The sequence below is a fragment of the Rhinatrema bivittatum genome, chromosome 3 (genome assembly GCF_901001135.1).
Source record: "Rhinatrema bivittatum chromosome 3, aRhiBiv1.1, whole genome shotgun sequence".
Classification (NCBI taxonomy): Eukaryota; Metazoa; Chordata; class Amphibia; order Gymnophiona; family Rhinatrematidae; genus Rhinatrema; species Rhinatrema bivittatum.
The window spans coordinates 271,918,362-272,206,719 of record NC_042617.1 but is presented as its reverse complement, the minus strand read 5'-3'; the positions used below and the strand labels follow the sequence as shown (position 1 = coordinate 272,206,719).

At 47.0% G+C, this 288,358-nt stretch overlaps 3 protein-coding genes across 7 annotated transcripts in view; 2 read left to right on the top strand and 1 right to left on the bottom strand.

Moving 5' to 3' along the window:
* The window catches only part of RND1 (Rho family GTPase 1), a 7,428-nt gene extending 1,208 nt beyond the window's left edge, over positions 1-6,220 (top strand). The window contains exons 3-5 of the mRNA XM_029594634.1: positions 3,684-3,793; positions 4,906-5,040; positions 5,484-6,220. Coding sequence (XP_029450494.1) covers positions 3,684-3,793; positions 4,906-5,040; positions 5,484-5,729 — 491 coding nt within the window. The 3' untranslated portion in view covers positions 5,730-6,220. The remainder of the gene's footprint in view (positions 1-3,683; positions 3,794-4,905; positions 5,041-5,483) is intronic.
* A 13,563-nt stretch (positions 6,221-19,783) lies between these two features.
* On the top strand, positions 19,784-109,403 carry DDX23 (DEAD-box helicase 23). 3 transcript variants are annotated; one of them, XM_029594633.1, is made up of 19 exons: positions 19,784-19,871; positions 20,417-20,478; positions 20,596-20,795; positions 20,886-21,008; positions 39,855-39,954; positions 40,271-40,336; positions 40,744-40,882; positions 41,180-41,313; positions 41,488-41,600; positions 63,076-63,219; positions 71,588-71,813; positions 80,265-80,410; positions 81,078-81,255; positions 81,382-81,624; positions 87,404-87,555; positions 99,488-99,596; positions 101,291-101,465; positions 107,544-107,772; positions 108,971-109,403. In XM_029594633.1, exons 3-18 carry the CDS (start codon positions 20,596-20,598, stop codon positions 107,765-107,767), a joined length of 2,472 nt encoding a protein of 823 aa, XP_029450493.1. In that variant the 5' UTR covers positions 19,784-19,871; positions 20,417-20,478; the 3' UTR covers positions 107,768-107,772; positions 108,971-109,403. The 3 variants fall into 3 exon arrangements, with proteins under 3 accessions (XP_029450493.1, XP_029450492.1, XP_029450491.1); XM_029594632.1 differs by having other exon boundaries at positions 108,656-109,403; XM_029594631.1 differs by having other exon boundaries at positions 107,544-109,403.
* Positions 109,404-164,621: 55,218 nt separating this feature from the next.
* CACNB3 (calcium voltage-gated channel auxiliary subunit beta 3) lies at positions 164,622-287,278 on the bottom strand. Of its 3 annotated transcripts, none has more exons than XM_029594629.1 (13): positions 287,159-287,278; positions 200,239-200,361; positions 192,559-192,681; positions 191,341-191,456; positions 191,178-191,251; positions 183,103-183,122; positions 182,253-182,333; positions 178,603-178,661; positions 171,301-171,410; positions 170,952-171,103; positions 170,355-170,450; positions 169,998-170,156; positions 164,622-169,783 (listed from the first exon to the last, which is right to left on the bottom strand). In XM_029594629.1, the coding sequence occupies exons 1-13, from the start codon at positions 287,195-287,197 to the stop codon at positions 169,469-169,471; spliced, it is 1,467 nt and encodes a 488-aa protein (XP_029450489.1). In that variant the 5' UTR covers positions 287,198-287,278; the 3' UTR covers positions 164,622-169,468. The 3 variants fall into 3 exon arrangements, with proteins under 3 accessions (XP_029450489.1, XP_029450488.1, XP_029450490.1); XM_029594628.1 differs by lacking the exon at positions 287,159-287,278 and adding an exon at positions 268,151-268,838; XM_029594630.1 differs by lacking the exon at positions 287,159-287,278 and adding an exon at positions 206,896-207,071.
* Between the last annotated feature and the right edge of the window lie 1,080 nt (positions 287,279-288,358).

The following is a 288,358-nucleotide window of genomic DNA, read 5'->3' as shown; positions in this document are numbered from 1 at the left end:
GAGCTCAATAGTAGGGTCTACTGATGCATTAGACTTAAACTGTGTAGTATGGGGAGGGGGATGCAAACTGGTCATTGTCCCTTCTAAAACATATTGAGATAATCACTACTTTAAGGTGGGAAGCTGGTTGTAGGCATTGCAAACCAGTTATCTTACCTTCTAAAACATTCAAACTGATGCAATAAAGTGCATGTAAAAACTGGGCACCTGTGGGCTTTTTTTTTTTTTTACTGTGTGTACATTCAACACTCTTGGGCGCTCGATGCAATAGGTAAATGAGCTGCCATGCTAAAGATGTACTAGGAATAAACTGTGTGTCCATGACATTGGGCACTCAAGAGATGTGGCTGTATGTGGGTTAGGAAGATGGATGCTGAAGTCTGAGGAACCACAGAAAAACAGTCTATACTTTTTCTGTTCAGATTTTGGGGTGCCTTGAGGCTTAACCCAGCCCCAGGCTGGTGTTAATTTTTGAGGGTTAAAATGTGTGCGTCAGGTGGAAGCACTAGCTAATAGCCTCCTCAACATGGCATTAATGTGATGAGTGCTATTAGCTACGTGCTGTTATGATTGTGTGTCCAAGAGTGGGTTAAGCTGTGCACTAGCTTGAGCGCAAGATATTGCATCTGCCCAATAATAAAATTGGCCTGATAATTGCTACTCTAAAGTGGGAAGCTAGTTACAGGCATTATATGGTGAAAGCCTGTTGGACAGAGAAGAGCTGCTTCTGACATTGGGGCTTTCTGGGAGAGGGGAAGGAGGCATGTTAACTTCCCTAGTCAGAGAGGATTTGTGCCCCTTCTGTTCCTGAGGGTCTGGACTGGGGTGCTGATGCCTGTGTAATATGGCATCTCTCAAAACACAGTGGATCTGGTTTGGGGCACTATTGCAGTTCAGATGTTAACTCATCAGAAAGTAGACATCTCTGCAATTTTCTTAGATCATTCACAAATATTCAGAAGTTTAGAGCCAAGCTTAAAGTCATTTTTAATCTGGATGAATCTTGGATGACAGGAGTACCTGCGACAGCTTCTGAAAGGCAGAGACCACCTCTTTACACTCCCCTCCCCCCCCCCCCCCCCCCCCAAAAAAAAGTTGTCTGACCCCTGTAATCAATAAGTAAGAGTTTGACTTTTCCAGATGCTGTCAGCATAAGATGTCACCTCCATATCCTCTTGGGAGGAGGGGCTGTGGATGTTATGAATTGCTGGTGATGCTGTTTGGTGTCTGGTATAACTGGGAGAAACAGAAGGTGGTATTACATGTGCAAATTATTGAGGAGATTTTATCTGGAATATGCATTCTGTTCTGAAGGCTTCATCTCCAGAAAGACACTGGAGGCAGGGCAGAGGGAGGCTAGATGATTATAATCTGTATCTTAGCCTGAAGAACCTTAGAGAGGGTGAGGGGATAGACTATTCAGATACCTCAAAAGTGTATACAATACACCCAATGCAAACACTTTAAGGAAAGGAAGTTTTTAGAACAAGGATGCCATGTAAGGAGGTAGATGCGGGCGAACATAAGGAAATTGTTCTTGACAGAAAGTCAGAGGAAGTGGTGGAGGCAAAAATGGGAATGAGATTAAAGAAGGCTTGGAACAAGCAGAAAATACTTAATAGTGAGGAAGTGAGGGTATAGTCGGTGGGATAGTACTACTGTCTGAGTAGGCCTTGTTATCTTTGTCTTTCTGTGCTCTGAAAGATGTTTCCTGCAGACCTTGCTCTGTCTTGCACCACTGCACCAAGGCTTCTGATAATCTTTCATCTGTCCTTATTCCTAAGCAAATGAAGCATTATCGGAGACTTCCCTTGGAAATCAAGCTAGGACAAAGCTTCACAATATCCTAATAAGAATCTAAAGGTAGTTTAGTTCCAGCAGTCTTGACATGCATATATGGTCATCTCAGGGGTGTGGTGGGTTGGGTAGCAAGTAACCAGTTTGTGCCCCTGTTCAGTGCTAATCTTTGATTAGTCTGATACTAAGCTCCATGGAATCGAGGTGGTTCATTCAAGAGAAACTCTGGATGCAGGCGTTTGTGTTTTATTTTTCCTGATTGGTGGGTGCAGAGGGGCATGATGTGCTGCCTTTCAGAAGATGCGGCAGTTCCCATTAGCTGCTGCTCGAGTCCAGAAATAGCTGGCGCTGGCTTCCCTTGAGGTGAATGCTCCTACCAACCTCTGGCCCCTGCTACAGTGAGCAGTGCCTGGTGTTTGGGCAGGGGGCGCTCTCAGAGCTGAGCTGCAGCTTTCTAGGAATGAGATTCCTGGATGTATGTGTGGGATGGAGACTGTTGGCAGTCTGTGTACGTGGGGGTGGAATTGACGGATGACCGTGTACAGTGTACACCTTGCTCTGACATGGGGGTGCTGGGAGATTTCAGTGGCTGAGTGGTCCGGAGGTGGGAAATGCCTTTTATTTTAGGGTGTTCTATTCCCTTTTATGTCTGGAGCTATCTTTCTGCTGGGGGGGGGGGGGGGGGGTGCTTTTTGGTATCTCCCAGTTTCCCTCATCTCCCAGCCCTTTAGGGGGGAGGGGACCTCCTCTCCCTTCCTTTCAGTTTCAGCTTTCCACCCTCCGAGAGGTTCAGCACTTGGTATGTCCCTGATCTCCTGGTTACCATGGTGATGGGGGGGGGGGTAGTGTTTGCTATTCCAAGCACGAAGTGTCTGGGTTGCAAAGAAGGGGAGGGTGGGCTGAGCATCTGGGCCCCCCCCGAAGGTGGGGGGGGGGGGAATGGCAGCTCTTCCCCCCCCCACAAGTGCTGTGGATTTGGCAGCTTCTCTTAAATTCCTAGCCAGAAGCCATTTCTGAAACCAAAGGATAGAATGTCAGAACTAAAGCCAAGATGCTGAGTGCAGCTCTGCAGATCCCGGCTATATATTAATTTGACGCATAATCCGTAAATTCTCTCTTCCCCCCCCCCCCCCCCCCCCCACCTTATCCCTGTCGCATCCCATAATTGCTAGTGGAGTGTGTGTGTGTGCGCCAGGTGCTGTCCGTTGGTGGCATGAGGATGGGGCGAGGACTGGCTTTAAACTGGCCCCCCTCTCTCCTGAAACAAATCTTGATGCAGGTCTGGAATTTTTTTGCTTTCTAGACACAGAACGCAAGCTACAGGTGACAGATCAGTAGGCTGAATTTTCCATCTCGCCTGCTCCTATGTATGTGCCCTGAATTTACAAATGAATAGTTGGAGCACAGTTTTCTTTGGGGTTTTGAAGTTGAAAGTAGATCCAGTCAAAGTGGGTTTTTATTTTTTTGCTGCCTCTCTTCGTAGGCAAATGCAGCGATTACCTAATTATCTTAGACATGTAAGAGGTAAATCTGTGAATGATGCCTATCCTGGTCAATTGTATGGAAATCTGTGATGGATGCTCGGGTATCCTGGTCACCCTACTTGCTGGGGAAGGGGGTCCTCCTGGTATTGATCAGCTTTTTCTCCCCCCACTTGTGGGATGGTGCGTAGCACTTCCTTCCCTGAGGCTCTGTTTGCTCCCCTGCCACCAGGTGCCATGCATGCTCCCAGAGATGTTCCTTAAGGCACTACTGCCCTGATCCCTACCGCCTCTGCCCCTCTTGGTGCACACTCCTGAAGCATTGTGGTCTGCAGTTGAATTTGTATTTACGAGAGGGACTTTCAGCAGATGTGATATCTTCCCCCTACTGTCCTCTCTTTTCAGGATCGCCGTACTACGACAATGTTCGACCCCTCTGCTACAGTGACTCTGATGCTGTTCTGCTTTGTTTTGATATCAGCAGACCAGAGACTATGGATAGCGCGCTGAAGAAGGTGAGAGCAAGCCTTCCACCTGAAGGTTTGGAATGTAGTAGGGCTGGATTTTTCCATTAGGTGGAAAAGGCATGTGCTTAGGAGCATCTGATCAGGAGGGGTCTGAGTGGTAAAAAGGGGGCTGCCCTTGTGAAAGGGGTATTTGCTCCATGGTTGGGGAAAGAGAGAAAAAAAGCTACCGTGTTTTAGGGGAAATGAACTGGTTTTACAAGAGTTTAAAACGAGATGCACATAGACAAAGGGTTGAACTTAGCAGACATTTCAAACTTGTGAGCCGTGGCACCAATTGTCAGTGCTTCAGCCTTAGCTGCTGCCAGAGGATGTGGCTAGGGCAGTTGGTGTAACTGTGTTTAAAAAAAAATAAAAATGGATAAGTTCTTGGAGGAGAAGTCCATTAACTGCTATTAATCAAGTTGACTTAGGAAATAGCCACTGCTATTACTGACATTAGTAGCATGGGATCTGTTTGGGTACTTGTGATTTGGATTGGCCACTGTTGGAAAAAGGATGCTGAGTTTGATAAGACTCTCGTCTGATCCAGTATGGCAGCAACTTATGTTCTTACTGTCCACTTTCAGTCTGTCATAATTCAGCTTAAGAAAACAAACCTACAATCACAGCAGGGGCTTGGGCTGGTAAAAATCAGGAAATTTTTCTGTCCTTTTTAATGCCGGGGGATTTGAATATCAGTAGGGAAGGGCTGTTTCCAGAAGTGTGGCATTCCTGAGTGAATTAGAGGCCAAACCTTTGATTCAATATCTGGTGGCTTCAGCCTATCTGAAGCAGTTCCACAATTCAAGTCCACGTGGTTTCTGGTAACATCATTTGATCTTGGCCCTGTGCATCAGTGGTGAAATAGCTGGGGCCCTCAACAGGATTATACATGGTTTTTTTTTTTGTTTTTTTTTTTGTTTTTCTTCCTCTCTGATTTGTGAAATAGAAAGCAGAGCAGTAAATGCCAACGTGTGTGTGTAATAGGTGCAATCTGACCAGCGTGTCAGGCAGCAAAGGGGCAGAGTACAAAACTGTCCTGGGAAGCACTGGCAGCAGTGTGTGATGCTGCCTTGTGCGTTTATAACTGTTCCTGCTTTTTTTTTTTTTTGTCTCTTAAGTGGAAGACTGAAGTCCTAGACTATTGCCCAAGCACAAGGATGTTGCTGATTGGCTGCAAGACTGACCTGCGAACTGACCTCAGCACGCTAATGGAACTATCCAATCAGAAACAAGCTCCCATCTCCTATGAACAGGTGGGTATAGCGCTGCTGCTGCTCCCCCCCCCTCAAGCCAAATATTGACCAGAAATCCAGGGAATTCTTGTTATACACCCTGCCCCAGCCATGCATATGCATGCAGATTGGCCTACATTCTCTCCAGATCCTCAGGAAGGTGTTTTCTGAACAGAGTATCTTAAGAAATGTATTGCTCAGTATCTTCCTTCCCCCCCCCCCCTTCTGTTTTGTACCCCAGCATTTTATTTTACCTCCTGCCTTTTCCAGGGGGGGGGTGGGGAGGCAGAATTCTTATGGAGATGTTGGGACACTTATCAATTACTAATATGAGAGGGAGGTGGGCAATGTTGTATTGAGGAAGTGTCAGCTGGGTATGGGATTCCTGCACCCCCCCCCCCCCCCCCCGACAGCTTTTGCAGTAGCAGAGAATGACGTCTGAGCCACTGTCTCTTCCCTGTCAGGGCTGTGCTGCTGCACGACAGCTGGGAGCAGAGTCTTATTTGGAATGCTCAGCCTTCACCTCCGAGAAGAGCGTCCACAGCATCTTCCGCACAGCATCCACGGTGTGTCTGAACCGAGCCACCCCGCCTGCTCGGAAGAGCCCCGCCCGCAGCTTATCCAAGAGACTTCTGCAGCTGCCCAGCAAGTCTGAGCTCATCTCCTCCACCTTCAAAAAGGAGAAAGCACGAGGCTGCTCCGTGATGTGAGGCAGGACAGGGCCATGCCACAGACATTATTTCCGTTTTTAAGCTCCTTGCTCTGATGTGGAGGTTCGGCCGGGCTGAGCCTATGATAAACCCTGGGAAGAGGAAGAAAAAAAAAATCATGGAAAGATCCCTCTGAGATCTGACAGGCTGTGGCCTCAAAGCTTTGAAGAGGGCATCTCCACAGCTTGATATGCAGCAATATCTTTGCACAAAGACTTTCAATGCACAGGGGATGGGGGAGGGGCTGGATAAATGTGAATGAACTCATGAAAAGCAAAGTTAATTTGTGGTGGGTTTGTTTTGGGGTTTGTTTTTTCCCCACCCTCTGCCCACAAGATCATTCCCTAGTTTTTGACCACTGACATCCATGCAAATAAATTTTGCCTAAGAGGACTGATTCTCACCCACTTGTTCTACTTCCCACATGCTCTGGGTGCAGCAGAACAGAGGGGAGTGGATTCTTACTCCTGCCATGGGGTGGGGGTTGTCTGAAGGGGGGGGGGAGGAGGGGCGTATGCTTTTGGTTTGTAAATTGTCCTTTTGTGTTTTTGTTTTTTTTTTTTTTTTGTTTGTTTTTTCTCTAAGTAAACCTGAAGTGTTCTGTGTTTAATAACAAATCTTATTTATTAAAAATATACAGTAATAAATATGATTTCTTTGGTTTGAGTCTGGTTTTCTAAGAATTCAGTCAGAAGTGTTTGACATGAGTAGGTTCAATATCTTTCTTTCCCACATCTTGTAGCCAAGTGCCCTTTGACCTCCAAACCGAAAGCTGTGACTAAGGTGAGAAACTAACTCCAGGTGTGACTGCCTTTGGGGAGGGATTTTTTTTCTCTCGCATCATTGGTTGTGCAAGGTGAGTCACATTGAGGTACTGTGGCCCACTTACAGGAGGAATTGCTGGCTTGTGTGATTAACATGGTGGTTTTTTTGCTAGGTCACAGACCTTGAACCTTTTTTGAACTGGCTTCCTGGGGGGGGGGGGGAGGAGTAGAACAGGGCAGCCACTGCTGGCCCCAACCTTTACTCTTCTTAAATTGTCAGAGGTTCAATGGTATAAGTAGGTCTGTGCATAGTTGGCTTCACCTTCCATTGCCTCAGGAACAGGGAAGTACCTACACTACCTGAATGTAATTTTATTTTGAAACGAACTAGTCAAAAGAAGTGGAATATGAAAACAAAAGTGCTTCACCTGTCAGCAGTGCAGATAACCTTTAGGGGCAGAGGATCCCCCTGTCTAGAGATCGTGGGCTATTGCAAGTGCCAATACACGAAGGGATTGATGCAAGCTCCAGATTCTGCAGGGAGTGGGATCCTCTTGCCTGGGGGTTACTAGGAGTGGTGGCAGTCACACGTGCTCCCCCCTCCTTCACTCACCTGATCCTGCATTTTCCTCTTCCTTCTGGTGCTGGAATATGTACAGCTTTTTGTGGGAGGCTGAACTTGCTTGATGAGTTAATTGCAGCAAGTGGGTGTTGCCGTGCAGACTGATACATGTATAACCAGTGTTAACAACTGCCTGCAACCAGGAGCCATCTCTGCCAGAAGAGACCTGGCAAGCTGCTAATTCTATAGTTCTGCTGGGTGTGAGACTTGTCTAGATCTCCGGTCTCAATTACATGTTTTATTATACATTACTGTAGCTGCTGTTGGAGAGTGGGGATGACTTTCTGTATTGTGCTTTAAGGACATTACTTTAAAAGGAGATAGAGGCAAGCATCGACATATCCTCAAATGCCTTAAGACTTTTCCCTTTTGCTTGTTAAAGGAGTTCATTGAATCAGGTGCCTAGTATGTTAATCTGTTTTACATGCAAGCCTGCCTTTTGTACCTCCAGTGGTTCATGCCACCTCTTCTGTAGTCATTTGGATTGATCAGGTACAATCACCACCAATGACACAGCAGCTCTGACCCATTCTTAACCTAAAATCAAGCAGGATTATTACTTTAATAAAAATCTCAAAGGGCTGCTTTTTTTTTTTGGGGGGGGGGGGGGGGTGTCATGTTTCCATGATTTAAGAACTGTGCCTCTTGACGGTTCTAATCTTCTCATAAAAAAGACAATGCAAGGGACGTTTTGAAGGACTTAAGAATATTTCTGGATGAAGTAGTAGGATAGGTTGGGGAGAATGGATGTCTATCTAAAAAACATGCTATAAAAAGCTGTGGTATTTGTTTGGTTTTTTTTTAAGCAGAAGCCACTTTGGATCAACGGGGCTGGAGCAGAGTTGGAGAGTTGGCTTGGATGTGAAGTTGTCTCTTCCTCCCCCCCCCCCCCCCCCAGTGTGATAGTTTGGTTCACCAATAAAAAGGGCAATGGGGTAGGGTCCTACTTACTACAGCTGGGCTTGTTCTAGCCCTCACAAGCAGGCAGGTGGTGTGCCTTGTGGCACTTCCCCCCCCCCCCCCCCCACCAAAACCTACTTTGATGGCAGCTTTGCAATGGAGGACACAGTAAGGCAAGGTGGGGGGAGAACTAGCCCTAGTGGGTCTCTTGACTCGGTGTACATGGCAGATTTTCTTCCAGAGCTGCTGTAACAGGGATGGGAGCTGCCACTGGCCGCCTCGTGCTGAACACTGCTATAAAGATTGACTCTTTTGCTCTTTACCTGCCCAGACCTTACAGGATCATTGAGCATCCTTATAGGCCTAGTTTGAAGGATTGCCTTGCCCTGAGACTGCTGGCCAGGGACCTAGCAATAGAAAAATGTACAGATCCTGGACACACAGGCCTCTACACCTAGAGTGCCTCACCATTCAGCTGGGGGCCCAACTTTGTGCAACTGGAATGCCTCTGTCATGGACACCTGACTCTTTTTTTTTTTTTATCTGGGTCATAAGCAAAGGGGCCCTCCTGGCCAGGTATAGTCCCCAAATTGTATCACAGTGCAGTAAGGCACAGCTTTAGATAAAAAGGACCTAGTAGTAACAGGTACATTGATATTTTTAAGGAAGGAGCTAGTACTGCAGCTTTTAGTGACTGGGAATGGTCCAGAGCAGATGCAAAAATACCCTCTGGAAAAATAAGAGCATGAGAAACTGACATCCAAAAATGTTTCTCTTCAAACTGTTTAAATGTATTGACTTGTGAAACCAAAATAAGATAAAAGCTTTCTTTTTCCATTTGGGTCTTCAAAGTTAGCAGAGTCAATAGAACAATTACACCTTATCAATTGCGCAAACAAAAACAGTTGGAACTGGCATCTGTAGCAAGGTGAACACTTGAGATGGACTGAAAGATATGAGAATTGATCTAATAACATGAAGACCTCTTAGACTAGCCTCCAACATGCATGCCCCCTTTTCTCAAACAGAAAATACATACATCACTCTTTGGAAGGTCAAAAGGCTGCTTTATTCCAAAACCGTACTCAAATCAATTAACATGATCATTAGACTAATTTATAGTAATCCATCATCCACTCCTGGCCTTGGTAGGTTACCTACCTGTAGGCTAAATTGACCACAGACCCCCACCACAGCCAGCAAAGAGCCAGTCATCTGCGTGGCTGAACTCAGACCCCCCACAGCATATCAGTCACGACAGATTCCAAAGTGTGCTAATATAACATCTCCTGTTTGGGTACCCTGCCCCACTGTGACGTCCATGATATTCAAGCAACAAACCTGAAATAAGAGCTGTACAGAACAATAACAAGTGAGGCAACCAGAAAAGCCACCTCAAATAGGAGGGAGAGGTGCATAAGACTTGAAAGGTAACCGAAGGGAGGAGCTATTTTTGAACCGGCATCCTCATGTGCTGGGGGCCGACCCCAGGCTGGTTAGGGCCTGTTGCCTTGGAGCTGCATGAGGACGCTAGGGCAGCTGGGGAAGCCATTTAGACTCTTCACCTTCCCCCATTCAAGGAGGGTCTCGCAAGGCAAGTGAAGGGGGGTCGGAGTCTGTCTTCCAGCCAGCCCAGAGACCATATTATCTTAGGCAGCCTGGGGCCAGCCTGAGCTGCTGTTTCTAAAAGCTTTGAGCTTTGGTTATGTTTTTGGCAACTAAGAAGTACGCACTTGCAGGCTGATGTAATTTGAGCATTAAGAAACTGAACCCTGGTTTTCAGCACACATTTGTAATGCCCAGGTTAATTGTTTTTTTTTACTCCCAATGCAATAAGTTAATGATATGCATGCAGCAGGAGTTTAAAAAAAGCATGTTTAAAGTAAAATGTGTGTTTAGCACATTTTAACTTGGGAAGGGGGAGGCATTTCTGACAGGCCATAAGTGATGGTAGCTGCAGCCTCTTAGCTGCATAAATGTCAGTACTTATTGGTGAACACTTTAAAACTTTTTAAAAGCATCTTTCCCTTTTTATAGGGTTTTGAGTGTCAGGGCAGTAGCGCTAGAAACATAACTCCAGCTCTGATCCAGAGTTAAGTTTCCAGCGCTACAAAAGGCATGCTAGCCAGATGCAGTCTCTCGGCATCAGGGAGTACTGTTTAATGCTCTCATTTGCATGGGATTTCCATGTGAGGGCGCGAAGCAGTAGTCCTATTTAGGGATGCACATTTTCTGCATGCAAAACTTCTTGCTGCATTGGCAGTAAGTTTTGTGCACAGAAAATGCACGTTGACATGCAGGCAGAAAAGTGCTTTTGGCTGAGTACACCTTTCAGCACAGTTGGGGTGCACAGAAGACATCCAAGGGAACAATATATGATGGGAGGGGGTGAAGTACTGACCTGCACCATACAGGAGAGAGATATCAGTGGTATTCACATACGGGCCGATACAGTAAGGACGCGTTAGAAAGAGTGCGGCAGGGCCGGGCGCACCCTCGTTTGCCGCACGCACAGTTCGGATCACATACCGCTCGATACTCTATTTAAATTGCTTGCAAATGCAAGCCGCGTCCATGAAGCGCAATCCATTTTACTGTATAGGCGCTGTATAAAGTGCCTATACAGTATCCCGGGTGCGCTGGTACCTGTCATTTCAAATGACAGGTACCAGGAAGTGGATCCCAAATTTAACCAAAAGAAAACCTAAAATCCCTGAATCATGGCAGGCGAAAAGCGACTTGACATGTAAAGTATTGTGAATAAGTGTAAGCAAAGTAAACTTACTTTTTCTTTCTTTCAGCCCTCTCTGCCCCCCTGCCTCCCGGGGGCAGCCGGCGGCGAAAGCGACTTCCAGCGGCCCCCACCGGCGAACACTGACAAACGCACGCCCATAGTGCACGGGCGCCGTGACGTCACGCACGCCTGTTCATACGCTTTCGCTGACTTGGTGGCCCGTCAATTTGGGCGCTCAAGCCAGCGAAGCGTATGAACGTAGACAGGGACGTCATTTATAAATTGTTTTCAATGCAGATATAGCTGACACAAAATCTGTCACATAAAGAAAAACAGGAAATATATACAGATAGAAAAAAGAAGCATGGCCATGGACATGGATCAGCAACACTGTTATAGACAACCGTATCGGCGACTGTAGAGGAACCAGAGCGGACGCCCTTCTCTCGGTTTAACTATACCGTCCATCCATGCCGTAAAGAACGGCGTCCGTGTAAGTCCGTGTCTTCTGGCGCCCATCTTCCGGCGTCTGTAGAGGCGTTCTCGAATCCGCCTTTACGGACGCCTATGTTCAGGGGCGCCCATCTCTCTGGGCGTCCATCTTCCGGCGTCTGTAGAGGCGTTCTCGAATCCGCCTTTACGGACGCCTATGTTCAGGGGCGCCCATCTCTCTGGGCGTCCATCTTCCGGCGTCCGTTGAGGCATTCTCGTCTCCGCCTTTACGGACGCCTATGTCTACCGGCGCCTATCTTCAGGCGCCAATAGAGGCGCCAGAAGACACGGACGTCATTCTTTACAGCTAAACAAAAACAGATCACATACCTCCTCCGGTCTTGCAGCTGGGTTCTCGGGTCGGATGGGTTCTCCTTGCTGCGGCCCACCCCTGTTCAACTCTCCAATATGCCGAGCATTTCCTGCGTTTCTCAGTCGAGCATATCTCATTCTCCTTCTCAACCAAATGAAAATTAGCACCAGAGCAATAACATACAGGTTGTCCATGGCGCTGTCCGGAACGAAGCTGATCGAACACCACACTAACGCCAGGTAAAGGGTAGGCGGTAAATTAACAGGTTAAAGACGCGGCAAAATAGCAGGTTAGAAAGGAGATAATCGGAGCGCACGTTACAGTATCGGAGGAAATAGCTAATCCATTCATTAACATATCATATACATGCCGCGTGCAGAAAGGGATACGCGGTTTCAAGAAGCGCTAAGGATGCGTGAAACCGGATACTGAATCGCGGGATCGCCTTACTCGTCCCAATTGTGCGCCCACAGCGGGTTAGAAATGGGGAAACTGCGGCCGCACTTTACTGTATCGGCCTGATAGTCATGACGGCAGGAAAAAAAAGACCAAATGGTCCATTCAGTCTGCCCAACAAGTTTCTTATGGCAGAAACTGCCGTTCTGTGCAGGTTACTCCCATGTTTCTCTTAAGGATGGTAACTGCTGCTCCATGCTGGCCATCATGTCTGCAAGGGCTGCAAAACAGTGAGTTCAGGCTTTGGTGGGAGGCAGAGGAATGCTATGGTGCACAGGGAGATCTAGCAAACAGCCGGCAAACTACAGGAGCATGCCTAACTTGCACACATGAGGCAAATTCTCAAAGAGAAACTCCTCGCGTTGCTTCTCGTTTTGAACTTGCGCATGCACATGTATTAAGAGCATCCACATGCTTTGCACCTGCTATTTGTGTGGATAACAGAGGAGGTCCAAAATTGTGTGTGCCCGTGTATGAAAATCGAACACAGACGTGCTTGCTTTTCCTCACCATCCACGGTCTAAACGTACTAATGGAAATGCCTCTTTTTAATGTGGCGAAGATTCTGTATGCCAGGAAACCCGTGCATGGCTTTAAGCCATGTGGTGGGAGGGTAGTTTTTATTCAGCCTGTTTAACCCAGCTTTTGAAAATGATTTGGAGTATTATCCAGTTCTGGAGGCGACACCTCTGCAAGGTTCTAGATAGAGAAGAGCTAGCAAAATGGCGCAGAGTTTTGAGATGAGACTTCAAGATCTACATATGTAAAATACCTTAAATTTATTTATTTATTTATTTATTTATTAACTTTTATTTACCGACATTCATGCAGCACATCATGCCGGTTTACATAGAACTCAGGTGGGCGATACAATAAAACAATAAAACAATGTACAAAGAATAACATAAAAGTAAAACCATAACCATAAATCGGGGGAGGGGCACGATTCAGGTGTAAATAATGCAAAAAGTCGAGCAGTTTTCCTAGGGAGGAAGTCCTACAACTAGAGGCTATGTATGACGCAGAAACAGCGTCAGGACAGGTGAGTCATGAGCAGGCAGAGAAGATTAGTGTGAGGCAGAAGGTCAAGCAGATTCTTCAGTACACAACGGGAAGGTAAAATGAGTAGACTTTGCTATCTTTATCTGTCGCCATATTATCTGTTTCTTAAATTTGACTTCCAAAACAGGATAATATTTCCAGATTCTGAAAAAGTTCAACAGCACTCAGTATACAAATGGAAGGCATAAAGGAGCTGAGATAAAAAAAAATGCCTGTATATAGCAGGGAGGCTAAAGAATTACATGAAAAATGAAAAGAAACAAACTTTGTGAGTAAATAAATGATTGTATCCCTTGATTTTCAAAGTGGGTTGAAGCACTGGCCCTGTCAGTGCTTCCATTAAGAAAACTAGATGGTTGCCTAGAGCACAAACGGTTTTTTTTTGGGGGGGGGGGGGAAGGGGAGTGTGAACCAAAGCCTGCAAGTGCGAGGCCCAGAAGGGTGCTGTGCCAAAGCCAATAATGCCAAGGAAGGATGCCCTGTGCTGGAACTGCCGCCAAAAGGCACATAAGAAGTTGCCATACTGGGCCAGACCAAGGGTCCATCAAGCCCAGCCTCCTGTTTCTAACAGAGGCCAAACCAGGCCACGAGAACCTGGCAATTACCCAAACATCAAGAAGATCCCATGCTACTGATGCCATTAATAGCAGTGGCTATTTTCTAAGTCAACTTAATTAATAGCAGTTATCCAAACCCTTTTTAAACCCAGCTACACTAACTGCCTTTCCCACATCCCCTGGCAACAAATTACATAGCTAAATTGTGAGCTGAGTGAAAAAGAATTTTCTCCGATTAGTTTTAAATGTGCCACTTGCTCACTTCATGGAGTGCCCTCTAATCCTTCTATTATCCGAAAGAGTAAATAATCGATTCACATTTACTTGTTCTAGTCCTCATGATTGTATAGACTTCTATCAGATCCCCCCTGCCATCTCTTCTCCAAACTAAATAGTTCAAACCTCTTCAGCCTTTCCTCATAGGGGAGCTGTTCCATCTCCTTTATCATTTTGGTTGCCCTTCTCTGTTCCTTCTCCATCGCAACTATATCTTTTTTGAGATGCGGCGACCAGAAGTGTACACATAGTAACATAATAACATAGTAATGACGGCAGAAAAAGGCTAAAATGGTCCGTTTAGTCTGCCCAGCAAGCTTCCCAAGGTAGTAACTGTCGCTCCATGCAGGTTACCCCCATGTTTCTCTTAAGGGTAGTAACTGCCGCTCCGTACAGGTTTAGCTTTTTTTATCTATTCCCATCCTCTAGCCTTTTAGGGATCCAAAGTGTTTATCCCATGCCCCTTTGAAATCCTTCACAGTTTTAGTCTTCGCCACTTCCTCCAGAAGGGCATTCCAGGCATCCACCACCCTGTCAGTCAGCGTCTCAACCGGTGTGTCGTGACACACCAGTGTGTCGCCAAGCACCTGCAGGTGTGTCACGGCTCCCGGTGTCACACTGCCCCACTTGTGCTTCCCTTCTCCCCAGGGGTGGGCCCGAAGATCAGAGAGATGGTATGCACCGCCGCCGGAGGCCAGGCCAGCGGCGGCTGAAGAGTTGGAGAGACCCTGTTCGCCGTTGCCGGAGGCCAGGCCAAAGATGAGAGAGATGTTGTGCGCCACTGCCGGAGGCTAGGCTGGTGGGGCCGAAGAGAGGAGAAACCCTGCGCGCTGCCGTAGGCCAGGCCGGCGGCGGCTGCTGATAAGCGGAGGCCAGGGTTATTGGGCCAATGAAAAGAGGCTCCATGTGAGCTTGTGTGTGTATGAGTGTATGTGTGTGTATGAGCTTTGTGTGCCTGTGGTAGAATGGATGCATGAGTAGCAGCTTTGTGTGTGCCTGCGGTAGAATGGGTGCATGAGTGAGTGCTTGTGTGTGTGTGGTACAATGGGTGCGTGAGTGGCAGCTTTGTTTGTGTGTGGGTTAGAATGGGTGCCTGGGTGCAAGAGTGGGAGGTTTTGTATGTGTGGTAGAATGGATGAGTGACTGGCAGCTTTGTGTGTGTGTGTGGTAGAATGGGAGCAAGAGCATTTGTGTGTGATTGAGAGCTTGTATGTAAGTGGCAGAGCATCTGTGTGATTGAGAGAGAGACTGGTCAGCGAGGTGACTAGTGTGTGAGTGGGAGAGACAGAGACTCGTGAGTGGCAGCTTTGTGTGTGACTGGTGGTGTGTGTGTGAGGAAGAGAGACTGGTTAGGGAGGTTACTGGTCTGTGTGAGACAGAGACTATGTGTGACTGGTTGTGAGCCCTAAGGAAGAGGACCGTGAGGAGAGAGCTTCAGCAGCTACTGCTGCTTCTGGTGAGTGCTATTGGCCTGCAAGGGAAAGGTGTAGGAGAGTTTCTGGAGAGGGTAAGTAAAGGTGGCTTTTTAAGTTTATTTTTCTTGATTGACTGCCATTTTAATTATTGGGTATTATGTGATGTGTCTGCTGTTTTGAAATATTTTATTGATATTTGGACAATTTTTAATAATTTTTATGAGTTTCTAATTGTGGATGTTATTCTGTTCATCAGCTGTTTTGTAACATTTATTAGTATAGTTTTACAATTATTTCTGAGTGAGGATCTATAGCAGCTTGACTTGCTCTGTTTTCCTAATAGGAGGTATATTAGTGTTTAGGACCTGATTTAATATTTGTAGTGTTGCCTTTTCATAGATAAGGTTGTTACTGTTTGAGTGTGTTCCATAATACAGGTTTAACTTTGTGCGGATTAGTTTGTGTGCATTATTATGTTGTGCAATATTTCTCTTTCCATTTCTCCAGGTTTGTCTCCATATTTATAATTTGTGGTCTTTCTGTACTTGATGAAGGTCAGTTCTGGGTGTGTGACCGAGGTGAGGTATTTTACTAGCATGTAGGCATTTGTATCAATCTTATTTGTTGTGTTTTCTCAATAGGACATGCATTAGTGGTAAATTACTGTCCTTTCATAAGGAGGGGTATTGTGCCTGCCAGTAAAGGGAGTTTGTTTTGCTTTTACTGAGATGTCATCAGAACCAGAATATCTTTTTTTGTATGGTGAGTTGTACGGATAATGCCCTAGTTCTGCTCTGCACTCATTGTTGGGGGTCGAGGGGGTTCCTGAGGATGCAAATGTATATTTTACATTTTGCCCCGTGACGATCACATGTTCAGCGTGTCATGCATGTGAGAACCATCTGTCAGGTGTGCCCCGGCCGAAAAAAGGTTGAGAATCACTGCTCTCAGTGAAGAAATATTTCCTGACGTTGGTTCTAAGTCTTCCTCCCTGGAGTTTCAAATCGTGACCCCTGGTTCTACTAAATTGTTTTCCCCTCCCCCACTTTTTGTCTGCTACAGCACACACTGAGCCAGTGACAATGTATGTTGCCTAGTTCTTTTTCCGGGGTGGTAGCTCCTAATATAGAACCTAACATTGTGTAACTACAGCAAGGGATATTTTCTCTATATGCATCACCTTGCACTTGTCCACATTAAATTTCATCTGCCATTTGGATGCCTTATTTTCGTCTCGCAATTTATCCTCCTGCAATTTATCACAATCTGCATGTGATTTAGCTACTCTGAGTAATTGTGTGTCATCTGCAAATCTGATTACCTCATTTGTCATTAGGGGAGGGGTTTGCATGACCAAAGGTTTGCCTAGTGCACTGACAATAACCAGCAACGACCCACATATGTACCAATGTAGTAAAGTCACAGTTCAGATAGTTATTATGCTGCATTACAGTCCTTTGCTCACTGCCTTGAAACAAGGCTTTAATGACCCCAAACATAAGGTCGTTTGTTTACTTGTCTAATCTATAGTTTGAATTAGGATTTTGTTTAGAAGGACTGCTTATCTACACTATCTACGATTTGAACCTAATAGGTAACAGTAATTATATTCAAATTGTTGCTGCATAATGTTGTCTAGTGAGGCACATTTTTGTGAACAGCAAAATTCCTCCCCTTGCAAACTCTTCTTACATCTCTCCTGCCCTCAGGTGAATCTCTGAGCATTCCTGTCCCAGACTGCCAATCTTTCTTGCCCCAAATGCAGACTTCCAGTCTACCTTAGTGTCTTCCCTCCCCCCCTCCCCCCAATCTCTCCTGCCGCTATCATCATCCCCTAACCTTGGCAATAGTGATAGCAGCGCAGCAGGTTGAGCGAGTACAGAGTCCGAGTCTGCCCACTCTCACAGGCCCTGCCTCCCACTTGGGCTGCCCAGAGAGCATGGGTCAATTTTTTCTCCTCATTCACTCAACCTGCTGCTGTTACTTCTGCTGCCATCGACAGAACCAGGTCAGGGAGTGGCAGGGATGGCATCAGGAGAGATGGAGATTCATGAGGGAAGAAGGGGAGTGTTTCAAAATGTGTGGGAGTCCTGAGGGGAGCACAGGAAAGAGATCTATTACGGTGGATGGGGCAGTAATTTGAGGTTTGCTGCGTGAAGGAGTGGAGCCAAGAAGGAGAGTGATTCTAGGGTCGGGGAGGGGGAATGGAAGAGAAGGTGAATGATTCCACATTTGTGGATGAGATGTCAAGGAAAGGGAGAACGATTTTAGGGGCGGGCATGAATGGAAAGTGATTCTAGGTTGGGGCAGAGGAGGGGTGTGTATACCAGCATCAAATGGCTAAATTTGTCTGTGGAATGAACTGACTTCAATATATTTTTACATCTATATGTGAAAGCAGGGGTCTCAACCTATTTTGAAACACTTGGAGTGTTTTTTATGAACTTATGTTTTTTTTGAGCGGGGGGTTGAGCTGTACGGTCTCCGACCCTCTGCTTGAATGCCTCCAATACCAGGGGGGATGGTCCCACCAGGACCTAGCAACCCCCTGGGAGGCAATAGACTCTTCTTCTGGAGAAATCTTTCCTGTTCTTCCTGATCTTCCTTTTTTTTTTTTTTTACTTCAGACTGCAGGAGTTTGCACCTCCACCATCTTCTGGAGACAGAGAAATACTGTAGGTGGCACCTCAACTTAAGGGCAGTGTCAGTCAAAAACATCTCTGTCTCCATCTGCTGGAGGAGAAGCAAAACCAAGATGTCTGGAATGGTCCGGGTACGTACAGGGAAGGGGTGTTTTTTATGAACTTATGTTTTATTTTGTTTCTTTTCATTTCTTAAATAATTCTTTAGCCTCTCTGTGACACAGGCATTGTTCCTTCTCAGTCTCTTTGTGATTTCTCTTTCCCTTTATCAGAAACCTGTGCCTTACCAAAAAAATCATAAAAGGGCTGCAATGTGCTTTATTTTATTTTTTTTGGGGGGGGGGGGGGGTCTGGCAGCTTACTCCTGCTCTTTGGGTTTCCAATTCAATTGAAACCAGATTCTGTTGGGGCTATAAAGCCATGAGCCACTACTTGGGTATATATATATTTTTTCCATTTTTAACCATCTTCCCTCTCCTCCACCTAGCCCAGGCTTTGCAGTGGCAGTCCTCAGTTAGGGTGGACCATAGACCATGACATATGCACCAAGTTTGGCCAGTAAGTGTCACATACTTGATGAGGCATGGCATGGATCTGGCTTGTTATTTCAACCTGCCAGGATTAGAGCTCCAGGGCATCTCAGCACTGTAGTTAATCAGGAATCACTTTACTTGAATTTATATAACACTACTAGACATATATAGTGGAAGTGGTTAGAGCAGTGGGCTACAAACCAGGGGTCAAATCCCAGTACCACTCCTTGTGACCATGGACAAGTTACTTTACTCTCCATTGCCTCAGGTACAAATTTAGGGCCTGATTCACTAAAGCATTTCTCTCATTCTGTGTATATGGGAAAATAACTTGATAAATTAGGCCCTTAGACTGTGAGCCCTCTGGGGATAGAACATGCCTAAGCACCTGTGTGAAATCTGCTTTGAAGTCCTGAAAAGCAGAATATTAAAAAATAAAATACATATAAAAGATAGTCCCTGCTCTATGGTGCTTACAGTCTAGTCAAGACAAGCAAGAATCTATCAGAAATGTTTTAATCATAGAGACGTAGTTAAGATTAACCTGCCTAAAAAAAAAGACTGAGGAATTTGGAACCTGCTCCAGTCACATCCGCTGCTTTGCCTGCATTGAACCTGCCCTCTAGTGTCTGTCTTGACGAGTTGAGCAAACAGCACAAGCCCAGGCCCTGTGAATGCACAGCGCTAGGAGGCCTTACAGGCACTGGCGACAATGGAGGCTCGTTTGCAGATTCTGACACACTTATATTAGAGCAACCTACGAATTATCTGTTATAGATGAGCTCCAAGGCACAAATGAACCTTCGTAAGGATGGTTATGCCTAAGAAAAGCACATATGGACTCTGGACAGCTTCTGTACCGCCTCATCTTTAAACAAAAATCCCGAGACGTGATTACACTGCCGAGGGAAGAAAACGGAAGGGCCTTATTAATCCGTTCTTGCAAATACAGAAATCTATTTGTGGAGCGAGTACCCGACTCTCACGGTGCCGCAGCTCCATCCCACCGTCAGGAAACCCATGGGCGGAGAGGAGATATCACATACTCACGCCCTTCGAACTGCGTTACCCATATCCCCCCGCGTGATGTCACAGTGTGCTCCGGGGCCTGTCGGGAGTGGTAGTAGGTTGGTACGTCTCCTCTGGCCCGCGGATGGCGGGCGGACCACGTTTCCAGCATGCTCTGCGCCGGGCCTGCTGTTGTGTTTCCGGCGCTGGAGGAAATGGCGGCTTTCGGATTGTCGTGAAGATTTCGTTAGCCCAGCAAGAGTGGACAAGAGACGGGGAGAGGTGCGACTTGAGCGGCCGCTGATGGAAGAGCGGGTGTAAGTGGGTGAAGGGATGACCATGTGGGGCTATCGTGTCATGTGTAATGCATGAAAGTACTGAAGTGCTTCGAAGTTTTTATGGGATTGGTTAGTTGTAACTGGAGATGCCAATGTGTCATCCTGAGTAGGCGAATTATAAAAAGGGGCAAATATAGACCTCCATGTTCATCTTGTTGTACGTTGCCCCTTCCTGTTGCAGGATTTCATACCCTGCCGATGGCCTTACTCATTAAAGATTTGTTTTCATAGACACAGAATAAAGCCCTTTTTCTCAGTCTTCACTCCTTCGTCCATTCCTTCAGGAATCCCCTGTTCTTATCTGTTTTTGTTTTGTTTGTTTGTTTGTTTTTTTAATTCTGTTAGCTCGGGAAACTTCCATACAGTTATAACATTTAAATAAAAAAAAAGTGCAATTCTAGTTAATGCAAAGCCTAGTGAAACCTTTTATATAAAAAGTCCAGGTCCCCAGTTTGTGGAGAGAAGGAAATCTTTCTGGTTTGGCAGAGTATCATCGTTAGACAATCTGAAAGCTTTGATTTGAAAATATAAAAGAAAGCTAAGATTGTATAATTTTCATTGTTTTTCCTTTTTGTAGATTTTTGGCTGATTTTTCTCCAGAAAGTGAAGGAGTCAAATCACTAGTGATTCTTCAGCGGTAAGTGTCAGGATCTCTTGTGAGGCTGTTGCTTGAGTTAGAGAGGTGCCTAACTCAGATACTGGTCAGTTGTGAGATCTATTTAGCCTATTACTAAGTGTTTTCTCTTGTATTTAGATGGTGGGAGAGCACCCCGATAAGAGAGAAAGAGAGTCCTCCCCTTCCAGAGAGAAAGAGAGGAAACGTTCAAGATCTCGATCGCCAGAGAGAGATAGGGACAGGAAGAGCTCTCCTTCCAAAGAGAGAAAACGGCACCGCTCGCGAGACCGTCGGAGATCCAGGAGTCGGTCCCGCTCCAGATCTAAGTCTCTTGAGAGGTAGAGGGGCAGAATGGGGGTGATATTGTTTGGGGAATCATTAGAAGCTGACGTGATTAGTGACATTTCTTTTTGATTGGTGTTATCTAGAGACCGAAGGCACAAAGAGAGAGAGAAGGAAAGAGAGCGAGACAAAGAGAGAGAGAGAAATAAGAAGGACCGGGATCGAGAGAAAGATGTACACCGTCGGGAGAAGGACAGAAAAAGATCAAAGTAAGTCACTCATAACTGGTTTCTATGGTTTGAGCTTTTCCTGTACGTACCAGGATCAGTCCAGACCGTAGGTTGAGCCTCCTGTCCAGCAGATGGAGACAGACCAAAACTGAAAGGGTATCCTATATCAGGACAGAGCCTACTTGCATCCCTTCAGTATTTGTCTGTCTCCAGCAGATGCCGGCAGCTGAACCTGCGGTTCCCCTTCTTAGCTCCTTATCTTGCCCCTGAGGGGATTTTTCATATTATTTCTGACAGGATTAAGCAAGTATTACCTATTGTCTATATATTAAAAAAAAAGACTTACTTTGAAAGTTTTATATTTAACTTCTTCTGAGCCGCGGTCTCTCCGGCTCCTGGATGTCAAGCGTACTCTGCGTCTCTATCTGGAGGCTACGAATGATTTCCGGACTTCTGACCATCTCTTCGTACTTTGGTCCGGCCCTCGGAAGGGGTCTCCGGCCTCGAAGACGACCATTGCCAGGTGGCTGAAAGCCGGCATTGCTGCTTCCTACATTGGGGTGGGGAGGACTCCCCCCGCCCGGCATCGTAGCGCATTCTACACGTTCCCAGGTGGCTTCCTGGGCGGATGCTCGCTCGGTCTCCTCTCAAGAGATCTGTAGAGCTGCGACTTGGACATCGTTACATACGTTCTCGAGGCACTATCGCCTACACCTCGCCTCTTCTGTTCGTTGTAATGTAAACTGGAGTGAAGGCATTGTCAGCTGTACCTCGGTATATAAACAAATGCTAAATAAAAAAAAAAACAAAACTTTTCCCGTCGATAGCAGGGCTGAATTAGCCATGCTATCATGGGAACTGTCCATCAGGGCCCGGGAGGTGGAGCTTATGTAGCAGAGAGTTGATTTTAGTTCCCTCTGCGGCTGCGCGTCTGTTCCCGCGCAGGAAGTAGCAGATTCTCCTCAGTCTGTCTTTTTCCGCGCGCGGGAACGCACGCGGAGCTTGATTCTCTTCAGAAAAAAAATAAAAATAAAAAATGTCCAAAAAGCCATCAGGCTTCAAGCCCTGTCCCTGCGGTAGAGTCATGTCCGTCACTGACGGCCATGATCGTTGCTACCGCTGTTTGGGACAGCAGCATAACCAAGAAAATTTATGATTTCTTTGCTTCGGTGTTTACTGAAGAGGATGTTGGGGAGGTACCCGTAATGGAGAAGGTTTTCATGGGTAATGATTCAGATGGACTGAATCAAATCACGGTGAACCTAGAAGATGTGGTAAACCTGATTGACAAACTGAAGAGTAGTAAATCACCTGGACCGGATGGTATACACCCCAGAGTTCTGAAGGAACTAAAAAATGAAATTTCAGACCTATTAGTAAAAATTTGTAACTTATCATTAAAATCATCCATTGTACCTGAAGACTGGAGGATAGCAAATGTAACCCCAATATTTAAAAAGGGCTCCAGGGGCGATCCGGGAAACTACAGACCGGTTAGCCTGACTTCAGTGCCAGGAAAAATAGTGGAAAGTGTTCTAAACATCAAAATCACAGAACATATAGAAAGACATGGTTTAATGGAACAAAGTCAGCATGGCTTTACCCAGGGCAAGTCTTGCCTCACAAATCTGCTTCACTTTTTTGAAGGAGTTAATAAACATGTGGATAAAGGTGAACCGGTAGATATAGTATACTTGGATTTTCAGAAGGCGTTTGACAAAGTTCCTCATGAGAGGCTTCTAGGAAAAGTAAAAAGTCATGGGATAGGTGGCGATGTCCTTTCGTGGATTGCAAACTGGCTAAAAGACAGGAAACAGAGAGTAGGATTAAATGGGCAATTTTCTCAGTGGAAGGGAGTGGACAGTGGAGTGCCTCAGGGATCTGTATTGGGACCCTTACTGTTCAATATATTTATAAATGATCTGGAAAGAAATACGACGAGTGAGATAATCAAATTTGCAGATGACACAAAATTGTTCAGAGTAGTTAAATCACAAGCAGATTGTGATAAATTGCAGGAAGACCTTGTGAGACTGGAAAATTGGGCATCCAAATGGCAGATGAAATTTAATGTGGATAAGTGCAAGGTGATGCATATAGGGAAAAATAACCCATGCTATAATTACACGATGTTGGGTTCCATATTAGGTGCTACAACCCAAGAAAGAGATCTAGGTGTCATAGTGGATAACACATTGAAATCGTCGGTTCAGTGTGCTGCGGCAGTCAAAAAAGCAAACGGGGGGCGCTGTTGCGCGGTGAATGGCGGCGGTCGCATGATAGCAGAGCTCCAACCCCCTCAGCCAGTAAACCCGGCTGTATTGCTTGTTTTGCTCATAAACCCGGCAGCATTTTGCTTCTAAGAACGGCTTACTCTTTTGGAGTCATGACCGCGAAACGCAGGATTACCGACCTCAAGCAGTTTGCTTATGACAAGGCTACTCCGGACTTGGGCCCAGCCAGCCACGAGGAGACCGAGCTGGATTTAGCGCTAGAGGACCCTGTCGCGGATGCGACGGACGACGAGTCCCCAGCTGATTTACGGTCTGACCCAGAATTACTTACCAAGGCGGATGCTCGCAATTGGTTCATAGCCTTGCGATCCGATATGAAGCAGTTTCGCAATGAAATGCGGGCCTCCGTGGCAGAACTGAAGGAGGATATTGCATCTCTGGGAGTACGAGTAGACGAGATTGACGTGCGCGTGGAGGGACATGGCGAGGCCCTTAATCATCTAACCTCTCAACACTCAGCTACCGTGACCGAATTGGCTCTCCTCACAGAGAAATTGGAGGACTTAGAAAACCGCAGCCGTCGCTGCAATATAAGGATTCGAGGGGTCCCTGATACGACAGAGTTTGCGGATGCAATGGTGGTCGCCCAACAAATTTGCGCATATATCCTCAACTTAGCTCATACTGGGCCGGAGAACACGGCCATTTTGCCGGAGGGGATTCGTCTTGAGCGCGCACATCGAGCACTGGGCCCCCGCAATGACCAACGCCCTAGAGACATTGTCATCTGCTTTCATAGCTTTCTGCAAAAGACGCAGGTCTACGACATGGCGAGGCAAAGCAAGGAGGTGCGTTGGAATAATTATGAAATCGCCATCTTCCAGGACCTGGCACCTCTCACTCTGAAAAAAACGTTATGAGATGCGCGAAGTAACTTCCACCCTGCGCACTTGTTCCATTCGCTACAGGTGGTTATACCCTTTTGGCCTCCAGTTCCAGCACCAGGGGGTGACACATCGGGTGAAATCGATTGCAGAGGCCGTTGAGGCCTTTAAGCGGGCGCAATTACCAGCCAATTTTCAAGCTCCCAAGATGGCGGCGGTTCCTGCGAAACCTGACGGTGCACCAAGATGGCAGCGCGCTGCCAAAGGGGGAAAGCGTTTGCGTCGCCAATTGGCACCTCCATCATCCTCCGAGGCGGATCAAGGTTGACTTTTCGCTATATGCCCGGCTGGGCTCTTGGAGAAGCTTATGGACCTGGTTTGATGCACTTTCTGGGTTTTTGTTCCTTAATGGGACCCTGTTTTCAAGTAACTTTTCTTGCTCATGTTCGTTGTTTTTTTGAGTCGTATATACCTTACACGGTTATATACCATTGGCTCCCATAGCAGTTGTTATAGTAGGGTTTGCTGTTTTTTCTTCTATCTTCAATGCACTTACAAGGGGGGGGGGGGGGTTTTGTGCCTGCGCTCGTGAGGGCTGCGCTGATTCGCTTGTGCGAGTCCCTTAGGTTGGGGAACTTCCGCAGGGTTATGGCGGAATATGTTTGGATTTTTGGGGTAAGCAACATTTTCGATCTTTATTTTTCCATTGGGTTTAGGCTATATTATGGTGCAGAGATGCTAGTTCTGGCAATCAGGGGGACGTTAGGCTATATTGCCTTCACACTAACCTGTTGCTGATGGCCTTCCGTATTGTATCCCTTAATGTTAAGGGATTGAATACGCCGCGCAAACGGCAACTTCTTAAAAGAGAGCTACAATCTCAGCATGCAGCGGTTGCTTTTATTCAGGAGACCCATGTTAGAAAACACCATACTCGTCTCCTTGGGTTTCCTTCTTACCCCTTTGCTCACTGGGCAGCGAGTACTAAAGCAGCGCGATATACAGGCGTGGGGATACTTCTCGCTAATACATTTGTCCATGATCTTCTCTTTCGCCTGTTGGATCCTTTAGGCCGCTATGTTCTCCTGAAACTTAAGGTGGGCACTCATGTTGTTACTCTTTTGAATGTGTATTTCCCAAATACTCAGCAGCTACCTTTCCTGACTGAGCTTGATGGGCTACTTACTTCCCATGGGCAGGGTGAACTCATTGTTGGGGGGGACTTTAATGCCACCAAAGAGCCCAGCTTGGATAGCTCTTCTCGAGCCACCCCGGTTGTTGGCATGCGCAAGGCCTGGCTTCAATTTTTAGACAAATGGTGCTTAGTGGACATCTGGCGAAAGCGTTATCCACACTCTCGCTCCTACACCTTTTTTTCAGCCCCGCACCTTACATACTCCCGTATAGACTACTTGTTTGTGTCCGCACATGTGCAAAATGCAGTTTCCCGTGCCGATATAGAACCATTAACGTGGTCTGATCACGCTCCTATATGGATTGAGCTCAACCTCGGTGATCTGGATAAGGGATATCGGCCATGGAGGCTTAATGATAGCCTCTTGAAAGACAAAACATTCACAGCTCGTATCCATGCCCAACTGCAAGAGTACTTCCATCTTAATCAGAACAGTGAAGTGCAGCCCTCCACTGTCTGGGAATGCTCTAAAGTGTTTATCCGGGGTCAGTTTATTGCGAGGGCTGCGTTTTGCAATAGGGAGCGGGCCAGGGAACGATCCTCCCTGACTACTACCATAGCCTCGCTTACACAGCGGCATTTGGCCACTGGCTCCCATATTGTCTACCAGAAGCTGTTAAGGGCACGGGATAGCTTACGAGCTCTGGATGATGCAGCTATTAGCCATCAAATGTTGCTGTTGAAACAACAATTCTTTGAGGGCGGAAATAGGGCGGGGCGTTACTTGGCCCACAAATTGAGGGTGTCCCGATCTCAAAACATGGTATCTAAGGTTTACTCCCCTACGGGTGTGCTAGTGACGTCCTCTGAGGATATTCGCCAAGCATTTACCGATTTTTATGCCCAACTTTATACTGGAGCTTCTCAAGTACAGGAAGCTGATATTCAGGAGTACCTGTCGTCTATGACCTTTCCCACACTTACACCTGCCCAGCAGACTTTTCTGGATGCACCTATCACGACAATGGAGGTGTTAGCGGCTATCAAGGCGCTGAAGCCTGGGAAAGCACCAGGCTTGGATGGCTTCACTGGTGCTTATTATCGCCAATTTGCCCCTATATTGGTAGGCCCTCTTACTGATTTTTTTAATTCCTTACGTGAAACCGGCCAAATAGACTTGCATGCAAATACGGCGGGTATATCAGTTATAGCCAAACCGGGTCGCGACCCTGCTAGATGTGGGTCTTATAGGCCCATATCACTCATAAATAACGACTTAAAGGTCATGGCCCGTGTTCTTGCCGCTCGCCTTAATGGTATTTTGGCTTTAGTAGTCCATTCTGATCAGGTGGGCTTTGTTCCAGGGCGCTTGGCGGCTGACAATGTTCGCCGTATAGTTGATATCATTGACTATGTACAACATACTCATACCCCTACGGTCTTGCTTTCTCTTGACGCTGAGAAAGCGTTCGACCTCGTTCATTGGCCCTTTTTATTTAAGACACTGGAGCAGATGGCTTTTGGTCCTCAATTTATTAACTGGATTATGAAGCTTTACCATTTGCCTAAAGCTCGGGTTAAGACTAATGGGAGCTATGGGGTGCCTTTTTCCATTGGTCGTGGTACCAGGCAGGGATGCCCTTTGTCCCCTTTGCTTTTTGCCTTATTTCTGGAGCCCTTTTCCACCCGGGTGAGGGCTGCGGAGGAAATAGTGGGAGTCTGTGAAGGTGCTCATCATTTTAAAATTTCTATGTTTGCGGATGATATTATGTTCACCTTGACGGATCCCACTCTTTCTTTATCGGGGGTAATGCAAGAATTACAAGCCTTTACTGCGGTGTCTGGCCTCAAGGTAAACTATGAGAAGTCGGAACTCCTTAATGTAAACTTACCGCCAGACAGTGTGCAGACTTTGCGCTCCCTTTATCCATTTAAGTGGGCGCCTAAAGCTTTGAAGTATTTAGGAGTCCGCATTGGGGTTCACTCCAACCAGTTATATGGTTTGAATTATGATCCGCTTCTTCAAGCTATACGAGGTGATTTGGATACTTGGGCTCGGGATACACATTCATGGCTCGGTCGCATAGCAATCATTAAAATGAATGTCCTCCCACGTCTGTTATATTTTTTTACCACTATCCCCATTTATCTTCCCAACTCTATACTCCTCCAATGGCAGAAAATGATTTTTGGATTCATTTGGCGTAGGAGACCGCCTCGGGTTGCTAAATCGGTCTTGTACCTCCCGAAAGTGCGAGGTGGGCTTGGAGTTCCCAACTTGTGTTGGTATTTTTGTGCTGCCCAACTCCGGGCACTGGTGGTTGTACATCGGGTGTCCGCCCCTCCACAGTGGGTTCTCTTAGAGCAAGCTTTATTTGGGTCTATGCCCCTTTCCGCATTGCCCTGGCAACCCCGTTCTACCTGGGGCTCTATCTCCTATTTCCCTTGTGCGTTACAAGCCACTATGAAGACTTGGTCTCAATGGAAGCTGTGTTTAGTGGGGAAGGGTAATTTTACTCTTTTAACGCATCTGTTTACTAACTACATACTTCCCCCTGCTTCTCTGACCACTGCGTCTCAAGTATGGTTTGAGGCGGGCATCACTCGGAGCATATTCTGTGTCAAGGGGCGCTCCTGCCTATAGAGGCGATAAGTTCCCACTATTCATTGCCAAAGGTGGATTTTCTCCTTTATGCTAAACTCTTTCATTTTCTGAAGCGTGCGACTAGAGCTGGTACTGTCAGACTGTGTGGCTCTTTGTTTGAAAATTATTGCTTACATCCAGACTCTGTGAAGGGGGTTATTTCTAAAATATATGCACTATTAAACAGCAGGCAGCAAGGGCCATTCCGGCAACAGGTAGCCTGGTCTGCTGACTTCCCCCGCAGTCTTGAGACTGAAGAATGGGACATTATATTTACACAGGCCTATAAGTGCTCCATCTCCGCGGGGATGCAGGAGAATTGTCATAAGATGATCTATAGGTGGCATTATACTCCTGTTAGGCTACACCGTTTTGCCCCTAATCTCTCTGATAGATGCTGGAGGGGATGCGGGATGTTGGGAACATATTACCATGTCTGGTGGCAATGCCCCCGGGTTACACAATATTGGACCTCACTGGCTGCATGGCTCACAACTGTTCTGAAGACGCCCATTCACCTGGAGCCTTGGCATGCTCTTTTGACCTTACCTATTGCCGGATTAAATACGGATCAGCAGCGCCTAGTCCAGCAAGTTTGTATTGCCGCACGGTCTGAGTTGGCTCGCCTGTGGAACCAACGGAATGCCCCTAGCTTAGCCCAGGCGCAGGCACGTCTCCATACTTACTACCAACTGAGCAGGTTAACTGCGGTTCATCATGACCGCTTGAGTGTTTTTCACCGGGTCTGGGCCCCGTATATACAATGGTTGCCTTTACTCTAACTATCTTGCTTTTTGAGCTACCACTGCTGTTGTTTGCTGAGATGCATTGGCTAGAGTGCTTACTAAGGTAGTTTGCTCTCTATGATGTGGGGCGATTCTTCTGGTTTCGTTGATGTGCCCGCACACTTCCTCCTGCTATATGACAGTATGCTATTTCAGGCCCCTTCCATTGTGCAGAAGGGAACTTCTTGGATTGTTTGCTATTGCCGTTTACCCATGTATTATTTGTGTTGCTTTGGGGGGTGGGGGGGGGGGGGTGAGGAGGGTTTATTATGTACTTCATACTTGTGAAAATCTGACTGGACGCTTCGTTTTTCGTTTATGTGTACTTATGTATGGTATACGCTGGCTGTCTGTGTCAATAAAAATCTTCAAATATAAAAAAAAAAAAAAAAAAGCAAACAGAATGTTGGGAATTATTAGAAAAGGAATGATGAATAAAACGGAAAATGTCATAATGCCTCTGTATCGCTCCATGGTGAGACCGCACCTTGAATACTGTGTACAATTCTGGTCGCCGCATCTCAAAAAAGATATAATTGCGATGGAGAAGGTACAGAGAAGGGCTACCAAAATGATAAGGGGAATGGAACAACTCCCCTATGAGGAAAGACTAAAGAGGTTAGGACTTTTCAGCTTGGAGAAGAGACGACTGTGGGGGGATATGATAGAGGTGTTTAAAATCATGAGAGATCTAGAACGGGTAGATGTGAATCGGTTATTTACTCTTTCGGATAGTAGAAGGACTAGGGGACACTCCATGAAGTTAGCATGGGGCACATTTAAAACTAATCGGAGAAAGTTCTTTTTTACTCAACGCACAATTAAACTCTGGAATTTGTTGCCAGAGAATGTGGTTCGTGCAGTTAGTATAGCTGTGTTTAAAAAAGGATTGGATAAGTTCTTGGAGGAGAGGTCCATTACCTGCTATTAAGTTCACTTAGAGAATAGCCACTGCCATTAGCAATGGTTACATGGAATAGACTTAGTTTTTGGGTACTTGCCAGGTTCTTATGGCCTGGATTGGCCACTGTTGGAAACAGGATGCTGGGCTTGATGGACCCTTGGTCTGACCCAGTATGGCATTTTCTTATGTTCTTATGTTCTTAAAATTGCGAATTTTGTGCTCGGATGTCTCCCAGAGCACGAAGACGCAGGGCCTACCGCATGTGGGAGCTATCCCTCACGAACAGGCCGTCGACAACACATTCTTCCCCGGGACAGGAATCGAGGACTCCATTTCAAAAAAGAAGATCTTCCTCCTACACGTCGAGGGGTAGGTCCACTACCAAAGAGTCCCTCAAATGTCGCCACCATAGGTCTCCAGAACCTAACAGGCAATCTACGTCTTCCGAATCGGTGCAGTCTACCTCACCGTCGGATTCGGCTCAAGCTGCACGACCGGAATCGCGGGCGCCGAGAACGGAGCCAAAACATCACGGGGCCCCCAAAAAACGGGCGCCGGAAACGGCACAGGACAAAGGCACACAGAAAATGGCGCCTAAGAAAACTGCGCCGGGAGCGACACCGAAGCATCGCGCGCCGGCAGCAGCGCCGAAAGCAATGGGAGCGATACCGAAAGAACGTACGCCGGGAGCGGCGCCGAAACAATGTGCGCCGGAAGTGGCGCTGGAAACAGTATCTCACACAGAATTGGCGCCGCTGAGGACGTCGCTGGAAACCAGACCACAGTCCATAGAAAACGTACACATCACTCCACAAATAGAAAAAGAAAACACAATGAGAGAAGTACAAGTCATAAGGCACACAGAGAACATTCTTATGACTCCCATTCCTCTCATTCACGAAACACGCTCGACTCCATCTCCCGAAGTCATGAATCCAGTGACAAAGACAGTTCTTATCATACAAAACGACAAAAACTGTCAAAACGTCATAGACATCATAGTTCATCACACAGAAGTGTGCACAGTTCCACCAGTGCCTCTGTCCAATCCGCAGTCAGACCACGTAGTATTTCTTCGTCAAGATCATCCAGACCTGACTCACAACCTGCGGAACTCACCACGGCTGAGCCACATCGCCGCTTCTACCCACTCCCATGCCACCGCAGGGCACAGATACCACTAGAACTATGCCACCCAATACACAACAAGCCTTTTGGGATCTTTCCCATTCTCTGTCAGGCTTTTTCGACTCCTTAAAATCTTCTTTCAACTTGCCTCCAGAACAACCAAGGGACGACTCGTCTCCCGAAGAACCTCAAAAATCAAAGATGGATTTAAATCGTCCACATGTAATACCACCTTCACCGACTCCCTCACACTACTCCTTGTCGGAATCTGTTGCATCTCAGTCTTCTCGTTCATCCTCAACAGGATACCCTTCTGATCCCCCGGAACAACCGGCGGAACCATACTCACCACCAGAGGACTTATCTTACCCAAAGTTCGTAGAAAAAATGGGTACTATTTTAAAGGTTGAAGTCCAAAAGTTACCGGAGCCTAGAGCAGAAACCTTGGGACTCCTTAAAATATTTGACACACCGGGAGAACCAACATCGTTACCCCCTCATAACATGCTGCATGGGGTCCTACAGAAATCGTGGGAGACTCCATTTACTCTCCCAGCAGTGTCTAGGAAAACGGATCTAAAATTCAAGCTCCAAAAGCCATCCACATATTCAACACCACAGTTGCCTCATGAATCCATTGTAGTTGAATCAGCACTACAAAAATCAAAACGATCAAAGACTCATGCTACCAATCTTCCAGGCAAGGACAACAAATGTCTGGATGATTTCGCTAGACGAGTCTACCACAATGCGATGCTAAATGCACGGATTCAACATCACCAATTCTACATGGTGCAATACCTGTATGAATGTTTACAGGCAACAAAAGGCATGTTTACCGCATCGGGAGACACTACTCCCACACCCATTTTGGATATGGAAGAGGGCTCTCGCCATCTTTTACGAGCTGTCTACGAGAGTTTTGAAACCTCATCGAGAGCATCTGCTACGGTAATCGCCGCAAGACGACTGGCATGGTTGAAGGCAAGCGCAATCCGTGAAGATCTACATGAGAAGTTGGCTAACCTTCCCTGTCTGGGAGATAATCTCTTTGGAGATCGTTTCCAAGATTCGGTTAGTAAATTAAAAGACCAAGCGCTGGCGGTACAATCCTTGACGACACCTTCCTCCTCAAAAAGATTTTACACACCAAATCGTCGTCAATCGTACAGGCGTCCTTACCGGACCTACCAACCTTTCAGGCAACAGCCGTACTCCAATTTTCAACGGCATCAAACACAACCTCCATCCAACCAACAGCGGAGAGGTAAACCCAGAGGTCAAAGGACTCAACAACCTCAACAGCAACAACATACGGCAACAGCAGTAAAGACCACATCTTCTTTTTAAGAACCAGGCCACCACCACTGATCTCAGACAATCCGCCGGGCAGGATCACAGCCCGCTGGCCAGAATGGAAGAAAATAACAACAGATCAATGGGTATTGGACATTGTGAAAACAGGTTATCGCATACCTTTCACCCGCCCACCCTTCCTTCCACATTACTCACAACAGAAACCCAAGACCCTGCAACCTCAATTATCGCAGGAGATCACCCTTCTACTTCGACAAGGAGCAATACAACCTCTCCTTCGAAGGGACTACAATCACGGTTCCTACTCCCCCTATTTCCTCATTCCAAAGAAATCGGGGGGTCAACGACCAATTTTGGATCTCAGAGACCTCAACAAAAATTCAAGATGGTCTCGCTGAAATCCATTCTCCCGCTATTACAACCCAGGGACTGGATGTGCTCGATAGATCTGAAAGATGCTTATACCCACATTCCGATCCATCCGTCCTCTTGGCAATACCTCTGTTTTCAATATCACAATTGCCATTACCAATACAAGGTTCTTCCCTTTGGTCTTTCATCAGCCCCCAGAGTATTCACAAAATGCATGATAGTGGTGGTGGCCCATCTTCGTCAACAAGGTCTAACCATTTTTCCGTACCTGGACGACTGGTTACTGACAGCATCGGACCCCAATATACTGCACTCGCACCTCAATTTGGCAATCAATTGCCTCCAGTCTCTGGGACTCCTTATCAATTATCCAAAATCCAACTTGCAGCCGACACAAATACTGCAGTTCATAGGTGCTCGCCTGGACTCGATACGGTACAGAGCATATCTACCGACCGACAGGAAGAAGACACTTCGTACACTACTTCACTCACTGTTACACTCCGGGAATTCGACCGCTCGACAGATCTTGATAGTATTGGGTCACATGGCAGCAGCAAATTTCACAGTACCAAATGCCAAACTACACATGCGCCGTTTACAGTGGGACCTGAAACGCCAATGGCGACAACATACACAACCCCTACGAACTCGAGTCACCCTAACGGCACCCATGACCAAAGACATCAATTGGTGGCTCAAGGACTATGCGTTAGACAAGGGAGCCTTATTCAGCCCCCCTCCACACAACGCAGTCCTCACAACAGATGCATCTCCATCGGGATGGGGAGCTCATCTGGACAATTTAGAAACCCAGGGTTTATGGACAATGAGGGAAAAGACCTTACACATCAATCTCTTAGAACTCAAAGCAATCCGCTATGCCCTCCAAACCTTTCATTCACATCTCAAGGGACGGAGACTAATGATATACACGGACAATCAAGTAGCCATGTTCTATATCAACAAACAGGGCGGATCGGGATCATGGCCTCTATGCAACAAGACCCTGCAAATATTTCAACACGCCAACAAACATGCAATACACTTGCAAGCGACATACCTTCCAGGAATAGTAAATACCAGGGCTGACAAATTAAGTCGAATCTTTCAGCCTCACGAATGGTCCCTTCACAAGGAAGTGACCCAACAACTATTTGATCACTGGGGAACGCCACTGATAGATTTGTTTGCCACGGAACAAAACACACACCTACCGAAGTTCTGCTCGGTGAGACCAAGCAACTCCTGCATTGCTCAAGATGCCTTTCTTCTACAATGGACAACACATTTACTTTATGCGTTTCCTCCGATTCCCAGGACAATACAAAAGTGCATCAGGGACAAAAGCGACTTAATCCTCATTGCCCCAGCCTGGCCCAGGCAGACATGGTACACCTTTCTACTACGTCTCTCCATCGACGACCCAATTCCCTTACCAAACAGATCAGATCTGCTCACTCAGAACGACGGATCGTTAATACATCCTCTCCACTCCTCACTTCACCTGACTGCATGGAGATTGAAAGGACATTGCTGACCACTCAAGGGATTTCAAGAGCAGCCCAGGAAGTGCTCCTCGCTTCCAGAAAACCATCTACTATACGAAATTATTCATTTAAGTGGAGACGATATACCGACTGGTGCACTAATCAAGGAATTCAACCAATAGACAGTGCTCCAGCACAACCCCTAGATTACCTACATTCGTTATTTTTGACAGGATTGACAACATCATCCATTCGTGTTCATTTGAGTGCAATTGCGGCATACCACAGACCGGTGAATAATCACTCAGTCGCGGAACATCCCCTATTCTCCAGGTTCTTTAGGGGGCTAATCCATTTGCGACCACCAATTCAAAAGCCACCGGTCCCCTGGGACCTTAACGTAATCCTAGAACATCTCATGCTTGCTCCATTTGAACCCATGGACTCTGCACACCTCAAATATTTAACCTTGAAGGTGGTATTCCTAGTCGCCATCACCTCAGCAAGACGAGTAAGTGAACTACAAGCACTGGTTCATTATGCACCATACCTACAATTTTATCCAAATAAAGTACTCTTGCGCACTCACCCAACTTTCCTACCTAAGGTAGTCTCGTCATTCCATCTCAACCAATCTATTGAGTTGCCAGTCTTCTTTCCACATCCACACGCTACTGACAGGGAAAAATCACTTCATTCACTAGACTGTAAACGTGCTTTACAAATTTATCGCCAGAGAACTCTCACAGTTGACAGAACATCTCAATTATTTGTTTCGTTCGATCCAAAAGCACTAGGGAAACCGGTCGCAAAAAGGACTATTTCAAGTTGGATTACACAATGCATTCAGTTTTGTTACAACAAAGCGAATCTTCCGCTAACAACACGTCCATGCGCTCATCAGGTACGTGCCATGGCTACATCCCTGGCAAATCTACAACATGTCTCACCACTGGATATATGCAAAGCAGCCACGTGGTCTTCAATTCACACCTTCACATCCCATTATTGCATAGATCAGCAATCAGCTACAGATGTGACATTGGGACAAGCCATTCTACGTACTATGCACAGCACATCACCCGACTACCACATTGAATAATATGCACGCCTCTCCACATGCGTGCCCAACTGCTTGGGACTCCCATGACAGCATGGCTAATTCAGCCCTGCTATCGACAGGAAAAAGCAAGTTTGCTTACCGTAAACGGTGTTTCCGTAGATAGCCATGCTGACCCTCCCACCTCCCTGGTAGTCGGAAATAATTTCATAACTTAAGCTTAATTACAGACTGAGGAGAATCTGCTACTTCCTGCGCGGGAACAGACGCGCAGCCGCAGAGGGAACTAAAATCAACTCTCTGCTACATAAGCTCCGCCTCCCGGGCCCTGATGAACAGTTCCCATGACAGCATGGCTAATTCATCCTGCTATCTACGGAAACACCGTTTACGGTAAGCAAACTTGCTTTTCTAGGAGACAGTCCTGTCTCCTTGCTCTGCTGGGGGCCTAGGGGGGGGCTTTGCTCCTTGAAATACTTCTGCCTAGGCTCCCATTCCCGGTGACCTTCTGGGGTGATACTGGTGGTCCAGTCACTCCCCCTTGGCAAGCTGTCCACCTAGGGCTGAGGTTTTCTTAAAGTTCCTGTGCCCTTCTGGGTTTAAAAAACCCCCCAAAAAAACCAGAGGAACAATGTTTTTTGGTAACCGAGCCCTATTTATTTTTTTCTTTGAGAACCGTGGACAGCTCCAGCAGGTGCAGGTTCATTCTCTGCCTCTGCTGCTGAGGGCACAGCTCAGCTGTTTTTTTCTCTTCACACTGATTTTTTTTTCTAAGTTTGATGCCACGATCCTGCATTTGTAGTGCCTGTGGGGAATCTGTCATGAGGCTTTCCCGAGCAGGTCTTTGCTTCGGGTACCTGCTGGGTGGGGAGGGCCCTTCCTCGGCACCCCCGACTACGGCACTCCGGGGACGAGCTGCTCAACGTGTGGCCAGGCCATTCCTGACCCGAAAAATCGCGGGAACGGCGGCTAATTTGGATTCAGTCTCCGATGCTAAAATAGGGCTGCAGGAAGAAGGTGAGCTCGATTTGGTGATTTCTCCACCCGATTTGATCCCCCTGAGAAACCAAAGACTCGTTTTTCCACTGAGTTTGTGCTTCTGATGCACAAATCCTTTCTGGCTAGTCTGCAGGAGGAGGAGGATCCCCCCCCTAGCGCCCCCCCCCCCCCTGTTTAAGATCCCGTGGATTACTCCTCCGCAACCTCCAAAGGAACCGGAAGGGCAGGTCTCCGTTAGAGTAAGGGTGGTCCCGGGGGTCCAGCCGCCTCCGGATCCCCCTCAACCACTGTTGGTCTCTGATCCGGACCCGGATACTGATCCTCTGCTTCCAACCCCCCCCTTGAGGGGGACGATCTGCAGGTGCTCTGCATATTTCAAAGGGAGGAACTGGAACCGCTCATTCCCTTTATTTTGCAGAAACTGGGAATTGAGGTGCCCGCAGAGGATACGGTTACGGCCGCTATGCCTCCTAAAGCGGATCCAGTCCTGGCAGGACTTAGGGCTCCTCCACGTACTTTTCCATTTTATCCCATGCACAAGCTGATGCTCCTGCGTGAATGGGAGTCCCCTGAGGCAGGACTACGAGTGGATAGGGCTATGGATAAGCTCTATCCTCTCCCTGAGGAATGCTTGAATATGCTTAAAATGCCTAAAGTAGATTCTTCTGTCTCGGCGGTTACCAAGCACACCACCATTCCTGTTGTGGGGGCTACGGCCTTGAAGGATGTTCAGGACCGTAAATTGGAATTTCCCTGTATGTACCAGGATCAGTCCAGACTGCTGGGTTATGCCTCCCTTCCAGCCTTAAAGCGGCGACAACTTTTTTCATCGAGATTTATATTGCTGATGCATAAGGCTTATTTAGAGGCAGAGTCTGAGTGGGATACACAGCCTCCCATAGGTTGCCTGATCCAGTGGAACCGGTGGATCCGGGTTCCCAGGATCCCTTTTCCCTGGACGACAGGGGAGATAACGTCACTCCAGTGGAGGGTGATGACCCACAGGTCCTGCGGCTGTTCTATAGGGAAGAACTGGACCATTTAATTTTACATGTGCTGCAGTAACTGGAGCTCCCCCTATCTCAGGAATCCTCGGATATGTCTACGGGGGATGCAGCGTTAGCGGGACTTCGGGCTCCGCCACAGACGTTCCCTTTTCACCTGAAACTTTCACAGATTGTGTCACGGGAGTGGGAGACCCCGAAGGCTTCCTTGCGGGTCACCAGAGCCATGGAAAAGTTATACCCGCTCCCTGTTGAGGCGCTTGACCTTCTTAAGGTTCCCAAGGTGGATTCCGCAGTCACGGCCATTGCCAAGCACACTACTATTCCGGTGACTGGGGGCACAGCGCTGAAGGATCTTCAGGATTGGAATCTGGAAGTGTTGCTCAAGCGCAATTTTGAAGTATCCGCCTTGGGAGTACGTGCTGCTGTATGTAGTAGCCTTATGCAACGGGCCTTGCTTCGATGGGTTCAGCAAATGTTGATGGCTCAAGACCTTCCCCCTGGGGAGGCTGAGCAAGCGGCCCGCATGGAATCAGCTGTCGCCTATACGGCTGATGCCCTTTATGATCTCCTTCGGACTTCGGCACGTACTATGTCTTCGGCGGTATCTGCACGTCGCCTGCTGTGGCTCTGGAACTGGTCCTCAGATGCCTCCTCTAAATCCCAACTCGGCTTCTTCCCTTTTCGGGGAAATTTGTTGTTTGGGGATGAGCTGGAACAACTTATCAAGGCCTTGGGTGACAACAAGGTGTACAAGCCGCCAGAGGACAAGCCCAGGGCCGCCCGCTCTCCTGGTAACTACCGGGGCCGTTTCCGGGGACAGCGTCGCTTTCGATCAAATAGGGGGGCTTCGAGCTATACCCCTCGACAATTAGCTTCGAGGGCACAGTCTTGGCCGTCTTCCTTTCGAGGCAGGAGGCCTCAGCGAGCCGGAACCCATGCCTTTGCCAGCAACAGCAAGCCTGCACAATGAAGGGACGCCGACCCATTCCGAACATCGGGGGTCGGCTGTCCCACTTTTACGAGGAATGGGTCCGAATTACTTCCGATCAGTGGGTACTAGATATTATAAGTCACGGTTACTCTTTGGATTTTGCTTGTCCCCTCCGGGATCTTTTCCTAATGTCACCTTGCGGGCCACCGCACAAGCAACAGGTGGTCCTTCAGACTCTAGAGCGCTTGAAGGCTCTGGGAGCCATTACGCTGGTTCCTCCATCGGACTACTCCATCTATTTTGTGGTACCAAAGAAGGATGGGACCTTTCGCCCAATTTTGGACCTAAAGCAGGTCAACAAAGCCTTGCGAGTGCCTCGCTTTCGTATGGAAACGTTGTGGTCGGTCATTGTGGCGGTACCCAAGGGAGAGGTTTTGGCTTCTTTGGATGTGACGGAGGCATATCTTCACATACGGATCCAGGAACACCACCAGCGGTTTCTCAGGTTCATGGTTCTGGAACAACACTATCAGTTTTGTGCCCTACCCTTTGGCCTGGCGACCGCTCCTCGCGTATTCACCAAGGTGTTGGTGGTCATAGCGGTGAGCTTACGTCGGGAAGGAATTCTGGTGCATCCATATCTGGACGATTGGCTTATTCGGGCGAAATCAGAGCAACTCTGCCACATGGCGATCCGTTCGGTGGTGTGTCATCTACAGACTCTGGGCTGGGTTGTCAACTATGCCAAGAACCAGCTGATCCCCATTCAGGTAATAGAGTTCTTGGGGGCTTGATTTGATACGTTGGCGGACAGAGTCTCCTTACCCCTCGATCGCATGGACAGGTTGATGTCCCAGGTGCGGCGTCGGCTCTCTCTCCCCTCAGTGGTGTGGGATTATTTGCAGGTTCTTGGATATATGGCGTCTACCCTGGAGCTAGTCCCTTGGGCCTTCACACATTTAAGACCGTTGCAGAGGGTGCTGCTCTCGCATTGGGACCCCAAGTCGGAGGAGTACCAGATCCCCCTGCCTCTGGTCGAACCGGCCAGGTCCAGTCTGTCCTGGTGGCTCAATCCGGATCACCTCCTGAAGGGGGTCTACCTCGAGAGTCCCCAATGGATAGTGGTAACGACCGATGCCAGCCTCTCCGGTTGGGGAGCAGTGTTCCAGTCGAGGTCGGCTCAGGGCCTTTGGACTCCGTGTCAGGCACAGTGGTCCATCAACAGGTTGGAGACCAGAGCGGTCTGACTAGCTCTACAACACTTCTTACCACTGTTACATAACAAGGCGGTACGGATTCTCTTCGACAATGTGACCGCAGTGGCCTACATAAACAGGCAAGGAGGCACCAGAAGTCGCCCGTGTCCGATGAGGCCGACATGCTGATGAAATGGGCAGAGCGCCACCTCGACCGGATTGCGGCGTCTCACATTGCCGCTGGCGTCGACGACGTTCAGGCGGACTTCCTCAGCCGACAACCTCGGATAACAAACTTCGAGACTAAGCAAATACGGGTAAGCCGCGGCCTACCCCTAGTTCAAGACACCCACAGTTTGTCAGGTGTCGGCGTTAATTGGTTGAGTGCACTGGCGGTCTCCAGTTTGGAAATTAGTTGAACCAGTTCAAGTTTTATTCAAGTTTACTCAAGTTATTTAAGCAAAGATATAGCCACAATGGCTTTTCGAAGAGAATACTGAAGAGCTGAGGTTACTGCAAGGGTATATCTACAGTGACGTCAGCTTTGAAATCTGACTCCGTCTCCCATCTGCTAGCAGAAGAGTACATAACCCATTGGTCCTGAGTCCATCTGTCTACACTAAGGAAAACGAAATTATCAGGTAAGTAATTTCTCCAGTATTGCAGTTTGTTGCTTCCAGTGGTGACTTTTGATACAGTTGCCCTAAGAAAGTGAAGAAACTAGAAAAAAAATTGGGAAAGAAGTACTTGATCAGAGAGGCTGACTTTCTAATGCTGTTGCTCTTCCATTTGCCCACAGAAGCTCATCCCCCATCCGTAACAAAGATTTCAAGCCGAAAAAAGAAAAAGATTTGAAGAAAGAGGAACAGGAGGAGCAGCAGTTAGAGAAGAAGCCAAAGGTGAGTCTATTCCTGCAGCTGCTCAGAGAGGACCTGCTTTCATGCTGTAACAGAGAAGTCAAGGAACTTAATACAAGCCAGAAGTCATTTATTTTAAAACATTTGTTACCTGCCGTTCCTTCGTTCAGGGCAGGGTACAAAGAACACACCCGTTATTTAAAATACATAAAATGGATGCGTTTGCTCTGAAATTGATAATCTGTTTTGGACTGTGATGGCAGTTTGTCTCATGTTTTAACTCCTTTTTGAAGCAGAAATTGTATGAAGAAAAAAATGCAGGATATCCTAATCCTGGAATAAATGTCTCTATTTTCAGATAAAGCCTCTGTCTTTGGAGGAGCTGTTGGCCAAGAAGAAAGCAGAAGAAGCAGCTGAATCCAAGGTTGGTTACCTGTGGAGAGAGGCCTGCCTTGTCCCTGAGACTCTCATCTTTCTGCCAGGCAACAAGAATGGACCCATAAAATGCCTTTAGAAAGGGGCAGAAAAGCATATCTGTAGAGTTGAAGCATATGTGTATCTAGGGGAGCAGAGGATGGGAGATATATATGTGTGTAGGAGGGTTGCATGTTTGGAGGAAGACAGGATGTGGAAGATAGTCTCACCAGAGTTCTGTGTATGTTTGTGGGTGAGGAGATATCTATGTGTGTCTGTGGTGCTGGGAGATCTGATGCTGCTGGAGTTCCTGCTTGCTAGAGACCTCCGTGTGCGTGTGGATTGGAGGATTAGTGCTGCTGATCTCTTGCTCCCTGGATATTTCAGGCTTTAATGTTACCTGTTTGTACCTTCCAGCCAAAGTTCCTCTCCAAAGCGGAACGCGAAGCAGTGGCTCTGAAGCGGCGGCAGCAGGAGGTGGAGGAGCGCCAGAAACTATTAGAGGATGAAAGGAAAAAAAGGAAATTCTTCCAGGATTTGGGGAGACGAATGTTGGGTGAGTGGCTTCTTTGGGAGAAGCACAGATATCCAAGGCTGAGTATCGGATATGGCACTTCCAGCCTTTTCCTTCCACCCCACTAGAGAATTTTTACGCTCATCTCCCATAGTTGTTTTTGTCTCAAGCCTCTTATAAAGGACTCAATCACATTTTTCTCTCACAATATTCTCCCTCCCCCTCTTCAAGGTTTGTGACTTGCCCCTCTTATCACATCTTCTTTCTCTCCTTCATGATCTGTATTCTGCACTCCCCCTTTTACCCACATCATGACTTTTATGGCTTTTTGCTTTGTAGAAGACCCTCAGGAGAGGGAGCGACGAGAACGCCGGGAAAGGCTAGAGCGTGAGACCAATGGTAATGAGGAGGATGAAGGGCGACAGAAAGTTCGAGAGGAAAAAGATAAAGGCAAAGAACTGCAGGCAATCAAGGTAACAATAACAAGAAGTGGCATGTGTCCCACCTGTGGCATCCACATACCTTGAAGCCAGAGGTGTATGCCCTGCCCACCTCAAGTGAGGTAGGGTGGATGATGCCTTCTGTACCAGCCATGCCTGTGGAGTTATAGTGCAGGACTCCGAACACTATTCTCACTTTTCTTGCAGGAGCGCTATTTGGGAGGTATCAAGAAGCGCAGGCGCACACGTCACTTGAATGACAGGAAGTTTGTTTTTGAGTGGGATGCATCAGAAGACACCTCCATTGATTATAACCCTTTGTGAGTAACCCCAGTTCCATTTTTTTCTGCCACATTGCAAAGACGTCTGAAATCCTAAAACCCTATCAGTCAAGTCTGGAGAAGTGAAAGCATGGGTAGGAGATTAGGACATCTCTCATTACTGTTCCTTACAGCTCTATGGAGAGTGACTTTTTTAAAACATTGTCTTTGTTTTAATGAAAAAAAACCCCAGTAACAGAATCAAATATAAAACCTGTGTACCAGAATAACATAAGAAATGCTATGCTGGGTCAGACTAAGGTCCATTGAGCCTAGCATCCTGTGTCCAGGTCACACATATCTGGCATATAACAAATAATAGATCTATTTCTTGTTACCCCCATTGATGGCTTTCCCTAATAAACCTGGCTAATAATGATTCATGGACCTCTCCTCCAGGAACTTGTCCATACCTCTTTTAAATTCTGCTATGCTAGTTGCCTTGGCCACATCCTCTGGCAATAAATTCCTCAGCTTGATTGTGAATGAAAAAATACTTTCCAAATCATGAGGATAGAGAGGACAAAGAAGAAATGAAGACATGATAGCCAAAGCAACAGGGCCTGATGAGATTCATCCCAGGATACTGAGGGAGCGCAGAGATGAGCTGGCGGGTCTGCTGCACGACTTGTACAATAGATCCCTGGAAACGGGAGTGGTGCCGAGTGATTAGAGAAGAGCGGTGGTGGTCTCGCTTCACAAGAGTGGGAGCAGAGATGAGGCTGGAAACTACAGGCTAGTTAGCCTCACCTCAGTGGAGGAAAAATTAATGGAGACTCTGCTGAAGGAAAGAATAGTGAACTATCTACATTCAGGATGATTGCTGGACCCGAGGCAGCATGGATTTACCAGGGGAAGGTCCTGTCAGACTAATCTGATTTTTTTTTGATTGGGTGACAAAAGAATTAGATTGAGGAAGAGCGCTCGATGTCATCTACTTGGACTTCAGCAAAGCTTTTGATACGGTCCCGCATAGGAGGCTTGTGAATAAAATGAGAAGCTTGGGAGTGAGCGCCAAGGTGGTGGTGTGGATTACAAACTGGTTGACGGACAGAAGACAGTGTGTGATAGTAAATGGAACCTACTCTGAAGAGAGAATGGTGTTAAGTGGAGTGCCACAAGGATAGATGTTGGGACCGGTTCTGTTCAATATATTTGTGAGCGACATTATGGAAGGGATAGAAGGTAAAGTTTGTCTTTTTGCGGATGATACTAAGATCTGCAACAGAGTGGACACGCCAAAAGAAGTAGAGAGAATGAGAAGTGATTTAGGGAAGCTTGAAGAGTGATCAAAGATATGGCAGCTGGGATTCAATGCCAAGAAGTGCATACTCATGCATTTGGGATGTGGTAATCCAAAAAAGAGTTGTATGTGATGGGGGGTGAAGGGCTGTTGTGCATAGAGCAAGAGAGGGATCTTGGGGTGATGGTGTCTAGCAATCTGAAGACGGCAAAGCAATGTGACAAGGCAATGGCTAAAGCCAGAAGAATGTTGGGCTGCTTAGAGAGAGGACTAACCAGAAAGAAAAAGGAAGTGATAGCCCCTTGTACAGGTCCTTGGTGAGGCCTCACCTGAGTATTGTGTTCCATTCTGGAGACCATATCTCAACAGGGACAAAGGCAGGATGGAGGCGGTCCAGAGAAGGGCGAGAAAAATGGTGGGTAGTCTCCATCAAATGACTTATGAGGAGAGATTGAAGGACCTAAATATGTATACCCTAGAGTTGAGGAGGTGCAGGGGGGATATGATACAGACCTTCAGATACCTGAAATGTTTTAATGATGAACAATTGACAAATCTTCTCCGTTTGAAAGAAATCAGTAAAACTAGGGGTCACGAATTGAAACTCCAGGAAGGACGCCTCAAACCAACGTCAGGAAGTATTTCTTCACGGAGAGGGTTGTGGATGCCTGGAATGCCCTTCCAGCGGAGGTGGTGAAGACAAAAACGGTGAAGGATTTCAAAGGGGCATGGGATAAACACTGTGGATCCCTAAGGGTCTAGGTGATGGAAATGAGGAAAAGAGTGCATGGGGGTAACTTGCTGGGGCGGCGGTTACTATCCTTAACCAGTAAGCTTTCATACTGTTAATGCAACTCCATTATTGCTCTCTGCTTTAATGGCAGGGGGAAGAGAGGAAAAGGGGAATTAGTTTCAGACAGCAGCCAACAAAGACTTGAATTTTACAGTCTGGGAAAACAAGCATGGAGATGATGCAACTCCAACATTGCTCTCTGATTTAATAGCAAGAGGTAATGGGGAATTGGACTCAGCAACGGTTTGGGAAAGTAAGTATGGGGTGACTTGTATGGTGTGGCAGATACTACCATTATGGGGGAGACCTGTATGAACAGCTTTCCTAATGCTACTTTAAGCTTGCTGGGCAGACTGAATGGACCGTTTGGTCCTTTTCTGCCTTCATTTCATTTCTATAGGAGGGATAGGTCACAAATCTTGAGGTGAGGGAGAATATTGCATATGAGAGAGATGTGATCACACCCCTAAAATAAAAATCCCTTTCAAAGAAAGATATTCCCTCCCATCTTCAAAGTCCCACCTTCTTAACTTTTGTGCTACATTATATTTCTAGATTCTACTTGCAGACATTTGCATCTAACTCTTCTTGCAGACAATTGCATCTAACTCTAATGTGATAAAAAGTAATCCTGTAGGTGGCGGGGATGTTTGATTTGCTTTCAGATTTTTGTATGAAGAGTATTTTTATGATGATGAGATAGGGTTTGCTACATGAACATGAGACACTCTGTCCAGACCTCTAAGGATCTTTGAGAAACTTGTCTCTGCTCCTAGAAATGCCAGGAATTATGCGTGGGAAGCAGAAAATAGTCCTTTCCTAGTGTGTAGCCAGATGGACTCAGGACCAATGGGTTATATGCTCCCCTCTAGCAGATGGAGACTGAGTCAGGTTTCAAAGCTGACATTACGTTCAATTTACCCCTGCAGTGACCTCAGCCCCTCAGTATCTCTCCATCTCATAGCAGATGATAACATAAGAAATTGTCATGCTGGGTCAGACCAAGGGTCCATCAAGCCCGGTCAGACCAAGAGTCCATCAAGCCCAGCATCCTGTTTCCAGCAGAGGCCAAACCAGGCCACAAGAACCTGGCAAGTACCCAAACACTAAGAAGATCCCATGCTACTGATGCCAGTAATAGCAGAGGCCATTCCCTAAGTCAAACTTGATTAATAGCAGTTAATGGACTTCTCCTCCAAGAACTTATCCAAACCTTTTTTTAAACCCAGCTACACTAACTGCACTAACCACATCCTCTGGCAACAAATTCCAGAGCTTTATTGTGCGTTGAGTGAAAAATAGAATTTTCTCTGATTAGTCTTCAATATGCTACTTGCTACTTCATGGAATGCCCCCTATTCCTTCTATTATCCAAAAGTGTAAATAACTGATTCACATCTACTTGTTCAAGACTTCTCATTATTTTAAAACCTCTATTATATAATCCCCTCAGCCGTCTCTTCTCCAAGCTGAACAGCTTTCCCTGTGGGATTGCAGTACTCCTTAGAAGAGGAAATTTTACCTTTAAATTGGAGAAAGATTGAGCCCCTCTCTCCTGCGTTGATACCTAAAGTTCCTCCCCCAGTCAAGAATTCCTGAGGCGATTTCCGAGATCCCTCAGAGGTGTGCCTTGGTCCAGTAGCCAGTTCTCGTCGTGGACTTTGCTGCTGAAGCAGCTAAAAGGCAGCGTGTGCAGGAAGCCCTCTCCCCCGCAGCCAGAGACTGTCTCTGTACTCAGCCGGTAAGCACTGAGCCCAGGTAAGTAAAGAGAGAAGAGGATTGCTCCTGATCCAGAGACGTGGAAGGGCTTCAGTAAGTCTTTCCTCCGGTCTCCTTGCTCGGTGTTCCGTACCGAACCCGTTTCGGTTAAGGGAAAGAGGACTTTCGAGTGGGTTGAGCGGCCCCGTGATGGGCTAGGCACCACTTCAGGCTTGGTGGGCACACCGTGTGGTAGGCCCGCAGTGGCGCCATCTTGTGCGCGGATTTGTGCGCTTTCATTGCCCTCCATAGAATATCGGTGCGTGGGGTGTGTGCGTAAGGTTGCGCATGCACATGCTTCAGCTTACACACATTAGTACAGGATCTGTGTGCACTCCGTTTCAAGAGCTAGCTGGCTGAGCGCACAGTTCCCTGTATGTACCTGGATCAGTCCAGACTGCTGGGTTTTGCCTCCCTTCCAATAGATGGAGACAGAGAAAAACTTGAAGAGCACCCCCTCTTAAACCGGTGTGCCACCTGCGTCTCTTCAGTATTTCTCTGTCTCCGGTAGTTGGAGGTGGTGCAAAATCTGCGGTCTTGAACTTAAAAAAAAAAAAATATGTGGGATAAGAGATTTTTATTTTTCTCCTTGGCAGATCAGGCAGGACAACAAGTTTAATCCTCCCAGAGGATTGGCAGGTCCTGGTGGGACCATCCCCCCTGGTAGCAGGTTCCTGGAGCTGTTGGATACTTGCCTGCTCCTTCATTCTGTGAGGCACTAGGGGTGAAAACCGGTGGTCCAGTCCCTCCCCCTCCCTGGTCCCGGACCTGGAGACATCTCCATACAACTTGCTCCGGTAAAGTTTTGCGAGTATATCTTTAAAAAAAAAAAAAAGTCTGGGGCTCTCCTTTTTTCTTCTGCTGCGGTGACCGCGCGCTCGGCGGCAGTGCTCTGTAGTGCCTGCGTTTTCATCTCCCGAGCTCTGTTGCTGCTTGCTTCTTCGGCGATTCTTTTTCGGCGGCCTGTGGGGAGGGGAGTCAGCTTCACTGTTCTCCCACGCAGGCCTCTGTTCCCGGTGCTTCCTCAACGGGGAGTGGACATCGGATGTTCACAGGGTAACAATGACAAGGTCCTGTGGAGTGGGCGAACGACCAGACAGGTGGAGACCGTGGCTGCCCCGTTCCGCTGAGCACGGGAACGGTGGCCATTTTTAGTTCCTTTGCTTCTGCATCGGATATAGCGGCTGGAGGAGGGGATCTCCCTCCTTCCCTTTCTCCCGCTGGTTTGAGCCCTGGGAGCCCTCAGGGCTTGTTTTTGGAGGGCTATGATGATGACCCCGGACCCTGGTGGGGGATGTTAGGGGTCAGCTGACCTTTACCGTGGATTTTGTGCTTTTAATGTACAAGGCGTATCTGGCGAGCCAATCTCAGCAAGGTGCAGCATCAGTGCGCAGACCGGCGGACGGTCGTCTGCCCCCGAAGGTCCCCAGGCGGCTGGAGCCACAAGGGGCAGTTAGACTGAGGAAGATCTGGGGTCCCGGTGAACTTCCTTGAGGGGACTAGGGCTCCGTCGAACCTCCAGGGCCTGATACTTCCGTGCTTCCCCCTCCCTTCACCAAAGTAGATCAGGGTGAGGAACTAGAGAAGCCCTTGTCGTTGGATGGCGATGATCCTAGGGTCATGTGCTTATTTCAGAGGGATGAGCTTGACCCCCTAATTCCACATTTGCTCGCCGAGCTGGGGATTTTGCTTCCTCAGGATATCCCAGGCCATGACATGGTGGACCCTGTTCTGGGCGGGTTGCGTGGTCCAGCTACTACGTTCCTCTTTCATCCTATGCTCCAACAGCTGATGCTCCGTGAGTGGGATACTCCGTAAACCAGCCTGCGCGTGGGACGAGCTGTGGACAAGCTGTATCCGCTGCCTGAGGACTCCTTGGAACTCCTGAAGGTTCTTAAGGTGAACACTTTGGTGTCATCTGTCACCAAAAGGACAACTATTCTGGTGGCAGGAGCGGCGGTTCTTAAGGATCTTCAGGATAGAAAGTTCGAGATCCATCTCAAAAGAATATTCGAGGTCTCAGCAGTCTTATGCAGTGAGCGAGTTTGAGGTGGGGTTCAACAACTCCTCAGTGCGAAAGATCTCTCTCCTCAGGAATTGGAGCAGGTGGAGCGTTTGGAGGCAGCGGTGGCATTTGGCACGGATGCCTTATATGACCTCCTCCGTACCTCGTCCAGGACTATGGTGTCCGCAGTTTCGGCCAGAAGGCTCTTGTGGCTGTGCATTCTGGTTGGCCTATGTTTTGTCCAAGTTTCAGCTGGGGGCGCTCCCCTTCAAGGGCAAGTTTCTGTTTGGGGAAGTCAAGTCCTTAGGGGAGAATAAGGTGCATAAGCTCCCTGAGGACAAGCCTAGAGGGCCAAAATGTTTTCTCCCTCCCTGCTCTCGCTTTCAAGGTCACAGGCGTTCCCGTCAGAGTAGGGTGCCCCCCCCCCCCTCGGGACAGAGACAGTCATCGGGTAGATCTCAATCTTGGTCTCACTCCTTTCAGGGACGTAGACCGGACCGTGATGGATTCAATCAGGGGTCTTCGAGACCCAAGTTCTCTCAATGAGATAACGCCGGCCCATTCCTCTGTTCTATATATATAAGGGGACAGCTGTCCCTGTTTTACGAAGAGTGGGTCAAAATAACTTTAGACCAGTGGGTTCTAAACATAATAGAACACAGCTACGCGTTAGAATTTGCTCGGCCTCTGTGAGACCTGTTTCTGGTCTCTCCCTGCTGGTCACCGATAAAGAAGCAGATCGTGAATCAGACCCTGCGCCAGCTGGAAGATCTTGGGGCCATCGTTCCCGTTCCTCCAGACGAGTGCAGGACCAGGAGATACTCCATTTATTTTGTGGTGCCCAAAAAGGAAGGTTCTTTCCGTCCGATCCTGGATCTCAAGAAGGTGAACAAAGCTCTCAAAGTGCCGCATTTTTGGATGGAAACCCTGCGCTCAGTTATTGGCGCAGTGCGCAGCTGCAATTTCTTGGCTTCCCTGGATCTCACGGAAGCATATCTGCACATCAGGATCCGCAAGGAGCATCAAAGATTTCTCCGCTTCATGGTCCTTGGGAGGCATTTTCAGTTCTGTGCCCTACCATTCGGTTTGGCGACAGTTCCCCGCACCTTCACCAAGGTGTGATGGTGGTGGTGGTGGCAGCTCTCCGGTGGGAAAGAGTGCTGGTTCATCCATACCTGGACGACTGACTCATTCAAGCGAAGTGAGAGGATCTTTACAGGCTGGCAATACACAAAGTCTTACACTGCCTGCACTCCCTCAGATGGGTCATCAATCGGTCCAAGAGCCATCTGCTTCCTTCCCAGGTCCTGGACTACTTGAGAGTGCGATTCGATACCCGAGTCGGCAAAGTCTTCCTCAGAGAGGACCGGATAACCAAGCTGATGTCACAAGTTCAACATCTCCTGTCAGAGCCAGTTCCCAGAGTCTGAGATTACTTGCAGGTTCTTGGCTCCATGGCGTCCACTCTAGAGTTGGTCCCGTGGGTGTTTGCTCATATGAGGCCTTTGCAGAGAGCACTGCTTTCCCGCTGGGATTCGATGTCTGAGGAATTCCAGGTTCCCTTGCCACTCACAAAGTCTGCCAGGTCCAGTCTTGGTTGGTGGCTTGTCCTCGACCACTTGAGGCGCGGTGTGGATCTTGAGGTGCCTTAGTGGGTAATAGTAAACACAGTCATCAGTCTCTCCGGTAGGAGAGCCATGTGCCAATCTCACCCAGGGCCAGTGGTTGCAGGAGGAGGCACAATGGTCCATCAATTGCCTGGAAACGAGAGTAGTGCACTTGGCATTGCAGAGGTTTCTCCCTTTCATCCGCGATCGAGCGGTACGAGTTTTGTCCGACAATGCGATGACAGTGGCCTACATCCATCGTCAAGGGGGAACCAAGAGTCGTCCTATAGCCTTAGAAGCAGGGAAGCAGATGTCCTGGACGGAATGACATCTAGCTCTGTTGGCGGCCTCTCAGATGGCGGGTGTCGACAATGTGCAGGCGGATTTTCTTAGCCATCAGCAACTGGACCCCGGAGAATGGGAGCTGTCCTGGGAAGTAATGATGTTCATCTCTTGCCAATGGGGCACTCCTTATTTGGACTTGATGGCAACTCAGAAAAATGTGAAGGCGCCGCGCTTTTTCAGCTGCAGAAAGGAGCTGGGGCAGAAGGGGTGGATGCCCTAGTACTTCCTTGGCCCGACGACGTTCTACTCTGTGTTTCCTCCATGGCCTCTGGTTGGAAAGGTTCTGAGGCTCATAGAAGCTCACCCAGGAACGGTTATCCTAGTAGCTCCGGAGTGGCCTCGGAGACCATGGATCACAGACCTTGTCAATCTGGCTTTTGACAGTCCACTGCGACTAAGTCATCTTCCAAACCTGCTGTGTCAGGGTCTGGTATTTTTCTACCAGGCGGATCACTTTTGTCTAGCGGCCTGGCTTATGAGAGGAGGCAGTTGAGAAAGAAAGGTTATCCTGAGGATATCATCTCCACTCTCCTACGAGTGCGGAAGACCTCTACTTCTCTAACGTCCGTTAGGATGTGGAAGGTCTTCGACTCTTGGTATAACGAGCAACGGGTCCTTCCTCTTCAGGCCTCTGTGGCACAGATTCTTGCCTTTCTACAGAAAGGCCACAGCAAGGGGTTATCCTTTAGTTCCATCTGAGTGCAAGTAGCAGCTTTGGGTTGTCTTCGAGGCAAGGTGAAGGGTGCGTCTCTGGCAGCGCACCCTGATGTGGTACGTTTTTCTTAGAGGGGCAAAGCACTTGAACCCTCCTTTGTGGAGTCTGAATTTGGTGCTTTGGGTGCTATGTAAACCTCCCTTTGAGCTCTTCAAGAAGGCCACCTTAAAGGATTTAACTCTCAAGGCAGTGTTTTTGGTGGCTAACTGTTCCACTAGCAGGATCTCTGAGATTCAAGCTCTCTCCTGTAGGGAACCTTTTATACGGATTTCTGATTCTGGGTTGTTGCTCGGAACTGCTCCGTCCTTTCTCCCGAAGATTCTTTCGGCGTTCCACTTAAATCAGTCCATGGAGCTTCTGGCCTTCCCAGTCTCTGATCGGGATTCTCCTCACGCCAGAGAATTGAAGCGTTTAGATGTTCGAAGGGTTCTTTTGTGTTACCTCGAGGTCACCAATGCCTTTCGGGTTTCCGATCATCTTTTGGTTCTGTGGAGTGGGCCTAAGAAAGGACATAAAGCGTCTAAGACTAACATTGCCCGTTGGTTGAAGGAGGCTATCGCTTCCGCATCTATTTGCCGTGGGTGACCGGTTCCGGATGGTCTAAAGGCTCATTCGATTTGATCACAAGCTGCTTCCTGGGCAGAGAGCCAGTTTGTTTCGCCGCAAGAAATCTGCATAGCGGCGACCTGGAAGTCTCTGCATACTTTTGCCAGGCACTATCGTTTGGAAGTCCAGGCACCCGGATGTCGACTGTTTTGGGAGCAGTGTCGTTTGAGCTGAACTCTCCAGTCCCACCTCAGTTAGGGAAGCTTTGGTACATACCATCAGTCTGGACTGATCCGGGTACGTACAGGGAAAGGAAAATTGGTTCTTACCTGCTAATTTCGTTCCTGTAGTACCACGGATCAGTCCAGACGCCCGTCCATTGAGGGGAGTGTTTTTCTTGGAGAGTCCGCTCATTGATTTCTATTCACGTCATTTTCTATTGAATCTACTAGTTGCTGCAGAAGAAGATTACAGATTTTTTCTCTTATGTACATAGTTTCTTTGGTTTCTTCTTATTCTGGCTTGATCTGCCCATTGGTTAAAATGGTTATTCTGCTTTGTTAATGTTAATACTGAAGAGACGCAGGTGGCACACCAGTTTAAGAGGGGATGCTCTTCAAGTTTTTCTCTGTCTCCATCTGCTGGAAGGGAGGCAAAACCCAGCAGTCAGGACTGATCCGTGGTACTACATGAATGAAAATTAGCAGATAAGAACCAATTTTCCTTTACCGTTCATAATGGCTCCGGCAGCAAAGAAGCATAAGCGACACTCTCTTTGTGCTGCCTGCCATATTAGGGCTATACAGTCTGACTGTGATTCTTAACTATGTCAGCACTGTGAGGAGGCCCAAGGAGAGTTGGTCTCCCAGAACGTTTCTAAGCCTGGCTCCTCCCATTCAGAGGATGGGTCAGCCTTAATTTTAACCAGTAGCACCCTGGTTCTGAGTAATCCTGGGGTGGGGTCTACCTCGAGAGAGGGAAATTTAGCTGCACCTAATCCAGTCCCCCCTGGGCTAGGAATGGACCCGGCAGCCTTTTCTTGGGTGGAATTTTTTTAAGGCCTTCAAGCCTTCGTACAGGTGCAGTCTGTCTCTCCTGCCCCTGTCCGGACCAAACTCCAGTCGGGAAGACATCGCTTTCCCAGCAGGCCTCAAGACATGCCTCGTCTCACCAAGGGTATCGCTGGCAGGGACCCAAACACCACGGATAACGAAGGGGATACAGATTCGTTGGAGGATGGGGAAGTCCCTCCAGGCTTGGAGCCATATCGGACCATGTTTCGGTTTTTCCATAGAGATGAATTGCCGGCCCTGGTTTGACGGAACCAAAGAAGAATCCCATCTTGGTGTCTCTACGGAAGATTTCTTGCTATTTTCCGATGCTGGAAGCCATCCAGGAGTTGATTGACCTGGAATGGGATGCCCCGGAAGCCAGTTTTAAAGGTGGTCTAGCATTGGAAGCTCTGTACCCACTGGATCCGGTGGCCAGAGAACGCCTGCATTTCCGCAAAGTGGACACCCTGGTCTGTGCCGTTTCGAAGTGAACAACTATCCCAGTGAAGTGAGGAGCGGCCTTAAAGGATGCACATGATAGGCGGTTGGAGTCCATCCTTAAACAAGCCTTTGACGCAACAGCAGTGTCACTACAGATTGCTTCCTGTTGTGCCCTGGTGGTATGCCTGCTTCTCGAGAGAGAGGCAGATAACTAAGGGTCGCATTCCAGAGAGGCTGGAGCCCACGGATCTAGTCTGTACCTCAACCAGAGGATTGGCCTCAGTGGTGGTGGCCAGAAGACAGCTATAGCTGCGAAATTTGTCAGCGGACGTAACCTCTAAGGCAAACTTCACAAAGATGCCCTTTAAGGGGATCCCTTCTATTTGATAGTGAATTGGAAAAGCTGGCCACTAAGTGGGGTGAATGGCTACCGGAAGATAAGTGAAAGAGGTCGCAGCGCCCCTCGCCTATGTGGGGTCGGGCCAGGGGCTCCCAGTGCTTTCGGCCCTACAGGAACTCAACGTTTCAGTGGTCCTCGGGAAGGTCACAGTCCTTTCGGAGTCGACAACCAAAGAGAGGGGCAGGTTCAGGTTTGGCCCAAACTTCCCAATGAAGTTTTGCTGACCCATCCTCAGTACTAGGAGATAGGGGGACGACTATCCCTCTTCTACCAGCGGTGGGTCGAGATCACGTCAGACAAATGGGTACTAGATATCATATGAGAAGGATATGCACTGGAGTTTCGCAGCACTCCTCGGGTCATATTCATGATATCTCCATGCCACTCCCAGCACAAGAAGTAGGCAGTGGAGTCTACCTTAATAAAGCTCCTTTAGTTGAAGCCTATAATTCCTGTACCCCCACCCAAGGAAAATACAGAGCGTTATTCCATTGACCTCAAGAGCATCAACTATCATCTACGAGTAATTCATTTCCGTATGGAAACTATACGCTCCGTTATAATGGCCATGCAACCGGGAGAGTTCTTAACCTCCCTGGACCTCTTGGAGGCCTACCTTCCAATCCAACAAGACCACCAGCATTTCCTAAGCTTTGCAGTGCTGGGCTGCCATTATCAGTTCCGGGCATTGCCCTTCGGCCTGGCCACTGCCCCAAGAACATTTTCCAAAATTATGGTGGACCTGGCGGCGGTAGTGAGGAAAGAAGGGATCCTGATGCACCCTTACGTGGATGACTGGTTGATCCGGGCAAAGTAGTTAGAAGAGAGTCTCTAGGTGACCAGCAGGGTGACATCCCTGCTTCAGGAGCTTGGTTAGGTCGTGAACATGGACAAAAGCAGTCTCAAGCCCTCCCAGTCTTTACAGTATCTGGGAGTCCGTTTCGACACCAAGCAGGACAAGGTCTTCCTCCTGCCCTCGAGGATAAGGAAGTTGATGTGCCAAGTGCATCGGTTGATGAGTACAATGCACCCCAGGGTATGAAGCTATCTTCAGGTCCTCGGTCTGATGGCATCAACCCTGGAGGTGGTACTGTGGGTGAGGGAACACATGCGCCCACTCCAACGCTCTGTGCTGTCACACTAACCCGCTGTCCCAAGACTATTCAGTTCGCCTCCACTGACCGATGGAAGTATGTTCTCGGCTCCAGAGGTGGCTACAGGAAGTTCACCTGAGCAAAGGATGTAAGCCTGCCCCACCGAACTGGCTAGTCCTCACGATGCACACGAGCTTCCGGGGGTGGGGAGCTCACTGTTAGGAACTGACAACCCAGGAGCGTTGGACCAAGGAAGAGGCACGCTGGAACTTAAACTGCCTAGAACCCCAGGCAGTCAGATTAGCATGTCTACAGTTCAGTCACATGTTCCAGGGTCAGGCGGACCGCATAGTGTCGGACAATGCAACAACGGTATCCTCATCAACCGCCAGGGAGGAACCAAGAGCCAGCAAATGTCTCTGGAGATAGTTCTCCTTATGGAATGGGCAGAGTTGAATCTTGGCCTCCCACATCACAGGAAAAGACAACTTCAGAGCAGACTTTCTCAGCAGGGAGAATCTGGATCCAGGGGAATGGGCATTGTCGGCCAGAGCCTTTCGGCTACTGGTAGATTGCTGGGGCCCTCCCGTGCATTGACCTGCTGGCCACATCTCACAATGCGAAGGTCTCCCAATTCTTCAGTCGCAGAAGACATCAATGTTCCCTGGGGGCCAACGACCTTGTTCAGACCTGGCCAGAGGAAGACTTAATATACGCCTTCCCTCCGTGGCCCCTGCGGGGCAAGGTCATTCGCAAGATTGAGCGCCACAGCGGATTAGTCCTTCTAGTGGTTCCGGATTGGTCGAGACGCCCGTGGTATGCAGACATGCGGAGGCTTCTGGTGGAGACTCCCCTGTGCCTTCCTTCGCACAGGGACCTGCCCCAACAAGGTTCAGACCTTCACGAGGATCTGACTCTGTTTTGTCATATGGTCTGGCCCTTGAGCGGGCTTGCTTGATGAGGCATGGATATTCAGCGGCAATAATTAGCACCTTGCTCCGCGTGCAAAAGATCTTGACGTCCTTAGCGTATGTGCAGATCTGGAGAATATTTGGGACCTGGTGCGAGGAATGCGGGGTTGCCCCTTGGATGGCCAAAATCCTGCTGGCTCTGGAATTTATACAGGACAGCCTGACTAAAGGGTGGTCCCTTTACTCCTTTAAGGTCCAGGTAGCGGCTATCTCCTGTTTCAGAGGCAAGGCAAACGGAATCCGCCTGTCGGCGCATCCGGACATGGCCCGTTTTCTAAAAGGGGTGAAACAACTTTGGCCACCCCTACGGTGGCTGGTCTCTTTGTGGAATCTTAATCTAGTATTGGACATTTTAGCAAGGCCTTTCTTTTTTTTTTTTATTGCATTTTCACAGATTAACAAGCATTACAGTTTACAGAAAAATACAAGAGAGAATTTACAAGAAAAACATACACTTGGCAATTATCTTTTTCAGTAACATATCTTTCTTGTAATATTAAAGAAAAAAGGAGGGAGTTCCAAAATGTAGAATAACAGGAGCAGAATTATACAGCAGTAATAATATATGAAACAGAAAGGCTGCCACTATGCCATTTACCTATAATTACCGTAATCAAACTTATACATTTTAGATAGTGCCAATCGAACTATAAGAATCTAAATATATACGTAGATGTTCCAGATCAAAATATGCTCGTTTAACATTTTGATGAATTATAATATATTGGCAAGGGAATCTTAAGATTAAATTTAGCACCCACCACCAAAACCTCTGCACGCATTTGAAGAAACTTTTTCCTGCGTTCCTAGGTGGAATGGGTAATATCTGGAAAAATCCAGACAGGATACCCAAGAAATAAAGATTGCCTATGGTGGAAGAAAGACCTCAGTATCAAATCTCTATCCTGAGAGAAAACACATGAAAGAAAAAGAGTCCCTCGTCTAGTTATCAAAATGTCAAATGAAGTTTCCAAAAGCTGTGTTAAATCAGGTTCTGCATCCAAAACTTGTTCCGACAGTATCTGATCTTATGGATTTTGTCATGTAGACTTTAGCAAATGTAGGCATAATTTCTTGAGGAATTTCTAATATCTCAGTAAGATATCTCTTAATCAAGTCCGTGGGAGACATTAGATTAGATTGAGGGAAATTCAAAACACACAGATTTAGGTAGCAAATAGAGTTTTCAATATTTTCCAGTTTTTGCAATGTGAAAAATTAGACTTGATTAACTGATCTTGAGTTTGCTGTAAAGAGGAAACTTTTAAGTTCCAAAGCAGAAATCTTCTTTTTTTGAGAATCAGTTTCCAGTTCGAAAACTTGAAATCTTCGAGCAAAAGCAGAAGTTAACTCTACTAAAGAAGAAATAGACCTTTCTAATACCATTAAGGCAGACCACAAAGATTCCATAGTAATAACTAATGGCTTCAGATAGGCTGGGGGTATTAAATTAAATTCCATACCTTGATCTTCTTGTCCAAACTTCAACTCTCCAGAATCTCCTTTTACCTTTTAAAGTTGAAATGTTTGCTGATGAGGGGACTGGCACGTCTCTCCCTGGTATAGAGCTCTTCAAAATCGCTGAGGCCTCAAAGCCAGAAGGAGGGGCCGGCATTAACACAGTCACTCTCCCGGCGTTAGAATTTTCATCCGGAACCACCAATCTAGGATCTGCAAGGCCTTTCTTTCGGCTGCTGTGTAGTCTATCCTTGCACCTGTCAACGCCGAAAATGTTATTCTTGGTGGCGATATGCTTGGCTGATCGCATCTCTGAATTACAGGCATTGTGTTGGGAACCTTTCCTCCGTTTGACTCCAGGAGCATTACAACTTCGTACCGTTCCATCCTTCTTGCCCAAGGTAGTCTCGGAGTTTCACTTGAATCAGTCCATTTCATTACTGTCCCTGGATAGGCACAAGGGCACGGAAGACCACTGCCTCCTCCACCATTTAAATGTTAGTAGGCTTTTGGTGCGGTATCTGGAACTCTCAGAACCGGTTCGCATGATGGACCTCTTGTTTGTTTTTCATGGTGGAAGGAGGCAAAGCGAACGGGAGCTTATGTAAAGGCAGAAAAGCCATTACCCTTTCAGGTTAAAGCTCATTCCACTAGGTATCCTGGGTGGAAGCTAAGCTATTGTCTCCCGGCGACATCTGCCGAGCGGCAACATGGTCTTCCTTGCACACCTTTTCAAGGTTCTATTGCCTGGACGTTCGGGCCCGAGAGGATGCAGCCTTTGCAAGGGTGGTGCTAACTGGACCGTGGGCAGCCTCCCGCCCCGATCAGGAATAGCTTTTGTATATCTCATTGGTCCTGAGTCCATCTGGCTACACGCTAGGAAATGGAGAAATTACTTACCTGATAATTTCGTTTTCCTTAGTTTAGACAGATGGATTCAGCATCCCGCCCACGGTTGCTCAAGAACGGTGCCAAGGAATCTCCTATGAGATGAATACCGATTCACCCAATCCCTAGATCAGGGCATCTATGATCTTGCTGGGATTCAGCGCTTATGTTTGGTTAAGTACAGTTATCTGTTTTTAATCTTTAATCAAGTTTTAATCAAGTTTGTCAATAGTTTGTCCACAACGGCTTTTGAAGAGAATACTGAGGGGCTGAGATCACTGTAGGGGTATATCTAAGGTGATGTCAGCTTTGATACCTGACTCCATCTCCATCTGCTAACAGGGAAGCATATGACCCATTGGTCCTGAGTCCATCTAGCTACACACTAGGAAAGGACTATTTTCTGCTTCCCGCGTAAGTAATTCCTGGCATTTCTAGGAGCAGAGACAAGTTTCTCAAAGATCCTTAGAGATCTGGACAGAGAGTCTCATGTTCAATCCAGTGGGAGCACTGAGAGGAGAGGATCACCTTGCTGGTGGCTGAAAGGAATCGGTAAGTTTTGCTTGGGAAATTTTCTTTTTTAAAAATATTGGGGCAAAGTTCACTATTGGGGAATATTATTTAGTATGTTTGTGTTTGTGCTTTTAATAGTCAGTAAGGCAGCGAATAAACAGAAGTTAGACTGTTTGTATTTCCCAACCCTCCCACCCCTCACCCACCCACCCCTAGCTCATCCTTTATAGGCAGGTGTCACTTTCACACACAAAAAACCCCCAGCTTTTTAACTTCACAAATTCCCCACACGTTATTGAGAGTTTGATCATTCCCCTGTAGGCCACTACCAGACATATAGTGAATTCACTAATACATTTAAAGAACGTTAATTAGACACATTCCTCTTCCCATAGCAACCTTAACTAGGAACTGAACAAATTTGAGATGAAGGCAGCAGTCCATCAGCAAGAGGGGGGCTTCCCAGTCTTTTGCATCGAGTGTCACATGTAAGATTTTTTACCCGCCGGTGCGATGCAAAGAACTCCTGTCTCGGAGAACGAGTCTGATCTCTTGAGGCTAGAGTGGCAAACCTGGAGGAGCTGAGGTAGACAGAGAGGTATGAGACCTTCAGGGACATAATAGCCAAGTCCCAACTTCAGACTGGCAGCCCTGGTGTTGCCTTGGAGGAAGAAGGTCTCATGATCGGAGAGTATCAACCTGGTACAGCAGGAAAGGATCTTGTAGCAAGGACCTGCTCTCCAGGTGGTACATTGTCCTTTCGCACCGAGGATGTGTCTCCAAGGCCAACTGCCCAGGAGGGAAGGGTTAGGTCGGCCATCATAGTTGGTGATTCAATTATTAGAAATGTAGACAGCCGGGTGTCTGATGGGCGTGGAGGTCGCCTGGTAACATGCCTAGCTGGTGAGAAGGTGGCGGATCTCACGTGTCACCTAGATAGGATTTTAGACAGTGCTGGGGAGGAGCCAGCTGTCCTGGTACATGTGGGCACCAACGACATAGGGAAATGTGGGAGGGAAGTTCTGGAAGCCAAATTTAGACTCTTAGGTAGAAAGCTTAAATCCAGGACCTCCAGGGTAGCATTCTCTGAAATGCTCCCTGTTCCACATGCAGGTCCCCAGAGGCAGGCAGAGCTCTGGAGTCTCAATGTGTGGATGAGACTATGGTGCAAGGAAGAGGGATTCAGTTTTGTAAGGAACTGGGGAACCTTTTGGGGAAGGGGGGAGTCTCTTCCGAAGGGATAGGTTCCACCTTAACCAGGGTGGAACCAGACTGCTGGCGCTAACCTTTAAAAAGGAGAGAGAGCAGCTTTTAAACTAGAACAAAGGGGAAAGCTGTGCATGGTTCGGAGGGAGGTATCTTCAAATGAAACTAATGATTCATTAGAATTAGGGCATCCCGACAGTGAGGTTGCAATAATAAGAAAAGTAGTGCAAGTGCCTGTAACTAAAAACTTACCTAAGCTAAAAAATTCTAAATTATCCCTATCAATTAAAAAGCAAAATGAAAATATAAACAAAAAACACCCTTTGAAATGTTTGTATGCTAATGCCAGAAGTCTAAGAAGTAAGATGGGAGAATTAGAATGTATAGCAGTGAATGATGACATAGACTTAATTGGCATCTCAGAGACATGGTGGAAGGAGGATAATCAATGGGACAGTGCTATACCAGGGTACATATTATATCGCAGTGACAGAGAGGAGCATCCGGGAGGCGGTGTAGTGCTTTGTCCGGAATGGCATAGAGTCCTGCATGAGACTAAACGCGCAATCGAATCTTTATGAGTAGAAATCCCTTGTGTGTTGGGGAAGACTATAGTGATAGGAGTATACTACCGTTCACCTGGTCAAGATGGTGAGACGGACAGTGACATGGTAAGAGAAATTAGGGAAGCTAACCAAATTGGTAGTGCAGTAATAATGGGAGACTTCAATTACCCCAATATTGACTGGATAAATGTATCATTGGGACATGCTAGAGAGATAAAGTTCCTGGATGGAATAAATGAGTTTTATGGAGCAATTGGTTCAGGAACTGACGAGAGAGGGAGCAATTTTAGATCTAATTCTCAGTAGAGCACAGGATTTGGTGAGAGAGGTAACGATGGTAGGGTCGCTTGGCAATAGTGATCATAATATGATCAAATTTAAATTAATGACTGGAAGGGGGACAGTAAGCAAATCCATGGCTCTCATGCTAAACTTTCAAAAGGGAAATTTTGATAAAATGAGAAAAAGTTAGGAAAAAACTGAAAAGAGCAGCTACAAAGGTAAAAAGTGTGCAAGAGGCATGGTCATTGTTAAAAAATACCATCCTAGAAGCACAGTCCAGATGTATTCCACACATTAGGAAAGGTGGAAAGAAGGCAAAACGATTACCGGCATGGTTAAAAGGTGAGGTGAAAGAAGCTATTTTAGCCAAAAGATCTTCATTCAAAAATTGGAAGAAGGATCCAGCAGAAGAAAATAGGATAATGCATAAGCATTGGCAAGTTAAATGTAAGACATTGATAAGACAGGCTAAGAGAGAATTTGAAAAGAAGTTGGCCATAGAGGCAAGAACTCACAGTAAAACCTTTTTTAAATATATCCGAAGCAGAAAGCCTGTGATGGAGTCAGTTGGACCATTTGATGATCGAGGGGTTAAAGGGGCACTTAGAGAAGATAAGGCCATAGCAGAAAGATTAAACGATTTCTTTGCTTCGGTAGAGAATGTTGGGGAGATACCCGTACCAGAGAAGGTTTTCATGGGTAATGATTCAGATGGACTGAACCAAATCACAGTGAACCTAGATGATGTGATAGGCCTGATTGACAACTGAAGAGTAGTAAATCACCTGGACTGGATGGTATACACCCCAGGGGTTCTGAAGGAACTCAAAAATTAAATTTCAGACCTATTAGTAAAAATTTGTAATTTATCATTAAAATCATCCATTATCCCTGAAGACTGGAGAGGTGGCTAAAGTAACCCCAATATTTAAAAAGGGCTCCAGGAGCAATCCAGCAAACTACACACCAGTTAGCCTGACTTCAGTACCAGGAAAAATAGTCAAAATTATTCTAAATATCAAAATCACAGAACATATAGAAAGACATGGTTTAATGGAACAAAGTCAGCATGGCTTTACCCATGTAGATAAAGGTGAACTGGTAGATGTAGTGTATTTGGATTTTCAGAAGGCATTTGACAAAGTTCCTCATGAGAGGCTTCTAGGAAAAGTAAAAAGTCATGGGATAGGTGGCGATGTCCTTTCGTGGATTACAAACTGGCTAAAAGACAGGAAACAGAGAGTAGGATAAAATGGACAATTTTATTTATTTATTTATTTGAATTCTTTTATATACCGACATTCGTTTAGTAACATCAAATCGGTTTACATTCAACAGAACTTGGCAGCTGCGCTAAACAGAGAACAAAACATAGCAATTAGCAGCAGTGCTTTACAATAATAACATTCAGGAAACTTTGTATAGCAAGTGGCTTTAACTAAAAAATTTACAAAATTAAATAAAGTTAATGATTATTAATATTTACAGAGAAAGTTCATGATGGCATCTAGGACTGTGAGGGGTCGTTTAGTTAAGAATGGAAGTACGTTATGGGAAAGCTTTTGTGAAAAGCCATGTTTTTAATTTTTGTTTGAATTTTTTCGGGCATGATTCTTGACGAAGATCAGGTGGCATGCTATTCCAGCATGTGGGCCCGGCTATGGTAATTGCACGTTTTCTGGTTGTTTCAAGTAGTGCTGCTTTGTGCGAGGGTGTGTGAAGTGTGGCGGCGTGTTGCGTTCTAGGGGTTCTGGCATGTTTGCGGAAATGCAGGGCATTTTTGAGCCAAGTCATGTTTTCAGTGTGTAGGGGTCTTATGTATTAAAGATAGTGTTTTGTACGTAATTCTTTGTGAAATGGGCAGCCAGTGCAGCTCTTTTAGAATGGGTGAAATATGTTCTGATCTTCGTGCGTTCGTGAGGATGCGTGCAGCTGCATTCTGAAGCATTTGCAGTGGAAGGATGGTGGTTTTGGGTAGGCCAAACAAGAGTGCATTGCAATAGTCAATTTTTGCAAAAATGAGGGCTTGCAGTACTGTACGAAAGTCACATTGATATAGTAGTGGTTTTAATTTCTTGAGGGTATGGAGTTTAAAGTAACCATCTTTTATAGTATTGTTGATGTGTTTCTTAAATTTTCTCAGTGGAAGGGTGTGGGCAGTGGAGTGCCTCAGGATCTGTATTGGGACCCGTACTTTTCAATATATTTATAAATGATCTGGAAAGAAATATGACGAGTGAGGTAATCAAATTTGCAGATGATACAAAATTATTCAGAGTAGTTAAATCACAAGCAGATTGTGATAAATTTCAGGAAGACCTTGTGAGACTGGAAAATTGGGCATCCAAATGGCAGATGAAATTTAATGTGGATAAGTGCAAGGTGATGCATATAGGGAAAAATAACCCATGCTATAGTTATGCAATGTTAGGTTCCATATTAGGAGCTACCACCCAAGAAAGAGATCTAGGCGTCATAGTGGATAACACATTGAAATCGTCGGTTCAGTGTGCTGTGGCAGTCAAAAAAAAGCAAACAGAATGTTGGGGATTATTAGAAAGGGAATAATGAATAAAACGGAAAATGTCATAATGCCTCTATATCGCTCCATAGTGAGACCGCACCTTGAATACTGTGTACAATTCTGGTCGCCGCATCTCAAAAAAAGATAAAGTTGCGATGGAGAAGGTAGAGACAAAGGCGACCAAAATGATAAGGGGAATGGAACAGCTCCCTTATGAGAAAAGACTAAAGAGGTTAGGACTTTTCAGCTTGGAGAAGAGACGGCTGAGGTGTTTAAAATCATGAGAGGTCTAGAACGGGTAAATGTGAATCGGTTATTTACTCTTTCGGATAATAGAAGGACTAGGGGGCACTCCATGAAGTTAGCATGTAGCACATTTAAAACTAATCGGAGAAAGTTCTTTTTCACTCAGCGCACAATTAAACTCTGGAATTTGTTGCCAGGGGATGTGGTTAGTGCAGTTAGTGTAGCTGTGTTTAAAAAAGAATTGGAGAAGTTCTTGGAGAAGTCCATTACCTGCTATTAATTAAGTTGACTTAGAAAATAGCCACTGTTATTACTACCAACAGTAACATGGGATAGGCTTAGTTTTTGGGTACTTAGCCGGTTCTTATGGGCCTGGATTGGCCACTGTTGGAGACAGGATGCTGGACTTGATGGACCCTTGGTCTGACCCAGTATGGCATATTCTTATGTTCATGTAGCAAACCCTATCTCATTATTAGAAAAATACTCTTCATACAAAAATCTGAAAGCAAATCAAACATCCCCACCAACTATGGGATCCTTTTTTATCACACCATTGGAGTTAGATGTGATTGTCTGCAAGTAGAATCTATAAATATAAACAGTGCTATTAATGAATGTATCATAAAGTCCATCTGTCTATCTGTTTATCAGGTAAATAATTTCTCCAATAGCTTCAGCATGCTGCTGCAGTCCAGGAGACTCAGTTCCAAGGACACCTCGCAGTGGCTGTGGGAGGAGAGCGGTCTCCTAGGAGTATTGGGGTTAGGCGGTTTCATATCCCCTTGTCTGGGTAGTGATGTGAGCTACCTTCTGTTGCAGGTACAAGGAGCGGCATCAGGTCCAACTTTTGGGGCGAGGATTTATTGCAGGGATCGATCTGAAGCAGCAGAAGCGGGAGCAGTCACGCTTCTATGGGGACCTGATGGAAAAGAGGCGCACTTTGGAAGAAAAGGAACAGGAAGAGTGAGTGTTGCATCCCTATCCTACCATACTGCTGTTCAACCAAGATAACTGTGTGACTGTTTATACAGTTGTGCACATGCACACAGATGTGTGTGTATATAGATATATATATTAACATTTTCACACACATGTCCATTTCTGCAGGCTCAGAGAGATTCACTGTTACCTATACATTCCCAGATCAGTCCAGACTCCTGGGTTTTCTATCCCCTGCCAGCAGATGGAGACAGATAAAGTTTTATTGAAACTGCTACATAACATAGTGTGCCACCTGCAGTCCCTCAGTATTTTCCTGTCTCCAGCAGATGGAAGATAATGCAAAACCTGCAGTCGGAGTAAAAAAAAAAGTAGAAGATGATTTCGAAAAGGAGCCTCCCGGGGAGTTATGAAGTCCTGTGGTGGGGCTGTCCTCCTTGATCGAGGCAGACAAGCAGGGAGTTGGTGACCCTTCTTTAGCTCGCTCCTGTTAGAGAGTGGCTGACATCTGGTAGTCCAGATCCCTTAGCTTTCACAAGGCAGCGCTGTGACCCACTGGCAATCCTGTCCACTCCATCAAGGACGCAGGGAAGTATCTTTTTCCCAGCAATAGCAGGCTGAATTAGCCATGCTGTCTGGGAGTGTTGCGACCGGATCAGTAGGTAGAATTTTCTCAAAGAGTACAGAGTTTTGAACTCTGTGCGGTGAGGTTCCCGCGCGATTGCCGATTTACCTCAGTCTCTTTGTTTCCGCGAGCAGGACTGCACGTGGGGTTTTTTTCTCAACTTGTCTCTTCACATTTTTTCGCAATTTTTCTCCCATTTGTTTTGGCAGGGATGGCTCCGAAGCCATCAGGTTTCAAATACTGCCAATGTGGGAAAATTATGTCCATAACAGATGGACATAATTATTGTTATATTTGTTTGGGCCCGGAGCATGACCCAGCCTCATGCCGAGACTGTAGTCTGATGTCACCCCAGGCCAGAAGACAGCGCGCCGAAAAAATGCGCGCCTACGAACTCCTCACTCTTCGCCGGGCCCAGCGAAGAAAGTTAAGAAGACTCCAGCAAGAAGATCGGTGTCGCTGGAAGGTGCTTCGGCCAGGTCGGTACCACCACCAGGGCCGCGGAAGGATCTCGAGGCCTTGACTCCTTCAATGAAGAAGTCCAGTCATGCACCGCTCGGGTCACAGGGCTCTGTACCCGTTCGTTCCCGCTCCTCGACGCTGAAGCATTCGGAGCATGGAAAAGCAAGGCGGCCGAAGCATACGGCGCATCGACGCAGAGACCGGCACACGGCGCATCGACACTGAAGCCGGTGCATGGTGCATCAAAGCACGGCGCATTGGAGCACGATGCATCGACGCAGGGTGCGTCTGACAAGTGCATCTGGAAGAGCTGTATCACTATCTGGGTCATCTCATCATGATGTTCGCAAACGAAAACATTCCAGACATCACAAACATGGTGTCGCAAAACACCATGATCCTCCTACAGCTCCACCATCTGCCTCTGCACAGGCTTCACTACAAGGCCAACACCATGCCAAACAAAAGGCAAAAACAAAACATCTCCAAACGTCTGAATCTCCATGAACTGATTCTGACGTAGAAGTGATCTCACACTCTAACCACGATTCTTCAGGTGCCGATAGTTCTCATTCTGGTTGGTCTTCTCTTAGTAGATCTCATTCACTCCATCTCCCAGAGCCACGCCGACCTTCTGAGGATTTGCCTCTGGGAGCGCTGCCTCCACCTCCAACTCCACTTCCAGCACTTTCACAACATAGTCTCGCATCAAAGGCGATGTCACAGATTTCTTTGGCTTTGAATGCTTTCTTCCAAGATCTGGAGGCCGTGCATCCTCAGATTCTAGGTCCATCTTCACCAACCTCTCCTCGAGGGATACCAATTTTTCCACCTCCAACTCAACCAGAAGAACCGATCCCAATTCCAGATCGACCGGATTCTCCGCACTCACAATCATCTACGTATTCACCATCCTCATCTACAGGATTTCCGTCAGATCCTCCCGAGGGCTTTCTGGAACCTTATTCCCCTCCAGAAGATTTATCCTACGTGAAATTCATTGAAAAAGTAGGATCTCTCTTAAATATTGAAACAGGAAAGGTTCCCGACCCTCGTGCTGAGGTTCTAGGGATTCTAAAGATTTTTGAAATGCCGCCAGAACCCACAGCTCTACCACCACATGCTGTACTAGATGCGGTTCTGCATAAGATGTGGGAGAAACCCTTTACCACCACAGCTGCGTCAAGGAAAACGGACTTAAAATACCGTATGCGAAATTCCACGATTTATGAGTCCACACAATTACCCCACAACTCCGTAGTAGTGGAATCTGCACTACTACGAGCCAAGAGATCAAAACTTCATGCAAATTCACCACCGAGCAAAGACCATAAATCAATGGACGATTTTGGCCGTAAAGTGTACCACTCGTCCATACTGGCCACAAAAATCCAACACCATCAATTTTACGTAATCCAATACCTATTTGAATGTCTCCAAAGATTACATCCCATATGTCTGGCTTCGGATAACTCCTTACCACAGCCATTTACAGACATGGAGGAAGGTCTTCGACATTTACTTTGTTCGGTTTATGAATCATTTGAATCATCGGCTAGATCCTCAGCTACGGCAATAGCAGCACGGCGCATGGCATGGTTAAGAGCTAGTTCAATACGTGACTATGTCCATGACAAGTTGGTTGATTATACCTTATCTTGGAGTCAATCTTTTTGGTAGCAAATTTGGGGAAACTGTTACCCTTTTGAAAGAACAGAATACTGCGGTTCAATCTTTGACATCACCAACAGACCCTCCTGCCTCTTCTAGAAGATTCTACCCTTCATTCAGAAGAAGACCTTATGCAAGGGCACCTTTCAAACCTTACGACACGTATAGAACGCAGTATTACCCCCATCAGCATTACCAACCACAAGCTCATCCCTCACATGGATGTCCATGCCAACCACGGGCTCAAAAGCAAACTCCAGCAGCACCTCCAAAACAAACTCCATCTTTTTGAGCTACCCCCTAGCCACCTCCACCGCACTATATAGGGGGCCACCTTCAACACTTTTATGCCAGTTGGGAAGCGATTACTTCAGATCGCTGGGTACTAAACATCATAAAAGAAGGTTACAGATTACATTTTCTGACTCTTCCAACCCTCCCTCAAGTTTCCCCTCTAAGGAATACATCACAACACTCCCTGGACCTGCAAGAACAGTTAGTCACTCTACAGCTGCAGAACTCAATTCAAACAATCCCAATCTCATCAAAAAATCGAGGTTTTTACTCCCCATATTTTCTCATTTCAAAAAAGTCTGGAGGTCTTTGACCAATCTTAGATTTGCAAAACCTCAACAAACAGATTTAGAAAGAAAAATTCAAAATGATCTCTCTCAAGAATATTCTTCCTCTTCTTCAGCCCAACGACTGGCTATGCTCCATAGACCTGAAGGATGCTTATTCCTATATACCCATGCACCCTTCCTCCTGGCATTACCTCTGCTTCCAAGTTCAGAACAATCACTATCAATTCAAGGTTCTACCCTTTGGCCTTACCTCAGCCCCGAGGGTATTCACAAAATGCTTAGCGGTGGTGGTGGCTCATCCCCGACAGCTCTCGATACAGAGTTTTCCCTATCTCGACGACTGGCTGTTGGTAGCCTCGGATCCGACTACCTTGAAGACTCACATGTTCCAAACAATCAATTGTCTTCAGACGTTGGGTTTCATAATCAATTACGAAAAATCCCATCTGCAACCAACACAGGTTCTACAGTTCATTGGGGTGCTCATCAATACAGCGCTACAGAGGGCTTACCTACCACAAGACAGGATTTAAACTCTGTCCTCTCTTGCTCAACGTCTATTCAATCAATCGCATGCATCGGTGCGTCAAATTCTTCAACTGCTGGGTCATATGGCAGCAGCCATCCACGTCGTCCCTTACACAAGACTCCACATGCGTCGCCTACAATGGGGACTCAAGAATCAATGGTCACAGTTCTGGCAACCACTGTCGACCAGAGTAAGTCTTACCAGACAAATGCGCACCAACATTCAATGGTGGATGAACACCAACCACCTGTCCTCGGGAGCACCATTTCAGTTGCCTCCTCACCAAATCACTCTCACCACGGATGCATCCCGAAAGGGCTGGGGAGCCCATTTAAACGAATTAAAAACTCAAGGTCGCTGGGCTCTTCAGGAGACCAACTATCAGATCAATCTCCTGGAGCTTCGAGCCATTTGGAAAGCATTTCAAACCTTCTCTACCCAACTTCAAAGAAAACATCTCATGGTATATACAGACAATCAGGTAGCCATGTTCTACGTAAACAAGAAAGGGGGGTCAGGTTCCTGGATTCTCTGTCGGGAGGTGCTTCGCGTACTGACTTGGTGATATCGAACCAAGTCTCGATACAAGCCACTTACCTTCCCGGACTAGACAATGTAACAGCAGACCACCTCAGCAGAATTTTCCATCCACACGAATGGACTTTGAATCGGGACGTGGCATCAAGCATATTCCAACAGTGGGGCTTTCCAACCATAGACCACTTTGCCACAGGGAGCAACCGGCAAACACAGACATTTTGCTCCATCTACCCAAGCAAACTTCGTTACGCTCCAGATGCTTTCCTCATTCCATGGACGGAGGGTCTACTCTACGCTTACCCTCCCATTCAAATAATATCAAAAACAATACAAAAATGCATCAGAGATGCAACAGACATTCTCATAGCCCCGTCCTGGCTAAGGCAACCATGGTATGCGTATCTCATGCGACTATCCATTTGCCCACCAATTCTACTGGAAAACCATCCCCAACTCCTAACTCAGGAGGGGGGATCCCTTCTTCATCCGATGCATTGATCCCTCTGACGGCATGGAGGTTGAACAGCATGTACTAAACCATCTAGGACATCCATCTCAACTTGAGGACGTTCTCATTGTATCCAGAAAACCAACCACCAGGTGTAACTATGTCGGGAAATGGCGTTGTTACTCAGAATGGTGCAGACCAAAAAGTCTAGACCCTTACTCTACAACGGTAACACATCTCCTGGAGTACCTCCACACTCTTTTCGCAGCTGGTCTAGCATATACGTCAGTTCGAGTGCATGTCAGTGCAATTGCAGCTTTCTATCATGCTCATAACGGACTACCCATTTCCAACCACCCTTTAATCTCCAGATTCATGCGTGGCATACTGCATCTTAGACCACCAGTCACGAAACCGCCTATACCATGGAATCTCAATATCGTCCTGGAACAATTAATGTTACCTCCTTTTGCACCTCTAGAATCCTGTCATATCAAATACCTTACTTGGAAAACAATATTCTTGGTGGTTGTAACATCAGCAAGGAGAGTAAGCAATCTTCAAGCCTTGGTTCACTACTCACCTTACTTAGAATTTTTTCATAATAAAGTCACACTTAGGCAATTTCAGGTCCCCCTTCCTCTAGAGGGGGAAGGCAGAAACAGTCTCTCTTGATAGCTACTTCAGGCCAATCTGGAAAGGGGAGTGCCTCTGGAAATTCCAGATTGGGTGGTGGTCACTACCGATGCCAGTCTCTCAGGCTGAGGAGCTGTATGTCAGAATCAGGTGACCCAGGGCCATTGGTCAAAGAGAGATGCTTCTTGGTCTCTCAATCGGTTAGAGATGAGAGTGGTACAATTAGCTTTACGTGCTTTTCTTCCAAGATTATGAGGTCGTTCAGTGAGAGTTCCGACAGACATTGCGACTACAGTGGCTTATATCAAATGCCAGGGTGGAACCAGGAGTCTAGCAGTGGCATAGGAGGCACAAGAATTGGTCCTCTGGGCAGAGCAGCATTTGGAGAGGACAGAGGTGTCGCCCATTGCTATAGGCGACACTAGGTCAGAGCCCCTGGGTAGAATGCCAGTGTGCATGGTCTGAACCCAGAACACACCTTGCCCACCAGAGGCCATAGAGGAAAGATATACAGCAGCACGTTGTGAGGCCATGGCAGGACTAGAGATCAATACCCTCTCAATGCTGTGCTCTCATCTTCGGCTGAAGAACCATGGCGCTTTCATGTTTCTTCTGGTCGCCATTAGGTCAATATGAGGTGATCCCCACCTCTTGCAAATTAGAGACATCGCTGCCTCAGACAGCTCCCACTCTCCTGGGTCCTATGACCTACAACTCAGGAAGGCCGCCTGCACATTGTCCACCCCAGCAATGGGCGACACTGCCGGGGTGGACAATGTTCCATGTAAAGGCTTTGCCTAAAAGTTCCAAGTTATTTGTAAACTGATACGATGTGCAAACGGATGTTGGTATATAAAAAAACCATAAATAAATCACATCCGGAAGCGTGTTCTCCCTCTCTTTCTAGCTGTTATTTTTCCTTATACGCTAAATGCTTTGGAAAAGCAACTATGTTCCTTCCCTCTGAGTTCTTATCAATTTCAGGCACAGCTGTGTGGCTTTCAGTCTCTCAGGCTTTTGTTTAATTGCTTGCTTTCTCATCATAGAGCTATTGGAATAACTAAAATAAACAGACTCTTGCCTATTCATAAGCATTTCACAGTGCAAAACAGTAAATATGAGTTCACTCAGAGGTTGGCCTATAGCCTTCAAACTAGTCTGTGTCTGGATGAGAACTCTGAATCCACATGGCCTAACCTTCTCACACATCCTCAGCCAAAGTAGCAAAAAACGACTCCAACCGTTGATAAGAAGGTTAGAGAAGCATCCAGGAGATGTGATTCTAGTGGATCCGGAGTGGCTGCGCCGTCTTTGGTTTGTGGACCTTGTCCTGAGGTTCAGCATTCTAGAGAATTTTCTCCATCAGGGCCCCATATTTTCAGAACAGGCGGATCACTTCTATCTCATGACCTGGCTTTTGAGAGGAGGCGATTAAGACGGTGGGGTTTTCCAGAAGCGGTTATTACTACCTTACTGCAGGCCAGGTAGACTTCCACATCTATATCTTATGTACGGGTCTAGAAGGTCTACGGGTCCTGCTGAATGGGTCGAGATGTGCAGGCATTGTAATCTACAGTGGTGCATATTTTGATTTTCCTGCAGGAGGTTTTGGTAAAAGATTTGGCTTTTAATTCTCTGAGAGTACAGGCAGCAGCTTCTGTTGCCTTCGTGGTAAAGTACAAGGTTATTCCCTGTCCACGCATCCATATGTTGTATGTTTTCTTTGTGGGGCGAAGAACTTGCAACCACCTGTGAGGAAACCTTGTCCATCTTGGAATCTGAGTTTGGTGCTTACTGCTCCTTTTGAACCTTTGAGGAGGGCAACTTTGAAGGTGGTTTTTCTGGTGGTCATTTGTTCAGCTAGGAGAATTTTGGAACTACAGGCATTATGCTGCCGGGATCCGTTTTTGCAGATTTCGAAGGCAGGGTATTGTTACACACAGTGCCCTCCTTTCTGCCTAAGGTAGTCGTGGCATTCCATGTTAATCAGACTGTGGAACTTACAGCTTTTCTGAATCCGGATTCCTCAGGGAACTGAGACTTTTGGACATCCGCTGGACATTGTTTGATATCTGAAGGTCACTAATGATTTTCGTTCTATGGAATGGTCCAAGAAAGAGTCATCAAGCTTCTATAGCTACGATTGTGCAGGTGATCAGTTCGGCTTATATTTCTAGGGGCCGGTTGGTGCCTGAAGGTTCATTCTACACGTTTGTAGGCAGCCTCTTTGGTTGAGGCCCAGCAGGTATCACCGCAGGAAGTATGCAGGGCAGTGACTTGGAAGTCGCTGCACACTTTCACCAGACACTATCAGTTGGATGTCTGGGCTCTGACTGTGGCTGGGTTTGGTGAGAGTGTTCTGCAAGTGGGACTCTCCAGGTCCCACCTGGTTTAATGGGCTTGGGTACATCCCAGGAATCTGGACTGATCAAGGTACGTACGGGGAAAGGAAAATTGGTTCTTACCTGATAATTTTCGTTCCTGTAGTACCATAGATCAAACCAGATACTCGCCTGTGGTATAAGAGGGAGAGTTGTCGGCTCGTGTTCATAATTTATGTAAGAGTTACTACAAAGTTGTTAGGTCACTGAGTGGTTTTTTTATTCTCCTCGGGTTCTTTCTTAGCATGTTTCAATGTCACCACCCTGTTGTTCGTGGGAATTAGGGTGGGCTGTTAAAATTGTTTAGTTTTGGCATCTTGGCTTGGATACAGGTTTATGCTACGTGACTACAGGTGGCACTCTGCGTTATAAAGCAGTTTCAATAAAACTTTGTCTCCATCTGCTGGCACAGGAACTAAACCCAGGAGTCTGGACTGATCTGTGGTACTAAAGGAACAAAAATTATCAGGTAAGAACCAATTTTGCTTCCTGTCTCTCAACCTTTTCCACTGATAGGGTGCGGCTGCGCAAATTACGAAAGAAGGAGGCCAAGCAGCGGTGGGATGACCGTCACTGGTCTCAGAAGAAGCTGGAGGAGATGACAGACAGAGATTGGAGGATCTTCCGTGAGGATTACAGCATCACTACCAAAGGAGGCAAAATCCCCAACCCCATCCGTTCCTGGAAAGACTCTTCTTTGCCCCCGCACATCCTGGAAGTTATTGACAAGTGTGGTTACAAGGTGCAGATACTAATGTATTGGGGAAGGGAAGGCGAGAGGGTATATTGTACTGGAGGGGTATATGTTCTTGTATGTTTGTCGGTATAATTGGGGATAAGGCTCCTGTACTCTGGGTTGGGGGATCTCTGTTTGGATTATTTGACTGATATTCCCTTGCTTCTTCAATGATCCTCTCTACCCTATTGCTGTATTGGCTCTTCAGCTTCCTAGAAGGGGCTACTTTTGGATTTAGATTCCAGTGAAAACTCTCAGATGGCGATTTATTTATTCAATTTATATTCTGCCTTTCAGCTATTTCAAAGTGGATTGCATTCAGGTATTGTAGGTATTTTTCTATCTGCAGAAGGCTCACTGTCTAAGTACCTGATTCAGTAAGAGTTTTTCCCATAGACACAAAATGGGAGAAGATCCTTAATGAATCTGACCCTAAGTTTGTACCATAGGCAATAGAGATTGAAGTGACTTGCCCAAGGTCACAGGGAGCAGCAGTGACATTTGAACCCTGGCTTCCCTGGTTTGTAGACTGCTGCTGGCCCTTTGGCTGGATGAGACCTTCAGACCACTTTTTGTGGCCCCTGGACTGTTGCAGACATTAGGGACGAGGAGCGTAGGGTAGCTGTAAGTTTTATTTATTATCTGGCTTTCAATATCTAAGCTGTTTAATGCTAGTTGGGATGAAGTATTGTTCCTTCATATTGAGTTGGAAGGGTTGGAAAGATTGGCAATTTGATTGAGGAAGCTATCGCTAGTTTATGTAGCCATGTAAACCAACTCTGATATGATCAGTATGGAGCTGCCAGAATCATGGTTCCTTTGTCTTTCAGGATTGTTTTTGCTATTAGTGGGATTGGTAGAAAAGCATAGGTTAGGCCCTTGTTCTATGAAATATGTAATGCACTTCTCGCCTCTGTGTCCTGAAATGGTCTTCAAGAGGTAGCTTGTGATTGAGTGGCGATGAAAATAGGTCTACAAACCATTTACCCAAGTCTTGAAAAGGTTTTCCAGTATGTTATTGTTTATGGACCATTCATGAGACTGTAGTTGGCAACTTAATTTGTCAGCAAGTAAGTTGTCTTTTCTTGGGAAGTAGATTGCTGTGATTTCTTTCTTTCTATGGCTCAATTCCATATGGCGAGAACTTCCTCTCTCTTTGTTTATGTAGCACTGCTGCTGAAACTTTGTTTATATGTGAACCGTCATGATGTTACTAAACGAATGGCGGTATATAAAGAACCTCAAATAAATAATAAAAATAAATGTAAAACATGGTTACTTGATACCTTGAACAATCGTTCAAATGCACATATAGCATTGAAAATTTGCTTTCAGTGCTAGTAGATTGATGACCTGGATTGACCACTGTTGGAAACGGGATACTGGACTTGATAGATCTGACCCATTCCCTGTACGTTCCCGGATCAGTCCAGACTGCTGGGTTTTGCCTCCCTTCCAACAGATGGAAAGAGAGAAAAACTCTGAAAGCACTCCCTCTTTGTCCGGTGTACAACCTGTATCCTCTCAGTATTTCTCTGCCTCCAGCAGATGGAGGTAGCATAACCTGTGGTTCTGACTGTCTTCTATCATTTAAAAAAACAAAAACCCCAGCAGGACAAGAAAGAAAATCTACACTTGCAGCGTCTGTCTTTTTGCTTTGATATTGCAGTGCAGGCAGGACTTTGAGCCTCCCAGGGGGTTGGCAGATTCCGGTGGGACCATCCCCCCTGGTAGCAGGCATAGCCAGAGCGGGGATTGGTGGCCTTATTTTCTCCCCTTTCTTGGGCGCCAGGGGTAATTACCAGTGGTCCAATCCCTCCCGCCCAACTCCCACCCCACCCTTCTTGGAACCAGAGAACATATAGCCCTTGCTGGTAAAGTTTTTTGTTTTACACAAAAAAAAAAAAAAAAGGAAATTGAGTTTTTGGTCTTCAGCAGCAGGGTTGTGTGAGGTAAAGCGGTGCAGTCTCACCTGGGTCTCTCCACATCGGCTCTCAGTACTTGGTGCCCCCCCCCCCCCCCCCCCCACTCCTCCGCCAACCATGCTGTGCAATCGGACTTACTCCACCTGTGGGGAGCCGTCCTCAAGGCTGTCCCGCACAGGTATTTGTATTCGGTGCCTCCCCAACGGGGATGGTTCTTCCGGAGCGTTGTGAGCTACATTGGGAAAGTCCCGCGGCACAGGAAAAAGGCCTGCCGCATCGGAGCGCAGGAATGGCAGCCATCTTGAAATCTTTCACAGCTGCGAAAGAGAGGGCAGCGGGGAGGGGATCTCCTGTCCAATTTGTCTCCGGTTGCCACAAGTCCTGAGGCTCCTTTGGACCCTTCATGATGACTCAGAAGATGAGCCCAATCCCCTGGTGGGGGAATATGAGAAGCCTGGCCGGTTTTTCAGCTGACTTTATGCTTCTAATGCACAAAGCATATCTAGCTAGTCTGTCTCTTCTGGACAAATCTCTTAGTTGCAGATCAGTAGAGGAGCCACCCAGGAAGGTTCCTATGTGAGCGGATCAGCAGGGGACCATACAAATTCAGAGGGTTAGGGGGCCCCCCCGCTTTGAGGCGAAGTCGGTGGACGTCCCCTGGCAGACCCAGACCTCATGGGCTCTTTGGCACAGGACTCATCTTCAGCTCCTCTGGTCTTTACGAGGATGGATCCGGATGACGAACCGGACAGATCCTCTCCTTTGAAAGGGGATGATCCCAAAGTCGTACGCTTATTTATGAGGGACGAATTGGAGCCTCTGATACCATGGATCCTGGTGAAGCTAGGTGTACCATTTCCGCAGGAGAACCTGTCCCAGGACACGGTGCTGGGTTGCGGGGCCCAGCCAAGACCTTTTTTCTTCGCCAACAGCTGATGAGTCGGGAGTGGGAAACTCCAGAGATGGGGCTTAGAGTGGGCCAGGCCTTGGACAAGCTCTACCCCTTGCCAGAGGAGGTTTTGGAGCTCTTGAAGGTGCCTAAAGTGGACGCTTTGGTGTCAGCAGTCATGAAGCATACCACCTCCTGGTCACAGGGGCAGTGGCCCTTAAGGACCTGCAGGATAGGAAGCTCGAAGTGCTTCTCAAGAGGATCTTTGAGGTGTCTGCCCTCAGAATTCGAGCTGCCGTTTGCAGCAGCTTCATGCTTCGAGCAAACCTAAGGTGGGTACAGCAGCTGCTGAGTGCCAGGGACCTACCACCTAAGGAAGTGGCCCAGGTGGAGCATTTGGAAGCGGCGGTGGCCTACAGAGCGGATGCCTTGTATGACCTTCTGCGTACCTCCTCTAGGAACATGGCCTCGGCGGTGTTGGCAAGGAGGCTCGTAACTGGGCAGCTGATGTTTCTTCGAAGGCCCAGCTTAGTGCGCTGCCTTTCAAGGGCATGCTTCTCTTCGGTGAAGACCTGGAACAGCTGATTAAGTCCCTGGGAGACAATAAACTACACAAGCTGCTGAAAGATAAGCCCAAGAGCTCCAGGAGTTTTCTCCCAACTCGCTCTCATTTCTGGGGGCAGCGGCACTTCCGCCAGAGTTGAGCTTCTGCAGCGAGCCAGAGGCCTGCTGCAGGAAGGTCCCACTCCTAGTCTCAGTCCTTTTTCAGTCGCAGACCAGGCTGAGAGGGGTCCTGTCAGGGGTCCCTCAGTTCCAAGTCCTCACAATGAGATGCAGCCGACCCATTCCCACATTCCAAGGATTGGCAGACGGCTGTCCCGTTTTTACGGGGAATGGGTCAAGATAACTTCAGACCAGTGGGTTCTAAGAGTCATAGAACACGGCTATGCTTTAGAATTTGCTCGACCTCTGCGAGACTTGTTTATGGTCTCCCCTGCAGTTCCCACTTAAAGATTCAAAGACCTGGGGGCCATTGTTCTGGTGCTGCAGGTGGAATGAGGTACAGGATGTTATTCCATTTATTTTCAAACTCAAATGTGAAGTGTCTGTGTGTTGTAATGCCTTTAAACTGGTTTAACATAAACTTTCCACCTCCGACCTTATGTGATTTTTTTAAATTATTAAGTGCGCTGTGAAATCTTTAAGGAGATTGATTGCTGTGATTGCGTTAGAGTGTCAGAGTTATAATGATAATACCGACTTATATTCAAGACTTTAAACAGTCTTGAATATAAGTCGGGGTCCGGCCAAGACTTTTCCTTTTCACAAGTTGGTCAAAAGGTTGGTGGTCAGAGTGTGTGACACTCCGGAGACTAGCCTTAAGGTGAGCAGGGCTAGCTGTATCCATTGCCCAAGGACACTCTGGAGCTCGAGGGTTCCGAAGGCGGATGCTTCCTTCTCGGCTGTCATTAAGAGGACAATCATTCCAGGGGCTGCGGCTGTGAAGGATATGCAAGACAGGAAGCTTGAGGTGCATCTTAAAAAGATATTTGAGGTGTTGGCTCTGGGCATCCGAGTGGCTGTGTGCAGAAGTTTCATGCTTTGGGCTTCACTGCAGTGGGTGCAGCAGTTATAGGAAAACAAGGCTATGTCACCCTCTGAGTCTTAGCAGGTGGAGCGTCTGGAGGTGCGGTTGCTTATAGTACGATGCCTTGTATGACCTCATCTGCACTTCTTCCAGAACGATGATGTCCGTAGTCTTGGCCAGGAGGCTTCTTTGGTTGCGGAATTGGTCGACAGATGTTTCCTTGAAAGCTCAGTATGGGGTCTTGCCATTTAAAGGCAAGCTTCTTTTTGGCGAAGATCTGGAACAGCTGATAAAGTTTTTGGGTGAGAATAAGGTACATAAGCTGCTGGAGGAGAAACCCAAGGGACTTTTTCCGTGTGCTCTGCCATGATTACATGGCCATCCAGTACGGATCGTATCAGACAATGCAACGATTGTGGCCTGCACCAACCGTCAAGGTGGAACCAAGAAACAGGTGGTGGCTCGATAAGCCCAGTAGTTGATTCTTTGGGCAGAGCAGAACTTGGAGTGACTAGCGGTGTCTCATATCAACAGGGTAGACAACATTCAGGTGGATTTTCTCAGTTGGTGAAAGTTGGACCCCAGGGAATGGGAGCTGTCAGAGGCAGCAATATGTCTCATTCACGGAAGATGGAGGTATCTCGACTAAGAGAATACCAAGGCATCACGGTTTTACAACCATTGAACACAGTATGGAAAGAATTGGATCTCTGGTGCTGCCATGGACTCGAGGGATTCTTCTTTGTCTTCTCTCCGTGGCCTCTGATGGACAAGGGATTACAGTGCATTGAGCAACATCCGGGAAGAGTGATCCTGGTAGCGCCAGAGTGGCCACGCCGTCCATGGTTTGCAGATCTAGTTCAGCTGGCAGAGTGTTGCATCAGGGGACCCATCTTTTTGGAACAGGCAGATCGCTTCTGTCTAGCGGGCTAGCTTTTGAGAGACGACATTTCCCTTGAAGGGGTATTCAGAGCTGGTGATTATTACTCTTTTTCAGGCTAGAAGATCCTCTACTTCTTTGGCATATATTCGAGTTTGGAGAGTGTTTGCAAGATGTCTTGTCAAAAGATTTAGCCGATAATTCTCTCTGAGTCCAGCTAGCAGCCTTGGGCTGTTTCAGAGGGAGGTTGCAAGATTGACTGCTAGCATCTCATCCAGATATACTACATTTATTTAGAGGAGCAAAGCATTTGCGTCCTCTGGTCCATGGAATTTGTCCATCTTGGAATCTCAATTTGGTTCTTTGAGTATTGTGTGGACTTCCTTTTGAACAATTAAGAAGGGCTTCTTTGAAGGACCTTACTCTGAAGACAATGTTCCTGGTGGTGATTTATTCGGCAAGACAAATTTTGGAGCTTCAAGCCTTATCGTGCAGAGATCCTTTTTTGTGGATTTCCGATGATGGAGTTTCATTGCATGTGATGCCTTCCTTTTTGCCCAAGGTTGTGTTGGCACTTCATGGTTCTCCATATACTGATCCTGATCGAGAGAGGCAGGATCCAGCCAAGGAACCAGAAAAGGTCCCAAGGTTGGAAGGTGACGATCCCAAGGTGGGGGATATACCGTGGTGAAAAATGAAGCACTGTCTTTATATTTTGATGAAGAAAAACACATAGTAAAGAACGCCAGATGAAGAGAATTCTAATTGTTTAAGTACTTTGATATATAGGTGCATATATGTATTTAGTAAATTTGTTTATATAACAGTGTGGTAACTAAGATCATATATTTAAGATAAGTGAAAATCAGGGAATAATTAAGTAATTGTATTGGAAGGTACAACCATTTATAGAGTTATAAGTGGTTTCATATAACCACAGGATGTTCAAATACATGTTTTCAGTTGCATTCTAAATATCTCTTTACATTTTTTAAAGTTATATCATGTATTCTGGTGAGTTACTTCGCTTGGTTCCTATTTGTGATTTTAATTGAGTGAATGTGTGAGTGAATGAGTGAGTTTTATGACACGCTTGTTTGGTAATTAAAATATTTTGATAATAAAAATTTGCTCTCTCTTTCGATATATGTATTGGCACTTCATGTTAGCCACATGGTGGAATTACTGGGCTTTCTGCACCTGACCTCTGATTATCCCCATGCAAGGGAACTTCACCTTTTGGACATGCGTCAGGTTCTGTTGTGGTATCTCAAATTGACACATGGCTTTCAGAGGTCGAACCATCTCTGTTTTATTCAGTAGACCAAAGAAGGATTTCAGAGCGGCTAACAGCAAAATTGCAAGGTGGTTGAAGGAGACAATTGTTTTGGCCTATATTTGTAAATCTTGGGAAATCCCTGAGAGATTGTGAACGCATTCTACTAGGGCGCAGGCTGCCTCCTGGGTGGAATGTCAATTGGTTTCTCTGCAGGAGATTTGTCGAGCAGCAACTTGGTCCTCTTTGGACTCTTTTACTAAACCTTACCATTTGGATGTCAGGGCCCCGGAGGAGGCCTCGTTTGGTGAAAGTGTACTGTGTGTGGGTCTTTCGGGTTCCCACCCAGTGTAGAGGGGCTTGGGTATATCCCACTAGTCTGTACCTATGTGGGGTATGAACAGGGAAGAAAAATTGATCTTATTTGCTAATTTTTGTTCCTGGAATACCACAGATCAGTCCAGATTCCTGCTTCTGGATGCTGCTGGTGATGCAGAATTTGAATGAGTGCTGCATAGTTTTCAACTATTTTGAGATTTTTTCTGTACCCTAAGTTGAGGGTTCAGTTTTGTTGGGGGTTCCAACTTATTCCTCAGCTCGCTCTAGGGGGAGAAATCTTTAGAGTTTGGGAAGTAGTCATTGTGGCTTGAGTACAGGTCAATACTGAGGGATTGCAGGTGGCACGCTCGGTTAAGTAGCAGTGCCTGAAAAGTTTTTATTCTCTGTCTCCATCTGCTGGTAGGGATGCAAAACCCACTTGTCTGAACTGATCTGTGGTATACCAGGAACAAAATTTAGCAGGTAAGAACCAATTTTCCTATACACACAATATCAGATAAACCAAATTCACCAATTGTGCAAATTACAAACACATCAACAATACTTAATCCATCTTTCCTAATATTTTATCCTTATTCCACCCCCAGCCCAAAGTTTGTCATTTCTCTAATAATATAGTGGATCTTATGTCTCACAGGGTTTTAGGCCTCCTGTTACAGTATTATCTGGCCTGTAGTTCAGATCTTCTAGAAAGAAGCTTCTTCATGAAATAAACTTTCCAAATTCTATTGTACCATTGTTGCATATTAGGATGATTACCTTTTCTTCCAGCCAGGTTTTCTATAAACAGTATGTGCTGGTTCATGTTTGGATCACTGACAGACCTCTGGCTGGAAAAATATTTAGAAAACTTAGCTGCCAGCCAAAAAAGTTTAGGAGCCAGCAAAATTATTTTTTTCTTATTTTGTTGTCACATTTTCCATTTTTTTTTCCTTTTGTTTTACTTATTTTTAGTCTTGTTTTTTTATTTTTTGTTTTGTTTCATTTTAGTTTTTACTTTTCTTTGCTCCCCTCTTCCCTTTAGGCACATTAGCACTCCCTCTTCATTCTTCCCTTCCTCCACCTATCCAGCCTCTCTCTTCCTACCCGTCAGGGTGACAGTGGGTAGTCCAGGACTGCTGCAGCTCTTAATGCCTCTGCTTGTAATGCCAGCAGCAATGATATTTCCTGAACTGGTGCCAGGTGCCTGGGGATTTTCCAGCCTTGATAAATTTAATGGCCAGAAATTGGTTGCAGCCCTCAAAAATTGTACAAAGAAATAGTTTGGTCACTGGACTGGTAAAAGCTGGCCATCTCTGATCTAATATGAGAGCCTGGACTCTTAACATGAGAATACTGTTTCTAATATTATATCATATAGTATGGCTGGCACCAAGCATTTCCTGGGTTTTTGTTTGACTGCTGGAGCACTGAGTGAAATAACAACCCGGTAGAGGAATGAGTGACTAACAGCTACCAGGGTCAGGGGAACTGAATGACATGAGACCGGTAAGTTGGGTATAAGGCGCAGGAAACATGTTAGGCTGGAAGTGCTAATATACTGCTTTTTGACTCCCATAGGAGCCAACACCTATCCAGCGACAGGCTATTCCTATTGGGTTACAGAATCGAGATATAATTGGTGTGGCAGAGACTGGCAGTGGTAAGACAGCAGCTTTCTTGATTCCACTGCTCGTGTGGATCACCACGTTACCCAAAATCGACAGGTGAGTGCATATCGTAATGGTGATGACAGTCTGGCTGTAGAAATTACTAAAGCAGTCATAGCAGGGCATGTATCGTGGAAGAAGAGCCACTGGAAACATTTTTCAAAAACTTAGGTGCCAGCAGATAAAAAAAAAAAAATCTTTATATTTTTGTGTTTTTTTTAAATATAATTTTTAAATGTATTTTTCTTTCTCTGGTTTGCTATTGTTTTCCTCTTCTTCCTTTCCCACCTAGTCTTTGTCTCAACCACCTCCTTTTCTTTCCTCTGCTCCCTTCTTTCTATGTCCAGCATCATGGTTGCTTCTCTGCTTGGCCTAAACATGGCTGCAGCAACAGCTTTTTCACCTGGACCAGGCCTGGTCCCAATGGTGGTTCCTTCATCTAGGCCTGCTGGCAAGTGCCAGACCCCAAATTTTAGCCAGGCTGGCACCTGGATTATTTCCAGTCCTGTATGGGAGTTTTGGCTGGATGATGTAGGCTGTGTACTGGGATGGACGTTATGATCTATGTTTGGGCAGGATCTTAACTGAGGAGTTGCAGCTGTGTGAGTAGTCTATTTTTTAATACTCTTGGCCATGTGCTGTGGGCTGTGTGGTTGATTTTGACTTGGGCAAGTCAGTGTGAGGAGGGTCTACAGTGCTAATAATGTCAGTGATGATACTTTAGGATTGAGGAATCGGACCAGGGCCCATATGCTATCATCCTGGCTCCAACCCGAGAGCTGGCACAGCAGATCGAAGAAGAGACAATAAAGTTTGGGAAGCCACTGGGGATCCGCACTGTGGCTGTTATTGGTGGCATTTCTCGAGAGGACCAAGGCTTCCGACTCCGGATGGGCTGTGAGGTAAAGACATCTATGTATATCTCAGAATCTCATCAGCAATTTTTTACATCTGAAGCAAGCAAATAGTTTCAGAAACAAACCCTTTTATTATTTATTTGATAACCAGTTTGGCTGTGTCTCTCATAGATAGTCATTGCAACACCAGGCCGATTGATTGATGTGCTGGAAAACCGGTACCTGGTGCTCAGCCGTTGTACTTATGTAGTCCTGGATGAAGCAGACAGAATGATTGACATGGGCTTTGAGCCAGATGTGCAGAAGATCTTGGAACACATGCCAGTGACAAATCAGAAACCTGATACAGATGAGGCAGAAGATCCTGAGAAAATGCTGGCCAACTTTGAGTCAGGGAAGCACAAGTACAGACAGGTGAGCCTGAGATTGAGGGTTCGCAGGGAGAGAGTCACAGGGATGTTTATGTTTGTGTTTATTGGTTTTTATATACGTTGCCTCAGTGGGGACCTTCACAACGGTTTACAAGAAAATGGAAGCAGGGAAATACAATAATTCACTTAAAAATACTTGCATATTGTAAATAATAAATAATTAAGAATTAGTATACACATAAAATATTAAAGTACTTAAAAAAACTAGTTATAACAAAGTGCAAGTAAAAGCATAAAAAGAAGGATATTAAGATAAAAATTTCAAATACCGTAAAACACAAAGATCGATACTTAGTCGTGTCTGCGAGATAGGTGAGTTGGAAGGGGGCACAAGAAGTCATGGAGCAGAAACAGGTGAGTGATAACAGAGTGAATTTTCATGAGACAGATACTGTATCCATGAATATGGTTCTTTTGTGTATCCTGGCCAGGAGACTTGTGATACTGCAAGGAAACTAATTTACCCTGTTGAGGAAGTGTGTTTGTATCCCTCCCTGGGTGGGCCTAGGTTTAGTGTATCTTAATGAGGCATACTTGTGCCCCTGTGCATGGAGGGCTGTTGGGATGCTGTGATTAGTATTGGGAGTTTCTGAACATACCCAGATCAGTCCAAACAAGTGGGTTTTATTCATCCCTACCAGCAAATGGAGGTAGAGAACAAAACTTTGGGCACTGCCATACATACGAGGGGGCCACCTCCAGTCCCTCAGTATTTCTCTACTTCCAGCAGATGGTAGAGGTGCTAAACCTGCAGTCCTGACTGATTTGGAGTTTGTTTGGAATTCTGCTCCCCGGGGTGCCAGGTTCCTGTTAAGGGCCATCCCTCGGGTGGAGCCGGGTGAACGGGGGTTGGATACCCCTGCCAGGTCTCAGCCCGTGTGTCCCAGGACTGCTGACAGCCAGGGCTCTGGCTCTCTCAGTTGGTTTTGAAGCCCCTCTGCCTGCCTCTGGGATCAGGGAAGTATCCCCTCATTTCTTTTATTCTCCTTTGGCTCTGTAGCTTTAAAAAAAAAAAAAAGTTAGAGAACATTTTTGCTTTGCAGAGTCTCAGCAACAGCGGCAGCTCGGGGAGACTGAACTGCTTTTCAGGTAGCCAACTCGGTGAGATCGTTGGGGGCGGCCTCCGAGACTGTTAGGCAGTGCTGGGGCATAAGGAGAAGTGCCGATCCTAGGAGGGTGGCCCCGGCTGGGGAAAGTGCCTCTGGATTGTTTTTAGGACCGGCAAAGGCCGTGCGTGCTGCGCCCCTCCCCCCTTGGTTTTTTCCTCGCGGTGAGCGCTTTCTTTTGTAAATGACTGACAGGCCGTTAGTGGAGGCCTGTTGGCCCTATGGCGTTTGGCCTGCCTGGAATCCCTTTCTCTCTGTACGGGCTTTGCAGGAGGGGGAGAGGGGGCTTCCTTAAAGCATCCAAAGTCGTGTCGAGCTTCGCGGGCCGCAGCAGAGTCGGGAGGGGTCGCATGGGGAGGTCGCCCTTACCCCTCAAGGGGACCAGGATGCGGGGGTTACTCCTTGGGGCTCTGAGGAGTCTCCTCCGCCTCCTACCCCCGCTGTGCAGCCTCGGGAGGAGGGCACTGCTGATTCGGGCCCCAGTAGTCCCTAAGGAACCTCGGGAACCCCAGGGGGGGGGGGTTTCAACCGAGTTCGTCCTGTTACTGCATGAGGCATTCCTGGCTAAGCAGGCGGGCAAGCAACCTGTTATTGACAGACTGTCAAGCTCTGCTAAACGCGCGAAGGGACCCTCGATTGCTTCCGTGGGATCGTGGGGTCCGTCCCAGGGGCTCCGGCCAGCGATTTTGGATTCCGATTCTGAGGATTCAGATGATTCTCAGGCAGATGACGATGCTTCTACAGCGGGAGATCCCAATGCGGACCCTGCGGGGGGGACCCCCATGATCCAGGGGACCCTAAGGTGGATCAGGGTGCCTCTGAGGGCCCAGATGCTGATGGCGATGACCCGTGGGTGATACGCCTCTAAGAGGGAGGAGCTTAGACTGCTTATCCCCCAGGTGTTGGAGGAGTTGGGAGGGTCAAGCTCTCTTTGGAGGATTCATATAACAAAGGGGTTAATCCGGTGCTTGATGGCCTTCGGAGATCTCCCAGCGCCTTTCCCATTCCTAAGAAGGTCCAGAAGTTGATCAACCAAGAGTGGGAGACTCCAGACTCTGGACTGAGAGTCGGCAGAGCCATGGCGAAGCTTTATCAGTTGTTGCAGGAACATTTGGATAACCTCAAGGTCCCGAAGGTGGATGTGGCAGTTTCGGTGGTCACCAAGAAGACTACCATCCCGGTCGCTGGGGCCTCTGCCTTGAAGGACATTCAGGATCAGAAGCTAGAGGTGCAGCTCAAGCAGTCATTTGAGGTTTTGGCTATGGGGCTGCGAGCGGCAGTATGTGCCAGTCTGATGCAGCGAGCCTGTTTGTGTTGGATCCAGAAACCGCAGGAACTGTCGGCCGCTGGAACTCTGTCCCCAGCCCAGGCGGCTCGCCTAGAGGCGGGAGTCACCTATGGAGCTGATGCCTGTGGTTCCGGTACCAGTCTCCGAGCAAGGTCGGGGCAGGTACTCCATTTATTTCGTGGTGCCAAAAAAGGGCACCTTTTGGCCCATCTTGGACCTTCAGAAGGTCAACCAGAGCTTGAAGGTGCCAAGCTTCCGGATGGAGACATTACGCACCGTGATTACGGCGGTTTGAAAAGGAGAGTTTTTGGCATCCCTGGATCTCACCGAAGCTTATCTTCATATCCCCATTTGGCAGGAACACCAGAAGTTCCTCCGGTTTTTGGTGCTGGGGCAGCATTTCCACTTTCGAGCCCTTCCCTTCGGTCTGGCCACCGCCCCTCAGACTTTCATAAAAGTGATGGTGGTCGTGGTGGCAGCCTTGCGGCAGGAGGGAGTTTTGGTGCATCTGTATCTGGATGACTGGCTGATCAAAGCGAAGTCACAGGAGGAGTGCCTGAGGTCCATGACCCATGTGAGGTCCCTCTTGGATCGTTGGGCTGGATCGTCAATTTGCAGAAAAGTCACCTGGTGCCTTCTCGATCCCTGGAATACTTGGGAGCCAATTTCGACACTCAGCAGGGCAGAGTGTTTCTCAAGACCTACAGGGTGAACAAGATCCAGGAGCAGATAACTCATTTGCTTCATCTGCCGCTGCCCAAAGTCTGGGATTACTTGCAAGTTCTGGGATCAATGGCGTCCACGTTGGAGCTGGTGTCTTGGGCATTTGCGCATATGCGGCCCCTGCAGAGAGCGTTATTGTCCCACTGGAGTCCCCTGTCGGAGCAGTATTATCTGACTCTGCCTCTCACACCAGTGGCCAGAGCCAGTCTGGCCTGGTGGATGACAAGGAGCAGTTTGGAGAAAGGGATGCCCCTCGAGGTCCCGAATTGGATTGTCGTCACTACGGACGCCAGTCTTTGGGGCTGGGGTGCGGTGTGTCTCGGCAAGTCGGCTCAGGGACTCTGGTCGACGTCGGAACAGGCTTGATCCATCAATCGGTTGGAAACGAGAGCAGTCCGCAGGGCACTTTTGGCATTCCTGCCCTTGGTTCGGGATCGCATGGTGCAAGTGTTCTCAGACAGTGTGACCACGATGGCCTATATCAATCGCCAGGGGGAGACCAAGAGTCCTGCAGTGGCTCAGGAAGCTCAGTTATTGTTCAAGTGGGCAGAACTCCATCTTGAGGGAATTGCCTCTTCCCATGTCGCAGGAGTGGACAACATCCAAGCGGATTATCTCAGCCGTCAGCAGTTGGATCCTGGAGAGTGGGAATTGTCCTCTGAAGTCTGGGACCTCCTCTGTGCCAGGTGGGGGATTCCTCGGTTCGATCTGATGGCGACCAGTCTCAACGCCAAGACGGAGAGGTTCTTCAGCCGCTGAAGGGAGATAAGGGCCGTAGGACTCAATGCCTTAGTGTGCCCGTCACCGACCAGTGTTCTACTGTATGTCTTCCCTCCGTGGCAGCTCATAGCGCGGGTGCTTAGAAGGATAGAAGCTCATCCGGGGCTGGTAGTTCTGGTGGCTCCAGAATGGCCGCAGCGTCCATGGTTTGCAGATCTGCTGCGTCTGGTGGTGGACGGGCCGCTTCGCCTGGTCCACTTGCGGGATCTGCTTCATCAAGGTCCCATATTTTCGGATCGGGCGGATCGATTGTGTCTCGCAGGCCTGGCTTTTGAGAGACGGCAATTGCGTTCAAAGGGATATTCTGAACCGGTGATTAATACCCTCCTTCAGGCGAGATGTCCTTCTACTTCCCTGGCCTATTCAAGAGTATGGAAGCTTTTTGGGACTTGGTGTGAACAACAGGGAGTGTATCCCCTTAGGGCTTCCGTACAGCATTTCTTGTCCTTTCTGAAGTTGGGCTTATCCAAGGGCCTGGCCCAGAGTTCGCTTCGGGTTCAAGTTTCGGCTATAGGTTGTCTCAGAGGGAAGGTTCAGGGGCAGGCTTTGGCTGCCCATCCGGATGTGGTCTGCTTTCTTCGGGGAGTTAAGCATCTATGTCCCCCTCTTCACAAAGTATGCCCGGGATGGAGTCTCAATCTGGTATTGCGAGCACTCTGTGAGGAACCCTTTGAGCCACTGGGTCAGGCGTCTTTAAAGATTCTAACCTTGAAAACTGTCTTCTTGGTAGCCATTTGTTCAGCTAGGAGGATTTCGGAATTGCAGGCGCTTTTGTGGCGTGATCCTTTTCTCTAGATTTCATCTGTCAAGGTGTCCTTATGGGTCGGTGCCTTCGTTCCTTCCTAAGGTGGTGTCTGTTTTTCATGTGAATGAGTCAGTAGAGCTGCCAGGTTTTCTGGATTGGGATCGGGATTCCTCTAGGGGAGGGATCTCCATCTTTTGGATGTGCGTTGTGTCTTGTTGCGTTACTTGAAGGTCACCAATTCTTTCCGAAGCTCTGATCATTTATTTGTCCTTTTTGGGGGACACAAAAAGGGTGAGAAGGCATCTAAAGCTTCTGTAGCTCGTTGGTTGAAAGAGACTATTTCCGCTGCCTATGTATCCAAGGCCGTACAGTTCCGATGGGGCTTAGAGCTCATTCAACTCGTGCTCACGCGGCGTCGTAGGCAGTGTGTTATCTGGTGTCTCCTGCAGAGATATATAGGGCTGCGGTTTGGTCTTCGCTTCACACTTTCACTCAGCATTCTCATTTGAATGTGCGTGCCCCAGAGTCAGCACCCTTTGGGGAGAGTGTCCTGCAAGCGGGTCTTTTGGGTTCTTGCCCAGTTTAAGGGGGCTTTGGTACATTCCACTTGTCTGGACTGATCAGTCCAGAGGCCCACCCTGGAGATCTGTGCGAAAGACTGCTTGTTCTGCTACTGGGTTCTCATTAGCAAAGCAGAGTTTGTTTCTCGATTTGTTCAAGGTTTTTCACATGTTATTTACTGTTGATGTTTTTTAGTGTGGCTAGACGGTCCAGGGATATCCATCCTGGGGGCTTAGTTCGCCCACTGCTTTTAATTATCTTGGCTTTGGTATCGATCAGTACTGAGGGACTGCAGGTGGCACTCTCGTATATGTGGCAGTGCCCAAAGTTTTGTTCTCTACCTCCATCTACTGGTAGGGATGAATAAAACCCACTTGTCTGGACTGATCTTGAGTATTACAAGAACGAAAATTAACAGGTAAGAACCAATGTTCCTGTTGTATGTAAGCATCTTTGCCTAAGGACATGATAACATGAGAAGCAGGAGACAGATTGTTAGGAAGGCTGTCCTCTCCATCCTCACAGGTGGCGATTATGTATTTATTTATTTTCTCTTCAGACAGTGATGTTTACTGCCACCATGCCACCGGCTGTGGAGCGTCTGGCACGGAGCTATCTGCGCCGTCCTGCTGTGGTGTACATTGGCTCTGCAGGCAAACCGCATGAGCGTGTGGAACAGAAGGTCTTCCTTATGTCAGAGGGCGAGAAAAGGTGGGTGCTACCTGAGATACCAGATCTAGCTGTAAATGTAAACATTGAGTTGAGTCTCTTCTGCACCTGTTTTCAGACTGGAAAGCGACTCTGGCAGTGTATGAGCGTCTATGATACAGCTTTATACTTACTTAAAAAATGTTCTAGACTGCTTTCCCCCCCCCCTAAACAGGTTGCTGAAAGTGGTGTACAAAACTTAAACACTTAACATAATAATAAATATATAAAACAATAACAAAATGCACCAAATACTGCCAATCCAACAAACTGTACTGCAAACAAAATAAATATATAGACATGCACAACAAAACAGAATCAGTACCCTAGGTTAGAAAACCAGCACCTACAAATCACAAGGCATCCCAAATCATCCTCAAGGAAACCGTGAAAGCAGAGTTTCCTGTTCATACCCCAGTTGAGACCAAACAAGTGGGTTTTGCATCCCTACCAGCAAATGGAGGCAGAAAATAAAAACTTTTCAGGCACTGCTACTTAACTGAGAGTGCCACCTGCAATCCCTCAGAATTTTTGTCTCCAGCAGATGGTTTATTTATTTATTTTTTATTTAAGTTCCTTTAATATACCGATGCTCAAGACTAGGTCTTATCGTACCGGTTTACAATGGAACTGGGGGGAAACCAATTAACAACTATATAGAAGATAAAGTTACATTAAACAGGGAGCATAAACATGGGCTTTGGAAAAAAGGAAAGATATCAAACTAAAACAACTGGAGAGTACTGAAAATAGTCAGCGAAAAACAATTGAGTAGCGAGACATATCAGGTTAACATAAAGTTGCTGAATTTGGCTGGAGATTTATCGTAGGCAGTTATTAGCATAGCCTTTTTGAGGAAGGAGGAACAGGGGAGGTAAACAGGGGGGTGGTGGCAGGGCAGGGTGGGGAGGGAGGAAATAAGGAATGGGTAGGAAGGTGAGAGAGGCAATATTGGTTGACAGGGGCTCGTTCAACGGTAGGCTTGGGTGAACAGCCAGGTTTTCAGTTTCTTTCTGAAGGATAGATGGCATTGTTCCTGGCGTATATCTGGGGGAAGAGAATTCCAATGGAGCGGGGGCCGGCTGTCGAAAGTGCTCATTTATGAATGGAGTTGTGGACGGAGGATTTGTTTGGGGGAGCCTGGAGCGAACCTTTGTATGCGGATCTGATCGGCCTTGTGGAAGCATGAAGTTCGAGAGGGATGGAGAGTTGGAGTGAGGATTGCTGGTAGACCGATTTGTGAATGATAGTAAGAGTATTCTATAGTGGATGGGTAGCCAGTGTAGGATTTTTAAGACAGGTGTGATGTGGTCCTTACGACGTGAGTTTGTAAGAATCCTGGCCGCTGCGTTTTGCAGCATCTGTAGAGGTTTAGTAGAAGAAGCAGGGAGACCGAGTAGTAGTGTGTTGCAGTAGTCAATTTTTGAAAATAGTATGGCTTGGAGAACTGAACGGAAATCATGGAAGTGTAGGAGTGGTTTTAGCTGTTTTAGGACCTGTAGCTTAAAGAAACATTCTTTAGTTGTGGTATTAATGAACTTTTTGAAGTTCAATCTGGAGTCCAAGGTGGCCCCAAGGTCTCTCACCTGGCTTGCTAGTGGTATGGTTGCGTTGTTGGCAATAGATAGAGAGATGGTTGTAAACCTGCAGTCTGAACTTAGAAGAAATTAAAAAAAAAAATAGAGTTAGGAAAAGAGAAGAAAAAAGAGGCGAAAATGGTGCTCCCAGAGGTGTTAGGTTCCTTTGTGGGCCATCCCTCTGGTTAAGCAGGGCAAGCGGGGGGGGGGGGGGGGGGGATAATCCCTGGCCAGGCTCGACCCTTGTTTTCTAGGGGGAGGGAAAGCCAGGGGTCCTGGTTCCCTTGCTCCCCCTGAGGCCTTCTCACCTGTCCGGCCATCTGCACCAGCCAAGAGCACCCAGAAGCAGGAAAGTATAAGTTTCCTAGCATGTAGCCAGATGGACTGAAGACCAATGGGTTATATGCTCCCCTGCTAGCAGATAGAGAGACGGAGTCAGGTTTCAAAGCTGACGTCCACCTAGATACATCCCTGCAGTGACCTCAGCTCTTCAGTATCTCTCTGTCTCCTAGCAGATGTGGATGTGCTTTCCCTATGGGGATCGCTGTACCCTTTAGAGGAAGAAATTCTATTTTTAAATTTGAGAGAGATTGAGCCTCGCTCTCCTGCAGTGATACCTATAGGTCCCTCCCCTAGTTGAGAATTCCTGAGGTGATTTCCAAGATCCTTGGTTTGGTAGCAGGTTCCTGGCATGGACTTTGCTGCTCCGGCAGCAAAGAAATATAAACGTCATTCTCTCTGCACTGCTTGTCATATTAGGGCTACACAGTCTGACCTGGATTTTTATGTCAGCACTGTGAGAAGGCCCAGGGAGAGTTGGCCTCCCCAGACTTTACTAAGCCTGGCTCCTCCCAATCAGAGGTTCCCTGTACGTACCCAGATCAGTCCAGACTGTGGGTTATGCTTCCCTTCCAGCAGATGGAGACAGAGAAAAACTTGAAGGGCACCCTCTCTTAACCTGGTGTGCCACCTGCATTCCCTCAGTATTTCTCTGTCTCCAGCAGATGGAGGTGGTGCAAAACCTGCAGTCTTGCCCTGATTCTTGGGTTAAGGTGTTTTCCGTTTAAAAAAAAAAGAGGCAGAAACTTTAACTCTGAATCAAGCAAACAGAAAAATAAAAGTAAGAGGCTCAACGAAAGGAGAAACTTTTCACGTCCTCCCAGGGGGTAGGCAGGTCCTGCGGGATCATCCCCCCTGGTTGCAGGTTTTGGAGCTGGGGTTGGTTACCCCGTGGGGCTCCTGGCAGGTAAGGCGCTGGGGGAAAGATTACCAGTGGTCCAGTCCCTCTTTCCCTCTGTGGCACTAACCTGACTGGAAAAAAAAAATGGCGAGCAGCCTGTTAGGGTTTCTTTCTTACTGGCTGCAGTCCTTAAGAGGTCGGGTGCAGTATCGCTGCATTTTTTGTTAACTTTAAAGGCTCCCTGCCGTTCCCTCCTGTCGCGATTCTCTGTTTCTCCTTCTCCCTCGATGCCGTGGCCATCTTGTGTTGCCTGCGGGGAGTCCTCAAGACTCTCCTGTTCAGGCCTTTGCTTCCTGGAGGGGAAGGCAGCTTGTTTTTAACAGCAGCAAGCTCAGCAAAGCCCTGAGGTCAGCAAAGAGATCAGCACCTCGAGAGCCTCAGGCTGATCCGTTCCCTCTCAGCGCAGGAACGGCAGCCATTTCAAATACTTTTGTTGAAGCTCAGGCAAGAGCTATGGGGGCAGGAGAACTTCCTCCAGCCTTATCCCTGATTCCTTCTAGTCCTGGGGATCCCTCTGATCCGGACCAGGATGATTTTGACAGGGACCCCGATTTCCCCGGGAGGGGAAGAGGCCAGTTCCAATGCCTTTTCATTGGATTTTGTCCTCCTTATGCATAAAGCTTTTCTAGCTTCGCAGTCTCAGCAGAGTGGTGCTTTGTCTTTGAGACATATACAGGGGGCCGCCCCACAAAGTAGCCAAGCGTCTAGATGTACCAGCTTCTCTGCGGGTCGCAAAATTGCAGGGGTCCCTGGTTTCGGGCGGTTCTGCCCTTCCGGAGGGTCCGGACAATGGGGCTGTGGACGCAGTGGCTTCTGCTTTGCTTCCTGCCGGCATGGGGTCTGAAGAGGATCTGGGAAAGCTGGCTCCTCTGGATGGCGATGAACCTAAGGTGGTCCCACTGTTTCAGAAGGAGGAGTTGGAGCCTCTTATTCCCTCTGTCCTATCAGAACTCGGAGTGGAACTTCTTCAACATACTCCACCACAGGATTCTGTGGATACGGTCCTGGCGGGGTTGCGGGCTGCGACCAAATCCTTTCCTATCCAACCCATGCTCCAGCAGCTGATGACCCGAGAGTGAGACGTTCCGGATGCCGGCTTAAGGGTTGGTCGGGCTATGGATAAACTTTATCCTTTGCTCAAGGAGTCCTTGGAGCTCCTGAAGTCCCCCAAAATAGACACTTCACTATCGTCGGTTACGAAGCGGACCACATTCCGGTCGTAGGAGTGGCGGCTCTCGAGGATCTTCAGGATAGGAAGCTTGAAGTCCTTCTCAAGCGCATCTTTGAGGTTTCGGCCCTAGGTATCCGAGCGGCAGTGTGCAATAGCTACATGCTCCGGGCGAGCCTCCGTTGTGTCCAACAATTATTAACATCCAGGGATCTCTCTCCGGGCGAGTTAGAACAAGCGGAACGCTTGGAAGCTGCGGTGGCATATGGCGCTGATGCACTGTATGACCTTCTCCGCACTTCCTCTCGCACCATGTCATCCGCCATATCGGCAAGGCATCTCCTCTGGCTACATAACTGGTCAGCGGGCTTTTCGTCGAAAGCTCAGTTAGGTGCTCTATCGTTTAAAGGTAGGTTTCTCTTCGGTGATGACTTAGAGCAGTTGATAAAGTCCCTAGGTGAAAACAGAGTCCACAAGTTGCTGGAGGACAGACTGAAGCCTTCCAGGGGCTTTCCGTCGACTTGCTCAAATTTTCAGGGTCAGCGCAGGTTTTGTCAGAGCAGACAGCAGCCGGCAGGTCAACAACAACCTATGGCCAGGTCTCAATCCTGGAACACTTCCTTTCGAGGCCGCAGAACCTCTCGTGAAGGAGGACCTGCCACGTCCCTCGCCTCCAAGACTCCTCAATGAGATAAGGCCAGCCCATCCCTCGGGTTGGGGGACGATTATCCCAGTTCCACAAAGCATGGGCCAGAATAACCTCCGATCAGTGGGTCCTAAGCATCATAGAATACGACTATGCTTTGGAATTTTCTCGGCCTCTCCAAGATTTTTTTATGATCTCTCCCTATGGAGGGCGGGCCAAGGGGCAGATCGTTCGACAGACCCTCGACCGCCTGCTGTCTCTCGGGGCAGTAAAGCCTGTCCCTCCAGACCACTGGAAGATGGGGCAATACTCCATCTACTTCGTAGTCCCAAAGAAGGAGGGATCCTTCCGACCTATTTTAGACCTCAAAAAGGTAAACAAGGCTCTCAAGATACCACATTTCTGGATGGAAACTCTTCGCTTGGTTATCGCAGCGGTCTGCAAAGGCGAGTTCTTAGCGTCCCTGGACCTAATGGAAGCATACTTGCACATACCCAAACACTTCTATAGTGGCCTGTTCCCTTGTGGAATCTTAATTTAGTATTGGAGTTTTTGGCAGGGCCCTCCTTTTGATCGCTGCACAGTCTTTCCTTGCACTTGTCAACCCTGAAAACAGTGTTCCTGGTGGCCTTGTGCTTGGCTCATCATAACTCTGAACTACAGGCATTGTCGTGTTGGGAAACATTCCTCCGAATGACTCCAGGAGCATTACAACTTTGTACCATTCCATCTTTCTTGCCCAAGGTAGTCTCAGAGTTTCATTTGAATCAGGCAATTTTGTTGCCATCCCTAGGTAGAAAAAAGATGCGGAACAATACAGTCACCTCTGTCATTTAAATGTTGACTTTTGGTACAGTATCTGCAAGTTTCAGAACCGGTCCACAAATCGGACCACTTGCTCTTCTTCACGGAGGAAGGAGGCAGGGCAAACCAGCTTCGTGGACTACGATAACTCGCTGGATCAAGGAGTGGTCAAAGGAACCTATGTGGAGGCAGGAAAGCCATTACCCTTTCAGGTTAAAGCTCATTCCACTAGGGCTCAGGCAGTCTCCTGGGCGGAAGCTAGACTGCTGTCTCCCATCGACATTGCTGAGTCGCGACGTGGTCCTCCTTACACACCTTCTCTACGTTCTGTTGCCTTGGATGTTCAGGCCCAAGAAGGTGCAGTGTTAACCGGACCATGGTCTGCCTCCCACCCTGATCGAGAGTAGCTTTTGTACATCCCATTGGTCCTGAGTCCATCTGGCTACACGCTAGGAAATGGAGAAATTATTACCTGATAATTTCGTTTTCCTTAGTGTAGACAGATGGACTCAGCATCCCGCCCACGGCTGCCCAAGAACAGTTCCAGGGATTAGCCCGTGAAACGAATATAGATTCCAAGAGATTATGGGTAAACGGTCACTCAATCCCTTGATCAGGGCATCTCTAATCTTGCTGAGATTCAGCCTTTATGTTGAGTACAGTTACAGTTATCTGTTTTTTTAGTCAAGTTATTTTAATCAAGTTTTTCAGTAGTATGTCTACAATTGCTTTTGAAGAGAATACTGAAGAGCTGAGGTCACCGCAGGGGTGTATCTAGGGTGACGTCAGCTTTGAAACCTGATTCCGTCTCTATCTGCTGACAGGGGAGCATATAACTGGGAGCATATAACCCATTGGTCCTGAGTCCATCTGTCTACACTAAGGAAAACAAAATTATCAGGTAAGTAATTTCTCCATTCCTTTTGTTTCTTTATCTGGGTTGCTCAGTGGCTGTGGCCAGGTTGTATCCCTTGTAAGAGGACACTTTGGCGCTTTGGAAACTTCCAAAGATGGATACAGCGGTGTCGGCTGGGACAAAGAAGACAACCATTCCCATAGCAGGGTTGGCGGCATTAAAAGATGTCCAGGACCAGAAGCTAGACATCTTGTTAAAAAGGCTGTTTGAGGTCTCGGATTAGAGCCTAAGAGCTGCAGTCTGTGCTAGCCTAATGCAGAGAGCTTGTTTGTGCTGGGTGCAGAAGGCACAGGAGAAGACTTAGGGGACCTCTGCTGATTCCAGCCAGGAGGCTTGGTTGGAGGCAGAGGTGGCCGATGTGGTTCAGACTTTGGCCAGGAATATGGTGTCTGCAGTAGCCACTCAAAGACTCCTGTGGTTTGGTTGGCGGATTTGTGGTCAAAAGCGCAGCTTTGCAATCTCCCCTTTAAAGGAAAGTTGTTGTTTGGGGAGGATCTGGACATAAGAACATAAGAAATTGCCATGCTGGCTCAGACCAAGGGTCTATCAGGCCCAGCATCCTGTTTCCAACAGAGGCCAAACCAGGCCACAAGAACCAGGCAAGTACCCAAACACCAAGAAGATCCCATGCTACTGATGCCAGTAATAGCAGAGGCCCTTCCCTAAGTCAACTTGATTAATAGTAGTTAATGGACTTCTCCTCCAATAACTTATCCAAACCTTTTTTGAACCCAGCTACACTAACTCATATCCTCTAGCAACAGATTCCAGAGCTTAATTGTGCATTGAGTGAACAAGAATTTTCTCCGATTAGTCTTAAATGTGCTACTTGCTAACTTTATGGAGTGCCCCCTAGTCCTTCTAATTTCCGAAAGTGTAAATAACCGATTCACATCTACTCATTCAAGACCTCTATCATAACTCCCCTCAGCCGTCTCTTCTCCAAGCTGAACAGCCCTAACCTCTTCAGCCTTTCCTCATAGGGGAGTTGTTCCATCCCCTTTATCATTTTGGTTGTCCTTCTCTGTACCTTCTCCATCGCAACTATATCTTTTTTGAGATGCGGCAACCAGAATTGTTCACAGTATTCAAGGTGCGGTCTCACCATGGAGCGATAGAGGCATTATGACATTTTCCGTTTTATTGACCATTCCCTTCCTAATAATTCCTAACATTCTGTTTGCTTTTTTGACTGCTGCAGCACACTGAACTGACTATTTCAAAGTATTATCCACTATGATGCCTGGAGAAGCTGATGAAGCATTTGTTGGCATCTAAAGGGAATAAATTGACCAAAGATAAGAAAGTGAGCAAGAAGACCTTTCTGCCGCATGTTCAATTTCATGAGATGAGGAGATTTCACTCCAACAGAAGTTCTTCCGGATCCACGCAGAAGGAAGACTCAGGAAGGCAGCAGTCCTTTCAAGGGTCCCATAGACCGGCCAGAGATAGCTCTGGACAGGGTTCTAGAGGTGCAAAATCTGTCCAATGAAGGTAGGCTGGTCCATTCCTTCCTGGAAGCTGTTGGAGGAAGGTTGTCCCATTTTTATTAGGAGTGGACCAGAGTGGACCTTCTGATCAGTGGGTTCTGGAAGTGATTAGGGACGGCTATGCCTTAAGAGTTTTTGCATTCCATCAAAGAAGCCTTTGTGGTGTCCCATTACATTTTGCCCATCAAGCGAGCGGTGGTGCGGGTCACCCTTCTAAGGCTGCAGCACTTGAAAGTCATTATTCCAGTTCTGTAGGAAGAACAGGGTCAAGGAAGATATTCCGTGTACCTCATGGTTCCCAAGAAGGAAGGCTCCTTTCGGCTTATTCTAGATCTGCAAAAGATCAATGCAGCCTTTCGGGTGCTGCGTTTTCGGAAGGAGACAGATGGTGATTGCAGCGGTGCGCATGGGGGAGTTTCTCGCTTGCTTGGATCTAACAGAGGCATATCACCACATTCCCATCTGAGCAGACCATCAAAAGTTTCTATACTTCATGGTGCTAGGAAAGCATTTTCAGTTTCGAGCTCTTCCCTTCGGGCTGGCTACTGCACTAGAACGCTCATGAAGGTGATGGTGGTGGTAGCATTGGCCCTCCGAAGGGAAGGGATACTAGTACATCCGTACTTGGAGGATTGGCTCATTTGGGTGAAAGTCTGAGATGGAGTGTCACCGTTCCATCCAGCGGGTGATGGAGCATCTACGGTCCCTGGGTGGGTGATAAACCTGGTGAAGAGCCACCTGGAGCTGTCCAGTCGCTGGAATATGTGGGAGCGTGATTCGACACCCAGTTAGGCAAGGTTTTTCTTATCCCAGAGAGGGTGATCAAGTTGCAGTTGAAAGTGATTCAGCTGCGGGTTCTGGTGGTTCCCAAAGTCTGGGGTTATTTACAAGTGCTAGGTTCCATAGCCTCTATGCTGGATTTGGTGCCATGGGCCTTTGCTCACATGTAACCTCTTCAGAAGGCGCTCCGGTCTCGTTGGAATCCATTATCTGAGAAGTTTCAGCTCCAGGAGGAATCCAGATCTAGCTTCTCATGGTGGCTGTAGCATCCCAATTTGGAGAAAAGAGTGGATCTGGAGGTTCCGGACTGGGTAGTTGTGACCACAGATGCCAGTCTCAGTGGTTGGGGAGTGGTATGTCGGGGATCGACGGCCCAAGGACAGTGGTCACCGGTGGAGGCACCCTGGTCAGTCAATCATCTAGAAACGAGAGCGGTGCACAGGGCATTGCTGTTCTCTCTTCCTCTGGTTTAGAGACTTGTGTGTTCTCGGACAATGCAACAGCAGTGGCCTATATCAATCAGCAGGGTGGAATGAAGAGTCATTTAGTGACTCAGGAGATTCAGGAACTCTTTGCCTGGGTGGAGCTTCATCTAGCAGTACTAGGAGCTTTGCACGTGGCAGGTGTAGACAGTGTACAGACGGACTATCTCAGCAGACAACAGCTGGACTCGAGAGAATGGAAGCTGTCAGCAGAGGCCTTTTCCATCGTTCGGTGCAGGTAGGGTGAGCCCCAGTTTGATCTCATGGCAACACGGAAGAATGCCAAGGTGAGCAGGTTTTTCAGCCACCAGAGGGAGTTTGGCTTCGAAGGGATCAACGCTCTGGTTCAGCTGTGGTCAGTGAGACTTCTGCTATATGTGTTCTCCCTGTGGCCGCTTGTAAGTCGATTGTTAAGGTCCATCTAGCAACATCCAGGAAGAGTGATCCTGGTGGTGCTGGACTCGCCGTGCCATCCATGGTTTGCAGATCTAGTCCAGCTGGTGGTAGACATCCCCATCCAGTTAAGCCACCTAAGAGGAGTGCTGTGTCATGGACCCATCTTTTTGGAGCAGGTGGATTACTTCTGTCTAGCGTCCTGGCTTTTGAGAGGCGACTTTTCCGTTTGAAGGGGTATTCAGAGCCAGTGATTACTACTCTACTTCAGCTTAGAAGATTTCTACTTCTTTAGTGCATATCTGAGTTTGGAGAGTATTTGAGTCCTGGTGTGGGGTCCATGACACTGATCCTTTTGCAGGCGAACGTTGCCCAGGTCTCGGCTTTTTTTACAAGATGGCTTGTCAAAAGGTTTAGCCTATAATTCTCTCCAGTTCCAGGTAGCAGCCTGGGGCTGATTCAACGGGAGGCTGCAAGGACGGCTACTAGCATCTCATCCGGACATAGTACATTTTCTTAAAGAAGCAAAGCATTTGCGTCCTCCTGTCCTTAGATTTTGTCTGCCTTGGAATCTTAATTTGGTTGTTCGAGTATTGTGTGACCTCCTTTTGAACCATTAAGAAGGACATCTTTGAAGGACCTTACCTGAAGACTGTGTCCTGGTGGCTATTTGCTTGGCTAGACGAATTTTGGAGCTTCAAGCCTTATCGTGCAGAGATCCTTTTTTGCGAATTTCAGATGATGGCGTTTCGTTGCATAAGGTGCCTTCCTTTTTGCCCAAGGTCGTGTCTGCCTTTCATCTTAGCCAGCTGGTGGAATTGCCAGGTTTTCCAAGCCTGTCGTCTGATTCACCCCTTACAAGGGAGCCTCACCTTTTGGACGTGCATCGGGTTCTACCGCGATATCTGAAGGTGACAAATGGCTTTCGGAGGTCGGACCATCTCTTTGTTTTATTCAGTGGACCTTAGGAAGGGTTGCAAAGCGGCGAAGAGCATGATTGCAAGATGGTTGAAGGAGGCTATTGTTTCGGCTTATAATTTGTAAAGGATGGTCCCTGAGGCATTGCAAGTGCATTCTACTAGGGCGAGGGCAGCCTCCTGGGCAGAGTGTCAGTTTCTCCTCAGGAGATTTGTCGAGCAACGATTTGGTCCTCTTTGCATACTTTTACTAAACATTACCATTTGGATGTTAGGGCCCTGGATGAAGCCACGTTTGGTGAGAGTGTGCTGTGCATGGTCTTTCAGGTTCCCACCCAGTGTAGAGGGGCTTGGGCACACCCCACTTGTCTGGACCGTTCTGGGGTATGAACAGGAAAGGAAAATTGGTTCTTTCCAGCTAATTTTCGTTCCCCCCCTGGAATTCCATAGATCAGTCTAGACTCCCATCCCCCATTATTATGAAAGACGCTTCTGCTGCTGCTGGTGATGCAGAATTTGAAGAAGATTGTACATAGTTAAGCTATTTTCAGATTGGAAGTTTTCTTCATTACCCTAAATTGAGGGTTAAGTTTTGGGGTTTCAGCTTTTTTCTCAGCTCACTCTAAAGGGAAAAATTCTTGAGGTTTGGGAGGTATTCATCGTGGCTTGGGTACAGGTCAGTACTGAGGCATTGCAGGTGGCACTCTCGGTTAAGTAGCAGTACCTGAAAAGTTTTTATTCTTTGCCTGATCTGTGGTATTCCAGGAATGAAAATTAGCAGGTAAGAACCAATTTTCCTATAATTGTGTTCTAATCTAATGTCCACCAAAAGCTTACTCCATAAAAAAGGAGCAACTTCTTAGAAAGCCCTGTCCCAATCCTGGCTCTAACTAGTTTAACTGGAGATAAAAATAACAAAGCCCTTTGAGTGGACCCCCAGTTGTGGAGGGGAGATTTACCACTCTAATTTATTCTAGATACAGAAGCCCATTGCCTCTTAAGGATTGAAACGTGACAATCTTTAAATTAATTTGTGATCCTACAGCAAGCCAGTGTAATCATTGTAACAATGGTAGTGATGAAATATCCCCAGGGCATCAAAAAAATGTCACTACCACATTCTGGTCTACCTGCAGCCTGAGCACTAGTTTTGCAAAAGACCAGTGATAGTGAGTCCCTGGGAGGGCCCCCAAAGTTAAGTTTTGAGGTGTTTCTCAACAGCCCTCAGAGCCGAGTGCTGGGTGTTTTTGTAACAGAAATGTGTTTTGCCCACCATTTTACTTGCTCGAGAGCAGTGCTGGCAAGGACAGTGTAAGGCCTGGAATTTGCAGAGACATGAGTATAAGGCTAGAAGGCTTCTTAGAAAATCATACATTGAGTGCTAATGCTGTCATGTGGACGTGCAAGGATTTTTCATTTTGGTGAGGAGTTCAGCATCTTAAATATTTCCCTCATATTCACTCTCCTATTGTCTGCAAACTCATTTTCACTTCTCCTGTCTGCCCCCCTATTCCTCCTCCAGGAAGAAGCTTTTGGCAATCTTGGAGCAAGGATTCGATCCCCCAATCATCATCTTCGTCAATCAGAAAAAGGGCTGCGATGTGCTGGCTAAATCTCTGGAAAAGATGGGGGTGAGGATTTGTCTTCATTGGTTGTCTTAGGTTCCAGTTCCTTAGGTGCTGTTCCAGGCTTCCCCTGCTTGTTGCAGTTCCTCAGGTGCTGCCCTCCGTGTCCCCCTTATGATGCAGTCCCCAGGGCTGTCTCTGGGGGAAGGGGGTTGAACCAGGATGATTGCCTTCGGGCCCTATGCTGCTATGTTAACCCTATCCACACACAAACACATGGCTGTTGTTCCTCCTCCTCCTTCCACCTGCATAGCCCATACTGGGCAAAGAACTGCTCAACGCACCTCACTCTGGGGCCCAGAAAGTGAGAGGCATTCCTCTCTGCAGCCCATCCAGGACAGCAGGGCCGTTGGGCCCAGTTCTTCAAACCCGCTCCTTCTGCTGCTGGTTCCTTTTCTTTCCCCCTCCACTCAATCAGTTGATCTGGCTAGCAGGGAGGGGAGAAGAACCAGCAGCAGCAGGAACAAGTAAAAAGCACTGGACTCACCGGCCTTGCGCTCCTGCTGCCCTGGGCTGAGGAGGTGGGGGAGAATCCCAGACAGGGGGGACACAGGAATATTAGGTGTGACCGGGGATGCAGGAATAGTTGGGGCTCAGAGGTGTGGTGTGGGGATTGCATTGAGGAGTGGTGAGTAGGGTTGAGGAAATTTTAACCATGCCTGACATCACTGGGGCCAGAAGGTATGGAGAGGCTACCTTTCCTCTGTCTCTGGATAGGGGGAAAAACCGCCATCCAAAGACTGAGGGGATGGGGGTGGAAGTGCCCACTCCAGATGATTTGCTCCGAGCCCCACACCCTCCTATGGACACCTGGCAAGCCCCTCAGTTGCTTTCCCCATGGAAAGTGAAGAGAATGACAGCTATGCTCTGTGAAGGCACAATATGACCTGTCAGCTCTGGAAAGGCACAGGAGAATGCTGGATGGAGATGGGTTCTTTCATTTCACCAGTCCCGCACTGGCTCGGGAGTGTCATCTCTGGAGGGTTTAAATAGCTGCTGAATGAGTTTTTCTGCAACATGCTCTGATGTGGCATATTTCTATTTTTAGATAGCCATATGAACAGCTTCTCTGACTGACTGAGCTGTTGGGTTTATGCAAATGACACTTTCTAGGAACGAATGTGAAGTCATTGCAGAAAGAAAAATTTAAGATTATAGGCACAGTAAATATAACTCAGCTTCCAGCAATCTTGTTTGCACTGGTATACAAAGAATATTTACTGAGGCTCACCAGAGAGATATAATGGGTCACATGCCTCCTTACCCTGAGGCAGGGAACATCTGCATCTTACCAAGTGAGCTCAGGCAATCCTGTAACACTTAAGTCACTGTATTAAAGAGCACACTGTGGTGCCCAGAAGCATTGCCTTGTACCCTTTCTTGAAAGTTTTTCCCAAGAATGGAAGACTCCTGTGGCTGTGGGGGCTCCAAACCCTGTCTGTCTGGTTGTGCAGGCAGGAGTGGAGGTCATGGGGAGGCAAAGAAATTGTGTTGATAGGGAGTGATGCATGGGAAGGGAATAATAGTGGGGAGGGATGATCTGCATGGCTGGGGTGCTTGTCCAGAGTTGAACACACTCACCAGGTAACTCGCTGCACTCTTAGAGATGGGGTGAGGTGACTCTGCTTTTGCGCATGGGGAAGAGTGCACCTCTTTGCTGATTTAATACCTTTTTTTCCCTTTTGTCTCTGCCCCTGTAGTACAATGCTTGTACACTCCATGGTGGAAAAGGCCAGGAACAGAGAGAGTTTGCACTCTCTAACCTTAAAGCTGGTGCTAAGGATATCCTGGTAGCCACAGATGTGGCTGGACGTGGTATTGATATACAAGATGTGTCTATGGTGGTGAACTACGATATGGCCAAGAATATAGAAGGTGAGTCCAGAGGGAGCTGTGAATGGGGAGAGACTTCAGAGGGCTCAGCAAGGAGCAGCTATAGCTTCTCAAACTCAGCTTCCCTGTACGTACCTGGATCAGTCCAGACAGTGGGTTATGTCCCCAATCCAGCAGATGGAGTCAGCCAAAGCTTTGAGGGGGCGTCACCAGGAGTGCTACTACCCCCTCTGCAGGAGTTCAGTATCTTCTGACTCCAGCAGATGCGAGTAGTGAATCCGGGTTGCTCCCGATTACCTCAGGCAGTTCTTGTATTTCTTCTCTGATTTGTCTTTCTCTCTGCCTACTTCTTCTCTTTGGATCAAGTTTGTTTTAATTAAAAAAAAAAAAAAAAAAAAAAAAAAGGTTAGAGGGCTAATTGGGAGGCGTGGCTTCCCTCGGTGTCTGTCTTGCTCTCTCTTCTTCTTCTCTCCTGCGAGCGGGGTAAGTGAGTGTTGTTTTGTTTGCTTTTTTCCCTTGCTTGCAGCTGATTTTCGACGGAGGGGCTCGCGGAGGCCTCTAGGACCGGCCCCTCCGCGTTTCTCTCCCTTGCCCGCGGCCATTTTCGCGGCTCCTCGTGGGCTGCAGAGGCAGGCAGGGAGAGCGTCGTCGGCGGGTCGTGCGGCCAGGAGGCCCCCCCGCGGTGCCGTTGTTTTTCATTTCGGGTTGTGCAGGCCGTCCGGGCCCCCTCCCGCAGCGGCGCTCCCGTTCTCGGCCCCCCCCGAGGCTCTGCCGGGTGGTTTATTCTGCCGGCGTTGCTTTTCCTGCTCAGCCCCGATGCCGCGGCCAGAGCGCTGCTCTGCTTGCGGCGAGCTGGGCTCGCGGATCTCGAGGGAGGGCATCTGTGCGAGGTGTCTCCCCGGGGGGGGAGGGCACCTCGCGCCCCCTCATCGATTTCCCCCGTTTAGCAGGTCTGCCCGGGCGGGGGGGGGCCGGCCCCTCCCCCATTCCTGGCGGGAACGGCGGCCATTTTACACTCAGCACCACCTGAAGGGGAACAGACGGCGTTTGGGACCGGGGATGCGGGGGAGTCCCCGCCACATTTACTCCCGGAATCAGACCCGGAGACGGTCCCACCGGGGGCCCCTCCCCCGGAGCCCCCCTCCGGTAGACAGGGGTTTTCCCCAGAGTTTATACTGTTGCTGCACACCGCATATCTACAGAGCCTTGAGCCTCCCTCGGGACCTCCTCCACTCAAGATTCCGCGGCCCTCCCTACCTGCGGGGGCCCCTCTGTCTCCCCCGGCCCCCCCCGCTCCGGCGGGTGTGGGGGCCCCCCTCCCTCCCGCTCGCGCCAGGCTCCCGGGGAGCGCGGGGACTGCGGGCACAGGACCCGTTTCCCCTGGATCGGATCCGACAGACTCGGGTCCAGGGGACACCACTCCAGAAGGCGATGATCCGCACACACTACGGCTGTTCCAGAAGGAAGAGTTGGAGGACCTCCTACCACAGGTTATTAAGGAGTTGGACCTCGATCCACCACCGGAGCCTCCCGCGCCCGTAGCGCCCGCGGTGGTCACTTCCTCGAGGAAGGGGGATCCGGTCTTGGCAGCCCGGAGGCCGAGGGCTCGGGCTTTTCCCATTCATGATTCTTTCCTCCAGCTTCTCACCGGGGAGTGGGATGCCCCGGAAGCTTCCTTCAAGGGCAGCCGGACCATGGAGAGGCTCTACCCTCTGCCGGACGATTTTCTCGATCTCATCAAAGTTCCCAAAGTGGACTCCGCGGTGACAGCTGTCACGAAGAGGACAACCATCCCAGTGACAGGGGGCGCGGCCTTACGAGACGCACAAGATCGCAAGTTGGAAGTCTTCCTCAAGCGGGTCTTCGAGGTCTCCGCAGTAGGATTGCGGGCGGTGATGTGTAGCTCGCTGGTTCAGCGGGCCAGCCTGCTCTGGGTTCAACAACTGCTCACCTCTCAGGTCCTACCGGCTGGGGAGGCCGCCCAGGCGGATAGACTGGAAGCGGCGGTTGCATATGGGGCTGATGCCTCCTATGACCTGTTTCGGGTCCTCGCCCGCTCTATGGCCTCGGTGGTAGCGGCACGGCGCCTTCTATGGCTCCGCAACTGGGCGGCGGACACATCCTCCAAGTCGAGCCTGGGCTCCCTGCCCTTTAGAGGCAAGTTCCTGTTCGGGGAGGATTTGGATCAGATCATCAAGTCGCTGGGGGAAAATGCGGTCCATCGCCTGCCGGAGGACAGGTATCGTTCCACCAGGACTTTTCCGTCCTCGCGGACCAGAGCCAGGGCACAACGGCGCTTCCGGAACTACAGACCGCCGTCAACCAGGCCCTCTGCCTCCAGGTCTCAGCCCTGGTCTCGCTCCTTTCGCGGGCGCCGCCCCGCGCGTCCCGCCACCGCAGCTGGTCAACCCCCGCCCAAGTCCTCGCAATGATGTTCAGCTCGCCCACTCCGCCGTCCCCAGGATCGGAGGGCGACTGGCGTTCTTCTACGAGGAGTGGGCGCGAATCACCTCGGATCAGTGGGTCTTGGATACCATCGGGCAAGGCTACGCGTTGGAGTTTGTCCGCGCTCCAAAGGGACGCTTCATCTTCTCCCCTTGCGGCTCGGACACCAAGCGACAGGCGGTGCAGTTGACCCTGGACAGACTTTGGGAGATAGGCGCCATTGCGCCCGTGCCCTTCGGAGAGGTGGGCTCGGGCCATTATTCCATCTACTTCGTGGTGCCGAAGAAGGACGGTTCCTACCGGCCCATTCTAGACTTGAAAGAAGTCAACAAATCACTTCGGGTGGTTCGGTTCCGCATGGAAACGCTGCGGTCCGTGATCGCGGCGGTGCATCGGGGGGAATTCCTGGCCTCCTTGGACCTGACGGAGGCCTACCTCCACATCCCCATTCGCCGGGAGCATCATTGTCTGCTACGGTTCAAGATCCTGGGTCAACATTTCCAGTTTGTGGCTCTCCCGTTCGGACTGGCAACGGCTCCGCGCACTTTCACCAAGATCATGGTGGTGGTAGCGGCTGCCTTGCGGAAGGAGGGGATCCTAGTTCACCCTTACTTGGACGATTGGCTCATCCGAGCGAAGTCTTTTCGGCATGGACAGGAGGCGGTGGCCAGAGTCATAGAGTTTCTGCAGTCCCTCGGATGGGTGGTGAATTTTTCCAAGAGCTCCCTGGTGCCCTCGCAGCGCTTGGATTTCCTGGGGGCGACCTTCGACACCCGTCTGGGCGCGGTCTTTCTACGCCAGGACAAGGCGCAAGCTCTGCGGGAACACATACAACGGTTTTCTGCGTTATCGGTTCCCACCTCCTGGGACTACCTGCAGCTCCTAGGGGTGATGGGTTCCACCATCGATATGGTCCCTTGGGCATTTGCGCACCTCAGGCCTCTACAGAGGGCGCTGCTATCCCGCTGGAAGCCGCTTTCGCAGGACTACCAGGTGCTCCTTCCACTACCGTTGTTTGCCAGGAACAGTCTGACCTGGTGGACGAATCCGGAGAATTTGGCCCGCGGCGTGTCTCTCGATCTTCCAAATTGGGTCGTGGTAACCACCGACGCCAGTCTTGTAGGCTGGGGAGCGGTCTGCGACCGCAGCGCCACGCAAGGGACGTGGTCCGCGGAGGAATCAAAGTGGTCCATCAATCTACTGGAGACCAGAGCGGTCAGACTGGCGCTCCAACACTTCCTACCTCTCCTCCAGAACCGGGAGGTAAGGATCTTATCGGACAATGCGACGACGGTGGCCTATATCAACCGGCAGGGCGGCACCCGCAGTCCGCAGGTCGCACTCGAAACAGAGATGCTGATGCAGTGGGCGGAACGGCATCTGGCCCGCCTGGCGGCCTCGCACATCGCGGGCGTGGACAACATACAGGCCGATTACCTCAGCCGTCAGTTTCTGGACCCCGGGGAATGGTCCCTCTCCGACGAGGCGATGCAGCTGCTCGTTCGGCGGTGGGGATCCCCCCACCTCGACCTCATGGCGTCCGCACGAAACGCCAAGGCTCCCCGGTTCTTCAGCCGCCGGAGAGAGCGGGGAGCGGAGGGCGTGGACGCTCTCGTACTCCCGTGGCCGACCAACCTGCTCCTTTACGCGTTCCCGCCGTGGCCACTGGTGGGAAGACTAATCCGCCGCGTAGAGGTCCACCAGGGACCGGTGATCTTCGTCGCCCCGGAGTGGCCAAGACGACCTTGGTTTGCGGACCTGATTCAACTGGTGATCGACGGACCCATCCGTCTAGGACATCTCCCCCGCCTCCTTCACCAAGGCCCGGTATCTTTCGACCAGGCAGAACTCTTCTGTCTTGCGGCCTGGCTTTTGAGAGGCGCCGCCTCCGGCGCCGGGGCTACCAGGAGGCGGTAGTCTCAACACTGCTGCGTTCTCGGAAGACTTCGACGTCGGTAGCCTATGTGCGAGTCTGGAAGGTGTTCGAGCTGTGGTGTGCCGGACTGGACACGAGTCCCGCTGAGGCTTCGGTTCCTCAGATTCTTCAGTTCCTGCAGGCAGGGGTGGACAAGGGTCTTGCATACAACTCTCTCCGGGTTCAGGTGGCCGCCCTTGGCTCGCTCTTGCGGGACGGGGGTTCCCGGCTACAGCACCCGGATGTTCTCCGTTTTCTCAAAGGGGTCAAACACATGCGGCCTCCGGTGCGGAATCCTTGTCCCTCCTGGAGTCTCAACCTAGTGCTACGGGCCATGTCGGGACCTCCGTTTGAACCACTGCGGAATGCGACGATCAAGGATCTCACTCTAAAGACGGTGTTTCTGGTGGCTATCTGCTCCGCTCGGCGCATCTCGGAGCTGCAGGCCCTGTCGTGCAGGGAACCCTACCTCCGGTTCTCGGACTCCGGGGTTTCGATTCGCACTGTTCCCTCTTTTCTCCCGAAGGTGGTGTCCGCCTTCCATGTGAATCAGACGGTGGAGCTTCCTTCCTTCTCCTCTTCGGAACCGAGGTCTCTCCGGCTTCTGGACGTCAAGCGCACCCTGCACCTCTATCTGGAGGCTACGAATGCTTTCCGGACTTCTGACCATCTCTTCGTCCTCTGGTCCGGTCCTCGGAAGGGAGCTCAGGCCTCGAAGACGACCATTGCCAGATGGTTGAAGGCGGGCATTGCCGCTTCCTACATTGGGGTGGGACGGACTCCCCCGCCAGGTATTGTCGCGCATTCTACACGCTCTCAGGCGGCCTCTTGGGCGGAGACCCGTTCGGTCTCCTCTCAGGAAATCTGTAGGGCAGCTACCTGGAAATCGTTACATACGTTCTCCAGACACTATCGTCTTCACCTCGCTTCCTCGGTCTTTGGACACTTTGGTGAGCAGGTTCTACGAGCGGGTCTCGCAGGTCCCCACCCGGTTTAGGGACGCTTGGGTACATCCCACTGTCTGGACTGATCCAGGTACGTACAGGGAAAAGAAAATTATTCCTTACCTGCTAATTTTCGTTCCTGTAGTACCATGGATCAGTCCAGACGCCCACCGCATTTTGGGTCCTATTCCTGCTCGACTCCATTTTTTCTCATACGGGACGGTAGTCTTGCTGTCTCTCACGATTACTCAGGTCTCTGTTCTTTTCACAGTTCTGTGTTGGGGTTGACACGCTGACCTTTCGTCCCCCCACCCGTTGGTGGGAAGGGTACGGTTTTGTTGTCTACGTTCTTCGGCTGATTTTTTGCCGTTTATTAAACTTGATCCAATGTTGGGGTTCTTGTTTTACTCGGGCTTGGATATTCTCGATACTGAACTCCTGCAGAGGGGGTAGTAGCACTCCTGGTGACGCCCCCTCAAAGCTTTGGCTGACTCCATCTGCTGGATTGGGGACATAACCCACTGTCTGGACTGATCCATGGTACTACAGGAACGAAAATTAGCAGGTAAGGAATAATTTTCTTTTCCCCCGTCTCCGCTGAGGAGCTTTGCGCAAGCTGGTTCAAGTTCTAGTACTGTAGACATTTTAGCTGGCATGTGATGCCCATTGACTCCTGATTTATTGCAGGTGCCGTGATTGAAGCAGCATCTCCAACTGTATTCAAAGCCCTGCAATAAAAGTATTATATTTGAGGCATGGACTCATTGACCGTTTGCTGTTTTGATGATAATTTATGGTGCTTTTGTTCCATTGCAGATTATATCCATCGTATTGGTCGTACTGGCCGAGCTGGCAAGAGTGGTGTTGCCATCACCTTCCTCACCAAAGAAGATTCATCCGTTTTCTATGATCTGAAGCAGGCTATCTTAGAGAGCCCAGTGTCAACCTGCCCCCCAGAACTCGCCAACCATCCAGATGCCCAGCACAAACCTGGCACCATCCTTACCAAGAAGAGACGGGAGGAGACCATCTTTGCTTGACCATCGTATGCAAAATCAAGCTCATTCCTTGCCCACCTAACTTTACTGTACTGTGCTGTCAGCCTCACTCCCATCTGTGGGAATCTCTTGCCCCTTCTTGCTCTCACAATCGTGGCCACACTGAACGAGCAGACTCGGTTTCTCTCATGTGGCATTACTGAGTTGTGTGTATTCCTCTCTCCCTGCCTCCACTCCCTGTCTTGATGCAAACTGGCCTTCGAGCTTGCTAGCAAAGGCTGCACTCGTCATAACTTGTGCAGCAAGTCGCTCTGGGGCCCAGGCATGTGAGCGATGCTCCTGAACTCCACGAGACAGGGGCCTGTGTTTGCTGCTGCTGGCTAGAGGATCCTCCTCAGCCACCACAGTGCTGCCCTCCAAGAGGTGGCACAGCTTGTGTTTGCCCTTTCCGTGACATGTTGCTGTTGAATCTCTGCTCAGCGACAGTGGGTTCAAGGGGAGGATTACGGGTATGCTTACAGCAGCTACACTAGCTAAAGTCCTGAAAATTTAAACCTGCCTGTTTCTTGAATCTATTGTTTCTCTTAGGCCCCGCCACATTTTAAAAATATTTTCTCTCTTGGTTTTACACCTTTTATTATGATCATGCCTCCTGTTTTTAAAAATCTCCTTCTCCAAGTCCAGCTGTTCATAGTTTGTACGCATCAGAGTGGTGCCTGCCTGGGATGATAACGGCTCCGATTTACTTAGCTTGATGATCTTGGGAATGGCTAAGTAGAGAGAGTTTTGGGTTGTTTTTTTTGGGGGGGGGTTTCAGAAACTCTTAAGGGATTAAATACAAAACAAAAAAACTTTTGGAATTTTTTTTTTATTTAATGAGTGCTGCTACTTAATAGCAGCAGGCATAAAAATGTGGTTCTCTGTTTAAAGGTCAGCATGCCTTGATAGAGGGATACTCCAACGCCGATCTCGAGGGACCGTCTCATGCACTGGCGTGAGGGACCGATCTCGAGGGACCGTCTCATGCACTGGCGTGAGAAAGGAACATTTATTCCTCAGTGCCCTCATTGCATGCTGCTTCATGTCCTGCTGGTGCATTTGTTTGCTGATCTGGCTTTTAAAGTGGCAGGAGATTGGAATTAAGCAGCCATGCCTGACCTACAGTACAAGCAGGGAACTTATTTGAGCTATGACTTGAGGCAGATCAGTGCCAGAAACTCTTCACTAAATTTTTTTTTCTTATAGCTATCAACAAAATGCAAACACTGTGGTGGGTTGTGCCTTTGAGCCCCTCTTGGGAGTTGCACCGTGAAATCAGCAGGTCGCTGGCATGTAAGGAATATGGACCTTAAAAAGGAAGAAGGAAAGAAGGGACTTGTCTGGGTCACTTGTACATCAGCAATTTCTGGACCAGATTTCAGATTAATCTGGAATCTTACTATTCTCAAAAAAAAAAAAAAGGCTGCAAAAACAATAGTTGTATTGTTTGAAATTGCAAAGCCTTTGGAGTGGGAAGAAGGCGGGGTGAATATTTGTTTTCTGTAAAATAGGAGTAAATCCATGTGTTTGTATTGTATATACATAGAATCAAAGGTCTTAGTATTTTTTATTTCATTATTTGGATGTTCTTAAGTATCTGAGAAGCCTTGAAGCTTCTCAAAATAAAATTGAAATGTTATGGCTGGTTTGGGATTTTTTTTTTATTCTATAGGATGTCCTTACAGCTTTAGGACGTGGTCAGGGCAAAAAAAATGTATTCCAGCCAATGGATGTTCCCTGTATGTACCAGGATCAGTCCAGACAGTGGGTTGAGCCTCCTATCCAGCAGATGGAGACAGAGAAAAACTCAAAGGGTATCCTGATTCAGGACAGTGCTCGCCCTGCATCCCTTCAGTATTTCTCTGTCTCCAGCAGCGGTTCCCATTTTTTTTCATATATTCTCACAGGACAAGCAGGATGGTAGTCCTCACATATGGGTGACATCACAGGATGGAGCCCAATCACGGAACACTTTTGTCAAAGTTTCTAGAACTTTGACTGGCACCTACTGGGCAAGCCCTGCATGGCACTAAACCTGCAGCCAGCAGGGGTCCCCCTTCAGTCTTCTTTTTTCCGCACAGCAGTAGCCACACGGGTTAAGGAGCTCTTAGAGATTCCTGACAGGAATTTTCCTCACGGAATTACTGCAAACTTTCATACCCCACAGGGGTCCCCCTCTCGAATTTTTGCTTCCGCGGTACTCTGGTAAGTTTTTTACCCGATTCCAGTCGATTCCCGTTGAGTTTGGCCCTAATGGCCTACTGGCCGTCAACCACACCGTGGCTCAATTTTTCAAAGGGCTTGGCGTCGGGGTTCCGTCAGTGCCCTGACTGCGCTCGCACCATATCCATAACAGGTCCCCATAAAGTCTGAGTAATGTGCCTCGGGTGTGAGCATGATGTCCTGACTTGCACCAAATGTGCCTTAATGACACCAAAAGGTCACAAAGCCAGAATGGAGAAAATGGAACTTCTCTTCTGTTCTCAAACTCCGATGCCGTTTACTGCTTTGACGTCTTCGGAACTGGCGCCGTCCACTTCGCACCAGCATTGGGCACCTGCCGGTGACTGTCCGGCATCGATGACCTCCCGGCCATCGACTACCTCTACTCCCCCTCAGGACCGAGGGGATCGTAGAGAGAAGCATCGACACCGAAAGCTTCGGACCATCGATGAAAGGAAATCATCGACTGCGCCATTGTCCGAGCCGCCATCAAAGAAACCCCGTCCAGAAAAGGCATCGACCCTTTCTGAGACTGGGTCACCAAGGCAACCCTCACCCGGATGGGTATTGGGAGCCGCGACTCCGCCTTTAATGGTGGTCCCTCCGGCTATGCCTCTGCCGCCTTCTTCCCTTCTGGAGCCGGAGCTGGTTGCTCCAAATCTCCGTGAAGAGCTGGACCGGATGGTTCAGGAGGCTATCGACAAGGCGAGGCAAAGGTTCCAGGTTCCTCCAATGCTGACCCCAGCACCGATTGCGGAACAGATTACCAATCCCATTCCAGCAGCACTAGCACCGCTGCTTTCGAGAATGGAAGCGCTTATAACCGCTTTTCCACCAATGGACCCTGGGTCACCGATGGCTCTGGTGCCTTCTCCACGTGCTCTGTCATCCCGAGGAGAAACACCGTTCCGTCTTCCTCCCTCGGGAGTCCTGCTGATACCTCAACCATCGATGCCGGCGCAGCCATCGGCAACGCCGATCCGTCCATTGATGCCCTCGATGCCTGTATTGGTGCCCTCGATACCTTCATCGATGCCTTCAGAGCCTAGACCGGGACCTTCTGGAATACCTTCGTCCCTTCCCTCTCAGGTTCCTAGAGGGACAGGTGCTGATCCCTCTGACACCTGGACCGACAATTCGTCTCCAGACACCGATGATTTACCATCACCACCCTCTCCTACTGAAAGCAGGAACCGTTCTACTCCAGAGGACTTATCCTTCATCAATTTTGTGAAGGAAATGTCTGAGTTGGTTCCCTTCCAATTACAGACTGAGCAAGACGATGGACATCAAATAATGGAGCTGTTACAATTTCTGGATGCTTCCAATGAAATCACCTCCATCCCTGTCCATCAAGTTCTTTTGGATCTTCTCAAGAAGAATTGGGAACACCCTGGTTCGGTAGCACAAGTCATCCGGAAAGCAGATATCACATACTTGGTCCAGTCAGCTCCAGGTTTCCAAAACCCTCAACTGGATCACCAATCTGTGGTGGTGGAATCTGCCCAAAAGAGGGCATGACACTCAAAAGCCCCATTCTTCCTTCCCTCCCTCCAGGTAAGGAGCAGAAATTCCTGGATGCCATTGGTCGGCTTGTCTTCTAGGGATCAATGCTTATCTCTCAGATCTCATCTTACCAGCTTTATATGACCCAGTGCAACAGGGTCCTATTCAAGCAAATACAGGACTTTGCGAAGTCTCTCCCTCAGCAATTCCAGGAACAGCTGCAAGCCCTAGTTCACAAAGGTTTTGAAGCGGGGAAACATGAAATAAGGTCCTCTTATGACATCTTCAACACCGCTTCCAGGTTTTCTGCAGCTGCTATTTATGCAAGAAGATGGGCCTGGCTTAAGTCTTCGGACTTGTGCCCTGAAATCCAGGACAGATTGTCCGATCTGCCTTGTATCGGAGACAATCTGAACAGATCCAGCAAACGGTGGCACAATTCAAGGAGCATCATGAGACCCTTCGCCAACTCTCTCTGATGCCTTCTGAATATTCGACCAAACAACCATTTCGGAAGGACTCCAAAAAGTCGTTCTATCGTCCAAAGAAGTCCTATCCACCACCGTCTAGAGCTCGCTCTACAAGACCTTTCCAAAAGGCCCAGTCCAGACAACCTCGTAAGCAAAAATCACAAGCAGCTCCTCAGCCGGGCCCTGCTTCCGGTTTTTGACTCCTGCATAGAGAGCAGCAGCCAGCTTTCACTGCTGCATGTATCAGTGGGAGGTCAATTGTGTCATTTCAACAACATATGGCTCACGATCACCTCGGACCAGTGGGTCCTAGCCATAATCTCTCAAGGGTATCACCTGAACTTTCTCTCTGTCCCACCGGATTCCCCACCAGACCTGATACCGGAGTGCACAGTTAAGGGTCAGCTGATTGAGTTGGCAGCACAGGAATACCAGCGGAAGCAGGAAGTTCAAAGCGCCCCTGAGGTCTGAGGAGGAGCTGGGTGAGATATTTGAAATAATCGCTCACACCAGGCGCCGCGCGCCAAAGGAGCGGGTCCAAAGGAGCAAGCCCCTTTGCGCGCCCCTTCGCGCAGCCCCTCACTTTTACATCTTTAAATAAATTGTCATCTCTCTCACAAAAAACTATTCGCAAAAATAAAAAGATCTTCATTCAGGAATAATGGACACAGCAAGCAAATTCCAAAACAAAAAAAAAAAAATCACATTTCCTTTAAAACATCCAATCCAAAGGAAACATATATCTTATAATCCTCATCATTCAAAAAAACAACAACTTTCAAACAACTCAAACATCATTTACATCCAATACTCAAATTATTTTCTTCTTTCATTCACTCTAGTCAATGCACGTTCTATTCTCAAAAAAATTCCACTATTTAATGACATGCTCTATGACTCCAAACCTGACTTCATTGCAATAACAGAAACCTGGCTAAAAAACACTGATACAGTATTAACCAATCAACTAAACAACCATAGATACAACATATTCTCAATTCCTAGAAAAAGAAAAAAAGGAGGTGGCTTAATGTTTATTTCTAAAAAAGAACTACAGATGACACACCGTCCAACAAACATTGCTGCACCATATGAAATCTCATTATTTGATTCTCCTAAACTTCAAATATGCCTTGTCTATTGCCCGCCTGGAGTACTTGAAAAAAACTGCTCACCTTTAATTGAATATTTCATGAACAATATATCATTAAACAAACCAATCATAATCCTGGGTGATTTCAACATTCACTTCGACCTAATCAATAACTCAAAAACCTGTCAAATCATCATTGACGCACTTGGTTCACTACAGCTAAAACAAATCGTTGTTAATCCAACTCATAAAGCAGGGCCATACAATTGACCTGATATTCGTCAATACTAATGACTGGCACAACATCAATACCCACACCACAGAAATACCTTGGTCAGATCACCACCTAATCCAAGCTACCTTATCTTCTAATACCATCCTTACCCCTCCTCGATACCCACAAAACAAAATAACTTATCGACCACCTTTCAACACTGAACTCCTTCAAGAAACTCTTCAAGAAGAACTGACTAATATTAATCTCTCAAATTCTGATGAAGCTGTATCATCTTGGTTTAAGATCACTAAAAAGTTGCTGATAATATCAATCCCTTAATAACTAAGTTAATCAAACCATCAAAGCACAATAATCCATGGAATAATAATATCAGAGCATCTAAACGTCAACTTCGAAAGAGAGAAAAAGAATGGAGACGAAACAAAACTCCAACCACCCTAAATAAATATTGAACATACCTAGCCCAATATAAACTTATTATCAATAATGCAAAAAAAGATTATTTCTCAAAAAAAATCATTAAATTCCACACACACTTAGAATGCTCTTCTCAATAGTGCAGAAGCTCACAAAAATAACTCTAAAAACTACTTGTACTTCACACAACAGTGATGATTTTGCAGAATTCTTCAATAATAAAATTTTAAACTTAATACAATCAAACCTCAATGTTAATACCCAATCTGTATCTCTGAACAAAAAAGCAAAATCAAAATGGACTCTTTTTGAAACCTCTTCCACTATCCAAATTCAATCAATTATCAAAAAAATGAACCCAGCTAGCCATCCTTTAGATAGCATCCATATTACAAGCCTAAAGAATATTGAATCTACTATTACAAATACAATCACAAAGATCATCAACCTATCTCTTACTGAAGGTTCATACCCAAATTCCCTTGTCAGCTATAATAAAACCTATCCTAAAAAAGACCAACCTTGACCCAAATGCTCTATCTAATTACTGCCCAATTTCAAACCTTCCCTTCATTGCCAAAATAATAGAAAAAGTAGTTCACTCACAACTTGATGAATACCTTGAATCAAACAATATATTATCTCCAAACCAATATGGTTTTAGAAAAAACCTCAATACCGAGATGCTCCTTCTTTCATTAAATGATACCATATTAAGAGGTTTTGACAATGAAAAACAATACTTACTTGTATTACTTGACCTCTCTGCAGCATTCGATACTATAAATCATCCTCGCCAGACTTAAAGAAATTGGTCTTCAAGACACCACAATCAAATGGTTCAAATCCTACCTCTCAAACAGATCCTACATCGTCAAGACAAACTCATCCGAATCCTCTCAAGTGCCCCTCACTCATGGGGTCCCACAAGGTTCTTCCCTTTCCTCAACCCTCTTTAACATTTACCTCCTCCCACTATGCAAATACCTTTCAGATGCAAACCTCACCTACTTCGTCTATGCAGACGACATACAAATACTTCTCCCCATAAACAAGTCCATCCAACTCACCATGGAAAAATGGAACAACCTCAGCTCAAATCTATCCCAATTACTATCCCAACTATCACTATGCCTCAACCAAGCCAAAACAGAAATCCTTCACATCCACGATGACCGTCCCTCTTCTCCCCTCAAGTGCACCCCCTCCAACCACCCAGGAACCTCAATCAACACGAAAGTGCCACAGATCTCACAAATCTCACTCACTCCATCCACAAGAAACCTAGGAGTAACAATTGACAGCCAACTCAACTTTAAACGACACATCTCCAATACAATTAAGGATGGATTCTTCAAACTCCAAACCCTAAAAAAACTTAAACCCCTTCTCCAAGCGCACGACTTCCGAACAGTCCTTCAATCAATTATCCTCTCAAAACTCGACTACTGCAACTCCCTTCTCATCGGCCTACCAGAAATCCACATCAGACCCCTCCAAGTTCTACAAAATGCCGCCGCCAGAATCATCACCAACAACAAAAAATCCTCCCACATCACACCTACCCTCAAAGAACTCCACTGGCTACCCATCACACAAAGAATCCATTACAAAACACCCTCATGCACAAAAAAATACACAACAACAAAATGAACTGGCTAAACAACGCAATACATCCACACCCCACACAAAGAACCCTCAGATCCACCAACACTGGCCTCCTAGCCATCCCCAATCTCAAATCTGCACACCTCAACGCTACCCGCAAACGAGCCATAACAATAGCGGGACCCACCCTATGGAACACCCTCCCCACCTGTCTCAGAAATGAACCATCACTGCAAACCTTCAAAAAACACCTTAAAACATGGCTGTTTTTAAAAGCCTTCCCACCCGACCCTTAACCTGCCCGAACGCAACACACCTCATCCCATACTCAGTCTTCTCACCCCCCTGAATCCCTCACTCCACTACCTCCCACCCCACCTTCCCCCCTCCCTTCCCTCACCCCCCCTCCCTCCTTTATTCCTAAATTACTTTACCAACAAGTCCCTAATCCTAAATATATTTTATCAACAACACATTCATGTACATATGTTATTCCTATAACCTTTTGTTATATCCTATAACCGTTTGTTCCATGTACTACTGTTATAATATGTTATAATTGGTTTTTGGTTACCATGTTATAATGTAAAATAGGGCGGACTACGCCCTATTCTCTTGGTTATCTGGAAACCGATGTGATATCTCGATTGAATGTCGGTATATAAAAGAAATAAATAATAAATAATAATAATAATCAAATACTTCTAGACCGATTATCAGAAATTGGTCTAGCTGGCAATACTGTACAATGGTTCACATCATTTCTTAACAACAGGAGCTACCAAGTCTCATTCAATAATAACATATCAAAGAAAATTGACCTCAAAACTGGAGTACCACAAGGATCTGCATTATCTGCTACTCTCTTTAATATTTACCTTTTACCAATCTGCCAACTACTAGATGATCTTCAAATAACATACTACCTCTATGCAGATGATATACAGCTTCTTATTCCTATAAAAAAATCCATTGATGAAACATACAAAGATACTTCCATGATTCTTGATGCACTAAAACAACTCCTTTCAAATTTAAAACTAATAATCAATATTGATAAAACTGAATTAATTAACATGAACAAAAAACCCAACTTAATTCCACCACCTCAATTCACCACTAACAATCAAATCAACTTTATTACCCCTGTCAATCATGCCAGAAATCTTGGAGTTATCATGGATAGGAACCTATACTACAATATACACATAACAACTAAAATCAAAGAAGGATATCATAAGCTCCTAGTTCTCAGACGTTTAAAACCTTTTTTAAATTCAACGGACTTCAGAACCGTCTTGCAACTTATAATTTTCTCAGCAATAGACTATTGTAATTCTCTTCTGATTGGCCTCCCATCAACAAGCATTAAACCTCTGCAGATTCTTCAGAATTCAGCAGCTAGAATTTTAACAGGAACAAAAAAATATGTTCACATCACCCCAATACTAATGTCGCTCCATTGGCTTCCTATTAAATCTCGAGTAGATTATAAGATCCTGATCATCACTCACAAATTAATACATGCCGATCATCATAAACACACTGGTTTAAAAATCACTCCACAAAATACCAGAACAAATCTTCGATCTAACAACACTTCTTGTCTAAAAATTCCTCCCATTAAAGATGCTCGACTATCAACTACTAGAAACAGAGCATTCTCCATTGCTTCCCCCAAAAAATGGAACTCTCTACCGCCTTATTTAAGAACTCAATCTAACATCAAAAAGTTCAAGAAGGACATAAAACTTTCCTCTTCCATACAGTCTACATCATTGATCATCTTTAACAACAATCCTTCTACAATCAATTCAACCATTCAAACCCAAACAAGAAAAAACAGTAACTACAACTGGCATCAACCTTAAGTATTACAATTTCAGAAATTTAATATGAAGCCCTCCTTTAAGATGAATTAATACTATTTTTGTTACTTTCCTTTTTTTTACATCTTTCTCTTCTCCCCCTCTTTCACCCCACCATCCCCCTCTACCTATCATTTCACTATTGTTATTGTTTTCTTCTTTTGCAACTATGTATAATTTATCTGATTGTTGTTTTGATTCTGTAAACCGTTGTGATGGCTAAACCGAATGACGGTATATAAAAACGAATAAATAAAACAAATAAATAAACTCCTGGATCAGGAAGTCTCCCTCCTCCTTCAATCCAGAGCAATCGAACCAGTGCCCTACTCCCAACAGGGCCTCAGGTTCTATTCCCGGTACTTTCTAATCCCCAAAAAGTTGGGCGGCGTTCGTCCAATTCTGGACCCGCGTGCCCTCAACAAGTACCTCCAATGAGAAAAGTTCAAGATATTAACCTTGGGTTCCCTCCTAACTCTTCTGCAAAGAGAAGACTGGCTCTGCTCTCTAGACCTCCAGGACGCTTACACACATGTCGCAATAACTCAGTCTCATCACAAATTTCTGCGATTCCTGGTAGGCCCACAGCACTATCAATACCGAGTGCTTCCATTCGGCCTGGCATCTGCTCCACCAGTCTTCACCAAGTGCCTCGTAGTAGTAGCAGCATTCCTCAGGACTCAAGGTGGCCAAGTCTACCCCTATCTCGACAATTGGTTGATCAGGGCTCCCACTCAGCAAGCTGTTCTGTCGTCCCTGTCTTACTTTACACACTGATTTCGCTAGGATTTCTCGTCGACTACGCAAAATCCTGCTTAGTCCCATCTCAAACTTTATCATTCATAGGGGCAGACTTGGACACCTTGCAAGCAAAGGCATTTCTGCCTCGACAACGAGCTCTCGCTCCCATTTCTCTCGCACACCAGCTACAGTCTCAACATCGCTCAACTGCACGCCATTTCCTCATTCTGCTAGGACACATAGTGTCCTCAGTACATGTTACCCCAATGGCCCGCTTGGCCATGAGAGTCATGCAGTGGACTCTAAGGTCACAATGGACTGAGTCCGTTCAACCACTATCAACCATTGTCCACATTACCGACCCACTTCTTCAGTCTCTAGCTTGGTGGAAAAATCAGATCAATCTCCTCCAAGGCCTGCCCTTCCAGGCCCCAAATCCTCAAATAACTCTTACCACCGATGCTTCCAACCTCGGTTGGGGAGCACATGTTGCCAATTTGCAAACTCAAGGAGCTTGTTCTCCAGAGGAAGCCAAACACCAAATAAATTTCCTGGAGCTACAAGCAATCAGATATGTTCTCAGGATGTTTCGGGATCACCTGTCCAACCAGGTCATTCTGATACAGACAGACAACCAGGTGGCCATGTGGTACATCAACAAGCAGGGAGGAACGGGCTCCTACCTCCTGTCTCAGGAAGCGGCACAGATATGGGCGGAGACCCTTTCCCACTCGATGTACCTCAGGGCCACCTACTTGATGACAGACAAGCTGAGTTGCACCTTTCAGCCGCACAAGTGGTCTCTCAACCCCACATTAGCGAACTCAATATTCCAAAGTTGGGGTTATCCTCACGTAGACCTCTTTGCGTCACCTCAAAACCGCAAAGTAGAGAATTTTTGCTCACAACACTCACAACCAAGAGACACATTCTCCCTCTCATGGGCCACCGGTCTCCTATATGCATTCCCTCCACTTCCACTTCTTGAGACTCTCGTGAAGTTACGTGAGGACAAGGGAACCATGATCCTCATAGCTTCTCACTAGCCACGCCAAGTGTGGTTTCCGATTCTTCAGAACCTCTCCATTCACAGACACATTCCCCTGGGGAAGGACCCGCTTCTGATCACCCAGAACGACGGGTGCCTTCGACACCCCAATCTTCAGGCCTTGTCCCTGACTGCCTGGATGTTGAAAGGCTAATTCTTCAGCCACTCAACCTTTCGGAGCCAGTTTCCCGTGTCCTGATTGCTTCGCGGAAGCCTTCCACAAGAAAATCTTATTTTTACAAATGGAACAGTTTACGTCATGGTGTACCTCACTGTCACTTGATCCTTTTTCCTGTTCCACCACGAAGTTTCTAGACTCTCTCTGGTACTTATCAGAGTCAGGTCTCCAAACTTCTTCCATCAGGATACATGTCAGTTCGGTAGCCGCCTTCCATAAAGGTGTTGGGGATGTACCCATTTCTGCGTGTCACAACCCCTTGTGACACGCTTTTTGAAGGGCTTGCTCCACCTCAAACCTCCACTATGCCCTCCGGCCCCTTCTTGGGACCTCAACCTGGTTTTGGGTCGGCTCATGAAACCACCATTCGAGCCTCTCCAATCCTGTGATCTTCGATATCTCACATGGAAAGTGATTTTTCTTCTAGCAATCACTTCCGCTTGCAGAGTTAGTGAGTTACAGGCCCTAGTTACCTATCTGCCTTACACTAAACTTCTGCACGACCGGGTAGTACTCCGCACTCACCCTAAGTTTTTGCCTAAGGTAGTATCGGAGTTTCACATTAATCAATCCATTATACTACCAACCTTCTTTCCCAGGCCCCATTCTAATCCAGGAGAACAGGCTCTCCATACCCTTGACTGTAAACAGGCTCTAGCAGTCTATCTAGACCGTACAGCTACCCACAGGAAAAGTACTCAATTGTTTGTTTCTTTCCATTTCACCAAATTAGGACAGCCTGTGGGTAAGTAGACTCTCTCCTCCTAGTTAGCGGACTGCATATCCTTTTATTTATCTATTTATTTATTTAAAAGTTTTTCTATACCGACATTAGTTAGATACATCACATCGGTTTACATTAAAACATAACAGTAGCAAAAGTTTGCTTTTACAGAAAACACGGGAATTAAAAACAGTAAGTTGTGGCTACAGGGGGGAGGGACGGGAGGAAGTTGGGGTAAACTATATACATGAACATAGATATCTGCAAAATATTAGGAGCTTGCATGTTATGGGCTGGCTATATATGGAGTGGGAGTTGGGGTAAACTATATATAAAAACGCAAAGATAATTACATCTTGCACAGGTGTTGGCAGTTAGTGGGGGGGAAGAGTTTAAAGAACGGGTTAAATGTATGCTTTTGCTATCAGCAAGCAGGCATTCCACTTCAAGACCGTGTTAAAGCACACTCTGTCAGGGCCATGGCAACTTCAGTAGCGCACCTACGCTCAGTTCCGCTTCCTGACATTTGCAGGGCTGCTACCTGGAGTTCTCTCCATACCTTTACAGCCCATTATTGCTTAGACAAGGCTGGAAGACAAGATTCCATCTTTGGCCAGTCTGTCTTGTGCAAACATTTTGCAACTTGACATAACACCCTTCTGCCTGCCCGTTAGGGTTCAGGATGCCCTCTACCAAATTCCACCCCAGTCCTTGTGCCTATTGCACATCTTGGATACATTTGGTGCATTTCTCGGACATCCTCAGCTCGGTACTCACCCATATGTGAGGACTACCATCCTGCTTGTCCTGTGAGAAAGCAGAAGTTGCTTACCTGTAACAGGAAAACATCCTGCTCTCCTGTGAGAACACCTGTTACAGGTAAGCAACTTCTGCTTTCTCACAGGATAAGCAGGATGGTAGTCCTTACGAAACCTGCCCGCCACCCCGAGGTATTGGATTTGTTTCGTTTTATTATTTTATTTTTCGGCACTTCCTATAGCTTTAAACAAGACTGAAGGGAGACCCCTGCTGGCTGCAGGTTTAGTGCCATGCTGGGCATGCCCAGTAGGTGCCAGTCAAAGTTCTAGAAACTTTGACAAAAGTGTTCTGTGATTGGGCTCCATCCTGTGATGTCATCCATATGTGAGGACTAACATCCTGCTGTCCTGTGAGAACACCTGTTACAGGTAAGCAACTTCTGCTTTCCTATCTTTGAGGAAGTTTCTTTCCCTCATCTTTCCTTTTTGGCTCAAGCACGTACTACATTTTTTTGAGAATTCTAATTTACTATTTCAGGGGGAAGGTGGCTGTGAGCCGCCTTTCTCCTCAGTGTTCACTCTTATACGCCTCCCTGAGGCAATTTTAAATCCTAGGGGGGTTTTTTCCCCTTGAATCTTTTCAGCCTAGGATTTCTTTCCTGGTGACCCGCTGCCTGCTTCCAGGGCGATATTGGTGGTCCAATCCCTCCCCCGTTGAGAATCCCTGAGATGGTTATTATCCCAGGACAAGCAGGATGCTAGTCCTCACATATGGGTGACGTCACCGACGGAGCCCAGCGCGGGAAATCTTTCTGTCAAAATTTCTAGAAACTTTTGACCGGCCGTGTGAGGCCACTGAGCATGCCCATCATGCTATGATATTCTCTGCCACAGGTGTCTCTCTTCAGTCTTCGCTTTTCCGCGCTGTCGTTCGCATCGCGGGACTAGAGCCCTTGCGTTCTTCGCAATTCTTGTGACTGAAAAAGTCAATATTTTTCAATTTTCCTGATATTCTCTCTCATAGGAGCTCTCAAGCTCGCCGGCTGGTGAGTACCATTCTTGATTCTCATATTTTTTGGGAATCCTTTTCCTCACACTCGCATCCATTGACGGCCGTCGATTCCAAAATGGCGACGGGATTCAAAAAGTGCCCGATTTGTAATAGGAATATGTCGATAACTGATCCGCATTTGGAGTGTGTACTCTGCCTCGGAGAAAAACACGATGTCAGTACATGCCCCAAATGTGCAGAAATGACAGTAAAAGGACGGAAAGCCAAACAAGAGAAGATGGAACATCTGTTTCAACTTCAGTTAATCCCTTCTCCCTCAAAATCATCGAGGTCGTCTCCGGCTGGAGCGACCAAAAAGGCTTTGCTTAAAAAACTGTGTCCAGATGGATCCGGTGATCGCCCGTCCTCTCCATCGTCGGTACTATCGACTAAATCGGCAGAACACCAAAAAGCCAAACATCGACGTCCGTCATCGTCTACATCAATGTCCCAGGATGAATCGATGCCAAAGCGGCCCCGACAACAGGAAACACCGGCACCTTTGATGCCTGGGCTTTCGTCTTCGCCGATTCCAACCACTTCGTCGATGGACACCTCCGTACCGCCACCGCGTACACCATCGGTGACTTCACCAATTGTACAGCCGGAATTGTCTATATTAATAAGACAAGCGGTCCTACAAGCTCTTAAAGAGCAAAATGTTCCGACGGTTCCGTCGATGCCAACACCTCCAGCGTCGATGCCGATGACTTTAACATTGATCCCGATGCCTCCAACATCGATGCCGGTAGTAATACCGATGCCGGTGGTACCACTGATGATGGCATCCTTCTTGCCGCCGAGGATTTCGACTGGTTTCATAACCACTACACCAAGGCTCGGGACACAATCCACATCACTCTTTGCTCATATTCCATCGAGCACCTTGAGGTCAATACCATCGGTGCCATTTCCACCGACCACGACATCGAGAACATCCCCGCTACCATCGGGGCAACCTGCATTGGAACCTCCAGAAGTTCAAGATGAGGCCTTTTATCGACGCCTTTTACAAAGGTATCAAGATGTGATCGATAATTTACCATCTACTAGGCCACATACTACTTCTGCAGGATTTTCCATCGATGACCCACAGCCAGGTCCTTCAGGACTCCATGTCCCAGCTAAACCAATGCCAAAATCACCTTACAGAGAAGATTCCGAAGATTCCTGGGATGATGAACCCTCTCATTTTTCTTCAGAGGAATTCATGTCTAACCCTTCTTCTCCTGATCAAAGAAAGAAGTCACCCCCAGAGGATCTTTCCTTCTCCTCATTCATACAAAGCATGTCTGACTCAATTCCATTCAAGCTTACAGCAGAGGAAGACACAAGAGCACAAACCCTTGAGGTTTTACAGTTTGTGGATCCACCCAAACAAGTACTGGCGGTACCAGTACATGAGGTTTTACTAGATCTCCAAAAACGAATCTGGGAACACCCAGCTTCTACCCCTGCAGTGAATAAACGTGTGGACACTACTTACATAGTCCAACCAGCTCCAGGCTACCACAAACAGCAATTACCACACCAGTCTGTAGTTGTGGAGTCAGCACAGAAAAAATCTAAACGTGTGCGCCCACACTCATCCATACCACCTGGTAGAGAACACAGATTCCTGGATACACTAGGTAAAAAAGTCTACCAGAGTTCCATGTTGAACAGCAAAATTTCTGTGTATCAACTCTACATCACTCAATACCAGCGGAACCTCTGGAAGCAGATGGAAGAGTTTGTAACCTCCTTACCTACCCAGTTCCAGGAGCCTGCACAAGCTGTAATAACAAAGGGACTGGAGGCAGGCAAACATGAGGTGAGAGCAGTCTATGATAATTTTGAGACTGCTTCCAGCACAGCAGCAGCTGGAATCACTGCTCGCAAATGGGCCTGGCTCAAAGCATCCGACCTCAGAATTGAAGTACAAGACAAACTTGTGGACCTGCCCTGTCTTGGTGACAATCTGTTTGGGGACAAAATTCAAGAAGCTGTACAACAGCTTAAGGACCATACTGAGACTCTACGTCAGCTGTCTCAAACCCCTCAAGAGCCTGCTACTCAGTCTTCTTGTCGTCCTCCACGAAGAGATGTGAGACGTTCCTAATACAGGCCACGCAGATACTACCCACACACTTCTAGGGGTAGATCCAGTAGACCTACACAACGCTCCCAGGCCAGACAATCCAGGCCTGCTCGTCCACAACCTCCTGCACAGACAGGCCCTGCAACAGGCTTTTGAAACAAAGACCAGAGAACAGACCCGACCTTGCAATCCCAAGCCAAATCTACCAGTGGGAGGAAGAATATCTCATTTTCACACAAATTGGCAAAACATAACATCAGATCAATGGGTACTTTCCATAGTCTCTCGAGGCTACAAACTAAATTTCACCTCAATTCCTCCAGAATTTCCACCAACTTCCTGCCCACAACAAAATTCTCAACTGCATCAATTACAAGCAGAATTATCCACCCTTCTGAGATCCAGGGCCATACAACCAGTGCCCTGGACACAGCAGGGCAGAGGATTCTACTCCCGTTATTTCCTCATTCCAAAGAAAACCGGGGGCCTACATCCCATCCTAGACCTCAGAAATCTCAACAAATTTCTGAAGAAAGAAAAATTCAGGATGGTGTCTTTAGGCACCATGCTTCCACTTCTTCAAGCAAGAGATTGGCTTTGTTCTCTGGATCTTCAAGATGCTTATGCTCACATTCCAATATACCCTCCTCATCGCAAGTACTTGCGCTTCACGGTAGACCATCAACATTACCAATACAGAGTTCTACCCTTTGGACTTGCATCTGCTCCCAGGGTCTTCACCAAATGTCTAGCGGTCATAGCAGGACACTTGCACAAGGAAGGTGTCCATGTTTTCCCATATCTAGACGACTGGCTCATAAGGAGTCCATCTCAACAAGGAGCAATAACTTCTCTCACTCGAACCATTGCTCTACTTCACTCCATGGGATTTCTCATCAATTATCAAAAATCCCATCTCACTCCAACTCATCTGCTTCACTTCATAGGAGCAGAGTTGAACACAGATCTAGCAAAGGCTATTCTACCTGTAGATCGTGCAGATGCCCTCATTCTACTAGCAAACTCCATTTCCTTACGGGCACAAACCACAGCCCATCAGTTTCTGATTCTGCTAGGTCATATGGCCTCCACAATTCACGTTACACCAATGGCAAGGCTTGCCATGCGAGTTGCCCAATGGACTTTAAGATCACAATGGATTCAAGCCATTCAACCACTACATTATCCAATTCAAGTGACCCACCAACTAAGATCATCTCTACTTTGGTGGACGAACAAAGACAACCTGTGCAAAGGCCTACCCTTTCAACAACCAGTCCCAGAGATAACTTTAACTACAGATGCATCCACCTTGGGATGGGCAGCTCATGTAGACAATCTCCACACTCAAGGGACTTGGACAAAACTCAAAGCAACATTTCAAATCAATTTTCTGGAACTTCGAGCTATACGTTATGCACTGCATGCGTTCAAGGACTGCCTTTCCAACAAGACTGTTCTGAGCCAAACAGACAACACAGTAGCCATGTGGTACATCAACAAACAGGGAGGTACGGGCTCGTATCTCCTTTGTCAAGAAGCTGCACAAATTTGGGGCTGGGCCCTGAACCACTCAATGTTTCTACGAGCCACTTATCTCGCAGGCATTCACAATGTAGTAGCGGATCAACTCAGTCGTCAATTCCAACCACACGAATGGTCCCTGGACCCTGCAGTAGCGACCAGGATATTTCAGAGTTGGGGACAACCAACAATAGACCTCTTTGCGTCACATCTGAATCACAAAGTGGACAGATTCTGTTCTCTTCACAAACAGAAGAATCAGCCAGCCAGGGACGCCTTCGCTCACCCTTGGAGCTCAGGCCTATTATACGCCTATCCTCCGATACCACTCATAACCAAAACTCTAATGAAGTTACAACAGGACAAAGGGTCCATGATTTTCATAGCCCCATACTGGCCTCGACAAGTATGGTTCCCCACACTACTAGACCTCTCAGTCAGGGATCCAATTCGACTGGGAGTAGCTCCCACTCTCATAACTCAGGATCAGGGTCGGTTGCGACATCCCAACCTTCAATCCCTATCCCTGACAGCATGGATGTTGAAAGCTTGATCTTGCAACCCCTCAATCTTTCAACCCATATCTCTCAAGTGCTTATAGCTTCACGTAAACCTTCCACACGAAAGAACTATGCTTCTAAATGGAAGAGGTTCACTTTGTGGTGCTCCGAAAAGAACATAAATCCTTTCACCTGCCCCACAACTTTGCTACTAGACTACTTATACCATCTTTCAGAATCTGGTCTCCAGACTTCATCTGTAAGAGTACATTTAAGTGCAATCTCTGCATACCATAACAAGATAGCAGATGCACCTATCTCCACACAACCTCTCGTAAGCAGATTTATGAGAGGTTTAACTCATCTTAAGCCACCAATTGGCGACCACCTGTCACAGAATGGGATCTGAATTTGGTACTAACAAGACTCATGCGTTCTCCTTTCGAACCCATAGATTCTTGTGATCTTAAATTTCTCACCTGGAAAACTATCTTCCTTATAGCCATTACATCAGCTAGAAGGGTTAGTGAGTTACAAGCACTTGTCACGTACACACCTTATACTAAGTTCCTACTTGACAAAGTGGTTCTCCGTACTCATCCAAAATTCCTTCCTAAGATAGTTACAGAATTCCACTTGAATCAATCCATTAATTTACCCATATTTTTTCCAAGGCCTCATTCCCATCCAGGAGAAAACAGCCTTGCATACCTTTGATTGTAAGCGTGCACTAGCTTTTTATAAAGACCACAATGCAATACACAGACAATCCACACAGCTGTTTGTATCCTACGACCCAAACAAACCAGGTAAAGCAGTGGGTAAACATACTTTATCAAATTGGCTAGCAGATTGCATACAATTTTGTTATGAAAAAGCAGGCCTCCCTCTCCAGGGGCGAGTAAAGACGCATTCAGTACGAGCAATGTCAACCTCAGTAGCACACTACCGTTCAGTGCCAATCCTTGACATATGTAAAGCAGCAACATGGAGTTCTCTTCACACTTTTGCAGCTCATTACTGCTTAGACAAGCAAGGACGACAAGATTCGGCCTATGGACAGTCTGTCTTACAGAATTTGTTTCCAGCTTAATCCCAACTCCTTCCACAGCCAATCTTCTGTGATCTCTGGCTGATCCCTTTTCAACAACAATACTTCACAACAAAAGGACTCAGCCTCTAGCTTGCTATTCACCCATATGTGAGGACTAGCATCCTGCTTGTCCTGGGATAAAGCAAAATTGCTTACCTTGTAATAGGTGTTATCCCAGGACAGCAGGATGTAGTCCTCACAGAACCCACCCGCCACCCCGCGGAGTTGGGCTCATATCCTTTTATGATTTAATTACTAAACTCTTTTGCTACATACTAGACTGAAGAGAGACACCTGTGGCAGAGAATATCATAGCATGCTGGGCATGTTCAGTGGCCTCACACGGCCGGTCAAAAGTTTCTAGAAACTTTGACAAAGATTTCCCGCGCTGGGCTCCGTCAGTGACGTCACCCATATGTGAGGACTACATCCTGCTGTCCTGGGATAACACCTATTACAAGGTAAGCAATTTTGCTATGCCTCGGGTCCACTTACATAGAAAAGTCGTTTGCTGCAAATAAAGAAAAAAAAAAAAAAACACGAAGGAAAACCGGACTGGGGAAAGGAGCGGTTTTCGCTCTCAGCCAGGCTCAGGAGGTTTGTTCTGTCTCCACCGACAGTTCCCTCCCAGCCCCACCCCTCCGCTCGCTCCAATGCCTCGTTCTCCGTTTTTGCATTGCCTGCGGGGAGCCTGCTTTCCGTCTTTCCCAGGATGGGCAATGTTTGGTGTGCTTACCCGGCGGGGAGGGTTCCTCTTCGGCATCGGGGCAGCAGGCGCCCCGATCATGTTCTAGCAGTCGCTCCTGCAGGCAGGCGCAGTCTCGCCACACCGCGGGAATGGCAGCCATTTTGTTCCCCAGAGCCCACGCCAAATTCACTGCCTGAGAGATTCACTGCCAGATTTGAGCCCCATCAATCTGCCTCCGGTGAGGAGGTCTGGATGGCCGAGCGGTCTAGGGCAAGTATTTATAAAAAAAAAATTATTTTTTTCTTACGATTGGAGAAGGAGTTTTTCAGCTCCCCCTCTCTCCTAGCATTCATTCTTTAGGGCCTAGGGGGGTTCTTCCCCTTGACTCTGTTAGCCTAGGACCTTTTTTTCCCTGTGGTCCACTGCCTGGCTAGGGGTGATACTTGTGGTCCAGTCCCTCCCCCGCTTGGACCCCTGAGAAGTGCCATGCCTCGGGTCCCTTACTTGCAGAGAGGTCACAAATTCCTCTGCCCTTTGTATACTTAAAAAAAAAAAATTAAAATAATAAAGGCAAGATATTTTTAAGGCTGACTAAAGAGAAGGCTTAGCAGCCCATGGGGGAAGGAGCGGTCTGAAGAGGTTTTACCTCTTTCTCCCGCTCCCAGCCAGCTACTGCAGGAGTCCTCGCTGTTCGTGGCATTTCATCCCCCCCCCCCCTCGCTCCCATGCCGCGATTGGCATTCTGTGTAGCCTGCGGGGAGCCTGCCTCATGGCTCTCCCGCAACGGAATCTGCTTGCTGTGTTTACCCAGCGGGGAGAGACCCTCTTCCGCGCCAGGGAAATCGGCATCCTGAATTAGAGCAGGAAAGTGCACTGGCAGGCCGGCCCCATCCCTTCAGACTGCAGGAACGGTGGCCATTTTAGATTCAGTCCTCGTGGCTGATCCTTTGCAGGAAAAGGGCAGGAATTCTGATTTTCATCATTCCCCTCTGGATTTGAGCCCTGTGGACCTTCCCCTGCCAGTCCCTGACCCTCAGCCGGAGGTTCCACCACCTCCGGGGCCGGGAACACTCCCCAGCATTTTACCCCCGATTTTGTGCTTTTCTTACATAAGGCCTATATGGCTAGCTTGCAACAGGATCAAACTCTTCCAGACCCTTCACCAAAGAAGATCTCGAGGGCTTCTGCCACAGAAGCACTCAAAACCCCTGATCCTCAGGGGACAAATCAGGGCACTAATTGGGTTCGGACTGTTCAGGGGGACCTCAACCTTCCGGGTCCATCTTCTCAGCCTCCGGACCCTGACACAAATGTGGATATGGTGGATCTGAATCCCCCGGTCGAGGGGGACGATCCACGGGTCCTTCACTTCTTCCAGCGCGAGGAATTGGATCCCCTAATCCCCTTTGTTTTATCTGAACTGGGGATAGATGCACCTCCAGAGGAAACCATGGCTCCCCCGAGATCAAGCAACATGGAACCTATCCTGGTGGGACTCAGGGCGCCTCCACATACCTTCCCATGTCACCCCATGCTGATGCAGCTACTTCTTAGAAAATGGGAGTCGCCTGTCTCCGGCTTGTAGGTCGGCAGGGCAATGGACAATCTTTATCCACTACCAAATCAATGCCTAGAACTGTTCAAGGTCCCTAAGGCAGACTCTTCGGTTTCAGCTTTTACAAAGGAACTACCATCCCGGTTGTGCGTGCAACCATCTTGAAAGATCTTCAGGATCGCAAGTTTGAGGTTCACCTTAAAAGAATCTTCGAAGTGTTAGCATTGTAGGTCTGAGTGGCTGTCTGTAGCAGCCTCTTGTAGCGAGCAAGCCTTAGATGGGTCCAACAACTACTTGGCACACAGGACCTTCCATCTGCAGAGGCTGAACAAGCGGAGCATCTTGAGGCTGCGATCGCCTCAGAGTCCTCGCCAGAGCCATGATATCAGCTGTTTCGGCCAGACGCCTTCTATGGCTGCGAAATTGGGCAGCGGTCTCCTCGTCTAAGTCATAGCTTGGCATGCTCCCATTCAAGGGTAAACTTCTGTTCGGTGAACACTTGGAACAGCTTATAAAATCTTTAGGGGAAAACAAGATTCATAAGCTTCCTGAGGATCGTCCAAATGTCTAGATCCTTTTTTCCCCTCACACTCTCGTTTCCGGGGGTTGCGCAGATACAACTGCAACAGATCGCAAGGAACTCTACAGATGACAAGGTCTCAGTCATGGTCTCATTCCTTTCGTGGGCGCCGAACCTTCAGAGACGGAAATCCTCAGAGTTCCCTGTACATACCAAGATCAGCCCAGAATGCTGGGTTATGTCTCCCTTCCAGCAGGTGGAGCCAGAGAAAAGCTGAAAAGCACCCCCTAGATATACCGGTGTGCCACGTGCGATCCTTCGGTATTTCTCTGGCTCCAGCAGATGATGGAAAGCATAACCTGCAGTCCTGTTCCTTGTCAAATTCTGTGATAATCCTGTACATTGGGAAAGGTTTGGCATTTGAGATATCCCTTAATCTTGATTTAAAAAAAAGATATATAGCTATATAAATAATAAATACTGTCAGGAAAGGCAAGTGTTCTGACAGCGTCCTGAAGGGTAGGCAAGGCAGGGCAGTGCCCTAATGCCTTTTTTCCCGGAGATTGTGTCCCTACCCAGTGAGCTGGGGGGAGTATTTACCGGTGGGCCGGTCACTCTCCCCCCCCCCCCCCCCCTTCTATACAAGCCCAGAGATGATAAAATTCCTCCGGTGGGTGCTAGCTTGTGCTAAGCAGCGGCGGATTCCCAAGGAAGACCGGCCCGGGGATTCGCCGCCAGGCTGGCCCAGGACACATCACGTGGTCTGCCGAGCGCGGCTCCGTCACAGCCGCGCACAGCAGACCACATGACTGGAGCGACCGGCCCACTGGGGGATGCCCGATCCCCTGATAGGCCTATCCACCCCTGGCTAAGGTATCAGGGAGGTGTTTTCCCCTGCTTGGTGGCTGATTAAAAAAAACCCCAAAAAAAACCTATTTCAAAAAAGGGCGCATTTAAAAGGGTATTCAGACCTTTTTCTTCAGCCCTAGCCTGCCGTAGTCTCCCGGGCCTCCGGAGGGGGTGGATTACTTCACCCAACTGCCTTTCGTTTTTTCGCTCGCTTTTAATGCCGCGTGGGTCGTGTTGCAAGGGGGGGCCTTCACAGAGGCTGATTTCTCGGTGGGGTTTTTTTCCCCTGCCACGTGGCTCAAGGAGCGATCATGCAGCTCGCAGGCAGAGGCCTGTCCCATCCCTGCATGGCGCGGGTGCGGCGGCCATCTTGCCTGCTCCAGGTTCTGAAGCTGCACAAGGCTCATGGAGAGGAGATCTCCCTTCTCTCTCCCCGCCATCTTTGAGCCCTCAACAGCCCCACGATTAGCAGCCAGATGCAGACCCTCCCTATTTTTGCTTCCGGGGGGGGGAGGGGAACCTTATGTAGGCAGCAGCCATTTTCGTCCCAATTTTTTCTTTCAACTACATGACATGTAGTAGAAATGCCTCACATCAAAACCTCACATCCTTCCCCTCTACATACTCCTCCTTCCCTCCATCACTCAGCCAGATTCTTATTGCTACCCTATGCCTTGGGCCCTCGTTACGCCTTGTCCATTATGCAGTCACATAATGATACTCCATTAAACGTATCATTTGATGTTTACGCCCACAGCCGCCCCAGTTGTTGTTGCTCTATATATTTTGTTATTCACGGACGAATCATTTCACTATTTGTTATTGTTGAATTGTTGACTTGTTCTATGTTCATTGCTCAATGTTCTATGTAACGCCATAGCCGCGTCTGTTCTGTTTAATTGTAAACCGATATGATTTGATATTTTTGTTCAAGAATGTTGGTATAGAAAAATTCTAAATAAATAAATAAAAATAAATGACATATGCAAGCTAAGGCTGACTGGGACGCACAGTATCCTGCCCCGGCTAAACAATTTAGACCAGCTGCAGACCCGGGGAAAGCTGAGCCTCGGCTCCCCCACTCGGTTCTGGACGGGGGGGGGGGGGGGTTTCCCATGCCCTCCATGCCCTCCATGCCTTCGGATCCAGCGCCTCAGGATCCCCTTGTGCTGCGAGATCGGCGGCTTTTTTGCCTTCCCCATAGGGGGAAGAGGAGTTGGGTGCAGGGGGAGGGGTGGTCCAGTCCTTTCCCGTGGAAACCCCTGACAAGTTTCATGCCTAAGGCCTCTGGTCAGAGAAGTAAAATTCCTCTGTCACTTAAGACCCCTGGGAAATCTTATGCCTCAGGTTCCTCTGTCACTTTAAGACTCCTGTGAACCTTCATGTCTCAGGTCTCTTTTCACTGGTCTTACTGTCAGAGAAGTAAAATTCGTCTATCACTTTAAGCTGTCTGGGGGGGAAAAAAAGGAAAAGTTTTTACTTTTTATTAGTCAGTACCCTGTACAAGGACAGGCAGCTCACAGGGGAAGGAGCGGAGAGCAATTTTCTCTCCCACTCGCAGCAGCCGGGCACAGAAGGACTTGGCCGTTGCCATGGCAACTCCTCTTCCTCCCGATGTCTTGATCACCATTTTGTATCCACATGTGGAGAGCCTGTTTTCCTTGCCGGACGGGGGAAGGGATTCTGTAGTTCATCAATCCCCTCCGGCTTTGCGCCCCCCTCCCGATTTGATCCTGGACCCTTAGGACGATATCCCCTCTCCTCCAATTCCAGGGAAAGTCCCTTCTTTCTTTACTACTGACTTTGCACTTTTATTACACCTAATTTAAGCCTGTGCAGCCAGCTGACCAAGAGCCTGCCTCTCCTCCCGATGCGGCCCCTCCCCTAGGGGGGGCCTTAAAGAGACAGCAGGTTTTTTTTCTTCTAGGTTTAAAGAGAGAGCAGGTTTTTTTCTTCTAAGTTTGTGTTTTTAATGCCCAAAGCTTTTTTAGAAGCAGAGGCTGAATGGCGGGAGGAGGGACCTACACCAGCAAAGGTCCCCAGGCCATCAGGGGTGTTGGATCCCTTTAGGGGACAGTCAGTACGGACAACTGTTAATTCCTCGGGGTCGTTAGCTCCTCATCTGCCGGACCCTGGGTTGTAGGATCTTCTCCTTGGGGATGGAGACGGGCACATTGGTGGATCCGCCCCAGACGAGTTGAACCATATCATTAAATCGCTTGGGGTGGATAAGGTACATAAATTGCTGGAAGATCGTCTTCGGACTGCCAGAACCTCCAACACTACGCGGCCCAGGTTCAGAGGGCAATGGCGTGGTCGTCATACTAGACTGGTGCCTTACAGGACTCCTTCTTCGGGGTCGTAGTCCTGGTCTCATTCCTTTTGAGACCGGAGACCAGCTCGGGACTCCTCTACGCAAGGAGCTCCAGCTAAATCTACCCTATGAAACGTTGCTGGCCCACTCTTCGGGTGATGGTGGTAGTTGCAGCATGCTTTCGGCGCGATGGGATATTAGTTCATCCCTGCCTGGATGACTGGCTCATTGGAGCAAAATCGAAATAGCCTTGCAAGGTTGCGGTGCAGTCGGTGTTGCACAGTCTACATTCACTAGGCTGGGTCGTCAATTATGCCAAGAGCCAGATGGCTCCGTCCCAGATGTTGGAATTTCCGGAGCATGTGGAATTTCTCGGAGCACGTTTCGACACATCTGAGGGCAAGGTTTCCCTGCCTCTGGCGAGGATGGAGAAGTTAATGGCTCAAGTTCGACGTCTGTTGGTCCTTCCTTTGCCCAAGGTGTGGGACTATTTACAAGTTCTTGGTTCAATGGCGCCTACCCTGGAGTTGGTTCCTTGGGCCTTTGCAGAGGGCATTGCTTTCCCATTGGGATCCCAAGTCAGAAGAGTTCTACCTGCCTTTGCCGTTACTGGATCCGACCAGGGCCAGTCTAGATGGGTGATTGGTCCTGGATCACTTGCTTCATGGTGTGGACCTGGAAAGTCCCCAGTGGTTAATTGTGACAATGGATGCCAGCAGGGCAGGTGCAAGGGGATTTGGCGCCCTAGGCGAGCCTTCTCGCTTGCGCCCCCCAGGTCGTGCCGCCACCCCCCGGTCTCGGCCCCAACCCCTACCTCATTCTCGATCACGCCCGCCGACTATGTGGTTTTCTGGGTCACGAGCAGGTTGGGCACTGCTCATGGCCCGCCAAATCTCCACTCCTCTTTGCCACCGCTTGCGGCCCCATATGGCTTGCACCCAGTGACGCACCAAGGGTCTCCGGCGCCCGGGGGCCAATGCATTTGTGTGCCTCTGCAGCATTTCCCCCTTAATCCTTCTTGTACTAATGCTTAAGGTCACAGAAAATCAGTGGCGTCTCTAGACAGAAGAATTGTTGGGAGGGGGAGAGCCAAAATGACATTTCTTCATCACACCCACCTCTGTAGCATGGATCCTGCTTTAAAATTAGTTATTAAAAAAAAAGTGTTGTTAAAAAAAAGTCCAAAGGGTCTTCTGCATAATTTTAAAAAGCTGGCCAATTTCACACTATAAAATTATTTGATAGCCTCATTCAACTAATTCTATATGGCTAAGAGAGTGAAGTCTGGAATATATAGGAAGGGACAGAATGTCAATACAAATCCTGCACCTCCAGTTCTGTAACTCTGTGCATCCACTGAAATTCCCCCAAACAATGGAGCTTGGATGTTTCCCTTACAGCTCATCATACTAAAAGATATTTTCAAATTCTGGTGTCACCTCACAGTAACAGCAGCACAAACACCTTCCACTGCCAGGTACATTGTGAACTAACACAAAACCCCGCAAAAAAGGCACTCAAAATCTATACTGCAATCCCATCGTAACATAACAGTAATAACACCAAGGACTCAAACAACAATAACCCTACCTGTGAAAAAGCAAGGGTAAATATTACACTGGGTCCTAGAATACCAATACACCACCTACTGAGGAAACAAAACAAACCCGATTGCTCTAGATCCCTATACAGATACTATATGCTAGCAGAATCTCTCATCATGGTCACACACACAGAGCAGAGACAGACCCTCACCAAATACAGAATAAAGCCACATAAAGTATAAATAGAAATGTGCAGACAAAAACTGAACTGTAAACAGTGTAACAATGGAAAAACAAAAATGTCACCATTTCCTAGCATGTAGCCAGATGGACTCAGAACGATTGGGTATAGTATGCTCGTGCTAGCAGTTGGAGACGGATCTGACGTCAGCACGGGTATATATACCCCCACAGGAAGCGTAGCAACTCAGTAATTTCTGTCTCCAAAGCAGTTTGGAGAGCCTGCACGCTCGCAGAGCGTGTTTTCCAATACTACTTTCTATATTCTACTTACTAAATTTCTACAGGAACATCGAGCCCCGCACTCCTGCGGTGATACCCTCGGGTCCCTCCCCCAGTTGAGTTTCCCAGGGTGATTTCCGCGATCACTCAGAGGTCTAGGCCTCGGTCCAGTGGCTGAATCGCGGCAGGGATCTAGCCCCCGAGCGAGAAGGGCTAGGGTCGGGCTGAGAGGCGCCTCGGTCCCGGCGTGGACTTAGCCCCGAGCGAGGCGAGTTCAGTGGCTTAGAGGCAGCGGGTGCATTTCCTCAAACGCGGCGGTGAAGGTATTTCCCCTCTCCCCCCGCAGCCGGAGACCGCCCGGGTTCCAACCGGGAAGCGCCGAGGATCAGGTAAGGCGTATATCTCTTACTTTTTGGTCTCCGAGGGACGAGGATCGGCGGCATTGCTTGTATGCGGTACGCCGTGGAGGTCACCATTTTGTCGGCCTTGTTCAGGTATTGAGCGCCCATGATAGGCGCCTATGATTAAGCGCATATTATTGAGCGCATATTGTATATCATTGTGCGTATATTGCTGACCGCATACTAATGAGCGCATATTGGATATCATTGAGCGTATATTGCTGACCGCATACTAATGAGCGCATATTGGATATCACTGAGCGTATATTGCTGACCGCATACTAATGAGCGCATATTGGATATCACTGAGCGTATGTTGCTGACCGCATACTAATGAGTGCATATTGGATATCATTGAGTGTATATTGCTGACCGCATATTATTGACCGCCTGTTGTATTAAGCGCATATTGCTGCCGCATATTATTGAGCACCTGTTGTATTAAGCGTATATTGCTGCCGCATATTATTGAGCGCATATTGCTGTCGCATATTATTGAGCGCATATTGTATTGGGCGTATATTCTTCAGCGCTCCATTCCCAAGCCGCGATGGAACAGAACGCCTCAGCGTCTTCAGCGGCGGCGCCTCCTGATTCCGGCATTAAAGCCCTCGGCCTCTGCTCAGCATGCCAGCTTAGAGCCACGCACAGCGAGGAGCGAGACTCCCTTTGTGCCCAATGTGAGGAGGCAGTGGGAGCCTCGGACCAGGACCAGTCTCAACTGAGGTTTGCTGACAGTTCCCCAGGGGCCACCCCGGATCTAGCGGGCAGTCTCGAACAACCTGGAATCCCGGGGGACCTGGTACCCCGACGACTAGAGACCGCTTCCATTTCCTGGGTAGATCTCTTTAAGGGGATTCATGCCTTTGTACAGATGCAATCTGCTTCCCGTCCAGGCCCTGCTGCTGCCGCTGCTGTTGTTACTCCAGCTGATCCTGCCCCTGGACCTTCGCGCCCTTATCATGGGCACCCGCCTCCGAGCAGTCCGGTTCAGGTGGACCCTGATGTCTCGGAGGATGTGTCCGAACCCCCAGAGGAGGGGGAACTTCCCTCAGGGATTGAGCCATATCGAACCATGAGGCGGTTCTTTCCTAAGGAAGATCTCTCCGACCTGGTATCTCAGTGCCTGGCAGAGTTGGCTATTACAGGTCCCAGCACTACGGTGCCCTCTACGCAGAACCCTCTGCTGGAAGGTCTTCGTCCTACAGCCTGCCATTTTCCCTTCTTGCAAGCAGCACAGCAACTGATAGATTTGGAATGGGCTGCACCAGCGGCCTCATTCAAAGGGGGTCGGGCCCTGATGGGCATGTACCCCCTGGAACCGGCAATCAAGGAGATGTTGGCGTGCCCTCAGGTGGATGCCTTGGTTAGCGCTGTGGTCAAGCGCACTACCATTCCAGTTGAAGGGGGGGCGGCCCTCAAGGAGCCTCATGACCGGCGACTGGACGCCATCTTGAAACAGACCTTTGAGGTGGCAGCTCTATCTTTGCGGATCGCAACCTGCTGCACAGTGGTGACGCGTTCCTGTTTGTCACAGGTCAGGAACAATGCTCCGGCAACAGACCTAGTCCGTACAACAGCCAAGGGGGTCTCATCCTCCGTAGCTGCCAGGAGGCAGCTCTGGATACGGAATTGGTCAGCCGATGCTCCTTCGAAGACACGCCTCACCAGAATGCCCTTTAGGGGTTCTTTCCTGTTCGGCAGGAGAATTCCTCACGGCCTTAGACTTGTCAGAAGCCTACCTGCATAACCCGATCCATCCGGATCATCAGCGCTACCTACGCTTCAAGGTTCTGGGACGCCACTTCCAATTCCGGGCTCTGCCCTTCGGGTTAGCCACAGCGCCGCGGACCTTCACCAAGGTGGTCGTAGTGGTAGCAGCGGCGCTCAGACGGGAAGGAATCCTTGTCCATCCCTACCTAGACGTTTGGCTGATCAGGGCGAAATCATGAGAGGAGAGCCATCGGGCTACCAACAGAGTAATCGCCCTTCTGGAAAGCCTGGGATGGGTAGTCAACCTCAACAAGAGTTGCCTACAGCCTTCCCAATCACTGGAATACCTGGGAGTACAGTTCGACACCCAGGCAGACAAAGTCAGTCTCACTACCAAGAGAAGGTTAAAACTTCAGACGCGTCTCCGGTCCTTGATGGGAGCCAGCTGGCCCATAGCTTGGGATTATCTGCAGGTTCTCGGCCTCATGGCATCCACCCTGGAAGTGGTACCCTGGGCAAGGGCCCATATGAGACCTCTACAACGCTCCCTGCTCTCTCGCTGGAGCCCCCGCTTCCGGAATTATTCCAAGCACCTACCTCTGCCAGCCAGAGTGAGGACCCAGTTACGGTGGTGGTTGCAGTCCAACCACACGAGCAGGGGGTCGAAGATGTCCTCCCCCACGTGGACTCTGCTCACCACAGATGCCAGCCTGAGCGGCTGGGGAGCACACTGCGAAGAACTCATCGCACAAGGGCAGTGGAACAGAGAAGAGTCAGGGTGGAACATCAACCGTCTAGAGGCACGAGCAGTCCGGTTAGCCTGCCTGCAATTTGCTCACAGACTGAGGAACAGAGCAGTCAGAGTGATGTCCGACAACGCCACCACGGTGGCATACATCAACCGGCAGGGCGGAACCAGAAGCCTACAGGTATCCCTAGAGATAGCCCCGCTGATGGCTTGGGCAGAGGCGAATCTTCAGGACATCTCCGCCGTCCACATTGCCGGGAAGGACAACACCACGGCAGACTTCCTCAGCAGAGAAAGCCTAAATCCGGGAGAGTGGCAGCTGTACCCCACAGCCTTCCAGATGATTGTGGATCAGTGGGGGATTCCGGACATGGACCTGTTAGCGGACAGGTCCAATGCTCAAGTACCCAGATACTTCAGCCGCAAGCGAGATCCGTTCTCACACGGGATCGACGCCCTGGTTCAGCCATGGCCTCCAGGAACTCTGCTATACGCCTTTCCTCCGTGGCCTCTGCTGGGCGCCCTTATCCACAAGATTCAGAAGCACCGGGGCCTAGTTCTTCTAGTGGCACCAGACTGGCCAAGAAGACCTTGGTACGCGGACATGAGAAGACTACTGGCAGGGGAGCCCCTTCCCCTGCCTCCTCTCAGGGACCTGCTTCGTCAAGGTCCCATCCTCCACGAGGATCCGGCTCAATTCTCTCTTACGGTCTGGCCATTGAGAGGGCTAGACTGAAGAAAAGAGGTTACTCGGATCCCGTGATAGATACACTCCTCCGAGCTCGCAAGTTTTCCACATCCCTCACCAAATAAGGATTTGGAGAGTGTTTGAAGCCTGGTGCGAAACTCATGGCACCAATCCACATGCGACCACTATCCCTATTGTTCTGGATTTCCTGCAGGATGGGCTTCAGAAGGGTCTCTCCCTCAGCTCCATCAAGGTTCAGGTGGCTGCGCTGTCTTGCTACGGTCCCAGGAGGGATGGCAAGACCATTGCCACGCATCCAGATGTTTCTCGCTTCCTGAAAGGAGTCAAGCACATTCGTCCGCCACTGAAGTGGCCAGTGCCCCTGTGGAACCTCAACCTAGTTTTGGATTTCCTCGCGGGATCCACCTTCAGACCCCTTCGGGGCCTGTCTCTCCATTCTCTAACTTTGAAGATGGTGTTTCTGCTGGCAGTGTGTTCAGCACGCCGCATCTCGGAGCTACAAGCACTGTCCTGCCGTGATCCCTTTCTCAGAATCACTCCTGAGGCTATCCATCTTCGCACGGTTCCCTTCTTTCTACCTAAAGTAGTTTCACAATTTCACCTCAACCAAACCATATCCTTGCCTACCACGGCGGGTTTGAAGAAATCAGAAGAAGGGCGTTTTTTACACCATCTCAACATCAGCAGATTGCTGCCCAGATAACTGGAAATGACACAAGAAGTACGAAAGATGGACCATCTGTTCATCCTGCACAGCGGAAAGAAACAGGGTGAAGCGGCCTCACGGCCCACCATTGCCCGCTGGATTAAAGAAGTTATCAGAGCAGCTTACGTAGAGGCTGGGAAGTCACCGCCTCTACAAGTCAAGGCTCATTCTACCAGAGCCCAAGCAGCACCTTGGGCAGAATCCAGGATGCTGTCGCCTGCAGAAATATGTAAAGCGGCGACATGGTCCTCCCTCCATACCTTCTCCAGGTTCTACCGTCTGGATGTCCAGGCCAGGGAGGACACAGCATTTGCGAGGGCAGTCCTACGCGGTCCTCAGGCAGCCTCCCGCCCACGCTGGGAGTAAAGCTTTTGTACATCCCATTCGTTCTGAGTCCATCTGGCTACACGCTAGGAAATGTTGAGATTACTTACCTGATAATCTCCTTTTCCTTAGTGTAGACAGATGGACTCAGCATCCCGCTCGGCTGCCGGTATACATGGGTTTCACCAATTCCAGGTAGGCCATGTCATTTTCTTACTTAAGAGCGTCCCCTTTGCCAGGTGTCGACGCCTTCCGGTTGTGAATGCTGGTGGTCTCCAGCTCCTATCAATCGGTCAGGGGAATCCTGTTTCACTAATTCATTGATCGTCAGTACACATACATCCATAACAGCTTTTGCAAGGAAGATTACTGAGTTGCTACGCTTCCTGTGGGGGTATATATACCCATGCTGACGTCATATCCGTCTCCAACTGCTAGCACGAGTATACTATACCCATTCGTTCTGAGTCCATCTGTCTACACTAAGGAAAAGGAGATTATCAGGTAAGTAATCTCAACATTCCTTGTGAAACAAATCAATAAAATCAAGAAATATAAATCATTAATCATAATTATAAAACCATACAAATAAAATAATTTCAAAACAGCTGATGAATAGAATATCCAATAATTAAAGACTCATGCAAATTTTGAAAGCTTTACCAAACACCAATAAAATATTTCAAACAGCAGACACATTACCTACTACCCCATAATTAAAATGGAGTTAATCAAGAAAAATGAACTTAAAAAGCCACCTTTACTTACGTTCTCCAGCAGTTCTCCTACTCCTTTCCCTTGCAGGCCACACCAAAAGCAGCAGTAGCTGCTGAAGCTGTCCTCACAGTCCTCTTCCTTAGGGACCTCAACCAGTCTCTTCTCTCTCTCTCTCTCACACACACACACACACACACACACACAAGCACACACATACCAGTCATCTCCCTGATCAGTCTCTCTCACACATACACACATCACCTCTCTGGCCAGTCTCTCTCAATCACACAATGCTCTCGCTCTCTCTTACTTACACACAGGCTTTCAATCACACACATGCTCTCTCTATTTCACTTACACACAAGCTCTCAATCACACACATGTTCTATCTCACTTACAAACAGGCTCAATCACACACATGCCCTCTCTCACAGCCACAAGCCAGCCAAAAACATTCTCCATCTCTCTTGCACACACACAACACCCTCCCTGACTCACATATACACCACACACATACAGAAGTACCCTCTCTGTCTCACATACACGAAGCACCCTGTCTCACATACACATTACACTCTCACAGAAGCACCTTGCTTTCAGACTTGCAGCATTTTTCACTTTTACTAAAAGTGAAAGTGATGCTCCCAGCCATTAAATAAGAAAACCACATTCCTATCAGAAGGCAAAATGACACCCTTCCTTCAGGTTCTGTCCTCCCAAGGGACAGCCACCCACACCGTACAGCTTCTCTTGTTTTACGCTTCCAGGCAATAAAGCAAGTGTTTTTCTTCAAACTATCAGTCGTATGATTATTCATGTGGGAGATATGGAACAGAAAGACATCCTTAGTCAGCTTCCCTTTTAGATGGGAAGATTCCAATCTTAGTCATTTAAAAATATACATTTTCTAAAGGCTTAAAAACAAAAACCAAACAAAACTGTTTCAGATTGGAACTATTCTAGTCTTCATGCTTAAATTATGCTTAAAAAAAACAAACCCCACCTGGCATCAGTATCTTAAATTTGTGATTTTGCTGAGATGAACATTTTAAATACTTTAATTTTTTTTTACTTTAGAACATAAGAAATTGCCATGCTGGGTCAGACCAAGGGTCCATCAAGCCCAGCATCCTGTTTCCAACAGAGAACAAACCAGGCCACAAGAACCTGGCAATTACCCAAACACTAAGAAGATCCCATGCCACTGATGCAATTAATAGCAGTGGCTATTCCCTAAGTGAATTTGATTAATAGCCGTTAATGGACTTCTCCAAGAACTTATCCAAACCTTTTTTGAACCCAGCTACACTAACTTCACTAACCACATCCTCTGGCAACAATTTCCAGAGCTTTATTGTGCGTTGAGTGAAAAAGAATTTTCTCCGATTAGTCTTAAATGTGCTACTTGCTAACTTCATGGAATGCCCCCTAGTCCTTCTATTATTCAAAAATGTAAATAACCGATTCACATCGTTCAAGATCTCTCATGATCTTAAAGACCTCTATCATATCCCCCCATCAGCCGTCTCTTCTCCTAGCTGAACAGCCCTAACCTCTTCAGCCTTTCCTCATAGGGGAGCTGTTCCATCCCCTCTATCATTTTGGTTGCCCTTCTTTGTACCTTCTCCATCGCAACTATATCTTTTTTTAGATGCGGCGACCAAAATTGTACACAGTATTCCAGGTGCAGTCTCACCATGGAGCGATATAGAGGCATTATGACATTTTCTGTTTTATTAACCATTCCCTTCCTAATAATTCCTAACATTCTGTTTGCTTTTTTGAATGCTGCAGCACACTGAGCCGACGATTTTAAAGTATTATCCACTAGGATGCCTAGATCTTTTTCCTGGGTGGTAGCTCCTAATATGGAACCTAACATCGTGTAACTACAGCAAGGGTTATTTTTCCCTATATGCAACACCTTGCACTTGTCCACATTAAATTTCATCTGCCATTTGGATGCCCAATCTTCCAGTCTTGCAAGGTCCTCCTGTAATGTATCACAGTCTGCTTGTGATTTAACTACTCTGAATAATTTTTTATCATCCGCAAATTTGATAACCTCTCACTCGTCGTATTCCTTTCCAGATCATTTATATATATATTGAAAAGCACCGGTCCAAGTACAGATCCCTGAGGCACTCCACTGTTTACCCTTTTCCACTGAGAAAATTGACCATTTAATCTTACTCTCTGTTTCCTGTCTTTTAACCAGTTTGTAATCCACGAAAGGACATCGCTTCCTATCCCATGACTTTTTAGTTTTCTTAGAAGCCTCTCATGAGGGACTTTGTCAAACGCCTTCTGAAAATCCAAATACACTATATCTACCGGTTCACCTTTATCCACATGTTTATTAACCCCGCGTTTCGGAACTTCAGGCGTTGTCATGTAGAGAACCGTTCTTACGAATATCGGATTCTGGAGTTTCGCTTCGGACTGTGCCTTTTCTGCCAAAGGTGGTCTCAGCGTTCCACGTCAACCAGTCTGTCGCATTACCAGCCTTTCCAGAGGTGGATAAGAGTTTTCCTCAGGGCAAGGATATGAGGAAGTTGGGCGTACGACGGATTCTTCTGCGGTATTTGGAGGTGACTAATGCCTTTCGACTGATCATCTTTTTGTCTTATGGAGCGGTCCAAAGAAAGGGTGTAAGGCTTCTAAGACTACCATTGCCAGATGGCTAAAGGACGCTATTGCTTCAACGTACATATGTCATGGGCGACAAGTGCCAGATGGTCTTAAGGCTCATTCTATCAGATCGCAAGTGGCGTCGTGGGCAGAGAACCAATGTGTATCACCTCAAGAAATCTGCAGGGCAGCTACTTGGAAGTCTTTGCACACGTTTGCTAAGCATTACCGTTTGGATGTCCGAGCTCCGGATGTGGATTCCTTTGGCAGCAATGTGCTTAGAGCGGGACTCTCGAGATCCCACCCCATTTAGGGCAGCTTGGGTACATCCCAGCAGTCTGGACTGATCCTGGTACGTACAGGAAAAGGAAAATTGGTTCTTACCTGCTAATTTTCGTTCCTGTAGTATCAAGGATCAGTCCAGACTCCCACCCTTACCAGAGGGAATTTCTTTTGCGTATTCTTACCCATTTTCAGATCAGCCGCTCAAAGATGTTCTTTTTGAAGATATTGCTACTGAAAGGTTATCGGAAGTACCTTCTATATAAGAGTGATTACTCAAGTACAATTCTTTACAAAACATTTTTTCTGTATATAGTTGCTTGCTTGATCCTGTTCCTAGTTCACTTTATGGTTTACGGTTACTTTTTTCTCTGCTTTGATAACGTTTATACTGAAGGGACACAGGGTGAGCACTGTTCTGATAAAGGATACCCTTCGAATTTTCCTCTGTCTTCATCTGCTGGAAAGGAGGCTCAACCCATTGTCTGGACTGATCTGTGGTACTACAGGAACGAAAATTAGCAGGTAAGAACCAATTTTCTTCTATGGGGCAAGAGACAGCGAGGGATACACCTGACAGAAGGACTTGAAGCAAGAAATCTCTGTTCCAGCCAACACATGTTGCTGCAGAAAATGGGACAGAGGGATATATATAGGGAGGGGGAGCCATATGGAAAGAAAACATCGCTGTACTAGCCAGCAGGATGCTGCAGAGAATGGGACATGGGGGAATGAGATCTCTACCCCAGCCAGCAGAAGGTGCTGCAGGGAATGGGACAGTGGGGGATATATGGTGGAGGGAGAGATCTCTGTCCCAGCCAAGAGAACATTACTGCAGAGAGTTGGGTGGAGGGGGAATGGGAATACAAGGCGAGGAAAAGATCTCTGTCCCAACCAGCAGGAAATGCTGAAGGAGGGAATGGGACAGGAGGGTGGAAATATACAAGATGATCTTTGTATCCAGCCGGCCAAGGATACTTCAGCAGAATGGAGCAGGAGGAAATTGTGTACTGCTACCAAATGTATGCAACACAATAGGAGATACATCTCTTTGGATCTGTAATTATTGTGTAATTTGCTGCAGTACTGAAGAGTGCTGAAATGGAACTGCATAGCATAGCTTCTATTTCATCCCGCTACACCAGTCCAGTCCTTACAGGTTGGTTATTTCCCCCCTACCAGCAGATGGAGACAGAGCACAATAACTTTTTTCTCGTGACATCATTACCACTACTTAGCAGTGGTGCAGCAAAGAAAGATCCAGTATTTTCCTGCCTCCAGCAAATGAGAGGACTCACTAGTAGTGCAGCAGGATCTGGAAAGGCATTGACACAAGGAAAGGCCATTGGTGCATCCAGCAGTGCAAGCTCGCTTACGGAGTTCCAGAAGAGACTAGTTAGAACCAGGGAAGAGTGGAAACAGGATTCCTCCTTTTAAAAAAAAGTATCATGAATTCTCACAGGACAAGCAGGATGGTAGTCATCACATATGGGTGACATCATCAGGATGGAGCCCAATCACGGAATACTTTTGTCAAAGTTTCTAGAACTTTGGCACCTACTGGGCATGCCCATCATGGCACTAACCCTGCATCCAGCAGGGGTCTCTAGAGATGTGAATCGTGTCCTCGATCGTCTTAACGATCGATTTCGGCTGGGAGGGGGAGGGAATCGTATTGTTGCCGTTTGGGGGGGTAAAATATCGTGATATATCGTTAAAATCGTTAAAACCCGCTAAAACCCACCCCCGACCCTTTAAATTAAACCCCCCCCCCTCCCGAACCCCCCCCCCCCCCAAATGACTTAAATTACCTGGGGGTCCGGAACGGCAGCGGTCCGGAACGGGCTCCTGCTACTGAATCTTGTTGTCTTCGGCCGGCGCCATTTTCCAAAATGGCGCCGAAAAATGGCGGCAGCCTTAGACCAACAGGATTCGACGGCAGGAGGTCCTTCCGGACCCCCGCTGGACTTTTGGCAAGTCTTGTGGGGGTCAGGAGGCCCCCCCCAAGCTGGCCAAAAGTTCCTGGAGGTCCAGCGGGGGTCAGGGAGCGATTTCCCGCCGCGAATCGTTTTCCGTACGGAAAATGGCGCCGGCAGGAGATCGACTGCAGGAGGTCGTTCAGCGAGGCGCCGGAACCCTCGCTGAACGACCTCCTGCAGTCGATCTCCTGCCAGCGCCATTTTCCGTACGGAAAACGATTCGCGGCGGGAAATCGCTCCCTGACCCCCGCTGGACCTCCAGGAACTTTTGGCCAGCTTGGGGGGGGGCCTCCTGACCCCCACAAGACTTGCCAAAAGTCCAGCGGGGGTCCGGAAGGACCTCCTGCCGTCGAATCCTGTTGGTCTATGGCCGCCGCCATTTTTCGGCGCCATTTTGGAAAATGGCGCCGGCCGAAGACAACAAGATTCAGTAGCAGGAGCCCGTTCCGGACCGCTGCCGTTCCGGACCCCCAGGTAATTTAAGTCATTTGGGGGGGGGGGGGTTCGGGAGGGTGGGGGATTTAATTTAAAGGGTCGGGGGTAGGTTTTAGCGGGTTTTAGTGTGCCGGCTCACGATTCTAACGATTTATAACGATAAATCGTTAGAATCTCTATTGTATTGTGTTCCATAACGGTTTAAGACGATATTAAAATTATCGGACGATAATTTTAATCGTCCTAAAACGATTCACATCCCTAGGGGTCTCCCTTCAGTCTCTTTTTTTTTTTCCACGCAGCTGTAGCCACGCGGAGTTTTGGAGCTCTTCACACTTCCTGATGAATTTTCTCCTCAGGAAATTTACTTCAAAACTTGCAAACGTTTATACCCCCTAGGGGTCTCCCTTCTCCGCCGTCGATTGCCGAGCCGTATGGTAAGTTTGCCCCGTTTTTCGGTCGATTCCCGGCGGGGACCACTGTGGGCCTTGTCGGCACTGTCTGTGACTGGCCTAAATTTTTTCGATGGCCACGATGGCGACGGGTTTTCGTCGGTGCCCTGACTGTCCGAGGACTATGTCAATCACGGACCCTCATCTGGTTTGTGTATTATGTCTCGGACCATTGCACGACGTGGAGACGTATCAATTGTGTCCAAATGACCCCGAAAGGCCGTCGGGTACGATTGGAAAAAATGGCCCTTTTATTTCAGCGTCCATCTCCACAGACGCCATCAACTCCATCCCCGGCGAAGCATCGGCGTCGCTCCGAGGCCAAAGAATCCCGATCGGTGTCTCAATCTTTGGCGTCCCCTTCATTGATGCCGGAGTCGGGGAAAGCTGAGCACTGGGAGAAGTACAGACACAAACATTGGAGACCGATGCCTCCGACTTCTGCAACATGGCGTCATCGAGCAAACCACTGTAGAAGAAGACCCGGGCTGAGGAGCATAAATTGCCCTCGAAGCCGGATGCACTGAGGTGTCCCTCGCCTTCGGTGGGCTCGGCTACCGAGACTCCACCGGGACCGGTGGACCCTCTGGTGTTGCCCGCCATGCCTCCCACTCCGGACCTGGGGCTCACTACCCCAGCGCTCCGAGAGAAATTGCACCGGATGGTGCAAGAGGCAGTGGTCCAGGCTGTGCAAGGCCTCCCAAGACCACCGTCGCCAGCACCGGTGCCTGTGCCGGAACAGGCACCGATGCTGCTTCCTCTCCTCGATAAGCTTGATTTGCTTATCAATGCCCTGCCAGGGGCACCAAGGAAATCACCGATTCCCCATGGCTCCATCGACGCCCATCCCATTCTCATCGGGGGAAGAGGATGCGGCGAGGCTGGAGCCCATTCCGGTGCCTTTGGGAGTGCCTGCACCGAGGACACCGGCGAAGTCCCTAATGCCATCGGTGCCATTTCGCCCGGCACTGATACCGGATCTCGATTTATCGATGCCAAGGCCAGGACCGTCGATGCCAAGACCTCCTCTGGCCGGAGGAGTTCCAGGTTTTCCAATAAGACCACCGATGGATGCAGGGGATCAACCTTATGATCCATGGGCAGACGATTCATCTGAATCCCAGGACTCAACCGAGGTCCCGTCGGAGCTGTCACCTCTAGAGGAAAGGCGCAAGTCTCCGCCAGAAGTCCTCTCCTTTATTAGCTTTATCAAAGAGATGGCGGAGACTATTCCCTTCACACTGCAGACGGAGGAGGATTCCAGGCATAAAATGCTGGAAGTATTTCAGTTCCTAGATCCTCCAAAGGAAATCATGTCCGTCCCAGTCCATGAAATTCTACAGGATTTGATGCCGCAAAACTGGGAGCATCCTGGAACGGTTCCTCCCATGAACCGTAAAACGGATACAATCTACCTAGTTCAGCCATCCCCGGGCTTCCAAAAGACACAATTGGCACATCAGTCGGTGGTGGCAGAGTCCGCCCAGAAGACAGCCAAGCGTCCAAAGCCCCATTCCTCAGCGCCATCTGGGAAGGAGCAGAAGTTTCTTGATGCTTTGGGCCGCAGGGTGTTTCATGGAGTTATGCTCATCTCGCGTATTGCGTCATATCAGCTATATATGACACAGTACAATTGAAAACTGTTTAAACAACTACAGGACTTTGGTGAGTCCCTCCCAGAGCAGCTTCAAGACCAGCTGAACTCCATCATTAAAAAGGCTACGTTTTGACTTCCGGCGATGACGTGTAGGAGGCGGAAGTGAACGGGGAAAGCTCCGTGGCCTCGCTCCCCTGAAACTGTAAAAAAAACTAGTTAAAGTTACTTCTTTCCGCTGCTCCTGCCGTGGAGGGGCTGTCGGAGGTGTTGCTGCGGCTCGGCGACGAGAGGAGCCCCGCGGGTAATGCGCCGGTCGAGCGCCCGCAGCAAGCCAGAACGCCGACCGCATAGACCGCGTGCTGTTAAAATGGCCGCGGCAGCACATTCTGGGGAGCCTCTGCTCGCTTCCGTCAATGAGGAGGCATTGCAAAAAATTTCCCAGCGAGTTACTGAGGCGCTGGATGGCCGCCTCTATAAGTTACAAACCGCGATGGAGGATATCAAGTCCGCAGTTGAAGGACATGCTAAGCGGCTGGACACTGCGGAGGGTATTATCTTGGACCTGGGGGACCGTCTGGCGACCTCCGAACGTACTGTGGCGGACCTCCAAGGCCAGCAACGTGAGCTCCTTGCCAAGATGGAAGAGCAAGAGGACAGAGGGCGCCGCAATAATCTAAAAATCATAGGCCTCCCTGAAGAGGTGAAAGAGGGAGAGCTTAAGGACTTTGTTGAGCAGTGGCTTCCCCAGCAGGTGGGCCTCCTCCTTACTGGTGAACGGTTGCAATGCGAGAGGGTGCATCGTGTGGGCCCCGTGTGTGAAGGGATGGGACGACCGAGACCAGTAATGGCACGGATCCTTAACTGGGATCACAAGACTTGGCTCCTGCGGTCATATCGCCTGAAGCAGGAGGTGCTGTATAATGGTCACAGGCTGCTGCTGTTTAATGACTTCTCGGCTGCCACCGCAGCGCAGCGGAAAACCATGGCCCCGGCTTGCTCGGCGCTCCACAAGCGGGGCATCTGATTCGCCTTGCTCTACCCAGCGAAATTGCGGGTCCAGCATGACAATAAAACCCTCTTCTTCAACTCAAAGGAGGAGGCGGAGGGGTTCTTGGCGGGCCTTCCTCACCAGGCTGTGGAGTGATTCCAGGCTTATTATTTCCCGAGCCTTCTGCTCGCAGAGGTTGCAACTTGTAGCACTTCTGTTATTGTGCCTGGTACTCAGTACATGGAAGGGGGACTTGCTTTCCTTGTTTGGGCCGCGGAGGCTGGCGCTCCATCTTTCCTATGTTGCTTATGGACAGCCTCTGGCGCCCGGACCCTCAGTTTCAACCGCGTTGTTTGTTCCTGATGAACCCTGGTTCTTTGGTCATTTGACCGAGAGGATCTCTTTTATGGATCCCCATTATCACCTGGACTCTCTCAGTTGTTGGACTCTTGTGTTGGTCTTTTGCTGTTCCATACTGCTGTTCTGGGGCTTTTGCTCTCCTCTGGTCAGGGGCAGCGTAAGCTAGGGAGCGGGGAGGGAGAATGGAGATGGGGGTTTCTGGTGTTGCATCTGTGGAGCTTGATTGCTTGAGCCCCATGGAGCATGGGGGGGAGGGGGGGTTAGTGTTTGGGGTATGGATGTGTTGTATGTTTGTGGGAATGTGTGTTTGTAGACAGGGGAAGGAGGGGGAGATGACCAATGGGCTATATTTTCAAGAGGTTTTACTTGTGCTTGGGGCATGGTTTGTTCTTCTTCCTCCAGGGCCTAGGCTGGGAGGCCATGGGGGATTTCCTGTAGCAGTGATGCGGGGTCTCGCGGGATCCCGAATCCCAATCTTAGTGCTGTTCCTTTCTGATGGCACAGGTTAAAATTGTTACTATGAATGTGGATGGCATACACTCCCCAGTTAAACGGACCAAATTATATACGCTGTTTAAACGTATGAAAACACAGGTTGCGCTCTTACAGGAAACGCACTTGGGGGATGGGGAGCATGCCAAACTACGTAGAGATTGGGTGGGTCAATCTTACTATTCGTCTTATAATCGATGGCAGAGGGGAGTGGCCATCCTTATTCACAAGAATTTGCCGTTTCAACTTGAACGTATCTGCCAGGATGAGGAAGGACGGTACGTTCTTGTGGCGGGCACTTTATATCACCAGCGTATTGTTTTTTGTACTGTTTATGCCCCTAATGTGTACTCCCATGGTTTTTTTGTTTCTCTGATTAACCTTCTGGCCGATTTTTCTGACTATAGTTTAGTTGTGGGTGGTGATTTTAATATTGTCGCTAATCGCCAGCTCGATAATGCACCCCCTAAACTAGCCTCTCGGACAGAGAGTAAGGAGGGCATTAACCTCCTGTGTCAGGAATTACGGCTGCTCGATATCTGGCGGATACTGCATCCGCAGGATCGTGACTTCACCTTTTTCTCCCACCCGCATAATGTGTATTCCAGGCTGGACTATTTGCTTGTTTCAGATCAGTGCTTCTCAAAAATAACAGACGCTACCATAGGGACTATCTCCCTGTCGGATCACGCACCGGTGACAATGACTCTCCAATGGGGACTGGGGAACCGGCCTCCGCACTCCTGGCGCCTGCGACCTGACCTTTACTTAGACAAGGAATTTCATGGGTACTTGCAGGGGTGTTGGAAAGAGTATATTGAGCATAACATGACCCCGGATGTATCACCCTCGACAGTGGGAGGCTGGGAAGGCGGTCATGTGTGGGGCAGTCATTGCCTATGTGGCAAAGAAAAATCGCCGCTGTAATGCCGAGATTTTACGGCTCACTGGAGTTCTCAAAAATGCACAACGCGCTCATATGGGGGTCTTATCAGATGATAATAAGGTTTGCTTAGATCGGGCGCGGGAGCCCTTAAACAGCCTGCTGCACCAACGGGCCTCAAAGTCCCTTCGCTATTATCGCTACCAGCTGTATAAATACGGCAACCGTGCTAGTCGGCTTATGTCCCATCTAGTTCGCCCTCGGGGTCAGCGCCCTTCGGTTGTGGGAATACGAGATAAGCATGGGGTGCATCAGACCACTTCTGCTGGTATAATGGCCAGGTTTTTAGAATATTATACCGACTTATATGCCCCAAAACCTATGAACAAAGAGGTGGCAGACCAGCTGTTCAGTGAGCTCCCCTGGCCTCAACTCACCCCAGATCACGTGGAGGTGGTGAATCGTCCTATTACTACTCAGGAAATTTATGCAGTTATTCGGAAGCTTAAGCTTGGTAAAGCGGCAGGGCAGGATGGGCTGGGGTCCGAATATTATAAAATTCTCAATTTTGGGGTAATCACTCCTTTACAGGCTTATTTTGCTGATTTGTTGCATACTGGCGCTTTATCGACGGCCTCTAATCAATCGGTCATTGTAGTCCTTCCCAAGCCCGGGAAAGACTCCTTGGAGGTGGGATCTTACCGCCCTATATCGTTGCTAAATGTGGATGTCAAAATTCTGGCCTCTGTTCTGGCAGCCAGGCTATCCGCTATCCTGCCAACTATTATTCACGAGGATCAGACTGGGTTTATAATGGGACGCCAGGGGGTGCGTAATGTTAGGCGCCTATTAGCGGCTTTAAGTTACCAAGCCGAAGCAGAAGCACTGATCTTAAGCCTGGACGCCGAAAAGGCGTTTGATTCACTCTCATGGGAGTATATGTTCTGGGTGTTACAGAAGTATGGCTTTTCTGGTGCTTATTTACAATGGTTGCAAATACTCTACCAAAACCCTAGCGCCACTATTCTGCTCAATGGGCTGCCAACCATGGCTTTTTCTATCTACAGTGGAGTCCGTCAAGGATGCCTTCTCTCCCCTTTGTTATTTGTCATGGCACTGGAGCCTTTGGCTATCTGCCTCAGGCGGGAGCGAGCTATCAGTGGGATTAGTTTGAATGGGCACCCTCTTAAAATAGCGTTATTTGCAGATGACCTTCTCTTATTTGTTGGGAAGCCCAGATCTAGTGTGCCAGCTATTATCAATCTGTTTGACCGCTTCCACTTGGTGGCTGGTCTTAAAATTAACTATGATAAATCAGAGGCTTTAGCCTTAAATACGCACCTCCCAGCTACCTGGGGAGGGGTGTTTCCATTTTGATGGGCCCCTGGCAAACTTAAGTATTTGGGGGTTTGGATCCCATGGGACCTATGTCAGTTATACTCTTTAAATATCTCCCCATGTGTTGCTAACTTTCAGGCTCAATTAGAACTGTGGAAGTTGTTGCCACTTTCCCTTTTTGGCAGAGGCGCCCTGGTTAAAATGGTGTTGGTGCCTAAACTTCTTTATCTCTTACATATGCTCCCCTGCTGGTTGACAGTGGCGGACGTACGCCGTTTGCACTCCAGCATCCAACGTTTTTTGTGGCGGGGAAAACGGGCACGCCTTGCTTATACGACGATGGAACACCCGTGAGAGCGTGGGGGGCTAAACTTGCCGGATTTCCGGCTATATAACGTAGCCTGTCAGCTGAGGTTTGTGGGAGAGTGGCTGACTGGGTCCTATCGCTACTGCGATGAGGGGATGCTGGGACGTATGTCGACTCCGGGCTCTCCCTTGAACCTTATTCAAATGCGGGGGGCACAGCGCCGCACTGCCTATTATCCTACGGTATTAATAACACCCTGCGTAAGAGCATGGCGATGGATACGCAACCTCCATCGCTTATCAGGAGTGAGGTCCTTATTGATTCCCTTTTTGACTAATGTGGAATTTCTTCCAGGTCGTGAGTGCAGCTTGGTGTTTCGCTTTTGGGCGGAGCGTGGGGTGCTGTTTGCGTTTCATCTGTATGACCCCGACTCCAGTGCTATACTGGACTTTGCAACGATGGCGCGCACCTTTCAGCTGCCCTCTAAACATTTCTACGCTTTTCTTCAAGCCCGCCATTATTTGACTGCTTTTGCCTGGACACGCCCTATGGTGGAAGCTGAGATTAAGTTTGCCAATACTGTCTTCGATACTGCCTATTTGAGGAACACCATTACGGGCTGGAAGACACTTGGTCAGAAGCTGGGCGATGCTATTCCTATCAACCGTGCGGCAACCTGGTGGTCGGGAGTTCTGGGTTCTTCCATCACGGAGAGGCAAATATCAAGCTGGTTTCAGGACCTTTATAAATTGCTGCCTGACCTGGGTCTACGGGAGCTTCAGTTTAAACTATTACATTGCCTCTACTATGATGATGTTAGTCGATTTAAGATGAAGTTGATGACGTCTCCCACTTGTATTAAATGTGGAACCGCGGAGGGCACGCTGCTTCATCGGCTGATTACCTGCCCGTTACTCCAACCCTTTTGGCAGGCTGTGCTGGCAGTGGTTGGCACTTGCATAGGTGGCTCTCTCCGGCTCACTGGGCTGATGTTACTTACTTGTGCCTCGCCCCGCCTTTTGCCAGGTAGCCGTTCTAAGGCTCGCTTTGAGAGGGTGGCTGTTTTGATGGCGTGTCGTACCATTCTGGCAGGTTGGACGGAACCACGGACTGTGCCTACGATTGATTCTTGGTTCAACAGAATGCAGTCGAATCGTGTTGCCATATGGCCGGCGCCATTTTCCGTACGGAAAAACGATTCGCGGTAGGAGATCGCTCCCGGACCCCCGCTGGACTTTTGGCAAGTCTTGTGGGGGTCAGGAGGCCCCCCCAAGCTGGCCAAAAGTCCCTGGGGGTCCAGCGGGGGTCCGGGAGGGATCTCCTACGCTCCTGACATCGGGGGACAAAAAAACAAAATGGCGCCGGCGCTACCTTTGACCTGTCATATGACAGGTCAAAGGTAGCGCCGGCGCCATTTCTACAACGCACGGAGGTCCGAGAGTAAAAGATCACACCGGGACCCTTCCTCTGGACCCCAGGTAATTTAAGGCATTTTGGGGGGGTTCAGGAGGGTGGGGGATTTATTTTAAAGGGTCGGGTGGGTTTTAGGGTTGTTTTAGTGTGCCGGTTTTCCCGCCCTCCCCCTTCCCCTCCCCCTTCCCCCGATTTATGATTTTTTAACGATAAATCAGGGGAATTGTTATTGTATCGCGGCTCTAACGATTTTTGACAATTTAAAATATATCGGACGATATTTTAAATCGTCAAAAAACGATTCACATCCCTAGTTATTAATGTTGTTGAAGTTTATCTGTGTTGTATGGTTCTTTTGATTGATTGGGAGCTGTTACCGCCCCCGTTAATAAAAAGTATTTTGACAAAAAAAAAAAAAGGCTACGTTTTTTTCTGTATAGGTTTAACAACATTCTTTGCTTTATGATCCACTGTTTACTTTGTGTTTCTCTCTTTTCGTGGTTCTAGCATTACCTTCTTGTTTGGAGACCTACTCGGTCTGTATTTACAATTAAATAAAGCCAGCATTCTTCATCGTTGAGACTTCAGGTATGTTCCCCATTATTACTGTAGTGCTTTACTGGTTCATTTCCCCTTCATAATATCCCCTTTTGTCTAACTAATTTGTTTTTCCGTGTTGGCTGCAGCACCCGGGTTCAACTCAACAAAAAACCCCTTGGCAAGCTGCTGTTACACCCCCGGCTGAGAAGTTAGCCGATTTCACCTATTTAAAAACATTTCTCCGCAATGGCTCCAGCCTCCGTGTCTAGCCCTACACAATGGGTTAAGTTTTGAATATCTCATCACACTTCATTTGTAGAAAGGTATTGATTCCTTATCCTAATTTCTTCAGTTCAACATTTTCATATCTGTGGGGCTTATGCTGTTTAAATTTTTTCAGATAATCTACTGGTCTGACGTCACAGCCACCTTTGTGGCCCTTGATACCTGCCCTGTTCTCCCTACTCTTTACCTTGAGCTGCATGAAACATTTTGAGGTATTGTACTTTCTTGTTATTCGTGTTCAGTTTTTTGATTCCTGCTCAATCTCTCATCACCTCCATGTCACTGACTTGCCCTGTGTTATCTCTCGCTATTTTTCAGGAAACAGCAGGCAAATTACAGAACAGAAGTGAGTTTTATGACGCTTTGGTGTATACACCTTTCTCTGACTGCTTCACTGCTATCACTCCATTTTTGTGATACCTCCCGTCTCTCCCTCCCTTCCCTTCCTCCCTCCGTTCTTCCCCTTTCCTCTAAATCTTAAGGTCTACAATCTAGCCCAGTTTACTTTATATGTTTTTAATTTTAAAAATTTTTAAAAATTTTTATTAATATTTTTATCTTACAAGGGTTTCCTGCAAGGTCCATGCTTTACCTACCTGTTTTGTTGTTCACTTTGCTTGTTATGATTTATGTTATGATTTACATTTTGTCATATGATTTGTTTTTCATACTATGTCCTGATCCTCTCTCCCTTTTTAGTTGAAGTCTAGTTTATAAATGTACTCTTGTGGTTGCCTACCTGCACAATAACAGGATAACAATTTTTGTCATTATGGACTTGTGAATCCTCCTGACACGAAACATGCTGTGTCTGGGTTCCCCGGTTATACTTTAATGTTTACCATGTCATTTAAACTGTTTCGTGCACAGTGACTGTGTGCATATGTAAAATAAAAAAATCTTTGGTGATGAACTGTTATTGTTCAGTATAATTTGTGCCACACATTGTGCTATTGCGATTTAGTTATATGTGTGTGCTTTTCACTCCGCCCTTCTCTTGTGATTTGGTTATTCCTTACATTCTGGCTTTCCTTCAGAAAAGTTAGATAAAGGTTTATCCTTAAATTCTCTGAAAGTTCAGGTGGCAAATATTTCCTGATATATCGGTAGCTGCTTACCTGGATGTGTTGCGATATCTTCAGGGAGTGAAGCAGCTGTGATCTCCCTTTAGACCTTTGGGTCCTCAGTGGGACCTCAATCGTATTCTTAAGGCGTTGATGTCATCTTCCTTTGAGCCCCTGGAAATGAGATTTTCTTAAGAATCTTTCTGTAAAGGTGATGTCTCTAGTAGTGATCTGTTCAGCTCAGAGATTCAGACCTTGTCCCTATAGAGACCCCTTTCTCATCTGTGTCCAAGTCAATGTCTTTTTGGCCTGTTCCTTCTTTCCTTTCTTCCTTCCGAAGGTCTTGTCAGCATTCCATATTAGTCGGTTTCTCTGCCAGCTTTTGCAAAGAAGGGGTGTTGCGATAAGTTGCTTAGATACCTGGCCATTCGTTGGGTGCTCATCTGGTATCTTGAAGTATCTAGTTCTTTCGATAAAACAGTCTATTATTACACAGACATTTTGTGTTGTGTCGAGGACCATGACAAGGTGAAGCGGCCTTCAAAGTGATTTCAGCTAAATGGATCAAGGACACGATTGCCTCAGCATATTTTACTCAGAAGCCAACAGACCCCAGATATTATTTGTGCACATTCTACGAGGGTGCAATCGTCTTTTTGGGCAGAGGTGGTTGTTGTGCTCCAGAGGACATTTGCAAGGTGGCTTGGTTGTCCTTACATTCTTTTGTGAAACTCTAAGGGTTGGATATTTTTTTTTTTTGCCAAGGGGAAGTTGCATATGGAGTTTTCAAGACAGACTTGATTTCCTCTTTCCCTTCTTAATGGGACTTTGGTACTTTCCAGCTGTAAGGACTGGACTGGACTGATGTAGCAGGATGAAATGGAAGGAGAATTTTTTACTTGTTAATTTTCTTTCCGTGCATTCTTCTACACCAGTCCAGGACCCTCCCAGGAGGATGTTTTTTGTTTTGTTTTTGTTTCATAGAAGCTGTGTAAGTTGGATTTATGTCACATCTTGTATATAGATTCTAGGATACAGGCCTATGTTCGTGCTGCTGTTGTCCTCCTTCAGTCCTATTTGTTTTACTCCTTATTTCCTTTAGAGGACAAGTACCTGGATGGAGGAGGATTTCCTTCCTAAAGTTGCTTGGGATATTTTCTTGATATTTTCAAGTTCAATGGTTTAATCTGTTTTTCAGTGTTTTGTCATGAGAATACCGGATCATTCTCTGCTGTACCACCTCTTAAGTAGTGGCGATGATGTCATGAGAAAAGTCAATGTGCTCTGCCTCCATCTGCTGGTAGGGGGAACATTAACCACCTGTAAGGACTGGACTGGTGTAACAGGATTCATGGAAAGAAAATTAACAGGTCAAAATGTCTCCTTCCTGTTTTCTAGTGGATGACACCAAGAAATACTTGTCTCCTGTATTTGTTTTAGGTTTCTTGGCAGGATGGGTAGCAAAGCTGTTTTTTTTGAGAGAAGACACAGGTTATCATTAAATTTTTATTATTTTAATTCTATAGGCTTGAAGTAAGCATCTGAACACACAAGTTGTTGGCCTAGTACAGATATAAGATACAGAAAAGAAGAGAAACAGGCAGGCCAGCTGGTAGAAGTAATAACTTCTATTGGAGCAAGAGAAACAGGTACCATGCAACTCTTGCACAGAAAATGTCTCATGCTTTTGTCTCCACACTGTGAGAGAAATTATTTGTAGCAGACAGGAAAATATTCAAGTTTTTGTCTTAAAAGCATACATTTTTAAGATGTTTAGATCCCTGTGAAATTTTCTTGCAAAATCAGATTTACAAGATGGATATTAATACTTAGCCAGTGCAGCATTCATATCAGCACCTTGCCATTAGAGGACAGTAGCAGGACCTGAAGGGCACACACTTGGGGCAGTTTTGTTTTGTCTAAGAAGTGGATATTGTTGCTAACAGAGCACCTTCTACTTTTGGGTCCAGCTCTAGGTTTGTGTCTGACACTGTGAAATTACTCCAGGAATCAATATTGATTAGATTCTTGATGTGTTCACACTTAACATTGGTATTGACTCTTAAGACTGCAAGCCAGTCAAGGAAGGGGAATGCTAGGTACTCCTGCAGCAGCTAGACCAGGTGCAATACTCCCTTTCTGGAGTGAATGCGGGTTGGTCAGTATAGTCTGGCTGTCCAGTTTCTCTTTAATATGACCATAAGCAGAAGCAAGACAGAAAGCTTGGGTTTGCACCCTATTGTTCTAGCAGACCAGTCCAGATGCATGAATGTTTGCTCCCCTACCAGTAGATGGAGACAAAGAACAACTAGCCTTTAAAGGATTTGTGCCACCTGCCGCTTACCAATATGTTTTTATTCTCTGTCTCCAACAGATGGTAGATGAGCAAGCCCGTACAGCTAGAAGAAATTGCTCCTAGGATCTCAGGCTGAAGAGTCAGTCCCCAGTGGAGAAGGGCTGAATATGTGTGTTTGGGGGGGGGGGACACGGACGGACTGGTGGCCCCTGGCTGGCATTGGCCTGCTGGCTTCTGGGGGGAACTAGTGTAGTTCCCTCACCCTATCCCCCTCCTCTTTTTCCCTACACAAGAAAACAAAAGGAATAGAAGGAGAGCTGGTAGTCTGCAAGATAAGTGTTCTTGAAGGCACAATTCCATGTAGTGTTGTCTGCAAAGTTTTTACAAACTTTTTTTTTTTTTAAAGTTCAGTACAAACCTTGCTCTTCCAGTGGTGGTGGTGGTAGTGGCCGGGAGAGAGCTGCCGCAGAGGCAGTAAGAGCTGCACCAGAGACCTCAATTTTTCAGTGGGAGCAATGAGTGCAGTATGACAGCATGAATGTTGTCCTCTCCTGTGTGCAGGAAGCACTGTGTGGCCTGTCGAGAGCAGCACAGAAACCAGACCCTGCCTGTGACAGGGGAAATGGCAGTTGACCAATTCTGCATGTGGGGGAATCCCCCTTTGCTAGAGATAGGTGCAGGGTGGTAAGGGGCAGGGAGTCTGGAATCAGGCCCAGCAGCAATATTGGCATGGGGGGGGGGGGGGGGGGGGGGGGGGGGAGTGCATTGCAAAGGCATAAACTGGCCATTTCGACTGGTTGCAGCCCATGAAAGATATGTATCTTGGGTCTCCTAACCTGTTTCTAGCAGGACTAGAAAGGTTGCAATGGAGGGAGGAAGGATCTGGGCAAATTATCTAGGGGCCTGAGCCCTCGGAGTCTTTCCTTGTCCTCTTTGGAGCTTGTGCAGTTGCTGCATCAGGCCTTTGCCTGAAGCAGAGATTTCCTCCAGTCTCTGCTGACTCCCTCATTATTTTGGTTGTGATTCCCTCTTTTTCCCCTTCTTCACAGGGGTGCAGAGTTTCAGATCATGCAAAGAAGCCTAGACTTGGATCTGGCTGGTCAGTCCATGGCTAATGGGTTGGATTTCTTGATTTTGGTTCTGGGGGTCTCAAAGAGCAGAATAGTGATCATGCAGGGAAGGATCTGGAGGAAAGAGAGATTCCAGTGGGCGAGGTAGATGATCTGATGTTAAATACTCCTTTTTGAGAAGGAAGAGTTGCCTTCAACAAATATATAGGCTCTGGCAACTTTGAGTACAGCTGAGGCACAAATGGAGGGTAGGAAGAAGGCTGCAGATCCGATCCTGGGAGGATTACAGAAACCAGCAAAAGCCTTTCCTGTATATTGGACTATTAGAACCTTGATCTCTGTAGAGTGGGAGGCTCCGGAGATGGGCAGGTTACACCTTCTGTCCATGGAGGAGAAGGAAAAGCCCAAGGTCCTGAAGATTGATGCTCTGGTGTTGGCAGTATCTCATAAGACCACAATTCCAGTGGAGGGTGATACAGCATGGAAAGATTTTCAAGACAGGAGATCCAAGGCTCTTCTCAAACAGTCCTTTCAGCTTTCTGCCCTAGCGCTGCACGCAACAGTTTTCAACAGGTATGTCTACAGCCTGGTTGCAAAGAGAGCAGCAGCTTCCAGTAGGAAATCTGAAAGGCTGTGGGTTTCAGAAAGGCCACCTGTCTGGAGATGGGAACATAAGAATATAAAAAAGTGCCATACTGGGTCAGACAAAAGGGTCCATCAAGCCCAGCATCCTGTTTCCAATAGTGGCCAATCCAGGTTACAAGTACCTGGCAAGTACCCAAACACTAAGTAGATCCCTTGCTACTAATGCCAGGAATAGCAGTGGCTATTCCCTAAGTCAACTTGATTAAGAACAGTTAATGGACTTTTCTAAGAACTTATCCAAAGCTTTTTTAAACCCAGCTACACTAATTGCACTAACCACATCCCCTGGCAACAAATTCCAGAGCTTAATTGTGCATTGAGTGAAAAATAATTTTCTCAGTTTTAAAAGTGCCCCATGTCATCCAAAAGAGTAAATAACCGATTCACATTTACCCATTCTAGACCCCTCATGATTTTAAAGACCTGTATTCTATCCCCCCTCAGCCTTCTCTTCTCCAAGCTGAACAGCCCTAACCTCTTTAGCTTTTCCTCATAGAGGAGCTGTTCCATCCCTTTTATCATTTAGGTCGCCTTCTCTGTACCTTCTCCAGTGCAACTATATCTTTTTTGAGATGCGGTGATCAGAATTGTACACAGTACTCAAGATATGGTCTCACCATGGAGCGATTATAGAGGCATTATGACATTTTCCATTTTATTCACCATTCCCTTCCTAATAATTCCTAACATTCTGTTTGCTTTTTTGACTGCCGCAGCACACTGAGCCAATGATTTCAATGTATTATCCTCTATGACGCCTAGATGTTTTTCCTGGGTGGTAGCTCCTAATATGGAACCTAACATCGTGTAACTACGGCATGGGTTATTTTTCCCTATATGCATCACCTTGACTTGTCCATATTAAATTTCATCTGCCATTTGGATGCCCAATCTTCCAGTCTCGCGAGGTCTTCTGCAATTTATCACAATCCACTTGTGATTTAACTACTCTGAATAATTTTGTATGATCTGCAAATTTGATAACCTCACTCATCATATTCCTTTCCAGATCATTTATAAATATATTGAAAAGCATCGGTCCAAGTACAGATCTCTGAGGCACTCCACTGTTTACCCTTTTCCACTGAGAAAATTGACCATTTAATCCTACTCTCTGTTTCCTGTCTTTTAATTAGTTTGTAATCCATGAAAGGACATCGCCTCCAATCCCATGACACTTTAATTTTCTTAGAAGCCACTCAAAAGGGACTTTGTCAAACATCTTCTGAAAATCCAAATACACTACATCTACTGGTTCAACTTTATCCTTTGTGGCGCACACCCTCTACAATAACCTTATTAGGACTTTGGTGAGAAGTATTGACCAGTCAGTTGTCATGGCTCTGGTGCTGGTCAGCAGTGGTGGATACAGCTTCTAAAGCATTCTGGAGCAAGCTCCTATTCTGGGGGAAACATCTGTTAGGGGAAGACCTCGAGAAGCTGGCAAGGAATTTAGGGGAGACTAAGCCCCAGAAATTGCAAATGATAGACCATGGGGGATATTGCATGTGGATCCAAATAAGTCAAGAATCAGGGACGTGAAGTGTTACCATCCAGGCAGAGGTTCTTCAGCTTTGCATAATTGCTTCAACAAAGCTCAGTCCTTTCAAAGTGGAAAGAAAACACCCAGGGACAGAGGTGTGAGAAGCACCAGAGATTCCCAGAAATCCCATTGAGGATTGGAAGTTCACTACTTATAGGTGGAATGGCTATCCAACTTTTATAGAAAGTGGACCAGTGGTCCTGAGCATTATATGGAACAATTGTGCGGTAGTTTTCCTTCCCCACTGCAGATGCCTTCATGATTTCCCCCTGTCATATGCCACAAAAATAGCAGTGGTAAGTTCCTCTCTGACCATCTCATACAATTGGCAGTAGTGGTGCCAGAACCAAAGTGAAGTGGCTATAAGGAACATATTCTATTGACTTTGTAGCACCCAAGAAGGAAGGCACTTTCCATCCCATTCTAGATCTGAAGCAAGTCAATGGGTCACTTTGGGTCCCTCCATATCCACAAGCAAATGCTTCACGTGGTGGTTATGGAGGTAAGGCAGGAAAATTCTTCATATCTTTGGATTTTACAGAGGTTTATCTCCACATACCTATTGGGTTAGACCACCAGAGGTATCTCAGGTTGACAATGCTGGGAAGTCACTTCCAGTTTCAAGCACTTCCCTTTGGCTTAACTAAAGCTCTGCAAACCTTCCTGAAGGTAGTGGTGGTGGTAGTGGCTGTGGTACTTCACGAGGATAATATTCTTGTTCATTCTTATCTTGAGTGGCTGTTTTGAATGAATATGGAGGAGGAGAGTCAAGCCAGGTATCTACAGCCTGAATGGTTCAGCTCCTTTAGGACTAGGATGGATGATAAACTTTGCCATCCCAGACCTTGGAAAATCTGAGAGGGCACTCTCAATATGTGGATGGGGAAAGTGTTCATGGCAGTGGAAAGGATTTCTAAGATCTGTGCTCAGATCCAAAATTGGTTGGAGAAGCGGACTCTCAGGGCCTGGGATTATTTTCAGGTACTGGGGTCCATGGCAGCAACTTTGGACCTGTTCCTATAGGCTGGAGTATATATGAGTCTATTGCAAAGGTTTCTTCTTTCATACTGAAGGGCTAAGTCAGGATTTCGAGGTGAGGCTACTGCATCAGGGCAAAGCCAGGCACAGCTTAGTCTGCTAACTCTCAGAGTGGAACCTGAAGATGGGTGTGAACTTGGAATCACAATCTTGGTTCATAGTGACTACAGATGTCAGTCTGAGTGGCTGGAGAGCACATTCTCAGGAGCAGATGGCACAAAGACTTTGGAATATCACAGAGGTGAGGTGCTCGATCAACCATTTGGAGATGAAGACCATAGGGAATGTCTTATGGGAGTTCTTGCCAATAAGAACATAAGAAGTGCCATGCTCAGTCAAACCAAGGCCCATCAAGCCCAGCATTCTGTTTCTGACAATGGCCAGTCCGCATCCCAAGTACCCAGAAGATCCCCAATGGTTGATCTGTTTCTTGTATTTCACTCCCGGGAATAAGCACTGATTTTACCAAGTCTACCTGGCTAATAATCATTTATGGATTTTTCTTTCAGGAACTTGTCCAAACCTCTTTTGAATCCCACTATGTTAGTTGACTTGATTACGTCTTCCAGCTACAGAATCCATAGCTTGATTGTGCGCCGAGTGAAAAAATACTTACTACAATTTGTTTAAATTTGCCACTTGCTAGTTTCATGGAGTGTCTCCTAGTCCTAGTGTTGTTTGAAAGGGTAAATAACTGTTCCTGATAATTCAGCATTGTCTGAATTATCAGAAAGGCTGCTCACCATGTAAAATTATTGCAGTAATTTTGTTATGGGTTTGACAATTGCTTGGTCTTGTTTGTAAGTATACTATTCTTAACATAAGGCATGGGGGTAACCTGCACGGAGCAGCAGTTACTATCCTTAACAAACACATGGGATGGAGCAGCAATTACTGCTCTTGGTGGACATTTAGTGGTAGCCTATATGGAGCAGCAGTTGCTGCCTTGGGAAGTTTGCTGGATGGACCATTTGGTCTTTTTCTGCCAACAATACAATATTACTATGTTACCTATTCCATCCAATTCATGATTTTATAAATTTCAATCACATCCCTTCTCAGTCATCTTTTTTCCAAGCCAAAAAGCCTAGAGGAGCTTTTCCATACTCTTTTTTGCCTTTTCTATGTCTGCAATGTCTTTTTTTCAGGTGGGGAGACCAGAACTGCACACAATATTCAAGGTGTAGTTGCACCATCGATGTATGCAAAGGTAATATGGTATTCTCAGTTTTGTTCTTTATTCTTTTCCAAATAATTCCTAACATTTTAATTGTTGCTGCACACTTGAGTCAAAGATTTCAAGGTATTGTCCACAAGGACTTTTTTCTGGGTAGTAACTCCTAACACGGAACCCAGCATCATGTACCTGTAGTTGGGAATATTTTTCCCTCTGTGCATTTCTTTGCACTTGTCCACATTAAATTGCATCTGCCATTTAGAAGTTCAGTCTCCTAGTCTTACAAGGTCCTCCTGCAGTTCTTCCCAATCTGCTGCTTTTTTAACGACATGAAACAATTTTATGTCATCTATAGATTTGGTCAACTGACTCAGTTGTTCCTTTCTGTAGATCATTTATGAATATGCTAAATAGCACAGGTCCCAATACAGACCCCTGGGGCACTCCACTAACAACCTTACTCCATTTGGAAAACTCACCATATAGTCCAATCCTTTGTTTCCTGTCTTTTAGTCAGAAACCAATCCACAATAGGATACTACCTCTGATCCTATGATCTCCCAATTTCCTGAAGAGTTTCTTATGAGGGATTTTGTCAAATGCCTTCCAAAAAACCCTTCCCAGAACAATTCTATAAAACCACATAATTGAACCTCCTATAACTACTAACATCATAAATCTCATATTCCAAAAATGCTGAGCTCCTACTCGTCAATGGCCCGAGGAAAGGCAGTACACATTATTTTGGATAAAGCCACAGAGATGGCATATGTGAACCAACAGGAAGGCTCCAAGAGGCTTCAGGTAGCCCTGAAAGTGGGTCCCATGCTCAGGTGGGAAGCGAATCATTTGAAATCATTGTTTTCCACAGCTTACATAATGGAAATGGTGAATGTTCATGTGGATCATCTGAGTTGCCACATGTGGGGACGTGGAAGCAGGCAGGCTTGGCCTTGGCATTAATTGTGGACAGGTGGGGCAAACCAATGATGGGCCTCTTAGCTATTCAGAGGCATGCAGGGTCCTTAGGTTTCTCAGCCATGGCTTCCCTCAATGGCTAATTCATGTCCTTCTGCTCTAGCCATTAGGAAGAGTTCTTCAGAAATTTGGAGCTCATCTGGTTCGGGTAGTCCTGGTGGCTCCGGATTGGCCCAGGTGGCCTTAATACACAGATCTGACGAGGCTAAGGGTTGGAGAACCCTTGAGATTCCTGCAAGCTAAAGGTCTCTTGCTCCAGGGTCTAATTTGCTTAGAGGATCCAGCTCCATGTTTTCTTTCCACATGGCTATTGACGGGAGAAAGCTGTGGAACTGGGGTTAGAGGACGTTATATCCACCCTGATAAACAGGCACACGATAAGTCCACTGCCTTGGCTTATGTCAAGGTATGGAAGGTGTTTGAGGCATGCTGTGCCAGGAGAGGGGTTCTGTTGATCCTGTCCTTTTTTTTAAAATGGGTTGCAGAAAGGATTGGCATTGAATTCCCTCAAGGTACAAGTATTGGCAATTGCCTGTTTCAAGGGTCAGATTCAAGAAATGTTTCTATCATCTCTTCTGGATATTTTGTGTTTCCCAAAAGGATTAAGGCATCTGTTTGATTCTTCATGCTCTTTGGGCTGCTCCATTCGAACCCACTAGGGGTGATCTAAACAAGGATCTTACGCTTATGTTCATTTTTCCTCATTGTGATCTGCTCAGAGAAGCATTTTGGAGTTTCAGGCCCTGTTGTGTAGTCTTTTTTTTTTTTTTAAATCTAAGGTGGTGTCTCCATTTCATACTAGTCAAATAGTCTCCTTGCTATCCTTCAAGATGATAATTTGCCCCCTAGACATGAATAAGAGTTTACTGTTGTACATAAAGGTCACAAGTGCCTTCAGGAGGTTGGATTGCTGTTTATTCTCTTTGTTGGCCAAAGAGAGGTGAAACTTCTTCAAAGGCTATGATAACTCAGTGGGTCAAGTAGGCTATAGGCTCTTCCTATATCTCAAAGGGCCTGGCAGTTTCTAGGGAACTCGGAGTGTATTTGACCAGAGCTGTAGTGGTTTCCTGGGCAGAACCATTTGATCCCATTGGAGGAGATATGTAAGGCAGCAACTTGGGCCTCCTTGCACTCCTTTTCTAAGATTTCCATTTAGACATTTGTGCTAGGGAGGCTATAGCCTTTGGTGTGAGCATCTTAAGAACTCACTAGAATTCCATTTATGTAGGGGTTGCTTGAGTACCTCCCATGCATCTGGACTAGTCTGGCGGGACGATAAGAAAGGAACTACTTGGTCTTAACCTTCTAATTTTCTTTCCTTGAGTTCAAGATCAGTCCAGGATCCCCACTTGGGTTGTTATTCAACTTGTTTTCAGAGTTTTTTTTTAAGTTAAGTGGTTTTGGATTTCTGGAGTTTATTGTATGATTTTAGACCTCTTTGTTGCTGTGAGGTTCAGTGTCATGTTCATTGTGGAGAATACCACCTTAGATTAAACAAAAAAAAAAAGACTACACAACAGGACTCATTGCTTTGATACAGAAATACTGGTCAGCTGCAAGTAGCATGGATCCTATATAGAATGATGTCAGCAAACTAGTTCATCTCTTTCTTAATCTGCTGGTAGGAGAGAAAAACTGGTCTGGTAGGACTCAAGGATAGAAAATTAGCTGTTAGAACCTTATTTTTCCATGCTCACTGTTGTAAGCAAGGTATAGGCTAATGTTTCTTATTAACAGCCCATGAAATAAATAAGAAACTGCTGCTGTCAAATGCATCAAAGGCATTTAGTAACTAAACACATATATGGTGAGAATATGGAAACTATTCATGCTGTAGGTGGTCCCTAGACCATTCTGCTCAGATTCAATGGGATGCTGCAAAACTGCCATTGTGAATCTGATGTTTGTATGACTTGAGAGTTTATCGATTGCATATACGCTTGCCATTACTGGTTTCAGTAGAGATGCTCCCTATCTGGTGAGGATAAATTCCTTAGCCCTCTGATTCTCAAAAGATATAGTTTACATGTGTGTGTTATATATGCTATACAGAGTAGTGTGATTGTTGAAGTGAAGCTGAGCTGATCTGGGCTGTGTGGATTGAAGATATTCAGCATACTTGGGGGATAGTCGGGGTTAGACAGTTATAAAGCATGAAAATGTTGACTTTGCCAAAGAACAAGTGGTTTGGAGGAGAGAAGGTAGGAAATGTGTGTGTATGGTATATCTGTCTGTATGTTCACATACACTGAGGAAAACAGCCCATAACACCCCACTATGTAAATGTTTTTCTTTGGACCCTACTGATTAGCAACTTTGTGCTCTTTAATTTCTACAGAAACCTTTCACGTGAGTGGTATCATGTACTGTTGGCTCGCAGTATTTCAGGCCTGCAGAAGAGGTATTGCCTAAGGCATCATCTTCTGGTTTTATGTTACAAGCTGCGTACATTTTAATTTGTAAAGGTTTTCTCTTGTTAGTGGGGACAGTGACCCAGCAGTGTGCAAGGTGGTAGAGTTCAATAATGAAGACTCAATGTTGGTTTTCATCTGATCATTTTCCTACTGCATGGCCATTACTTAGAGACAGCGATGTGACTATGACAGAAACATGTGGTCCACTCTACTGATTTCCCAAGATATGGGGATGGGGGGGGGGGGGGGGGGGGGGTGTGAATGCCTGAGAAGCTCTTACCCTCCAAACTCCATGCCATCCTAGAGTGTCTGGGCACGATTTTCACATTCCCATCCCCAACATCTAAAGTGACAAGGCCAAGACTGAACTGCAGTGGGGGAGTAAAGGAAGCATAAAGGGCCTGGGTGGCACGCTTGTATGAAGTTGCACTGGCAAAGCAGGAAGTCATGCCATGACCCCTGTGTCCATGGCACTGTAATGGGAGATCATGCTACTTACAGTTCAACCATGCTAATTCCATACACCTCATTCCTAGCTACTGCCCTCTAAGAAAAAGGGCCATACCCCAACACAAAGTGTCTGCTCCTGAATGTTTAGGTATAATAGGGGTTTTTTTTCCCCCCCTTAATCTTAAGAAAGGTAAGAATCACACCAGTATTTGAACACACTTAAAAAAAACCAACAACAAAAAAAGAGTGAATTTTTAAAAAGTCAGGATTTGTTGAGAGCTGTTGCCTGATGCTCTTGTTGCTACAAAATGGCTTTTCTGAGCCAATTCCTGGGTTACCAGGCTGCTGCGACCAGAGAGAATGGGTTTTCCATTTATACACAGCTTATTGGATACATAAGTGCACATGGTTTTAATTTCTAAGTAACATCGGTTTGACTTCTACCTCAATAATGTGTTCAAACTGTTCAAGATCTAAAAACATGCTGGGTGTGGGTTTTGCTCTGTACAGTCTGCATGGGTGAGAGAGACTTTAGACTGAAAAAAAACAAAACATAACTGGGTTGCAAGAAGCTGTTTTGGGGGAAGGAAAAAAAGACTGGAAAGGGAAGGATGTGTCCTAGAAAGCTCTCCAGCTTATCACACTGCTCAACTGGCTGAATGTTTCTCAATTTCTTATTGTGGGCTATAGCTGGTGCTGGAGGTTCATCTTTCAGTAATAGTAGGAGGGCCTGGCTTTGTGCGGTCCTTGTGTCTGATGCCTGCTCTTACAGCAGAAGGGCCATTCCTGAGAGCACCTTTTAGCTTAGTAAGCTAATATTGATAGACTAGGCAGTGGTTTGTATAGCTGCAGGCTTATATTGTCTTCGGCATGTTAAGATTTGTGCTCTGTCTTAATTTGAAAGGCAATGACTGTTGCATGAAGCCCTTTAGTAACGTGAAGGTTTTGGCTGATCTGGTTTTATGTATATAATAATTTTTTTTTTTCTTCAAGAAGCTGCAGCTAATGACAGAATGAGGTTTCCATCTCCATAGTTGATGGCCAGGTATTGGAGGAAGATTAAGCATGGCAATTAGCTGGGAGATTAAAGTGCTTGTGTAAGCCTGCACTTCCCGAGCCAGAGATTCAGGCACTGTGTATTAAAGTGATTCAGCCCATTGTGCCCCATGATGTGTCAGCGAGGCTGAATGATGTGATCTGTCCACGAGGGGACAGAGGAGGTGAGAGCATTTCTGGAAATGGCGGGAGAGCATATGTAACTGACTGGATGTTTTAGAATGTGGATTGAAATACAATTGTATGTCTTCCTCTCTACCTGTACATATTGTCAACTAAAAGTGGGTAGATTTTGCAAACAAACTGTCCTTACTTGATGCGAAAGGAAAAGCAGAATGAATTGAGAATGCCAACATTGCTAGTTCCAAGGTCTATGTAAAGATCACGTATAAAAGCCTCTTGCTTCAAGGGGAGCTCACCGGCCCCAGCGGATGCCACCGTGCTGCCTGCTCAGTCCATTCAGCTTCTTCACAGTCCTTCAGGCTTCAGTTAAGCTTAGAATTACAAGTACACCTTCAACTAGAATCCACCCCTATGAATAAAATGCGTGTGTGTGCACTGGAAGGGACACTGGGCTTGATTTTAGATTGTCCATTGTCTGACTGACCCGTGTTTGCCTCTCCTGAACTACCCAAACTAAAAAAAAAAACAACCCACCCCTGTGGGGGAAGAAGAGTGGAAGATGTGTTTACCCAGAACACCCTGGGGGCAGTAGGCCACAGACAGACTGGAATAGCTCCAGCTGATATGTTGGGAAAGGTTAATTGATGCTTTTATAGAGTTGGAATGGTGGCTGCAGTGGGGAGCAGTGCTTGGCTTTCACTGGGAATCTTTCCTCCTGTTCAGCTGTTTTTCACATTTGCAGGACTAGTGCTGCCTTACCTCCAGTCTAAAATGTTAACATGTTCACTGCACTAGCATTAACGACATTCTCCATCAAGAAAAGGGGAAACATTCTCTCCAAGGCTCCAGCCTCAGGTTGACGTTTTCAGAATTAACTGCTGCTTTCTAGCTTTTTTTTTTTCCTGGAATCTCCAAGCCAAGCAAGAGGCCTTGAGCAAAATTCTTGAACTTTGGAAATGCTCACAAATTATCCTAGAAACTGGGGAAACAAACACTGCAGTCACCAAAGCAAACCTTCAAAGGTAAACAAAACCACTTGGTAATGCTAGGAGTGGCTATTACTGGGAATACTCCCTATGGAATGTTTCCTTGTGCTTTTTATTTCACACTGTCAATGCTTACTTACGTAAAGCTTCCAAAGCTTTGTCCCCTCATAATCTCAGCACTGTGCAGAGAGAGCAGGAGATGGGTTTAATACCTTCTCCAGCGATGGCAGAGGCAGGTCATCCATGCCAAGAATGCTGGGTTCTGCCCTTCTTCTTTACCTGCCAAGAATGGATGCGTCCTAAGCCTGGGACTAGCCACTGTATTTTTCCAGCCCACCTTTGCTTCTGGACTTCTGCAGAAGATAAAGGGGGGAAACGGGATGCAAATGCATGGAGTGGTGATCTTATTCCCCGATTTGTGACTCTTCCCTCTCTGATCAGCATGTTGGATAGGGGCAGGGAGAGGGGAGTGAGGAGTTGGGGTCACGAGTGGGGGGAGGGCGGGGTCTCTGTCAGTAATTGTCCTTGGGCCACGGTCGGTTCCGCTGCCAGTTCCTGTCGTTGTGGTTCTGTTCTGAGTCTCGCTCAAGTAGCCGGTCCTGGGAATCGTGCCCATTGGTACTGTGGAGCCCGCTGTTGTGATGCCTGTGTGGCTGGTACAGGTCTTGATAGGCATCAGGGTACTCGTCTTCTAAGTGGCGAGAACTTCGCTGGGAGGAGACAGTCCATGTCTTACGAGACGTCTCACTGGCTTCGTCTGATTGCATCAAGCTGTCTCGTTCCAGCGGGGAGTGCTCACTGACTCTGTCTCCCATTAACTGCTGGTTCTGTTAGTGGAAGCACAAAGAGAAGGGTACAAGAATAGTTTATCATCTCATTTATCACAGCTCTGCTTTTTAACTCTTGGAAAGAACAGGAGTGGATTCTGAAATGTATCAATGTGTGAGCAGAAGCTACTTAAACAGAGCTCTCTCAATGCATTTTAATTGCAAAAATTAGAGTGCTGTAGAATCAAGACAAGTAGGGAGCTGTGGTTGGTACCTGCAACCCTGGAATGGTGGAGGGTGGTGTCATTAGGCTCTGTCCAACGGGTGGGTGCAAAGGATGGTGTGTTGCCCGCCAGTAAACCTCCATGTACTCAGCCAGGTGCTCACAGGCATCCTCTAGCTGGTTCTCATCCAGGATAACATCAAACATTTCCTGGAAGAGAATGAGAATACCATACAGGGTGTGACCCACAAGTCCAGGACATAAAAGGGGGTAAGACTCCTGAGCTAAGAAGAAAGGGATGTTATAGCCCTGTGTTAGGGAGTGAGGGGATAAGACTCCTGCATGAAGGAGAGAGACGAGGTGGGAATCTGAAGCTGGGGCAAGTGGGGATTTGTGTTTTCTACTCACTGGAGGGCATTGCACGAGTTTATCTGCTGCCATCATCTGAACATTGAGATGTTTAACCTGGGACTTTCCTCGGGATTTAATTAGCCTCTGCAATACCTGTAAGAAAAATGCACAGAAGTAACCCATGAATATCTCAAAGCTTATGCAAACTCTCAGCAAGCTCTCTGCACTGACCTCATGGCACTAATGCCCAGCCCTATGCAGACTCACTGCTCCAATTCCCAGCCCTGCACCAATCCCTCCCCCCCCCCCCCACCTGCCAACAGCTCCGTACACACAGCCATTGCACAACTACCAGGTTTGCATAGACCCTATGGCACCAGAATCCAGCTCTGCAGCAACCTCATGCATCAGCTCCCAGCCTTACAGACAGGTTCTAGCTTACAGCCTTGTACAATCTCCACAGCTCCAGCCTTTAGCCCAGCACCACCACCAAAGCCTCAGTCCTGCATAATACCATAAAATGAAATTCTACCACCTTGCACACTGCTGGGTCACTGTCCCCACTAACAAGAGAAAACCTTTACAAATTAAAATGTATGCAGCTTGTAACATAAAACTATTGGTGGTAGGGTTTGGGTGTTCTCCTTTGCTCACCTTTGGCGAAGATACCTTAACATACACAATGATTGGTGCCAGGGAGGTTTTAGCCAACTGGGCTGGATGGTTGATTGTGTCAGCGTCCAGAATCACCAGCTGGAGCGTCTTTGCCAACTCAAAGATCCTTTCAATTTCACTTTGTACTTCAGCTGTGGAAGGATTAAAATAAGTAGGTGGTTAGGATGGCATTCACTTTTCTCAAAGTATGGTTGGAGTAGCCTTTAGAACGGCCTTCGGTCTTAGTTAAATGGCCAGCATGGGCAAATCTGAAACACAATCGCAGCTAGAATAACCAACAATTGTGCTGTCTTCTCAGCTGTGCCATGCCAGTATGCCGGAAACTCACCAATGCTGGATCGGGTAGTGGAGCGCTCAATGATGGCCCGCTTGCCTGGGTTATTAAGGACCGAACGTTTGGCTAGAGAAAGGTCAGCCGTTACCCGGGTGATAGAAATCCTGAGAAAAACAAACAGTCAAAGAAATGGCACTGGAAATGAAGCCAGTCAGCCGCACCTCCCCTCCCTAACTCATCCTGGATTCGTTTGCTAGAATCGAGTCTCGCGTTTTGGAAATCTGGAAATTCTACTGGTCAAGCTTCCATATACCGGACTACTGTTGTCCTTGGCAGTGATGCTCCTTAATTATGGAGCAGATATAAGGACAGAGATCAAGGTATAATTATGTTACTGTACAATTGTAGATAAGAGAATTGTTTTTGGTTATTCTGTTTGTTTTTTTTGTCTTGCAGCTTAGTTGTTACTAAACCATCACAGAGGGTTTTCAGTTAGCTGCAGCAAAACTAAATTGGGAACTTTGGGGCCATGCAAATAGCTGGTGATTTTTCTTTATAGCAGGGCTTCCCCCAAACCTGTCCTGGGGACCCCAGAGCCAGTTGGGTTTTAAGGATATCCACAATGAATATGCATGAGATTAATGTACGTGCCATGGAGACTCAGCACATGCAAATTAATCCCCTGCATATTCATTGTGGATATCCTGAAAACCCGCCTGGCTGTGGGCTCCCCAGGACAGGTTTGGGAAGCACAGCTTTATATTGCCGATAGTAGGGGTGGCCAACTCAGGTCTTCGAGAGCCACAAACAGACCAGGTTCTCTGGATATCCACAATTAATATTAATTAAATAGATTTGCATGCACACTGCCTCCATTGCATGCAAATCTCATCCATATTCATTGTAGATATCCTGAAAACCTGGCCTGTTTGTGATTCTCAAGGACCTGAGTTGGCCACCCCTGTATTATAGGATGGTAGCATACACCCACAGATCACTTGGCATTATCTGCCCACAGATGATTCAGCATTACCCACCTATGGTAAATCCATTATCATGCAAACAGGGTGGCCCAACACCATATACTTACAGGGACCCTGGTACCCTCTATCCATGGGAGACCTGACATAATCCACCCTCAGGAGATCTACATTCATTCACTCAGAAATGGTCCAGTAGTACCTGCATTACAGATGACCTGGCACTATCATCCGAGGATGTTGTGCCTGTGGTGTGCTCATAGGCCTAACTTAAAGCTTTCTATAGCGAGGTGATGCACTACAATAAAATAAATTTGGTAGAGCTGTGTCATTTGTTTAGGAATATTCTTGAGAGTCCCCATGACTGGATGATTGGCATGGGTTTGTGGGGGGTAAAACACGAATGAGATTCTCTTCATGCTATGCGCCCAAGGCTGATGCCATAACAAAAGAGCTCGGGGTGCCAGAACCTGGACTGACAGGTGGGAGCACTACTGCGAGCGCAGAGGGGAGCAGGGGATGGGGCAAAACTGAAGTGAGAAAGTGGTAGTAACCCCTGCCTCCTGCGCAGAAAAGGGCTAGCCAGCGAGATTCAGGCATGAGGCAGGAGAATGCTTAGAAAAGAGTAGGAAAGGAGCATGCAAAAGAAAGTCAGAGACAGATGATGACATCTCCCATAGTGGGGGAGTCTTGCAGGAAAAGGGCTTCTGAAAGCAGGAAAGTCTGAAAAAGAGAGAACAAGAGTTCCCTGTACGTACCCAGATCAGTCCAGACTCCTGGGTTTATGCATCCCTGCCAGCAGATGGAGAGAGAGAAAGTTTTACTGACACTGCTGCATAATCCCTGGTGCCACCTGCAGTTCCTCGGTATTTCTCTGTCTCCAGCAGATGGTGGATGGTGCAAAACCTGCAGTTCTGCAGTTTGGAGAGTACTTTAGTTTTTTGAGCCTTCCTCCCGGGGGGGGGGGGGGTTTGGGTCCTGGTGGATCCTTCCCTGTCTGGTTGAGGTGGATGAGCTCGGGGGTCAGTGACCCTTGTGTATGCTTCTCCATTGTTCCGTGGGGTATAAATCTGGTGGTCAGATCCCTTCCCTTCATGAGGCTGCTAAGGTGGCTGTAGGTCAGGGCAGCTGGGTTTTGTCAGTGTACCTCTTCTTTTTGAAACAGGCTGATCCTCCTGTAGTGCTGGACAGCTTTGTCTTCCATGCTGAGGGAGTTTTTTGTGTCAGATTTATTAAAGTTAAAAAAAAAAAAAAAAGTAGTTAGATTCTGGAGCCAGAGGGGCTGAGGTATGACGTGGGAGGCCTGAGAGCTCTAAGTGATGCTCTTTTCTCTGTTGAGGTCGTCGGTAAGGGGATTTCCCGCTGTAGTGTTATAGTGCACAGCTCAGTGTGCTGCGCCTGAGCTGCTTGGGACTTGGTGCTGCTTGTGTTTTGGGGGGAGAAGGGCTGTCAGAGGGCTTGGTGGAGACTAAACGTTGTAGGAGGGCGTACAAGCCCTCCCGCAGTGGCTATCTCTGCACGCTGGATTTCAGAGCGGATCAGGTCCTCTTTTTCCGTCTGTGCAGGAACGGCAGCCATTTTGAATTAGCATGTGGTACTGATGGGGGGGGGGGGGATTCTCCCCTGAGGCTTTCCTCGGTCTGCGTGAGCTCCGGGGAGGAGCAGGGGAGGATAGATGAGGTAGTTGCCTATGCCTGGCCCCTCTCTGGCTGGGTCCCATCAGTTACCTGCTGCTCCTTGGCCTTTTTCAGCTGGTTTTATCTTGCTTCTACATGAAATGTATTTAGCTTAACAGGCAGGGTTGGGGACTCAGCCTTATCCTCCTGTGGGTCTGGGCTTGGGTTCTAGTCCTGGGCAGAAGCGGAAGAAAAGAGGCCTTTCATGGTTCAGCGCTTACTGGGTCCTGCTCCAGCTGGCGAGGACTCGGATGAGTTAGTCACATCAGAGGGAGCTTCCGGAGATCCAGAGGCTTTAATGTTGCAGGACTAGGGGGTTGATCTGTACATGGCCGGCACGGTTCTAGGGGACGATCTGGAAGAAGTTCTAAGGGGGATGACCCCAAGGTGGTCCAATTGTTCCATAGGGAGGAATTAGGTCCTTTGATTCCTCAGGTCCTAGAGGAGCTTGGGCTGAAGATTCCCCAAGAAGGCTTGGACATGGAAGGGGCGGACCCGGTTCTGGATGGGCTTAGGGGTCCCACGAGAGCCTTCCCCTATCATAAGTCAGTAAAGAAACTGGTGGATTGGGAGTGGGGAGCTCCCGACACTAGCTTAAGAGGGGGGAGGGTGATGGGAAAGCTTTATCCTTTGCCTGAGCAGATGTTGGAGCTGTTTGCCCTTCCATAGGTGGATGCTGCGGTGTCGGCGGTCACAAAAAAGATGACTATCCCGGTTGCGGGTTCCACGGCTTTGAAGGATGTGCAGGATCGAAAGCTGGAGATTCACCTTGAGGATTTTTGAGGTGTTGGCCCAGGGGCTTGCAAGCAGCCATCTGCTCCAGTTTCATGCAAAGACCTTGTCTGCATTGGGTGCAGTAACTTCAGGATGTACAGGCGAAGTCTGGTGTCAAGGCAGATAAAGCTGAGCGTTTAGAGGCAATGGTGGCCTACATTGTGGATGCCTTGTATATCTTGGTGAGAATTTTGTCTTGCATTATGGGATCCACAGTGTCAGCCAGATAGTTGTTATGGCTGCGTAACTGGTTGGCGGATGTGTCATCTAAGGGATGCCTTTTGTTTGGAAAGCACCTGGAGCAGTTGATGAAAGATCTGGGAGAGAATAAGGTGCATAAGTTGCCAGAGGACAAGCCTAAGGGCAGGCAGTTCTTTCAGACTCGGTTGCATTTTCAGGACATTAGGGGGTCTCGTCCTGTAAGAGGAGACCCAGCTTTACAGAAACAGTTTGCTCCTTGAGGTCAGTCCTGGAGACAGTCCTTTCGAGGAGGCAGGAGGCCCTTCAGAACTTCCACAGGAGGTGGAGCTACAGGGGCTAAATCCTCCCAATGAGGTGAGGCAGGTCCACTCTGTCGTTCCCTGTATAGGGGGGTCACCTAGCACGGTTTTATGGGGAGTGGGCGAAAATCACTCAGGATCAATGGATCCTCAGTGTTGTAAGAGATGGTTACGCATTAGAATTTGCTCAGCCCATTCACAACTTGTTTCTGGTCTCCCCCAGCAGGTTGCTGGGAAAGTGACAGATGGTGCGAGAGACAGACTGGTTGCAGAGGTTAGGGGCAGTGATTCCAGTTCCCCAGGGCGAAGGAAAGTATTTCATTTACTTTGTCATTCCAAAGAAGGAAGGCACTTTCCGCCCGATTCTGGACTTGAAGCGAGTAAATGTGGCAGTAGGTTCTAGATGGAGACCCTGAGGTCGGTAATTGCAGCAGTGCGCAAGGAAGAGTTTCTGGCTTCTTTGGATCTGACGGAGGCGTACCTGCATATTCCCATTCGCCCGGATGACCAGCGGTTTCTGTGGATCATGGTGCTGGGACAGCATTTCCAGTTTCAGGCTCTTCCTTTTGGGTTGGCCATGGCACCACACACATTCACCAAGGTAATGGTGGTGATTATGGCATTATGGCGCGAGGGAGTGCTGGTGCACCCTTACTTGGATGATGGCTCATCAGGGCAAAGTTGGAGGACGGTTGTTGAAGTTCAGTGCAGAAAGTGATAAATACTCTGGAATCTTTAGGCTGGGTGGTGAATTTAGCAAAGAGCCACCTGGTTCCGTCTCAGACCCTTGAGTATTTGGGAGCTCGGTTCAAGACATGGAAAGGAAAGGTGTTTCTGACGGAAGAGCAAGTTTGCAAGTTGTAAAGTCAAATCCGGCACTTGTTGGAGTTACAGGTACCCAGAGTCTAGGATTATTTTCAGGTTCTGGGCTTGATAGCTTCAACACTGGGGTTGGTGCCATGGGCCTTTGCACATATGAAACCACTGCAGAGAGCATTGTTAGCACAATGGAATCCACTCTTGGAGGAATTTCATCTTCACTTGTCTCTCAAGGGTTATGCACGGGACAGTCTGTCTTGGTAGCAGCTAATGTCTAATCTAGTTTGTGATGATGAACTGGAGGTCCCAGATTGGGTAATTCTCACTATTGATACCAGTCTCTCTGGATAGGGAGCAGTATATCAGTGGCAGTCGGCCCAGGGCACTTGGTCCGCAATGGAAGCCTCTTAGTCTATCAATCAGTTAGAGACCAGAGCAGTGAGGTTAGCATTACTTGCATTTCTACCTTTGATACAAGGCCAGTTTGTGAGGGTCTTGTCAGACAATAGCCTACATCAATCGGCAGCGAGGAACCAAAAGATTCGAGTGGTGACCCAGGAGCTAATCCGTTGGGCAGAGCAACACTTGGAGTAGATAGCAGCTTCACACATCGTAAGGGTCAAAAACGTCCAAGCGGATTTTCTAAGTCGCAGTTTACTAGATCTGGGGGAGTGGGAGCTGTCCAAGACAGTGATGCAGCTCATCCGTGAGAGGTGGGGCTGTCCCCATGTGGATCTAATGGTGACTCATCTCAATGTGAAAGTGGCTCAGTTTTACAGTCAAAGACGAGAGTATGGGGCCAAGGGAGCCGACACTCTGGTGCTACCCTGACCTCGGGAGGTTCTGCTTTACGTATTTCCCCTTTGGCCTCTGGTAGGCAAGGTGTTGCGTCAAATAGAGAGACACCCAAGCGAAGTGGCGTTGGTAGCCCCGGAGTTGCCATGTCAGCCATGGTTCGCGAATCTGGTCAACTTAGCAGAGGATGGGCCATTAAGCTTCAGTCATCTTTCAGGCCTTCTTCATCAGGGCACCATATTTTCAGAGCAGGCCGCTAGTTTTTGTCTAGCGGCTTGGCTTTTAAGAGGCGGTGTTTGAGATGCAGAGGATATCCAGAGCCGGTCATTGCTACTCTTCTTCAGTCTAGACAGACATCTACTTCGTTGTCGTATGTGAGGGTCTGGAAGGTTTTTGAGTCCTGATGTATAGCTAATGGGAATGCAGACCTTATGTTCTTCAATATCTCAGGTTTTATCCTTTCTTCAGGAAGGTTTGGTCAAGGGCTTGGCTTTCAGCTCTCTTAGGGCCCAGGTAGCAGCTCTTGCTTGCCTGCGAGGTAAAGTAGAAGGTTGCACGCTGTCTTCTCATCCTGATGTGGTTAGATTTCTTTGTGGAGCTAAGAATTTGCATCCTCCATGGAGGAGAGTTTGTCCATATTGGAATCTTAATCTTGTTCTCAGAGGTTTGTGTGAGGTGCCTTTTGAACCTCTCCGGAGAGCGATGCTTAAGGATTTGACCCTAAAGGTGGTTTTTCTAGTGGCCATTTGCTCAGCTAGGAGAGTTTCTGAGTTGCAGGCTTTGTCTTGCCTTGATCCATTTCTACAGATTTCAGACTCAGGAGTGTCCTTATGGATGGTACCCTCATTTTTACCGAAGACGATATCGTTTCATGTGCATTAGACGGTGGAGCTTCCGGCCTTTCCAGAGTTGGATTCTTCCATGCCTCATGCACGGGAGCTTAAACTTTTGGATGTCCGCAGGGCTTTGCTGAGATATCTCAAGGTAACAAATGATTTTAGGAAGTCTACCCATCATTTTGATTTATGTAGTGGTTCGAAGAAAGGTTCCCAGGCTTCCAAGGCTACCATTGTGCGGTGGCTCGAGGCTATTGGGTCGACATACATTCTCAAGCGGGGTCAGGTGCCTGAAGGTTTGAGAGCGCACTTAATGTGTTCTCAGGTGGCATCATGGAGAGAGGCTCAGTTGCTTTTGCTGCAGGAAATTTGTAGGGCGGCGACTTTGGAAGTCACTGCATACCTTTGCAAGGCATTATTCTCTGGATTGGGGGATCCGGAGACTTGCGTCACTTGGCAAGAGTGTCTTGCAAATGGGACTCTCCAGGTCCCACCCTAAGTAGTGAGCTTTGGTACATCCCAGGAGTCTGGACTGATCCGGGTACATACAAGGAAAGGAAAATAGGTTCTTACCTGCTAATTTTCGTTCCTGTATTACCATGGATCAGCCCAGAACCTGCCCAATCTGTGGAGGTGGAGAGTCATCTGCTCAGCTGAAGTTTATTAATAAAGAATACAGTTTTTTCATGGTATGGAATACAGGCTTGTTGTAAAAGTTTTTCTAAATTTGTTAAGTTCATTGATGTTGTTACAAATTTTTTTGTGCTTGGGTACAGGTCAATACTGAGGAACTGTAGCTGGCACCAGTAAAACTTTCTCTGTTTCCATCTGCTGCCAGGAGTCTGGACTGATCTGTGGTACTACAGGAACGAAAATTAGCAGGTAAGAACCAATTTTCCTATGGAGCGCCTCCCATGCCTGAGGATCAATGTCCAGGCCGCCAGCACCCGAGACCAGGAGGATGGGATCATCTCACCTGCCATCGAATCTGTGCTTCAGGAAGTCAAAGAGAGCTTTCTGCATCATGTCAGTCACCTGAGGGAGAGGAGGAGAGAGGGAAAGGAGGAAAGACATGGAAACATGACAGCATGAGAAACAATGCCAAGGCAAGGAGGTAGGGAGGAAAAGCCACGAAGGCAGTTGTAAGTTCTTGGGTTTGAATGCACATTGCATGGACAGACTCACAGAGGGCAGGGTAAATTATTGCTCAGGAAGTGTTGGCTGCGCATCAGAGCAAAGGGAAAAGATAATAATAGATGTAATGAGTATAACAGATTATATTTGTCTCATACGGGATTGTATTATATTGTTGCTCCTGGCACTTGAAAAAATGGGTTCATTACGGTTAATACTATTTTAAATGAATCTTGAAACTTGTTTATTCTATGGTATGATCATCGAGTCGAAACTCCAATTAACTAGCACCTCTCTAATACCTTGTCAGTGGATTAATGAAAAAACAGGCCTAGACTTTGTGATGTTTTATAATATGATAGTAATCGGAGGGGGGGGGGGGGGGGGGAAGGTGGGGAATTCAAGAGGGGATGGAAGGAATTGTATTTAAGGCAAGTTTTGTCATGCCTGTTATACCATCTAATTGTTGTGTTATATCTATACTTGTCTTAATAAAAAATATTAGAAAAAAAAAGGAAGTGTTGGCTGTGCAAAAGCTGCCCAATGATAGCAAGCTCACCATCCATGGGGACAAAAAGAGCAGAAAGAGGGAAACCTGTACTGGTGACTCCTCACAATCTCCTCTTTTAAATGAGGCACAAAATTCAGAAACCTAGAAACAGGAGTCGCCTTCTCTCATCCCTTCTTCTCTATGAGGAATATGTGGTTTTCAAAGGTTAAAAATGTGGTCTGCTGATCAATGGTTTAGGATTGAAAGAACAGCCACAATGATATTCCTGTTCCACTCCTGGGAGGCTGGGCTGGGCTGCCCCCCCCCCCCCCGGGCAGAGGGACGAATAGTCCAATGCTGGGAGGGGTGACCAGGACTCTGTGAACATTGAAAGCAAATGTAGCTTTCCTAGCCGAGCAGCCCAGTTTTAAGGTAGGTCAGGCACAATGAATTCCCTTTTCCTGTAGGGGTGGGGGCAATCACTGATACTTCTGCCCTTTTCTACTATGAAAATCCACTGACCAAGCAACATTAGAGATGGCAAGTGAAGAAGGTCTGTTAAATCTGAAATAAGCAAGATAACTACAATCTGCTTTTTAGGCACATTTGAAACCTGTGAAGGGAGTCCGTTGGACTGTTAGATGACGGAGGGGTTAAAGGGAAGATAAGGCCATTGCAGAAAGACTAAATGAATTCTTTGATTCTGTGTTTATTAATGAGGATGTTGGGGAGATACCAGTTCCAGAGATGGTTTTCAAGGGTGATGAGTCAGACGAACTGAACCAAATCACTGTGAACCTGGAAGATGTAGTAGGCCAGAATGACAAACTAAAGAGTAGCAAATCACCTGGACTGGATGGTATACATCCTAGGGTACTGAAGGAACTCAAACATGAAATTTCTGATCTATTAGTTAAATTTTGTAACCTATCATTAAAATTATCTATTGTACCTGAAGACTGGAGAGTTGCCAATGTAACCCCAATATTTAAAAAGGGCTCCAGGGGTGATCCGGGAAACTATAGACCAGTGAGCCTGACTTCAGTGCCAGGAAAAATAGTAGAAACTATTCTCAAGATCAAAATCATAGAGCATATAGAAAGTCATGGTTTAATGGAACACAGTCAACATGGGTTTACCCAAGGGAAGTCTTGCCTATCAAACCTGCTTCATTTTTTTGAAGGGGTTAATAAACGTGGATAAATTTGAACTGGTAGATGTAGTGTATTTGGATTTACAGAAGGCATTTGATAAAGTCCCTCATGAGAGGCTTCTAACAAAACTAAAAAGTCATGGGATAGGAGGCGATGTCCTTTTGTGGATTACAAACTGGTTAAAAGACAGGAAACAGAGAGCAGGATTAAATAGTCAATTTTCTCAGTGGAAAAGGGTAAAATGTGGAGTGCCTCAGGGATCTGTACTTGGACCGCTGCTTTTCAATACATTTATAAATGATCTGGAAAAGAATACGACGAGAGAGGTTATCAAATTTGCGGATGATACAAAATTATTCAGAGTAGTTAAATCACAAGAGGATTGTGATACATTACAGGAGGACCTTGCAAGACTGGAAGATTGGGCATCCTAATGGCAGATGAAATTTAATGTGGACAAGTGCAAGGTGTTGCATATAGGGAAAAATAACCTTTGCTGTAGTTACACGATGTTAGGTTCCATATTAGGAGCCTACCACCCAGGAAAAAGATCTAGGCATCCTAGTGGATAATACTTTAAAATTGTCGGCTCAGTGCGCTGCAGCAGTCAAAAAAGCAAACAGAATGTTAGGAATTATTAGGAAGGAAATGGTTAATAAAACGGAAAATGTCATAATGCCTTTGTATTGCTCCATGGTGAGACCGCACCTTGAATACTGTGTACAATTCTGGTCACCGCATCTCAAAAAAGATATAGCAATGGAGAAGGTACAGAGAAGGGCAACCAAAATGATAAAGGGGATGGAACAGCTCCCCTATGAGGAAAGGCTGAAGAGGTTAGGGCTGTTCAGTTTGGAGAAGAGACAGCTGAGGGGGGCTATGATAGAGATCTTTAAGATCATGAGAGGTCTTGAACGAATAGATGTGAATCGGTTATTTACACTTTCGGATAATAGAAGGACTAGGGGGCATTCCATGAAGTTAGCAAGTAGCACATTTAAGACTAATCGGAGAAAATTCTTTTTCATTCAACTCACAATAAAGCTCTGGAATTTGTTGCCAGAGGATGTGGTTAGGGCAGTTAGTGTAGCTGGGTTCAAAAAAGGTTTGGATAAGTTCTTGGAGGAGAAGTCCATTAATGGCTATTAATCAAGTTTACTTAGGGAATAGCCACTGCTATTAATTGTATCTGTAGCATGGGATCTTCTTGGTGTTTGGGTACTTGCCAGGTTCTTGTGACCTGGTTTGGCCTCTGTTGGAAACAGGATGCTGGGCTTGATGGACCCTTGGTCTGACCGAGCATGGCAATTTCTTATGTTCTTATGTATCAAGGGATTTTCTTTAAGATGGACACAGAATGGGGAAAAAAAATGCCTTGATAAAGTCTCTTATGCTAACGTCTTGTTAGGCATCTGCTCTCGCCCTCTGGTACAGATGGCTGGTTGCAGCAAGACTTGATATGCTTGACTAGCTGGTCCATGTTCCCAAAGATCCCAGGGCTACCTGGCACTTACTCAGAGGTGGGCCAAAGTCCAGGAGACTCCAATGAGAAGTGGAAAGGTGGGGAGGGAGGGCTACATGTTTAACATTTTCCCTGATTAAGGTAAAATGTATCATGGAATTGTAGATAACATAGTAAGCAGGTTATGAGCCAATGAGCGCTGTGAGCAAAAGGTCAGCTTCAACATTTTTCTCTTTGATGAGAAATGGGTTGGGAGCAAAGGGTTTCACTGCAGAACACGGCCGGGAATATTGGGTGCGGTTTTACACTTCAGACACCCAAAGTTCATTTGTTTACATGCATGCATTGTCTCCAGAGCATGAAGGATAGCCACAACGCCTTAATACCTCATATCCTTTCAGGGAAGGTCCCACCAGCACCACAGGCCTCATCGAGGGAACCACATCGTAGGGTGGAATGTGTTCTGCCTGTTGGAGAAAAGCAGACATCTTCGTCTCAGTAAATGGTATAGGGCAGGATTGGAAAATGTAGCATTTGCATTAACTGAAGGTGCACGGGTGCCATGAATCTGTCACGTGCACTAGAACTGCATGGGGGCACGTCTGCAAGAAAAACAAAATTCGGAATGTGAAGAGTGCAAGACCAGATCCAGCCCCCTTCCTACAAGGAGGTTCAGGAAACACCCAGCACTGAAAAGGCTCAGAGCTTGCAGATCTGATACTGCTGTGCAGCTCCCATGAAGAACTTTCTGTTCTGGTGCCTGCTGAGGATTCCATGTGGGGAGAAAACTAAGGCTGAACACGCTATGTAGGGAGGCAGGCTCAAGCTGCCGTCCTCTGATGAAGCAGTATGAACACTGAGGCTCGAGTCCTCTCGGACCTGTGAAGAAGTCATAGCCAGGGTTATGTACACAATCTGGAGGAGACAGGAAATGCCAGACCTAATAAGCCCTGGAGGCTGCACTTCCCTCCCTCCTCGGGGGAGAGGTGGATGAGTGCCACCGACAGCACGATAAGAGAAATCCTATTTACTGATTGAAATGATTTACATCCAAATGATAAACTACATTTTCTGAAGAACTGTGCAAGGATGAAAGAATTGACAATAGATTTTTCAGTGTCTTCAAAGGCCTCAGAGAAAAATAACAAATTGTCATAAAACCACAAGGCAAAAACTCATTGAAATCAATGTACAAAGAGTGGCCTTCAAACAACAACAAACAAAAATATAGCTCACCTGTTTTTGCTTCTGTTTAGCTTTTGGGAAAAAAATAAGAAATGTAGGTTTGTAAACAATACATTAAAATCAAGTGATTCATAACTGCAGATGAAAAAGAGAGCATCTGAGAGCCTCCCGGCCAGATATCAAAGGTTCTTCAGACTGGGACCTAGTCATGCCCATGTAATACTTCTGGTACGCTCGCAGGGTGTCACCACCACATGATTAAAATCAGATGAGACTGTACAGTAAAAGGAGAACAAACCACAGCTGCTGTTTCTGCAAGCTACAGCACTGACTTATTTCAAGGGTACTGTGATGCCCTTCCTCTAGCCTCAAAAGACAGGCTATCTACTCCTACATTGTCTTTTTTTTTTTTGGCCTTTCTGTCGTGATTTGTCTACGCTTAGTGTCAGTTTCAGGTTTTGAAAAAGTGCCCCTGGCGGAAGGAAATCATAAGCTGTCTGCTTTTGATGAGTCATGCCACTGACTATACATGACCAAAAGCTGGATAATCACTACCTCCCCGACTCTAAAGCTTTGCCGCAGCCTATCCAGTGGAAGTTGGTACAGTCTCAAGTAACCCTTTCTTTATTATCCTGCGCTTTAGATGGATGTTTTCTGTTAGGTTTCATACTACTATGTAATGTATTACTGGAGGATGAGTAGCTAGAGGAAGGAGGATGTTGGTAGCTGAATGATGATTTAAAATAAGCCCAACAGCTATTCCAGAATATTGAGGGACTGTAGGGGAGAGCCACCATCCTCCCAGGACAAGCAGGATGGTAGTCCTCACATAGGGCTCCATCGATGATGTCACCCTTATCACAGAACACTTTTGCCAAAGTTTCTAGAACCTTGACTGGCACACTGAGCATGCCTAGCATGGCATTAACCCTGCATCCGGCAGAGGTCCCCCTTCAGTCTCTTTTTTTCCGCGCAGCAGTTGCCTCGCAGTTCTTAGGAGCTCTTTGAGAATTTCTCACAATTATTTCCTCACGGAACTTTATCCTCAAAATTTAAACAATTTTTCCCCGTCCCGGGGACCCCCATCAACCGCCAACCTTCCCGGCAGTGTTCTTATCGGTGCCAGACAACCACCGACCGCATGCTGCCCCTTTTTTCTAAATGGTGACTGGATTTCAGAAGTGCCCCGAGTGTCCAAGGACTATGTCTATTATGGACCCTCATGACGTCTGCGTCTTATGCTTAGGGCCTTCCCACGATATCCAATGGTGCACTAGTTGTGCCCAAATGAACCCAAAAGGCTGCCACGCCCACCTGGAGAAGATGGAGCACCTGTTCGTCTCCAAGCGCTCGTCTTCATCGACTCCAGCCAAAAGCACACAGAGTCGGAAGGTTTCTTCATCCTCGACTCCTTCTCCATCGACGTCTCAACACCGAGACACCGGTGACAGGCTGTCATCGGCATCGTCCCGCTCAAAAGCTTCAACATCCTCATCTTCAGTGCCGGAGAAGGACCAGGCCAAGCATCGTGAAAAGCACTGTCACCGGACCGATGCGAATCCTCATCCGGTGCCGGCACTGACAAGCCATCAGCATTGACCTCGGCTGCGCCGCCGTCCAAGAAGTCCTGGGGAGAGGAGCCCCCATCCTCCTCTGGACCCGGCGACACCGAGGCGTTCTCCATCTGCAATGGTGCCAGGTGCCGAGACTCCACAAGTTCCTGTGGACCCTCCAGCAATGCCTACTTAGCCTCCAACCCCGGCCACTGTGTTTCCAACACCAGCCTTCTGGGAGGAATTGGACCGGATAGTCCAAGAGGCAGTCCTTCAGGGCCTTCGGGGGTTTCAGTCACCGCCGGTGCTGACTCCCATACCGACGCCTGATCCGGTGCCTACTATCTTGAATCCAGTCCTCGAATGATTGGACACCCTGATCGGTGCACTTCCATTGGTGTCCGTTCCTTTCGGACCAGCGGCACCTCAGCAACCATCGATCCCTCCTCCGGCATAGATCCCAATTCCTCTATCTTCGGATGATGAAGAACCAGATCGTGCTTCTTCTCTTCTCCGGGAGCCGCCGATGCCAGAGCCGATGCCTGGTCCATCGGGTTTGCTTGTACCCCGACATCCATCAAACACCAATGCCATCGGTACCACCACCACCATCCTCGGTGCCGCCTCCTCCTCTATCTCAGTGCCTCCACATTTTCCATCGGTGCCACCTCCTCATCCAGCTGGACTTGGACTTCTGCATCCATCGGAAGACCCGCAAGGTGGAGGAGACCCACCATACGACCCTTGGGGTGATGATTCCTCTGAATCTCAAGAATCTGAAGACCGTCTGTCAGAGCCTTCACCCCCGGAAGAAAGACGCCGCTCCCCTGTGGAGGACCTATCATTTGCCAACTTTATAAAGAAGATGTCTGAAACCATGCCCTTTAAATTGCAAAAAGAGGAGGATGCCAGGCATAAAATGCTGGAAATGCTTCAATTCGTGGATGCCCCCAAAGAGGTAATGGCAATTCCGGTCCATGAAGTTCTACTTGACCTCTTACACCATACCTGGGAACACCCTGGAACAGTGCCACCAGTCAACAGGAAAACCGACGATACATATCTGGTTCAGTCAGCTCCAGGTTTTCAAAAGAGCCAACTACCCCACCACTCCGTAGTGGTGGAATCTGCCCAGAAAAAGGCTAAGAGATCCCGGCCTCACTCTTCTGCCCCTCCTGGCAAAGAGCAGAAGTCCTTGGACACCTTCGGCCGAAGATTTTTCCAGGGATCTATGCTTATGGCACGTATAGCAGCCTACCAGCTATACATAACGCAATACACCAGAAATCTCTGGAAACAAGTCCAAGACTTCACTGAGACCCTGCCTGAAGAATTCCAGTCTACCATCCTCCAGAAGGGACTCGATGCTGGGAAACATGAGGTCAGAGCAGCGTTTATATCTTAGACACTGCCTCCAGAGTATCAGTGGCAGGAATAAGCGCCAGGCGCTGGGCATGGCTTAAACCCTCTGACTTATGCCAGGAAGTCCAGGACAGGTTAGCAGATCTTCCATGCACAGGGGACAATTTGGTGACAAAATTCAAGAGGCAGTAGCGCAACTCAAGGACCACCACGAAACCTTGCACCAAATGTCCACTGTCCCCTCGGACTTCTCGTCTACCACCAAGAGAACATTTCGATGAGAACCTAGAAGACTAACTTATAAACCATGCAGGTATTACCCTCTTCCATCCCGGGCTAGACCGACCAGACCCTCTCACAGAGGCCAGCTGCATCAGCACAGGCCCCCAAAAGCCCAACCAGCTCTTCAGATTGGTCCTGCATCGGGGTTTTGACTTGCATCTAGAACCACCTTTCCTGTCGGAGGCCGCCTGTGTCATTTTGCCAACAATTGGTGCACAATCACCACAGACCAATGGGTCCTTTCTATAGTAGCCCATGGTTACCATCGGTGGTCGGTTGGACTCCACCACGTCCAGCGTGGAGTCTAACCGACCACATTCCACTTCTCGAGGCAGAACTCTCAATCCTCCTACAGTCCCCGACTGCAGCGAGGAAAAGGGTTCTACTCTTGATATTTTCTGATTTGAAAAAAGTCAGGCGGCATACATCCTATATTGGACCTCCACACCCTAAACAAACATCTCCGCAAGGAAAAGTTCAGGATGGTTACCTTGGACACCAAAAGGGAGATTGGCTCTGCTCTCTAGATCTTCAGGAGGCTTATGCCCATATAGCCAATACTGGCTGCTGCCATTCAGCCTGCCATCAGCACCCCAAGTATTTACGAAATGCCTGGCAGTAGTGGCAGCTTACCTACGACAGCGCAGTATCCATGTCTATCTGTATCTAGACGATTGGCTACTCAGAGGTCCATCCAAGGAGGTAGTACTTTAATCCCTCCGTCTTGCCATACAACTGCTACAGTCCTTGAGTTTTCTCATAAACTATCCCAAATCTAATCTGACTACCCTTTCAACCTCCAGATCCTCAGATTACGTTGACCACAGATGCCTCCAACCTGGGTTGGGGAGCCCATGTCAAGGAACTACAAACCCAGGGAACCTGGACCAGGGCAAAAGCAAACCACTAGATAAATTTTCTGGAGCTCTGGGTGATACAGTATGCCCTATTCACTTTTCAGGATTGCCTATCCAACAAGGTAATCCTAATTCAAACAGACAACCAGGTAATGATGTGGTATCTCAACAAGCAAGGGGGCACAGGCTCTTACCTGCTATGCCAGGAGGCAGCGCAGATCTGGGCCTGGGCTCTCTCCCATTCCATGCTGCTGAGAGCAACCTACCTGGCAGTCGTAGACAATGTGATGGCAGACAGTCTCAGCCAGATCTTTCATCCCCATGATCGGGCCCTAGATCCCACTGTAGCGAACAGAATTTTCCACCAGTGGGGTCACCCCCACATCGACCTCTTCGCATCAATTCACAACCGCAAAGTAGACTGATTCTACTCTCTACTCCGCAGCCGCGAGTCACCACCAATGGATGTCTTCGCCCACTCGTGAAACACGGGTCTTCTATACGCATACCTCCTATTCCACTCATCAGCAAGACTTTCGTGAAGTTACGACAAGATCGGGGCACAATGCTCCTCATAGCCCCATACTGGCTGTGACAAGTTTGGTTTCCCATCCTACGTAACCTCTCAGTCCAGCAACCAATTCGCCTGGGCACAGATCTCTAATAAGGCAGAACAACAGACTGTTGCATCATCCGAACCTCCACTCCCTGTCTGATGGCATGGATGTTGAAAGGTTGATTCTACAATCCCTTAACCTTTCTAACTATGTGTCCCAGGTCCTCGTAGCTTCACGGAAGCCTTCTACTAGAAAATCTTATCGCTCAAAGTGGAAAAGATTCTCCTTGTGGTGCACGACAAAGGAACTAGATCCCTTTTCCTGCCCCACAAGGTTCCTGGACTACCTCTGGCACCTCTCAGAGTCTGGCCTACAAATTTCCCCCATCCGAGTACATATAAGTGCCATAGCCGCTTACCATAAAAGTACAGGAGATGCCCCTATTTCGGCGCAACCCCTTGTAGGGTGCTTTATGAGAGGCTTACTCCAGCTGAAGCCTCCACTGTGTCCCCCAATTACGGCATGGGACCTCAATGTTGTGCTAGCATGGCTCATGCGACCTCTGTTTGAGCCCCTACATGCCTGTGAGCTCCGACATCTCACTTGGAAAGTGATCTTTCTAGTTGCTATAACATCGGCTCACAGAGTCAGTGAGCTACAGGCACTGGTAACATACCCACTTTGTACCAAATTCCTCCACGATCGTGTGGTACTCCGCACTCACCCTAAATTTTTGCCAAAGGTAGTTTCTGATATCCACTTAAATCAGTCCATAATACTTCCTATCTTTTTTCCAAAACCTCACTCACACCCAGGTGAGTGGGCACTGCATTCCTTGGACTGTAAACGTGTGCTCACCTTTTATTTGGACCGCACTACAGCCTACAGAAAGTCCACCCAACTTTTTGTCTCCTTTGATAAGACCAAACTGGGAGTTCCGGTGGGCAAGCAGACCCTGTCCACCTGGCTGTAGGACTGTATTACCTTCTGCTACCAACAAGCAGGCCTTTCGCTACAGGGATGCGTGAGAGCGCATTCGGTTAGAGCCATGGCAAAGTCAATAGCGCACCTCCGTTCAGTACCTATTGCTGTTATCTGTAGAGCTGCGACCTGGAGCTCTCTCCATACCTTCGCAGCTCATTGTCTCGACAAGGCTGGCAGGCAGGATTCCATCTTTGGCCAGCCTGTACTACGTAATTTGTTTCCAGTTTAATAACCCAACTTCCTACCTACGACCCACTTTGAAATTCAGGCTGCCCTCATAACCAACAGCACCTCTGTTGTTGTGCCTGTTGCACATTGTTGGGTGCTGTTTGATTCACTATGTTCGGGCATCCCGTAGCTCGCTATTCACCCACATGTGAGGTCTACCATCCTGCTTGTCCTGGGAGAAAGCAGAGTTGCTTACCTGTAACAGGTGTTCTCCCAGGACAGCAGGATGTAAGTCTTCATGAAACCCGCCCACCACCCCGCAGAGTTGGGTTCGCTTACGTTTTATTATTTTATTTTTCGCTCGTACTTTTTCTACAAACGAGACTACAAACGAGACCCTGCATGCAGGGTTAATGGCGTGCTGGGCATGCTCAGTGTGAAAGTCAAAGTTCTAGAAACTTTGACAAAAGTGTTCTGTGATAGGGCTCCATTCAATGATGTCACCCATATGTAAGAACTAACCTCCTGCTGTCCTGGGAGAACACCTGTTACAGGTAAGCAACTCTGCTTTCAGAAACCTGCAACCATGTGTCCATAACAGCAATAAAATAAAACATTCCTACACCGGCCATGAAAGTTAATGAAATAATACTAGCAACATTTGTTAGAATATATAACTGGCAAATAAAGTAAGCAAAGTCATTAGGAGTTAGCATTTTTTGTTCAAATTTTTATTTTATTCCTGGGGCGCTATTTCTGGTTAAAGCTGTTATTTTTCTGTTCTCACCATCCTACACATTAAAAGCCAGTATCTGCCTGCCATGCTCTCATAATAGAAACGTAGTTCCCTATCCGTGTCACTGGTGGTCTGGGGTGGGGGAGAGCATGTGTTCAGGGACATGAATATATCAAGGTGGGTAGGGTGTTGGTAAGACAGAGAAGGAAGAAAGGATGGGGGGGGGGGGTGAATGGAATAAGACTAGGGAGGCCAGGAAGAGGTTGGTGCAAGACATACTCGCTTCCTTCCCCCATGCCAAACTGTGAAATTCTGGGCGTGTCCAAACTATGGTCCAGGAGCTCTCTTCATCCAGCTTGCTCAGCTAGTCTGAGCAATCCTGGGGTTCCAGCCTGTGTGGGAGCACTACTGACCAGAAAGTGAGCTCAGCTGATGCCCCCCCCCCCCCCCCACTTCCTGCTCTTCAGATCTAAACTCCTATCCTTCCCCCCCCTCGCCACTCCTCAGACCTCTGCTGGCAGTCCTTGAACCCCCCCACTGGCCCCAGTCCCAATCTCCAATGTGGTCCTTGGGCCAAAAGGTTTAGCTATCCCTGGCCTAGTTTATTATATTAAGACTTAGTTGGTGTCTGGGTACAATGAAGCCTTGTGGCCACTGCTGCTAATGCGGCCTCTTGGTTTCCCAGAGAGACAAATCCTGAATATACTGCAACCTCAGTCTAATATAAGATACTGACACCTTCTGGCCAATGTTGGTACTGCAACCCCTTGCATTTCCTGGCTAAACAAAAACTAAATAATAATATAACAGACAGGCGGTTTTTGGTCTATATGCACATGCAGATTCAGGCTCTGGCTTTGGGCCATCTGAAGCTGTGAGGTCATGGCACCGGATTGGTCCACAGCAGAAGCAGGAGCACCAATAATGCACAGTGGGGAGAAAGGGTGATGCTAAGGTGGGCCGCACTGGTTGCAGAAGCGACAGCACAAGCAGATGCAGTCCACATCAGGTGTGTTAGCAATGGGCAGTAGCGACAAGGGACTCAGTGCCACATGGCAGAGGGGCTTGGCTTTATGGCGGTGGTGGTGGTGAGGGCTGTGGTTTGGGCACATTGTGCTTTCGGGACAGTGTGGAGTTGCAAGGATGGAAGCAGGTGTTATGGGTGCTGAACAGCAGGAGGAGACATTGGAGAGGGTGAGAGGGGGGATGTTACGGATTGGTTCAGAGAACTGGGGGTGACAGAGAGAAGAGATAGCAGAAAGCAGCTGGAGGGAGGGTGAGAGGAAACTGACTCACTGTATGTGTATGAAAGAAAAAGTGAGAGGGGGCATTGGCATCAGGGATGTGAATGAGACGGTACCAGGGATTGGGGGGAGGGGAGAGAAACAGAAACTGGGCGAGGAGGTGGGGATGCAAGGGACAGCAGAACTGTAGCTGAGGAAGGGATATGCCCCTCCCCCCAAAATCCTGATCCGCCCTCTCCTCTCACTCTGAATTCTTTCATCTGGTTTAGATTCTGTTAAAATCTCCTCTGCACAAAGAAGTATTGTTGAAAAGGAGATATTAGTTTGGCAGGCCTCAGGTACTTGTGAACAGTGAACAGCGGTATATCAATTGTTACAATTACCCATGGAGGGGGGTGGCGATCGCCGGTTTCCTGAGACCATGTCTCCTAGGCTGGAGGAGTTCCCGCCGGCCCTCCTGAGGGTGAGACAAGCAGAGTCAGAGACGCAGAACAACGTTTCCTGCCCTTCAAAGCCGAGGCCTTGACAAAGTCCAAGTCCTTTTACCTTGCCTTTTGCTCTTGCTTCACACGCATGGCCTCCAGCCGCTGGGGGCTTGGGATAAAGGCGATGTCCCCCCCTTCCTTGACTAGCCTCCCGATCCACCACTCATTGTTGTATTTCTGAGAGACAGGACAGAAAAAGGTCAGCTTGCCCTTTTGCGGGCCCAAACTCAAGCTTAATGGAAATTCATTAACGCAGTCTGACAACTGTGTCTAAATATCCTCTGAGAATGTTGTCCCACTTGTACCCACATCATGCCGTACATTTTTGGCGCCCAGTGTTTGAAATGCACTCTCTCCAAACATTAAAAAATAATCTTATTTCAGAATCAGACAACAGAGGCTCACCTGGACGTGCAGTTTCTACTTTGGTTTATTGGGAGGGAGGGAGGCGGGGGGTTGACTCAGAAGCTTTTTCCTGCTCTTTTGAGCTTTCATCTTAGTTGGAAAGAACCTCTACTGGGCTACAGTGCCAAGAACTTTCATTTGTAAATACCCAAGTCTTCCACCCCCCTCATTTCTGATCCCCTATGTCTATTAAGCCAAAAACCATTCTACAGGCAGGGGCACAAAGGCCATAGATGTAGAAGCTTGCAGGCATGCATCCCCCTGAGTCTGGCCATTACGTGTCGCAGGAATGCGTTGACTGGGGCTCCCTCTTCCCTTCAGGCTCTGATGAACACTGCCTCCGCAGCATCCCCAGCCTGCCGGCCCGATCAGCAGAAGCTGGGCTTAAGAATCAAGCTCTGACTGCACACTGTACTCTCGCTGACCCGTGTTCAGGCTAAGATGCTAGAGATTCTGCTTAACTGGATTCTAAGTGGTGGGCTCTGCTGTATTTGCTGAAATTCACAATAAACCTTTAAGACCTCTTCCTACCCCTAGGCATGTGATATTGGTAAGGCAATTTTCAGGCAAAGCATGGAAATGTCAAAGGCCGTGACAGCAGCTTACAATAGAACTGGGCCCCTTCACATGTTTAGCACTCTTTTTTTTTTCCTGTTTTCCATCAACTAATGAGAAAGGGAGATTCTTTTTTTTCTGCATTTTGACATGTTCTTTGTGGCTTATGGCATCCTTTGGAAGGAGTTCCTACCACACCACAAGAAAGACAAGAAACAAAATTGCTGCCTCTCCACTCCCACCAAAGCACTGCGCTCAGGTTTTAATGTATGTGTAACTCTTCCTACTCCGATAACTTTAGAGTTCTCTCTACATTTACCTCTTTAATGTGCAGAAAATCTTTGGCTTCAAAGTTGATGGCTGATCCCTGAACAGGACTCTCTTCATCCAGGGCTCCACAGTAACTAACATTGGTCCGCACAGCAAATGCTACCGGCTTGTGCTGCAAGAGAAAAGTCAATAATGCACAGCCACGGGGAAATATCAGCGCCTCTCCGAAAGGTGGGAAGGGTTCGGGTCTGAAGAAGCTGAGGGTTGGGGTAGATTATCTCTGACAGGACAAGTCGCCGCTGAGTGGACTCTAAAGCCGTGATGCAGCACCACCCACATTCTCTCATTTCAGGATCGCTTTGGGGCTTCTACACAATATCTTCTAATGACTAAACTTAAAGGATGGAACAAGCTCAGAAAGTTTGTCCGCAACAGGACACCCCCGGGGTCTATTAGGACATTCTTGCACTAAGATTGGACGAGGACTCGCTCCTCTTCCCTCTTCCTTGAATGAATGCTCAAAATGTGTTCAGCTATCCCTACATAAATAGTCTGATCCAGATTCCAAGCTGTACTCAGGCTTAGTTGACTTTTTTTTTTTTTCTTTTTTAATGTCTTTTTGTACAAGGTCCATCTCTCAATATCTATAGACAGGACTGGATTTAGGTGCAGGCAACCTAGGCAAGTGTCTAAAGCAGCAAGTTTCTGAAGGTCCCCAAAACCTTCCTGCTCCTTGATTTTTCAGGGGCAAAAGCCCCCACAGCCCTAGTCTTCTGCCTATGGACATCATCATCTTAAATCTAGCCCTGTCTGTATATTCCCTGGGGGTTCTGCGGTCCTCCCTTTTGTTTTGGTTGGAAGGCTCTAAGGACAAATAATGTCAAAGTGACAGCTACTGTTCAGCTCCCTCCCCCCCCCTCCCCCTCCCTTTTCGGAATTTTAGCTAAGAATCAAGTGCAGAGTCTGGGCTATGAGCCGAGAATGACCTCTCCTTGGCCTTTTGCCTGAAACCCTGCACATTATGAGAATAAACACCCTGCCACCCAACCCCAACAGGGACATGATTCCAGTATGACCAATGCCAAAGAAGAAAATTATTACTTACCTGCTAATTTTCGTTCCTGTAGTACCATGGATCAGTCCAGACAGTGGGTTATGTCCCCAATCCAGCAGATGGAGTCAGCCCAAAGCTTCAAGGGGGCGTCACCATAAATACTACTACCCCCTCTGCAGGAGTTCAGTATCGAGTATATCAAAGCCCGAGTAAACCGAAAACCCCCTGCTTGGATCAAGTTGAAACAGGACGGCAACAATAAGCCGCTGAGTGATAACTGAGTAAACTGAAAAACCGACCCACCAACGGGTGGGCAGACACGAACATAGCGTGTCAACCTCCAAGGGAGTAAACAGTGACAGGGAAAACTGGAAACACGTAATAACAAACAACAGCAGTAAGTGCACTACTGTAAAAAAGGAGACACAGCTGAACAGACTCAGCATCCACATACAGTCGAGCAGGAGTAGGCCCTAGGACCCAAATGCGGTGGGCGTCTGGACTGATCCATGGTACTACAGGAACGAAAATTAGCAGGTAAGTAATAATTTTCTTTTCCCTGTACGTACCTGGATCAGTCCAGACAGTGGGATGTACCCAAGCTTCCCTAACCCGGGTGGGATCCTGCGAGACCTGCTCGTAGGACCTGTTCGCCAAAATGTCCCTGGACGGACGAGGCGAGATGTAGTCTATAGTGTCTCGAGAACGTGTGCAACGATTTCCAGGTGGCCGCTCTACAGATTTCTTGCGAAGACACCGAGCGGCTCTCTGCCCAGGAGGCCGCCTGAGCGCGAGTCGAGTGTGCTACGATGCCGGGTGGGGGAGTCCGCCCCACCCCAATATAGGAGGCGGCAATGCCGGCCTTCAGCCATCTGGCAATGGTCGTCTTCGAAGCCTGAGATCCCTTGCGGGGACCGGACCAAAGGACGAAGAGATGGTCAGAAGTCCGGAAATCATTCGTAGCCTCCAGGTAGAGCCTCAGGGTGCGCTTGACGTCAAGGAGACGAAGAGACCGTGGCTCCGACGAAGAGAACGATGGAAGTTCCACCGTCTGATTCACGTGGAACGCAGACACCACCTTCGGAAGGAAGGAGGGGACAGTGCGAAGTGAAACACCCGAATCGGAGAACCTGAGATAAGGTTCCCTACACGACAGGGCCTGCAACTCCGAAATACGCCGAGCGGAGCAGATGGCCACTAGGAACACCGCCTTGAGGGTGAGATCCTTGATCGTCGCATTCCGCAGCGGTTCAAATGGAGGTCCTGACATAGAGCGTAGTACCAGATTGAGACTCCACGAGGGACAAGGATCGCGCAGTGGAGGCCGCAAATGCTTGACCCCCTTGAGGAAACGGGCGATGTCCGGATGTCGCCACAGAGATCCTCCGTCACGCAGGAGAGAGCCAAGGGCGGCCACTTGAACCCGAAGCGAGTTGTAGGCGAGCCCCTTGTCCACCCCTGCTTGCAGGAACTGGAGGATCTGAGGAACAGACGCTTCCGAGGGTCTTGTGTTCAGGCCGGTACACCACAGCTCGAACACCTTCCAGACCCGCACATAGGCCACCGACGTCGAGGTCTTCCGAGACCGCAGCAGCGTGGATACTACCGCCTCCGGGTATCCCCGTCGTCGGAGGCGACGCCTCTCAAAAGCCAGGCCGCAAGACAGAAGAGTTCTGCCTGGTCGAAAAATACTGGTCCCTGGTGGAGGAGGCGAGGAAGATGTCCCAACCTTATGGGCCCGTCGATTACTAGGTGGAGAAGGTCCGCGAACCAAGGACGTCTCGGCCACTCTGGCGCAACGAAGATGACAGTCCCCCGATGAACCTCTATTCGTCGTAGTAGCCTTCCCACCAGTGGCCACGGGGGGAACGCGTATAGAAGTAGCTCGTCCGGCCACGGGAGCGCTAGGGCATCGACGCCCTCCGCCCCCCGTTCTCTCCGGCGACTGAAGAAACGAGGCGCCTTGGTGTTTTGAGCGGATGCCATAAGATCCAGGTGGGGGGGACCCCACCGCCGAACGATCAGCTGCATGGCCTCGTCGGAGAGGGCCCACTCTCCGGGATCCAGGAGCTGGCGACTGAGGAAATCCGCCTGGACGTTGTCCACTCCCGCTATGTGCGAGGCCGCCAGGCGGGCCAGGTGCCGTTCCGCCCACTGCATCAACATCTCTGCCTCGAGCGCGACCTGCGGGCTGCGGGTTCCGCCCTGTCGGTTGATATAGGCCACCGTGGTCGCGTTGTCCGACAAGACTCTGACTTCCCGATTCCGAAGGAGTGGCAGGAAGTGAAGAAGAGCCAGCCTGACCGCTCGGGTCTCCAGACGATTGATGGACCACGTCGACTCCTCCGCGGACCACGTCCCCTGCGTGGCGCTGCGGTCGCAGACTGCCCCCCAGCCTACGAGACTGGCGTCGGTGGTTACCACTACCCAGTTTGGTAGATCGAGGGACATGCCTCGAGCCAGATTCTCCGGGACCATCCACCAGTCCAGGCTGCTCCGTGCAACCTGGGGCAGCGGGAGTATCACCTGGTAGTCCTGCGAAAGTGGTTTCCAGCGGGATAGAAGTGCCCTTTGTAGCGGCCGGAGGCGCGCAAAGGCCCAGGGAACCATGTCGATGGTGGAACCCATCACCCCCAGGAGCTGTAGATAGTCCCAGGAAGTGGGCGCTGGTAATGCAGAGAACCGCTGTATGTGCTCCCGCAGGGAGTGCGCCTTGTCCTGCCGCAGAAAAACCGCCCCCAGACGGGTGTCGAAGGGGGCCCCCAAGAAATCCAAGCGCTGCGAAGGCACGAGGGAGCTCTTGGAGAAGTTCACCACCCATCCCAGGGACTGCAGAAACTCTATCACCCTGGCCACTGCCGCCTGGCCATGCCGGAAGGACTTCGCCCGTATGAGCCAGTCGTCCAAGTAAGGATGAACTAGAATACCCTCCTTCCGAAGGGCAGCCGCCACAACTACCATGATCTTGGTGAAGGTACGTGGGGCCGTTGCTAGGCCGAACGGAAGCGCCACGAATTGGAAATGCTGGTCCAGGATCTTGAACCGGAGAAGGCAATGGTGTTCTTGGCGAATGGGGATATGAAGGTAGGCCTCCGTCAGATCCAAGGAGGCCAAAAACTCCCCTCGGTGTACCGCCGCGATCACCGAACGCAGCGTTTCCATGCGGAACCGGATCACTCTGAGGGATTTGTTGACTTCCTTCAAGTCCAGTATGGGGCGGAAGGAGCCGTCCTTCTTTGGTACCACGAAGTAGATGGAATAGTGGCCCGAGCCCACCTCTCCGGAGGGTACGGGCACAATGGCGCCTATCTCCCACAGTCTGTCCAGCGTCTCCTGCACCGCCTCTCGCTTGATGGCCGAGCCGCAGGGCGAGAAAATGAATCGACCCTTCGGAGCGCGGACAAGTTCCAAAGCGTAGCCGCGTCCTATGGTGTCCAAGACCCACTGATCCGAGGTGATCCGTGCCCACTCCTCGTAAAAGAACGCCAGCCGCCCCCCAATCTTGGGAACGGCGGAGTGGGCGAGCTGAACATCATTGAGAGGACTTGGGCGAAGGTTGTCCCGCCGTGGAAGCGGGGCGCGCAGGGCGGCGCCCGCGAAAGGAGCGAGACCAGGGCTGAGACCTGGGGGCAGAGGGCCGAGCCGCCGCCGGCCTATAACTCCTATAGCGCCTTTGCGCTCTGGCTCTGGTCCGGGAGGACGAAAACGCCCTGCTGGAGCGATATCTGTCTTCCGGCAGGCGATGGACCGCGTTTTCCCCCAGAGACTTGATAATCTGGTCCAGATCCTCGCCGAACAGGAACTTACCCCTGAATGGCAGGGAACCCAGACTTGACTTGGAGGACGTGTCCGCCGCCCAGTTGCGGAGCCATAGAAGTCGACGTGCCGCCACCACCGAGGCCATGGAGCGGGCAAGGACCCGAAACAGATCATAGGAAGCGTCTGCCCCGTATGCCACCGCAGCTTCCAGTCTATCCGCCTGGGCGGCTTCTTCGGGTGGCAACACCTGAGACGTGAGCAGTAGCTGCACCCAGAGAAGACTGGCTCGCTGGGCAAGCGAGCTGCACATCGCAGCCCGCAGCCCCACTGCGGAGACCTCGAAGACCCGCTTGAGGAAGACTTCCAACTTGCGATCCTGCGTATCCCTTAACGCTGCTCCACCTGTCACCGGAATGGTCGTCCTCTTCGTGACCGCTGACACCGCGGAGTCCACTCTGGGTACCTTGATGAGATCCAGAAAATCTTCCGGCAGCGGATATAGCCGTTCCATGGCGCGGCTACCCTTCAGAGCGGCTTCCGGGGCATCCCATTCCCTGGTGAGCAGCTGCAGGAACGACTCATGAATGGGAAAAGCCCGAGCCCTCGGGCGAAGGGCTGCCAGCACCGGGTCTCCCTTCTTCGAGGAGGTGACTACAGCGGGCGCGACGGGAGCTGGCGGGTCCGGCGGGGGATCAAGGTCCAAACCCTGAATGATCTGTGGGATCAGGTCATCTAGCTCGTCCCGCTGGAAGAGGCGCAGGGTACGTGGGTCCTCACCCTCCGAAGTGGAGTCCCCTTGTCCCGCCGCCGCGGGGTCCGACCCAGGGGAGGCTGGTGGCGACCCAGGCCCCCCCGAGCCCACGGGGAGCCGTGGTTGGCTGGGGAGCTGTGGGGCCCCCACACCCGCCGGGGCGGGGGGGGCCGGATAGGCGGGCGAAGGTCGCGGGATCTTGGGTGGTGGCGGATCCGCGGGCGCAGCCAGGTCCTGCAGGTAGGCTGTATGCATCAGCCGTATAAACTCCGGCGAAAATCCCGGCCTGGTCGGGGGGGCCTCCGCGGGTGGGGGCCCCGAGGGACCCTGCCCCCGCGGGCCTTCCTCCTGGTCTGTCTCCGGTACTAACCTCGGGGGAGAGCCCTCTGAAGCCACCTCGTCCCCCTGCGCTGCCTGGGCTCCTTCAGGACGCAGCGTGTGTAAGATGGCCGCCGTTCCCGCCAGGAATGGGGGAGGGGCCAGCCCGCGCCGCCCGGGTAAGGCTGTCATGGAGGCCCGATGCGTGAGGGACCGAGAGGTGCCTTCTCCTCCGGGAAGGCACCGAGCGCAAATTCCCTCCCTGGAAACGCGCGATCCAGGTTCCCCACAGGCCGAGCAACGCGCCGGCCACGGCATCTGGAGCGCAAGGGTAACAGTCCCCGACAGCCCAGAACTCCTGAAAAACCCGGGGGGGGGCCGCGAAACGGATCGCCGCTGCGGGGGGGCCCGGGTGGCCTGCGCTACCCGCCAAAGACAGAAACGGCGCCGCGGGGGGGCCCTCCTGGCCGCACGACCCGCCGGTGGTGAGCAGCCCTCTCCCCGGTGCAGCCCACGTGGAGCCTCAAAATGGCCGCGGGAGAGGGTGAAGACGCGAGTAGGCCGGAGCACCGGCAGCCGCGTGTAACCTAGCTGCAAGGGAAGGAGAAGAAGAAAATCACACTTACCCCGCAGCAGCCCCGGACAGCGCCGGTAAATAGAGAAAGGAGAGACAGAGGACAATACAGAAGTCACGCCTCCCCAATCAATCAATTAACTTAATTAATTTTTTTTTTTTTTTTTGTAACACAACTTGATCCAACCAAACAAACCTGACAACAATAAAGCCTCCAACCAAGGGAAGCAAAAGAACAAAGGAAAAAGAGAATCGGGAGCAAGCCCAGATTCCACTACTCGCATCTGCTGGAGTCAGAAGATACTGAACTCCTGCAGAGGGGGTAGTAGTATTTATGGTGACGCCCCCTCGAAGCTTTGGGCTGACTCCATCTGCTGGATTGGGGACATAACCCACTGTCTGGACTGATCCAGGTACGTACAGGGAACAAAAGGATTAACAACATAAATCTCTATCCTTGGATCAGACTGCTACTTATCATTTCTAAAGCACTGCTAGATACATGCACTGCTGTAGACAAGTTTGGGAATACTCAGCCTTTCTTGGCTAAGATCAAGTGCAATGTGTGAGCCATAGGGTGAGCAGACTCCTTTCTTGGCCTTTTGGCTGAGATTGAAAACTCATATGGGGTGGGGAGGCAGGGGAAGATTACTGCTCTATCATTCAAATCCACTGTGGACAAGAAACGGTGTGGATCCTGACCAAACCTGGTTTAAAAAAATCCCCCTGAACCTTCTTTGGATTCAATGCAAGAGCTGTGTGCTTGGTACCTTAGTCCAGTGGTCCCCAACCCTGTCCTGGGGGCCCACCAGCCAGGCGGGTTTTCAGAGAAAATTTGCATGCATGCAAATTTTCTCTCATGCATATTCATTGTGGATATCCTGAAAACCCGACTGGCTGGTGGGCCCCCAGGACAGGGTTGGGGACCACTGCCTTAGTCTTTAAAATAATGAGTGAAATAGAATGGGTAAATTAAATCAGTTATTTACACTTTAAAAAAATATAAAGACTAGGGGACACTCCATGAAGTTAGTAAGTAGCACATTCAAAATAAATCAGAGAAAAATAAATTTTCACTCCACACACAATTAAGCTCCAGAATTCATTGCCTGAGGATGTGGATATCCCTGGGTATTATCAGCATGGGATCAATCTACTGTTTGTTTGGGATCTTGCCAAGTATTTGTGATCTGGATTAGCCACTGTCACAAACAGGATACTGGTCTTGATGGGCCCTCGATCTGATTCAGTATGGCAATTCTTATATTCTTACCTTGGCCTTTTCCAGTTGTTGCTGTGCCTGCCTCTCCACCTCGCGGCGGGCAGTCTCGCGGTCCTCCTCCAGGGACACGTCGGAATCTAGAGATGGGCGGCTTGTGTAGGAATCGGCTGAACCCTACAGAGGATGAATACACATTCCATGGAATTACCAGAAGGTGAGGACAAAGTGAACCATATTGGCTGTTGAGATTCCTGCAAGAAGACAGCAGAAAATCCCCACTATCATGACGTACAGCAGTTAAGTATGGAAAGATCCCTAGAAGAAAAGCCCCAGGGTCACGTTATTTCACATCATCAAAGTCTGGATGACAGTCACACCGCTAACAGCCTGACAGCAAGAGGAAGCAGTACCTCAAGACAGAAAGACCCTCCGAACCCATGCACCACTTCCATTCAGTCTGTCACCATGAGGCCTTTGCACTAAAGGGCTTTTCTCATTCTGTGTCTATAAGGGAAATGATCAGCACTTAGTCAGGGTTCTTTTAACACACAAGTTGCAAGAGATACCTTTCTAGTGAATTGACTAGTGCATCCATGACTGATTTTCAAGAGCTCTGCTTCCTTCATCAGTGCCAAGTACTGAACCACTTACACCCAGTGTAACTGCGCTGCTTCTTCACTAACCTGACGAAGGGAGCAAGAGCTCCTGAAAGCAAGTCAGAGATGCATTAAGTCAGTCCAATAAAAAAAGGTTTCACCTACAACGTTTGTTGACCCTTATTTATTTATTAATTAAAACATCCACCAAGCCAGTATGTTCTGCGCAGATTATGACATTAGATTCATAAAGTAAAAACAAAGACAATAAAATACTAAATCATCAACATAAATACAAAATTAAATAAAAACATAGCATTAAAAATATATGGTATGCTGCTGAGCTCTTACCCTTAAAAAAACCCCAAAACTTTTAAGACTTGCGAGAATAGAGCAGCCTTTATTAATTTGCAAAATTTTAAATAGTCCTGCTCCTGACGCAAATGAAAAGACAGTGAATGCCCTCAACCTTGTTCTTAGAAGACAGTAATCATGAAATGACAGCTTCATGTAAGAGGAGATGGTGAGTACCATACAATACACTCAGCTACACAATATGAGAATCCATATATAAAGCTTAATGGATAATTGTTCACCATTTAAATTCAATTCGTTGCTATGTTCATTTTTTATGCTTGTTTTATTAATAAACAAATTTAAACATTATCTAGTGAAACTTAGTCATACTGATATTATTTGTTACTTAGAGTGCACGTGACTATCTATGAGTCTCATTTACTTTAGTGGGGATCTAGAGGGATCACAATGCACACACAAGGTTAGTTGTTAGCCTACACATTCAGCCCATTTGCCATAATCACTTCTCACGGTTCTGTCTTCACGTCTGATGCTTGGGTGAGCCACTTTTGCCATTTGTAAGTGGCGCAAGAGGGAAATGATATGTGCCTGAACAGAAAACCAACATGGAGAAGGGTGACCGCCCCAGAATCCTCTGCTCTCTTAGCCTATGTGACCTCAAAGTGACTTGCTGAGAATGACTTGAAGAACTCAGCTGGACAGGCACAGTCAAGCGGGCTCCAAGATGATGCTTATTCATAAGGTCATACAAAGAAGAAACCAATGGCTGGAGCTTCAGGCACTATTCTCAGGAGTATCTATAAACACAGCCAAAGATGTGTTAATTACCTTGACCAGTAAGATTTTAACAGAACAAAGGACTATCTTGAGAGTCATGGTAAATGGGCCCCACCTCCTGGGAAAACTACTCAGGGCAGTTCAGAGATAATCACATCATGCTGTTGACATGACAACCTATGTAAATGATTCATTGGGCAGTCACGCAAATCTCTAGAATCTTCTACCCTTGTTCCATATTGAATGTTATCCATAAAAGAAGGATCACTTCCTGTATAAGATGAGATGCTGGTAGTCAGTTTGTCAGAGGCATGGCATCAGCATCTCCCAAGAATACTTACACTGAATAATAAAAAATTATGCTTTCTACCAAAAGTCTAAGTGTTCTCGTCTCCCTGGCCATAAGCATCATAAAAAATGGTGTGGCGCTTAACAACATATATTCAATATGTCGTGCTACAGGCAACCAATGAAGTTTCCTTACGAACTCTTGTAGACTTGCTGCCCCAGGGTAGCCCAAAACTAATCCTGACAGCTGCATTCTGTACTAATTTCAGCACCTTAAGTAAACTAGCTGATAAACCTAGACTACGCGATGACAACCATGCTGTTTTCGGACAAGAATATGGATAGCAATCTGATACGCTGGAACAGAGTTGTTTTACTATATTGGTAAAGATTATACACTTTTTTCAAGAAAATGTAAAATATCTGCCTCCATTATGCCTAGAACTGCGGATGGAGTGGGATATAAATTATGAAAATAAATAAAATATGGTCTCCTTGGTTTTTACATAAGAATACCCAGCATGTCTAAGTTTTCTTTTACAAGCAAACTTTTAATGCGGAAATGTGATTTTAGTTTCAGTTTTTAGTTTAGTTTTTCAGTCTTTTAATAAGTATGATTTGCTTTTATTACTTGTTTAATACACTTTTGTTGTTTAATATGGTTTTTATTTTATATATTATTTAGTTTTTCTATGTTTATTTGTATTAATTAATTATGTATGTATCTTTGTTATCTGCCTAGAACCGCGGATAGAATGGCATAAAAAAATTGTGAAAATAAATAAATAAATGGCATTTCAATTGTCTGCATGGCTAAGGACCAAGGCCTGAACTACATGTCTAAAATCACCTGGAGAGGACACTCACCTGAGTGGCCTAAGTATAAAAGGCTCACAGGGCAACCACAGCATATTGCCATTTAATGTTCAAAATATTCTCAGGTGTTAAAAAGCCACACTGAAAGCCAGGGCTGGATTTAGGGCAAATCATGACCCGGGAGAAAAGTGTCCCATCCCCCCCCCCCCCACCACTCCAGATCCTCTCTTTGACCATGGTGGGATGGGATCCACCTTAGCCAGACTGGGCCTCTCTTCCGTTGCCATGGTGCTCAGGATGCCCTTCAGCTGACGGTGCCCCAGGCAACTGCCCAGGTCACCTGCCCCCAAAACCAGCCCTGCTGAAAGCCTTGAACAGCCACTTGTTGTTCCCAAGCCATAGGTGCATGATCACCGAAGCACACCAGGCTTTGAGTGTTGGTTACTAAACTGGCCCTTCACTGACTGAGAAAGATTACTCTTGTGAACCAACAAAGGATCTCTCCTCTTTCCATGATATTTGTCTTTTGTCAAAGCAAACAGTAAAAAAGTTTGCTTAATTTCCAGTAACAATGACTGAGCTTAAAAGGCTCAGCTGGTCATAGGCCGAGAAGAATCACCCTCCATCACTGTCCTTATTATATTTCTATAAAAGTCTGGAAGGCCCGAGCTGATCTCTGAGCAGCAGCCATCGCACAGCATCAAGAGTCTTCAGCTTCAGAGCCTGCATTGTGCCATTCCCTCACAGACTCTGGCGACTGCTTCTCCTCAGAGCTGGAAATACTAAGCAGCTGTTAATAAGTGCTGGCGGCTGAGTCCTTCTCTTCTGTTGGCCGAGATGCTTATTCCAAAATGGAGAGCATGTGTTCGAGAAATAATAAGGCTGGGCCAACCGAGGGGCTTCACACCAATGCATCTTGACGCTCAGATTCCGCTTCAACCACAGAATGAATCATCATAACCCAGAAATTATGAAGACGGTCTGTTTTTAGCTGTGGTGCTCTCCTCCCTTACTTCTTCACAAACTTTCAGAAGAGAAGAGCAGACGCCTCTGCCGATGTCAGCGATGTCAGGGCTGCCAAAGCATGACAGCCTGTGAAATGAGAAAAAACGGGGAAGGAATGACATCATTGTTGCTTGCATACATTTATAGAGAGCAAGGCACAAGGAGGAAGAGTGACTGCCCAGGGCGCTGCAGCATCATCAGGACCAGGACATGCTAGAGCTATTTTGGATTGAATTACTCGCCTTCCCAAATCTGCGTTCAAGGCGAGTTACAAATTCTTTTATGGTAGGTAGGTGCCTGTCCCAGAGGGTTTATGATCTAAGTCTGAACCTGAGGCAATGGAGGGTGAAGTGATTTGCCCAAGGTCAGAAAGGGCAGCAGTTTCTGTCTCTCTTAGGGCCCAATTTTGCCAAAACCTTTTCCCCCATTCACACAAAATGGTAGAAAAGCTCTAGTAAGCAGGTCCCTTAGACTGCCTGTTTATTCATTCAAAACATGGTCACCATCTCCCTGTTACAGTTCTGCTCCATCAGAGCCAAACGCTTCCTGCTCTACCGGGCCTGCCTCTGGTTCTCCTGCCAGTTTACGTCACCTGTCCGCCTCCTTTAGATGCAAATTCAAAACTGACTGCATTTGGTTTGGGGGGTGGGGGAAGGTGGAATCCCCAAGCCTCTTATCCTGCACGGATTTTTCCAGGAGACGGCAGTAAAATCTCCGAAGGCGTTTATTTATTTATTTAAAGTCTCTTTTATACCGATGACCGTTCACACATCGCATCGGTTTACAATTAAACAGTAACAGATGGGCGGAAACCCTTACATATAACATTTTAAAACAGCGTAACTTTTGGGCGGGGCCCTTACATGTAACTGATAAAAAGGAGGCTAAAACTTGGAAGGGTATAGAGCTGACTATACTGGGCAGAGTCCATGTAGTCAATAAATAGATGCAGCATAATCACTATATACATATAAGAACAAAACTATAAACAATAGATATTGACATAAATAGCCGATTCAAAAGTACCAAATCGAAGGGCATAATACAGATTCCACAGAGTCGAATTCCTTAGTCATATAGTAGGATTATTAGTTAAAAAGAGTTTTAGTAAAACAGGGGGGTTTAAGTAATGGCTGGTGAAATCTGGTAAGCTTGCTGGAAGAGCCATGTTTTCAGTTTTTTTTTGAAGGTAGGAGTGTATGTTTCCAGGCGTATATCAGAGGGCAGGGAGTTCCAAATAGATGGGCCGGCGAGAGAGAAAGCTCTGCTTATGGTGGAGGATAATTTAAAAGATTTGATAGGTTGGGCGCGTAGGGTTCCTTGGAGGGCTGTACGTGTTGGTCTAATCGAAGTACGGGGGAGGAGTGGGGGGTTAATCCAGTTAAGGTTAGAGTTCAGCAGACTTTTGTGGATGATAGAAAGGGCTTTATAGCGAATTCGGAAATGTATAGGGAGCCAGTGAAGTTCGATAAGTGTGGGGGTGATGTGATCTCTTTTTTTTGAATTAGTTAGAATCCTAGCGGCAGCATTTTGTAATAGTTGTAAGGGTTTAGTATGAGTAACGGGAATGCCTAGCAAAAGTGCATTACAATAGTCTACCTTAGATAAAATGATAGACTGGAGTACAGTGCGGAAATCAGAAAAGTGTAGCATAGGTCTAAGTTTTTTTATGGTTTGGAGCTTAAAATAGCATTCCTTGATGATGGATTTAATAAAGGGTTTGAAAGTAAGATGGTTATCAATAAGAACCCCAAGGTTGCGAACGTGTGATGGGAAAGATGTGGAAGAGTATGCAGGTGGGATGTCTGGGAGCGTTTGCCTGACTTTTACACGGGAGCACTGTGTGCTCTGTAACACTCCTAAAGTATCTCGGTAAGCGGTAGCACTCGGCTTCTCCTGACACTTCCTTATTATTATTAATCAACGGGATTCACAGCTCAAGGCCCTGGAATTCCCTTGTGCTTCAGCCCTAGCAGATTTCGTCACGCAGCTTGGCCTCCGACCGCTTCCCTGATAATGTCAGAGCCCACCAGATCCAGGTCGGGGTGGGGGGGGGGGGGGGCACTCTGGGATGCTGTTCTCAAACTTGGGAGCTCCCAAGGGTTCAGGAAAGTCCCTTAAAAAAAATAGAATAAAGGTTGAAAGACTAGCACTCCCGAACGCATCGACCCCCAGCCAGTGGTGACATTTTTGGCCAGGTCACCATCCCGGGGGCCTTTCTGAACTTGCTTCCGGTTCTCCACTGGGGAAAATGTGGAAGGTGGGAGGATGCTGCTGGGCCCCAGCCGGCACCCTTTTTTTTTTTTATTTAGAAAATGACTACAAACTCCACCCGCCTCTTCTCTTCCCATTTCCCCTATCACGGGCATGCATTTTGGGCCTGATTTGCACCCCGGTTTCTGCATGAAAATCGCCATTTGCACATCAATTTGAGGGGGAGGGGGGTGTTTCTGCCCGTACACGTGCGCGCTGAACACAACCGCTTGCGCACTTCTACGTGCACAGCACGGAGACTTTTCCGGGAGTGGAGCTGAGGCACGACTGGGATTTCCAAGCCTGCTTTTGATTTTCCGAAAAGCCTGTGTGTAAAGCCACACGTACAAAGTACAAAGTCACGCCTCCTCTCAAGCACACTCACCCTCCCCCGAATCTTCAAAACAGATTTATGTGCATGAATCCACTTTGAGAAATCAGGCTCATGTCTGAGGGTAAAAAAGGACTCATAGATTTTAGCCCGCCGCGGGCACTTGAAAATGACGCCATGCGTGACTCACATATTTTCTGGCCAAACGTCTTTTTTTTTTTTTCACTGTTTGCACATTCTGTGGTGACCCAAGAAAGGAAATGTGAGCTCCCGAAAGCTGATCATTTCGTAACAGCCCGATCAATACAGCTGGCAAAGACGCACCTCGCTTACGCCCATTTTCTGAATGAATTTACGCGGGAAGGTCCCTGTTGAAAACTACCCCACCAGCACACAATTGCACCCTGCCAATTTATATCAGGCCGATTCAGTAAGAGTCGCGGGAGAGCGGGCGCGCGCCCAGGCCCCTCTCCTGTGCGCGCGATTCAGGGGGGGGGGGAAGATGCAGCAAATGGGGGCCCGCGGTAAAAAGAGGCGCTAGGGACACTAACTCTACCGGAGCGCGCTGTACAGTATTGGCCTGTGTGTGCGGGAAAATGTCCGGGAACAGTTGGAGACACGCTTTTCAAAAGTCCAACCCCCCCCCCCAGCTCCGCCCCTGGAAACGCCTCCTCTCAGTCCGTGTACACTTCCGCTCATACAGGACACATGTGTGCAAGTTTACCCGCGAATCGGATGGCATTCTGCCTGCTGTACTCGCAGCATACAACATGTATGATTCTTCTGTTAACACTGCCACCCACTGACCTCGGGTTGTCTTGATTAGTTTTGTTGCCCTGCCGGAGCAGCTAATCTTTGCTCGCGGGTCATTCGAGTTGCATTGTTATTGATCTGACCCTCTCGCGTGGGATGTGACCTGTTTCTGCATTTCCTTATTTGATGCAATCGTTTTCCCCAGCTGCTCCCCCAGAGTCCTCCAAGAGCATCCTCGGGGCGGGGAAGTTGTCCAGGTTAGAAAACAGGCCCAGCAGCAAAGCCTGCGACACCTTCCTGTTTCTCTTTCTGAGACCCAATGAAAACATTGTCTTTTTAGCCACCGATTTCAATGAAAGTATTCCAGAAAACCTCTGCGCAGCTGCGGCAATCCAGAGGATCCCTACAATGATTCTTGATTCCATTTCATTCTGCAGTAAGTGCTACGTTTCTTCACAGCTCTGAAATAAATGTTTTGGAAGTTAAGAAGTGAGTCCATCTGCATATCTAAAGCTGGATCAGAGGAGAGAGATCTGTCCGGCAACACGGGAAAGAAAGACCTGAATCAAGGGCAGAAAAGGGTAGGCAAGTTTCTAACAAGTCACTTCCACAGGCAAAGCAACCTTTTACCTGCAAACATAACTTTGAAAATGACCCTCGAAGGACCTGATCTTTGAAAAGGACTTTTGCAGGCAGAAAACCTAAATGGGCTTTTGAAAATTGCCCAGAGGATTTGCGCAGCTATGAGGACGCGGAGAAGCCATTTTCATGTGTACTTTTACCCGCCTTAGAAAGAGGTGCCCCGGGGTGTGGAATTGGGGGAATGGGGAAGTTGTTTACACACAGATAGATGTTCCATTTCCAAAACGTACGCGCATAAATCCACTCGCATATGTGCCACACTGGGTGGGTTCTGTGCACATCCCTAATTTTCAAAGCCGATTCAATGTGCATAAATCCACTTAGAAAATGAGGATAAAGTCTACATATACTTTGTGCACTCAGACTTTAGCTGTAGGTGGTCTGCTGAAAATTAATCTCACACTATATTGTTAGGTCAATAGAATGGATGCCATATTATTATTATTATTTTGATTGTCTGTTTGTTAATCTTTATTGCAGTGCATTCAAGTAGGTTAACATGGCAACCACGCTACTTTATCCAATTTTAAAGTCAATATTTCAGTTGATACGGGTAGGATAGGACTATTCTGCACAATTTCCAAACTGAAGGTAATCAAGTGCTTTCAAACTTTTTAACCCATCAGGATTCCTGCAGACCACACGACACCCAAACTAGATCACTCCAAATTCAGCTCTAATCCCATAGATAATATGATAGGCTAGAGATGAGCTACTCAGCTCCCCAAACCAGTCCTGGCTCTCCCCAACCCATCCCGCTCCGCCCCAGTCTCAGGCAGCTCCAGGGAAGGGGGTGGGAGGGGGGTGTGAGGCTGGATTGGATGACAAGCAAGAAAGAGTTCAGTTTTTGTCTGCAGATTTGCGGTCCCTTAGTCTGTTTTTTTTTGTGAGGATTTATCTGTGTTGTGTGTGTGTGTGAGACTGAGGTGAGGTATTCTGCTAACATGCAGGTTCTGTGTAGAAATCTGTAGTAGTCCAGCTTGTACTGTTTTTTTTTTTTTTCCCCAATAGGAGGTGTGCTACATATATGCTGTGTTTTTTGGCAACTTCACAAACTGCCTGGTAATGAGAAAAAAAATGGTCCCTGTCTTCAATTAAATTGCACATATTAACCCACTGTTGAGACCTGAAATGTCTTTGAAAATTAGGGATGTGCATAGAACCCGGTGTGGCACATGCGCCTTATGTGGTCTTTTTCCGCAGTCACTTTTCTAACAGGCAGATACAGTAAAGCGCGGCCGCGATTACCCCGTTTCTAACCCGCTTTGTATCCGCAATTTGGCCGCGTAAGTCCAACCCACGATTCACTATCCCTTTTAAGCCATCTTTACCGCTTCTTTAAATCAACGGGTAACCCTTTCCGCCCGCGGCATGTATATGATATGTAAACGCTCCGATTAGCTATTCCCTCCCATACAGTAATGTGCGCCCCGACTATCGCCTTTTTAACCTGCAGTTTAGCCGCGCCTTTAACCTGCTAAATTACCGCCTACCCTTACCCCTGCGTTAGAGGGTAGGCGGTAAAGTTTGCCAGTGAAATTTCACGGGCAAACTTTCCCCCAGCCCCCGCTCACCTGCCCTGGCCGCATCCATGGGTGCTGGTCTCCCGTACGGGCCCGCGCTGACAGGGACAGGGACATTGACTCACAAATGTCCCTTTACTTTCTCTTTCAGCATTCCTTCTCCCGCTTAGGCTCACAACCCTTCATTCTCTCCTCCAGCATTCCTTCTTCCGCTTTGGCTCATGTTGTCTCTTCATTTTCTCTTTCAGCATTCCTTCTCCCGCTTCAGCAGCCCGGGGCGGGTCGGGCGCTCTCCGCGAGGCGGCTTCCAGCAGCCCCCGCCGGCGAAGATGCATGAACGCACGCCTGTACTTCCAATTTGGGCGCTCAAGGCACCTTCGCTGGCTTGAGCGCCCAAATGGGACGTACAGGCGGTGCGAGCTCATCATGCCAAAAAAATTGCACTGGCAAGCAACTGGAAGATGGCCAGAGCGGTGGAGCCAGGGCGGGGCGGCGGCTCCCCTACCTTTCCTGCATGCGGGGCAGCTCCGGCTGGCCTGCCTGCCTGCCTCTGTTCCGCCGCTCACTCCCTCCCCAGCACCATCTTGCAGCTTGTGACGTCACCCCTGACCCTTGAGCGCCCAAACGCCGGCGAAGGTGCATGAACACACTTCCAATTTGGGCGCTCAAGCAGCGAAGGCGCATGAGCGAACAGCATGACCTCGGAGGTCCATCCAGGTGCTCAGGGGGGAGAGAGGACTGGCAATCCCCGATGCCCGAGCGTAGGAGAACCATCCACTTCCTGGTACCTGTCATTTGAAATGACAGGTACCAGCGCACCCAGGATACTGTATAGGTGCTGTATAGCGCTCTATACAGTAAAATGGATTGCGCTTCATGGACGCTTCTTGGACGCGCTTTGGACGCGGCTTGCATTTGCATGCCATTTAAATACTGTATCGAGCGGTATGTGATCCGAACTGTGCGCGCGGCAAACGAGGGTGCGCCCGGCACTACCACACTCTTTCTACCGCGTCCTTACTGTATCGGCCTGTATGTAGGGTGGGGGAGGGAATAGTGTTAAGGGAGCCAGTACCTACGAAAAAGCAACATTATAAATATAACAACAGGCCCTAGAACACCAATACTAGTACTACTGCTACTATTAAACAGTTTTACAAAGTATAGGCAGTGCTGAATAGATACACATGAGACAATCCCTGCTCCAAGGAGCTTATGATCTAGCCTTTCTTGACCCAGGCTGCGGAAAACCTGAGCTACGGAAATGGAGCCAGATCCCCCTCTGCATGGCGATGCCCAGCGCTCTCACTGAGCCGCTGGGACCGAGCCTGGGTTTCCTTTTCTCTCTTTTTATCATGATCGGCCTCATGTAGGTATCACATTGTGCAAAGCGCAGAAAGGTACAGCCCCAGCAGCTGACAGACTGGCTCTGGGAAGAACATGCGTAAGAACGGGAAGCATTGCCATAATGAAATGTGCTCGCCTTATATTGTGAAAGCATGGGAAAATACATTCGTGTAAACACAAGAGAACCCAAAAGCCAAAAGAGGAAGGCAAAGGAACAGGCAAGCTGACATCATGCAGAATCCTGGGGGCGCCCCTGTTTGAAACTAAAATAGGCACTGTCCCCCAAGATGGCCACAGCATCAGCACTTTCAGCTCCAAATTAATTCAATATTTCCTATTTCTCAGATCAATCTACTGCTCCTAAGGAAAAGAAAACTGAATGTCTGTCTGTTGATAATTCGGCATTAGTGGCACCTTTTTTTTCGGGCAGGGGGTGGGGCATCTCTCCTGTGTTGCGATCTATCACTGAACTCTCCACAGAAATCCAGGGCACAGCTCTGCAATTTTCATCCTTATTTGCTCTTCCCTCAGAGACAGAGAGTGCAGTGCAGGCTCTTGAGAGGGCTCAGACACTGCCACAGCAACCAGGGTAAATGGGGGGAGCTCTCTGCTCCAACCAGGGGATGGTAAAGAGCTTTCTTTCCTTGTTAACTGCTTGAAGCACAGTGATAGTTAAAAAAAAGATCTCCAGTCCCATCTAGTCTAACCTCTTAATACAGAAACCTAAACATGGAATATCACAGCATTTAAGGCCATTAGGCCCATCTAGAGAGCCTGATGTAATAAGGTGCGAGTTGAAACCGTATGCTGAAATTCAGTGCAGTTTCTTAATGCACATGTTAAAAAAAAAATTGCATCTCTCAATGCAGTAAGCTAATGCTGTGCTAATGCATCAGGCGTTGAAATAAGTGTGCTGACATGAAAATGTGCCCATAGACCCAAGTTAAAATGTACATTTAGCACAGGCTATCGCACATTTTTTAACTTGGGTGGCAGGGGGAATCCTGATTTGTGTTCATAGAAAACTTATACACAGAAAACTCGATTTGTGCTCGTTTTGCATGCATAAAATATGATTTATCAAAATAATCTTTTTACCGACCAGGAACAACTTAAAGAGTCTTTTGGGGATTGTATCATGAATGTCTGGTTATTGAAATGTAAACGGGGGGGGGGGGGGGGGGGGTGTCAGTGTTTGCTTGTATCATTATTTTTCCTGCATAATATATTCGCTCATGATGCGATGCTTCCCCCTATATTCCCTTTTGAGTTTGGAGCCTATTGCTATATTGTTAAAAAATGTATATTATGTTCTTTTTCTTATAAGATACAAACGCTAATGTTATTATTACAATAAATGCCTTGTTTAATTTTTGTTTAAAATGCAATAAAAAAACATGATTTATGTGCACAAAAATGCTGTCAGCACAAAAATGCATTTTGTGCACATGAATCATGTTTAAACACAGTAAATCTGCTTTGTGTGCACAAAGCTTGTTTTCTGCACATAAATCCTGATTATAGGGCCTGGTGCCAGTACTGCAGCTTCTGCTCATAGGGCTAACATTAGCCATGGAAACTTTACTCCACCTCTGACCGGGAATTACATTTCCAGCTCTAAGAAATCCGGAGTTAAGCCAGCGCACCCAGGGCCAGAAAAAGCACTAGGCAAACTAGGCGGCTGCCTAGAATACCACAGTGCTGGGGTTGGCGCATTATTCTTTCCTGCCTCCATGGCCCAGAAGATCAAGTAGTGTCCAGAGGGCCTGGGGGGGGGGGGGGGAGGCAGGAAGATTGCCATAGTCAGCAGGAGCGGTGGGCTTCTGACAATGGTAGACCGCAGCAGTGCTAATGCACTACTGGATTGTGATGGCTCAGGCTATTGACTGAAGAAGCAGCACCATGGCAGTCAGCTGGAGCGGAGCAGCGCTGCAGGCCACACGGCTGTCGGAAGCTGGAGGAACAGGGCTGCACGGCCTGAGCAGGTGTAGGCTGCAGCAGGGCCCCCCGCAGCTATTAGGTGCTGGAGCAGGGGGCTGCACACACAGCCCCGTCCTCATTGGGAGCTGGAGCAGGTTGTCAGGAGAAGGAGGAAAAATTCTGTCCCTAGTTGGGACTGAAGAAGAATGCTGCTGCTACTACTACTATTTACGCTTTGATGGGTTGGGGGAAGTGACTGAATGAATGTGTTAGAGGCTGTGAGAGTCCCGGTTTGTGATGGAGTCGGTGTCTATATTAGGGAGAGGCTGTGTGAGGTTGTGTATGTGACTGAGTCTGTGTCTGTATTAGGGAGAGGCTGCATATGTGTGTATGTGATTGAGTCTGTTTGTGAGCGAGAGAGATGCTGTGTGTATGTGATTGCGTCTGTGTGTGTGTGTGTGTGAGTGAGCGTGCGCGCAAGTGTTATGCTTGGCGGACCGGGGGTCAACCCCACGGCCCACTGCTCCTATCTTCCAGTTGGGCCAGGCCATGTGGTCTCCCAACGCCGTGCTCTCCCTGCTCCCGGCAGGCCGCACCGCTCCTGCCTCTCTCTTCCCGACGCGGCAGGACGCTGTTGGGTCTTCAGAACCGGGGCTGCCTTCCACCCAGCTTCTTCATCTGCCTCCTTAGGCATGTGTGGCCGTCTCCCCCACTTTTAAAGGGCCAGTGGCAGGAACAGTCCGGTGGCGCTCCCGAATGATGTCATAGGCAGAGGCCTATATAAGGCCACCCCTCACCTTCCTCCAGTGCCTTAGCAATAGGTCGTCTCCTTTAGAGAAGTGGATTGCCTACATGCCTGTTCCTGATTCTTCTTCCTGAGTGTGTTCCTGTCTTCCAGTCAAGTTTCCCTTCATCCGTCTGTCTTATTGTATTCCCCACCCTCCTTATTCCTTGCTTCTTGGATTGGATTATTGGCTCTTGTCCTCGGACTGACTCCTGGTTTCTTCTCGGACTGACGCTCTGGCTTGACCTCGGCTTGCTTCCTGACTCTGCTTGATCGCCGCCTGCCTTTACCTCTGCCTGAATCGAGACTCCCGTCTTGAGCGCTGCCTGCCTAGACCTCTGCCTGAACTTGACTCTGCGTGCTCTTCCTGTACTGGCCCCTCACCTGCATCTCGTCGGATCTTCATCTTACCCGTAGGCCTGCGCCTAAGTCCAGCCTGCCCTGGCACCCGAGGGCTCAACCTAAGGGGAATGAGGGCTGGTATTGGTGAGGGGACCTGCAGGGGCTCCTCCCTGCAGATTGCGCCAACTCCCCCTCGGTTTAAGGGTCCACATTCCCAACAGGGTGTGTGATTGCGCGTGTGTTTGTGAGAGAGAGGCTGTGCCGTGTGTGGAATTGAATGTATATGTCAGAGGAAGCAGCTGTGCGATTGAGCATGTGTATAAGAGAGAGAAGAGAAAGTTAGTTTGTGTGCTATACACACTCCTCCTGCTGATTCATGACAATCTCAGGGCATCTGGAAATCAAACGTTCCCAGGTATGGAAGTGGGGACATTTTTTTATTCATATTAGTTTTCATTATTGGGTGTTATTTGATGTGTCTGCTGTTTTTTTAAATATTTTATCAGCATTTGGCAAATTTTTACATGAGTTTTTAATTATTGGATATTAATCTGTCAGCTGTTTTGAAATATGAATTATTTTTATTAGTATACTTTTACTATTATTGATTTATATTTTATGAGAAACAGCAACGTTTCTGTTTTTCCATTGTTGCACTGCATACAGAGTCTGTTTTTTGTATTTTGTCTGCACATTTATATTTATACTTTACGGTTTCCTTATTCTGTATTTGGTGAGGGTGTGTCTGTGTTCTGTGGATGTAACCAAGGTGAGATATTTGCTGGCATTTGTGTAGGGATCTATAGTGATCTGGTTTGTTCTGTTTTCCTAATAGGAGCTATACTGATGTTTTAGGGCCTGATGTAATATTTGCAAGCGATGCCTTTTCATAGGTGGAGTTATTACTGTTTGAGTGCTGGCAATTAGTGCTGTTTTGGTATAGGAGGTTTACTGTACTGTATCTGAAATTCAATTTGCTCATATCTTTCTGAGCATCAGGTCCACATTCAATATGCGTTACAAGGTTTGATGCCATAAAGGCTTCCAAGTGTCTTTTTGCAGGGTTTTCTGGTTGGAAGCAGAGCAGTGCATGTAAATATAATATCTTACCTCAGAAGACTGTACTTTGAATGTCTATGTAAAAATCTGTTTTTATAGATACATGATTTCTTTTATTGTGTGTGGGGAGGTCACAACAGGAGAGGGAAGGGGAGCAGAAAGCTTTACATTTCACCTATGGTGTCTATTATCCTTGCACTGGCTCTATTTCGCAAAATCTACATTGACATTCATACTTCTGATCATCCTAATACCCAAACGAACTTTCAACCAAAAACCACAAAATAACTTATCTCCAACCAGCACCAAACAAACCCTCCCCTCTCATAAATGACTCTTTTCTGGACTAGAAATGATTAACCTCTGTTTAATATGCATCCTGTTATACCCACTTTTCACAATTGTTAAGAAAATTGCATTTTTTAAATCTTGTAAACCGTTATGATGGCTTCACCGAATGACGGTATATAAAACGCAACAAATAAATAAATAATAGTGAGTGTCTTTTATTAGCATGGGATTTCCATGTGGGGGGGTGTTGTAATGCTAATACTTAGCCTAAGTCTGACAAACCTGGCCAAGGATGTATTCAGAAGCCAGACCTTTTAGTGGACTCAGGGCTCTCACACTGACTCACATCACGTCACTTATCACAAGTGTGAGAACAGAAGAAGTAAACACCAGATGTGCAGGAGTGAGAACTAACTGCAAGAGAAAGCCAGTATTTTTTTTTTTGGGAAAATTGAAAATGTAGGCAGTTTCAGTTGTGCAGACGAAAAGGGTATAACTAACAGAGGCAGGAGGAGGGAGATGGCAGAGGGACAGACAGAGGGAGAATGCTCATCAACAGAAGCAGCTCAGCTGCCCTAGTCATAAGAAAAGTGCTTGTACTACATTATTATCACTGCAACTACTGTTTTTGCTATATCTGTGTTTCTGTCATGCTTTCTGGAACACAACTTAGTATTAATAATAAACACTATTGTCCCAGCATCTGTTGTGTGCTGACTCAGAGTGTGAGTGAGCGTGGCTTTGTGCTTTCTTAAGCAAAAGATGCTGTATGGAAGGCAGCCTGCGGGGGTACCGATTTGTGTTGACGTGACGGATCTCGCCCAGCAGATACCGGCCTTCTGTCTTGAAGTGGCGGATCTCACCAGGGGAGTTGCCTGGGGGGGGGGAGATACTGGCCCTTTACGTCTTTTAAGTTTATTACACTCACACAGTGAACCTGCAACAGGCACTAAACACTAGGAACAGTTTTATGTGCACATTGGGGGTTTTTTTGCGCAAAAAAACGTGTGCACAACAGGGGATAAAAGTGTACGCTCTGCTGAGGCACCTGATTACATCGGGGCCCCTAGCTTGCCCAATTTAGTTCCTGGTGCAGTGACATAAGCTCCCCCCACCCCCCACCCCCGCTGATCTCTGGCTTTCCCCTCACTTCACTGCAATGAGGCACCCTCTCTGGGCTTATCCTGGGCTTTGATGAATTATGTTACCATTTTTTGTCTCCATCATCTCCACTAGGAGACCATTCCGAGTATCTACCGTCCTCTCCGGGAAGAAATCATTTCTAATTTTGCTACTGAGTCTAAAACCCTTATATCTTCTTCCTATGACCTCTGGTCTCTCTTTGTCTCATTTACATTTTTTTTTTTTTTTTTAGGTATCTGAATATTTCTATCATATCTCCCCCATCTCTCCTCTCCTCTCGGTCCTTAATTCTCAGCTCACATAAATGGAGACCCTGTGCTATGCTCGTGGCTTTCTCTGTGCCACCTCCAGCATGTTTATATTCTTTCAGAGGCACAACCTCCAGCCCCGGTCGCGATATTCTAGATGAGGTCTCACCAACAACCTGTGCAGAGTAATTAGCACTTTCTTTATTTTCTGCTGGTTATTTATGCCCAGGGCCCCTGGCCCTCCTGTGTTTCTGCGACTGACCGATGGGGGAAGGGCTACCAAACCTTCCTCTTCCCGCAGAGGAATTGCCACAGGCAGCCCCAGGTCCAGTGCAGTCCAGGTGGCTGTCCCGTGGCCGCGTTTCTAGCCCCTGCGCTGCTAAACCCCCTTCTTGGTTCTTTTTTTCTCCTCTCCCCCAGTTGTGTGGGAGCAGAGTGGCAGCAAGTCGGGCTCTCTGCTGCTGCTCCTCCAATCTGCCCTTCTGCTGGCTCAGCTCCGGCAGAGCTGCAACCCTTCTCTTCTCAGACTGCAGCGCTGCTCACTCAGCTGCCTGCCTCTGTCGTGGTCAAGCAACAGGAGCTTGCTCTGGCTGCTCCTACTGCTCTCTCCGACCTTCCCCTCCGTGCCGGCTTCTGCATTGGCAGCAAGAGCAACAGTCTTCCCTCCCTCTGCCTTCTTGGCACCGTCAGCGGCACCACGACAGCGGCGTATCGCTCCCGCCGCTCTCATTAATCCCGTTTCACGGTGAGCCCCTTCCAAAAACAAGTGGGTTTCCCCTGCCACAGGCCCAGAACCTCCCTGCATTTGGTGGCACCCCGGCAGTCATATCCATGGGCCACAATAGTCTCCCCTCCTCCCAGCAAGCCGGCCCCAGCGGTGGCACCCGGTGCAACAGGGCACCCGTGGGCACCTCTACATCCCCACTGCCACCACTGGTGAGTGCTGTATTTTCCGTGTGAAATGAGAGGAAGAATAAGGGAAAGGGATGGAGGGGGTTGTGTAGAATGGGAAGATAATTGAATGGGATGGAGGGGGTTGTGTAAAGTGGGAGAGGATGGGAGATAAGAGAAAGAGGAAATGGGGTTTTGAGTGGAGAATTTGTGAAACAGGACAACGCTGAGATAGGTTAGAGGGGGCTATAGGAAAGGGAGATAGGGTGCTTGATGGAGAAGCTGGGGCAGGTGTGATTATGGGGAGAAGGGGGTTGTGTGATGGGTTTACTTGGAATCAGGGTTTGTGTGAAAGGAGCTGAAGAAGGGTGGATGGGTGGGGTTGTGTAGGGACAGGTGGGAAGGGGGTCAGTAACAGAACCGAGAGTGGAAAGAGGAAGGGGAGGGGAGAGAGAGAGAGAGGATAGGGGTTGGGATGTGAAGGGTAGCAGGGCTGGAGCTAGGGGACTCTACCCTCTTCTTTCTCTGCATTCGCACCCCCCCCCCCCAAAAGATCTCAGAACTGACCTCCATTCCCCCATTATTCCTCCTTCCTTCTTCATGCTGATCTCCAGTTCTTCCTCTTTTCTCCTCCCTTTTTTCCAGCCATCCAACCCGAGCCTCCCTTTCTTCCCACCTCTCCATTTCTGATCCCTCTTCCCTTTACTTCCCTCCTCTCATTCCTTTTCTTTATCCTCCCTGCTTCCTCCATCCTCTCCCCTTCCTCCGCCTCCATCCCTTATACCTCTATTAACTGGACACAGAAATGTAAGAAAATGACTATTTTTATGAAGTAGAAAAACATTTTCAATTGCAAAATTATACAAAATTATGCAAATTTGCCACACACTTGCTGCAGAATTTTGAAAAAGCTGCCACAGAATTTGCTTACTCTTTGGCCACAGATTCTTGGAAAAATCTGCCACAGAAAACTGGGATCTCTGGTTATGCCTCTCCCTATGTACCTAGCATCCCTCTGGCTTTGGCCACCACCTTATCACACTCTTCACTATCTTGAGATCATCAGATATGATCAACCCAAGGTCTATTTTCTGGTTGGTGCACATAAGTCTCTCGCTGCTCATCATGTACTGGTCCCTTGCATTTCTGCATTCCTGATGCATGACTCTGTATTTTTTTTTTTCATTAAGTGCCAAGCATTCACCCATTCCTCAAGTTGTCTTACATCCCACCTCATTCTCTCTAGTCCCTTAGGGGCGTCCACTTGGTTGCAGATCTTAAAGTCATACCTTTCCGTCTAACCTCTCCACAGTATCATTTACAAAGATATTGAACAGAACAGATCCCTGAGGCACTTCACTAATTTATTTATTATATACCAACATTTGATGTGAGATATCACATCGGTTTACATTCAGGTACTGGAGGTATTTCCCTATCCCCACAGGGCTTACAATGTAAATGGGAGGGTAAAGTGACTTGCCCAAGGTCATAAGGAGAGACAGCAGGACTCAAACGCTGCTTTCCTAGTTCATAGCCCACTGCTTTAACCACTAGGCTATTCCTCCTTCCTCTTGTTATTTATTTTAAAAATATTTCTTCATCGCCTTACTGATTACATCTCTCAAAGCGATTTACAACATAATCAAAACATTAAAACAATGGTGCATAATTATTCAGAGTGAATTCCAAGTATCTTGTTTGCTTTTTTGCAGAGATTTCCAGTTGGCATCACAAATAAGTGGAAGTTTTATCTCAGCAGACTGTACTTTGAATATCCTTTTTTATGTACATTTATTATAAATACATAATTCTTAATTGTGTGTGTGGATGCGTGACTGTGGAAAAAGGGACTAGAAAGCTGTAAGGTTCACCTAGGGCACCTAATACCCTTATACCAGCCTTGCTCACATCCCACAGCCTACTGGATACTAGATACTTCTCTATTCTTTCCCTTGATAGAATCTACATCAATTCTCCCATCATCAAGGTCAGACGAACCATCCTGTGGTTTCCAGTCTCCTCTTCATTACCACTTTTATGAAAAGGAACATCATCTTCTCTTCTCCAGTCACATGGGACCACTCCATAGCGAACCACCAGAACCCTTCCAAGCTCCTTTCATATCCCTAGGATGATTCCCATCCAGACCCATGGCTTTGTCTACTTTCAGTTACGCACAAACTCTCTCTTCTGTAAATAGTGTGGCATCTATGCCACTGCCATATGTACCCCCTTGGGGCGGATTGGCCTATTGGAGGATCGGGCATCCCCCGGTGGGCCACTCGCTCTGGTCACGTAGTCTCCTAAGCACGGCCGCGACAGAGTCGGCGCTCGGCAGATCACAGGGTATCTCCTGGGCCGGTTTTGGGGAAAATCTCCGGGCCGATCTTTACCCGGAATCCGCCGCTGGTACCCCCTACCAACAATCAGGAGGACCTTCTCTAATCCCTTCTGCAGTGAATACTGAACAAAAGTATTTGTTTAGGGTTTCCACTTTACCTTGTCACCTTCCACATGTTCCTCCTTTTCTCCTCGCATTCTTAAAATCTAATCACTGCACGTCTTCCCTTGCTTTACTGCCTTAGCTATCTTTTCTTCTGCACTTGCCTTCACCATCCTGACTGCCTTTCCTGCTTTCTGCAGCTTTATCAGATATTTTTCCTTTTTTTTCTCCCCTTTTTGAGAGGACTTGTTATGCTAATCTTTTTGCCTTTACTTTGTCAGCCATCCCTTTGGAAAACCCTGCTGATCGCTTTTTCATCTTAATTTTACTTATTTTCATAACATGAAATTTTGTGATCCTTATTAAATTTAGCCCACTGTTATTCTACTTCACAAAGAACTTCCCACCCTGGCAGCCTCTTTTTCATGTATTCCCCCCATTTTAACAAAGTTGGTTCTCCAGAAGTCCAGGACTTTGACTTTTATGATAAATGGTTTTTTTTATTTCAATAAACCAAATACACAAGCCGACACAGCGCATTTGTTTCTTATGCACCCTGAAAGCCAATAGCAAAACATAGGTATTGATAAAAGTAGGAACATCCCCCTCCGAAAGCCCAGCCCCCTTCCATACCCTCCCAAATCCTAGACCCATCTATTCTCAGTAATAATAATAAAAATAATAATAATAATAAGTGCACAGATGATGCTAAACAACAGAGAAAAAAAAAGAACCCCCCCCCCCCTCAGGTCATATATTATTCACCACCAGACTTCTCACTCCAGGAGAAAGACTTTGAATATAATGATCCCAGATAGCAAGAAAACCTTTCTCGCTTAAAGGACACATCCGAGGCTCTGCTATCCATTCGCATCAGCTCATGCAGGAAATTACACCACTGCCAGAAGGAAGGCCCTCGATCATCTCTCCGAGTCACTAAAATAGCCTTTTTCCCAAGCAAAACATGCTTTCCTGAAGAATAGAAGCGTCTCCCTTATGTCCGAGTGTCAAAAGGAGGCAAATGTTCAAAACGAATAGCCTCTGGGGCCATGGGGACTTTGTAACCCAGCTCCTTAGATAGATACGCAGTCATTTTAATCCAAAACTGTTTGGTATGTGACCAGGCCCAAAAGACATGAGTCAGAGTACTAGCAGCTAATTTACACCTTCCACATTACTCTGCACTAGAAATACCAGCCCTGCAGGCCTGCGCCTGAGAAATGTACACCCACGCAAACATTTACGCTGAAGTTCTCGAAGGTAAATATTACCAGAAAGATCCGTGATATGTTGAAAACAAAATTTCACCATCCGCTCTGGTATTTCAAAGCCACTTTCATGCGTCCAACGGTTCACTAAAACAGCAAAGTCCATGACAGGCTTGTGCCTCTGCAAACCTTTATGTATCCTGGATGGTGATCTTTTACAGAACTCGTGAAATGAGGCCCATAGAGCCTGTACCGACATAGAGGCTATGTAATATTTCAACTACAGGTAGGAAAACAGACAGAAAATGCAAGCAATGTGCCTTATTCACTTAGCACATGATGCAACTGGATAATATCACACACCTCCCATTTTGTAAAATCCTTAGAATGACTACCAGGAAGAAAATCTAGATTGCCCTGTATTGTTAATAATTGCGAACAATGGGAAGAACTTTTGTAAATCTTCGTCAATCGTCTCCAAGCCCATTTAATAGGTGAAGTCAGAATACATCTTGACAACTCCCTTGGCAGCTTATTCTGTGCCGCATGTAAAACATATTTCAAATTAAGAGGTGCAACTATTGACTTTTCCCCTTAAAGATAAGAACATAAGAACATGCCATACTGGGTCAGACCAAGGGTCCATCAAGAACAGCATCCTGTTTCCAACAGTGGCCAATCCAGTCCATAAGAACCTGGCAAGTTCCCAAAAACTAAGTCTATTCCATGTTACCATTGCTAATGGCAGTGGCTATTCTCTAGGTGAACTTAATAGCAGGTAATGGACTTCTCCTCCTCCAAGAACTTATCCAATCCTTTTTTAAACACAGCTATACTAACTGCACTAACCACATTCTCTGGCAACAAATTCCAGAGTTTAAATTGTGCGTTGAATAAAAAAGAACTTTCTCCGATTAGTTTTAAATGTGCCCCATGCTAACTTTATGGAGTGCCCCCTAGTCTTTCTATTATCCGAAAGAGTAAATAACCTATTCACATCTACCCGTTCTAGACCTCTCATGATTTTAAACACCTCTATCATATCCCCCCTCAGCCGTCTCTTCTCCAAGCTGAAAAGTCCTAACCTCTTTAGTCTTTCCTCATAGGGGAGCTGTTCCATTCCCCTTATCATTTTGGTAGCCCTTCTCTGTACCTTCTCTATCGCAATTATATCGTTCAAGACCTCTCATGATCTTAAAGACCTCTATCATATCCCCCCTCAGCCGTCTCTTCTCCAAGCTGAACAGCCCTAACCTCTTCAGCCTTTCCTCATAGGGAGCTGTTCCATCCCCTTTATCATTTTGGTTGCCCTTCTCTGTACCTTCTCCATCGCAACTATATCTTTTTTGAGATGCGGCGACCAGAATTGTACACAGTATTCAAGGTGCGGTCTCACCATGGAGCAATACAGAGGCATTATGACATTTTCCGTTCTATTAACCATTCCCTTCCTAATAATTCTTAACATTCTATTTGCTTTTTTGACTGCTGCAGCACACTGAGCCGACGATTTTAAAGTATTATCCACTATGATGCCTAGATCTTTTTCCTGGGTGGTAGCTCCTAATATGGAACCTAACATCGTGTAACTACAGCAAGGGTTATTTTTCCCTATATGCAACACCTTGCACTTGTTCACATTAAATTTCATCTGCCATTTGGATGCCCAATCTTCCAGTCTTGCAAGGTCCTCCTGTAATGTATCACAGTCTGCTTGTGACCATTTAATCCTACTCTCTGTTTCCTGTCTTTTAGCCAGTTTGTAATCCACGAAAGGACATCGCCTCCTATCCCATGACTTTTTAGTTTTCGTAGAAGCCTCTCATGAGGGACTTTGTCAAACGCCTTCTGAAAATCCAAATACACTACATCTACCGGTTCACCTTTATCCACATGTTTATTAACCCCTTCAAAAAAAATGAAGCAGATTTGTTAGGCAAGACTTCCCTTGGGTAAATCCATGTTGACTGTGTCCCATTAAATCATGTCTTTCTATATGCTCTATGATTTTGATCTTGAGAATAGTTTCCACTATTTTTCCCGGCACTGAAGTCAGGCTCACTGGTCTATTGTTACCCGGATCGCCCCTGGAGCCTTTTTTAAATATTGGGGTTACATTGGCCACCCTCCAGTCTTCAGGTACAATGGATGATTTTAATGATAGGTTACAAATTTTAACTAATAGATCAGAAATTTCTTTTTTTATTTCCTTCAGAACCCTAGGATGCATACCATCTGGTCCAGGTGCTTTGCTACTCTTTAGTTTGTCAATCTGGCCTACTACATCTTCCAGGTTCACAGTGATTTCATTCAGTTCGTCTGACTCATCACCCCTGAAAACCATCTCTGGAACTGGTATCTCCCCAACATCCTCATTAGTAAACACAGAGGCAAAGAATTCATTTAGTCTTTCTGCAATGGCCTTATCTTCCCTAAGAGCCCCTTTAACCCCTCTGTCATCTAATGGTCCAACCGACTCCCTCACAGGTTTCTTGCTTTGGATATATTTAAAAAGTTTTTATTATGAGTTTTTGCCTCTATGGCCAACTTCATTTCAAATTCTTTCTTCGCCTGTCTTATCAATGTTTTACACTTAACTTGACAATGCTTATGTTTTATCCTATTTTCTTCAGATGGATCCTTCTTCCAATTTTTGAAGGATTTTTTTTTGGCTAAAATAGCCTCTTTCACCTCACCTTTTAACCATGACAGTAATCGTTTTGCCTTCCTTTCACCTTTTTTAATGCGCGAAATACATATGGACTGCGCCTCTAGGATTGTATTTTTAAACAATGTCCAAGCCTGTTGAACACTTTTAACCTTTGCAGCTGCACCTTTCAGTTTTTTTCTAACTATTTTCCTCATTTTATCAAAGTTTCCCTTTTTAAAATTTAGTGTTAGAGCTGCAGATTTACTTATTGTCCCCCTTCCAGTTATTAGTTTAAATTTGATCATGTTATGATCACTGTTGCCAAGTGGCCCCACCACCTTTACTTCTCTCACCAAATCTTGCGTTCCACTAAGAATTAAATCTAAAATTAGCTCCCTGTGGGTTGGTTCCTGAACCAATTGCTCCATGAAGCAATCATTTATTACATCCAGGAACTTTATGTCTCTAGCAAGTCCTGATGTTACATTTACCCAGTCAATATTGGGGTAATTGAAATCTGACTGACTGGTAATTGGGTTAGATTGTTCTTGCGAGATATTCCGTTTTCGTGCCTTTTTCCCTCTTTAAATGACTGTCACCTGTGAGGGCACTCGCGCTCCGGTCACTGTTACTACAGGTATGTGAGCTGTAGGTTGAAATGTTTGCGTAGCCATTTGTTCCACCATTTATTTATATTTGCCTTATATTGCAGATTATAATTGAACTCTTGGTCCCTCCCGATGCAGCCATAGCGAAACACGGGACCGTGTCGGGGGACTGGAATAAGTCACTGTTATGAACTACAGAGTTGCCAATATAATAATTTTGACACATTGAACACGTTTGGAATGAAATACTATTTATTGAAATTGGTGGGAGTAAGATTTGTCCTGCACCAGTGTTTCCTAGTACTTGCGGATGTGCAAGGGTTTCACTTCTCTTTAACTTTGGGTAATTGAAATCTCCCATTATTATTGCACTGCCAAATTGGTTTGCTTCCCTGATTTCTTTTAGCATTTCATCATCTGTCTGACCATTTTGTCCAGGTGGACGGTAGTATACTCCTATCACTATACTCTTACCCAACACACATGGGATTTCTACCCATATAGATTCTACTGAGCATTTAGTCTCTTGTATGATCTTTATCCTGTTGGACTCTATACCCTCCCGGACATAAAGTGCCACACCCCCACCAAGTTGATCCTCCCTATCATTGTGATATAATTTGTACCCTGATATAGCAGTGTCCCATTGGTTATCCTCCTTACACCAAGTCTCTGTGATGCCAATTATGTCAATCTCATCATTTGCTGCTATACACTCTAACTTTTCCATCATGCTTAGAGTGGAAACAATCTACACAAGTTGAGAAAAGGGTGTGAATGGGAGCTGAACATCCGATTGAGAAAAGCTGAGGAGCAAATATAACATATGAGATAGTGATTCTAGGTTAATAACGCACAAAGTCCTACATAGAGTATATATGACAGTTATCAGGCTTAGCATAGTCAATAAGTCTATCCCTGATCTCTGCTGGCAGGAATGCTTGGAGCACATTTCTGCATGTGATTTGTCATTGTTCAATAATTTAGTGCATTCTGACAAAAGAAATGGGACTATATGACTAGGGTTACTGGGATTCAGTTACCCAGAACCCCTGAATTCGCACTAATGGGCAGCTCTGTCTGGTCTTCAGTTAAGCAGAAGTGCATGTGGAAATGGTGCCATGAAGTTATCGTTCTTTCCTAAGGGATCATGCACCACTAAGGAAGAACAGATGTCGTGGGCCACAGAAAGCAGTGGCCCACCTCTGCATCATTTTGCCAACAATATCCTGATCGGTCCAGGATCTGCAAAGTCTGTGGCAGGGGAACAGACGAGGGACCCACTACCCCGCCTTAATCACTTCTACTGCCTCACACAAGCAACTCTTTGCTACAGTTAATGGGAACATAGGGCACTTTCAGAGCATCTGCTTGAGATTTTTTTGAATACAACATGGAATCACTAAGATACAGAATTGCAGAGGATAAAAAGCTGAGTTCAGAAAAAAAAATGTGAACTCAGATATGAAGAAAATGAAAGAAATACTTTACAGTCCCTATGCTAAATACACGACTGTCCAGGGGTGGAGCCTTTGGTTCCAAGGGTAAACAATTAATACACAAGGAAATACTTCTTCTATATGCAGTTTAAACTGCTTAGTGGATCATTGGTTTCCCTCAGCCCGTTGGTATTCCCTGGTGGTCCCCCATGCAGGTATTAATGAGGTCTGATTCTGCTTAGCCAAGTAGTCATAGGAAGCACAACAAGAATGCTGATCCAAATGCTCCCCAAGGACAGACAACAAAGCTCAGACTGCCAACTATGGGAATTGAATGTTAGCAGCAGATTTGAGCTATTGTATATATCTTATGACTTCAGCTCGGAAACTGCAAGGAACTATTCCTTAACAACAAGAAGTTCCAGCCAGAGCCAAAGTAGCATGTGCTTGCCCATGGTCCACAAATATGCGTGGATTCAGAAATAAAACACCCCTGTGGGAATCCTCATGTGTCTCCAGACATGTCCTGAACATTTGGTGTGAAGAGGTCACCAAACACAAACGTTATTAGGGAGGGACACACACACACTCGAAAGCTTTGTTCCCTTTAGAAAGTAGGCTAAAAAGCCTCTTTCAAGGTCACCTTGAACCCCTGACATGTCCTGAACATTTGGTGTGAATGAGATGCAAAATTGAAAAGTCATTATGGGACAACAATTGTGACTACATCTTCGTGGAATGTGTGGAAGCCCTCAGATATACTCCTGTCAGGATCACTTTGGACCCCCTGACCTCTCCTGAAAACTTGGTGCACATGGTCATACACATGCACACAGGCATCAGACATAATGATCTGGTAGGCCTTCTTTTCCTTTGGAAAGCAGACTACAAATTGGTATTAAAAAAAAATATATAGAAAGAGTAGTATTCAAGTGGCAGTAAAATAAAGATAAGCTAGATGACAAAACTCCAGGTCATTAACTCAACTTTTTCCAAAAGGTTTATGGTTAGCCTAGTCAGAACACAATGTTGAAGTCATAGACCCTTGGACCAAGGTGGAGTTGGCACATCCTGCAGGGAGGAGCCCTGCAAGTCCCCATCATCGGCAGGCAGAGGCCCAATGGGAGCTTCGCCTATATCGGCCGTGTTCCCCTCAATTTGAGCCTTTGGGTGCTGGGACTGGCAGGTGTTAGATGGGGGCCTCTGCTGATCGTCAGAGGTTCTGTTGAGGACATAGGTTAGGGTCAGAGGCAGGCAACATTCGAGGATATTCAAGAGACAGGCAGTGGTTGGTGGCAAGTGGCATTCTAGGATGTCCAAAAATCAGGCTAAGGACAATACCAGGAATCCGTCCGTAGGAAAAGGCGGAACGGAGAAGCAGGACTTGATGGGCGAGGAGCAACACAGAAGACGGCACACTGAAGAACTGAAGAGATGACCACTGGGACTGACGGAGAAGACAAAGACCACTGGAATGGAAGATGAAGACACTGGGACTGAAGACACAGGAACTGGAGACGAAGACTCAGGAGCTGTAGGATGCAGAGACAGGAACATGGAGGCAATGCTTGCTACTCAGGCAGTAGGGAGACCTGTTGCCAAGGCATCAGTGGAACATTTGGAGGGGCCTTTATAGACCAGAGGAGTGAAGTCATCCAGAGGTGCCTTCAGCCCTTTCCCGCCTTGGAGCCTTTAAAGTTAGTGATGTTGGGTGCATGCGCACCTTAGAAGCAGAGCTGGAGGATGTAGCAGCATCCTGCTGAGAGGGCAGTCAGCGGCGTCCTGCCACGCGGGTGAGTGGCGCCGTGCCGCAAGAATTCCGGGAGGCCGGCCACATCAGAAAGCGAAGGGTGAGACCTGCCCTGTGGAGTAAGTGTGGCAGTTCGTGAGAGGAGCCCGCGGACCGCCGACCACAACACACAAAATCTATCCACGATTTACAGCTCATAATACTCCAGACTTGTTGCTGCTCCCCACCACCACATGAAAATGGCACTTCTCTGCTTTTAGATGGTGGTGTGTTACCATCAGTTTATGGTTTTGGTTTAGTGCTTTGGTGGTAAGAAGTTCAAATAAATAGGGCAGAACACGCCTCATTCAACAGGGACCCCACCAGATCATATTCCAATCCATTTCATAACTTCAACCTTGAATGAAGACTCCTTTGTGACTTTGTGTGCTTATTGTATTCCCACCCTGCCTTGGAAAAGTCAGATGACTTGATCACATACTTTGTATCAGTCCGGAATATACTGTTATTTACACATTCGGATAATAGAAGGACTAGGGGACATTCCATGAAGTTAGCAAGTAGCACATTTAAGTCTAATCGGAGAAAATTCTTTTTCACTCAACGCACAATAAAGCTCTGGAATTTGTTGCCAGAGGATGTGGTTAGTGCAGTTAGTGTAGCTGGGTTCAAAAAAGGTTTGGATAAGTTCTTGGAGGAGAAGTCCATTAATGGCTATTAATCAATTTTACTTAGGGAATAGCCACTGCTATTAATTGCATTAGTAGCATGGGATCTTCTTAGTGTTTGGGTAATTGCTAGGTTCTTGTGGCCTGGTTTTGGCCTCTGTTGGAAACAGGATGCTGGGCTTGATGGACCCTTGGTCTGACCCAGTATGGCAATTTCTTATGTTCTTATGACAGTGTAGCCTCAGGAAGCGGCCTTTGGTAGTAAGCTCCATCCACATATGTACATACATATTCAGTTCTGAACTTTACCAGTGACAGTATATGACCCACTAACCTTTTGCTCTGGTAGGCAGCTTCTAAATTGTAAATATTTCCAGAATCCCTGCCTCAGAAGAGTTATGATTGCCCTACTTATACTTGGCTACGTGGCATTAAAGCCAACAAATAAGCTGTGGGTGATACCTTTTTACTGTACTAACTCAATACATCTGTGACGGCTTTTGAAAGTTGTCCTCTCTTCATCAGGGCAGTCTAAACTCAGTTTAGTTTGTGTGTTCAGAAGTGGTTTGATTTCTTCAATGTGTAATATTTGTTTAAGATGCCTAATGCCACCTCTCTCTCAAGTCTTCCAATAAGTTCATGGTCTCTCTTGATCTCCCAGTTTTGGTACCAAATTGTCTATGCATTCAATTCAGATTACCCAGGTTTCAATCACTGGGTCCTTGCTGTTTAAAATCTTCTTTTAGCTAATAGTGTGAATGGATTATGGATTTCATTCCCTATATTCACCCATTCTGGTCTATTCTTATCTGCTAAGTGTGCACAAGGAATGCCCAACAGTAAAAATGAGCATGGGCCAGTCCTAGACCTCTTGGATTTCTAAGTAGTTGTAGAGTGCCTCGCCCAATCCTGGGCCACTTACCTTGCCACACAAAGTGGGAATACATTCTTGTCAACTTTCTGAAAATATTTAATCTAGAATATTTAAGGGGAGAATAAAATGCTCATCCGAGCTTGTGGGATCATCTTCATCATGCTGATTCTACCTATTAAAGACAAAAGGAAACAATCCCATTTCTGTAGAGTCACCTTTATCTCTTCCATCAAGATGGGACCATGTTTACAGTACTAGGCCTCCCCGTTAATTAACTAGCTAAGAGGATAACTTTCAAAACTTCTTGCATGTGCCCATTTATGCTTGTATATGGGCGCACACACATTTTATGATATGTGCAGGTTAGAAAATACAAATAATATGCGCGCACAAATGCTTGCGCATGTAAAAACCATCACCTGCACAAGTTCAGACTTATCAGGAAAAGTGCGCTATTTGTCCAGATTAGTTCAAACGTGTCTGTCTACTCAGCTCCAAAGGTGCTACTTGGCCAGATAAGTGTGCGCAAATGATATATCCGTGTATTTGTACTTAAAACTTTAAAGGGATATGTGAGTAGATTTTAATTGCATTATTTAGATGCATTTACCCCACCCCACCACCACCGGTAAATCAGCTTTTATATGTGCAAGTCAGGGGATTTCATAGCATGCATACAGCAATGAAACAACCAGCTTTACCAATTAGTCTACCAGTTCTCCATCTGCATCTTGTGAAGATCCTCCTGAAGTCCCCCTATTTCACCCAGGCCCTCTACCCAGTCATTTTGTCACTTTTACGATGCTTACGAATCCTTGCTCCAGATACTGAGCAGGAGTAAAATATACGCAAGAAGGTGCCACATTTACATGTTATTTTATAAGCAATTACGCAGCTTACTCATGTAAATGTTGGCTCCTCCCTAGAAAAGCCCTTGGCCCCTTTTTTTCATCTGTAAAATTTACTCACGGACCCTGATTTATGTGTGTGATGTTGCAATTTTTAGAATAGCATAGACTCGTGTATATGCTATTTTACACGCTGAAATGCTAAGTTTTGTGTGTGCAACTTTTGAAAATTCACCTTTAAGTTTTCTGACACTTTGCACTGTTTGTTGATATTTGGGGAGAAAGGACTATGTACTTGCTAATTATGTTTTGTTTTGTTTTCTGGAGGAATATAAGATTTCATAAAATTGTGCCTACAGATAAGAATCAGGGACAAAGCCGTGTGGTTGCCATGTTAGTGCACTTGAATGATTAAACACTTTTGAAACCGACAATAAAAAGGACTTGATAAAGACCTAGGTTTCCTATCACATCATGAGCCATAAAATTATACTGCCTGCCACCTTCTGATCACCCATCAACCCACCCTCTCCTTCTCTTCCCCTTCCCCCTAGCCTTGCAATGCCTTTTATGATTCAATTATGGCAGCCACATTGCTTTCCTGGACATGTAATCTTTTGCTCATTTGGCCTGAAGAACTGGCTCTCGAAAACTAGCCCAGGAATATTTAAGTTACTTCAATAAAAAAGGAACTACCTGGTACAGATTATGTTAACTTTTATTTCTGTGCAGGTAAGATTCAGCTGAGCGAATAGGTCTCCATTGAGAGAGAGCACACTATTGCCACCCGATCTGTCAGTAACTAGTACACTGACCAGATGAGAGAGCAGGCAACACTCACATGCTGTTCTTGATCCTAAGGGTACAGGATACTAAAGGGACCAGTGAAGAAAGAGAATAAAAAACAAACAAATCTGCAGCCATTACAATCAGTGGTGGAGCAGCGATCACTTGGGCCCTGGTGCAAGTTTTCATTTTGCCCCTGCTCCCAATCTCAGCTGACAGCAGGAGAACGCAGCTGGGGGACACAGCAGGTCTGATGCTTCGCTAACCTGCTTTTCCTGCCACCGGCGCCTCTCAGGTCAGCTGTGAGAACTGTGCAGTGCAGCGCAGATTTCTACAGCGCACCGTGTGGTTCAAAGCAGCTGTGAACCGGACGGCAGAAACACTGGCAAGCAGGAAGAGCAGGTTGGAGAAGCAACGGGCCCCATCGTGTCGCAGGCTCAAATCTCCTGCTGCCAGCTGGGAATCGGGCCGCTGGAGGCCAGGGGAGATGGGTGAGAGAGGGGACGGATGCCGCCTATGAGCGACGGGCACAGGGGTTGCTAGCAGGCACTTAAAATCTCGGGCCAGGAGAGCCCCTACCCAAGATTTTGATAACTCGAGCACTGATCACAATCTCCTCCCCCCACGAATGATCCTGTATAAAACACATAATTGGACATCATGAGAGTTATTTTTAAAGTGATTTCTGTGGATAAAGCAGTGGGTTTAATTGCAAATCTGGCCATTTCCAAAACTGCCCACCGAATATGCAGGTAAACTTTCGCACAATAGGGCCTGTGTGCGTGTACGTTTACACGCAGTAAACAGAGGCATCCCCAGGGGCTGCCTGGAGTGGAGTTTGCACTTACATGCATACTTTTGAATTTTCCACAAAATCAATACTCTGCACTTACATTAGCAGGTATAAATGTGTACGGGAGGTTTTTTGTGGGATCATTTCCAAAGGGAAAGTACACATGTACTTTACACCAATGCTGGCAGTTAGAAAATTACAACTTTACACGAATATGCTAATTCTGGCGTCACTTTAGTAATAGCAACACAGCTTCCCTCTTCTGCCAGGCACATTATGAAATACTACAAAACCCTGCAAAAAAAAACAACAAAAAAACCATAACACATTTGCAACCTATCAGAAACCTGCCATTCCGTAACAGCATGGACAAGACTCAAATAGCAATAGCCCTACCTATGGAAAGGCAGCACTGCAAATATTACACCAGACTCTAGCACAATACATCTCCCTGGGGGAAAACAGAACAAATTGGACTGCTAGCAACATACTACACAGTGGTCACACACACGCAACAGACAGACCTTCACCAGCTACAGAATAAGTGACCACACGGAGAGGCAATTACTACCCTAAAAAAAACAAAAACTTGCTGGGCAGACTGAATGGACCACTTGAGACTTTTTCTACCATCATTTACTATGTTACCTTGTTAGAAAATAGAAACATGCAAACAAAAACTGAACTGGAAACCCCAAGAAGCCAGACTTGGCCTGCAGTGCAACACTGGAGAAATAGATAAATAAAGACATTTTCTTTTATACTGAGCAAAATGCAAAGTAGTAAGATACATGTTTCCAAAGATGATATATTCCAATCGTTAAATTGTAAATAAAAAAACAATTTGTACTTTGTGGTCTGGATATTTTATTTTTCTAATCATGATGGCCCCCCATCACTTTTCTGTTTTCCCCTGTTGCCTTCTCCTAACTCTTTTTCCAGGGTCTCCTGTCCATTTGCTATTTCTTTTCTCCCCTCCATATCTCTAACATTGATCTTCATCTTTCAACTTTTTCCTCCATTTCTCTTTTCTGCTGCTCTGTCCACTCAGATATCCCCCTCTCCTACACTTCGAGTCCTCAGTCTCTCTCCTTTTACCTACCAGGTTTCCATTTCCTTCTCTCACCTCCTTTGCAGCTCATCTTCCCACTCCCCAGCCCTCTCAATCTTCCTTCTGTCTCTTACTCCTTCCCCAGTCTCGTCCCCTCTGTCTTTCACCCATTCCCTAGTACCCTATTTCCACCCTCTATACTCACCCCTCCCCAGTCCTCATGTTTTCCTCTGCATTTCATCCTCTCATTGACCCCGGCTCCTTCCCTGTCAGAATTCCCCTCCTCTGCCTTCAGCCGCTTTCTTCTGCCTCTTATCTCCTACCCAGCCTCCCATTACCCCTTTTTCTTACCTCCAAAGCTCCATTTCCACACTCACCCAATTCACTAATTCATCCCTTTACACTATCTCTTACCTTCTCTCTGGCCTCTCTTGTCCCTTTCAAGGCTCGCCACTGGTTGCCCGTTTTAGGTAGAACTGATTTTAAACTGTTATGTTTAACGCATCGTAACCTACACAACTGTGTTCCATCCTATCTTTTAGATAATATTTGTCCCTAACAGTCGGGTTGGGCCTTACACTTCTCCTGACAAACCCTGCTTAAGATTCTGGACTTTCAATTAACTGAAACCAACAGAGCCGTAGCCAGGCCACGTGGCATCGATGGCCAAGAGAAAAAATGCGCCCTCATCCTGAGCACAACAAACACCACCACGAGCTGGGAGACTGTTACATGGAGGGGGCTTTGAGTTTTATTTTCACCCAGCACTTTCCTCCGGCTCCTTCGGGCTTCCAGCTCAATCGGAACCAGAGATCCTGGCGGCAGGAGCCTTCAATCACAAATCCTGGGGACCTTCTTTTTCCCCCTCTCAGCTTCATTTATTTCAGTCATTGCAGTGTCAGTCCTGGGCTGGGGGGGCCATACACCAGGGTTCTCTTCAGAACCCTGCAGTCATGAGCCCCCAATGCAACCACTAGGTGTCACCCCCTCCCCATACCCAATTAAAGATAATTCAGATTTTACATGAAAAAAAGGACATTCTGAGCTAAAAATATCACTTACAACAAAATGTATACTATATTTACATGCACTGCTGTGGCGCTAACTAAAAAACCCTGCAAAACAGGTAAAAGAAAAAAGGCACGAAAGCAATATGGTATTAGGCCTATGGTAGGGCATGCTGGGTGTAGGCTTGGCCTTCAGAAAGCCATGAGTAAACTGAATTATAATTACAAATTACTAAACCTCCCATACCAAAACAGCACTAACTGCCAGCACTCAATCCTACCTATGAAAAGGCAACATTGCAAATATTACACCAGGCCCTAAACACCAATACACCTCCTATTAGGAAGACAGAACAAACCAGGCTGTTATAGATCCCTACATAGAAACTACAAGCTAGCAGAGCACCTCCCCTTATTCACACATGCCAAACACAGACCCTCACCAAATTCCTAATAGAGAGAACATAAATCACAGAGAAAGCAGAATGTACAGACAAAAACGGAACTGGTAACCACAAGCAGCCAGACTGTGCACTGTGCAGCTATGGAAAAACAGAAATACCACCATTCCTCATAAAGCATTAAACATAAAATCAAGAAACATAAATCATAATAGTAAAACCATACTAATAAAAATTATAAATATTTCAAAACAGTTGAATAGAACATCTAATAATTAAAAACATACCTCTATCCATTTCCAAAAGTCATTAACATTTCATAACAGGTGATACATCAAATATCTCCCCTGCTGTCCATACCTGGGAAATTATGATTTCCAGATAACCAGAGATTTTCATGGATTAGCAGGGAGAGGGGAGGGGGTCCTTGCATACAAACTCTCTCCATGCTTTCTCTCACACATGCTCAATCATATACAAACACACATGCTTGCTGTCTCTCACATGTCAATCATATACATGTATATTTATTGTCATACTTATAGTTGACAATATATTGACAATACTTATATTTATTGTCATTATTTGTTGATGTTTCCATGTTATTACATTGTTATAGTTACACTTAGTTTCTCTCTCCTTTCTCTCATCTAATTCAATCTCATTGTTCTCGGTATATCTCTATCCTTCCTTTTGTCCATTCCCCGGTCCTGTTCTATGTAATTTCTTTCTTGTTTTCAGTTTATTGTAAACCGATATGATGTCCCGCACTAATGTCGGTATAAAAACGTTCATAAATAAATAAACATGTAAAACATACACAAACACTTGTTTGCTCTCTCATGCTCAACTGTATACACACACACACACATGCTCATTCAGTCTCTCTCACATGATAAATCATATACACACACAGGCTCATACGCTCTCTCAGGCTCAGTCATTCACACACGCTCATATCCTCTCTCTCATGCATGCTCAATCTTATACACATACACACTTGTTCGCTCTCTCTCAACTATACACAAACATACATATGCTCGTTCAGCCTCTGTCATATGCTCAATGACACATACACACTCATAGGCTCTAACATACTCAATCATATATGCTCATACCTCTCTCACAAGCTCACACACACACCCACACATTTCTTGGGCATGCTCAGTTCATACACATACACTCTCATAGACTCGCCCTCACATGCTCAATCATACATACACACACACATACACACACAAGGCTCTCTCTCACAAGCTCAATCATACACAGATACAGGCTCTCTCTCACAAGCTCATACCTCTCTCTCAGATTCTCACTCATACCCACACACTCTCATAAGCTCTCTCTCGCTCATCTAGCCTCCAGGTATGCTGAAGCATGGGGAGGAAGATCAACGCTTCTTGGCATCGCACGGGTCACAATGTTGCTGCTCACTGCTGCTCCTTGAGGCCCCGCCGGCCGCACTACGTTTCACTGCCAGGGAGGAGGAAAAGATCATTGCTTTTTGCAGTCCTGGGGCCGCGCTGCTCTTCATTGCTGGGGTGGGGGACAGAGGGATCAGGAATGTGGGCTGTACTGCTCTTCGTTGCCCCGGCAAGAGGAGAGATGAGGAGATAGATTGTTTTCGAGGTTCTGCGGGCTGTGTTGCCCTTTACTGCCAGGGTGGTGTAAGGTAGGAGGTGGCTGGAGGCCGAAAATGTTTGAACAACACCGCTCCTACTGGATGGCCAAGGCCCCATCGGCCATAGGCTAGCTGTGGCTCTGGAAACCAAGCAGAGAGCCTTCTCCTGAGTTAGTCCATTTCAATGGAATGCCCCTCTCTCTCACCCTTAGATTAACTGATGTTTTCTCAGTACTCCAGAAATGATGTAAGCAGGGCTTTTCTCCACTGGGTCTCCACTAGGTGGCCCTAGGTTGAGATACGGATTAGGAGATGGAGGGAAATATTTCATTCCTGTCAGCACTTCCTGTGAGGATGCTGGGATGGATAGCTCCTGTCTGCATAACTGCAGGCAGGGAGAGAGGGCGCAGGGTGGCAGTTTTAGTTAAGCTTTCCAAGGAGTAGGATCTGCTTCCATGTTTTCGGGCCCCCTCATCCTGTGTCTAGGGCCCATGGTCTGTAAGCATATGAGAAGAGGGGGGGAAGGCCTACATACCTTTGGGTCTGCCCGCCATCTGACCCGCAGAGTTTGTCATCTTCTTAAAGGGTTGATTTTTGGAACTGTGGTTTGTTTGTTTTTTTGTGAATCCCTGCTCCTGCCTCTGGGAGGATACAGAGAGTAGCGACTCGACACAATAAATCTTGTGTTTATGCTATTTGAGAAGAATTTTGTCCTTTTCTGGGAGAAGCTTTTGCCCACCTTTCCTACCCAGGAGAGGGGAGAGAGGGGAGAGAGGATTACCTCTGCAGACCCCCACTGGGGCGAGGACTGGAGTCTTTGAGAACATCCGTGACCTCAGGATTTTTATTTTTCTCAGGAAGGGAGGCCCATTTCCAGCTAGGGGACCCCTGCCATACTAGGAGCTGTTCTTCCACAATTGGGAGGAGAGGTTACCCTAGCAACTGGTCCAGAGAAAGAAGACTTGAGACTTTAGACAACTAATTAACATATCAGTGACAGAGTGTGGGTGGTGCCATATTATAAGCTTTACATAATAACATAGAAATGACGGCCAATAAAGACTAAATGGTCCATCCAATCTGCTCAGCAAGTGGCTTATGATACGGGTAATCTGTGCCGTATAGGTTACCCCATGCCTTCTGTTAAGGGTAGTAACTGCCGCTCCATGAAGGTTACCCCCATGACTTCTGTTAAGGGTAGTAACTGCCATTCCATGCAGGTTACCCCATGCCTTCTGTTAAGGGTAGTAACTGCCGCTCCATGCAGGTTACCCCCTATGCCTTCTGTTAAGGGTAGTAACTGCCGCACCATGCAGGTTACACCCATGCCTTCTGTTAAGGGTAGTAACTGCCGCTCCATGCAGGTTACCCCCCATGCCTTCTGTTAAGGGTAGTAACTGCCGCACCATGCAGGTTACGCCCATGCCTTCTGTTAAGGGTAGTAACTGCCGCTCCATGCAGGTTACCCCCCATGCCTTCTGTTAAGGGTAGTAACTGCCGCTCCATGCAGGTTACCCCCCGTGCCTTCTGGTAAAGGTAGTAACTGCCGCTCCATGCAGGTTACCCCCCATGCCTTCTGGTAAAGGTAGTAACTGCCGCTCCATGCAGGTTACACCTCGTGCCTTCTGTTAAGGGTAGTAATTGCCGCTCCATGCAGGTTACCCCCCGTGCCTTCTGGTAAAGGTAGTAATTGCCGCTCCATGCAGGTTACCCCCCGTGCCTTCTGGTAAAGGTAGTAACTGCCGCTCCATGCAGGTTACCCCCCGTGCCTTCTGGTAAAGGTAGTAACTGCCACTCCATGCAGGTTACCCCCCGTGCCTTCTGTTAAGGGTAGTAACTGCCACTCCATGCAGGTTACCCCCCCATGCCTTCTGTTAAGGGTAGTAGCTGCCATTCTTAGCAGGTTAATCCCTTGCAGAAACTTTGTTTCTGGAACACTCCATTTGAGTGTCCAGTATATTTATTGGCAAAGGGACAGGGAATTTCCTAGAAAGACAGTGTGTACATCCAGAGAAATGGTTTGCCCCCCCCAACCCAATGCCTTGGGTCTTGAACACTAATCTCCCTCCATATCGGAGAATCCACTCCATGGGCTGTTTTAGAATTGGTGACTGTGTGGTGAGACCTAGCCCTGGGAATGGACTATTTTTGTCTTTATCTGCCATCATTCACTATGTTACTGTGATTGAATGTGTGTTAAGATTTTGCCTGCTATGCAGCCTTATCCTTCCTTCATGACACCTACCCATCAGCAGAGGCCCTCAGTATGCCTCATCACTAGTCTTGTCAAGTTCCTCCTCACTGCCTTTGCCACCCCAAGTCCCAGACCTATGTAAACCAGCCTTGCCAGAAGCTCCTTGTCTTCTCATGGTTTCACTTCTGGCTCCGTGACCTGACCCTTGTTCTTGCCTTGTCCCATGTCTTGAGGTCTCTGGCCTACTCTCTCTTGTATCCTGCCTTGGAGCCTTTGGGCCTATTCTGTCTGTTCCAAGGCTTGCTGCTTTCAGGCTTTTGTGTTCTTTGTTTGGTGTTTTCCTTGTCTGCCTTGTCTAAGTCCTGCCCCAATCTGCCTTGTTGGCCTTGTCCTGTCTGTTCCAGTCTCCAGTCCTGCCTGTAACAGAGTCCTGTCCTTGCCTTGACTCACCCTTGTCTTCTCTAGTTCCAGTTCCTGCTTAAATTCCAGCCTTGCCTTGTCCGGCAAGCCAGGTCTGCCTGGTTCAGTTTGCCAAGCCTACCCAGCCTTGCCTGCCTGTCTAAGTCTTGCTTGTGTGGACTCGATACTATGATGTGCTACCACTGCAGAGACCTACTGGCCTTCAGAACCCAAGGGCTCAACTTGCCAGGGAGGGCGACTGGCTAGACGGAAGGCCAGCCCTTGTCTTGTCCCGAGTCCTGCCCTGCAATCTTGTGCTGCTCCCCAGGTGGGTTTCCCGGGCTCCAGAGCCCGTAACAGAAGGAGAAAACCAATGCACAGCTGCGAGAGTGGGTATAGGATCCTTAGCCCTGCTGGTGAGTCCAAAGCATTTTTTTCTATTACCATTAAGAGTGGTTATGTTTCTGCCTTACTAAACTCAGTATGTTTTTACATTGATTTTTGCCTGCCCTGTTTGTTTGTCAAGTTCAGAGTCCTTCCATCTTCTCTGAGTGCACCTGCTGTGTTTTGTTTTTCTTTTTTTAATAATTGAGTTTGTTTATTGACTGAAACACTATGACAAACCAACAAAATAGTACAGGAAACAATCAGTCTAATTACCCCCCCCAACATCCGCCTGCCCCCCCCCTCCACCCAACAATAACAGCTATGTGTATACATGGTAGATCATATGCAGTACATATGTGGTCTCAAGATAACTGACAAACAATGTCTTGAAGAAGGGACACATAAAACAACAACTGCAATAAGGTAAAATACTAGCTCTGATAAACATACCGATAAAGGATAACACCCATGAAGAGACAATCAGTCTTGAGAACATGTAGGAAAAAGCAGAAGTGCCCTCAGGTTATAAGATAACAAGGGGATCGCCACTGCATTAAGACTACATATTCCCCAAAGGAATCTCAGATCAGCAAATAAAGCCTTACTAACCATACCCTCTGTAAAGACAGCTAAACTGACACAAGTAAGGGAAAGAGCATTATCACTAGCTGGACCTATATTATGGAACTCAATGCCATCCGAAATAAGACTAATAAGAGACCATAAAATCTTCAAGAAAAGCCTAAAAACATGGCTTTTCAAAAAAGCATTTCATGATGAGAATGGGGAATAGGTATTACTAAGAAACTAGAAAAGGACTTATACACACAGGCAAAAGTCACCAGATAACATATATGCATTCCTTACCTTTATTTTTATCACACTTAAGTTTTAAGTTAAAGAATTACAGTATATCGCATATATGGATAGCCTACTAAGGAAACTTCACTACACACTACACATAGCTTATAATATTTTGAATCATGTATCTGAACAACTTTGGCACCCTCAATTTAAAGTAAAATCTATTCCAAATTTATTTATGTGCCTATTTGTAAACCGTTGTGATGGTATATCACTAAACGACGGTATAGAAAAGTTTTTAAACAAATAAATAAATAAATAAATAAATAAATATAACATACAGCCACCATATCTTCTGAAAAGAGGGCAGTTGGTGGTGATGATGAGAAGCCGTAATATAAGCCATGCGATAGTAAAAATGCAATCGAGATAGCACTGACTGTAGGGAAGAAGCAGTAGTTTGTTGCCAATGCACAGCCAATTCACAACGGGCTGCGACATAAACCTGATGACAAAACCGTTGTTGATATTTATCTAAATCTTTGGTCGGAATATTAAGTAAAACCGCTCGAGCATCCAGCTCAACCACAACGCCCAATACAGCAGATACCCACCCTAAAATCTTGTTGCCAAAATGCTGCAATCGACCCTTAAGTCTACCATGTGAAAAAAAGTGCGACGTTGACCACATTGCCGCCTCTATAGAGGAATACATGGAGTGTAGTTTAACCAGAGTCAAATACCACTGATCCAGCATCTTATAAGAGTTATCTTGTAAAGATGCAGAAACAGAACACTTGCTGGTGTTCAAAAACACTAAGGGCTAGATTTTCAAAGGGTTACGCGCACAGGGCCTATTTTAGAAAGGCCCGGCGATGTGCATAAAGCCCCAGGATGCTTGTAAGTCCCAGGGCTTTATTAAAGGGGAGGTCCAGGGGCAGGGCCAGAGGCCTCCAACAGAGCGGCCATTGCCGCTGTGTTGGAAGATCGCGTGCCGGCAGGCTGCCGGCGCTCGCAAAAGGTAGGATAAACATTTGGGGGGGGGGGGGGTTAGAGTAGGGCTAGGGGGGGAAGGTTAGGTTAGGGGGAAGGGAACAGAGGAAGGCAGTGTGGCTCGGCACGCGCAAGGTGCACAATTGTGCGCCCCCTTGTGCGCGCTGAGCCCCAATTTTATAACATGCGCTCGCCTGCGCGCGCATGTCATAAAATTGTGTGTCCATGTGTGCGCGCTACCTGCACGCGCGCAAGCTTTTAAAATCTACCCCTAAATCTCGGTCAGATTCACTCAAAGTTTCCTCGAGATCTCCCTCCCAGGCACGCATATGTGTGAAAGGTGCGTTTATTTCTTTATTAAGAAATCGTTAAAGACTGGAAACAGAACCCCACAGCTTATCTGCTTGGTCACAATAATGTTCAAATATAGTTTTGCCCTTCTACCACAAAGAAATAGACTTCTGGGCAAGAATAAAGTGTCGTATCTGGGCATAAGCTAGAAAATCTGATGTGGAAATTATATTTTTCAATTAACTCCCCCAATGGAATTAACAGACCCTGTGATAGTAAATGCTCAATCCGGAGATTGGACCCAAAAAACAAAGCGGAAGCCGATCAATAATGCTGGATAGCAATCCGGAGAACGTCCTGCTTCTTCCAAAGGTCAAAAGGTCCCCCAGGCAAGCAGGCTGGGAAGGAGAACATTATGAAAAAGATGCGTTAAATAAAACATATTTCCCTTGCCCCACCAACTTGAACCTTCCATTGATCCCACAATTTCAGAGTAGAGATTAAGGAAGGTGGGAAGTTAACCAATGGCCGCCAGGTAGCCCTAGGCTGCCACGGCAAGGCGGAAAATGGCATAGATCCTACTAACGCTTGCTCGATCTTAACCCATTGTTTCTCTGTAAAGGTGCGATGAAAATCAATCAGAGCTCTAAGTTGACAGGCTGCGTAGTACCAGAGTAAATTGGGAACTCCCAGCCCTCCCTGCTCTTTGGGTTGAAACAGAGCTAACCGGGTCACCCTCGGGGGTCGGCGCTTCCAAATGAAATAAAATACTTTCTTTTGCCAAGTACATAAAAGAGCCACAGATATGTAGATTGGTAAAGTGATGAAAAAACATAGGAAGCGAGGCAAAATATTCATTTTTATAATGGCAATACGACCTAACCAGGAAAAGCGGTCTTGATGCCATTTCTCCAGATCTTTGCTAATGGCAGTCAATAAGGGAACATAATTCAGGGAATAAAATTCAGAAACAGTGGAGCCTATATGGACCCCTAAATATTTAATAGTTTTCTTGGCCCATTTGAAGAGGAATCGCAGCTTAAGGGCACCAACCTCTGCCTCTATTAGATTAACATTTAAAATCTCGGATTTTTCAAAATTTACCTTAAAACCAGATACTTTGCTGAATTGTTTTAATTTGTCCACTATACCCTCTAGTGAGAGATCAGGGGCTGATTAGGATAAACAAAATGTCATCAGCAAAAAGGGACAACTTATACTGCGAGTTCCCCACCTGGACCCCTACAATAAGAGAAGAAAGGCGCACCTTAGTAGCGAAGGGCTCCAAAAATAGCGCAAACAATAATGGGGACAACAGGCAGCCCTTCCACGTACCTCTCCCCACTGCAAAACACTCCCCATAACCCCCACCAATCTTCACACAGGCCTTCAGAAGTTCATACAGTTTCCAAAGCCATTGCAGGAGAAAAGAGCCAAAAACACATCTTTTCCAGTCTTAAAAAGGAAAGGCCACTGAACCAGGTCAAACGCTTTCTCAGCGTCAAATAATAATAGAGAAGGAACATGCTCTCTATTAACCCACCATAGGAGATCCACTATTTTGCGCACATTGTCTTCTGCCATATGATTAGGTATAAACCCAACTTGATCAGTGTAGACTAAATCTGGAATAAGCCTATTTAGTCTTTCAGCCAACACCCTAGCCAATATTTTTAGATCTAAATTAAATTAGAGATATGGGGCGGTAAGAATTGTATAGAGCTGGACCCCTTCCCGGCTTTGCTATAATAGAAATGCCAGCTTGCCAGCTACATTAGAATTATGAGGTAAAGAGTTCCCATCTCTTAAAGAATTAAACATTTCCATTAGAGGGGCTACCAAGAGATGTGAACATTTTTTATAATAGCCACTGGAAAAGCCATCCAATCCTGGGTATTTCCTAGATTTAAGTAATTTAATAACTTGTAGCACTTCAGAAGTACTGATGGGGCTATCTAAAACTGCTGCTGTTCAAAAGTAAGAATGGGCAAGGCTGAATATGAGTCAATAGCAACATTCTCAATAGTTTCCTCTCTGGAATATAAGGAGGCATAAAATTGGGAAAAACACTATCTTATTTTTGAAGTGGAAGTCAGAACCTCCCCTTTTGAGTTTTTAATCTTAGCAATGGAACCCTGGGTTATCTGAGCTTTCAATCTTCTTACAAAAACCACCCCATCTTATTGCCCCCTTCAAAATATACTTGCTTAGTAAGATCAAGTAGATAAGCCAGATGGTCATCATCTAAAGACTAAAACTCAGACCGAGCTAATAACAATTGATGAAAAATATTTTTTGATTGGGTCAGGATATGGGATTGAGATAAATCTGTAACTTTGTCAGTCAGTTGAATCAGTCTTTTCTCTCTTTCCCACTTGCAGAAAGTGGCATGAAAAATAATTAACTCCCCAAATATGTTGCACCGGAGGTGGACCCTTGGGCTGAGGTGGGGTTGACGCTACCCGTAAGGAGGATCCTACGGGTCCCCACCGTCGGCAGGCGGAGTGGGCTGATGGACGGAGGTCGGCTGGTGCTTCACCAATACCAGCCCTCGTTCCCCGCGGGTTGAGCCTTTGGGTACCGGGGAGGGCTGGCCTTAGCTGGGCCTCCGTAAGTCGTTGTCGATGGAACGGTAGAGAGGTCTGCTCAGAGGCAGCAACAACAAAGCTGGGACGTCTGTACTGGACGAGGCGGAGTCCCGAAGACCCGGGCACCAATAGAATCAAAGTCAGACGGGGGCGCTCGAGCAAGAACAGGCCGAAGCCTGAATAGGTCAAGTCCAGGACATAGATTGCAGAGGTGTTGTAGAGCAAGCTGGAGTCAGGGCCGGCGGCAATCAAGGAGCAGCGGCAAGGCAAGGCTGAAGTCTGAGCTAGGAGAAGATCAATAGCGTAGTCAGGCAAAGCAGAGGTCTAGGCTAGAAGAAGATCAGTAGCGTAGTCAGGCAAAGCAGAGGTCTGGGCTAGGAGAAGATCAGTAGCGTAGTCAGGCAAAGCAGAGGTCAGGTCCAGGAGAAGATCAATGGCGTGGTCAGACAAAGCAGAGGTCGGGTCCAGGAAGTCAATCCAAAGAAAGGCAAGGAATCAGGAATGCAGCAACGAAGGAGAACAGGAACTCGCAGGGATCAGGAACCAGGAACGCAGGAGAATCACCAGAAGGCAACGAAGTACACGACCAGCGTAGAGACCTGTTGCAAAGGCGACTATCAAGAGCTGAGCCCAGCCTTATATACTGGAGCTTCAGCAACATCATCATCCGGGGCCATGGCCAAGTTCCTGCCGCGGGCCCTTCATAAGCCGCAGTGATGCGTGCGCGCACCTAGGGAGGAGCGCAGTGCTGAATGGCGGCGTCTCTCTGCGGGCCACACAGAGAGACCCGTCGCGGAGCACAGAGGCCTGTTACAGTAGCTGGAGCACCAGGCATGGCCCGAGGACGGAGCCGGTGGCCTGCCACCGCCAGAGACGTGGAACTAGATGCTGGATTTGGCAATGGAAAGTAAGAGGGCCGGGCCCCACGGCCAGAACACGCAACAAAATAACAGCCTTTGAGCAGTCCCAAATTGTCCCCTTAGACACTGAGAGAGTGGAATTGAAGAAAAATACTCTTGTACCTGTTTCTGTAAGGCCCCATAAAAAGTTTTGTCTTTAAAAAGGCTTTCATTTGGACACCAATATCTTTGGTCACTATCAGTATCCTGAAGGAGAACATCGACCCATATAGGGAATGGTCTGACCATGTGATATTGCCAATATCAGCCTGAACTACTCTGTTCTGCAATAGTTTCTCAGTTAAGAAATAGTCTATGAGAACATGTCACATGAGGAGAAGAGTAAAAGGTATAAGTCTGAGAAGTATTTATTTATTTATTTATTTATTTATTTATTTAACTTTATATACCGACTTTCAAAATAATATCAAGGCGGTTAACAATGATTAGAACTTGCAGTAGCAAAATTCATAAAAACCAAGAACTCGTAAAACAGGTAACTTACTAAAAACTCACTAAAAATAACATAGTTGATTCCAATATAGTAATAAGCTAAAAATAAATAAAATCCATTAGATTAAAAACTTAAAACATAAAAACAAAATAAAAGTCTTAAAACCTACATTTTCCCATTTAAGCCCTTCTAACTGCCCCTCTATCATTAATCAGGCCTAAACCATGGCAGTTCTTGTCCTGTTTTATGGCTTATTATCCCAGTGAACCCTTATCTCCTATTGTCATCCATTAGCAAAGTAAGAGAAAGAAGGAATCAATTGACCTCATTAAAAGCTCGTTGAAAAAGCCAGGTCTTAATCTGCTTTTTAAAGCTATTGATATTCTCCTCCAATCGAATATCAACCGGAAGGGAGTTCCACAACCCAGGACCAGCCAGGGACAATGCTCTTTCTCTAACAGAGCCTAAGTGGGCTAGTTTGGGTGACGGGATTGAAAGTAGAGCTTGCCCAAGTGATCTCAAATTTCGTACTGGGACGTGAATACGCAGGGATGCATTAAGCCATTCAGAATTGTTTCCATATATAGCTTTGTGAATTAAAGTAAGGCACTTAAAGTGAATGCGAGACTGAACCGGCAGCCAATGCAGCTTCATCAACACTGGAGAAATATGATCATATTTCTTTATGTTGGATAGCAAACGAGCAGCCGCATTCTGGAGAAGTTGCAGAGGACGAATAGATGACAAGGATACTCCTAACAGGAGCGCATTGCAATAATCTAATTTTGGTAAAATCAGAGCCTGCAAAACAATTCGAAAATCGCTTAGATGCAATAGGGGCTTCAATTTTCTTAAGACTCTCAACTTATAGAAGCCATCTTTTATAATAGACTTAATTGATGGCTTCATGGTTAACTCGGAGTCGAGGATCAAACCCAAATCTCTTACTTCTCTTACAATCTTATGAGACTGGGTATGGGCTAGTAGATCAGTCTCTATTTTCTCAGTGATCTTGTTACTGATGAATAGAATTTCCGTTTTTTGCATCATTTAGTGAAAGTGACATGTGCATAAGAAGTTGTTTTATAGACGTAAAGTACATGTCCCATAATTTCAATGTATCGGATAGAGAATCTTTAATGGGTAACAAGATCTGAATATCATCGGCAAACAGATAGTGTACTAATCCTAGCCCTGCCAAAAATCTACAAAGTGGTGCCATGTAAATATTAAACAGGGTTGGAGAAAGGGAGGACCCCTGTGGGACTCCTGCATGGAGTTCCACCTTCTCTGAATGAGCTATACCCAATTTTACTAAATAGGATCTATTGGAAAAAAAAGATTCAAACCAGCTCAATGTTTTGTCTGAGAGCCCAACTTCCTGCAATCTTAAAATTAGAGCTTCATGACTAACAGTGTCGAATGCTGCTGTTATATCTAAAAGGATTAGCAAGTAGGAAGTATTTTGGTCAAAACCTTTTTGAATAGTATCACACAAAGACAGTAAAAGAGTCTCTGTATTATGAGCCTTCCTAAAACCGTATTGAGAAGGAAAAAGAAGGTGATGATCTTCTAGATGGTCCATAAGCTGACAATTTACCACTTTTTCGATTAATTTGGCCAAAAACGGAAGAATTGAAATTGGTCTATAGTTAGCTAAAGTTTCCGGGTCTAAATGGGCTTTTTTCAAAATAGGTTTAACTGTGGCACATTTTAAATCATCGGGGAATCTACCTTCTTCTAAAGACAGATTAACAATATCGGCCAATGGTTTGGCAATAATGTCTTGAACCATCTTAAGGTAGTTAATGGGCATCTTGTCTAACGAGTGTTTGGCTGGTTTCATCTTTCTGATTAAATTAACGATTTCTAAGGAAGAAACTAAATCAAATGAAGCCCAATGGACTGAGGGATTGGTAGGTAAAATGATCTTTTGTGGGGTCTGAATGGTAAGGTTTTTTTGAACAGCTAAAATTTTTTCTTTAAAAAAAAGCGCAAACTCATTACTTTTCTCCTGAAGGTTATTAGACCCAACTGAGGAGTTTCCTTTCACATTGACCAGCTCAGATACATAGGTAAAGAGAACCCTAGGGTTAAATTGGTATTTATGGATTTTTTCCGCATAAAAATCCCGTTTGGCAGTGTTAATAGATTCTCTATAGTTGTGCAAGGCTGATCTATATTTATCTAATGAGGTGTTGCTCCGGCATTTCCGCCAAGAACGTTCTAATTTTCTAAGCCCTCTCTTGAGCTCTGTTAGGTGAAGAGTGAACCAGGGAACTTTATGTTTGCCTTGGGAAGAAATCCATTTTTTTGAAGTAGGGCATAACCTGTTAGCTAGTTCCATCATGGCTTTGTCCCAAGATTTAACTGCATCCACGATGTTAGAGTTATCGAGCAACTGAATTGCTTCGGGAAAGTTAGCGATTAGCTCCTCGCTCGTGCAAGACTTCGTGATTTCAATTTCTATTCTATTGGTTGAGCAAGTTTTGATCTGGGGTCTATTAAGAGAAAGAATCGTAGAAATTAGATAATGATCTGACCAGGGAACTGGACGACTAAATGGGTTAGAGTTGGTCCTAAAAAAATCATTAACAAATACCAAGTCCAACGTATGTCCTGCTTTTTGGGTGGGAGTATTAACTAGTTGAATAAAACCTAAAGCATCCAATGAATTTAAAAAGGAATCACAACTCGCTGATCGTGGAAGAATATCAACATGCAGATTAAAATCCCCCATAATGATAGTAGGAATGTTAAAATCAATCGTGGAAGAAAACAATTCTAGCAATGGGGAACAGTTATGGTCTAATAGCCCGGGGGAAGTATAAATCAGAAATATTTGTAATAAACATGATTTAAAAAAGGCTACTTCATATCGTGCTGCTATGTCCACCTTATGCTGAGTCATATGAAACTTTTTCTTAGCTAACAATAATACACCCCCTCCTTTTTTATCTAACCGTGGGCAAGAAAAGATATCATACTCCTCGTGAGGTAATTGATTAATAAGGACCGTATCTGTTGATCTTAGCCACGTCTCGGTAATCCCGCAAATATCCGGACTGGCTTCTTTAAGATGGTCAATAACAACAGGTATCTTTTTACTAATGGACTGAATGTTCACTAATGATAGAGTTAGCATAGTTAGAGTAAACAGTTTTGAACTGGGGACAATCGGTATTTGTACAAGAGTCCGATGATAAGTCTTAGATCTTTGCTGGTCATGATGGGCAGATATTCTATTGTAGGTAATCCTAGAAGGGATCGAATATCCCGCCATCCTAGGCTACTGTACTTACGGTTATAGGCGTAACCGGGACAACAGATAGCTCACAGGATCACTAATTCCAAAAGCACCGGGAAGCACCAAGGGGAGCAATAAGGGGAAATCCCCTTTAGCTCGCCCCGTCGGCTCGCGCCGCCGACTTGGTCAGCGTCTTAAGGCCCCGCGCTGCTCGATGACGTCACCCGGGGGAGGGGTCGGCGTCGGCGTCTAGCGGAGGGAGGGACCAGGTCTCGGGGAGGCGTCGCGGTAGCGACAAGGCTGTAATCCAACGTGATAGTAATCCCGAAGTAGTCTTTGCCTCAGGAGGTAACAGCGAGGCAAGGTTCAAAAATTCACTCCCTTGGGCTTCTTAAAAACCACCGACCTGGTCAGCGTCTTAAGGCCCCGCGCTGCTCGATGACGTCACCCGGGGGAGGGGTCGGCGTCGGCGTCTAGCGGAGGGAGGGACCAGGTCTCGGGGAGGCGTCGCGGTAGCGACAAGGCTGTAATCCAACGTGATAGTAATCCCGAAGTAGTCTTTGCCTCAGGAGGTAACCGCGAGGCAAGGTTCAAAAATTCACTCCCTTGGGCTTCTCAAAAACCACCGACCTGGTCAGCGTCTTAAGGCCCCGCGCTGCTCGATGACGTCACCCGGGGGAGGGGTCGGCGTCGGCGTCTAGCGGAGGGAGGGACCAGGTCTCGGGGAGGCGTCGCGGTAGCGACAAGGCTGTAATCCAACGTGATAGTAATCCCGAAGTAGTCTTTGCCTCAGGAGGTAACAGCGAGGCAAGGTTCAAAAATTCACTCCCTTGGGCTTCTCAAAAACCACCGACCTGGTCAGCGTCTTAAGGCCCCGCGCTGCTCGATGACGTCACCCGGGGGAGGGGTCGGCGTAGTAGGGTGTCTCTGCCTTCAAATATCCACGAGACTCCACTGAGACATCAAAAAAGAGCACATGTTCCTTAATCCCTTGAGGACACAGCAGACTGGCGAGAAGAATCTAACTTTGGATTCCTAGGAAAATTAAAGTCCCCTCTCACAATCAAACACACCTCTACATATGTCAACAACAACTCTTCCACCGCATGCAAAATGGTCAATTGGTCACTGTTGGGCACATAGAGGTTAACAATAGTAACATATCTCGACCGACTTTTTTTGCAGCCCCCCTCCGGAGACGGACATCGGCGACGAGGGACCACGGCTCCCCTGCCTCCAGCTGCCCGCGAAGATAGACGCATCGCACGGGCGAAAGCAGCCCCTGTGCGTGCAATTGGGCCGCTCAAGATGTGATGTCACGATGTTTGGCATCACGGCATGTGACGTCACCTCTTGAGCGGCCAATTGCACGCACAGGGGCCGCTTTTGCCCGTGCGATGCGTCTATCTTCGCGGGCAGCTGGAGGCAGGGGAGGGGAGCCGCGGTCCCTCGTCGCCGATGTCCGTCTCCGGAGGGGGGCTGCAAAAAAAGTAAGTCGCTTCGTTGCTTTTCACTGCCAGTCCTCTCTCCCCTCCTCCAGAAAAGCAAGGCTCCTTTTTGCGCCTTGCTTCGGGAGGAAGGGAGAGAGGACTGACAATCCCAAGCATAGGATTGCCTGTCCTCTCTCTCTTGCTACTTTTTTTTTTTCGCTTTTTCGCTTTTTTTTTTTTTTTTTTTCGTTTTTTCCACTTTCGTTGCTTACTTCGGGAGGAGAGGAGAGAGGACTGGCAATCCCGAGCGTAGGAGAACCGTCCACTTCCTGGTACCTGTCATTTCAAATGTCATTTGAAATGACATTTGAAATGACAGATACCAGCGTGTCCGTGAAGCGTTAGGCCAGCGCACCCAGGATACTGTATAGCGCTCTATACAGTAAAATGGGTTGCGCAGGCCTAACGCTTCACGGACGCTTCTTAGACGCAGCTTGCATTTGCAAGCTATTTACATACAGTATCGAGCGGTAGGTGAGCCGGACTGTGCGTGCGGCAACTGCGGGTGCGCCGGGCACTAACGCAGCTCTTCCTACCGCTCCTTACTGTATCGGCCCATAAGCAAACAAACACTGACAACCAAGAAACTAGCTTGCATGTTTCTTTTGCATGCCATTTCAGAATCCAACTCAGAGAATAAGCTCCTTCCTGTTCTTCAGAGTCCATGCCAGCATGCTGTTCTGTCCCCAGATACTTTTAGCACTTCTTGTCATCCAGTGAGCAAAGCGAGTACACTATTAAAGCCTTGGCTTCAAGAGAAACTTGATCCAGTAATCGTGGTTCTACCTCAGACTCTGAAAGACTCTAGTTCAGAGAATCCACTCCAGGAAGAACAGCTCAGTGTAATGGACCTGTCTCAATAAGTGCATGCCATTCCAGCTGAGCGTTACCGGGAAGAACCTGCAGCCTCCGCCCTGTTCCAGAAGGAGCTTCAGTCTACCATCCCAGGGGTTCAACTCTCTACTGCCCCTGTTCTGGTGGTCCAGTCAGTGGATCCTGAGCCACTGGTCTTACATTCCAGTCACTCTGTGCCAGAGGTTTTGCTTTTTGGACACTGAGTCAGCAATGCTCCTGCTCAAGAACCCAGACAGCCCAGAAGGGGGTGCTCTTCCACAGTCTGCCTGCCTAGAAAAGGGTACTATTCCAGACATCCAGCCCTCAAGCTAAGCCAAGCAAAGCCTTGTTCATCCAGGTCAAGCCTCATTATGTCGACCCAGCCAAAGCCCTTATAGAAACTGGGATCCAAGAGGAGGGGATCTTAAAAGGGGGTGTACTGTTAGGATTTAGCTTGCTACTCAATTGGGAAAGCGTGAAACCTTTAATCACTGGCTCATGGGTTCAAGCCCCATGTTGAGAGAGAGAGATTTATAGAACCCACAATCCAGGAGGAGCACTGAGAGGAGAGGATCACCTTGCTGGTGACTGAAAAGAATCAGTAAGTTTTTGCTTGGGACATTTTCTTTTTTTAAAAGTATTGGGGCGAAGTTAACTATTTGGGAATATTATTTAGTGTGTTTGTACTTTTAATAGTCAGTAAGGCAGAGAATAAACAGAAGTTAGATTGCATTTTTTAAATAGTCAGTAAGGCAGCTAGAAAGCAGTAGTTAGTGTGTTTATTTTTAATAGTCTGTAAGGCAGCTAGTAAGCAGAAGTTAGAGTGTTTGTATAGTAAAAACAAAAAAAAAAAAAAAAAGTAGCCAGAAGCTAGAAATAAGCTAGGAGCAGTGTATACCTAAGTAAAAAGGTTGAAAAGTTCAGTTTAGTTACTCACCTTGGAAAGGTTTTGAGTTAGTGTGATTTGGTTTGATTAGGTACCAACATTTGTTAATCAAGAGAGCAGTGAGTCACTCTGGCTGACTAACTGAAATTAGACTGTTTGTATTTCCCAACCCTAGCTCATCCTTTAATTTATAGGCAGGTGCCACTTAAAAAAAACAAACAACCCTTATTGAGCGTTTGATCATTCTCCTGTAGGCCACTACTACACATATAGTGAATTCACTAATACATTTAAAGGACATTAATTAGACACATTCCTACTCCCATAGCAACCTAAAACTTAATTAGGAATGAACAAATATGAGGTGAAGGCAGCAGTCCAGCAGCAAGAGGGGGGCTTCCCAGTCTTTTGCATCGATTGTCACATGTATGATTTTTTACCCACTGGTGAGAAATTGTACATGTGCATGCGATACAAAGAGCTCCTGGCTCTCAGAGAACGAGTCCAATCTCTGGAGGTTAGAGTAGTAGATCTGGAGGAGCTGAGGCAGACAGAGGTATATAGATGAGACCTTCAGGGACATAGTAGCCAAGTCCCAACTTCAGACTGGCAGCCCTGGTGCTGCCTTGGAGGAAGAAGGTCTTATGACTGGAGAGCATCAACCTGGTGCAGGAAAGGATCCTGTAGCAAGGACCTGCTCGCCAGGTAATGCATTGTCCTTTCGCACCGAGGATATCTCCCCAAGGCCTACTGCCCAGGAGGGAAGGGTTAGGTCGGGCGTCATAGTTGGTGATTCGATTATTAGGAATGTAGACGGCTGGGTGGCTGGTGGGCATGAGGATCGCCTGGTAACATGCCTACCTAGTGCAAAGGTGGCAGACCTCAAGCGTCATCTAGATAGGATTTTAGATAGTGCTGGGGAGGAACCGGCTGTCATGGTACATGTGGGCACCAACGACATAGGAAAATGTGGGAGGGAGGTTCTGGAAACCAAATTTAGTCTCTTAGGTAGGAAGCTTAAATCCAGAACCTCCAGGGTAGCATTCTCTGAAATGTTCCCTGTTCCACGCGCAGGTCACCAGAAGCAGGCAGAGCTCTGGAGTCTCAATGCGTGGATGAGACGATGGTGCAAGGAAGAGGGATTCAGTTTTGTTAGGAACTGGGGAACCTTTTGGGGAAGGGGAAGTCTCTTCCGAAGGGATGGGCTCCACCTTAACCAGGGTGGAACCAGACTGCTGGCGCTAACCTTTAAAAAGGAGATAGAGCAGCTTTTAAACTAGAACAAAGGGGAAAGCCGACAGTCGCTCAGCAGCGCATGGTTCGGAGAGAGGTATCTTCAAATGATACTAATGATGCATTAGAATTAGGGCATCCCGAAAGTGAGGTTCCAATAATAAGAAAAGTAGTCCAAGTGCCAGTAACTAAAAACTCACCTGAGCTAAAAAAAATTCTAATTTATCCCTATCAATTAAAAAGCAGAATGAAAATACAAACAAAAAACAAACTTTGAAATGTTTGTATGCTAATGCCAGGAGTCTTAAGAAGTAAGATGGGAGAACTAGAATGTATAGCAGTGAATGATGACATAGATTTAATTGGCATCTCAGAGACATGGTGGAAAGAGGATAACCAATGGGACAGTGCTATACCGGGGTACAAATTATATCGCAATGACAGAGAGGAGCACCCGGGAGGTGGAGTAGAGCTTTATGTCTGGGATGGCATAGAGTCCAACAGGATAAACATCCTGCATGAGACTAAATGCACAATTGAATCTTTATGGGTAGAAATCCCTTGTGTGTCGGGAAAGACTCTAGTGATAGGAGTATACTCCCATCCACCTGGTCAAGATGGTGAGACTGACAGTGAAATGCTAAGAGAAATTAGGGAAGCTAACCAAATTGGTAGTGCAGTAATAATGGGAGATTTCAATTACCCCAATATTGACTGGGTAAATGTATCATTGGGACATGCTAGAGAGATAAAGTTCCTGGATGGAATAAATGACATTTTTATAGAGCAATTGGTTCAGGAACTGACAAGAGAGGGAGCAATTTTAGATCTAATTCTCAGTGGAGCACAGGATTTGGAGAGAGAGGTAACGGTGGTGGGGCTGCTTGGCAATAGTGATCTTAATATGATCAAATTTGAATTAATAACTGGAAGGGGGACAGTAAGCAAATCCATGGCTCTTGTGCTAAACTTTCAAAAGGGAAACTTTGATAAAATGAGAAAAATTGTTAGAAAAAAACTGAAAGGAGCAGCTACAAAGGTAAAAAGTGTGCAAGAGGCGTGGTAATTGTTAAAAAATACCATCCTAGAAGCACAGTCCAGATATATTCCACACATTAAAAAAGGTGGAAAGAAGGCAAAACGATTATGGGCATGGTTAAAAGGGGAGGTGAAAGAAGATATTTTAGCCAAAAGATCTTCATTCAAAAACTGGAAGAAGGATCCAACAGAAGAAAATAGGATAATGCATAAGCGTTGGCAAGTTAAATGTAAGACATTGATAAGACAGGCTAAGAGAGAATTTGAAAAGAAGTTGGCCGTAGAGGCAAAAACTCACAGTAAAATCTTTTTTAAATATATCCGAAGCAGAAAGCCTGTGAGGGAGTCAGTTGGACCGTTAGATGATCGAGGGGATAAAGGGGCACTTAGAGAAGATAAGGCCATGACGGAAAGATTAAACTATTTCTTTGCTTCGGTGTTTACTGAAGAGGATGTTGGGGAGGTATTCGTACTGGAGAAGGTTTTCATGGGTAATGATTCAGATGGACTGAACCAAATCACGGTGAACCTAGAAGATGTGGTAGGCCTGATTGACAAACTGGACCGGATGGTATACACCCCAGGGTTCTGAAGGAACTCAAAAATGAAATTTCAGACCTATTAGTAAAAATGTGTAACCTATCATTAAAATCATCCATTGTACCTGAAGACTGGAGGATAGCTAATGTAACCCCAATATTTAAAAAGGCCTCCAGGGGCGATCCGGAAACTACAGACTGGTTAGACTGACTTCAGTGCCAGGAAAAATAGTGGAAAGTGTTCTAAATATCAAAATCACAGAACATATAGAAAGACATGGTTTAATGGAACAAAGTCAGCATGGCTTTACCCAAGGCAAGTCTTGCCTCACAAATCTGCTTCACTTTTTTGAAGGAGTTAATAAACATGTGCAGAAAGGTGAACCGGTAGATGTAGTGTACTTGGATTTTCAGAAGGCGTTTGACAAACTTCCCCATGAGAGGCTTCTAGGAAAAGTAAAGTAAAAAGTCATGGGATAGGTGGCGATGTCCTTTCATGGATTACAAACTGGCTAAAAGACAGGAAACAGAGAGTAGGATTAAATGGACAATTTTCTCAGTGGAAGGGAGTAGGCCAGGGGTCGGGAACCCATGGCTCGCGAGCCAGATATGGCTCTTTTGAGGGCTGCATCTGGCTCGCAGACAGTCGCCACACTTTCCCGCTGACCCAGCTGCTCCCCGGTCCTCCTCCGCCCGGTCTTAAAATGCTGTCAGCCCGGGCGGAACGCGGCAGGACAGCTGGAGTCAGCGGCACCGGCGTGCTCTCTTCTACCCGCCCCCCCCCTCCCCGCAGCCCGGAAGAGGAAGTGGAGAGTATCGGGTGCCTGCGCGGCAAGAAGAGGCCACGCTAGTGCGTTCGGCATCGGCCCGAAGAAAAGAAGACTGCAGCGCGGCTCGGAGGAAAATGAAGAGGTTCAACCGCGGCCGATGGGACTCCGCCTCCGCGAGGGCTGAAAATGAAGAGGTTAGCGTTGGGAGGAGGCTGCTGCTGCCGCCGTGAGTTCCCGGGGTGGGGGTGTGGGGGGAGAGAGAGAGTGAATGAGCGAGCAAGCATGTGTTTGCTCGCTCATTCACTCTCTCTCTCCCCCACCCCGGGAACTCGCGGCAGCAGCAGCCTCCTCACAACGCTAACCTCTTCATTTTCAGCCCTCGCGGAGGCGGAGTCCCATCGGCCGCGGTTGAACCTCTTCATTTTCCTCCGAGCCGCGCTGCAGTCTTCTTTTCTTCGGGCCGATGCCAAGCGCACTAGCGTGGCCTCTTCTTGCCGCGCAGGCACCCGATACTCTCCACTTCCTCTTCCGGGCCGCGGGGGGGGGGGGGGGCCCTGTGTGTGTGTGTGTGTGAGTGAGAGAGAGAGATGCATCTCCACTTCCTCTTGTGTGTGTGTGTGTGTGTGTGTGTGTGTGTTAGAGAGATGCATGTATGTGAATGATTGAGAGCCTGTACATGTGAAAGAGAGTATGTCTGTGATTGAGAGCCTGCCTGTGAGAGAGAGAGAGAGAGAGCATGAATGTAAGTTTACCATTGGGAACCTGTATGTGTAAGTTTGTGATTGAAAACCTGTTTGTGTGAAAGAGTATGTGTGTATGATTGAGACCCTTTGTGTGTGAGAGAAATCATGTGTATGTATGATTAAGAGCCTGTGTGTATAAGTAAGAGAGAGATCATGTGTGTCTGTGTGTGATTGAGAGCTGGTTTAGGTGATGGAGCATGTGAGTATGTGATTGAGAGCCTGTGTCTAAATGAGAGAGAGACACCATGTGTGTCTGTGTGTGATTGAAAGCTGATTTAGGTGAGGGAGCATGTGAGTATGTGATTGAGAGCCTGTGTGTAAGTGAGAGAAAAAGATGTTTGTAAGCATGTGAATGAGAGTCTGTGTGTGAGAGAAAAAGACAGCATGTATTTATGTGATTGAAAGCCTGTGTGTGTGTGTGTGTAAGCGTGAAAAGATAGCATGTGTGTAAATGCGTAATTAAGAGCCTATATAAGTGAGAGAGAAAAAACATGGGTATATGTGAGTACTGAGAGCACTGAGGTGTGTCATTGAGAGCCAGTGTGAGAGAGAGCGCTGGTATGTGACAGAGAGGAGAAAGTTCCAAGCAAACCACCCCACCTCCTGCTAATTCAGAACAATCTCAGGACACCTGATATCAAACGTTCCCAGGTATGCAGAGCAAAAAAAATTTTGTATCCTTATTTTTCATTACTGGGTCTTTGTGTCTGCTATTTTGAAATATTTTGTTGGTATCTGGAAATGTTTTATATGAGTTTTTAATTATTGAATATTCCACTCATCAGCTGTTTTGAAATATGTTCTTTTTGTTAGTACAGTTTTACTGCTGATGATTTTATATTTCTTGATTTGTTTTATAAGGATGGGTGATGTTTCTTTTTTCCTTTATTACACTGCATACAGAGACTCTGGCTTGTTGCAGTTTCCAATTCAGTTTTTTCTGCATGTGTTTTGGTCTCTTTATTCTATGTTAGGTGAGGGACAGCACGTGATTCAGGTGAGGTTTTCTGCTGGCATGTGGTTTCTGTGTAGGACTCTATAGCAGCCTGACTTGGTCCGTTTTCCTAATAGGAGATGTATTGGTGTCTTAAGGCCTGGTGTAATATTTTCAGAGACTTATTGTACTTTAAAAGTGTGATCTTACATAAAATGCACACATTTACTTGTATTTAGTTTTAAACATATTTTATGGCTCTCATGGAATTACATTTTAAAATATGTGGCGTTTATGGCTCTCTCAGCCAAAAAGGTTCCTGACCCCTGGAGTAGGCAGTGGAGTGCCTCAGGGATCTAAATTGGGACCCTTACTTTTCAATATATTTATAAATGATCTGGAAAGAAATACGACGAGTGAGGTAATCAAATTTGCAGATGATACAAAATTGTTCAGAGTAGTTAAATCACAAGCAGATTGTGATAAATTTCAGGAAGACCTTGTGAGACTGGAAAATTGGGCATCCAAATGGCAGATGAAATTTAATGTGGATAAGTGCAAGGTGATGCATATAGGGAAAAATAACCCATGCTATAGTTATGCAATGTTAGGTTCCATATTAGGAGCTACCACCCAAGAAAGAGATCTAGGTGTCATAGTGGATAACACATTGAAATCGTCGGTTCAGTGCGCTGCGGCAGTCAAAAAAGCAAACAGAATGTTGGGAATTATTAGAAAGGGAATGGTGAATAAAACAGAAAATGTATCGCTCCATAGTGAGACCACACCTTGAATACTGTGTACAATTCTGGTCGCCGCATCTCAAAAAAGATATAGTTGTGATGGAGAAGGTAGAGACAAAGGCGACCAAAATGATAAGGGGAATGGAACAGCTCCCTTATAAGGAAAGACTAAAGAGGTTAGGGCTTTTCAGCTTGGAGAAGAGACGGCTGAGGGGGGATATGATAGAGGTGTTTAAAATCATGAGAGGTCTAGAACGGGTAGATGTGAATCGGTTATTTACTCTTTCAGATAATAGAAAGACTAGGGGGCACTCCATGAAGTTAGCATGTGGCACATTTAAAACTAATCGGAGAAAGTTCTTTTTTACTTAACGCACAATTTAAACTCTGGAACTTGTTGCCAGAGGATGTGATTAGTGCAGTTAGTATAGCTGTGTTTAAAAAAGGATTGGATAAGTTCTTGGAGGAGAAGTCCATTACCTGCTATTAAGTTCACCTAGAGAATAGCCACTGCCATTAGCAACGGTAACATGGAATAGACTTAGTTTTTGGGTACTTGCCAGGTTCTTATGGCCTGGATTGGCCACTGTTGGAAACAGGATGCTGGGCTTAATGACCTTTGGTCTGACCCAGTATGGCCTGTTCTTAGGTTCATGATGCCTCCCCACCAGCAGAGGCCCTCAGTATGCCTCATCACGAGTCTTGTCAAGTTTCTCCTCATTGCCCTTGCCTTCCTCCCTGCAGAGACTTACTGGCCCTCAGAACCCAAGAGTTGAACCTGTGGGTGAGGGAGCTGGCTAGGCAGAAGACTCATCCTTGTGTCTTGTTCTGAGTCCTGCAGTGCACTCTGGGGCTGCTCCCCAGGTGGGTTTCCTGGACTCTGGGGCCCTTAACAGTGTGACCCTGCCTTCTCACATACACAACTAGAAGAGGGGCTGCACATTGCACTCTACATCTTGGTGTTCCATTCTATCTTGCAGATAATATTTGACCCTATCAGCCGTGTTGGGCCTTATGCTCCTCCCAACAAGCCCTTGCTTAAGATTTCAGATGTTAAAACTATCTTAAATCAAGCAGAGGGCATTCTCTTGTGCCAGTCCATTTCAATTGAATGTCCTATCTCTGTATTTCTGAAATGATGTAAAACAGGGCTTTTCTCCAAAGCTTTTAAGAGATAGAATTATGGAAGTTTATTTATGATTAAGTCTGGCTCGACAGTTAAAGCCTTTTTTGTCTTTAACAGATTTGAGGATGGTGGTATAGTCCTTAGTAATAAGTAAGACTGATTATTGCAATGGCCTGTGTGTAGGGTTACTACAGAAGTTACTGAGGGTGTTGCAATTCATCATGAATGGAGCAGCGAGAATGATTATAGGATCCCTACCACATGAGCATATAACTCCATTTTATATTATTTGCGTTGGCTGCCGGTAAAGATGCCAAGATGTTGGTATTGTTCTTTAAAGCTTTGCATACTGAAGGCTATTCCTTGTCTAGATTAGTTCAGCCTTATGGCAACAGTCAAACCTTACATTCTTTAGACCAAAATCGTTTAATGGAACCAAGTTTTAGGGATTATAAGAATCGGGAAACGCGAAATAGAGCTTTTTCTATGCGAGGATCAAAGATGTGGAACGTTATTTCTAATGAACTGAGGACAATGGAGGAGCTGAAGTTTTTTAGAAAATTGTTAAAGTCATGTTTGTGATATGATAATACGATTATGTATGTTTTTTAAGCTGTAAGTCACGCAGATCAACAGCATTTGGATGTAGCAGATTATAAATGAAACAAATAAATAAATAAATACATGTCTGTTTATGTTTTATTTGTACATTGCTGCAGTTTATAAATTTGAATTAAACACAATTCCGCTACCTCTCATCCCCTTCCTGTCTCTTTCAACTGCCTCACATCCCACTAAGCCTTCCAATTTCTTCGCACACTTCCCTGCTCTACCCAGCCTTCAGCCTCCTCTTTGCTTACACCTATTTCACATCTATAGGCCATTCTCAAACCCCCTTCATACCTTCACAGCCCAACTCACACCCCGCAGCAACCCTACTGCGCCCCAATCCTTGCTCAGTTTTGAGTCCCTGCTATCTCCTCCATCCTAAAGTCCCTACTTTCCCCCATTCTCTCCCAATACCTGAATCCCTCTTACTCCCCCACCATCAAATCCCTGTCCCACTCTCCCCCCTCAATAACCAGGCCTCTACTCCTCTCCTCACCTCAATTCCCTATGCCCCCTCCAAAATCCCCGAGTCCCCCACCCAAACCATCCCCGATCTCCCCTTAATTCCCATTCCTTCCCTCAACCTCATTCCCAAGGAATGGGGTCCCCACACGCAGCACAGGCAGGTCAGTGACCTGAAACCTACTGGGGGGGCTTCCTTCCTTTCAGAAAGGCCATGCATCTAAACTCAGCGTCAGGGCCTTCCCGCCGTGCAGCGGGGAGGCGGAGTTAAGCCGCACCCTGCAGCGTGTTCAGAGGCGTTGCTTTGCACTGCTGCATCCCTGTAGTCCTGACACAGAGTGCAGACACGTGCGGCATCCGAAAGGCTGAAATGTGGTGTTCCAGGTCACTGGGGCCCCAGCCTGTGCTGCCTTCTGTCCTCATCTTGATCGGACCACCGATGCTGAATTGAAATGCACCGGCGGTGCCGCCATTGGCTTAGAAACCCCCTCCCCTCCCTGCATGGATCCCTGTACAGCTGACCCCTCCTCCTAAACCCCTCTCCATATCTCTGCCCCTGATTACAATCAGAAGTGAAATGGATGCGGACTGAAGTTTGGTTCCTTTATGTTAAGCCTAGGCTGGGAAAACAAAACACATGGGACTTAATTTTCATTGGAGAAGCCCCGCAATCCCACTCCTCTTCTCCCCTGCCGCCCTCGCTGGGGTGGTTGCAGCTTTGAAGACCAGAGACTGGGGGTGACAGAGCAGCAGATGTGACCCTCCACGGGCCGCTGATCCTGGACGGAAACTTGCATAAAGCAATTGGCCAAAAAGTGCAATTAGCCAGATCCTTGCTGTTGGATGGGAAGAGGATAAACATTCAGCCCTATTTATTATTCATGTCCTCCTGCTGGAAGTTTCTAACATTAGTGCATTCTGCAGTCCAGCTCCCCGGCAAGCAGCATGCCCAGCTCTGCTGCAAGCCATCCAACCTACCTACTCTGCGCCTTAGTTAGCTTCCCCGGTCCACCTGAAAGGAAAGGGCCGCCCTGGGAAAGAAATGCCTTCTGCCCTTTCATCTTTTTGAAACCTAATTAAAAGAGAGGAGCTGTTCTCTCTTATTTATTTATTTATATTTCACTTTTGGGCACATCAAAGCAGATTACACTCTAATTTTATACCTGAGGCAACTGAGGGTAAAAGTGACTTGCCCAAGGTCACCAGGAGTTGACAGTGGGATCTGAACCCTGGTTTCCCTGTCTTATAGCCCCCTGCTCTAACCACTAGGCTGCTCCTCCACTCCCGTGCTCTTGCTAAGCTCCTGAAACCCCTCTCGCCCGGCTTCATACATACTTTTAGCCCGTTCCCCCCAACTCCTTCAGTTTCACTCTGCAAAGAGTCTCTCTCTCAGGCGGGAAGGGGCTGATCGTGTCTGTAACCCTGAAATTCTCTCTTTCTGTCCCACGCTGGGCCCCTGACTGTAACAAGCTGCGCTCGGCTGCGCTCACATGAGACCGCACAGTTGTGCGTACAGTTCGAATCCCAATTTTAACAAGGAGTTTAACGCACAAAAAAAAATAATGTGCGTGCGCACAAATGCGAGTAAAACTGTGCACAGAGCTTAGAGCCTCTCCGTGCAAATCCCACGCTAAGGAAGGCATCGGCCATTACTCCCCCGATGCAGAGGGAGGTGCTGGCGCAACTCGGGTTGGAAATGTATCTCCTGGTCAGATGTGGAGAAAAGTTCCTGAGGCTACTCTTACTTAGTCTACGAGGGCTGAGCCTGGAGTTCGTGGTGCGGTGGTCCGATGCGCGGGATTTCTGCGCAGAAATCGTGTTTTACATGGGCTAAGCATATCTTTGTGAGCACGTTCGTGGGCTAGCACACTTTTTCAGGCTCCTGATACATTAGCTTACTGCATCGGGAGCTTTGTAAGTAAAGAAAATGCGTGCTGGAGTTCAGTGCACATTTTATGCTCTCATCTTATTTAATCTAAACTAAGTTCTATCTAGTAAACTTACCACTCATAAATATTATTTACTTTGATCACCAAGTTATATGCATATGTATGTATTTATTTTGTCATATAACGACCACTTAATCGAAACTAAGTTCTACCTAGTAATTATTCCTCTCATACGGGCCGCTCTCCTGGCGCGCACACAGGCCCAGCGGTAGAAACGGGCAAAAGGAGGCGCTAGGGTCACTAGCGCGTCCCTAGCGCCTCCTTTTGGCCCAGAGCGGAGGCTGTCAGCGGGTTTGACAGCCGACGCTCAATTTTGCCGGCGTCGATTCTCAAGCCCGCTGACTCCACGGACTTGGAAACTGGACGCCGGCAAAATTGAGCATCCGGTTTTTGACCTGACAGCCGCGAGCCGACTTCAAATTTTTTTATTTTTTTTTTACCCTTCGGGACCTCCGACTTAATATCGCCATGATATTAAGTCGGAGGGTGCACAGAAAAGCTGTAAACCAATTAGATGTTCCAAACGATTATCGGTATATAAAAACACTAAATAAATAATAATAAATAAATCAGGGACTGGGAGAGGGTCTGTCTGCATCTCATCACCAGAGCTCCCTCCGTCTGTGGCCAGTGCACTAAAATGTGAAGAAACCAATGTGCAAGCTAAATTGTAGTGCACATTCTCTTTGCTCACACACTGAAAAATGAGTTAACACCCAATGAAAGAAGTTAATGGTATGCAAATGCTTTGAGAGTTAAAAAAAATAAAGCATGCCAACACTAAAATGTGTACATAGAAATATGCATAGTGCACAAATCATGGGTGTTTTTGTACCTTAAATATGATACATGTGTTAAAAAAAAACATGATTTTTATGTACATAAAACACTAAAAAGGTGCAGTAGATAGGCTGAATTTAGGCAACTGCCTACGGTGCCAGAGTTTGAAGGCGCCAAATATCCAGGCCAAAAGGGAGCCTGCTGCTGCTTGCTTTAGAGCTGTGTGCCAGCTCAAAGGAGCATCGCTGTGTTACTCTGCCTATGGGGGCCAAAATCTTAAATCCAGCTCTGGCAGTAGACAGATGTAAAGTTTAGAAAGTGGTTTTTTTCTAGGTGGGGGGAGCAGGTATGTATACGAACAGTTATCACCACTGTGTCTGTTGTCAGGTAAGCTCTTTGGGGAAGGCATTTAGAATAGCACAGTTATCACTATGTGCAGCGCTTTTTCCTCCTGCTTCTCCACTTTGCTGGGCAAATCTTGCCACCCCTCTGTCACAGTGTTGCCATGCAGCTCCTGCCTGGCCAACAGATCTGCTGCCAGCTGTTCTCCCAAGTCCTACACAAACCCAGAGAAGCAAGAGATGACAGTGAGAGTGAGTGTAGCATGATGGAGAAAACTCTAGTGCCAAAAGAGCCTTTTCCAAAGAGCATATATAACAATGGAAAGTTGTGTATACAGCAATTCTTTTCTTCTAGCTTGGAGGTCTTAGCAGACCTAGTGCAGAGGGTCTCTGGCCCAGATCTTGGCTTCAGGTACCTCCAAGTACCCAGTTTAGCCCATTTTTTTTTAGGCTTGGAAATTTAACTCCTGGGGCAGAGATGGAGTAAAGTTAACTCGCATTTCTGGGCCCTAGTATTCGTCTCTGGTGCCCTGCCAGTGGTTTCCCAGATGCAATGTTTCACCCTGACCCTGGGAGATCCGAGTCTAGGACCCTCACACCCAGGAACTCCAGATCTGGCATCAGGCTGGCACAGCACCAGAGCCTAAAATTGGCCCCAGAAATGTGACTTAACTTTATTCCACTTCTGCCCCAGCAGGTCTTTAGAAAACATGAGTTCAGCCTTCAAGACATTAACGTACCTCTTGCATTGTAGAGGAATAGCTAGTGCCTTCTTTCCGCGTGGGGGAGCGCTAATTTGTGTGCACACTTTTGGCACACTACAATCCTTTTAAAGGGCCAACGTACTAACCCTCTGTATTTTCCAAGGACTGGACGTTTGGAGAAAATCTGTATTGCTAATATTCAAAGACACTTTTTTCCTAGGCAGTATTTTCATTTTGGTGGAAAGAGGGCATGACCTAAAAAGAGTTAAAAAGTATCAGAACATAAAAAAGGAGCTGTGGTTGAAAAAAGAACGAATAATGAGACCAACGAGCCAAATGAGTTTCTCTCTTAATAAAGTAAGTTACTTTTGCCCTGTTACAGGTAAAGTATTACTGCCCTGAACGTGGGAACTTCCATGCTTGCACCAGCAATAACCTCTTGGTAATGTGGTGGGGCTTCCTTTAGAACAACTTGGCCTTAAAGGGATGGGGGAGGGGGGCAGTGTTTCTGGCAGGTATTTATGTGAGACTGAGAGTTGGAAACAGGTCATCTACTACTACTACTAATAAGAACATAAGAACATAAGAACATGCCATACTGGGTCAGACCAAGGGTCCATCAAGCCCAGCATCCTGTTTCCAACAGTGGCCAATCCAGGCCATAAGAACCTGGCAAGTACCCAAAAACTAAGTCTACTATACTATAACTGCTGCTAAGGCAGAACTGGTTCATCTTACTAATCTCTGGCCAGGGCCAGCAGCAGCATTAGGTGGACTAGGCGGGGTGCTGTAGTCTAATGTGAGGGTGGCATTTTTGAAAGCAACGAACAAGAGTGGAGAGGCATGGAGCTGGGAAAGGTCACGGTATGTGAATGGAGCTTTGAGGTGCGCAATCTGCAGAGTTCGGGTGCATGCAGGAGGAAAGAGAGAGAGAGAGAGAGATCATGTGATGCCGTTACGTCATTGTTGCCTAGGGTGGCTGCCCATCCTTGCACCTTCACTGTCCCTGGCTGATTCTGTCCCCCACCCTACTCAAGTCTAAAGTGTTCTAATTGATCTGCCTACACCCCACCACCATCCCTTCCAGGAGCTATAACAGAGGCAGTCCAGGCATTCTCCCGCCTCCTGACTCCCCCACTGAAGCCCCAGAAATATAATACAACACATTATTGAACCAACCCCATTTTAAGAAGAAAAGACGGCCACTGTTGGGGTTGGTGGACCGTAGGCTTGCCCCGCGAACCGCCGCACTTACCCCCTGGGCCAGGCCTCACTCATCGCTTCCCAACGCCGCCAGACTGCCTTGCTCTCCAGTGCGGCAGGACGCCATGCCTCAATGTAGCAGGACGCCACCAAGGTTCCTCATGGTAGGATGCCGCCAACACCACGATTTTCCCTAAAGTGCACGTGCACTCGATATCCTGTCCTTTAAACAGCCCATGGCGGAAAAGGCCTGTTGGTGCTCCGCGATGACATCTCCCACTAGGTCTATAAAAAGCCTTCCTGTTCACCTCTTCCTTGCCTTGGCAACAGGTCTCCCTACTGTTTAGTAGCGTAAGTTGCTTCACCATTCTTCATCTTCAATTCCTGTAATCCTTGTCTTTAGTTCTTCAGTTCCAGCGTCCTTGTCTTCAGTTCTTCAGTTACACTGGCCATTGTCTTCGTTTGTCAGTTCTTGTGGTCGTGTCTTCAGTTCCTCAGTTCATCTTCGTCTCCTCGTCTGCCTACCTGTTCTGCTCCTTGCCTTCCTGCCCTGCCTAGCTGTCCCGCCTTTCCCTCTGGATGGATACCTGGTACTGACCTCGGCCTGACTCCTGGACATTCCTGGATACTGCCTGCCACCGACTACTGCCTGCCTCCTGGACATTCTTGAATGCCGCCTGACACTGACTACTGCCTGTTTCCAGATTCACCTCACTTATGACTATTCCGACCCAGCGACCCTGACGGATCTGTCTACCATCAGCAGAGGCCCCCACCTAAGACCCTGCAGGTTGTGTCAACTCCACCTCAGTCCAAGAGTCCATGAATTCAACAGCTCTAGCTTTATTACAATGTTTACAATGCAACAACTGAGTTGGACCCAGGCCAATCTAACATTAATACACACCATTCATTCCACCTGGCCAGCTATAGATTGGCTAGACCATACCACCTTTTACCAGCCATGGAGCGAGCTGGGCCATCTGCTTTAGGCTGTGGCCCCACAGCTTCCAGGAGGTTGTCCGCCATACTGTCATAGGCTAGCTAGCATGCCTGGACACCCCCTACTGCTTTACCTTCCTTTTCTGTGCCACCAGCCCACAAAGGGAGGCCACCTGGCTCCTCATGCAGCTGTAGTGATCCCACATGGCAAGCCTCACTGCTTCCCAGCAGCACCTACCACACCACTAACTCGGGTACTCCACCCCACAACAAAAATTAATGCAACATGCTCCACACTACACCAAGATGTTACCATTCTAATAGATGGGAGGGTAGGTTTCTGCAGCAGAGAAGAGGCAACGAGAGGGCCTCTTGTCCACCCCTGCCTCTTTTTTTATAATCACAATTTTTTATTGAGTGATCCATTTACACGATAAAAACATTGCGAACATCAAATGAACCAACTAAATGAACATAATACAATACCATTCGCCTGTGTTATAAGGCAATTAGGGAACACTCCACTTTTTCCCCCTGTCCTTAATACAGTATTGCGTAGACTAAATAGAACATAGAAGCAGCCCTTTGGGTGTAGCTAAGCCTACAAATACCAAGAGAGGCTGCACTCTGATACCTCTCCCGGCCATGGAACTGAACCAATAGTAAGGGCTAACCCTCCCCACGGACAGGATGAAGGAATTCCATAAACGTCCCTACCCCCCAAAATGCCCACCCCCTTCCCACTCCCCCCCTCCCAAGGTCTGGCCATCAAGCAAAACAAACCAATCAGCTAGGTTATATATAAAGCGTAGAACATCAGAGGGTATGAGGTCATCACTCCTTCAAACAGTCAAACATACATTAGGCATTAAATATCAGGCTACGAGCATGATGTGGTAAAGTCTGCACATATATTTCCCAGATCTCCAAGAATATCCTGCGGTGCGCTGGAGACAGTTTAGAAGTAAGATTGTCCATGATCATCAGTCGATGGAAGTGGTTACGCCAAGTCCAATAGGATGGTGCCGATATCTCCAACCAGTGGGCTAGAATCACCTTCTTTCCCACTAACCAGGCCTTTCTAATCAATGTTCTAGTTCCTGCCTTGCACCCCTGCCTCTTATGCCCCACTATACCTTCCCCAAAATCTGCCCCACCTCTGCCTCCCACTCCACCTTTCCTTTCCCACAGCCCCCCAAAGGAAGGGAGAAGTTATGGGGAAGGAAACCCAAGGCGAAGAAGAGCTGTAGGAGTTGGGGGGGAGAGGGTGCCTTCTGCACTCTTATCCCATCCTGTATGGACACTTCAGCCCACGGACTTCCCTAAATTGCTCCGATGTCCTGTAAATTAAACCAAATTATTGACTGCATAATATGTAGAGTTCTAGTGGAGCTATTGGGTCTTGGAGAAGACATAAATCCTTGTAGGTTATGATACCTTTCATAAGGGCCCACAAAAAAAAAAAAAAATAGATGTGATAATTCGTGAGCTCTGGGGACTACATAGCCTCTCCGAAGCTTAACTCCCTACCACAATGTCTCTTTTGTGGGAGCGATGAAAAGCCTCACAACCTGAGAAGATTCCCCTCCTGTATACAGACAAAATGATAACAAGGGAACTGTAGTAAATGCTTTGGGGGCCGCTTCTTTTGCACAAGAAGCTTCCTCCAAAACTTAAAAAAAAAAAAGCCAGGCTTTGGACTTTTTCTAGAAGCCTGCTATAGACTTAAATCGATAGTGGTAATGCGTTCCAAAGTCAAGCACTTTTACAAGGTAACTTTTTTTTTTTCTTAGTTTCATGTAACCCAAACACAGATGTTGCTGGGAAGATCATAAGGGCCAGGGAGGATGGTAGATGATGTCATACATAAATTGGGGGAGCCAGGTTAGGTGTACAGAGTCTTAAGAGTCTTTCTTTTGTTTTTTGGAAACCAATAGAATGACTTCAGCATGGGTCGAATATGGTCCCAACACTTTGCTCCTGTGATTAAGCCAGCTACTGTGTTTCGCAGCTGTATTTTAGGGAGCCCGGTCAATAGAGAGTTGCAGTCATCGATAGGAGTTGAAATATGATCAATGGGAGCATTGCTAAGGGGAGCTGGTGGCCAGGACACGAGGTGTGCTGTGGCCTCGGCTGTGAGTTTATCTGGAGTAGAGGTGCTTGCGGTCTTGAGTCAACCCAACCTGTGGGGGAGAAGAAAGCTTCTCGCTGCTGTGGGCAGAGGACTCTAGGTCTGGGTGTCACTATACACAAGCAAGTAACAAGCCTTATAAACTATGTACAAGAGTTCAGGGAAGAGCTGATATATTTGGCAAGCTTTGGAGAGATACTCTGCCTTTGTGGATTCACTGGTGGCCCTTATTGTGAGCCTAACACTTTTAGCCTGCTTCTGACCACTAAGCAGTCGCTTGGTTTGTGATCACCTGAGAATTCTCCTGGCTCTGTCAGCCAGCCAAAGGCACCTGAACCCTCTGGCTCAGGCTTCACTTCACATGCTTAGTTCAGCCCATTCTCCCGCCATTTCACAGGCAGAAGTTGGTCCTGCTTACTCCTCCTCTGTCACCACGCTCTGGAAGGTGAGAAGGAAGCATCAAGTGAGCGTGAACCTCACTTTCTTGCTTATTAGATAAACAGTACCAAGCTGCCAGTTTCACAATATGCTATGGGTGTCCGCATGCACTTTTACACACATGATGCCAGCCTTTAATGGCACACGTAGGGCACCCCAGGGAACTGCCTCTACAAGATATCTATAGCTACGCACACATACAAAGGAAGTACAGGCTAATCAAAGTAAATATCCAAACCACATCAGGATACTGGAAATCTGACAGAACCATATTTAAGCACGAGATTAAAACAAGCCAGCCTCACTTCTGCCCATGAAACATCCACACTTACCACCTCGGAGTCTTCGAATCCATGGAGATACGAGTCGTCGTACATAAGGACTCCAGGGAAAATGCCAGAGCCAGTAGCCTAAAATTAAATCCTGGGGCGAAGGGGGGGTGCTGGGTCCTGGATCAGCAGCCGAAATCTTCTGGTCACACCCTGGAAAGCTGGCTGGAGGGAAGGCAGCAGCAGCAGCCCCTTTTTTCCGCTTTGCTTGCCCATCAGGCAGGGAACAATAGCATCCACCCACCTTCCTCGCTCGCCGCCTCACGCAGGCATCCCAGGGCTCTGATTGGCAGAGGCAGGGCCCGGAGTCTGAGGCTGCACAGCTGGAGCCGCCAGATGCTGAGAAAGTGAGAGGCAGAGACAAAGGAAGGGAGAAGAGCAAAGGGGGAGCAACAGGAAGGCACCGGGAAGAAACGGGGACCCCCCGCGGAAGGACGGCAGCAACACAGAGAAGCACGACAGGAGCCCGAGCTGCAAGTCGTCCACTTGCTCACTAACATTATAGAAGGGCAGAAGGCGGACGGGGCAGGGGTGAAGCGGGGGCAAAGGTCCGTGTGCATCGCAGCCCCCTCTCTAGCACTTGATTCCGTCTCCCTGGGTGAGTGCGGGACAGCGGATGCTGCCGTGAAGCAGCTCCGATGCAAAGGATCCCCGCCCGCCCCCTGTTCCTTCTCTTTCCAGTCCGTCCCCAGGAGCGTTTGTGGGGGAAAAGGGAACTCCATGCACGAAGCTTCAGACAAGGGGAGCGGCCAACTTTCCGGGGAAAGGGCGCCATCTGCTGGGCAAGCGGCGCGACAGCGGGGGCGACTCCCAGTCCCTGTGGCTCTGCTCTGCTCTGCGGTCGGGGGGGGGGGGGGAGATTCATTTTCGCACCCATTTTCCTCCGCGTAGCGGGGATTTCTCCTTCCTTTGCCACCGATATCGCGGTTCCCAGCGCAAGGCTGCTGGCGCCAGGCTTCTCCTCTTGCCGGCTGGATGCAGCAGGCCCCAGAGATGAGCAGCATTTATGATTTTCACATTCAAAGCAGTTCCTGCCTTTTCATTCAGAGCGCCAGGCACAATGATGTTCGTACAAACATAAAATTAGAAATCGCATTACCAGTTCAGCACACCCCTAACAATATGGAATAAACCTATTAAATGTGGAGGGTTTTTTTGTTTTTTTTACTGTCAGACATGAACTACAAAAGTATCTCTTCAGGGTTGGAGGCTTCCTCCAATAAGAGGCCTATCCCTGAAACAAACATTGGTAAGATTCATTAATTCCAGATCAATACTTTTCCCAGGGACTGTAATAGGTTTTTGTATCTCCCTTAAGAGCAGAGATAGCTTTTCTGTGAAACCAATTTCCTGGGCTTGTTTGAGGTGTCTTTCCTTAAGGAAACAGTAGTAAACTTTGCTACATGAATGAGATGTTAATTAGTTTCTTAATTGTAACAGGCGCCCCTGATGATCCCAAATACAACAGAAAACAGGTATCAGGGACAGGTGAAAACCAGCAATCTCAGCAATTTTCCAAAGTGTTCAATATTTGGGGCCTGTCCACAGTACATCCCGATGGGATCCCTGCAAGGCCACATTCTACCCCCACTACAATAGGGAAACTGTTGCAGCAAATTTACAACAAAATAACAGTAGTTATTTTTCTATACTAAACAAATGTACATTTTTCCCTGGTAACAATACATGCATTTTGTCACTATTTTGTAAGAAAAGCCTCTTTCTCTGCCTGTGCTATTGAATAATATTTATTTATTTATTTATTTATTTTTGGTTTTTATATACCGGAAGTTCCTGTATACAATACATATCACTCCGGTTCACATTTAACAGAAATAACTATCGCCGGGGAGGCGGTTTACATGGAACATATCGAAATAATGAACGGATAATATATAATAAAGTACAATCTATTGGGAAAAACAACTAAGATCAACTTAGAACACAACTTAGAACACAAATATAGGAGGGAGGAGTTAATTTACTGTTAACTGTTTTAGAGGGAAAAAAAATCTCTCTTTTATGACTTTCTTTCGTCTCACCCAGGATAAAAATAAGTAGCGAACGAATATATAATCAGGGCAGAGACTCCAGGTCATGAGTACAGAGTCCTGAAAAAAATAAGTCATGGGATAGGAAGCGATGTCCTAGTGTGGATTGAAAACTGGTTAAAGATAGGGAACAGAGTAGGAATAATTGGTCAGTATTCTCAGTAGAGTGCCTCAGGGATCTGTACTTGGACCAGTACTTTTTAATATATTTTAAATGATTTGGAAACAAGAATATAAGACTTGCCATACTGGGTCAGACAAAGGGTCCATCAAGCCCAGTAGCCTGTATCCAACAGTGGCCAAGCCAGGTCACAAGTACCTGGCAGGATCCCAAGGGGTAGATAGATTCCAAGATGCTTATCCCAAGAATAAGTAGTGGATTTCTGCAATCTACCTTAATAATTGTTAATGGACGTTTCCTCCAGGAACTTGTCTAAACCTTTTTTAAACGCAGCTACACTAATATCTTTCACCACATCCTCTGGCAACAAATTCCAGAGCTTAATTATGCACTGCAGAAAAAAATAATTTTCTCTTATTAGTTTTAAATGTATTACCCAGTAACTTCATTGTGTGTCTCCTGGTCTTTATATTTTTCAAAAGAGTAAATAACTGATTAATGTTTACTCATTCCACTCCACTCATTCTTTTATAGACCTCTATCATATCTCCCCTCAGCTGTCTCTTCTCCAAGCTGAAGAGTCCTAACCTCTTTAGCCTTTCTTCATAGGGGAATTGTTCCATCCCCTTTATCATCTTGGTCACCCTTCTCTGTACCTTTTCTAATTCTGTTATATCTTTCTTGAGATGTGGTGACCAGAAATGAACACAATACTCAAGATGAGGTCACACCATGGAGTGATACAGAAGCATTGTGATATTCTCTGTTTTATTCTCCATTCCTTTCTTAATAATCCCTAGCATTCTATTTGCTTTCTTGACTGCTGCATACTGAGCAGAAGATTTCAACGTATTTTCGCCAGTGACACCTAGATCTTTTTCCTGAGTGGTGACTCCTAATGTGGAACCTTGCATTTTGTAGCTATAATTTGAGTTACTCTTCCCTAAGTGCATTGCTTTTCACTTATCTACATTAAATTTCATTTGCCGTTTGCATGCCCAGTCTTCCACTTTTGCAATGTCCTCTTGCAATTTCTCACAATCGTCTTGTGATTTGACATTGAATAATTTTGTGTCATTGGCAATTCTGATCACCTCACGTTTTGTTGCCATTTCCAGGTAATTTATAAATATATTAAAAAGCATCAGTTCCAGAACAGAACCCTGGGCCACTCCATTATTTACAGTTTTCCATTGGGAAAATTTACCATTTAGCTATACTCTAAGTTTTCTATCTTTTAACCAGGATACTGCCACCTATGTCATGACTTCCTAATTTCCTAAGAAGTCTCTCATGAGGGACTTTGTCAAATGCTTTCTAGAAATCCAGACATGTTATATCAACTGACTCACCTTTATCCATGTTTATTTACGCCTTCAAAAAAGATGAGCAAATTTGTGAGGTTAGACTTTCCTTGGCTAAATCCATGTTGGCTTTGTCCCATTAAACTATGCTTAACTATATGTTCAGCAATTATGTTCTTTATGATAGTTTATATCATTTTGCCTGGCCACAGATGTCTGACTCACTGGTCTATAATTTCCTGGATCATCCCTTGATCCTTTTTTTTTTTTTTTTTTTTTAAATATGGCATTACATTGGCAAACTTCCAGTTTTCAGGTACCATAGATGATGTTATTGATAGTTTACAAATTTCCAATAGCAGGTCCGCAATTTTATTTCTCAGTTCTTTCAGCACTCTGGGATGCATGCCATCTGGTCCAGGAGATTTACTGCTCTTTAGTTTCTCAGTTTGCTTTAGTACATCTTTCAGGTTCACTGAGATTTGTTTCAATTCCTCTGAATCATCATCTTTGAATATCATTTCTGGCATGGGTATATCTCTATCACAAAAAACACGCCCAATATACGCCACCGTGTATTCCAGAAACTATTATGTGAAAACCACTAACAAAAATAAATAGGCTTTACGTGTCTATTTTACTTTTTTTGTATAATATAGCCACATATAAGATCAAACACTCTATTTTAGAGCCTTTGTCAGATTATCTTGATTTCTTTCTGAAGCCATTTGTTCAAGAAGCTCCATCCTTCCTTCAGGACACTTCTCATACCTTACGATTGCTTCAAGATCTACCAGCTTTACCAGTGGTTTGTTGGTTGGTAACCTTAGATATTTCCTCTTTGTATACCAATGTCCCTCAGGATGAAGCCTTTGAGTTGGTTCAACAACTTTTACATTCACGTCCTCGTCCACATAGGGTGCCTACGAGTTTTCTTTTAGAGCTTCTGAAATTGGTCCTCTATAAGAACTTTTTCAAGTTTGACAATGTTTTTTATTTACAAACACAGGGTGTGGCGATGGGTGCTACGGTCGCTCCAGATATTGCAAACTTGTATGTGGCAAATTTTGAAAAGCAGTGTTTGTATCCCTCCAAGTGGTTTAAAAATATTCTGCTGTGGCGACGGTACATCGATGATGTGTTGTGTATCTGGACAGCTTCCAAAGAAGATCTGATTGATTTTTTACAGTGGCTAAATGAGCAGAACTTGCATCTTCAGTTCACGGCACAATATCACCAGTACTCTGTGGCGTTTTTGGATATTTGGATTAAACGAGAAGGATGTAATATTATGACCACGTTGTTTAGAAAGGCAACAGACCGGAATCACTTTCTACGTTATTCAAGTTATCACCCTAAGAGGTTGAAAGATGGACTCCCTATCTCTCGATTTCTGCGGTTAAGAAGGATATGTTCGAGTAGAGAGAAATTTAAAAAACAAGCAGTGGAGTTATGTGAATGTTTTTCCCAAAACTTGTACCCTAAATCTGTCATCAAAAAATCTTTTAAACGTGCCTTATTTGCCAACAGAGATTTATTATTACAATATAAGCAGAAACCTTACACTCAAAATTTGACATGTGTGTTGAAATATTCTGCACATATCAATGAGGTGGTTAACATTGTGAAATCTCACTGGCAGGTGCTAGCATTACATAAAACATTTCAGATGGCACCTAGATTTGCATTTTCGAGGGCATGTAATATCAGAGATTTGGTGGTTAGATCTGCATTCGACTCTACACGGGGCCAATTAGTGACTGGAGGCCATCATATATGTGACAAATGTGAGATTTGTGCACAGGCCTTGACGGGTAATCAATGGCAATCCCCAAATTCAGATACCATAGTGGATTTAGTGGCATTAACTGCGTGTGAGTCAGAATGTGTTGTATATGTTATACAATGCCCTTGTGATCTGATATACGTGGGGAGGACCAAGAGAAAGAGAAAAATTCGCACCAGACTGATAGGACACAGAAGCTGTATCAAGACTTCTAAACTTACAGCCCCCCCTGGTACAACATTGCTTGCAGGCTAAACATAGCTTTTCTGATTTGCAATGGTCAATTTTAGAACAATTACAGAATGGCACCCGAGGAGGTGATATACAAGCTCGCCTCAATAGATGTGAACACTTTTGGATTTTCAAATTACATTCAGTCGATCCATGATTGAGAGAATAAATTGGTACTTGTTGATTTAGAACATCATATTCTTTCTATTAAGCTGTGACGATTGTTTTGGTTGAAAGAGGACCTGGTTGAGAACTACTTTTAGAAATAAGGAAGGAGCTTCTAAGGTTATCACATGATGAAGTGGACCTGATTTAAATTTGTTTTTGTACTTTCAAAAAAGTTTTTTTGGATCACTCGGAGAAGGATGTTACTGACCTGTTGCTCTCGCTTGTATCTTAATGTTTCTAAAAACATTCATTGTGCAAAATATAAATAATATATTTATTGTTTTTTTGAGTAGCAACGGATGAGTTCTTCCGGTTTTGAAAGGACGACCTGTTTGAAGACTGTATATGATGTATGAATTTCCGGTTGCTGGATAAAAGGCCCTAAGGATCTGCCATGTTTTGTCAAGTTGAGGATCTGATTTCAGACCGCGGGAAGAAGCTGCATTCTTTAGCCATGAAAAAATGTATGCTGATGGAACGTTGAGAAGTATTGGGGTCATTTATGAAATGGAGAGAAGGTTTTGAAGATCGTTTCCCCTGAAGCAGGACCGGCTGGTCCGAAACACGATCGTGTCGGGACTTTTTTAAATATATTCAGATGAGTATTGCTCCGTTGGATTATTGACGTTTCAGTGTGATTATCTATTTTTGACAACTGTAATATGAATCTTTAATGGAAGGATCATCTCATGATATATTTTGGAGTTCGTCAGCTGATTTTACATTTTAATATAAACATAAGAAAATCCAAAAAACTGAAGTTAAATAAAGTAAAGTGACCCATGACCAAATTATGAGTTTGACTGATATACAAACTGTGAGTGTAGGTCCTACAAAACTACACTATTGAACAATATAAGTGTTTGATCTTATATGTGGCTATATTATACAAAAAAGTTAAATAGACCAGTGAAACCTATTTATTTTTGTTATGGGTATATCTCTTACATATTCCTCAGTGAAAGGGATACAAGTGAGGTGATCAAATTTGCAGATGACAAAATTATTCTTAGTGAAATCACAAGTGGATTGTGATAAACTGCAAGAGGACCTTGCGAGACTGAAGATTGGGCATCCAAATGGCAGATGAAATGTAATGTGGACAAATGCAAAGCGATGCACATAGGGAAAAGTAACCCATACTGTAGTTATATGACATTAGGTTCTTTATTCAGAGTTACATCCCAGGAAAAGGATCTGGGCATCATAGTGGATACTACTTTGACATTCTCAGCTCAGTGTGCATTGGAGGTCAAAAAAGCAAACAGAATGTTAGGAATTATTAGGTAATGAATGGAGAATAAAACAGAGAACGTCATAACATCTTGGTATTGTTCCATGGTGAGACCTAAAGTACTGTGTGCAATTCTGGTTGCCGCGTCTCAAAAAAGATATAGCTGAACTGGAAAAGGTACAGATGGAGAAGGTACAGAGAAGGGCAACCAAAATGATAAAGGGGATGGAACAGCTCCCCTATGAGGAAAGGCTGAAGAGGTTAGGGCTGTTCAGCTTGGAGAAGAGACGGCTGAGGGGGGATATGATAGAGGTCTTTAAGATCATGAGAGGACGTGAACGAGTAGATGTGACTCGGTTATTTACACTTTCGAATAATAGAAGGACTAGGGGGCATTCCATGAAGTTAGCAAGTAGCACATTTAAGACTAATCTGAGAAAATTCTTTTTCACTCAACGCACAATAAAGCTCTGGAATTTGTTGCCAGAGGATGTGGTTAGTGCAGTTAGTGTAGCTGGGTTCAAAAAAGGTTTGGATAAGTTCTTGGAGGAGAAGTCCATTAATGGCTATTAATCAATTTTACTTTGGGAATAGCCACTGCTATTAATTGCATCAGTAGCATGGGATCTTCTTAGTGTTTGGGTAATTGCCAGGTTCTTGTGGCCTGGTTTGGCCTCTGTTGGAAACAGGATGCTGGGCTTGATGGACCCTTGGTCTGATCCAGTATGGCAATTTCTTATGTTCTTATGTTCTTCTTAAGGGAGACCAAAAAAATAACTGGGATGGAGCGGCTTCCCTATGAGGAAAGGCTAAAGAGGTTAGGGCTGTTCAGCTTGGAGATATGAAAGGTTTATAAAATTCTGAGTGGAATAGAAAAGGTAAATGTGAATCAGTTATTTACTCTTTCAAATAATAGAAAAACTAGAGGACACTCCATGAAGTTAGCAAGTAGCACATTTAAAAAGATATAGTTGCACTGGAGAGAGTGCAGAGAAGGGAGACCAAAATAAGGAGCATGGAACGGCTGCCCTATGAGGAAAGGCTAAAGAAATTAGGGCTGTTCAGTTTGGAGAAGAGAGGACTGAGGGGGAGATATGATAGAGGTCTACAAAATCATGAAAGGGCCTGAACAAGTTAATGTAAATCAGTTATTTACTCTCTCAGATAATAGGACTGAGGGGCAAGCCATGACGTTAGCAAATAGCTAATTTAAACCAAATTGAAGAAAATTCTTTTTCACAGTGCATAGTTAAGCTCTGGGATTCATTGCCAGAGGATATGGTTACAGCAGTTATTGTAACTGGGTTTAAAAAAGCTTTCGATAAGTTCTTAGATGAAAAGTCCATAAACTGATATTATTTAATAAGCAATAGTAGTTTGAGATTTATTTAATGCTTGGGTACTAGCCAGGTACCTATGACTTGGATTTGCCACTGTTGGAAACAGAATACTGGGCTTGATGGACCCTTGGTCTGACCCAGTATGGCAATTCTTATGTTCTTTTAAAACAAATTGGAGAAAATTCTTTTTCACTCAATGCACAGTTAAGCTCTGGAATTCATTGCCAGAGGATGTGGTAAAGGCAGCTAGAGTAGCTGGGTTTAAAAAAGGTTTGGACAAGTTCTTGGAGGAGAAGTCAAACTTATTAACCAGATAGACGAGAAAAAACACTACTTATCCCTGGGAGTTAGCAGCATGGGGTCTAGCTACTGTTTGGGATCCTGCCAGGTACTTGTGAGCTGGATTGGCCACTGTTGGAAACAGGATCCTGGGCCTGATGGACCCTTGGTCTGACCCAGTTTTGCAATTCTTATGTTCACCATTGTTACTGAGATTTTGCTGGCCTTATGGGGACAGTTTATAAAATCAACACCAACCACACTGGAAAAGCCAAGGGAATCAATGATGCGCTGCTGGTTTCTTATTAAGGGACTCTCACCAGCTCTGTTCCATTTGGTGAAGCATTCCTTTTCACAAAATTATTTAACCCTCCACCACCTCTCTTTATGTAGCAAAAAAAAACAAACAACAACAACATTGTATATAGAACATTACTAAACACTGAAAATTATATTTCAATTATAGGATTCTTGGCAGATTATGAAACCTTTTACTGGATCAGCATAGGAATTATCTAAAAATATTGTACATGAGCTTTTGAAACCAGCAGTGTGGTCTTGATAGCTCACGTACAATATTTTTAAATAATACTTACATTGATCCAATAAAAGCCATCACAGCATACAGAGAATCCAGTTTACTCCAGGAGCCGCACAGCTACTAGATCACTGTTTTAGATATTCCAGTCACTAAACTGAAAATGAAATGTTTTTTTTTTCTCTCTTTCTATCTGGGTAGGGTTGTTTTGGTTTGTTTAGTTTTTTGTTTTCGTCTCAAGTCTTTTTTTTTTTTTCCAGATTTCCTGTTGTCTATCTTCTCCTGACTCTTTTTCTAGGCTCTACTTCCCATTTAACTTTTCTTCTCTCCTTCTATGTGCATCACATCCCCTGACAGCAATCTTTCACTTTTATCACATTTTCCTTCATTTCTCTCACCTCTCTGCCTCTAAATCTCCTCCTTACATCAACAGCACTTAATCGCATCCACTCACAAACATTAACATAGAGATCCATATTCAGAAGCATTTAGCTGGATAACTCAGACGTTATCCAGCTAAATGAACATTTGGGTACTTATCCTGCTAAATTTGAGCTGGGTAACTTTTAATCCGGCTAGAATTTGGCCTGATTAGTCAGGAGCATTCGGAGGCGTAATTGGGAGGAGCTGCGTTAACCAGATAAGTTAGCCAGCTAACTCCAATAGTTAAGCCAGATAACTTATTTGGCTAACTCTGGTCAGCCTGTACACCTGTCCTACCTAAAGTTAGCTGGATAAGCTTAGCCGGCTAACTTTAAGATGGCTGGAAATATTCAGTGGCAAGGCTGTGCCGCTGAATATATAAACTAAGGGGGTCATTTATCAAAATGCGCTAAGGCGTTTTCGCATGCGTTAAGGGCTTATCGCATGCGAAAAGCCCCATTAATGCATGCGATAGGTCCTTCCCGCATGCAAAAACGTCTTTAACGCATGCGATAGCACCATATTGTATGGTGCGATGCAAATTTGGAAAAGAGGAGGAGTTAGGGGCGGGCTGGGTATGCCAGTGTGCGAAATGCTATCGCACAGACTTAACACTGATTTTAACTACACCTTTTTGAATAGTGTAAAGTTGTGCGATAGCTTGTGTTACTGGGCAGTAAGGTTTTATTGCATTTTGTGATGTCTCCTGAAAGGCCTGTTTGAGTAGATTTAAAGCTTGGGGGGGGAGAAGGAGAGAGAGAGAGCTAGCCTAGCCATAGTGTCCTCTCCCTAGATAGGTATTTGTATCCCTATGGGAGGCCCACCTAGTAACCCGAGGCGAGGTTTAGGTATTAGTGTAGGGGGTTAGGGGCCACTTTGACATTCAACGTGAGACGTACGAACAGAACAGGGGTCTCTTGTGAAGATTTGATGGCCTTCGGAGTGAGGAAACCTCACCCAAAGATGAGATTTGGGCAATGTTCTCTCAACCTAGCTTGATGTTAGAGTCCATCAAGCTACACAGTGGCTGACTATAGAACTGATAGTAAATATTGGCAGAAGAAGACCCAAATGGTCCATCCGGTCTGCCTAGCAAGTTTTATTTTATCTTTTTTTTTAGGGTAGCAGCTGCAACTCTATGCAACTTACCCCAGTTAACACAGGAATTTGTTGCCAGAGGATGTGGTTAGTGCAGTTAATGTAGCTGGGTTCAAAAAAGGTTTGGATAAGTTCTTGGAGGAGAAGTCCATTAACTGCTATTAATCAAGTTTACTTAGGGAATGGCCTCTGCTATTACTGGCATAACTAGCATGGGATCTGCTTAGTGTTTGGGTACTTGCCAGGTACTTGTGGCCTGGATTGGCCACTTTTGGAAACAGGATGCTGTTCTTTTCCTCATTTCCATCCTTTAGCCGCTAGGAATCCTCTGTGTTTATCTCACGCCCTTTTGAATTCCACGACTTCTCTTGTCTTCCGGGGGGCACAGTCCATGCAACCATTTCCCTTTCTTCTCATCTTCACCTTTCATTTCTCTGTCCCTCTCACTAGGTTGCTCCGCCATCAGTCCCCTGGTATCTGGCTCCCTTCTCCTCCATCTTCTCTCTCTCTTTTAGCCCTCCCCATCATCCCCACACTAACTTTCTCACCCCCCTCTCAACCATTTCATTTCACTCACCACCTCATTTTCTTCTATTCCTTATAGTTTGACTCCCTCACCCTCAACTCTGCCCTCTCACGTTCCCACCCCCATCACCTTCACCCCCAGTAATCTTCCTGCATATTCGCCCCTTTCCCCTCAGAATCCTCTCTGGCTTTCTTTCTCACAGACCCTCCCCCCCTCCAGCTCTCTCTCGGACTCCCATGCCTTTCCACAAATTCTTTTTCACCTCTCCCCAGGCCTTGTGCCCCTGTCCTTCCTCACGCACAACCCATATGGTTCTCATGCACTTCCTACCCTGGCTCTCTCTCTCTCATCACCTTAGGCGGCTCAAGTTTGCATTGATAATTTCAGGGAGATGGGAAGGAAATGGCATTCAATTTCTCTTCTTGTGTTTGCCCCAGCATTTACCCTTCCTCGCCATCCCCCAGCACTCAGCTCCCTCCTCACACTCCCCAGTATTCACCCCTTTTGTGTGTTACCCCCCTTCTCTCCTCCCCAAAACACTCAACTCCCTCAAAATGAACCCTCTCTCACACCCCTCCAGCAATCTTCATCCTCTCACACCACCAACATTCCCCCCCCCTCTTCACCTCACCCCCCTTTCAGAATTCACCTCCTCTCCTTCCCCCCATAAATTACTTATGGCTCTCTGATTTGTGCCCTAGGGTGGCCCCCTTCCTTCTCTCGCACTCTGCCTTCAGCGGAGCCCCAAGTCCTAGGACCACAGGCTGTGCTTGCATCTACTCCAGCCCTCCCCTCCTCTCCCACGGGCTGCCCGCTGAAACAAGGGGACAAGAGTGGAGGAAAGGAGGCTTAGAGCGGACACAAGAAGAAGAGAAAACAATTGTTCCGTTGCCTTCGCCAGGGCCTCTCCCGGTCCTCCTCGCATGCTGCCCGTACCGCCTGCTCCGGAATCGCTCGCTCGCTCTCTCTCTCTCTCCCTGAACGTGGGGAGACGCGGGGGCTGATACTGGAGCAGACGCCGCAGGGAAGAAGACAATTGCTCTGTTCCGTGGGTGCAGTTTTGGGGAGGTTGAGGGGGGGAAACTGGTTCCCCCTCCCAAAACCTAATGGACTGGATGCAAGCACTGCAGGGTTCCTCTAACCCCCTTTGTGCATTGCCTTGGGCTGCACGCAACCTGGACCCGGACCCAGAAACGGGGGCAGCACGAACCTCTGCTTGCTGTCCTGGCTGCAACTTTTGATTTGTACTGGTCGCATGATAAAAGTCAGCTGGCAATAGTGTGGGAGACACATTTTATAAATAAATAAATAAATAAAAGATGTTATACATAAAGTGCCCCACCCATGAGTTCTGAATGTGTTTTGCCAAAGGCACAGACCAAGGAGAGTGGGGGGGGGGGGGGGGGGGGAGGGGGGACACGACAGCAGCACAGGCCGGCGGATGACAGGGTGGCCTGGGAGCAGTGACGGACAGCAGATGAGCGCTAGCAGGAAGGAGAGGGTCAAAAGAGAAACTGATGGAGCTGGGGAGGGGGGGAGAGAAAAACTGATGGGGGATGAATGGAGAAACTAGTGGGGCATAGGGAGGAAGGAAAAAGAGGAGAAAAACTGGTGGGAGACTGATGGGGCTGGGGGGAGGGAGGGAGGGAGGGAGGAGACAAACTGGTGGGGGACTGATTTTGTATAGAGGGGAAGAGAAACTGTTGGAGGACTGATGGGGCTGGGGGAGCTTATGATGGCCAAGGATGAGATCAATGCATGGGGTGAGAGGGGGCACCGGCGTACGGTGGGAAGAGAGCCTGGATCAAGGCTTTTTGGCTCAAAAGTCTTAAGGGTATGTGGGTGTGTGATCTTACGGTTAGCGCCCAAGACGTCCAGAAACCAGAAGTAGAAATAAAGTCTCTTATTTTCAGTTTACTGATTGGAATGGTTCAACTTTCAGAACAGGTTTCTCATCTGTCTTTGTGTTCTGCTTAGGAGCAAGTGCATTTTTGTTTCTGTTTCCCCAGTGTTGCAAAGGATGCAGAGCCTGGCTTCTTAGGGATTCCTCTTTTATGCCTGTACAGTTCTATTTCTAATCTGTGGTACCTTATTCTGTATTTGCTGAGGGTCTGTCTGTGTTTTGCATGTGTGACCAAGGTGAGGGATTCTGTTGGCATGTAGATTCTGTGTTGGGATCCACAGCAGTCCAGTATATTTTGTTTACCCATCAGAAGGCATACTGGTGTTCTAGGGCCTGCAGGTTGCCTGGAGGGGCTGGAACAGTAAACAGAACAGTTGATTTTGGCTGTCTGAGCTTGGAAGTACTGGCCGATAGTGGTGGAGCAAGAGCTCTACGTGCCCATATCTAGTGACATCCCTGTATAAGGGACAGCCTGAAGTAGTTCTGGTTTTATCCCTATTGCATGCATGCAGTTTGGATGCATGCATACTGTGGGAATAAAACCAAGACTCGCACAGTTTGGCCCTAGTGACCCGGAGCCATCTAGTGACCCAGATAGTGCAATGAAGGAGGCACTTTCTGTGCAGAACCAACTGTGCATTTTGGTTAGCACAAAAGCTGCTTTCTTCTATCTACAGAGATATTGTCAAATTGGTTTCATTTTATCCCAACTATATGGGAGGCTTACCCTGCAGTTGCCTGCACCATTAATTGCCTGATGTGAACGGAAGGCTTCAGCATCTAGGCCCTAAAGTCAAGAGTTATAAGGAAAAATATTAATATTGTAACTTATTACAATTTTTAATGTAATATGTTATTTATTGTGCTATGCAATTAGTATTGTAACTCATGTTGGGTGTTTTGTACAGGAAGGCACACAATAAAAAAAAAATGTGATTATGATAAGGAAGAGAAAAGTTTCAATGCTAGTGACCACATTCTCTTTAACAGCTGCTTGCAGCAGCAGCCACAGCTGACCTTAGCAAACCAGCCATCTGATGGTGAACTGATCGGTCGAAGATGCAGCTTCAGACCCATGCAGGCTCTGAGGCCTTCTACGCACATGTTCTGAGACACTTAGCAGCCAGCACAACAACTGCCTCCTTTGCTTGCTCCCTTCCAGTGATCCTGCCAACAAGGCTGCCCTCTGCATCTGGGAATTTGCCCCCACACCAAGGGGCCGATGCAATATTATTCACGGAAAGCGGGCATAGACTTTTCAGCGCACACATGGCGCTCGCAAGGGGAGGGCGCCATGCAATACGCAAATTAGGGGGTCGTGCTAGCAAGGAGGCGCTAGGGTCGCTAGCGTGACCTTAGCGCCTCCTTGCTAACGTGACCCTGCGGTTACCGGCGATCTGCCGGTTATGAACACCGACATCGATAGACTCGGCATCGGTTTTCATAACTGCAGCCGGCCGGTTATGAAAACCGATGCTGAGCATATCGGCGTCGGTCTTCAAAGCGGCCGGCAGAGATTTAAAAAAAAATGTTTTTTTAACTTTTAAAAAAAGTACAGAAAAGCAGTTTTTTATGCTTTTCTGTACTTTTTTCAGTGCGCTCACCTACTAACGCCTGCTCCAGGCAGGCGTTAGTAGCTGAGCGCTAAATGTATGTCTGAGATGCACATTTATTTTTTTGCATTTGGAGTGAACGAGTAATAGCCTCATTCATGTGCATTTGCATGTGTTGAGCGCTATCCCATTCACTCCGCGTGGGACGCGTGTTAAATAGGCACCAATCCCCCTATTGCATTACAGGGCTGAGCGCCCTGTATTGCATCGGCCCCCAAGCACTTTCACCTCTCGTCCCTCACTTGCTTGGGTAAACAGGTTTCATCTTTTCTACGTTTGCTTCAGAAGATATCTTAATACATTGGTGGAAAATATTTGTTGTTGCCGTCCTGTGCAGCATTTTCTTGAGAATAAAGGTGTGACTGGAATGTTTAAGTAGTCTCCTAGCTGATGCTACCCTGATATCTAAACAGAAGAAGGAATGTTTAGATGCTAAACTTAGGCCTTGATTTACCAAGGCTCCTCTCCCCCCCTTCTATGTCTGTGGGAAAAAGATCTTAGCAAATCAAGCCCTAGTTGACATCAGAACTTGGTTCCAGAAGATGTTTCTGTTTTCTTGTTTTAGGATGTGTTTTGTTTTTTTTTTATGAAGAGGAGACCTGTGGACCCACAAAAGGCCTCGAATTACAGCTCAGTTCCCCCTTTAATAATGGAAACAGCCTGAGAAATGTAGCATAGAACCCAAGACAAGAGCCTGGGGTTATATCATAGTGATATATACTAACCTATTGGTACAAGAGGGCATAATATTACTGCTCAGGACTCACATCTACACTTAGGGGGTCATACAAGTGTCAGATAAGATATCCACGTGCAGCAGCTTTCTGGGGGATGAAAACTTTGCGAAAACGAGCAGTCCAGGAACGCCACCTTCTCACAATCGTGATGGCCGACGTCATTGACCTGTACAGCAACGTTTGAACAAACGTTGGCCCATGCCCTGGAGATGCGAGAAGCTCTGGCCTTGTTCGTGTCAAATTGAATCCAACACATCCGATTCCTCAGCGAGGACACTGCCACCAGCCAAAGAGATATTAAACCTGGAAGGACAGAGCTATATTTTGGTGCCGCTTTCCTTTGTGGTTCCCAGCCAATGGTAACTGGTGTGAAATTCTGCCTGTCAGAGACCCTTTTTGTCTCTTGCTCCCGAGGCTGCTGGAGGCGCAGCCCTAGTGATTACAGCAAATGGGCTAAGAGCTGGCGAAGCCCAGGGTTCAAATCCCAGTGGCACTGCTTGTGACCTTAGACAAGGCACATTGCCTTCTTTAAAATCATGAGAGGTCTAGAACGGGTAGATGTGAATCGATTATTTACTCTTTCGGATAGTAGAAGGACTAGGGGGCACTCCATGAAGTTAGCATGGGGCACATTTAAAACTAATCGGAGAAAGTTCTTTTTTACTCAACGCACAATTAAACTCTGGAATTTGTTGCCAGAGGATGTGGTTAGTGTAGCTAAACAAGGATTGGATAAGTTCTTGGAGGAGAAATCCATTACCTGTTATTAAGTTCACTTAGAAAATAGCCACTGCCATTAGCAATGGTAACATGGAATAGACTTAGTTTTTGGGTACTTGCCAGGTTCTTATGGCCTGGATTGGCCACTGTTGGAAACAGGATGCTGGGCTTGATGGACCCTTGGTCTGACCCAGTATGGCATTTTCTTATGTTCTTATGTTCTTCCAACTTAGCTCATAAGCCCTCTAGGGAAGGAACCTAACTCGTTGTACATGAACTGAGCATGGGTTTGGAAAGGTAATTAAATCCGCATGGAGATGTTAGTTGAGCAGACATATTGCATTTGACAACATGAGGGCTGGGGAGGAGGGGAGGAGAGAGGGTGATGACGGGTGGCTGTGACAGGCACTTTTTGATGGCTGATTAGTGAAGCAGTGCTGTCACGCTCACGGGGAAAAGCTTCTCTCTCTCTCTCTCCCTCCCTCCACCTCTGGAAGAGAAATGCAGCCATGGTGGGAGCGGACAGGAAGGATAGGGAATGAACTGGTCTCCTGCACTCAGTCTGGACTGGCCTTGCTCCTCGGGGTGGGGGGCAGGTGCAAGAGATATGTGTGTGCCGTGGCAGACGAGAGGAAAGTTTCTGCAAATAATCCTTCCCAAAATCAAAACCCTTTACGGATGAATCTTAATGGCCACCTTCCTGCAAAAAAAAAAAAATAATCAGTCATCCGTGCTCTTTCCCCTCCTCCCCAGCCCCTCTCTCGTCTCCCTCCATCACTGACTGTCAGTTTCCAGTTTCTCACCATCCATCACACTTTGGCTCATCTCCCTTGTTATTCCCCCCCCCCCCTCCCCCCCGAATTGTCTTTCCTGCTTCGATCCCCGCGGTGGTCGAAACAGATTTGTCCGGATCTCCCCATCCCCGTCTGCTTCCTTTCCCCTGCGATGATTTCCATCCTCCTCCTTTCCACCCTGCTCGCTCTCCCCTCATTCATGCCCTCCTTCAACCGCTCGCCTTCATTTTTCCTTCTGCCTGTTGTACATTTTTTTTTTAGATATATACTGACATGGAAGAGCTTTTTCGAATCACAGTAAACAGAGACCAAAAAAAAAGCAGCTGCACAGCAAAAAAAAAAAAAAAAAATGTTAAATAAATAAGAGGGATGCGGTTCCTGAGATCTAACGTCTCCCACAGCAGATGTAAAAGGTAAATTGAATGGGTTTACCTCGTTTAGCAGAAACGTTGCACTGGAATCAGAAAAAGACATAGAAGGTTCAGTCAAGAGCTGCACTGGCCAAGGCTCCTTCCAGAGCAAAGAGAGCTTCAAATGCTCCCTCTCTCTCCGTCTGTGTGTGGCTGTGCTGCTTTCTGGCTTTCACACATTCTCTCATCCCGCCCTCCTCCCTCCCTCTCCCCCTCTCCCTCCCTCTGTGTCTTTTTTTGTGTGGTTGAAGTAATGGATTCACTGGAGTCTAAGTGCATTAGGGCCGTATTAATGGCTTACGGTAACAAACAGAAGAATGTGTTACTACTACAGTGTTTGCAGGTGCATAGGATGCATTCTCCTCTCTGTTTTTAGCAGACAGGAAAGACTGTGATGGAAGCTGCGGGGCCCCCCGAAAGCTTCTCTCGGGAGGGGATATGTGTCTTCCCCCCCCCCCCCCAAAAAATAAAATAAACTAAAAAGCCTCAGCACCCTTGTCAGGCCAGTCACTGACAAGGCAGGACCAAGCCTGGCTTGCTGTCAAGGACCTGCCTCTCCCGAGATGACTTGCAAGTGTCTGCGCCAGATCTCGTGTTTCATTAACAAAACAGAACCCAAGTGTCTAAGGGGAAAATGATGAGTGGGAATGATGAATCCTGCTCCGCAGGCAACACCCCTGGTTCTCTCCTCTCGTTTTCTGTCTCTGTCCTTTCATCCTGCTCTCAGCTCTTTATACTTTCCGTAGGGGTGGAGAAGCCTGAAGGCCCATCTCAAGCTCCCCCTTCTTCTTGCCTACAAGACTTTTGAGTTCAGCGCTGGCCTCAGCAAGTTTTTTGATTGCAGAGCTCAAATGTGTTGTGTTGGGTTTTTTTTTTTTCCGGATCCCCTGCAGCACTTTGGTGTGCTCTAAGTAGAAGTGAAAAGGAATGGCAAGGGGAATTCAGGATCCACGCTAATGAAATATTCATAGTCACTCCAACCCCAGTAGCGACCAGCTCTCTCCCTCTCTGCGCAAAAGCCCAAGGTTTAGGGCTTGGGTTTCTGAATCCTCTACGCTGCACAATCGTGATATGACGCCTGTCATGAAGGTCGGTATATAAAATGAATTAAATAAAATAAATAAATGAGAGCCAAGCAGATGCAACACTGCAGCCTTACTGGAGGTTCCCGGCCTCAGGCTTGCAGGCTGCACCTCCCCAGGCAGCCAAGAGTGGTCCCGGAAGGGCCTGTGCTCTAGGGGTGTGCGGTGGGAGCTCACAGGCCCACCCACCCCACCCCACTCACTGCAAGCAGTGCCCTAGGCAAATGGCACCTAGGTGGTGCTGCTTGCTATGGGTGGGCAGTTACCCAACATAGGCTCCCAGCAGTGATCGGCAGAAGAGAAGGGAGGCGAAAAAAAAATATGCAAAAGGAATCTTAAAAGTTTAGTTTGTTCAGCCCCCCCCCAAATCTGAAGATAGCCCAGTGCCCCGTTAGAGAGAATCTAGTATTAGCTGCAATATCAGCAGTGCTCTTACCTGGAAACCGACCAATTCTCCACCCTGCCACTGAGTTCCTGCTGCCAGTCAGGAAAGGTTACTGAATCAGTAATCCAACAACAACAACAACAAAAACAAGAGGCAGGTACTGACCTTAAAGGAGTCGGAACCGGATTTCAGGAGCCCAGAACAGGGCAAAAAAAAAACCAACAAAATCCCGGCGCGGAGAAGTCCCCGGCTCCGGCTGGGCGCTTACCTCATTCAGCAGGAAGACACTGGAATTGGAAAGCGACATGCAAAGGAGACAGCGGCTTCCCCGGCGGGCTGCGAGGAGGTGCACTGCCAACTCCTGCCTGCCTGCCTGCAAGCAGCCGCAGCCGCAGCCGCACGCCCACCCACTCCCTGCTCGCAAAGCCCGGCCCCCAGCGCCTCTCTCGCGGGACGCCAGCAGCCACTCCGCGCCCGCCGAAACCTCAGCACCTTCTCTTCGCTCGGACAATCCCAAAAGAGTTCACTCTCTCGGTGGTAAACTCACTAGAAAAAAAAGGTGCATACCGGCACATGCTTAGCGCGGGCAGAAAAACGCGATTGTATGCGCCTCGGAAGCCTGGTTTTTCAGCGCAGAAAGTATAAGTTATGGAGACAGAACACGATTTATGCCCATAAGACACAATTTGTGCATGAGGTGTGTTCTCTGGCCATAAAACGTAATGTATTGTGTTTTATGCACAGAGAGCATGATTTGTGCACAGATATCTTATATGCATAAGTCATAGGAACATAAGAACCACCATACTGGGTGAGATCAAAGGTCCAGCAAGCCTGGTATCCCTTTTACAACAGTGGCCAATGCAGGTCACAAATACCTGGAGGGATCTCAAACTGTAGATAGATCCCATGCTGCTTAGGCCCAGGGATGAATAGTGGCTGTTCCCCCAAGTCTACCTGGTTAATAACAGTTTATGGACTTTTCTTCCAGGAACTTATCCAAACCTTTTTTAAACCCAGCTATGCTAACTGCCTTAACCACATCCTCTGGCAATTAATTCCAGAGTTTAACTGTGTGTTAAGAAACAAAAATATTTTTTTCTGATTTGTTTTAAATGTGCTGCTTACTAACTTCATCAAATGTCCCCCTAGCCTTTTTATTTTTTTTAAATAAAATTGATTGGCATGTACCCTTTCTACTTCACATGACTTAATAGACCATTATCACATCTCCCCTCAGCTGTCTCTTCTCCAAGCTGAGAAACCTTAACCTCTTTCATCATAGGGAAACTGTTCCATTCCCTTTATCATTTTGCTCACCCTTCTCTATATCTTTTCCAGTTCCACTAAATCTTTTTTTGAGATGTGGTGACCAGAATTGCACACAGTACTCTAGGTGTGGTCGCATCGTGGAGAAATATATATTTATTTTATTTAAACGTAATATTCCATGAATCCTGTAAATTCA

Bases quoted from the DNA above. Each gene is read 5' to 3' on its own strand.
- DDX23 (XM_029594633.1), top strand. From the start codon at position 20,596: ATGGTGGGAGAGCACCCCGATAAGAGAGAAAGAGAGTCCTCCCCTTCC. The intron at 80,411-81,077 runs GTGAGTGCATAT...ATGATACTTTAG, and splicing joins ACGTTACCCAAAATCGACAG to GATTGAGGAATCGGACCAGG. The intron at 81,625-87,403 runs GTGAGCCTGAGA...TTTTCTCTTCAG, and splicing joins GGAAGCACAAGTACAGACAG to ACAGTGATGTTTACTGCCAC.
- CACNB3 (XM_029594628.1), bottom strand. From the start codon at position 268,195: ATGTACGACGACTCGTATCTCCATGGATTCGAAGACTCCGAGGTG. The intron at 183,123-191,177 runs GTAATTGTAACA...TTTTCCCAAAAG, and splicing joins ATCGCCACCCCCCTCCATGG to CTAAACAGAAGCAAAAACAG. The intron at 182,334-183,102 runs GTGAGCTATATT...TTTCTCCAACAG, and splicing joins CTAAACAGAAGCAAAAACAG to GCAGAACACATTCCACCCTA.